This window comes from Hemiscyllium ocellatum, chromosome 28 (assembly GCF_020745735.1).
Source record: "Hemiscyllium ocellatum isolate sHemOce1 chromosome 28, sHemOce1.pat.X.cur, whole genome shotgun sequence".
Classification (NCBI taxonomy): domain Eukaryota; kingdom Metazoa; phylum Chordata; class Chondrichthyes; order Orectolobiformes; family Hemiscylliidae; genus Hemiscyllium; species Hemiscyllium ocellatum.
The window spans coordinates 5,405,391-5,683,125 of record NC_083428.1 but is presented as its reverse complement, the minus strand read 5'-3'; the positions used below and the strand labels follow the sequence as shown (position 1 = coordinate 5,683,125).

Genomic DNA, 277,735 nt, shown 5'->3' with positions numbered 1-277,735 from the left:
TGTGAGTCCTGTTGGTGACCACTGGTCAGCAACCTGGCAAATAGTGAACTGGGACTGACTCCCACTCCTCCAGACCTTACCACTCCATGATCTAACAGGCTGCTGAGCCTCACAGTCTAGGCTCAGACAGGACAAATGACCAGTCGTCTGAGGTATCAGAGTAGTTGATGTGTTTTTTTTAATAAAAGAACTTGCATTAATATTGTGCCTTCTACACCTTTTGGACATGGCAAGGTGCTGAACACCTGATGACTGAACGATAGCCACCCTGTACTGGAAACATGGCACAGCAAAATGCCAACGAACAGTTCACTCAGTTTCAATAGTGGCAAAAATGAAGGTTGTATACTGTCCAGGAATACTCTGTTCTTCAAAAGTCATACCACAGGTTCTGTTCCCTCTGGTCACGTGGAGACAGAGCATTGGTTTAATGTCCCTGACAAAAGGTGACACCTGTGATAATGCAGCAGTCCCTCAATACTGCACCGGCCAGTGTCATCTTGCATTGTGTTGAAGACCCTGGAATGGGGATTGAACCCCTGGTCTGACAAAGGAGGGAGCTGTCCACTTGACAAAGACCTGCGGTTCTATAATGATCTCAGGACATCCCAAGATGCTTCACAGCCAGTTAGTTACTTTTTGAAGTGTAATCACTGTTATAATGTAGGAAATGCAGCAGACAGTGTGTGTTCAGCAGGATGCCACAAACAGCAATGGTATAATGACCAGGTGATCAATTGTTTACGGGGGTGGGTGGAGTTAAATATTGACAGAGGACAATGTGGCGAACTCCCCTACTTGACTTGAAAATGGTACAGTCTAATCTTTGTCATCCACCTGAGAAGGTTACGACCCAGTGTCTCGTCTGAAAGAGAGCCAAGGTGACATCTCAAGCTGTGTGCAGAAGTGTGTTTGGAAGATGTTGTTTCACAACGTACCTGCCAGATATACGATAACACCCAGACAGAATGCACTGAGGGCCACTTGGCGGGAAGGACGGCTATTCAAGAGAATCCAATCAGGTCTGGAACAGGAGAAACAGAACCACAGTGAGAATCCTCACGGACAGCAATTATATATAATTTTACAAAAGTAATACCTGCACTTATGCCAGTGTGTCAGATACAAGGTTCCTGATCTGTTTCTTTTTATATTCCTCTTTGACCCTGCCCCTCTCAGACTTTATAGTCTCCCTAAATCCGTCAGCGCTCTGAAATATCCTAACCCCTCCAAATTCTTACTGCTCATGTTTCCCCAATTTTAATCATTTAATTACAGGTGACTGTGCCTTCAACTGCCAAGATCCTGAGCTACGGCATCTCCTCCTTAACCTATCTTCACTTACTCCTCATATCACAGCCTAATTCTACATTTTACTCAATGGATCGATATCAAATGTTACTAGTTAACATTCCTGTGGAGTGCCTTGGGGTGATGTACTAATTTGAAGGTGCTACAAAAATGGAATTTGATTCAAAGGAAACTGCTGTTCACAGCCTCCCATACAGGAGCTGATGGTTTGATTTCCATTCATTCCACATTCCACCACCTGGACCTGTCTGTTCTCATCACACAGACACTGGCACCTGAGAGGTGAAAAAAAATCACAAAATTCAGAGGGTCTGAAAGCACTTTACAGTCAACAAGTCACTTAGAAGGGGAGTCACATTTAATTTTTTTTTCACAAAGTGCACGAATCTTTATTCAATTTCCACCACCAGGAAGATAGGAAAACACCTGGGTGGCCTGTGACAAGCAGTGCCCTTCACATCAAAGGGCAATGCTGTGTGATCAAAACAGTGAAGGGGAGGGCAAGGACTAAATCAAAATAGAGTTGGAGGGGGAAATGATGCACTCCACTCCCTGCGACGCCCACCTCTCCCTGAATAACTTCAGGGTGTTGGTGGACACCGCGTGCTCCTTCTCCAAGGACACCTGGGCCCTAACATAACCGCGGAAGAGGGGCAGGCAGTCGGCCCTAACGACCCCCTCCATGGCCCGCTGCCTGGACCTGTTTATGGCCAGTTTGGCCAGGCCCAGGAGCAGACCCACGAGGAGGTCTTCAGACCTGCCCTCCCTCCTCCGTACCGCGTGCCCAAAGATCAGGAGCGTGGGACTGAAGTGCAACCAAAAGCAGAGGAGAAGGTTTTTGAGAAAATCAAAGAGGAAGGGCAAACACCTACACCCAATATACACATGGTCCACGGACTCCACAGCACCACAGAACAAGCAGTTGGGCTGGGAGTCCGTGAACCACCGCAATCTGCGGTTGCAGGGGACTGCTGCATGCAGCACCCTCCACCCCAGATCCCCGAGAGAAGGAAGTCACATTTAATGTTGTCACAACCAATTTGCACACAGCAAGCTCCCATCAATGACAATGTGATAATATCCAGACAACTGTTTTAGTGATGACGGAGGACAAGTATTGGCAGGGGTTTACAATCTGTGCTCAATTGATTACTGTGTACATAATATTTATCAAAAACAAACTTGTTGGAAGGAAAAGCTCAGCAGGTCTGGCAACATCTGTGGAGAGAAATCAAGAGTTAATGTTTCAGGTCCAGTGACCTTTCCTCAGAATTGATGGTGACTAAGAGAAATTTGTTTTTTTATGCAGAAGATAAGGTGAAGGGAGGGGAGAAGGAGTAAATGACAGGTGGAGATAGAGCCCAAAGAGAGACAAGATCAGTTGGACAGACAAAGGTGTTGGTAATGATCAGTGTGGGAGAATCAATAGCTACTAACTGGGATAATTAGTGCTAAAAATCGGGGTGTGTATAATAGCAGACCATGCGTTAACAAGACCTGGTGCGTGAGGGTTGGGGTAAGGACATTGGTGAAGGTGGCTCAAAACTTAAAATTGTTGAACTCAATATTGAGTCTGTAGAGTTTCCAAGCGGAAAATGAGGTGCTGTTCTTCCAGCTTGTGCTGAGCTTCCCTGGAGCACTGCAGCAAGCCTGAGACAGAGATGTGGGCCAGGGAACACAGTGATGTGTTGAAGCAAAGAAACCTATAGCAGCCGTTCAACATGGAGATGGATCTCCTGAATGCCTTGTACAAGATTAATGGTACAAGTGTCACAAGATTGGGTTTTCATTTCTGGATTCTGAAGTCCATTTAAATTTCAAGGTTGAGCTCAATGGACTCTTGACGGGAAGATTGTCCAGAGACATGGAAGAAAAGGATGGTGAGTGGAATCGAAGTCAAGATCAGCCATGATTTGACTGAGTACTGGGCTCAAAGGGCTGAACAGCCTTGTCTTGTTTCTACATGTGACTTTTCTTGAAACTTTGGAGTCAATATTTTGTGAATGTCTTCAGGTACATCATTATTATTTAATTTGGAGAAGTGAATACAAAACCACTGTAGTAGTGGATTGTCGTGTCCTGAAACCTTAGTGAATTGGAGAGGAATTGCTTCAAGGTTCTATTTCTTAAATTTGAGTAGTTATCTATATCCACTCTCTTGTGGAAACCTGTTTCGGTCTGGAGTCAGCTGTGGATAGCACACACCTTTGCATGTCTCATGGTTCTCGGTTCAGGGATTGAGCTCAAAAAGGTCAAGGCTGAAACTCCAGAGCAGTACTGGGGAAGTGCTGCACTGTCAGAGGTGCTAACCTTCAGGTGCAATGTTAAACTGAAGTCTCTCTCTGCCTGCATAGCTAAATGCAAAGGATTCCACAGCACTGTTTTGAAGAGCATCATTCCTGAAAGCCTGGCAAATATTTACCCTACAGTCAACATCACAAAAACAGATTACCAATAATTATTATGGTGCTGTTTTTGGGAGCTTGCTATCCATAAACTGGATCTTGTGTTTCCTACGTTGGAACGCTGACTAAACTTCAAAAGTATTTCACTGGCTGACAAGCACTTTGAGAGACCAGTGGATGTGAAAGGTGTCATATAAAGACAAATCATTCTTTGCTTTTAGTGGCTCGGTGTGAATCTGAAAATGCTCCTGTGCAGCTTCTCAGACACTTCATGATGTTGAAGCTGCTTTATAAGTGTAGCTTTGTTCCAGGAATGCTGAGGAGGAGTATTCTCACATTGTGACCTGACGAGCTCTTTCACCCAACACGTTTTCAGTTCCTTCTCCTTCCTCTGCATCTTCCAATCTGAAGCCAAAACTGTTCCCAGCCGAACTGTGATTTTGATCAAATTCCTTTTAAACAAAGTCCATGGCAGATTCGCAACACGTGATTGGTTGAAACAAATTCACATGCACTGATGTTGCATTTCAAATCAGTTATTGCAAACAGGGAATGGCCACGGAGCGGACTGGTTTAAGGTGGCACGTTCACTCTGATCAGGGCCAACCCGGCTCCCTATGAGAGAGGCCAGTCCTGGGGGGTCTTCCTATTGAAGAAAGGCTCTCACAAAGACTGTGGCTCATTATACTCCCTGCTCACGCAGCTGAGCGCCTTCCCCAATGTTGTGACTGATTACAGAGTTGGGTCTCTAAGCAATAGCAATAAAACAGCCTGTTCTTTAGACAACCTCACTCCTTTTTGTCCTGGCTCAGTTCACACATACCCTGTCTGTTGTGATGTAGAGAGAGACAGACACAGACAAGCAGATAACAGAGGCACCATACTCCAGGGGAGGCAGAGATGCCATCTTTTAGACAAGATAATAACATAGACTCTGTCTGCTCACCCGAATGGACATAAAGTTCCTGTGGTCGCTATTTCCATAAAGAGCAGGATACAGCTCCATGATAACGTGGCCAATGTTTGTCCTTGAACCAACATCACTAAAAAAAAATTACCTGGAATAACTTTGTGCAAAAATGAGAGGTTGTGTTTCCTACCTTATTCCTTAATCTTCTAGAAATACAGGATTGACTTTACGACTATGACTCTAAGACTGAGGATAAAATTGGTGAACATGAATATTGGGCAGTTACTGTAATGACCAGACAATACATTACCAGCTTTACACTTGGCAAAGATTTGAACATCCAGTCGTTTCCTTGCTATGATTTGCAGTATTCATCCTACAGCCAGAAACAAAAAATTGTTGTTCCCCAGTGAACACAACCCAACCCAACCTGGACTGGGACTCTCCCTGGCTTGGGACTCTCCCCAGCCACGGGCTGATTCCATATTGCATGGCCCACACTGGAGTTGTACCACATACAGACCAAACCAAGATCATGTTGGGCTTCTAAAGGTGACTAGACAGATCTGCTATGGACTGAACAGAACTTATATTCCAGAGGTAAAAAACAAAATTATTGGAGAAACTTAGCAGGTCTGACAGCATGTGTGGCCAGAGAAGCAGCGTTAACATTTCAAGTGTAACATGAGATTCATATCAGACCCCAAAGTATTAACTCCGACTGTTGCTCCACAGATGCATGCAAGACCTGCTGAGTTTTTCCTGTTTTTCTTTCAGATCGCCCAGCATCTTGTTTTCATTTTATTGTACTTTAGTGACCTTGATTTATCTTTTATCTAGACAGGATAGTGGATTGGTTAAGCCGGTAAAGAGGGAAAGGCAGTGGAATAGATGGAGCTGCCCTTGCAGTGAGGTTGGCATGGACAGAGTAGACTGAATGGCCTTCTGTGCTGTAACAATTCAGTGGTTCTAGTTGGTGTCAGTCTCAGTCATCCCAATGGAAGGAGGGCTCACTGAATCTGTCTCCCACCGACATAACTGACAATCTGTGTCCTGTTTCCTGTAGGGAAGACAGGCTCCTAAATTTATCACAGGCAACGAATGGAACATTCCTGGGGTTAATAAATCTGGGGGACTTGTTTCATTATTGCCATGATCTCTGTGCCCTGGGAGGTTGCACCAATGTTGTAGTGGGCGGGCCAGACTTTAGCCAACCACCCACGTCGAGTCAAGCAAGTTGGTGTGGGACTGGAGTCACGTGGGCCATTCTGGGCAAGGAAAACAAACAGAAAGCAGTTGAGGCCAAAATATGGTGAATGAGCTGCCAGAGGAATTGGTGGAGGCTGGTACAATTACAAATTTTAAAATGCTTCTGGATGGGTTTAAGAATAGGCAGGGTTCAGACGGATATGGGCCAAATGCTGTCAAATGGGAATAGGTCAGATTGGGATGTCTGGTCAGTGCAGAGGAGTTGGACTGAAGGGTATGTTCCGTGCTGTATGACTTTTAGACAGACTTGGAGCTAAAGGGGTCAAAGGGTCGGGGTGAGAAAGTGGGAACAGGGACTGAGTTGGGCTATCAGCCATGATCATATTGAATGGTGAATCGGCTCAAAGGGCTGAATGGCCTACTCCTGCTGGTTTGTTTTTCTGTTCTTTTTTTTTTGAAAGTCATGAACAAACCTGTTTTATGATCCAGTTTTTCATCTTTAGACGGTCTTCAAGTCTTATATTGACATTAAATTTACATGCCCTGGATTTTCAGTCTGCGTTTCTGGATTATTGCTACAGCAATCCTGTACCATAAAAACAGGGGCAGGTTTATTGTTACCTTGCCTGAACCAGGGCTGAGCTTTGAGCCATTGCTAAGACTACCTTTTCCTGGTTCTACTACCTTCCCTACTCTGCCCTCATCTCAGTTTCTCAAATACTGAAACCTTCATCTCTATTTATGTTACTTTGGGATTCAACTATTCCAACCCTCTCCTGATCGCCTCCCACAGCCTAACCCCCTTCCCCCATAAACAGAGGCAATCCAAAACTCTGACATTGGGCCCCTGAGCTCACCGACTTACACTGGGTCTCCAGTCAAATAATGCCTCAATTTTAAAACTTTAAATCCTTGTTTACAAATCCCCTTCACGGCTGGTCTCTCCTTAACTCTGTAATCTCCAGCCCACCAATCTCCCGGTTCTCATCCATCTCCCAAAACGTGGTCTCTAGGCAACCCTGGTTTTAATTGCTGCACCGCTGGAATCAAGGAGAGTTCCAAAACTTTGGAATTCCTCTCTAAAATCCTCTCTCCCTCTCTGCTCCTTAAAACCTTCTTCTTAGATCAAGCTTTTGTGTATGGAATGAGCTGCCAGAGGATGTGGTGGAGGCTGGTACAATTGCAACATTTATGCGGCATTTGGATGGGTCTATGAATAGGAAGGGTTTGGAGGGATGTGGGCCGGGTGCTGGCAGGTGGGACTAGATTGGGTTGGGATATCTCATCGGCGTGGTTGGACTGAAGGGTCTATTTCCATGTTGTACATCTCTATGACTCTATCTGAATGGGTATATGAATGGGAAGGGTTGTGAGGTATATGGGCCAAATGCTGACAAATGGGACTAGATTAGTATCGGATATCTGATCGACATGGACAAGTTGGACCGAAGGGTCTATTGCCATGCTGTACATCTCTATAACTTGTTCAGTTATGTGGTTTGACGACAGATTTTGTTTAATAAAGTCATGGCAAAACTCCTTAAGGTGTTTTACTACATTTTGCTGACAATATATAAATACAGATTTCCAGTCAGTTCAAGTCCCACCTTCTCCAGAGGTGTTATTCCTGAACGCATTGATTAAAAAAAGACCTTTAAGTGATTGATCAATGTACACTAATTGATGGGCTTTTTAAAGTGCTGGCACAGTGAGAATGGGACGAATGGCCGCCTCTTGGGTTGACAGATTCTAGGATTCGACACATAACAGTGTGAAAACTGTCTGAACTTGTTCTGTACCTTGTCAAAAGCCAGAATCAACGCACCAGATGTTGTCACCGCTTATCCACCTTGCCAACTCCAGCTCAGCAAGTTCTGACTTTGGGGGGGGTCTCTTTTTTAAATTCTCCCCCCCTCCCCTTTACCTGTCTGGTTGTCCCCCGGGGAGATCGGCGGCCAGGTAGCCTTGCATCAGAGCCAGGAGCAGGCAGCAGAGGTGCAGGGAGACCGAGAGAGACGCCAGTCCCTGTGACAGCGAGCGGAGCAGCCGCCGAGGTAGCCCCCCAGGAACGGGCGACAGGGGCTCGCCCTGGGAATGGCACCGCAACTGCAGCAGGAGCAGGGCGGAGAGCAGGGCCATGAGACCGGCCAGGGTCGCCAGCAAGTGCACGGCAGCCAGGCAGCGATCCGGGAACAGGTCCCCGGAGCCTGGAGGCGAAGCGTCCACCACCCTCCTGTCTGCTGGCTGCATCACTGCATCCGCGTCAAACTTTGCACAAACTTTCTCTCTTAACTTCTGAAGCCCCTTCACTTTCAAGCTGTCATTTCCGGTCATTTATTGCAATTTTCAACTGCACAGTTTGAAGTTGAAAACGGAGAATTTGACTCAAAATAATAAAATGAACTCGGACAGTGGAGGAGAAGCATGTTTCATTTATTTAGCGCCTTTCACAATTTCATGCCAAAACATGTTAACGAGGCAGAACAGTTACTAAATAAAAAACCCAAAAGAATTGCGGATTCTCCAAGTTTGAAACAAACAACAAAAGTTGCTGGAAAAGCTCAGCAGGTCTGGCAGTATCTATAGAATCCACACAGTGTGAACGCAGGCCACTTTGACCCAGCGAGTCCACACCAACCCTCCAAAGACCATCCCAACCACTCACCCTATCCCTATAAGCCTGCATCTCCCATGGCTGGAGGTCGAATAGGCTGCGGCTGTTTTCCCCAGAGTGTCGGAGGCTGAGGGGTGACCCTATAGAGGCTTATAAAATCATGAGAAGCATGGATAGGGTAAATAGACAAGGTCTTTTCCCTGGGGTGGGGGAGTCCAGAACTAAAGGGCGTAGGTTTAGGGTGAGAGGAGAGAACTAAGGGGCAACTTTTTCATGCAGAAGGTGGTACGTGTGTGGAACAAGTTACCAGAGGAAGTGGTGGAGGCTGGTACAATTGCAACATTTAAGAGGCATTTGGATGGGTATAGGAATAGGAAGGGTTTGGAGGGATGTGGATCAGTGGTGCTGGAGCACAGCAGTTCAGGCAGCATCCAACGAGCAGCGAAATCGACATTTCGGGCAAAAGCCCTTCATCAGGAATGATGAAGGGCTTTTGCCCGAAACGTCGATTTCGCTGCTCGTTGGATGCTGCCTGAACTGCTGTGCTCTTCCAGCACCACTGATCTAGAATCTGGTTTCCAGCATCTGCAGTCATTGTTTTTACTTTGGAGAGATGTGGGCAGGTGGGACGAGATTGGTTTGGGATGTCTGGTCAGCATGGACGAGTTGGACAGAAGGGTCTATTTCTGTGCTGTACATCTCTATGACTCCTGCACATCCCTGAATGCTATGGCCAATTTAGCACAGCCAATACTGAGGAAGTGTCACCAGACCCGAAACGTTAACTCTGATTTCTCTCCACAGATGCTGCCAGACTTGCTGAGCTTTTCCAACAACTTCTGTTTTTCAGAACAGCTACTGCTGTCGTGTAAGAAACGGCAAACATTCACATCCTTGTTTTCACAGAACTTTCTTCATTATTGGCAAAGCCAGTATTTAATGTCCTTTTCTGATGGTGGGCTAGATTAATGCTTCCCAGATGTTTCACAGAATTGCAACAGTGTGGAAGGAGACTATTCAGCCCATCATGCCTGCACTGGTTCATTACTGAGCATTTTGACTTGTTGCCAACTCCCGCCTTTTCCCTTAGCCGAACACATTGTTTCTTTTTAAGCCGACTTGAACCAGCTTTCATTCCACTTTTAAGGAGCTCATTCCATTCTCTAACTGGGTGAAGCAGCTATAGTCCCAGAGGACTGCTCCCTCATTCGAGAGGGGCTGCTGGCGGTGAGTTTAATCTGAGGGTGACCCTGTCTTGGGGGAGGGATGAGGTTAGACCATAATACATAGGAGCAGAAATTAGGCCATTCAGCCCATTGAGTCCACTCTGCCATTCAATCATAGCTGTAAAGTTTCTCACTTTCTCCTTGTAACCCTTGATCCCTTGATACTCAAGAAACTTATCTATTTTAATCTTAAATATATTCAATGACCCGGCCTCTACAGTTTTCTGTTCCATAGATTCCCCACTCTCTGGCTGAAGAAGTTTCTCCTTATCTCCATTCCAAAAGGTCTTCCCTTTACTCTAAGGCTGTGTCATTGGGTCCTCGTCTATCCTACCAATGGGAATATCTTCCCAACATCCACTCTGTCCAGGCCTCTCAGTGTTCTGTAAGTTTCAATTAGAGCCTCCCTCATCCTTCTAAACTGCATCGAGTATAGACCCAGAGTCCTCAAACCTTCCTCATATATTAAGCTTTTCATTCCTGGGACCATTCTTCCGAACCTCCTCTGAACATGCTGCGGGGCCAGCACATCCTTCCTGAGATATGGGGCCCAAAACTGTGCACAAAACTCCCAAACATGGTCTGACCAGAGCCTTATAGAGCATCAGAAGTACATCCCTGTTTTTATATTGGAGTCCTCTCAAAATAAATGCCATCATTGGATTTGGTGGGAACCTCAGCCCTCCCGCTTCCTACAGACCAAAGGGGTAGCCATGGGCACCTGTATGGGCCCCAGCTATGCCTGTCTCTTTGTTGGCTATGTAGAACAGTTGATCTTCCGTAATTACACCGGCACCACTCCCCACCTCTTCCTCCGCTACATTGATAGCTGCATTGACGCCACCTCGTGCTCCCGCAAGGAGGTTGAGCAATTCTTCAACTTCACTAATACATTCCACCCTGACCTTAAATATACCTGGACCATCTCTGACACCTCCCTCCCCTTTCTGGACCTCTCCATCTCCATTAATGACGACCAACTTGACACCGATAATTTTTTACAAACCTACCGACTCCCACAGCGACCTGGATTACACCTCTTCCCACCCTACCTTTTGCAAAAATGCCATCCCATATTCCCAATTCCTCCACCTCCACCGTATCTGCTCCCAGGAGGACCAGTTCCACCACAGAACACACCAGATGGCCCCCTTCTTTAGAGACTGCAATTTCGCTTCCCACGTGATTAAAGATGCCCTCCAATGCATCTCGTCCACATCCTGCACCTCCGCTCTCAGACCCCACTCCTCCAACCCTAACAACGACAGAACACCCCTGGTGCTCACCTTCCATCCTACCAACCTTCGCATAAACCAAATCATCCACCAACATTTCTGCCACCTCCAAACAGACCCCACCACCAGGGATATATTTCCTTTCCCACCCCTTTCCTCCTTCCGCAAAGACCGTTCCCTCTGTGACTCCCTGGTCAGGTTCACGCCCCCTCCCCTCCAACCCACCCTCCCATCCTGGCACCTTCCCCTGCCATCGCAGGAATTGCAAAACCTGTGCCCACACCTCCTCCTTCACCCCCATCCAAGGCCCTAAAGGAGCCTTCCACATCCATGAAAGTTTTACCTGCACATCCACTAATATCATTTATTGTATCCGTTGCTCCCGATGCGGTCTCCTCTACATTGGGGAGACTGGGTGTCTCCTAGCAGAGCACTTTAGGGAACATCTCTGGGACACCTGCACCAATCAACCACACCGCCCTGTGGTCCAACATTTCAACTCCCCCTGCCACTCTGCCGAGGACATGGACGTCTGGGCCTCCTTTACCGCTGCTACCTCACCACCAGACGCCTGGAGAAAGAACGCCTCATCTTCCGCCCCGGAACACTTCAACCCCAGGGCATCAATGTGGACTTCATCAGTTTCCTCATTTCCCCTTCCCCCACCTCACCCCAGTTCCAAACTTCCGGCTCAGCACTGTCCCCGTGACTTGTCCTACCTGCCAATCTTCTTTTCCACCTATCCACTCTCCTCCCTGACCTTTCACCTTCATCCCCTCCCCCACTCACCTATTCTACTCTATGCTACTTTCTCCCACCCCCACCCTCCTCTCACTTATCTCTCCACCCTTCAGGCTCTCTGCTTTATTCCTGGTGAAGAGCTTTTGCCCGAAACTCGATTTTCCTGCTCCTCGGATGTTGCCTGAACTGCTGTGCTTTTCCAGCACCACTCTAATCCAGAATCGGGTTTCCAGCATCTGCAGTCATTGTTTTTACCTGGTACAGGGACTGAATCTGCAGTGTCAGCATCACTTTGCGCACAAGACAGCTGTCCAGCCAACTGAGCTAACTGACCCCCTCTTCACATTCAGCTACCTGCTGTGCAAGAAAAAAGTATTTTTTCTCACCTTGCATGTAGTTCTCACATTCTCACAAATGTGTGCCTTCTGCATCTTGATCCTTTCAGAATTGGGATCAGTTTTTCCCTATTCACTCTGTCCTGGCCCTTTATAATTTTGAAAACATCAATCAAATCTCCTCTTACCCTCCTTTCCAAGGATCTGATTGAAACTTACATAATACTCAGAGGCCTGGGTAGGGTGGATGTGGAGAAGATGCTTCCACCAGTAGGACAGACTAGGACCCCGTGGTTCCAGCCTCAGGTGAAGGGACGATCCTTTAGAAGCCTTGAGATGAGGAGGAATTTCTTCAGCCAGTGAGTGGTGAGTCTGTGGAACTCATTGCCTCAGAGGGCTGTAGAGATTAGGCCTTTGAATGTATTTAAGACAGAGATAGATAGCTTCCTGAATAGTAAGGAGATCAAGAGGTATGGGGAGAAGGCAGGAGAGCGGGGTTGAGAAGCAGATCAACCATGGTCGAATGGCAGAGCAGACCCGATGGGCAGAATGACCTCATTTTGCTCCCATTTGTTGTGGTTTATTGATGTTTTGCTTGGAAGAATTGTCCTGCACTTCCTCAAAACAGTGGGTGGAACCTCTTGCTCCCGGAGGTGGGGGGTAGGAAAGGCATTGAATTAGCCAAGGTGGTGGTGTACCAGAGTCCTGCTGCCTTCTCGCCCCCACCAGAATTAACGCCTGGGGCTGGAGGCCCATAGTTGACCATCTCATTCTGCCACCAATTGTGGATCTTTGGTGGCCAATTACCAACCACGTGGTGTCCTCCCACTGCCTCTGGCATGGACCCTGTTGCAGGCAGGTCTGTCACCGTGCAGCTTGCCTGACAGCTGCTACTCCAGGGGAAACCTTGTCAACTTGGGCTGGGGATAGACAGTCCCTCAATTAAAGACTTGGAGACAATAAGAACTCAACAAATGTGATGCTGGAAAAGCGCAACCAGTCAAGCAGCATCCGAGGAGCAGGAGGGTCGACATTTCAAGCATAAGCCCTTCATTTGGAATATCCTGAACAATCTTGATGAAGAGTTCTTGTTCAAAACGTCAACTCCTGCTCCTCGGATGCTGTCTGACCTGCTGTGCAGCACCACACATTTTGATTCTGATCTCCAGCATCTGCAGTCCTCACTTTCTCCGAGACAGTAAGGATTGCAGATGCTGGAAACCAGAGTCAACAGATGTGAAGCTGAAAAAAGTACAGCAGGTCAGACAGCATCCGAGGAGCAGGAGAGTCAACATTTCAGGCATAGGTCCCTCATCAGGACTGATGAAGGGTTTCAGACCGAAACATTGGCTTTCCTGTTCCTCAGATGCTGTCTGACCTTCAATTAAATAATCTGATCAAGGGACTGGACATCAGGAAGTGGAGAGAATGCGGGCAGTGCTACTGGGAGCCAAACGCCCCACCCCAACCCTGGCTTCTGATCTCCCTGCCTCCTGCTCTTTCTCTATTCCCACCCAATCTGATAAATCTTACCCCCACTGGAATCTCTTTGTTCCTACTTTTCTGTCATCCTGGGACTCAGAGGGTGCTGTTCTGCCAGCAACCACTGCGTTCTCTGTGGCGTTGTTAGGCCAGCAGTCTCTAATTGGCCAGCAGTTCTCACGGGGTGGGACTTAGTCATGTTTGTGTCAGAATTTATCACCCATTCATAATTGCCCTACAGGAGGCAGTGGTGAGTCACTGTCTTCATCACTACAGTCCATGCAATGGGAGGCTCAGTAGTTAGCGCTGCTGCTTCACAGCACTTGGGATCCAGGTTTGATGACCTGGGTCTGTGTGGAGTTTGCACATTCTCCTGTTGTCTGCATGGGTTTCCTCCGGGTGCTCTAGTTTCCTCCCACAGTCCAAAGATATGCAAGTTAGGTGGATTGACCATGGGAAATTGCCTATAGTGTCCAGGGATGTGCAGGCTAGGTAGGTTAACTGTGGGAAATGCAGGGTTACAGGGATAGGATGGGGCAGTGGGAATGGATGGGCTGCTCTTCAGAAGGTTGGCACATGTCCCGAAGGGCTGAATGGCCTGATTCTACTATTTTATGTGCTGTACATAGGTCCGGAATCCTGTTAGGGAGGGAGTTCCAAGATTTTGGGCCCAGCAACACTGAAGGAACAGCAATATATTTTCACATCAGGATGATGAGTGGCTTGGAGGGGAACTTGCAAGTGATGGTTGGAATAATTCCACAGAGGCTGGTATCCTGTCTCCCAGTCACCCTTTATTTAACACATGAACAGTGCTTGACGACAGTACTGCCTCATACAGAGTCAGACACCGCAGTGCCAGTATCCCTGACACTCAACCATTTTATTTATTTTTTTAATCTACCCCCGCACTCCCGCCTAACAGTATTAAATTTTTTTTTTCCCCAGCACCCATGTTGTGTGTGTTCAAGTGTGAGACACAGTGAAAAACAACGAGTGCATAAATCTTTATTTATTTACCACCACTGGGAAGAAAGGAAGCAGTCGTATTGCCAGTGACAAGCAGTGCCCTTCACATCAGAGGGCAATGCTGTGTGATCAAACAGTGAGGAGAGGGCAGGGACTAAATCAAAATAGAGTCTAAGGAGGAAATAGAACACTTCACACCCTGCGGCGCCCATCTCTCCCTGAAAACCTCAGGGGTGTTGGTAGACACCACATGCTCTTCCTCCAAGGACACCTGGGCACAGACGTAACACTCACACATTTTTTTTAATTTTTAATTGTTTTCTAGGCACATAGCTAAACAATATCGTATCCTTGTTTGACATCCATGTCCACACATGTCCAGTTAGGAATCAATGAGCAACCACCCAGACTGAAGTATTTCCATTTAAGATTGAGGACAATAAAACAAACATAACTCCATGCACTACTGTCTGAAATAACTCCACCGAGGTCGGTATCCTGTCACCAAGTTACCCTTTATTTACACGTGGAGAATCCTTGACACTGATCCAGCCCCCTCAGAGCCAGCTCTCAGAGTGAACAGGTTGTCTGACACTCTTGTTTCTTTTTGTGTGTGCAGGTGTGAGACACAGCGAGAGACACAAGGTGCACAAATCTTTATTCAGATTTCCACCACCAGGAAGGTAGGAAAACATTCGAGTGACCAGTGACAAGTAGTGCCCTTCACATTAAAGGGCAATGCTGTGTGATCAAACAGTGAAGGGGAGGGCAGGGATTAAACCAAAATGGAGTAGGAGGGGGAAATAATGTACTCCTCTCCCTGTGGCGCCCACCTCTCCCTGAACAACTCCAGGGTGTTGGTGGACAACACATGCTCCCTCTCCAGAGACACCCAGGCTCTAACCCGAACCCAAAAAATGCCGTTCATTGGTCAACTGGCACCCGGACCCCCCCGCTGCCCCCACCCCCCCCCCCCCGGCCTGCCAGAGGTCATCCTGACACCGAGTCACTCAGCCTTTTCATTTTAAAAAATTTTTTTTCTTTTTTTCCTTTTTCTAACCCCCACACTCCTGCCTAACTGCGGTAGTGCTTATTTTTTCCCCAGCACCCATGGTGTGTGTGTGCAGGTGTGAGACACAGTGAGAGACACAAGGTGTACGAATCTTTATTCAATTTCCACCACCAGGAAGAAAGGAAACACCCGAGTGGCCAGTGACAAGCAGTGCCCTTCACACCAAAGGGCAATGCTGTGTGATCAATCAGTGAAGGGGAGGGCAGGGACTAAATCAAAATAGAGTTGGAGGGGGAAATGATACACTCCAGGGTGTTGGTGGACATCGCGTGCTCCCTCTCCAGAGACACCCGGGCTCTAACCCGAACCCACAAGCACCCGGACCCCCCCCCACTGACCCCCCGCCTGGCCTGCCAGAGGTCATCCTGACACCGAGTCACTCAGCCTTTTTAATCTGTGAGAGCGAGATGCACATCCCCAATCGCGGAACCCATATTCTATGAATTCCAGTTGGCTAACCTCATTACAATCACTACATTGGTGTTCCCACGTTCCTTGTACTTCTTGATGGGAGTGATTGAGTATTTGGTTGTGCTGCCTAAGAAGCCTTGGTGAATTTGTGCAGTAGTTTTGCAGACAGTACACTTGCTCCTACAGAGCATTGATGTTGGAGGGGAGTGGGTGTTTAAAGTGATGGAGGGAATGGATGTTGAAGGTGGTGGATGAGGCACCAATCAAGGAGATTGTCTTGTCTCAGATGGTGTTGATCTTCTTGAATGTTGTTGGAGATGCACATATCCAGCCAGGTGGGGAGTATTCCATCACACTCCTCACTTGTACCTTGTAGATGGTGAACAGGCTTTGAGAGGTTACTGTAGGATTCCTAGTCTCTGATATTCTCTTATAACCATTGTATTTATACGGCTAGTTCCACTTTGGTATCTGGATAAAGGTGAACCCCCAGGACTTGTAAGGTGCTATGATGAGCTGCTCCTAAAGCAACAACTTACATTTATATAGCCACTTCACAAGAGCATCATTAAACAATATTTGAGTGGCATCAGGAGAAATTAGGGCAGGTGACCAAAGGCTTGACGGAAGACATTTTATGGAATGCTTTGAAGGAGGAGATGCACATGAAAAGACAAAAGAGGTTTTGGTGTGGAACTCCAGAGCTGAGTACCCAAGTTGTCAATGATAGAGAAAAATGGAGCAGTATGCAAGAGGCCAGAAGTGGTGGGGTCTAATAATCTAAGAGGGTCATAAGTTCATAAAATATAGGAGCAAAATTAGGCCATTTGGCCCATTGAGTCTGCTCCACCATTCGATCACGGCTGATATGTTCCTCGCTCCCATTTTCCTGCCTTCTCTCCAAATCCCTTCAATCCATTACCAATTAAACATCTGTCTAACTCCTCCTTAACTTTACTCACTGTCTCAACATCCACCACACTTTGAGGTAGCAAATTCCACAGATTCACAGCCTCAATTCTGTTTTAAACTTGCTCCCCCTTATCCTATGACTCTGACTTCTCGTCCCAGAATGCCCCACAAGAGGAAGCCCCTCCATGTCTACACCTTTTATCATCCTGAACGTCTCAGTTTGATCTCCCCTCATTCTTCATGGGGCTGTAGGAGTTACAGAGACAGGGAGGGGTTAGGCCCTCAAAGAAGGTTAGTAAAAGGATTTAATGTACCTGTTCAAAGTTGTGAAGTAAGAGGAGTGTTTCCAGGAGCAGGACCCTCAGTCACTACAGGACGATAGACTGATTGATGATAATTGAGAAAAACAATTTGGTGATGGAACATTTTTTACGCACTGAGTTGAGATGTGGAGCACAGTGCTTAAAAAGGCAATGAACAGAGATTCAACAGGAATTTTCAAAAAGGAACTGGATATATTTGGAAAGGAAATCTTTACAGGGTTACGTGCAGAGGGAAATGAGTGGGATGGATTGGGTAGCACTTTCATAGAACAGGCCAAATGGCCTCCTGAGCAATAAGACCCTGTGACAATTCTATCATCTTCTTCAGCCAAATTGGTAATATTCTCATCTTGAAGTCAGAACATTATGGGTTCTCATTCAAATCCAGGCATTTGAGCAGAAAAATCCAAGCGGACACTCCCGATGTAGTTTTATATGAATGCTCTGCTGCTGCAGAGTCTTCAACTGATGTTAAACTGAGGCCCTGTTCACCCCCTCAAGTGGATGTAAAGGATGCCACTGCATCTATCTGGAAGAAGAACAAGGATGGTTTCCCCTGATGTCCTGATAAAAATGCATTCATCAGCAAACATCACAAAAAACAGATTATTTGATCAGTATCTCATTGCTGGTAGTGAAGCTTGATGTGCCTCAATCAGCTGCTGTGTTTACCAGCTTACAGGACATTAGTTAGGCCACTTTTGCAATATTGCGTGCAATTCTGGTCTCCTTCCTATCAGAAAGATGTTGTGAAACTTGAAAGGGTTCAGGAAAGATTTACAAGGATGTTGCCAGGGCTGGAGGGTTTGAGCTATAGGGAGAGGCTGAACAGGCTGGAGCTGTTTTCCCTGGAGCATCGGAGGCTGAGGGGTGACCTTATAGAGGTTTGTAAAATTATGAGGGGCATGGATAGGGTAAATAGACAAAGTCTTTTCCCTGGGGTCGGGGAGTCCAGAACTAGAGGGCATAAGTTTAGGGTGAGAGGGGAAAGATATAAAAGAGACCTACAGGGCAACGTTTTCACGCAGAGGGTGGTACGTGTATGGAATGAGGAAGTGGTAGAGGCTGGTACAATTGCAACATTTAAAAGGCATCTCGATGGGTATATGAATAGGAAGGGTTTGGAGGGATATGGGCTGGGTGCTGGCAGGTGGGACTAGATTGGGTTGGGATATCTGGTCGGCATGGACGAGTTAGACCGAAGGGTCTGTTTCCATGTTGTACTCTATGTTACAACAGTGACAGTGCTTCTCAAATAGTTCATTGGCTGTAAACTGCTCCAGGATGTCATTAGGTCATTAATGACACCGTTGAAATTCTTGATTTTCTCAATTCAAATCCATATGCTTCAAGTTCTGACAAAGAAAAGTGTTTGAGTATTAGGAGTGAAATTTATAATCAAAAATCTCCCTGGAATAACTTGGAGAACTGAAACTATAAATGAAAGACTCAATACAAAAGAAAGTGAATTTGTCAGTTTTGTAACAAAAATTGCGTTTGCAACCTCGCTTCAGATATTTCTGTTCAAATAAAAAAAAAGCTAATTTGCAGTAGATTCAATATTTGATATATTACTGTTTAATTCCTTTTCTCTTTGCACTCTCTATTCTCCTTTTCTCTATTCCCCCCTTCCCTCTCTCTTCTCTCTCTTTCCCCATTCCCCCTTTTCTCATTTTGTGGTAATGCTAAGAATTGCAGTTGCTGATGTGCAGCCACTGACCCAGATGCAGTTTCTCTTCTTGTTTCATTTGCATTGTCTAAGTTTCCCAGAGTTTCCATAGCAACAGAGATTAGTACGCAGCTCCAAACTGTGGGAACCTGATCTGAGAAGCAGAAAGAATTTTCATTAACTGTTTAAGGGACCTAGTGGAATTTATACAGCACTATTTTAATTAATATTAAAACCATTGCTTCTCAAAGTAGATTGGACCCAACACCTAAATTCTCTCTGTCCAGAAAATTATGGCTCATAGCTGTGTGGAGTTTGCACGTTCTCCCTGTGTTTGTGTGGGTTTCTATGGGTGCTCCACTTTCCTCCCACAATCCAAAAATGTTTAAGTGAGGGTGGATTGGCCATGCTAAATCGCCCACAGTGCCCATCGGTGAGTTAGTGATGGGAAATGCAGAGTTACTGGGATGGGGTGAGTCTGCGTGGGATACTCCTTGGAGGGTCGGTGTGGGCTCAATGGGCTGAAGGGCCTGCTTCCACACTGGAGGGATTCTATGATCCTGGCCAATCTTCACCTGAGCACAGAGACATGATGAAGCAGGCATCACCACAGGTAAACCTGATCTTTGTGAACAGACAGCATGGTACTGAGTCCTTAAGCAAAGTGAAGGTAACAACAGGTATTATCGTGTATTATAGTGGTCATGTTGCAGATCAGTCAAACCCCAGCTTGTGAGTTTAAATCCCTTCATGTTCATTTGTAAAGTTTTGAAAAATTAGTGCCTTCTTTAGGGAAGGGGAACTGCTTTCCTGTTCATGGTCTGTTCTCTGTCGGGACCTTGTGAACCAGTTCCCTGCACAAGGAGACTGTCTGGGATTAATATATAAGGGAGAAGGAAATGGGCGATAAATGCAGACTTGCCACACCCCAATTAAAAAAATAACAAATGTTATTCATGCTGGATTCTGAAAGGACCGTGGCATTTTCACTGAGTGAGCGATGAAACTATCTGGATAACACTTTCAGACCTAGCACTGATTTGATGGGCTGAATGGTCTATGATAGTGCAGGAGCTGTTACTGCCCTGGGACTGGGGAAGGCAGACCATGGCTGATATTTTCTCAAAACATGTGAAGTACTGCACTTTAGAAAGGCCAATCAGAGCAGGATTTATACACTTACTGGGAAGGTCTTGGGGAATGTTACCAAACAAAGAGACATTGGAGTGCAGGTTCATAGTTCCTTGAAAGTGGAATCCCAGGTAGACAGGTTAGTGAAGAAGGCATTTGGTTTGTTTGCCTTTATTGGTCAGTGCATTGAGTACAGGAGTTGGAAGGTCATGTTGCAGCTGTACAAGACATTAATTAGGCCACTTTTGAAATATTGCATTCGGTTCTGGTCTCCCAGCTATGGGAAAGATGTTGTGAAACTTGAGAGGGTGCAGAAAAGATCTATAGGGTTGTTGCCAGGGTTGGAGGGTTAGAACTACAGGGTGAGGCTGAATAGGCTGGGACTTTTTTTCCCTGGAACGTCAAAGGATGAAGGGTAACCTTATAGAGGTTTATAGAATCATGAGGGACATGGACAAGGTTTTTTCCCTGGGGTGGGTGAGTCCAGAACTACAGGCATGGGTTTAAGGTGAGAAGTGAGAGTTTTAAAAGGGACCTAATGGGCAATTTTTTCACACAGGGTGTGGCGCGTGTATGGAATGAGCTGCCAGACAATGTGGTGGAGGCTGGCACAATTACAACATTTAAAAGGCTTCTGGATGGGTATATGAATAGGAAGGGTTTGGAGGGATATGGGCCGGGTGCTGACAGGTGGGACTAGATTGGGTTGGGATATCTGGTTGGCATGGACGGGTTGGATCAAAGGGTCTGTTTCCATGTTGTACGTCTCTATGACTCTCCTTTCAGAGGCACAGAAAGGAGATTCTGTGGTCGTGAGTGTCTCGGATGCTATGTTGCTTTCCTGGTGCCTCAAAATATTAAAAGCATATTTTAAAATGGTGAGTGGGAAGCCAAAAGTTGTTGTACACATTGGTAGGAACAATATTGTTAGGGAACAGGTGAAGGCATTGCGGAGTGAATATAGGAGATTGGTTTATGTTTAAAAAACAAAACATTGAAACTAATCTCTGCTTTACTCCCAGTGCAAAGTTCTAATGTGGGAAGGAATAACAGATAGGACAGATAAATCAATGGCTGAAGTGATGGTGTGATGTCCAGAGATTCAGATTCTTGGCTCAGTGGTAAGCAGTGCTGCCTCACAGCGCCAGGGACCTGGGTTCGATTCCTGCCTCGGGCGACTATCTGTGTGGAGTTTGCACAATCTCCCTGTATCTGTGTGGGTTTCCTCCGGGTGCTCCGGTTTCCTCCCACAATCCAAAGATGTACAGGTCTGGAAAATTGGCCGTCCTAAATTGTCCATAGTGCTAGGTGCATTAATCAGGGGTAAATAAGGGGTAGGGGAACAGTTCTGGATGGTTTATGCCAGAGGGTTGGTGTGGACTTGTTGGGCTGAAGGGCCTGTTTCCACACTGTAGGGAATCATCTCATCATTGCAATCTGTTCTGGGGTAGAAAGACCTGTTCAAAAATGATGGGTACCTCCTGAACTGGAAAGTGACCAAATTCCAGGCAGAGAGATTAGCTAGTTCTAGTTCAGGAACTCATAAACTATTAGAAGGGTTGGGTGGGAGGGTTCTTAAATAGCAGTGAAAATAGAAAGACAGATGAAGATGGTTCTGTATCAGAAAAGAACAAGTCAATTCGATAAGACAGACAACAGCCAGTCAGACAACGAGATAATTTTGAAGAATTAATCTGCATTTATTTCAATGCAAGGGGCCTTACAGGTAAGGCTGATGAACTCAGGGCATGGATGGGAACATAGAACTAGGACATCAGAGCTCTAACAGAAACTTGGCTGAGGGGAGGACAAGACTGGCAGCTCAATGTTACAGGTTTTAGATGCTATAGAAAGGATAGAAAGGGAGGCCAGAGAGGAGGGAGAAAGGTACTTTTGATTAAGGAAAGCATTATTACTGTAATTAAAGAGGATATTTCTGAAGGACCATCCAGTGAAAATATATGGGTTGAAATTAGAAATAAGAAAGGGATGATCGTCTAGATGGGATTGTACTACAGACCCCGAATAGTCAGAGGGAAATTGAGGAGCAAATATGCAGAGAGCTGTCAGATATATGTAATGATAACAGGGTTGTAGTAGAAGAGGATTTTAACCTTCCATACATGGACTGGGATTGCCATAATGTTAAAGGTTTGGATGGTGAGGAATGTTTCAAATACCTTCAAGAACATTTTCTTTATCAATATGTAAATGTTGCGACTAGAGAAGGAGCAAAACCTGACTTTGTCTTGAGAAATAAGGCAGGGCAAGTGACTGAAATGTTAATAGGGGAACACTTTGGGTCTAGTCATCATAATTCTATTAGTTTTTAAATAGTTATGGAAAAGAATAAGCCTTCTATAAAAGTTAAAATTCTTAATTGGAGTAAGGCAAATTATAATGGTATGAGATAAGAACTTTCAAAAGTTGATTGGAGTAGACTGTTTGCAGATAAAGGAATGACTGACAAGTGGAAGGCTTTCAACAGTGTGTTAACATAGTTCAGAGGCATTATGTTCCTGTTAGAGTGAAAGGTAAGATTGGTAAGATGAGGGAAAAATGTATGAACAAAGACATTAAGGTTCTAGTCAAGGATTAAAAAGAAGCATATATTAGATACGGACCATTGTCCTCAAATGAATCTTGTGAAGAGTAGAAAGAGTTCTAAAGAGGGAAATCAGGAAGGCAAAAGAGGGGTATGAGGTAGCCTTGGTAGATAAGGTTAAGGATAATCCAAAGAGATTCTTCAAATACCTTAAGACAAGAAGAGCAACTACAAAGTGAGATATACAAAGATGTTGCCGGGAATGGAGAGGCTGGATAGGACTTTTTTCACTGGAGCGAAGGAGGTTGAGGGGTGACCTTATAGAGGTTTATACAATCATGAAAGGTATGGATAAGGTGAATAGTGAAGGTCTTTTCTCTAAGGTGGGGGAATTTAAAACTACACAGCAGTGAACCTGCACAGTTACTGCCTTTGCTGTTCGAATTCATGTATCACTGGATATCAAAGTGCATCTTGGAAAGTTAACAAAAAGTGAAATTCACAATTGATCTTGGAGGAACCTGTTTGGGAGAGATCACAGCACAGAAACAGATAAGTACATAGTTTTAAGTGTGGCCTTGCTGGAAGTCTGCAGTAGTGAGTAGAGTGGGTTCTTTCTTGGTTGTATGTTTTATTGTGATATTTCTCTTGACTAAACTTAAAAATGTAAGTCACAAGTATTATTGGTCAGAGTATTGACTACAGGAGTTGAGAGTTCATATTGCGGCTGAATAGGACATTGGTTAGGCCACTTTTGGAATATTGTGTGCAATTCTGGTCCCTTCCTATTGGAAGGATGTTGTAAAACTTGAAAGGGTTCAGAAAAAGTTTACTAGGATGTTGCCAGGGTTGGTGGATTTGAGCTGTAGGGAGAGGTTGAACATGCTAGGGTTGTTTTCCTTGGAGCATCGGAGGCTGAGGGGTGACCTTACAGAGGTTTATAAAATTATGAGGGGCGTGAATAGGATAAATAGACAAGGTCTTTTCTCTGGGTGGGGGAGTCCAGAACTGGAGGACATAGGTTTAGTGTGAGAGGGGAAAGATATAAAAGTGACCTAAGCAGCAACTTCTTCACGCAGAGGGTGGTACGTGTATGGAACGATCTACCAGAAGAAGTGGTGGAGTCTGGTACAATTGCAACATTTAAAAGGCATCTGGATGGGTATATGATTAGGAAGGGTTTAGAGGGATATGGGCCGGGTGCTGGCAGGTGGGACTAGACGGGATTGGGATATCTGGTTGACATGGATGGGTTGGACCGAAGGGTCTGTTTCTGTGCTGTACATCTTTATGACTCTATAACTCTTTTGAAGGTGAGAGGAGAAAGATTTAAAAAGGACATAAGGGGCAACTTTTTTAGAGGGTGGTTCATGTGTGGAATGAACAGTCAGAGGAAGTGGTGGAAACAGGTACAGTTACAACATGGATAATTACATGAATAGGAAAAGTTTGGAGGGAAATAGATGGTGACACCTTGCAAAATGTCCACATTACAGAGGAGGAAATGCTGGATGTCTTGAAACGCATAAAAGTGGATAAATCCTCAGGACCTGATCAGGTGTACTCTAGACCTCTGTGGGAAGCTAGAGAAGTGATTGCTGGGCCCCTTGCTGAGATATTTGTATCGTCGATAGTCACAGGTGAGGTGCTGGAAGACTGGAGGTTGGCAAACGTGGTGCCACTGTTTAAGAAGGGTGGTAAGGACAGGCCAGGGAACTATAGACAGGTGAGCCTGACCTCAGTGGTGGGCAAGTTGTTAGAGGGAATCCTGAGGGACAGGATGTACATGTATTTGGAAAGGCAAGGACTGATTAGGGATAGTCAACATGGCTTTGTGCGTGGGAAATCATGTTTCACAAACTTGATTGAGTTTTTTGAAGAAGTAACAAAGAGGATTGATGAGGGCAGAGCGGAAGATGTGATCTATATGGACTTCAGTAAGGCATTCGACAAGGTTCTCCATGGGAGACTGATTAGCAAGGTTAGATCCCACAGAATACAGGGAGAACTAACCATTTGGATACAGAACTGGCTCAAAGGTAGAAGACAGAGGGTGGTGGTGGAGAGTTGTTTTTCAGACTGGAGGCCTGTGACCAGTGGAGTGCCACAAGGATTGGTACTGGGTGCTCTACTTTTTGTCATTTACATAAATGATATGGATGCGAGCATAAGAGGTACAGTTAATAAGTTTGCAGATGACACCAAAGTTGAAGGTGTAGCGGACAGTGAAGAGGGTTACCTCAGATGACAACAGGATCTTGACCAGATGGGCCAATGGAGTTTACTTCGGATAAATGCGAGGTGCTGCATTTTGAGAAAGCAAATCTTAGCAGGACTTATACACATAATGGTAAGGTCTTAGGGAGTGTTGCTGAACAAACAGACCTTGGAGTGCAGGTTCATAGCTCCTTGAAAGTGGAGTCACAGGTCGATAGATTAGATTATTTACAGTGTGGAAACAGGCCCTTCAGCCCAACAAGTCCACTCCAACCTGCCAAAGCACAATCCACCCAGACCCATTCACCTACATTTACCGCTTTACCCAACACTACGGGCAATTTAGCACGGCCAATTCACCTAACCTGCACATTTTTGGACTATGGGAGGAAACCAGAGCACCTGGAGGAAACCCACACAGACACAGGGAGAATGTGCAAACTCCACACATTCAGTCACCTTAGGCAGGAATTGAACCCAGGTCTCTGGCGCTGTGAAGCAGCAGTGCTAATCACTGAGCCAATGTGCCGTTCACTGAGCCACCGTAAAGAAGGCATTTGGTATGCTTTCCTTTATTGGTCAGAGTATTGACTACAGGAGTTGGGAGGTCATGTTGTGGCTGTACAGGACATTGGTAAGGCCACTGTTGGAATATTGCGTGCAATTCTGGCCTCCTTCCTGTCGGAAAGATGTTGTGAAACTTGAAAGGGTTCAGAAAAGATTTACAAGGATGGCCAGGTTTGGAGGGTTTGAGCTATAGGGAGAGGCTGAACAGGCTGGGGCTGTTTTCCCTGGAGCATTGGAAGCTGAGGGGTGACCTTATAGAGGTTTACAAAATTATGAGGGGTTTGGATAGGGTAAAGAGACAAAGTCTTTTCCCCGGGGGTCAGGGAGTCCAGAACTACAGGGCGTAGGTTTAGGGTGAGAGGGGAAAGATATAAAAGAGACCTAAGGGGCAACTTTTCACGCAGAGGATGGTACGTGTAAGGAATGAGCTGCCAGAGGAAGTGGTGGAGGCTAGTACAATTGCAACATTTAAGAGGCATTTGGATGGGTATATGAATAGGAAGGGTTTGGAGGGATATGGGTCGGGTGCTCGCAGGTGGGACTAGACAGGGTAGGGATATCTGGTCGGCATGGACGGGTTGGACTGAAGGGTGTTTCCATGCTGTACATCTCTATATGTGGCCCGACTATATGCTGTAACTATATGTGGCCTGAACAGAGGCAGGTGAGAGTTTAGTTTGAGAATATGTTTGGCAAGGTTGGACCGGAGGGTCTGTTTGCATTCTGTATGACTCAATAACTCCAAAGCATTGCAGATGCTGGCGATCTGAAACAAAAACAGAAATTGTCGGAGAAACTCAGCAGGTCTGGCAGTATCTGTGGAGAGAAGAACAGAGTAAATATTTTGAGTCTGGTTAACATTCTTCGTGAAATAACTCACAGAGGCCAGTATCCATCACTGAGTGACCCTGTATTTAAATGTGAATAGTACTGTACAATGGTCTGGCTTCCTCAGAGCCAGCTATGAGCAAACAGAACTTTTGATCGTCCTGTTTATATCTGTCAGCCAGGGTTCCCTGGCTGACCTTGTTCTGACTACACTTCAGGACTGCTATTTTCTGATATTTTCTCCCTCTCTAACGCGATGCCAACTACCTTCCACCCCCACCCAAAATGTAAGGGAAAGAGGGGAGTTAGAACAGAGGAAACATTATCTTAGAGATTAAAAGTGGGAACTCATTCATTCTGTAGTCACCTCGATGGCTCCCTCCCATGGCCTTTGTTAATATTGCAGTGTCCTGCTGATGGTGGAACTGCACAATTTGCTGAACAAAAGGTAAATTTGAAACAGTGGTCAATCACCTGCTTGTTATGCAAAACCTCTGATTTAATCCTCCAGTGAAGCCTCAGACAGCCATTAGAATGTACACCATGAGGTTTTTAAAAACATATTTCTATTCAAAAAATTCTTTTTTATAAAATGACAAAATTGTAACAACAATAAACCAACTAGCACACTATATAAAAACTGAACGATAACACAAACAGGACTCATATACAAGATAAACAAATCAGTCAAAGCAATAAATAAATAAGTAAGTAACATCACTCAGTGCCACAAAACAATAGCTTCCAACCTTCCAGAGTGTTAAATATTACACCCACATTTATTGGAAAATCTTCCTCTCGGGACACCAAGTTTGCTAAACCAAACCCGTGGTGGGCGGCACGGTGGCACAGTGGTTAGCACTGCTGCCTCACAGCGCCTGAGACCCGGGTTCAATTCCCGACTCAGGCGACTGACTGTGTGGAGTTTGCACGTTCTCCCCGTGTCTGCGTGGGTTTCCTCCGGGTGCTCCGGTTTCCTCCCACAGTCCAAAGATGTGCGGGTCAGGTGAATTGGCCATGCTAAATTGCCCGTAGTGTTAGGTAAGGGGTAAATGTAGGGGTATGGGTGGGTTGCGCTTCGGCGGGTCGGTGTGGACTTGTTGGGCCGAAGGGCTGTTTCCACACTGTAAGTCTAATCTAATCAAACCATCATGGCTATACAAAGGCTCTCATTAAAATGGCAGACAACTCTGTTTCTAGGTAACACAAAAAGGGCTGCTATGTCTTATGTTGAGAGTATAGCGCTGGAAAAGCACAGCTGTCAGGAGAGTCGACGTTTCAGGCATAAGCCCTTGTCTTATAAAGATTTTAAGTTTTTTGGAGCACCGTATTTGTGAGGAAGTCCAGGGGAATATACTCCATGATTAGTTTGCGCCAACCCGACAGACCCAGGGCGTTTTCAGACACCCAGCACCTCAAAATGTTTCTCCTTGCATTAAAAGTAAGAATATTAAGAGGTTTTCTTCCATGTGTATCGAAAAAAGATAAATTGGGTAGACCCAGAAGAAGAGATACTGGGTCCATCTTAACTTTGGTCCCCAAGCCCCTCCCTATTACTCCTGACACAGCACTCCACTACGTACAAAACCTGTAGCAGGACCACGGACAGTGAGTGAAAGCGCCAGTACTTATTTTACATGTGGGACGCATTGAAGATACTTCTACTGTAAACTTCAAGAGACAATCTGGGGCCAGATGGACCCTATGAGAAATCTTCACTTGCATGGCATGGGTCCTATTACAAATCAAAATCTTTTCCACATTCTCACAAATATCCTCGCATGCCTCAGAAAAAATCTCAACTCCTAAATCTCTCACCCAACCCTCACATAGTCGCTCAATATCATCCGAGGGACCACCCCTCCAAGGGATGATAAAAAGTACTTCCTAAGAGAGTGCTTTTGTCATGAAGTTCCCTCTTCTCTACCTCAGGTCTGTAGAAGTCAAGTCAAAAGTGTAATTTTTTTTCTTGGATAATATCTCTAATCTGGAAGAAACGAGAAAGGTCTCCGCTAGATAGTCCATACTTATGGATTATTTGGTCAAAGGACATCATTATTTCCCCCTCATATAAGTCATCCAAACAGGAAACTTCCCTCGCTGCCCAGAGGATCAACCCAAGGTCCATTTACCCAGCATACCAACTATAGGGGTAAGAAAAGATCTTTTAGATATATTACCCTCACTCCTCACTCTGCTGCATTGCCCGCCATGCTTTGACAGCATTAATAATTATTGGATTACGGCAATATTCCACAACTGTCCTCATTTTGGCAAGATATAACAAGCTAATAAAAAGACACTTTGCCTGGGAGGCCTCAATATCAAACCATATTGACGCTGGGTCCTCACAAGCCCAGTCACTAACAAAAGATAAAAGGGAGCTTAATTGATATTTTTTAATGTCCAGGAGATCCACTCCCCCCCAAATCCTTGGGGCAATTGCCACTTGGTGAGCTTAATGAGGGGTTGCTTCAGGTGCCAGGTGAGAGAACTAAACCAACCATCAAGTCTGCCTAAGAAACACTTGCCTTGGAAAAATCAAAGGGAACATCCGCACAGGGTATAGCAAATAAGGAAGGACATTCATTTCAATAAGATATCGGATGGGCCTCCCATCTTTGAAGGTCTTGTTTAATCTTGTCAAACAAGGGGACAAAATTAGCCTTAAATAGCTGATCGAAGAAGGGAGTAACAAAAAGACCTTGTCAGAGAACACCAAGAGTTTTTAAGTACTCATTTCCTCACAGGTATCCTATTAAGCATTGCACCTTTATTACAAGATGATTTAGGTTAGAATCCCTATAGTGTGGAAAGAGGCCATTCAGCCAATCCAAAGGGAATCCCATTCTAAAACCTTATTTACAATGGCTAACCCACCTAGCCTGCACATCTTTGGACTGTGGGAGGAAACTGGAGTACCTGAAGAAAATCTCCACAGACACAGGGAGAATATGCAAACTTCATGCAGACAGCCACCTGAGGCTGGAATTGAACTCAGGTCCTTGGCGTCGTGAGGCTACAGCACTAATTATTCAGCCACTGTCCCACTATATGGGTTCACAGGTAGGGATATCTTACACAGGGCCTTCGTGAGGGCAGACATAGAGTATCCTTGTAGTCCGGAAACTCTGCACCGCCTGGTTCTACCTCCTTCCCAAGATCCACAAGCCTGATCACACTGGCCGCCCCATTGTCTCAGCCTGCTCCTGCCCCACCGAAACCATCTCCACCTACCTTGATACTGTCCTATCCCCTCTACTCCAGGAGCTCCTCACATACGTTTGAGACACCACCCACGCCCTCCACCTCCTCCAAGACTTCCATTTCCCCGGCCCCGAACGCCTCATCTTCACCATGGATATCCAATCCCTCTACACCTCCATCTGCCATGTCCAGGGCCTCCAAGCCCTCTGTTTCTTCCTCTCCTGATGTCCCCACCAGTACCCTTCCACTGACACTCTCATTCGTTTGGCTGAACTGGTCCTCACCTTGAACAATTTCTCCTTCGAATCCTCCCACATCCTCCTGACCAAAGGGGTAGCCATGGGCACCCATATGGGCCCCAGCTATGCCTGTCTCTTTGTCGGCTACATAGAACAGTTGATGTTCAGTAGTTACACCAGCACCACTCCCCACCTTGTCGTCCACTACATTGATGACTGCATCGGCGTCACCTCGTGTTCCCACGAGGATGTTGAGCAGTTCATCAACTTCACCAACACATTCCACCCCAATCTCAAATTCACCTGGACCATCTCCGACACCTCCAGCCCCTTCCTGGACCTCTCCATCTCCAGCAATGATGACCGACTTGACACTGACATTTTTTACAAACCCACCGACTCTCACAGCTACCTGGATTACACCTCTTCCCACCCTACCTCCTGCAGAAATGGTATCCCATATTCCCAACTCCTCCGCCTCCGCCGTATCTGCTCCCAGGAGGACCAGTTCCATCACAGAACACACCAGATGGCCTCCTTCTTTAGAGACCGGAATTTCCCTTCCCACGTGGTTGAAGATGCCCTCCAACGCATCTCGTCCACATCCCGCACCTCCACCCTCAGACCCCATCCCTCCAACCGTAACAAGGACAAAACGCCCCTGGTGCTCACTTTCCACCCTACCAACCTTCGCATTAACCATATTCTCCGCCAACATTTCCTCCATCTCAAACAGACCCCACCACCAGGGATATATTTCCCTCCCCACCCATTTCTGCTTTCCATAAAGACCGTTCCCTCCGTGACTACCTGGTCAGGTCCACAACCCCCAACAACCCACCCTCCCATCCTGGCACTTTCCCCTGCCACTGCAGGAACTGTAAAACCTGTGCCCACACCTCCTCCCTCACCTCTATCCAAGGCCCTAAAGGAGCCTTCCACGTTCATCAAAGTTTTACCTGCACATCCATTAATATCATTTATTGTATCCGTTGCTCCCGATGCGGTCTCCTCTACATTGGGGAGACTGGACGTTTCCTAGCAAAGCACTTTAGGGAACATCTCTGGGACACCCGCACCAATCAACCACACAGCTCCGTGGTCCAACATTTCAACTCCCCCTCCCACTCTGCCGAGGACATGGAGGTCCTGGGCCTCCTCCACCGCTGGTCCCCCACCACCTGATGCCTGGAGGAAGAACGCCTCATCTTCCGCCTCGGAACACTTCAACCCCAGGGCAGCAATGTGCACTTCACCAGTTTCCTCATTTCCCCTCCCCCCACCTTACCCCAGTTCTAACCTTCCAGCTCAGCACTGTCTCCATGACCTGACCTACCTATCTTTTCCACCTATCCACTCTTTTCCACCTATTCACTCCACCCTCCCCTCTGACCTATCACCTTCATCCCCACCCCCATCCACCTATTGTACTCTTTGCTACCTTCTCCCCAGCCCCCCCCCCCCCCCCCCTCCCTATTTATCTCTCCAATCTGGAGGCTCCCTGCCTTCATTCCTGATGAAGGGCTTTTGTCCGAAACGCAATTTTTCTGCTCCTCGGATGCTGCCTGACCTGCTGTGCTTTTCCAGCACCACTCTAATCTAGACTCTGATTTCCAGCGTCTGCTGTCCTCACTTTTGCCTTGGACTATTTTGTGTGCATTTTTTGTCTTCCCCACCGAAGAAACAATATCCTTGCCATAGAGGGAGTGCAGTGAGCTCACTATGTGGATACGGGAGGTGGCAGGACTGTCCCATAAGGAGAGATTGGTTCAATGGGGCTCATATTCACTGGATGAATAAGATGGAATCTGACTGAAAAGTATAAAAATTTTAACAGGGCTGGGCAGACTAGACTTCTATGTAAGTTCTCTACTAGATGCAGGGGAGGCTGACTGGGGTGGAAGTGTGGAGCCGGGGGACACAGTTCCAGAATACAGATCCTTCAGGACCGAGATGAGGAAACATTTCTTCAGTCTGAGAGTGGTCAACCTGTGGAATTCCTTACCACACGAGGCTGTGGAGGCCAGGTCACTGAGTATGTTCAAGAAGGAGATTGAGATGCTTTCGAATTTAAAGGTCCAAAGGGCGATGTAGAGAAAGGAGGAATATGATTTCAAGACTAGCGGCACATTTTTAAGGTGAGAGGAGAGATACTTTTAAAAAAGATCTAAGAGGTAAATGTTTTACACGGAGGATGGTTCGTGTGTGGAATGAACCTCCTGAGGAAGTGGTGAATGTGAGTACAATTATGACATTTAAAAGACGTTTAGATGGACACACGAATAGGAAAGGTTTGGAGGGGTACAGCCAGGAGCAGGCAGGTGGGACTAGTTTAGTTTGGGATTACGTTCAGCACGGACTGGTCGGACTGTGCTATATGACTCTGTGACCTCTATGATGTTGAGGGAGAGGATTCACCGTGATCCTTTTGAATGGTGGAGGAGGCTCGAAGGGCTGAATGGCCTACTCCTGCTCCACGCTGTTACGTCCAAAACCTTCCTACTACGTATCAGAAGTTACATCAATTTCCACTCACCATCTCTCCCCTGGTGCTTGCTGATCTGCATTGGCTCCTGGTCCATCAGTGCCTCACATTCATCCATGGTTTTGCACATCCCTATCTCTGGAACCTCCTGCTCAACAATTCACACACATCCCCAGTTTTAATTGATCTGGCATTGCTGGCCGTATCTTCAGCAGCCTGGCTCCTAAATTCTGGAATTCTATTCTGAAATCTTTCTAATACCTGGCCCTCCTCAAAGCCTTTCCTTAAAATCTGAACTCTTTGATGGAGCCTTTCACCACCCCTCCTTCTGTCTCTCAGTTTCCATTTTAGCCTGTGGCTGCACCAAAAATCTGGGAGTGTGTATCCAAGGCAACGGCTTTGTGTAAATTGTGATCTTAATGGAGTTACATCTCATGGTAGTTTGTCTTAGACTTAGAGTTGGCCTGTTGCTGGGTCAAGAGAGAAATCAACTTGGTGGGTACCTTGCTCGTATTTTGAGTCTGTACATTGTAGATTCAAGTCCCATGCCAGGATCTGAGCATAAGCCAGACTGTCACCCAACGGGCAGTATCGAGAGAGTGCTGCAGTCTCAGAGGTGCCAACTTTGGGAATGGGTTTTTAAACCTAGCCCCTTTCTGATGGAATATAGATCCCAGGATGCGACTTTGAGAAAAAGCAGTGAATTAGTCCTGGGTGTCCAGACTAAAATCAATTAATCGATAAACTTCACAGAAGAAATTATCAGGTCGTTTATTGTATCACTGTCTTGTGGGAGATTGCTGTAGTTTTTCCTGTGTTATAACTGTGACTAAAGTCCACAGCCATTGGCTGTCAAATGTTTTGGGATGTGCCAAGGTCATGACAGGTGCTATATAAACGCAAGTCTTCCTTTTTCTTTCAATCACAGCCTGCTGGAAATGCACAGTGACCCTTGAGAACAGGGCATGACTCAGAGGTGATGCCCATTCCAGTTGAACAGCCCAGCAAGACTCAGGTTGTGTCCTACATTCTTTGTCAATGACCTTCCCTCCATTATAAAGTCAGATTAGATTAGATTAGACTTACAGTGTGGAAACAGGCCATTCGGCCCAACAAGTCCACACCGACCCGCCGAAGCGAAACCCACCCATACCCCTACATTACCCCTTACCTAACACTACGGGCAATTTAGCATGGCCAATTCACCTGACCCGCACATCTTTGGACTGTGGGAGGAAACCGGAGCACCCGGAGGAAACCCACGCAGACACGGGGAGAACGTGCAAACTCCACACAGTCAGTCGCCTGAGTCGGGAATTGAACCCGGGTCTCAGGCGCTGTGAGGCAGCAGTGCTAACCACTGTGCCACCGTGCCGCCCACAAGATGTGGGCATGTTCAATTGCACAATATCCCAAGTTATTCGCAGTTCCTCAGATACTGAAGCAGTCTGTGTTCATATGCAGCCAGATCCAGTCAACACCCTGGCTTGGGTTGGTAAGTGCCAAGTAACATTTACAAATGCCAGGCAATCACTGTCTCTGAAAGGAGAGACTATAACTATCGCTCCATGATGTTCAGTGGCATAGATATTGTTAAATCCCCCACTGTCAACATCCTGGGAATTACCATTGACCAGAAACTGAACTAGACCAACCATATAAATACTGTGGATGCAAGGGCAGATCAGAAGCTGGGAATTCTGCATCAGGTAACTCATCTCCTGTATTCCCAATGTCTATCCATCATTTACAAGGCACAAGTCAGGAGTGTAACAGAATATTCTTCACTTCCCTGAATAACACTGAAGAAGTTTGACACCTTTTAAGAAAAAGCAGCTGCTGGATTGACACCACATCCACCTCTTTCCATGTTCACTTCTTCATCACTGTCGGATCGATGTTTACAATTTACAAGATGCATTGCAGCAACTCACCAAAACATTTTCAACAACACCTTCCAACCCCGCAACCTCTCCCACCCAGAAGAATAAGGGCAGCAATTTCATGGGAACACTACTCCCTGCAAGTTTCCCTCCAAGCTGCACACCATCCTGATTTAGAAATATCATTGATTCTTCATGGCTGCTGGGTCAAAATCCTCCCCTCCAGCACAGCATGTGTGTCTGCATCAGATTCTCTACATTGATTCAAGAAATTAGTTCACCATCACCATCTTAAGGGATATATTATAGACACAAATGGATATATTATAGAGACAAAGGGATATATTATAGACATGTGATAATCGCTGGCTTAGCCATTGTTGCTCATGTTCCTTTAAAAAAATCTTTGAAATCTGAATTGGAGAAAGGCTGATTTTGACGGTATTAGGCAAGACGTTTCGAAAGCTGATTGGAGGCAGATGTTCGCAGGTCAAAGGACGTCTGGAAAATGGGAAGCCTTCAGCAATGAGATAATGAGAATCCAGAGAAAGTATATTCCTGTCAGGGTGAAAGGGAAGGCTGGTAGGTATAGGGAATGGTGGATGACTAAAGAAATTGAGGGTAGAAAGTGAGGTCTGCAGATGCTGGAGATCAGAGCTGAAAATGTGTTGCTGGTTAAAGCACAGCAGGTCAGGCAGCATCGAAGGAACAGGAAATTCAACGTTTCGGGCCAGAGGTGAGTTCCTGATTAAGGGCTCTGGCCCGAAACGTCGAATTTCCTGTTCCTTGGATGCTGCCTGACCTGCTGTGCTTTAACCAGCAACACATTTTCAGCTAAAGAAATTGAGGGTTTGGTTAAGAAAAAGAAGGAAGCATATGTCAGGTATAGACAGGATAGATCGAGGGAATCCTTAGAAGAGTATAAAGGAAGTAGGAGTATACTTAAGAGGGAAATCAGGAGGGCAAATAGGAGACATGAGATAGCGTTGGCAAATAGAATTAAGGAGAATCCAAAGGGTTTTTATAAATACATTAAGGACAAAAGGGTAACTAGGGAGAGAATAGGGCCCCTCAAACATCTGCAAGGCGGCCTTTGTGTGGAGCCACAGAAAATCTCTATGACTCTATGACTATGGAGGCAAGAAGATGTCATGTGAGATTGGATAACTAAAAGGATTTGCATTTATCTGCATAAAATGTTGGTTAGGTCACAGTTAGATTATTGTGTGCAGTTCTGGAAACCATTTTATAGGAGGTTAAAAATCACACAGCACCAGGTTACAGTCCAACAGGTTTATTTGGAAGCACTAGCTTTCAGAGAGCTATATATATACTCCAGAGTATACACCACACCCACCTGATAAAGGGGCTGTGCTCCGAAAGCTAGTGCTTCCAAATAAACCTGTTCCACTATAACCTGGTGTTGCGTGATTTTAACTTTGTACACCCCAGTCCAACACTTGCACCTTCACATCATGACTTTATAGGAGGGATGTGATAGCACTGGAGAGGCTGCAGAGGAGATTTACCAGAATGTTGTCTGGACTGGAGAGTTTTGGTTATGAAGACAGATTGGGACATGTTCGCGATGTATAAAATTACAGGGGGGATCTGATCTATAATGGGCAGGATAGATTTAAGGTAAGGGGAAGAAGGTTTAGAGGGGGATATGAGGAAAGAATTGTCACCCAGAGGGTGTTAGGAATCTGGAACTCACTGCCTGTAGGGGTGGTAACTAAGAAGTATTTAGATGTGCACCAGTGATACCAAGGATATGGGCTCAGTGTTAGAAAACGGGATAAGAAAAGTAAGGTGGTTGTTTTTGAGCAGTGCAGATGTGCTGTAGAGCTCAATGGCTCTCTAGTACCTTCACAATCTCAGGACATTTCAACCCTTTAAGGGCAATTACTAACTCTTTTGAAAAGTAGTGTCTGTTGTAAGGTGAGAGATACAACACACAACTTTTATGCAGCAATTTCTGACAAAAGTCAGTGTGATAATTCCAGAATAATGTATTTTTGAGTGTGCTTGGTTGACGGATAGATATTAACCCTGGCACACTGGGGTAAGTATCCTGTCTATCTTTGTGATAGTGCCATAACATACATATTCTATAAATGTCTACGCTGCCTTAGTCAGAGACATGGATGAATTGACAGTGAAATGCCAGCAGGCAGCAACAGGGGGAGCTAGTCACCAACAAATGTGGAGGAGGAGCTCCAAGGAGCTATCATTGAGGTGGGGACTGAGGGGGAAACACTCTTAAAGTGACACTCACCAGAAACTCACAGGATCTGATCATCAGCCACAGGTGATGACAGCCATCTTCTCATCAGCTTCTCTTAAGATACATACATCTCTGCTCTTTGTATGTTTAAATAACAACTTATTTTAATAAGTTTTGAATCTCTGATTTTAATCATTTCATCATTGGTGACTGTGCCTTTGGTTGCCTGGCCCCCACGTTCTGGAATTTTCTACCAAGCTTTTGCCATCCCCTCCTCCTTTAAGCACCTCCTTAAACCCTACCTCTGTGACCAAACTCTTGTCCAATTGTCTTACCAGGTCCCAGTGTTACATTTTGTTTGCTTTGTTACGTTTTGATGGGCTGAATGATCGCCTTCTACACTAACAATTCTGTGATTCGGTTACATGATAACACTCCTATGAAGTGCCTATGTTCTAATTAATAAAAGCTGATATGTAAATACACTTAGTTGTTGCTGAATGGGACCTGTAGATTTGATCTTTAATAATATATAGTCAATGCGTGCCCTTTCCCCTCCCCGTCTGCTCCTGACCAGTAAGATTCCAGTATCTGCTGAATTCGTTAATTGTCCCATCCTGGGGTTCGAACATGCCTCCCGCAAGTAGCAACAGACTCGGCTACAATGCCTCAGAAAGGCAGTCGACGTCATCAAAGAATGCTCTGGTCCCCTTATATTCTCTTCCAACCTCTCCCATCAAGCAGAAGATACACAAGCCTAAACACATGTACCAACAGATTCGTGAAGAACCTCCTCCCCGCTGTTATTATCAACCTCTCAAATTTCAAATCTAATGTTAATCTTGTTTTTTGTGAACCTTCTTTGTTGCTGTAACTTTGTATTCCTCTCTCTGTTCTATCACCCCATGAACTTGGTATGTTATGATCTGCCAGTGCTGCACGGGAAACAAAACCTTTTCACTGTACTGAGGTACATGTGACAATAATAAATCAAATCAAATCAAATCAAATTGTAGAGTCAAATAGATCAATGCTTAGACTTGCATACCATAGAACAGCATAGAACAGTACAGCATAGTCCAGGCCCTTCAACCCTCAATGTTGGGACAACCTTTTATCCTACTCTAAGGTCAAACTAACCCAAATACCCTACAACTTACTGTCATCCATGTGCCTATCCAATAGTCATTGAAGTGTCCCTAATGTATCTGACTCTGCTAACATTGCTGATAGTGCATTCCACACACCCACCACTCTCTGTGTAAAGAACCAATCTCTGACATCTCCTCGAAATCCTTCTCCAATCACCTTAAAATTATGCCCCCTCGGAATAGCCATTTCCACCCTGGGAAAAAGTCTCTGGCTATCCATTGTATCTATGTCTCTCATCATCTTGTGCACCTCTACCAAGCCGCCTCTGACCCTTCTTCACTCTAATGAGAGAAGCCCTCGCTCCCTCAACCTTTCTTCATAAGACATGCCCTCCAGTCCAGGCAGTGTCTTGGCAAATCTTCTCTGCACCTTGTCGAAAGCTTTCACATCCTTCCTAGGATGAACTGATCAGAACTGAACGCAATATTCCAAGTGTGCTGGATGTTAACAAAGCCATGGCATTACTTTGAAGAGCAACAGGAGAGCTTTCATCAGTGTTTTGGATCAGTATTTATCTTACTAAGCTATCTGTTCCTTATCAGCTCATTGTTTGTGGGATCTTACTGTGTGCAGATGTAGAATCCCGACACTGGGGAAGCAGCCTATTCAGCCTGTCCAGGCCACACTAACCCTCTGAAGAGCATCCCACCTCGAACCACCCTATCCCTGTAACCCTGCACTTCTCATGGTCAACACCCCTAACCTGCATATCCCTGAACACTGTGGGCAATTTAGCATGGCCAATTCACCTGACTTGCACATACAGTCATAGAGTCATAGAGATGTACAGCATGGAAACAGACCCTTTAGTCCAACCTGTCCATGCCGACCAGATATCCCAACCCAATTGAGTCCCATCTGCCAGCGTCCGAACCATATCCCTCCAAACCCTTCCTATTCATATACCCATCCAAATGCCTCTTAAATGTTGCAATTGTACCAGCCTCAACCACTTCCTCTGGCAGCTCATTCTGTACCACCCTCTGCGTGAAAAATTTGCCCCGTAGGTCTCTTTTATATCTTTCCCCTCTCACCCTAAACCTATGCCCTCTAGTTCTGGACTCACCCCCCCCCCCAGGAAAAGACTTTGCCTATTTATCCTATCCATGCCACTCATAATTTTGTAACCTCTATAAGGTCACCCCTCAGCCTCCAACGCTCCAGGGAAAGCAGCCCCAGCCTGTTCAGCCTCTCCCTGTAGCTCAAATCCTCCAACCCTGGCAATGTCCTTGTAAATCTTTTCTGAACCCTTTCAAGTTACACAACATCTTTCCAATAGGAAGGAGATCAGAATTGCACACAATATTCCAACAGTGGCCTAACCAATGTCCTGTACAGCCACAACATGACCTCCCAACTCCTGTACTCAATACTCTGACCAATAAAGGAAAGCATACCAAACGCCTTCTTCACTATCCTATCTACCTGCGACTCCACTTTCAAGGAGCTATGAACCAGCACACCAGGATCTCTTTGTTCAGCAACGCTCCCCAGGACCTTACCACTAAGTGTACTCCGCATTTATCTAAATTAAACTCCATCTGACACCTCTCAGTCCATTGAGTAAAAAGTGAGGTCTGCAGATGCTGGAGATCAGAGCTGAAAATGTGTTGCTGGTTAAAGCACAGCAGGTCAGGCAGCATCCAAGGAACAGGAAATTCGACGTTTCGGGCCGGATTCCTGATGAAGGGCTCTGGCCTGAAACGTCGAATTTCCTGTTCCTTGGATGCTGCCTGACCTGCTGTGCTTTAACCAGCAACACATTTTCAGCTCTCAGTCCATTGGCCCATTTGGTCCAGATCCTGTTGTAATCTGAGGTAATCTTCTTCGCTGTCCACTACACCTCCAATTTTGGTGTCACCTGCAAACTTACTAACCTTACCTCTTATGCTCGCATTCAAATCATTTATGTAAATGGAAAAAAGTAGAGGATCTATTGGACTGTGGGAGGAAACCAGGGCATCCAGAGAAAACCCATACAGACACAGGTAGAATGTGCAAACTCCACACAGACAGTCATCCAAGGGTGGAATCAAACCCACATCCCTGGTGTTGTGAGGCAGCAGTGCTGACCACTGATCCATCCCTATTTTGTTGCCATATTCCTGACACTACAACAGTGATTGCAATTAAAAGAAATGGCTCTTAATTGGCTGTAAACTGCATCGTGCTATCCTTCTTGCCTTTTGAATGGGGAGACGAAAGAAAGATTTGCATTGGTATATCACCTTTTATGATCACTAGATGTCTCAAAGAATGTCACAGCCAATGAAGTACATTTATAATGTTGTGACTGATGTAATGTGGGAAGTACAATATCCAATTTGCACACAGCAAAACCCACAAACACCAATGTGATGATAGTCAGATAATCTGATTTATGATCTTGATGAAGAGGTTAAGATTGAGGACACCAGGAATAACTCTCCTGCTTGTCTGCTGCCAAAGGATCTTTTACTACCAATGTCTGATCTGAAAGGCAGCAGTGCAGCAGTCCCTCAGGGTGCCACGGTGGCTCAGTGGTTAGCACTGCTGCCTCACAGCACTGGGACCTAAGTTCGATTCCAGCCTTGGGCGACTGTCCATGTGGAGTTTGTACGTTCTCCCCGCGGATCTCCTCTGGTTTCCTCCCACGATCCAAAGATATGCAGGTTAAGTGAATTGGTCGTGCTAAAACTGTCCATAACGTTCAGGATGTGTAGCTTAGGTGCATTAGTCAGAGGTAAGTCTAATAGAGTGGGGAATGGGTTTGGGTGGGTTGGTGTGAACTTGTAGGGCTGAATGGCCCATTCCCGCACTGTAAGGGTTCAGCCTTAAATGTATTCAAGTCTGGAGCAATTTGAACCATGTGTTTCGGGGACAGGAGTCTCGATAAAAATCGCAGTTGCAAATCAAGGAGTGATTGTTGAATACTGTCTGCTTGACTTATGACGTTTGTCCTTAAATGACTTCCCATCCTCACTGGGCAGGGAAAACCAACTCAAGTCAGCCCGGTCAATGTTTCTTGCTGTGGCACCTGACTCCACACACAGTAGATGCTGCAATGTTCAGAATGCTCTACTCTGTTCTGCTCACCAGCAGCTGTGATAAGGTCAGAGTCTGAGGGTTTCCTGTTGAGGTCTCTGTGCACACTGAGACAGAACTTGACAGATACGCAAGCTGAGTGCCTGTGGTTAGAGAGAGAGAGAAAAAGAGAGACCGCCCAGAAAGAATAAAGAAATACGAAAGACAGAATGACAGAGAGAAAAGAGAGAAACAAAGAACAGAAAAGAATATAAAAGCAGAGAAGGAGAGAGAAGTGAGGCACAGAAAGAAACAGAGTATAAAGGCAGGAAGAGTGAGAAAGAGAGAGGGAAAAATGGACATAGCAGAGACTATAGCAGCAGAAGAATGTTATTAACTCCCTAAAACTGTTCCGTCAGATCACAGCTAGTCTGCAACTTATCATTTACCCACCTTTTCTTTGATGTTTTTATCTCCCAGAAGTTTATTTGTCTGTACCTTGAAAGGCCCAGTTGACCTCAGCATCTGTAGCTCCTGAATGTTTTACATTTCTGCAACATATTGACTGCGATTCTCAGCTTCCTCCTGAGCAGCTCCTCATGGGTTTCTCCCGGCAGAAGACACTTTCTCTCTGTGTCCACATGGATTGAATCCTTGTAGCATTTTAAACAGTGACAGATGGATTTAATTTAGATAAATGTAAGGTGTTGCATTTTGGTATGGCAAATCAGGACAGAACTTATACACTTAATGTTCGGGCCAGTGGCAGGGTTAATGTTGCTGAACAAAGAGACCTTGGAGTGCAGTTGCTTAGTCCCATGAAAGTGGACTCATGGGTAGACAGGATAGCGAAGGTGGTATTGGGTAAAGTTGCCTTCGTTGTTCAGTGCATTGAGTTTCGGATTTGGGAGGTCATGTTACAGCTATACAGGACATTGGTTAGGCCACTTTTAGAATATTGAATTCAATTCTGATCTCCCTTACTATGTTGTTAAAATATGTTATTAAACTTGAAAGAGTTCAGAAAAGATTTACTAGGATTTTGCTGGGATTGGAAAATTTGAGCTATAGGGAGAGGCTGAATGGGCTGGGGTTATTTTCCCTGGAGCATGGGAGGCTGAGGAGTGATCTTATAGAGGTTTATAAAATCATGAGGGGCACAGATAGGGTGAATAGTCAAGGTCTTTTTTCTAGCATTTGGGAGTCCAAGATTAGAGGGCATAAGTTTAAGGTGAGAGGGGAAGGATATAAAAGGGACCTAAGGGACAATATTTTCACACAGAGGGTCGTGCGTGTATGGAATGAGCTGCCAGAGGAGGTGTGGAGGCTGGTACAATTACAACATTTAAAAGGCATCTGGATGGGTATATGAATAGGAAGGGTTTGGAGGGATATGGGCTAAATGCTGGCAAATGGTGCTAGATCAGTTTCAGATATCTGATTGGCATGGATGAGTTGGACTGAAGTGGCTGTTTCTGTACCGTATAGCTCAATGGGCATCCAGGGAAGTTATTTGGGTGGAACTGAGAAATACGAAAGGGATGATCACCTTATTGGGATTGTATTACAGACCCTTGAATAGTCAGAGGGAAATTGAGAAACAAATTTGTAAGGAGATCCCAGTTATCTGTAAGAATAATAAGCTGGTTATGGTAGGGGATTTTAACTTTCCAAACATAGACTTGGACTGCCATAGTGTTAAGAGGTTAGGTGGAGGGGAATTTATTAAGCATGTTCAAGAAAATTTTCTGATTCAGTATGTGGATGTACCTACTAGAGAACGTGCAAAACTTGACCTACTCTTTGGAAATAAGGCAGGGCAGGTGACTGAGGTATCAGTTGGGGAGCACTTTGGGGCCAGTAACCATAATTCTATTAGTTTTAAAATAGTGATGGAAAAGGATAGATCAGATCTAAAAGGTTGAAGTTCTAATTTTGAGGAAGGCCAATTTTGATAGTATTAGGCAAGAACTTTCGAAAGCTGACTGGGGGCAGATGTTCGCAGGTAATGGGATGGCTGGAAAATGGGAAGCCTTCAGAAATGAGATAATGAGAGTCCAGAGAAAGTATATTCCTGTCAGGGTGAAAGGGAAAGCTGGTAGGTATAGGGAATGCCGAATGACTAAAGGAATTGAGGGTTCGGTTAAGAAAAAGAAGGAAGCATGTGTCAGGTATAGACAGGATAGATCAAATGAATCCTTAGGGGAGTATAAAGGCAGTAGGAATATACTCAAGAGAGAAATCAGGAGGGCATAAAGGGGACATGAGATAGCTTTGGCAAATAGAATTAAGGAGAATCCAAAGGGCTTTTACAAATACATTAAGGACAAAAGGGTAACTAGGGAGAGAATAGGGCCCCTCAAAGATCAGAAAGGGGGCCTTTGTATGCAGCCACAGAAGATGGAGGAGATACTAAATGAGTAGCTTGCATCATGTTTGCTGTGGGGAAAGACATGGAAGATATAGAATGTAGAGAAATAGATGGTGACATCTTGAAAAATGTCCATATTCTAGAGGAGGAAACGCATAAAAGTGGATAAATCTCCAGGACCTGATCAGGTGTACCATAGAACTCTGTGGGAAGCTAGAAAAGTGATTGCTGGGCCTCTTACTGAGATATTTGTATCATCAATAGTGTCAGGTGAGGTGTTGGATGACTGGAGGTTGGCTAACATGGTTACCACTGTTTAAGAAAGGTGGTAAGGACAAGCCAGGGAACTATAGACCGGTGAGCCTGACCTCTGTGGTGGGCAAGTTGTTTGGAAGGAATCCTGAAGGACAGTATTTAGAAAGGCAAGGACTGATTAGGGATTGTCAACATGGCGTTGTGCATGGGAAATCATGTCTCACAAACTCAATTGAGTTTTTTGAAGAAGTAACAAAGACTGTTGATGAGGGCAGAGCAGTAGACGTGATCTATATGACAAGGTTCCCCATGGGAGACTGATTAGCAAGGTTAGATCTCATGGAATACAAGGAGAACTCGCCATTTGGATACAGAACTGGCTCGAAGGTAGAATACAGAGGGTGGTAGTGGAAGGTTGTTTTTCAGACTGGAGGCCTGTGACCAGTGGAGTGCCACAAGGATCGGTGCTGGGTCCTCTACTTTTCATCATTATATAAATGATTTGGATGTGAGCATAAGAGGTACAGTTAGTAAGTTTGCAGATGACACCGAAATTGGAGGTGTAGTGGACAGGGAAGAAGGTTACCTCAGATTACAACAGGATCTTGATCAGATGGGCCAATGGGCTGAGAAGTGGTAGATGGAATTTAATTCAGATAAATGCGAGGTGTTGCATTTTGGGAAAGCAAATCTTAGCAGGACTTATACAATTAATGGTAAGGTCTTAGGGTGTGTTGCTGAACAAAGAGACCTTGGAGTGCAGGTTCATAGCTCCTTGAAAGTAGAGTTGCAGCATAGATAGGATAGTGAAGAAGGCGTTTAGTATGCTTTCCTTTATTGGTCAGAGTATTGAGTACAGGAATTGGGAGGTCATGTTGCGGACATTGGTTAGGCCATTGTTCGAATATTGCATGCAATTCTGGTCTCCTTCCTATCGGAAAGATGTTGTGAAACTTGAAAGGGTTCAGAAAAGATTTATAAGGATGTTGCCAGGGTTAAAAGATTTGAGCTATAGGGAGAGGCTGAACAGGCTGGGGCTGTTTTCCCTGGAGTGTCGGAAGCTGAGGGGTAATCTTATAGAGGTTTACAAAATTATGAGGGGCATGGATAGGATAAATAGACAAAGTCTTTTCCTGGTTAGGGAGTTCAGAACTAGAGGGCGTAGATTTAGGGTGAGAGGGGAAAGATATAAAAGAGACCTACGGGGCAACTTTTTCATGCAGAGAGTGGTACATGTATGGATTGAGCTGTCAGAGGAGATGATGGAGGCTGGTACAATTGCAACATTTAAGAGGCATTTAGATGGGTATATGAATAGGAAGGGTTTGGAGGGATATCGGCCAGGTGCTGGCAGGTGGGACTAGATTGGGTTGGGATATCTGGTCGGTGTGGACAGGTTGGACCGAAGGGTCTGTTTCCATGCTGTACATCTCTATGACTCTTTGACTCTAAAACCTGCCCTACTCTTTTTAACATCACTGCACTGTCTCCATGTGGCATGTAGCAGAGGTGATGGCCTTATGGCATTATTGCTGGATTATTAATTCTGAGACCCAGGCTGTGCTCTGTGGACTAGAGTTCAAATCCTGCCATGACAGATGGTGGAATTAGAATTTAATAAAAATCTGGAGTTTAGACTCCAATGATTAAACAGGACTTTTGTTTTCAGAAAAGCCCATCTAATTCACTAATGCCCTTTAGGGAAGGAAATTTCAGTGCTTACCTGGTCTAGTTTACACCCACAGCAATGTGGATGTGTTTTAACAATCCTTGGGCAATTAGGGATGTGCAATAAATGTTGGCCCAGCCAGTGACACACAAATCTGTGAACTAATATTTAAAAAAACACTCTTGGGCAGGATCAGCATGGGTTCAGTACAGAGTAAAGCTCTCTCTACACTGTCTCCATTAAGCACTCCCAGGGCTGGGACAGCATGGGGTTCGATACAGCATAAAGCTTCCTCTACACCATCCCCAGGGCTGGGACAGATGGGGCTTGATACGGAGCAAAGCTGCCTCTACACTGTCCCATCAAATATTCCCAGGACAGGGACAGCACAGAGTTAGCTATAGAGTAAAGCTTCCTCCACACTGTCCTCGTCAAATACTCCCAAGACAGGGATAGCATGGGGTTAGCTACAGAGTAAAGTTTCCTCTATACTGTCCCTATCAAACACTCCCAGCACATGGGCAGCATGGCATTAGGTATAGAGTAAAGCTCCCTCTACACTGTCCCTATCAAGCACTCCCAGGACCGGGACAGGGCGAGGTTAGATACAGGTAATGATTGAACGGAACAATACTCCAGGCTTGAGGACATGAATGTCTGAATTGTGTTCTTGTTTTCTTTGTTACTTGGGTTCAGAGTAAAGCTTTGATTCTTTCCGTGTATCGATCTGATTGATTCTTTGATTATTGTAAATGCTGACCACCTTCAATCTAATTCATGGACCTGAACCTGACCTATCTGTGTATGATTCTCCCTTAGGGTTAATTAGTGCAGCATCACGTTAGTAGGAGGCTAATTGCCGAGGGAGCATTCATTAAACTGTAACAATTGCTGTTTGATCCTTCGGGCCTTGCTCTAGGTGCTGTTGGCAGAGGAGTGCAGGCTGTAGTGGATGGAGAAAAGGAAAACTGTGCAGGGGGTGTTCTTTCAATTTTCACCTTAAAATCCTTTGATGAGCTTTGAGTTGTGTTGTCTGTGAAAATATCAGCTCCATATCACTCTGCCAGCTTGTTATGATTAAACATTGAAACATTGATCAAAGTACTATGCAGTGAGCCAGCATTGAATGGATGGGCTGAGTTGCCTCTCCACTGTAATAATTCCATGACTGGGGTTGAATGGACTTAAAATCAGCTTTGGGGTCTGCTGAATCTTCCCGAAACTGGTTCCATTAGTCACCATTTTATTTGATGGTTCTAGGTCTAGTGGAGACAAAGTTTAGGTAACGTATGAGCATATGAACAAGGGTACGCCATTCTGCCCTTCGAGCCTGCTGCACATTTAAAGATCTGATTTTAACTCTACGCTATTGCATATCTCCAATTATCTTTCCTACCCTTGGTATCACAAACCTGTTATAAATGGCAAAAGAACCAAGTGTGGAGATAGGAAGAAATCTAGCTTTTGCAAAGCAACCCATCTGTGGAAGGCACTGTCTGAAAGGGGTCTGGAAGAAGATTTGATCAAAATAAAATTGGATAAATATCTTTTAGGGAGACCATTTGCAAGGCTACGGATGTGAGTTTGATCAGACAGCTCTGTCTGATGTGAAACGGAATATGAAGGGAGCATTTTCAGATAGAATACAGTCTGTTCCAAAGCTGGCTGGGCTGGATACTCGGGGAGAGCAATCTTAGAGGAGGTTTGTAGTTACATTGTGGATCAGGTTGTAAGTTTTCTCACTGAGCTGGTAAATTTGTTCTCAGACATTTTGTCACCATGCCAGGATGGATATACTGTCCTGGTTGAACTGGTGTCCCTCTTCGTCTGTGTGTATAGATACTAGAGATAGTCATGTCTTTTGGTGGCAGGTTGGCACTCACGTGGCTAGTTACCTGCACATCTGTCCTGGGACAGGCTAAATAAAGACATGCACTGGAATTCCTAGAGACCTGGCATTCAAACCAGAACTCTTTCAACAAACACATCAATTTGGACCCCATTTACCAACCTCTCAGAAAAAGAACTGGAAATACTATCACCCACAACAGGCCAAGACACACAAATAGCAAATGGTGCAGAACACCAGTGCTTCACTGGAGGCTCACTGATGATGTTACCCAGCGTAGTGACGAAACGTGTGAGAACAAACCTACCAGCTCAGCGAGCAAGCTTACAACGTGACTCCAAAGTATTGTGGATTTTGGACCTCGCACTGCCCTAATACAGGAATATAATTCCAATCCTTTAGGATTGGTTAGCAATTCTCTGCACATATGACTCTAAGGGAGCAGAACCCTTGTATGCCAAGGGAGAAATGACATGGCCCATAGCCTTTAGTATGACACCCTTTCAGCATAGACCTGCTTTTGGAAGGACTGTGGGGAGACACCATGAACATGCACGGGAGGCGGTGATGTGTTGACAATGTCACTGGACTTGTAATCCCAAAAGTCAGGTTCAAATCCTGAGATGGCAGTTAGTGGAATTTAATATAATCAGTGAAGATCTTGGTAATGGAAATCATGACAACTATCATCAGATTTAAGACAATCGCCGGGGTTACACGGTCACCATTACACTAGCTTTTAATTCCAGAGTTCTAAGGTCACCATGTGCCATGATAGGATTCCATCCCATGTCCCGACAGAATTATCCTGGGTGGATCAGGATTACTGGCCTAGTGACATTGCCGCTATGCCCCCGTCTCCCCAGTTCCCTTGGGAAGGTGGTGGTGAGCTGCCTTCTTGAATCAGTGCAGTGCCAGAAGTGTAGGTATATTCATATTGCTGTGAGGGAGGGTGCTACAGCATCTTAACCCAGCGACACAAAGAAATGGCGATATATTTCCAAGCCAAGTGAGTGATCGGAAGGGAACTTGCAGGGACTGATGGGTCTACTGTCCTTGTTCTTTGAGATGGAAGTAGTCATGGGATTGGAAGGAGCTATCTAAGGAGCCTTGGTGAGATACTGCAGTGCAGGCTGGTGAACCTTACATCAGTGATAGGAAAATGATTGGAGAAGATTCTTAGGGATAGGATTTACTCACATTTGGAAAATTATGGACTTACAAGTGATAGACAGCATGGCTTTGTGTGGGGAAGGTCATATCTCACAAACTTGAATGAGTTTGAGCAAGTGACAAAGATGATTAATGAAGGCAGGTTGTGTATATGGACTTTAGCAAGAGCTTTGACAAGGTTTCTACTGGCAGGCTGATACAACAAGTGAAGTTACAGGGGTCCCACATTGAGCTGGTAAGGTGGATACAGAACTGGCTTAGTCAGAGAAGACAGAGAGTAATGGTATTTTTTCCAGCTGGAGTTCTGTGACCAGTGGTGTTCCGCAGGGATCAGTGTTGGAACCCTTGTTGTTTGTGATGTATATAAATGATTTGGAGGAGAACCTGATGAGAACCTGATTTGGCCTGATGAGTGCCCTGACAGATAACAGAAAGATTTGGGGAGCTGGGGGTAGTGAGGAGGATTGCCAGAGGATATAGCAGGATATAGATAGGCCAGAGACTTGGACAGAGAAATGGCAATGCCATTTAATCCAAACAAATGCAAAATGGTGTATTTTGGAAGATCCAATGTAGCAAGACAGTATGCAGTAAACAGCAGAACCCTTAGCAGCATCAACATACAGAGGGATCCAGTATACAGGTCTACAGTTCCCTGAAAGTGGCAACACTAGTTGATAAGATGGTCAAGAAGGTGTTTAGTACATTTGCCTTCATTGGTCGAGGCATAGAGTATAAAAATTGGCAAGTCATGTCGCAGCTGTAATTTGGCCACATTTGGAATATTGTGTACAATTCTCATCGCCCCCTCTATCAGAAGGATGGAAAGGATTTGGAGAAGGCACAGGAGTGGTTTACCGGGATGTTGCCTGGTTTGAAGGGAGAGATTGGACAAACCTCATTTGTTTTCACTTGAATGTCAAAGGATGAGGTGTTACCTGATAGAAGTTTACAAATATCATGAGAGACAAGGATAGAAGGATAGTCGGAGTCTTTTTCCCAGGGTAGAAATATCAGTTACTTGTGAAGTCTAAAGTAAAAGTGGATAAGTTTACAAGAGATGTGAGAGGCAAGTTTTTTATACAGAGGGTTGTAAGTGCCTGGAATGTGCTGTCAGAGGAAGTGGGGGAGGCAGATACAATAGCAACATTTAAGAGACATTTTGACAGGTATGTAAATAGGCAGAGATATGGACAGCTTTTGGGCAAAAGGTTTTTGATTTAGAAGGGTATTGTGTGTTAGCGCATTGGTTGTGTTTCGAGAGGTCCATTCCTTCAATCATTTGTCCTATGTTCTTGAAGATGGTACACACTGCTGCTACTGGGTGTGGTGGTGGAGGGAGAGAATGTTGAACATGCTGATTGGATGATCAAGTGGAATGCTTTACTCTGGATGGATTAAAGGAATTGATTGGAGGCGGTGGTGTCTGAAAGAACCCAGAAGAGAAGTGGTGAAAGAAGGGGAGGGGGAGAAACAACCTTAAAGCTAGTGACTGACCTTTCAGGCTGATGTTAGGGAGCACTTCTCCACTTCAAGAGGAATCCAAAACCCCTTCCTCGATAACTGCAGTAGCTAGGACTCAATTCTAAATATCAAAAATAGTAATTGTAGATTTTTGTTTAGTACAATTATTGAGGAATGTGACTAATGGATTAAGATGCAAATTAGCTGAAGTGAATGGTGAGCAGAAACTCTTCCCTCTTTTCCCACATTCCGAGCCGGTCTTTGATGATGAGAAACATGAATGATAAGTGATAACTGGGGGAGTTGGGGATTTGGAGAGGTAAACGTATTTCCTATCCTTGACAATTGTTATGTTTGACTCAGATCAGAAACAACAGGGTTTATTTTTGACTGCCCAGGTTTGAGGGGTGTGTGTGCATATGTGTGTGTGCGTGTGTGTGTGTGAGAGTATGTGTGCGTGTGAGAATGGGGGTGTGGGGTTGTGTGCGCATGCACACGTGTGTATGTACAAGTATGTGTGTATGTGTCTGTGTGAGTGTGTGTGTGTGTTTGTGTGTGTGTTTGTGTGTGTGTGTGTTTGTGTGTGTGTTTGTGTGTGTGTTTGTGTGTGTCTGTTTGTCATGTGTGTATATTTGTATGTGTCTACCTCTTGTCAGAAAGGTGAAGAACAAATAAAAAACAGAGGTCAGTGAGAACTGCACCGCAATTTAAAACGGCGTTGCACAGAGTGTCTAAACATCTGAGCTCACATAGAAACATAAAGAATAGGAGCAGGTATAGGCCATTCAGCCCCTCAAGCCTGCTCTACCATTCAATATGACCATGGCAGATCATCCAACTCAGTTCTCTATTCTCACTTACTTCTCTTTTCAGTTGATCACTTTGGCCATAAGAACTATATCTAACTCCATCCTGAAAACATTCAATGTTTTGCCCTCAACCATTTTCTGTGGCAGAGATTTCCACAGGCTCCCCACTCTCTGGGTAAAGACATTTCTCCTCATCTCTCTGTTAAGTAACCTACTCTGTAACTTTAGCCTGTGAGCCCTGGTACTGGATGATCTCCCTTTCAATAAAATTGTGGCTGTTTCTCTATCTCAACTCTACCTTCCTACTGCCACTCTATGCTCTATGTTTTGAGGACCTAGAAATCTATCCACTGCTTTCTTAAGTCTACTCAGTGACTTGGCCTCCACTGTTTCATGTGATTACCATCCTCTAAGTGAAGATATTTCTCTTCATTTCTGTCCTAAACAGATTACCCTTATCCTGAGACTATGACCATTAGTTCTAAAATCCCCCAGTCAGGAGAAACATTATCCCTGCATCTGCTGAATCGAGCCCTGTCAGTGTTTTATATGTTTCGGTGAGACACTCTCTTATTCTTCTATATTCCAGTCTAGTCGATAGGTCCAATCGACCTAATGCAACAAACCCTCCATCCTAGAAATCAGTCAGTGAACCTTTGTTGCACTCCCTCTGTGGTTAGTAAAGGTTTCTTTGATAAGGAGACGCAAACAGCACATACTACTCGAGGCTTGGTCTCACTAAGGCCTTGAAGAGAAAGTGAGGCCTGCAGATGCTGGAGATCAGAGCTGAAAATGTGTTGCTGGAAAAGCACAGCAGGTCAGGCAGCATCCGAGAAGCAGGAGAATCGACGTTTCGGGCATGAGCCTGAAGAAGGGCTTATGCCTGAAACGTCGATTCTCCTGCTCTTTGGATGCTACCTGACCTGTTGCTTTTCCAGCAACACATTTTCAGCTCACTAAGGCCTTGGACAGCTCTTTGCTGCTGTACTCAAATCCTCTTGCCATCCTGACTGCTTGTTTTCAGTGTACAAGGACATCTCAGTCCCTTTGTAAGTTGACATTCCCTGATCTGCCACCATTTAATTAATGCTCTGCTACTTTGCTTTTGCTCACCAAGTGGGTAACCTCACAGATATCCACATTAAACTGTGTTTCCATGTATTTGTCCAGTCACTCAATTTGTCTAAATCATTCACTTTGCAGCCTCTTTACATCTTCTTAACCACTCATAATCGCGCTTAGTTTTTTGTTGTCTTGCAAAAGCAAGCGTGGAAATATTACATTCAATATCTTCATTCAAATCATTGATATATCTTGTGAATAGGTAGGATCCAAGCATTAATCTCTGTGGTACCCTACTAGTCACACTTTCCACTCTTAAAAAAACCCATTATTTTTCCTCGACATAAAAGAACCATGGATGCTGGAAATTTGAAACAAGAACAGAAATTCTTGGGAAATCTCAGCAGGTCTGGCAACATCTGTAGAAAAAAAGCAGATTTGAATGTTTCGGGTCCAGTGACTTTTCTTTAGAATTGGAAAACTTCAGAATGTTAACTCTGAGTTCTCTCCATCAATGTTGCTGGACATGCTGAGATTTTCCAGCAATTTATGCTTTTGTTACATTATTTTTCCTGTTCACTGATTTCCATCTGCTAATCAATTCTCAGTCCATGCCAATATATTATCAGCAATCCCAGTTTTGCAAAATAATCTCTCGTCCGGAGCAATATCAAAAGCTTTCTGAAACCCAAATGTACAACATCCACTGATTCTTCCTTATTGATTCTGCTGGTCACATTCTCAAAAGAAACTCTAGTGGGTTTGTCAAACTTGACTTTCCTTCCATGTTGCGTGGTTGAATCAAGTTGATAGTCTCCAACTGTCCATAAAGATTGACTCGAGCATTTTCTCTGCTACTGAATTTAGATTAGATTACTTACAGTGTGGAAACAGGCCCTTCGGCCCAACAAGTCCACACCGACCCGCTGAAGCACAACCCACCCATACCCTTACATTTACCCCTTACCTAACACTACGGGCAATTTAGCATGGCCAATTCACCTGACCCACACATCTTTGGACTGTGGGAGGAAACCGGAGCACCCGGAGGAAACCCACGCAGACACGGGGAGAACGTGCAAACTCCACACAGTCAGTCGCCTGAGTCGGGAATTGAACCCGGGTCTCAGGCGCTGTGAGGCAGCAGTGCTAACCACTGTCCCAGGCTAGGCTGTCTGTAATTCCCAGGTTTCTCTCTCCCTCATCTTTCTCAAATTGTGGGATTGTATTTGCCATGCTCCAACCTATCAGCACTGAATCAGCATCTCGAGAATTAGGGTTATGGGGATAAGGCAGGAACAGGATACTATTGTGGATGATCATGATGAATGGCCTACTCCTGCACCTATTGTCTATTGTCTATTGAGCCCCTCAAACCTGCTCCACCATTCACTGAACTCAGGCTGGTCTGATTGAAGGGGAAAGTGAGGACTGCAGGTGCTGAAGATCACAGTCAAGAGTGTGTTGCTGGAGAGGCACAGCAGAGCAGGCAGCATCTGGGAAGCAGGAGAATCGACGTTTTGGGCATAAGCCCTTCATCATTGATTCTCCTGCACCTCAGATGCTGCTTGACCTGCTGTGCTATTCCAGCGCTGCACTCTTGCCTTTGGTCTAATTCTGGCCTCAGCTCCTTCCTGCGTGTCCTCCTCAAAGTTTGACTCCCATCTTGATCAAAAATTCAAGTCACCTCTTGGCAGTTCCACTTGCAGTGAGTATGCATTGGTCCCAACTCACTGGGTAACAGCCTTGCCTCTTAGTCTGAGGATTGTGTGTTCCAGATCTGAGCCAAGGATGCAAGTACAGAAGACCAGAATGTCACAACTACTAGTCTCAACAGAAGGGGTTGAAGGAGTGATGCACTGTCTTCCAGCTAACACATTAATTGCCTACTTTTGTTGTGATGCAGATTTAAGTGGCACTATTTTGAAGAAGACCTACGGAATTCTCCCTTGTATCCTGACAACATTCACCCTTATTGATAAAAACAGATTCTGTACACATTCCTGGTGCCATTGGGAGATTCCTGTGTGTAAATAGGTTTTAAAAATATATTCATGCTGTGTGGGTGTTGCTGGCAAATGCTGCATTTATTGCAAACATGTCTAAATTCCTCACATTACAACAGTGACTGCATTTCAAAGGTACTTTATTGTCTACAAAACACTTTATAGCATTCTGGGATTGTAAAGGATGCTATATAAATAGAGGCTTTTATTTTTTCTTTGTATTTTTTCTTGGTTGTCTTGTAGCTGCAGGAACGTCTGGACTGTTAATCTCCCTCTCCAGGTGTTCTGTCTGTGGTGAGAATCATCCTCACTGTGTTCCTCATGTGGCCAGTGGATTAATCCCACTTCTCCATTCTTTCAACCACGTACAATCCGGAATGATCTGATCGACCAAGATCTCATTTCATGGGGCAACAGGCTGAAGGGGCTGAGTGATCCAGTCCTCCTCCTAATACATACTTTCATATTCCATTGGCATGAAAACTATTTCAACGTCGATAAATATGACATTGGAGAAAGGCGTTGAGAAGATCTTTCCAATCATTTCCACGTCCTCCTGCACTGCCACCATAGTTCCTTGTCGATTGTACACATTCATCTTGCTTTGGAGAGTGGCTAACAAATCTGCTTCTCTAGAGATTGGAACAATGTCAGCCAGCTGGACCTCATACAAACTGAATTTCCTGACTGGGGCTGTTAATTTGCTCCAATCGGGGAGCCCTGGCTGACAGATATAAACAGGAGTGTCAGGGGTTCTGTTCCCTCTGAGAGCCGCCTCTGAGGGAGCTGGATCAGTGTCAAGGACTCTCCACCTGTAAATAAAGGGTGACTTGGTGATGTGATATTGGCCTCTCAGGAGTTGTTTCAGCCTCCATTGCCCTTTCAGACAGTCCATTCCAGATCACAACAGCTCACTACCTCAGAAATATATCTGTGTTTCTTTCCCTAAGGTGGAAACTTTCCTTTTCCTATTTACCCTGTATCTATTGAATCAAGCCCTGTCAGTGTTTTATATGTTTCAGCAAGACACCCTCTTATTCTTCTATACTCCTGTCTAGTCGACAGGTCTAATTGACCTAATCACTCGTCATGCAACAAACCCACCATCCCAGAAATCAGTCAGTGAACTTTTGTTGCACTCCCTCTGTGGTTAGTAAAGGTTTTCTTTGATAAGGAGACACAAACAGCACACATTACTCCAGGCGTGGTCTCACTAAGACCTTGGACAGCTCTTTGCTGCTGTACTCAAATCCTCTTGCCTTCCTAACCGGTGAGACCCATCAATCCCTCCTGGTTATGGCAGCCATGCAGTGGTTACAGAGTTTGGTTTTAAGCAGTAGAAGTGTGTTGAGTATGGTGTTGAGTTTTGGCACTCGTAGCGTGGTGGCTCTGGTGTTGGGAACATGATGGGTCTGGTGTTGGTTTTCGGCAGTTGCAATGCAATGGGTCTGATGTTGATTTTAACAGCAAGAGTGCAGTGGGTCCAGTGCTGGTTTTTGGCAGTGAGAGTGTGGTGGGTCTGGTGTTGGTTTCAGGCAGTGAGAGCGCACTGAGTCCAATGTTGGGTTTTGATAGTGTGGTCCGCTGTTGGTTTTCGGCTGTGGGAACGTGGTGGATCTGGTGTTGGTTTTAGGCTGTCAGAGCACGGTGGGTATGGGATAGTTTTAGGCGAAGTGGATACGGTGAGTCCGGTGTTGGTTTTAGGTTGTGGGAATGCGGTGGGTTCAGTGTTGGTTTTAGATGCATGGGAGCACGGTGGGTCTGGAGTTGGTTTTGGCATTGGGAGCACGGTGGGTCTGGAGTTGGTCTTCGGGAGTGAGTATACGGTGGATCAGGTGTTGGTTTTTGGTAGTGTGGTCTGGTCCGGTGTTGCTTTTACGCAGAGGAAATGAGGTGGCTCGGGTGTTGGTTTTAGGTGGTGGGAGTGCAGTGAGCCTGGTGTTGATTTTGGATGATGAGAACGTGGTAGGTCTGGTGTTGGTTTCTGGCAGTGCAGTCCAGTGTTGGTTTTAGGCAGAGGAAATGAGAAGGGTCGGGTGTTGGTTTTAGGTGGTGGGAACACGGTGGGTATGGTGCTGATTTTCAACGGCGGGAGCAAGTCGGGTCTCTTGTTGGTTTTAGGCAGTGGGGATGCGGTGGGTCTGCTGTTGGTTTTCGATTCTGGAAGCGTGGTTGGTTTGGTGATGGTTTTCGGCGATGGGAGTACAGTGGATCTGGTGTTAGTTTCTGTCAGAGCGGTCTGCTATTGGTTTTAGGCAGAGGAAGTGAGGTGGGTCAGATATTGGTTTTAGATGGTGGGAACGTGGTGTACCTAGTGTTGGTTTTAGGCAGTGGGCATGCGGTGGGTCTGGTGTTGGTTTGAAGTGATGAGAGCACAGTGTTTTCGGTGTTGGTTTTAGGCGGTGGGGTTGCGGTGGGTCAGGTATTGGTTTTCAGCAGTGCGAGCGCAGTGTGTCTGGTTTGATTTTCGGTAGTGGGAATGCGATGGGTCTGGTGTTGGTTTTCAGCGTTGGGGACATGGTATATCTGGTGTTAGGTTCAGGCGGTGGGAACGCAGCCGGTCTGGTGTTGGTTTTAGGCAGTGGGAGCATGGTAGGTCTAATATTGGTGTCAGACAGTGAGAGTGCAGTGGGTGTGGTGTTGGTTTTCAGTGGTGAGTGTACAGTGGGTCTGGTGTTAGTTTAAGCAGAGGGGGCCAATGGGTCTGGTGTTTGTTTTCGGTTGTGGGTGCACAGTGGGCCTGGCATTGGTTTTAGGTGGTGGGAGTGCGTTGCGTCTGGTATAAGTTTTCGACAGTGTGAGCCTGGTGAGTCCAGTGCTAGTTTTCGGTGGTAAGGACATGATGGGTTTGGTGTTGTTTTTAGGCAGTGGAAGCACAGTGGGTCTGGAGCTGCCTTTAGGTAGTGGGGGCGCTGTGGGTCTGTTGTTGGTTTTAGGCGGTGGGATCGTGATGGGTCTGGGTATTGGTATTAGGTGGTGTGAGCGCTGTGGGTCTGGGTATTGGTATTAGGCGGTGTGAGCGCTGTGGGTCTGGTGTTGGTTTTAGGTGGTGTGAGCGCTGTGGATCTGGTGTTGGTTTTAGGCGGTGTGAGCGCTGTGGGTCTGGTGTTGGTTTTAGGCAGTGGGTGCACGATGGGTCTGGTGTTGGTTCTAGGTGGTGGGGGAGTTGTAGATCTGGTGTAGGGTTTTGTTGGTGGGGTGTGGGTCTGGATGTTGGTTTTAGGTGGTGGGAACACAGTGGGTTTGGTGTTGGGTTTTGGTGGTTGGGGGCGTGGTGGGTCTGGTATGGAAATCCTTGCTTTGACAGCATCTGGGGATGGCCTCTGCAATGGGGCCCGTAGCCATCCAGAAATCCAGGAGCCGTGGTGGAAACAAAAGATTAATTTTTGTTCTACCTTTGTCTCAATTATTTCTCTTTATAATTTCTCTAAGTAAAATGGCGCCAAATTGTGGCAACTTATGCATATAGAGTCATAGGGTCATACAGCACAGAAACAGACCCTTCGGTCCAACCAGTCCATGCTGAACATAATCCCAAACAAAAGTAGTCCCACAGCCTGCTCACCTCATTGTATTTTCCTAAATATAAGTGACAATAAATTGCTATTCTAATACCTATTTAGGAAGAAAACATACCAACCTTACCTGATCTGGTCTGCATGTGACTTCATACGCAAAGCAATGTGGTTGACTCTTAGCAATTAGAGATGGGTAACAAATACTCATGGCAATAGACAATAGACAATAAACAATAGGTACAGGAGTAGGCCATTCAGCCCTTCGAGCCTGCACCGCCATTCAATATGATCATGGCTGATCATTCCTAATTAGTATCCTCTTCCTGCCTTATCTCCATAACCCTTGATTCCACTATCTTTGAGAGCTCTATCCAACTCTTTCTTAAATGAATTCAGAGACTGGGCCTCCACTGTCCTCTGGGGCAGAGCATTCCACACAGCCACCACTCTCTGAAGAAGTTTCTCCTCATCTCTGTCCTAAATGGTCTACCCCGTATTTTTAAGCTGTGTCCTCTGGTTTGGCACTCACCCATCAGCGGAAACATGTTTCCTGCTGCCAGAGTGCCCAATCCTTTCAAAATCTTATATGTCTCAATCAGATCCCCTCTCAGTCTTCTAAACTCAAGGGTATACAAGCCCAGTTGCTTCAGTCTTTCAGTGTAAGGTAATCCCTCCATTCCAGGAATTGACCTCGTGAACCTACTCTGCACTCCCTCAATAGCCAGAATGTCTTTCCTCAAATTTGGAGACCAGAACTGCACACAGTACTCCAGGTGTGGTCTCACCAGGGCCCTGTACAGCTGCAGAAGCACCTCCTTGCTTCTATATTCAATTCCTCTTGTTATGAAGGCCAGCATGCTATTAGCCTTCTTCACTACCTGCTGTACCTGCATGCTTGCCTTCATTGACTGGTGTACAAGAACACCCTCTGTACTACCCCTTTACCTAAATTGATTCCATTGAGGTAGTAATCTGCCTTCCTGTTCTTGCCACCAAAGTGGATAACCATACAGTTATCCACATTAAACTGCATCTGCCATACATCTGCCCACTCACCTAACTTGTCCAGGTCACCCTGTAATCTCCTAACATCCTCATCACATTTCACCCTGCCACCCAGCTTTGTATCATCAGCAAATTTGCTAATATTATTGCGATACCATCTTCTATATCATTAATATATATTGTAAAAAGCTGCGGTCCCAGCACGGATCCCTGCGGTACCCCACTGGTCACTGCCTGCCATTCTGAAATGGAGGCGTTTATCACTACCCTTTGTTTCCTATCAGCCAACCAATTTTCAATCCAATCTAGTACTTTGCCCCCAATACAATGCGCCCTAATTTTACTCACTAACCTCCTGTGTGGGACTTTATCAAAAGCTTTCTGAAAGTCCAGGTACACCAAATTCTGAAAGTCCATCTACTGGATCTCCCTTGTCTATCTTCAGAGTTACATCCTCAAAAAATTCAAGAAGATTAGTCAAGCATGATTTCCCCTTCATAAATCCATGCTGACTCTGTCCTATCCTGTTACTACTATCCAGATGTGCCGTAATTTCATTCTTTATAATAGACTCCAGCATTTTTCCCATAACTGAGGTCAGACTAACTGGTCTATAATTTCCTGCTTTCTCTCTCCCACCTTTCTTAAAAAGTGGTATAACATTAGCCACCCTCCAATCCTCAGGAACCGACTCCAAATCTATTGAACTCTGGAAAATAATCACCAACGCATCCATGATTTCCTGAGCCACCTCCTTCAGTACCCTGGGATATAGACCATCAGGCCCTGGGGACTTATCAACCTTCAGACCTAACAGTCTCTCCAACACCAATTCCTGGCAAATATAGATTCCCTTAAGTTCAGGTCCTTCAGCCACTGTTACCTCAGGGAGATTGCTTGTGTCTTCCCCAGTGAACACAAATCTGAAGTACCCATTTAATTCTTCTGCCATTTCTTTGTTCCCCGTAATATATTCCTCTGTTTCTGTCTTCAAGGGCCCAATTTTAGTCCTAACCATTTTTTTGCCTTGCACATACTTAAAAAAGCTGAAAATGTGTTGCTGGTTAAAGCACAGCAGGTCAGGCAGCATCCAAGGAACAGGAAATTCGACGTTTCGGGCCAGAGCCCATACTTAAAAATGCTTTTACTATCCTCCTTTATATATCCCAAAAATGAATAAGAAACATCCCCAATGTTCCTCAATTAAAAACAGCTGATTTGTCAAAATCTCTCGTATTTACAAGAAGCGTTCTGCTCTGGCCCAACCTCAGGTTTGAACTCAGTCTCAAGTTAGAGGTTCTTAAGACACGCTTTACAGAATTCCCAGATGAATTAACCTTTAGATTTTTGTTCTTCATTCTCAGGAATTAGCTGGTGCAGGCACCAAATGTATATTTAGGGTGGTCCTCAGAAGGTGTTGGTGAACACCTTGTTCAACCACCATAGCCGTTCCAAGGGCAACTAGGAGTCAACCAGGCTGCTTTGTAGGTCAGAGGTCACATGTAGGCCAGACCAGGAAAAATTGGCAAATTTCCTTCTCCCACGTATTTTGGTGAACCAGTTTGCTTTAACTATTATTTAATTGTTTCATGGTCATTAACGTATAATCTGATACAACATTCCCACTGCAGCCATGCAGTAATTGCATCCTCCCCTGATTATTGGTGTAGACTATATTACCGTAAAGTAGCTACTACACCAGTGCACTGTTAGTGTCCATTGTGGGTCAGTTTGCTCTTATATTTGAGTCCAACAGTTGTGGGTTCAGTCAAAATCCAGAGAACTGAATCAGCTGACGAAGCTTCCAAAGGGCTGCTGTGTTGGTGGAGATGCAATTACTTTGATAAGACATCACACTGATGCCAATCTGTCCTTTCAGCTAGATGACAAGGATCCCATCTCATATTTTGAAGAAGAGCTGAGGAGTACTTCCTGGTGCCTTGGGCCTGTACTTAACATCATTAAAACAGATTATCATGCCATCCATGGCAAGTGATTGGGGAAGTGAATGGAATGTTAGCCCTTGTACTCCATTTTGGGAAAGCAAATCTTAGCAGGACTTATACAGTTAATGGTAAGGTCTAGGGAGTGTTGCTGAACAAAGAGACCTTAGTGTGCAGGTTCATAGCTCCTTGAAAGTGGAGTCGAGGTAGATAGGATAGTGAATGAGGCGTTTGGTATGCTTTCCTTTATTGGTCAGAGCATTGAGCATTGAGTATATGAGTTGGGAGGTCAGGTTGTAGCTGTCCAGGACATTAGTTAGGCCACTGTTGGAATATTTCATGCAATTTTGGTCTCCTTCCTATCGGAAAGACGTTGTGAAACTTGAAACGGTTCAGAAAAGATTTACAAAGATGTTGGAGGATTTGAGCTATAGGGAGAGGCTGATTAGGCTAGGACTGTTTTCCCTGGAGCATCGGAGGCTGAGGGGTGACCTTATAGAGGCTTATAAAATCATGAGGGGTATGGATAGGATAAATAAACAAAGTCTTTTCCTTGGGGTGGGGGAGTCCAGAACTAGAGGGCATAGGTTTAGGGTGAGAGGGGAAAGATATAAAAGAGACCTAAGGGGCAACTTTTCCACGCAGAGGGTGGTGCATGCATGGAATGAGCTGCCAGAGGAGATGGTGGAGGCTGGTACAATTGCACCATTTAAAAGGCATCTGGTTGGATATATCAATAGGAAGGGTTTGGAGGGATATGGGCTGGGTGCTGGCAGGTGGGACTAGACTGGATTGGGATATCTGGTTGGCATGCACGAATTGGACCGAGGGGTCTGTTTCCGTGCTGTACATCTCTATGACTCTATGACTCTATTGAAAGGAAATGGAGTGTAACAGTTGGGAAGTCTTGCACACAACTACACACAGCATTAGTGAGACCACACCAGAGAACTGTATGTGGTGAATTAAGGATGTGTGAGTGGGAGAATAGTGCAGTTGAAGGCCAAGATCAGCTGTGGTCACATTGAATAGGCGCGAGAGTCCATACAGTCTGTTCCTGCGCAGTTTTGTTCACCTTACATGAGGAGGCACATACTTGCATTGGTGGCAGTTCAAAGAAAATTCACTCGGCTGCTTCCTGAGATAAAAGGGTTGTCTTATGAGAAAAAGATTGAGTAGGTTGGGCCTAAACTCATTGAGGTGTTACATTACTGTTAATGGGATCTTCCTGTGTGAAAATTGGCCATCATGCTTCATATGTGACAACAGTGACAACACTGCAAAAGTACTTTGCTGGCTGCAAAGAGCTTTGGAATGTGCTTTAAAAAAGCAAGGCTCTGATTTCTTTGCTCCTATTTCTCAGGTATAAACAATCAGCAAATACTGAGAGCATCCTGCTCACGATCTGTCTCTGAAACTCCAATCTGTCTCGAGACACATTGGCATTTGGTCTCACTTCCTCACACAGATGTTTTCTGAAAGCAGTTAACACCAGTACATTTCAAATTTAAATTTTTTTGTTTGCACATTCAAATCTCAGCTGCAACGTCTAAACTAATTCTGTTTTCTCAGAGAGGAGTTCTAGCAAAAAGGAATGAGACTTGAGAGTATTAACAGTGTCAAAATGTTTCAAGATCCTCTTTGTTTGGGAAGACCAAGCGTAGGGTTGAGATTCGCTGTGCGGGATCCCACTCTGAGAGAATTAATGAGAAGACGTGTTATATAAGGAAACAACCATTGACATACAGCTGATTGTAACACATAGAGGCCATTTTACCCATCATACATGTGTTGCTGTTTGAAAGCAGTTGGTCTCAAATAATTTCTTCTTTTCCCCCTCCCTGTAAGTTCCTGCTGCTCAAAGAATTGTCTAATTCACTTTTAAAAAAATGCTTACTCAACCAGCTTCCTGGGTGATTAGTTTCCTGCCAGTATGGAAACAGGCCCTTCAGCCCAACCAGACCCATTTCCCTCTGACTGATGCACCTAACACTAAGGGTAATTTAGCATGCCCAATTCACCTAGCCTGCACATCTTTGGATTGTGGGAGGATACTAGAGCATCCAGATGAAGCCCGTGCAGACATGGGGAGAATGTGCAAACTCCACACCGACAGTCACCTGAGGCTGGAATCGAACCCAGGTCTCTGGCACTGTGAGGTAGCTGTGGTAAACACTGTGCCACCCACAAGTGTTACAATTCCAGCAGCTCTCTAAATGAAAGAAAAGTTTCCTTCATTCCTCCTCTAGATCATTTGCCATTATTTTTAAATCTCTAGTTAGGATTGGGTTGGGGTTAGGGTTAAGATTAGGGTTCGGGTTAGGAACAGGTTATTAGAAGTGAAGATGAGTGAGAGAGCAGATTTGTGAAAGGTGGGGTGTTGATACTTGTAGGGAAACAGAAAAGGCAAATTTAGAGATGTCAACATCAAAATTGTGTTGATGAAACCTCCACACAGACATGAATGGAATAGTTTGGTCATTATTTTTAACAGTTGAGTTGATCATAGCATGTGAACTCAAACTGCATAAGAGTCTGGGAAATTTGATTTTAAAATTTGGAAGTTAAAGGTGTTCTTTGTAAAATGCTGAAAATCGACACCAGATTATAGTCCAACAGGTTTAATTGGAAGCACTTGCTTTCGGAGCGCCGCTCCTTCGTCAGGTGGTTTGTAAAATGCCATCTTGTAAACTCATCGTTACTTCTTTGAAAGCATACCTGTTATCAGGAAGGGAACTCAATGACCTAAATGTGACCCCACACCCAAACCAACAAGGTTGACTCTTAATCGCTCTCTGACAAGCTTTGGAAGGACACCCAGCTATATTAAGGCAAGGATGGATGGGAGAATAACACTTTGCTGAGGCACCTCGATGTGGAGAATGCAGTGTGGAGACAATTGGAATGTTTGTGGATGATATGAAACCAGGAAGCACTGTAACATGAGGAGGACAGTGTGGAACCACAACAGAACGTAGGCCAGTTGACAAAATGGATGGATAGGTGGCAGATTGTGATCAATGTAGAGAAGCATCAGCTGTGCATTTTGGCTAGAAGGACATGGACAGACAATATAACAAAAGGGATACAATTCTATGGGAGGCAGGAACAGAGACACCTAGGTGTATATGTACAGAGATCATTGAAGTGGGTGGGACAGGTGGAGAGATCAGTTAATAAAGCATATGGTATCCAAGGATTTATTTATAAAGATGTAGAGTACAAGAACAAGAAAATGTTATAGAACTTGTATAAAATACTTGACAGACTTCAGCTAGACCATTCTATACAACTCTGGGTGCCACATTATAGGGAGGATATGAAGAGAATAGTTCCAGGAATGAGAACCTTTGGTTACGAGGACTGATTGGAACTGTTTTCCTTCGAGAGAAGAAGGCTAAGAGGAGATCTGATAGATTTTTCAAAATCACAAGGGGGGCTAGATAGAAGAGGTGTGGACAAGCTGTTCCTGATTTAAAAAGATAAAGAAAGAGAGAGCATAAGGTGGATGTTCAAAAAAAAGCAAATGTAAAATGAGAAAACTATTTTTCACACAATTTCTTTGGGTCTGGAATCTCCTGCCTGGAAATGTTTTAGAGGCAGGTACAACTGAAGCATTCACTAGGGTATTGGGTTATTAATTAACTAGAAACAGCATGCAAGTTTACAGCAAAAAGTCATGAGAAAGGCACTAAGTCATTATGCTCATTTGAAGAGCTAGTAAATACATAACAGACTAAATGGCCTCTTTCTGCACCGTAACAATTCTGTGAATTTGAATTCTATTGCACCTGCTGTAAGTTTTAATTATCAGAATGTAATTTGACAGATTTTATGAATAATGTATATTTTTGAAGCAGAATTGGACATATGGCCTACACATGCTGGGCATTGCTTACCATATTCTGTGAGAGAATTTGCAGAAGTGTATGTACATGACAGAGGTGAGAGGAGGACTACATAACAAGCTTGATCTTATCTAAAGGAGTTTCAAAGAGCTTTCTCTGTTTTGAGTCTTGAATGAGTGTTGGCTATTGCCAAGTTCAAGTGTTGAGGAGAAAAGAAGAGTTGAGAATGGAAATTGATCTTCTGTGAACCTGTGTGCACATGTGTGTAAGTGGAAGGAGTTCAGTTAGTAATAAATGTGTTTGCATGAGTTTTCTAAAATTAGGAGATTACTGCAAGGGCTCAAGATAGATTAGCTGGCCATGTAAGCATGAGTTAATGCTTTGCTTGGGGTCCATCGTGGGTCGGTCTCTCGCTTACATTCTGCAGAAATGTCCGAGTCAGGGTTTGCATGGGTGGAACCACCTGCCTCGGGCGATAAGCCTTTTCCTCAAAAGAGATGGACTAGGGTTCACCACATTGAGACAGGAATACTATTTCTGTTAGTTATCACTGCACCGCAATGGCTGCAAAAGCAGTATTGAAAGGAGAAGTTAAAAACAAGAGCTGGGGGTTGGATAGTTCTAACTACCAGAACTTGGGTCTTGCAGGTTAACTCTGTCAGAGCTGACTACTGTTGCACAGTCAATCCACAACTGCACAGAATGTCAAAGCAAGTTGTGCAAAAAATACATTTTTAACCAATTGCATTGGTATAGCGCCTTCTATGCCAGTCCCATCATCCCAAGACAAGTGCTTACTGTTATAATGTAGGAAATGTCGCAGTCAATTTACACTCAACAAAGTCCTGTGTAAGGCGAGGTGGTAGTCAGTAATCCTGGGCGTGGCTCATTTGCTGAGGTTCAAATCCCGCTGTGGTAGCTCATGGAATTTAAGCTCAATTATTAATGTGTCGGGAGTTAGTCTCAGTGAATGGTGATCCTGAAGCCATCTTTGATTGTTGTTAAAGACGTAATTGGTTTGTTTATGCTCTGTAGCGAAGGAGGTCTGCTGTCCTTAACTGGTCTGGCCTACATTGGACTCTGTGCTCATAGCAATATGGTTAAGTGTCCTCTGAAATGGCCCAGAGAGCCAATCAGTTCAAAGGCAATTAGGGATTGAAAGCATGTGACTTGCTAGTGACTTCCATGTTCAATAAAATCATTTTTTTTACAAAAAATTGTAATGAGTTCATGACCATACAAACTGTTTCCTGTGCTGTTGGTTGTAAGTGAGTGGTGCACAGGATGCTGGAAGGGCACATTGACTCTTCTTTGAAATGGTACCTCAGTATCTTTTATACTCACCTGAAAGGACACAAGGGGTTTAACTGCTCCTTCAATAGATCACATCCCTGTTAGTGGAACCTCCTCTCTGGACTGTGCTGGGGAATGTTAGTCTGGATGGTGGAAGATGCTGTCTAAAGAGCCTTGTTGAATTTCTCCAGTGCATCTTGTAGATGGCACACACTGCTACTACTGAGCATTGGTGTTGGGGGGAAGATGTTTGTGGATGTGGTGTCAATGAGGCCAGCCTTGATACAAACTTGGCTTGAGGTTGATGGAGGGTTGCTTTTCAGAATGAAGACTTGTGACCAGTGATGTGCTGCAAAGATCGGTGTTTGGTCCACTGATTCTTGTCATTTATATGAATGACTTGGCTGTGAATATAGGCGATATGATTAGTAACTTTGCAGATGATAGCAAAATTGATGGTGTAATGGACAATGAAGAAGGTTACTTCAGAGTACAACAGGATCATGATCAGATGGGCAGATAGGCTGAGGAGTGGCAGAGGGAGTTTAATTAAAGTAAATGCAAGGTGCTGCATTTTGGGAAGACAAATCAGGGCAGGACCTATACACTTAATGGTAAGGTCCTGGGGAGTGTTGGCAAACAAAGAGAGCTAGACTTGCAAATTCATAGTTCCATGAAAGTGGAATCGCAGGTAGACAGGGTGGTGAAGAAGGCATTTGGTATGCTTGCCTTTATTGGTCAGTGCATTGAATATAGGAACAGGGATGCCATGTTGCGGCTGTACAGGACATTGGTTAGGCCATTTTTGGAATCTGCATGCAATTCTGGTTTCACTGCTGTAAGAAAGACATTGTGAAACTTGAAAGGGTTCAGAAAAAAATGACAAGGATATTGCCAGGGTTTGAGCTATGGAGACAAGCTGAATTAGACTGAGGCATTTCTCCTTGGAGAGCTGGAAGCTGAGGGACGACCTTATAGACGTTTATAAAATCACGAGGAGCATGGATAGGGTAAATAGTCAAGGCCTTTTCTTCCGAATAGAGGGGTCCAAAACTAGAGGGCGTAAGTTTAAGGTGAGGGCAGAAAGATTTAAAAGGGACCCAAAGGACAACATTTTCAGAGAGTGGTGCGTGTATGGAATGAGCTGCCAGAGGAAGTGGTGCAGGCTGGTACAATTACAGCCTTTAAAAAGCATCTGAATGGGTACGTGAATAGGAAAGGTTTAGAAGGAAACGGGCCAAATGCTGGCAAGTGGTAGTGGGTTAGATTAAGATATCTGGTCGGCATGGACATGTTGGCCCAAAGGTCTGTTTCAATGCTGTACATCTCTATGACTCTGTGACCTTAAGTGGGCTGCTTTGTCCTGCATGGTGTCAAGTTTCTTGAATGTTGTTAGTTAATCCCTCAACATCACAAAAACAGAATATCAGGTCATTATCACGTTGCTGTTTGCTGCACAGTTTGGTTGCCACATTCCCTACATGATACTGGTGACGACATTGCAAAGGGTTGAAAAGCCTTTGGGAACATGCTAGGTTTTGAAAGTTTATAACAATATAAATCTCTCTTTATAGACTGGCTGACCTGAGAGAACATGTTACTGGTTGTAACTGTGTGAATTATGAATGCTTTTTCCAAATCCTTGTATTGACTTAAATTTAAGAACCTTCAGAAGACACAGATGCCATCTATCTCAAGCCATGCTCCAATCAGATCATGTTTGACTTCACCCTGACTCAATGTTCCTAGCTTTTCTCTGTATCCCTTGATACATGTACTCAACAGAAATATGGTTAAAAATCACACAACACCAGGTTATAGTCTGGCAGGTTTATTTGGAAACACTAGCTAGTGCTTCCAAATAAACCTGTTGGACTATAACCTGGTGTTGTGTGATTTTTAACTTTGCACACCCCAGTCCAACACCGGCTCCTCCACATCAACAGAAATCTAGCAAACCAAAAACAGAAAGTGCAGGAGAAACTCAGCAAGTCTGGCAGCAGCTGTGGAGATTCAAACAGAGTTAGTGTTTCGAATCCAGTGACCTTTCTTCAGAACTCAAGAAATCTAGGGATCCCAGTCCTCATTGTACCACTTGTCTCCTCCAGCATCAATGATCTTTTGGGGCAGAGAGTTTCAGATTCCTACCAGCCTTATATGAGAGACATAGCAATATGAAGAATGGTCAACAGTGTCATATGTGGAAATGGCTGGGTCAATCTGCAAAGGGAAACCTTAGATTCTAAGTGGAAAAGTCTCCTTTATGAAGCAGAAATCCGACCACAGAAATTGTAAAATGCTTTGACATGATATCTGTTAGAATTTTGGTTTCTCAAACTAGTTTCAATTGAAACCCCCACTCAGGTATAATTTGCATTTCTAATTTAAGTATTGACACATGTTGAATGCTAAGAGGCTGAAAGCTTACAGCAGACGTTTTTTCTCATTATTCATTCACAGAATGAGGGCATCACTGACCAGGCAGCATTTCTTGCCCATCCCTAATTGCCCAGAGGGCAGTTAAGAGTCAAACACATTGGCTGTGGGTCTGGAGTCACTTGTAGGCCAAACCAGGTAAGGATGGCAGTTTCCTTCCCTAACGGAAGGATTAGTGAAGAATTAGTGAACCAATGCTAAAAAGAGACAATTCAGGAATGATAGATTTATGAAAGATTTACAATGCAAGCAGAGGCTATTCAGCCCATTGAGTTCATGCTAGCTCTTTGCAGGAGCAACTCAACTAGTCCCACTCCCCTGTTTATTTCTGCAAACGTGCAACTTATCAGAGAATTATTCAGTTCCCTTTTGAAAGCCACAATTGAATCGGCCTCCACCACACTCTCAGGCAAGTTACTAACCACTCACTGCATTTAGAAATAGGTTTTCCACGGATCACTGCTAGTTCTTTGGATCCCAGTGTTTTGCTGATATTAAACTGGGGCTTTGCTTGTTAGTTACAGGAGAAATGGAGAAAATGTGAAAGATGTAGGGGGGTGGTGTAACAGCCTTAGAATCACACAAGCTAGGTGACACTAAAGGATAGAGTTGGAAAGTGTAGCACTGGAAAAGCATAGCAGGCACCACACTTTCTGATTCTGATCTCCAGCATCTGCAGTCCTCACTTTCTCCTGACACTAAAGGATAGAATATTGAATTTTCATCTGAACCACAATGTGAATCCGTGAAAGGAAGAAGATGACACAGGAAAACAGAACAGCTATTTAGAGAACCAATGTTTAAGGAAGGAATGATCATAGAAATGCTAATCCTGTGAACATATGCAAGGGAATTTGTGACAGAGAAGTTGAAGGGAATTCTTAATTATCAGGAGCCTAGCTTGTTTTCCACCCCACTTAAGGACATAGGTTTAAGGTGAGCGGGGAGATATACAAAAAGGTCCAGAGGGGCAATTTGTTCACACCTACCAAGGGTGGTGAGTGTCTGTAACGGGCTGCCAGAGATAATAGTGGAAGCGAGTACAGTTTTGTGATTTAAGAAACATTTATAGAAGTACATGGATGGGATAGGTACAGAGGGATGTGGACCAAATGCAGGGAAATGGGACTGGTTTAATTGTGAAAACTGGACAGCATGGCTAAATTGGGCCGAAGGGCCTGTTTTCATACTGTGGACCTCTATGACTCTATGATTCCCATCCAGGAATTTGAGAAAACTATCCTCAAATACAGGTTTAGTATTCAAGATGGCCTAGACTGAAGCTTTGTAAAGACTTGATGCAGAGACATGAAAGGAGAGGCAGCATTTCTAATGAAGAAAAGGTGGCCTTTGGTAGCAGATATCAGCAAGGTCCTAGCTGTGCCTCAGTAAGTCATGCTGTTCCCTTTAAATATGAAGGTTATGAGTTTAAACCCCCTCAAGTGCATTGAGCAGTCTCTAGTTACAGTATTGTAGTGAGTACTGTGTGTCCAGATTAGAGTGGTGCTGGAAAAGCACAGCAGGTCGGGCAGCATCCGAGGAGCAGGAAAATCGACATTTCGGGCTAAAGCCTTCATTACCTAGTGAGTACTGTGTGGTCAACCTGACTGCCAAAGAAAAGGGGGCCACTGGATCTGAAATGTTAACTCTGCTTTCTCTCCACTGACCTGTTGTGTATTTCCAGAAATTTCTGTTTTTGTGACAATTGGATACAATGCTCAATGAAGACCCCTCATTTCTTTGAAGAGTAGCCACCGAGTGCTCCCGGGTGACTTGGCCAATACTCAGCATCGTGACAAGTGCAATTGCAATAAAGGAGGCTATTCAAATATTTATACTTTATACTTTCAAAATTCAACCAATCAGACTGTCCTTTATCTCACAGCTGCTCGCAGGAGCTAATTGTGCACGAGCCGACCGCCATATTGCAGCAGTACTGGATTGAGTGTAAAGTATTAAAGTGCTGAGGATGTGAGCAATTGTTTATACATGCAAGGATTAGATTAGATTAGACTTACAGTGTGGAAACAGGCCCTTCGGCCCAACAAGTCCACACCGACCCGCCGAAGCGCAACCCACCTATACCCCTACATTTACCCCTTACCTAACACTACGGGCAATTTAGCATGGCCAATTCACCTGACCCGCACATCTTTGGACTGTGGGAGGAAACCGGAGCACCCGGAGGAAACCCACGCAGACACGGGGAGAACATGCAAACTCCACACAGTCAGTCGCCTGAGGCGGGAATTGAACCCAGGTCTCTGGCGCTGTGAGGCAGCAGTGCTAACCACTGTGCCACCGTGCCGCCCAAAGACTTTCTCTCTCCATTGTTTAGGGGCCCAAGAAAGCACTAATCATCAGCATCTCCAGATGCAGACAAAGTATAAAGCCTCTCATCATGTAAATCAATATTCTTTTTCAGTAAAACAAAATCCTTTGTTGTGCCATATCGACTTTATAAAATTGAGAATCTTTAGGGAGCTGCTAACGAAGCTAATTAATACAATGGTAATTGGCCTGCCAGGACGAACCCGTCAATTGAAACTTGCAAACAGTTGCTTAAATAGTACTGTAATTGTATTTACTGGGGTACTTTGATTTGATCTTCCCTGCTGCCATGCAGTGTTTTTTTGCCCTCTGCTTCTCAACTTGCTGACTCAGAATGGAGCCTGTTACAGGCCAGATTCTGGTACCTCCTGTTGACACTTCTTCACAGCTGCTTGTTGATGATGTGCCTCAGTGAGCTGTCAATAGTAGCTTAAAAGGGAAGGATGAGGGTCGGTAGTGTCCTTACCTCTGTAAGTGCCTAATTGAGCTATCGGGAGTAGCTTAAAAGCGAAGGATGAGAATCTTGTGCAGCATTGGCTGTGTCCCTACCGCTGGGTTCAAATGCCACCTACCCTGGATGTGTGTCATCACATATCTGAACTGGTTGACTTTAAACTAACCGAGAGTGATCCCCCGCTCATCCCCACAGGCCCGCACTGTCCCAAAATAAAGAATTCAAACTGGAGCCCAGGACAATATTTCCTCTCCCTGGCTCAGGTTGTAATCTCGGAACCCTCTTTGGTTATTCACTGACAGTATACACTTGTACCATTCCAAATTTAGGGCCAGAAAAACTAGGGATGTTTTCAGTTGTAAAAGGTCTGGAGCAGTTTGGGTGGGTGGCAGATTGATTAGCGGGGGAGGGCGAAGGGAAGAGATAAAGGAAGGAAGCAGCTGAGAGAGCTGCAGGGAGATAATTTTTTTAGTATGCGCTGGGCTGTTCTGATGTGGAATGCACTGCCTAAAAGTGGAAGTAAGGTCAGTAATGACTTTCAAAAGGGGGCTAGATAAACATTTGAAAAGGAAAACCTAATACAGCGTTATGGAGAGAATGAGAGGAGGAGTCGGAATCATTGCATTTTTCTTTCAAAGAGCTAGTATTGGCAGGATGGACAAAATGGTATTCATCTGTGCTGTACACACACACACACACACACACACACACACACACACACACACACACACACACACACACACACACACACACACACACACACACACACACACACACACCTTAATTGGACAGCTGTTTCGTGCCAAACCCCTCTGATCATTAGAGTGGCCTTATTTGATATATTCTGTAGGCAAAAGTGAGGACTGCAGATGCTGGAAACCAGAGTTTAGATCAGAGTGGTGCTGGAAAAGGACAGCAGGTCAAGCAGCATCCGAGGAGCAGGAAAATCGACGTTTCGAGCAAAAGCCCTTGTTGATATATTCTGTGACGTTTTTAGGACAAGGATTATAGGTTTCTTGAGAGAATCAACCACCTTTATTCTGTGACTTGAATTCAGCCTCAGAATACACATATCAACAGTACCATGGAGACAGCTCTGAAGGAGTGTTCTGATTTAGACGAAGGTGTTAGTTGTGGTTCAGTGGGCTGCCTCAGAAGATTTAAGTTACACTCCGAATACAACAGTAGCGTTGTAAGTCATTGTCCGTGGCTGAGATTTCCATTGTCACCACTGATGGAGTGCTGCACTGTTGGACAAGGTGCTACAGTAAGGCTCCTTCTGCTGCTTTGGGGGTCATCAACGATTCAGTCTCCCAACGAAGGACAGTGAGCTGTGGCAATACATATCCCTCAGTCACTAACACGAAAAGACGATCATCCTGACATAGCTGTTTGTGGGATCTTGCTGTGCACAACCTGGATGTTAGTGTTTCCTTCATTACAAGCAAATGTATTTCAAAAAGTACTCACTTGGCTGTGATATGCTTTGGGACATCCTAAGGTTAAGAAAGGTGTTATCTAAATGCAAGTGAATTATTTCTTAACAGTAAGTTAATGTACTCTAATAATGTAAGGAGGCCCTGAAGTGTCATCTGGCAGTGAGATAGCTGATTGGCCACCTGCAGGCTTTCTGACAAAAATAAGACGTGGGACAACATCACCATCCCCCACTATCCTCCCTCCCCAAAACAACCCCACCACTTCCCCTGCCCAGTCCCACCCCTGACTCTACCAGTGAAGGAATATCACCAGAAAAGGCAGATGTTGTTTGGAGGGGATTGTGGTGGGGACGTTTGGGGTGATGGGGAGGGAGGTACAAGGGGCCTCTGTAGTGATGTAACAAGAACAGCCAGGTGGACTCAGAGAATATGAGTTCCCTGGGGCTGTTAATCTTTAAACTTAAGAAGGCGTTTAGCATGCTTGCCTTCATTTCTCAGAGCTTTGAGTAGAGGAGCTTGGACGTCATGTTGAGATTGACCAGGATGTTGGTTTTCTAAAGGGGCATGGATAAAATGAATGGCAGGTGACTTTTCCCGAGGGTGGGGGATTTCAAGACAAGGGGGCATATTTTAAAGTGAGAGGAGAAATATTTTAAAAAGACATGGGGCAATTTTTTTTTTACACATGGTTAATACCTGGAATGAACTTCCAGGAGAAGATTGCAGAGCCTTTGGCTTCGGACGTTATGTTGTCATTGTCAACAGGAGTAGTGCCAGAAGACTGGAGGATAGCAAATGTTGTTCACTGTTTAAGAAGGGGATTCGGAGCAACCGTGTAAAATTATGGGCTAGTGAACCTTACTTTGGTTGTGGGCAAGATGTTGAAAAAGGTTATAAGAGATAGGATTTATAATCATCTGGAAAGGAATAGTTTGATTAGGGATAGGCAACACGGTTTTCTGAAGGGTAGGTTGTACCTCACTAATCTTATTGAGTTCTTCGAGAAGGTGACAAAACAGGTGGATGAAGGTAAGGTGGTTGATGTGGTGCATATGGAAGAGAAAGTGAGGACTGCAGATGCTGGAGATCAGAGCTGAAAATGTGTTGCTGGAAAAGCACAGCAGGTCAGGCAGCATCCAAAGAGCAGGAGAATCGACGTTTCAGGCATGAGCCCTTCTTCAGGAAGAAGGGCTCATGCCCGAAACATTGATTCTCCTGCTCTTTGGATGCTGCCTGACCTGCTGCGCTTTTCCAGCAACACATTTTCAGTGGTGTATATGGACTTCAGTAAGGCGTTTGATAAGGTTCCACACGGTAGGCTATTGCACAAAATATGGAGTTTTGGGATTGAAAGTGATTTAGTGGTTTGGATCAGAAATTGGCTAGCTGAAAGAAAACAGCGGGCGGTGGTTGATGGGAAATGTTCATCCTGGAGCTCAGTTACCAGTGGTGTGCTGCAAGGATCTGTTTTGGGGCCATTGCTGATTGTCATTTTTATAAATGATTTGGAGGTGGGCATAGAAGGATGGGTTAGTAAATTTGCAGATGACACTAAGGTAGGCAGAGTTGTGGATAGTGCCGAAGGATGCTGTTGGTTACAGAGGGACACAGAGAAGATGCAGAGCTGGGCTGAGCAATGGCAAATGGAGTTTAATGTGGAAAAGTGTGAGGTAGTTCACTTTGGAAGAAGTAACAGGAAAGCAGAGTACTGGACTAATGGTAAAATTCTTGGCAGTGCAGATGAACAGAGAGATCTCGGTGTCCAGGTGCTTAAATCCCTGAAAGTTGCCACTCAGATTGATAGGGTTGTTAAAGCATTAGGTGTGTTGACGTTTGTTGGTAGAGGAATTGAGTTTTGGAGCCATGAGGTCATACTTCAGCTGTACAAGACACTGGTAAGGCCACACTTGAAGTATTGCGTACAGTTCTGGTCACCGCATTTTAGGAAGGATGTGGAAGCTTTGGGAAAGGGTTCAGAGGAGATTTACTAGGATGTTGCCTGGTATGAAAGGAAGGCTTTACAAGGAAAGGCTGAGGGAACTGAGGCTGTTTTTGTTGGAGAGAAGAAAGTTGAGACATGACTTGAGATGTATAAGATAATCAGGGATTAGATAGGGTGGACAGTGAGAGCCTTTCTCCTCGGATGGTGAAGGCTAATATGAGTGGACATAGTTTTAAATTGAGGGATGATAGATTTAGGATGGATACAAGGGACAGTTTCTTTACTCAGAGAGTAGAAGGGGCGTGGAATGGCTGTCTGCAACAGTATAGACACGTGGATGTTAAGGGCATTAAAATGGGCATTGGATATACATATGGATAATAATAGAATGGTGAAGGTTAGATGCTCATCAGACTAATTTCACACGTCAGCGCAATTTCGAGGGCCGAAGGGCCTGTACTGCGCTGTAACATTCTATGTTCTATGTTCTAAGTGGTGGATGCAGTGCAGTTACAATGTTCAAAAGATATTTGGATAAATTAATGAATAGGAATGTTTGGAGGGATGTAGGCCAAGCACAGGCAGTTGGGATTATTGTTATGAAGTAACTGCACAAAGGCTGGTATCCCATCACCTTTATTTATATCTGTACAGACTACACTGACTGGCCAGCCAGCTCAGAGTCAGTCCCTGTAGTGAGGAGATTCTGAAGCCCCTGTTTATATCTGTCAGCCAGGGATCCCTGAGAACAACCCCAATCAAGGATCTCAGAGTCAATAAGATACACTTCGTTCCAATCACTACAAGTCAGCATGGACTGGTTTGACTTAAGTTGTCTGTGTCCATGCTATATGACTCTGTAATTCTATAAACGGTTAAGAAGCCCCGGCTGACAGATATAAACAGGAGTGTCAGGGGTTCTATTCACTCTGAGAGCTGGCTCTGAGGGAGTTGGATCAGTGTCAAGGACTCTCCACATGTAAATAAAGGGTGCCTTGGTGACAAGATATCAGCCTCTGTGGAGTTATTTCAGTCTCCCTAGCTCTGGTCCCTGGGTCTTGTACAACTTAGTGCAGATCATGGCCACAACACCCACACCCCTTCCCCTGCCCAACCGCTGTCACCCCACGTGCAGTGGTTATCCAGTCTCTGTCTCACTTCAGCTGGAGCTGGGGTAATTCCAGCACAGGCAGCACGGGCATGTTACATGGTCCCTCAAAGACCTCTTTAGGCCTTCAGTTGTTAGTGGGACTGGAATGTAGTGTTTGGGCCTTCCCAGCCAGAATCTATTTCCTGTTGTGGCTTACGTTTCTCTCTGATGCTGATCATCTTCCCATTTCCCAGTTTCCCCTACCGCCCGGTGTTGTGAGACAGTGAATGAATGGCCTAGAGGTATTGTCACTGGATAAGTGACCCAGGTAATGCTCTAGGGACTGGGCTGAAATCCTGCCATGCGCAGGTGGAGGAATTAAGAGTCCAATGATGACCATGAAACCAATTGTTAGTTGTTGGAGTCCATCTGGTTCACAACTGTACAGGCCATCCTCACCTGGTCCACATGACACTCCAAACCCACAGCAATTGGTTGACACTTAACTGTACTCCGAGCAATAAATGCTGGCCCAGCCAGTTATGTCTGGTGGATTATTGTTTTTCAAAACAGATCTGCTTAGTGGCTGGAATGACCTAGAACTAGGGTCTTGATTTCGATATTGAAAGGATGAAGAAAGGAATTTGAAAGTGAGAACAAACCTAGAAAATAGAAATAGGCCACTCAGCCCTTTGAGTCTGCTCTGCCATTCATGGCTGATCATGCAACACAGCAACCTGTTCCCATTTCTCCCTGTAACCTGCGGCTCTAAGAACTGTGTCTAACTCCTTCTTGAAAATGTTCAATATATTACCCTCAACTCACCACTCTCTTGATGAGGAAATTTCTCCTCATCTCAGTTCAAAATGGCTGACTCTGTATCCCTTCCACTGTGACCATTGGTTCTATATTCCTCAATCATCCTTCCTGTGTTTAGTTCTGTTAGAGTGGCATAGGTTTCTATATGAGATATCCCCTCATTCTTCTAAACAAGGGATGAATGCTGAAAATCTGACTGTTTGGTTTGTGTTGTTGCAGTGGGTAACACCCTACAGTGAGAATGGACCCTGCTACTTTCTCTGCATATGAATCTCATAAGAACTGTTATTCATTTCCAAGAACCAATACCATTGCCCATAAATAGACTCACAGAGGTCGCTTCTTATCAGATAATCAGTAAAGCAGAACCTATAAAGGAGAACTTTGATGTCCCAGGGGGCTGGTGGTGTGTGATATGGTGATTCATAAACATGTGAAACAATTTAAAAAAAAATGTTTTTAGCATGTGATGTTCTGAGCCTAACGGTTATTTCTCAGGCACGAGCAACAGAGGTGGATTAACAAAAAAGATTAATCAAACATCTCTCTGCTGATATGACAACTCCTCTTCAGGAATGTTAGAAGCCCTAGGTGAAGGACAAAGGATGGAGAGAGTAGGGAGTGAGGATTATTGGTGAACTAAGAAGTGATAGTTGTGCCGTCTTCCAGTTGAGATGTTAAACCAAGGCCCCTTCTTCCCTCGCAGGTGAGGTAGGTACAAAGGATCCCATGGTTCCTTTCCAAAGAAGAATGTGGGTGGTTGGTTCCAGTGTTCCTCCCTCAATCAACACGTGAAAGCAGATTATTTGGGCATTTTCACAACTCTTGAGGGATCTGACAATGCAAAGGACAACATCTTCAGGTTTACAAACAAAACAAGAATCCAAAGGAGATCTGGAAAATCTTGGTTTCGAGCTGTGAGGCAGAGTGGGTCTGACTCAGGGACGGTTTTATTCATGGCCAATGGTACCAGCCATGAGTCTCGATTTCAACAGTGAGGAACGAAGGAAATGAAGATTGTGTGGGATGGAGAACTTGAGCTCAAGAGTAAGAAGAGCAGAGGTTCAAAAGAGTACTTGGTGAAACAGAGACCTACAGAGGGTTGAGTTTTATCATAAATTTCAATAACCATCAACTTAACATGGCCAAATGATGCATGGAAATTTTAGAGAAGAAACATTTCTCCCAGATTTCTGCTTCATGATCAGGAAGATGTTCCCACAGTTCTATCTAGTGCTAGTTTCTTTTGGATTGACCTTTGCTTGAAGAATGAACTGTCCCTCAGTGGGTGCACTCTGGCCTCTGACTCAGCAGCTCAGAGATTAAAGTCCCAGATTCTCAAATCCAAAATCCAGGCTAATCCAATCAATGGGAGAAAGTGAGGACTGCAGATGCTGGGGATCAGAGTCAAAGAGTGTGGTGCTGGAAAAGCACAGCCGGTCAGGCAGCATCCAAGGAGCAGGAGAGTCGACCTTTCGGGAATGATGAAGAGCTTAGGCTCAAAACGTGGATTCTCCTGCTCCCCAGATGCTGCCTGACTGGCTGGCCTTTTCCAGCACCACATTCTTTGACTCTGACCCAACCAATGCAGTACTGAGGGTCAATGCAGTATCAGAGATGCCATCTTTCATAAGCTATCAAACTGAGATTCTCTCTGTCCTCTCATGTAGACCTATCCAGCAGTATTACTTTGAAGAAGAGCAAGCAAGTTACCCCTGAAATCCAGGAGAGGTTGAACAGGTTGGGTCTGTTTTCCCTGGAGCATCGGAGGCTGAGGGGTGACCTTATAGAGGTTTATAAAGTTATGAAGGGCATGGATAGAATTAATAAACAAAGTCTTTTACCTGGGATGGGTGAGTCCAGAACTATAGGGCACAGGCTTTGGGTGAGAGGGGAAAAATATAAAAGAGACCTAAGAGGCAACTTTTTCATGCAGAGGGTGGTGTGTGTATGGAATGAGCTGGCAGAGGATGTGGTGGAAGCTGGTACAATTACAACATTGAAAAGGCATCTGGATGGGTATATGAATAGGAGGGGTTTAGAGGAATATGGGCCGGGTGCTGGCAAATGGAATTAAATTCGGTTGAGATATGTGGTCGGCATGGATGAGTAGGACCAATGAGTCTGTTTTCTATCTCTATATCTCTACAAATCTGTGGTAGTTGTCAATAATTGAGCTTAAGTGATTTTTTTTTAAGTGTGTTTAATTGATGTATAAATATTGGCCTGGATTTTAGGAGTAACTTACTGGCTCTTCCATGCCGACCAGATATCCCAACCCCAATCCAGTCCCACTTGCCAGCACCCAGCCCATGACCCTCCAAATGCTTCCTATTCATATACCCATCCAGATGCCTCTTAAATGTTGCAATTGTACCAGCTCCACCACTTCCTCTGGCAGCTCATTCCATAAGCGTACCACCCTCTGTGTGAAAAAGTTGCCCCTTAGGTCTCTTTTATATTTTTCCCCTCTCACCCTCAACCTATACCCTCTAGTTCTGGACTCCTCAACCCCAGGAAAAAGACTTTGTCGATTTATCCTATCCATACCCCTCATGATTTTATAAACCTCTATAAGGTCACCCCTCAAACTCCAATACTCCAGGGAAAACAACCCTAGCCTATTCAACCTCTCCCTATAGCTCAAATCTTCCAACCCTGGCAACATCCTTGTAAATCTTTTCTGAACCCTTTCAAGTTTCACAACATCTTTCCACTAGGAAGGAGACCAGAATCGCGTGCAATAATCCAAAAATGGCCTAACCAATGTCCTGTACAGCCGCAATATGACCTCCCAACACTTATAGTCAGTGTTCTGACCAATAAAGGAAAGCATATCAAATGTCTTCTTCACTATCCTATCTACCTGTGACTCTACTTTCAAGGAGCTATGAACCTGCACTCCAAGGTCTCTGTTCCGCAGCACTCCCTAGCACATTACCATTAAGTGTGTAAGTCCTGCTAAGATTTGCTTTCCCAAAATGCAGCACCTTGCATTTATCTAAATGAAACTCCATCTGCTACTCCTCAGCCCATTGGCTATCCAATCAAGATCCCGTTGGTGACCAGTGGTGGTCCACAGGGGTCAGTATCGGGGCCACTGTTGTTTGTAATATACATAAATGATCTGGAAGAGGGCACTGTTAGTATGATCAGCAAATTTGCAGATGGCACAAAGATTGGTGGAGTAGCAGAAAGTATAAGGGACTGTCAGAGAATACAGGAGGATATAGAAAGACTGGATAGGCAGAAAAGTGACAGATGGCTCTCAATCCAGACAAATGTGAGATGATGCATTCAAGCAAGACTAATTCGAGAGCGAATTATACAATGAACGGAAGAGCTGAAAAATGTGTTGCTAGAAAGGCGCAGCAGGTCAGGCAGCATCCAAAGAGCAGGAGAATCGATGTTTCGGGCATAAGCCCTTCTTCAGGAATGAGGAAGGTGTGCCAAGCAGGCTAAGATAAAAGATAGGGAGGAGGGACTTGGGGGAGGGGCATTGGGAATGCGATAGGTGGAAGGACGTTAAGATGAGGGTGATAGGCCGGAGTGGGGTGGGGGCTGAGAGGTCGGGAAGAAGATTGCAGGTCAAGAAGGCGGTGCTGAGTCCGAGGGTTGGGACTGAGATAAGGTGGGGGGAGGGGAAATGAGAAAGCTGGAGAAATCTGCATTCATCCCTTGTGGTTGGAGGATTTCTAGGCAGAAGATGAGGCGCTCTTCCTCCAGCCGTCGTGTTGCCATGGTCTGGCGATGGAGGAGGTCAAGGACCTGCATGTCCTTGGTGGAGTGGGAGGGCGAGTTAAAGTGTTGAGCCACAGGGGGTGGGGGGGTTGGGTTGGTTGGTCTGGGTGTCCCAGAGGTGTTCTCTGAAATGTTCCACAAGTAGGTGGCCTGTCTCACCAATATAGAGGAGGCCACATCGAGTGCAGTGGATGCAGTAAATGATGTGTGTGGAGGTGCAGGTGAATTTGTGATGGATATGGAAGGATCCCTTGGGGCCTTGGAGGGAGGTGAGGGGGGAAGTGTGGTCGCAGGTTTTGCATTTCTTGAGGTTGCAGGGAAAGGAGCCGGGAGTGGAGGTTGGGTTGGTGGGGCGTGTGGACCTGACGAGGAAGTCGCGGACGGAGTAGTCTTTCTGGAACGCTGAGAGAGGAGGGGAGGGAAATATATCCTTGGGTGGCGGGTCTGTTTGGAGGTGGCGGAAATGACGAAGGATAATCCGATGTATCTGGAGGTTGGTGGGGTGGTAGGTGAGGGCCATTGAGGTTCTGATGGCGATTGGAGGGGTGTGGTTCAAAGGCGGAGGAGCGGGAAGTGGAGGAGATGGAGTGGAGAGCATCGTCACCATGTCTGAGGGGAAATTGCGGTCTTTGAAGAAGGAGGCCATCTGGGTTGTTCGGTATTGGGATTGGTCCTCCCGGGAGCAGATGCGGCGGAGGAAAAGGAATTGGGAATATGGGATGGCGTTTTTACAGGGGGCAGGGTGGGAGGAGGTGTAATCTAGGTAGCCTGTGGGAGTCGGTCGGTTTATAGTAAATGTCCGTGTTGAGTTGGTCGCCCGAGATAGAAATGGAGAGGTCTAGGAAAGGGAGAGAGGAGTCTGAGACAATCCAGGTAAATTTAAGGCCGGGGTGGAAGGTTTTAGTAAAGTGGATGAACTGTTCAACCTCCTCGTGGGAGCATGAGGTAGCGCCGATACAGTCATCGATGTAGTGGAGGAAAAGGTGGGGATGGTGACAGTGTAGCTGCGGAAGATGGACTGTTCCACATATCCTATGAAGAGGCAGGCATAGCTGGGGCCCATGCGGGTGCCCATGGCTACTCCTTTGGTTTGGAGGAAGTGGGAGGATTGGAAAGAGAAGTTGTTTAGAGTGAGGACCAGTTCAGTCAGTCGAAGGAAGGTGTCAGTGGATGGGTACTGGTTAGCTCAGCGGGAAAGGAAGAAGCAGAGGGCTTTGAGGCCTTCATGATGGCGAATGGAGGTGTACAGGGACTGGATGTCCATGGTGAAGATAAGGTGTTGGGGGCCGGGGAAGCGAAAATCATGGAGGAGGTGGAGGGCATGGGTGGTGTCCCGAACGTAGGTGGGGAGTTCTTGGACTAAGGAGGACAGGACCGTGTTGAGGTATGCAGAACTGAGTTCAGTGGGGCAGGAGCAGGCTGAGACAATGGGTCGGCCGGGGCAGTCAGGTTTGTGGACTTTGGGCAGGAGGTAGAAACAGGCGGTGCGGGGTTGTGGGACTATGAGGTTGGAGGCAGTAGATGGGAGATCCCCTGAGGTGATGAGGTTATGGATGGTCTGGGAGGTGATGGTTTGGTGGTGGGAGTTGGGGTCATGGTCAAGGGGGCAGTAGGAGGAGGTGTTCGCGAGCTGGCGTTTAGCCTCAGCAATGTAAAGATCAGTGCGCCAAACTACCACCGCGCCTTCCTTTCTGCCGGTTTGATAGTGAGGACTCAGTGATGAATGCAGATTTCTCCATCTTCCTCATTTCCCCTCCCCCACCTTATCTCAGTCCCAACCCTCGGACTCAGCACCCGTCCACCTGATCCTTTGCCCTCAGAGGGAACCCACAGAAACATGGGATTGCAGAGTGGACTGTTGGGATGACCGCTCTGTAGCTGTGTCTCTGCCTCATTCTTTGAGTGCACCCACTCTGTTCAGCTCATGGAATAACAGAATCAGGAGGGTGTTGTATCAGAGCATGCAATGAAGGAACATTTTTAAAATAAAAGCTTGAGATTTTTTCCATTTCCCGTTCGTGCTTCCCTTTCTTCACTTATCCACCTTTTCCCACTCTCCTGCTTATGATTCATCCTGGGGCTTCCATGTTCACTGCAGGCCCCCCCCCCCCCCACCTCGTGCTGCACTTGGTCATTTTTCATGTGTAAGCCGATACATTAAGGGCAAGTGGGCTATTTGGCATTAGGGGGCAGCATAACCCAACTAGGCTCTGCCCTCACATTACAGGATACATTCATCATTCAGCGAGGATAGGAGGCCAATATATACAGATCAGGAGTGAGAACTCATCCTGCTTTCCCCCTTTCTAACTGTAGAAACTGTTGAGATCAGATGGAACCTGCAGTCCTCCCATCCTATGTTGTTTTCAGTCCCACAGATGACAAATCATTTTAACCACACTATTCTAACATAGGGTTGTCTATTCAGATAAACACATGCCAGACCTTAAGGCATTGACACTATATGCACGAGGGTCTTGCATTAGGGACCTCAGCCCTCTCTATTTCCAACCTTACAGCAGAGTCACTCTCACATGACTGCTGGAGTCATAGTTACATCACAACATACACCAGAGGCTGAACTACACACTCATTAAGCCCTATCTCTATGTAAACAATTTTAAAACATTCCTTTGACAATTGATGTGAAACCCCATCTTCAGTAAGGTTCTTTATCCAAAGTTAGAACAAAGTGAAAACTTGCAACCCATCTTGATGTCTCTTGAGGGTAGTCTGTTATTCTGAAAGGCGACAATATAAGAAGGTAACGTCACTGTTTGTATGAAATATCCCATTCAAAACAGGAAATGGCTGAGTGTATGTCTAATTCGCCAGTCCTGATAAAGGAGGTTCTGTCCTGTGTGCCAGTGATGAGTCACGGTTTAATGCTGAAACGACCTACTGTTCTGATAATGTTGGGTTCTAGGAATTCTGTCAATGCTCAATAACTCTCTGCAGACAAGGAGCCTCTGCAGGGTGAGTGATCCTGTTCACAACAAACCCATCCACCCCAATCTTCTTCTGAGAAAGAACTTCTCTTGCATAAAGCTCACCAATGTCCCAACGTGCACTACAGCCAATGAGGTACTTTGTGAAGTGTTGTCACTTGGTGGAAAGCAAGAAGCACTTTAAACAGCAAGCTCCCACACAGAGCAATGAGATAATGACCAGGCCATCTGAGGTTGGTTGAGGGACAAACTTTGGCTGCAGGATGCTGGCAAGAACAAACTCGCTCGCTCTCCGTCAAATAATGGTCGTGGGATTGGACACAATCCCTTGAGTTTTGTTTAATTGTCACATCCAAAAGGCAGCACCTTTGACACTGCAGCATTCCCTTTTGCATTTTAAGGTCCTGAAGCGGTGATTGAACCCACAACCATCCAACCTTCGAGATAGGAGTACTACTACTGAGTCATGACTGACATCTGAGCTGGTCAGCTTTGCTCAAATTAATTATTTTCTTCCCTTCTGACTGAAAGAGTGACATTGCTGATATTTCCCTCTACCTACATTTTCCTCCATTTGTTCCCTGAAGCAGATATCCCATGTTGTGGGACATTCTCATTGCAATACATGAGCACTGGCCTGCTATTTTACTGTAGGAGGCGTTCCCATGAGTATAATTTTATCCTGACTGGATTTGAGGAAAGATGGGTGCCTTGTCTAATGTGATTCACTGAAGAACAAATTCCATTCAGAAACCAGGACTTGTCCTTGATCTAATGGACTGGCCCAAGACAGTTTTGGGTTGACACTGTCAATACTGATCATTTGAGATGAAAAAGAGCAAATAAAAAAATGAACTAGGCAATTTTTTCTCTGCAGATTTCAGTGCGTGGGCTGTGTATCTAGCCACTGAACCATTGGAACTTGGAGCTGAGTGTTAATGAAAACAGCATGTGTAGCTATTAAAAGATACAAGCTCAGGGGTTCAGTACATGTGACAAAAAGAAATTAGCATTCATATAGCCCCATTTCATGCCTTCAGGGTGTTCCAAACAGCTTTACAGTCAAGGAAATGTTATCATCAAATCCCTACAATGGGGAAGCAGGCCATTCACCCCATTGGGCCCATACCAACCCAGACCCACCCAATTCCTATTACCCTCCATTTCCCATGGCTAACTCACCTAGTCTGCACATCTTTGGACTGTGGGAGGTAACCAAAGCACCTGATGGAAACCCACATAGTCATAGGGAGAGTGTGCAAACTCTACATTGGCAGTCACCTGAGATTGGAATTGAACCTGGTTCCTTGGTACTGTGAGGCAGCAGTGCTAACCACAGAGCCACCATGCCACCCAAACCAAAGCCAATCTCATATGGGAATCAATTTACTCACAGCCAGATCCCACAAATACCCAGAAGGCTCAGTTCAAGTCCCATCTTTTCCAGAGATGTGTAATGACATCTCTGGTCAGGTTGATTGGAAAGTATCCAACAGCTCAATTTGGGCTCATGTCTGGTGCAGTGGCAGTGTCTGTACCTCTAGGCCAGGAGGACCCAGGTTGAAGTCCCACCTGCTCCAGAAGTGTGCATAATGGGCTGATTAAAAACATCTAGCCAGAACAGCAGAGAGAGCTCTCTAAATCCACTTTGGAAATAATGCTGTGGAATATTTCATGTTCACTTGAGAGGGCAGGCAAGGGCTTTAATTCAGCATTTCATCCTTTGATAGTGTAAAACACTCTCAGTGCTGCATTGGATGCTGGTACAAGACTAGCGTCTGTGTGAACAATTGTAAGGTGCAATAACTCAGGGGAGTCAATGAATGTGAGAGTTAAAGGACATCGGGTGTAACTTTGAATTAAAATTTCAGCGGGGAAATTGACAAGGTGGGTTGGACCGGGCATTTTACATCCTGCTTGCTTTAACTCACTGTTGCAAGTTTAAGTGCAATTGGCCTCGTGGTGATTTTACAAGGGCTAAGCGGCAGACTAGGTGCCTGCTGTACGGGTTGATGTCAAGTGTGAGATGACCAGAGTGAGAAAGAAAATTGAAGAAAAGGCAACAACTGGAAAGGAACCTGGGTCAGACACCCGGTGCACACAGCACAAACACTTTTTACATTTTCAAAACAAAGCAAAAATACAATGAGGAAGGTCAGAGGTTCCTAAGCTCATGGGGTACCAGTAAAAGATCTAAAAACAGCTCAACACTTCCGTCGTTGTGCAGAATATTGCAGTGTGTCACCATGTCGGGGGAGGGGACGGTGGGGGTGTGGCGGGAGATGAGTTGACACTTCCTTCTCTCTGGAAATGAATGAAGGATTTTTGAGAGAGATTGCAACATTTCAAATCTCCCTGCCTCTCCCTTTCTTAATTCAAACTGGGTACAGCATCTTTTCCTTGCCTTGCTTTTTTTTTGCACTTTGCCTACTTCAACCAAAGCTTAAAGATGCACAATATTCCTGTTTTGCCTCCTGTTTTAGCACAGACATAAAGTCAGGCAGCTTTGCCCTGGTTGTCAGTGGGCACTAATCAAGGGGGCTAACATGTTGCTGGATGGCACTGTGCCATGCCAATCTCACACCAGAACCATGTACCAAAGCCTTCACAGCTAACGCACTGCCCATGTCTCAGAGTCGAAGGACAGTAGTCCTCAGCCAACTCCAGGGAGTCAGCTTTGACAAAAAGGGTCAGTTAGACTCGAAACGTCAGCTCTTTTCTCTCCTTACAGATGCTGCCAGACCTGCTGAGATTTTCCAGCATTTTCTCTTTTGGTTCCAGGGAGTCAGCATTCATTCAGGACATCCTGACACAGTCAGTTAAATGTAGAGTCCAGGAGCTTCGAAAGGGTCAGTCAGCAGCTTGGGTGTCCAGGGGTCAGGGGTTCAGGGGAAATAGGTTACAGTCAGCCTACCCACCTCCAGTGCGACTAGTCTGGCAAGTCACGGTTACTCACCTGGAGAGCTCCACAGGGATCTGTCAGAAACATGTTCAGTCATCAGGTGGGCTGCCCAAGTCAATCAAGGGGTTATGGGTCAGCTCAATGAAAGTCAATGGGGAGGGGAGGTTATCAGAACCACTGTTGTGGTAGGGAACTTGGGAGGCCAGTCCTGAGAAAAGAGGCAACATGCTGACGGGAGAAATAGTCATTTAAGGAGGTGGTAACATACTGGTATTTTCACTGTACTAGGAGTATAGACACCCAGTAATGTTCTGGGGACCAGAGTTTGAATCCCATCATGGCAGATGGTGGAATTTGCATATAAGAATAAGCTAGAATCGAAAGTCTATGGTGATCATGATACCACTGTCAACTGTTGTAAAAACCCATTTAGTTCAACAATACCTTTCAGGGAAGGAAGCTGCCATCCTTCCCTGGTCTGGCCTCCACGTGACTCCAGACCCACAGCAATGTGGTTGACTCTCAAATGGGCCAACAAGCTACTCAGTGACATCTGCTAAAAATTCTCAGAAAGGAATGAAACCAGACAGACCTACTGGCATCCATGAAGGCATCGGAAATTACCATGGCAAACTCAGCCTGGTCTATCCAGCAAAGTCCTCCTTCCCATCAGCTGGGGCTTGGTATCAAACTTTGGAGAGCTGCCTCATGGACTAGTCAAGCAACAGTCTGACATCATTATACTGACAGAATCATACCGTACAATGTCCCAGATGTCACCGTCACCATCCCTGGATATGTCCTGTCCGAGCAGAGGCAGCGATACAGCGATGTACAGTCAGAAAGGAGTTGCCTTGGGAGTCCTCAACTTTGGCTCTGGACCCCATGAAGTCTCATGGCTTCGGGTTAAACATGGGCAAGGGAACCTCCGCTGATTACTATGTACTGTCCTCCCTCAACTGATAAATCAGTACTCCTCCATGTTGATCAACATTTGGAGGAAGCACTGAGGATGGCAAGGGCACAAAATGTACTCTGGGTGGGGAATTGCAATGTTCGCCACCAAGAGTTGCTCGACAGCAGCATTAATGATTAAGCTGGTCAGGTCCTAAAGGACTGGGTTTGTGGTAGGTGGTAAAGGAACTAACAAGAGGAAAAACATAATTGATCTCATCCCCAACAATTTTCCTGTCACAGATGCTCTTGATAATGACTATATTAGTAAGAGTGATTACCACACAGTCCTTGTGGAGAGAAAACTCCCACCTTCACATTGAGGATACCCTGCATCATGCTGTGTGGCACTATCACTGTGCTAAATGGGACAGATTTCGAACAGATCTAGCAACTTGCTACTGGGCATCCATGATATGTTGTGGGCCAGCAGCAGCAGCAGAATTATACTCCAGCACAATCTGTAACCTCACAACCATTGCCATCAAGCCAAGGAATCAACCTTAGTTCAATGGAGAGTGCAGGAGGGCATGCCAGGAGCAGCACTGAACATATTTAAAAATGAGGCGTCAACCTGGTGAAGCTACCAAACAGGACTACTTGTGTGGCAAGCAGCATAAGCAGCAAGTGATAGACAGAACTAATAGAACCCAGCGGACCAGATCTAAGCTCTACAGTTCTACCATGTCCAGTTGTGAATGGTGGTGAACAATTAAACAACTCACTGGAGCAGGAGACTGCACGAGTACTCACATCCTCCATGATGGAAGAGCCCAGCACATTGATGCAAAATACAAGGCTGAAGCATTTCAAACAATCTTCAGCCAGAAGTGCTATGTGGAAAATCTATCTCAATCCCCTTCACAAGTCCCCAACATTACAGATGCCAGTATTCAGCAAATTTAATTCACTCCTCATGATATCAAGAAATGGTCGGAGGCTCTGGATACAGCAAAGTCTATGGGTCCCGCCAACGTTCTGGAAATAATAGTGAAGATGTGTGCCTTAAAACTTGCTGCCCTGCCAACTGAGCTGTTCCACTACAGTTACAACACGGGCATCTACCAGAAAATTGCCCTGATACAGTCCTGTACGGAACAGCAGGACAAATCCAAACCAGCCAATTACCGCCCATCAGTCCACACTTGATCATCAGTAAAATGATGGAAGATGTCATTAGTAGTGCTGTCAAGCAGCACCTGTGCTCTGATCTGTTTCTGCACCTTTCCTGACTCAGCATCAATGGGCTATTTGACTGCATCATGCTATCATTTGGTCTTCACATACTGGCACTCTATGGAAAGAGTTTGTAACTGGGATTGGGAACCCTTTCTGCATTTTTTTTTGAAATCCCATAATTCCCAGACATCAAGTAGAGTTGATAAGTTGAAAGACGTAATTCTACTCTGAGATGTTATGATCAGAATTGAACTAGAAAATACTAGCTGCTAAAGATTGGAGAAAATAATATGTAATGTCTTGAGTAGGGATCTTTCATTTCTACGGCAAGTCCTTTCAGAGCTGCTTCCCTCACTCTTCCGCTAGTGTTCAAACTCTTCTTTGCTAACTTCACTCTTCATTCATCTAGCTCTGGTGACTGTCCCTCACCTACAGCTCTCTCCGTCCCATTACCATCTGTTAACCCTTCATCCAACTCCACCATTGCCACCAACAACAGATTTCCTGATGTTATAGTTACAATGGCCACAATTCCTCTTCACTCTCTCTACCATACTCACCTACCATCAAGAGACAACACAGAACCTGACCCTTTGACCTTTCATTTGACCACACCATTTCACACTCATTGTCCATCCAACAATCATCTCCCACCTTTTCCAAAAGGTCTTTCCCTGAAATCCTGTTCACCAACAATTGACCATTTCTTTCCTATCTGTCACTTCCCCTCAACTCTTCTAAATAGCAATGGTTATTTTTCTTCTTGGGATGTATTGTGATATGTTACAATCGGTTCGGGGAATGTAAACTAGTGTCAAAACCGAAAATTGGTTCGAGAATCTCTTCCTCAATTTCTTTCAGTTGCTCAAAGAAGTTTCATGCAATTTTGTGACTTCCCTGACTCTGCTAGCTCTAGTCTTTAGTCCTAATCTAAATCCAGAGCAAGACTAAGACAAGCTAATGTAACACAGAGCAAACAATAAACCTGTTCTCCAGTGACTCAGTTCCAATACAAATTGTGTCATGTCTTACTGAGATAGTGCACTAGAAACCAATTCCTAGAGTCTCCACGAAAAGATGTTGTGAAACTTGAAAGGGTTCAGGAAAGATTTACAAGGATGTTGCCAGGGTTGGAGGGTTTGAGCTACAGGGAGAGGGTGAACAGGCTGGGGCTGTTTTCTCTGGAGCGTTGGAGGCTGACCTTATAAAGATTTATAAAATCATGAAGGGGCATGGATAGGATAAAGAGACAAAGTCTCTTCCCTGGGGTTGGGAAGTCCAGAACTAGAGGGCATAGGTTGAGGGTGAGAGGGGAAAGATATAAAAGAGAATTAAGGGGCAACCTTTTCACTCAGAGGGTGGTGCATGTGTGGAACAAGCTGCCAGAGGAAGTGGTGGAGGCTAGTACAACTGCAACATTTAAAAGGCATCTGGATGGATATATGAATAGGAAGCGTTTGGAGGGATATGAGCCAGGTGATGGCAAGTGGGACCAGATTGGGTTGGGATATCCGGTCGGCATTGAGGAGTTGGACTGAAGGGTCTGTTTCCACACTGTACACCTCCAAGACTCTATGACTCTGTGACTGATCAAGAATCTATCTACCCTCAGCTTTAAATATACACAAGAACTCTGTCTGCATTGCTCCCTGCAGCAAGGCATTTCAAAGACTGACAGCACTCAGAGGGCAGTCTCATCTCAGCCTTAAATTGGTGCCCCCTTATTCTGAAGCTATCCTAGACATTTCCACATGGGAAAATATCTACATCGATTTTTCCCATATTTCCATTATGCATGTCTTATGGAATATTTTATCATCACTTAAATCCTGAATTCATTAATTTACAATCTGGACACGACATTTGAAATCATATTATCTTTGTTAGCAACGTGAACCATCTTTACATTGAATGATTCAACCAATAGACTTCAATTAAACAATCCTGCCTTTTGAGGTTTAAGCTTTTCACTGAAGACAAAAGGGAGCATGATCAATATAGACTGATGTTTCATTGTAAGCCTGACAGACACTAACTTCAAAGCATTCAAGAACCAACAGTAATCCCAAAGTTCCCTTTTCTACAATCAGTATTGGTTTAGTTTCTTGGAAATAGACCCCAATGGCTTTTATGCTCCTGATTCATCATCCTGCAATAAGACTCTACCTACCTCCATGTCACTGGAGTTAATTGTCATTTTAAAAGGTTTGGCAAAGTCAAGTACAGCCAACACTGATTCATTTAATAAGATTACCTTTAGCTTATCAATGGCTTCCACGCATTCTGCTGAGTATACCAATTTTGTCTATTTCCATTACAAATTTATTAAATGTACTGCTATTGTGCTAAAGTTAAGCACAAATTTCATATAAAACCTATATATTCCTAAAAAAAACTTTACAATTTCATATTTAGTTTTAGGAATGGTAATTCCATCATTGTTGTTTTTGACAATAATCGCTCTTGTCCTGTGATATGTCTGAGATAAGTTACTCTTGCTTTCAAGAATTCACTTTTGGCCAGATTTATCACTAAGCTGGCTAACTGTAATTGCTTAGCTTCTGTCATTGCTTCACTTAGTTTTCCCATGTGTTACCTCATGTTACAACACTTTAAATAAAATACACAGTTAGGTTCTTCAGCTATGATTTGATTCATAACTCTTTGGATTCTAACTGGGGCATTTCTAAATCCAAATTGCATGAGCCCAACATTAACATCACCCATCTGATGCAACAAAGGTGGATATCTACTTAGTCCTCTATATTAACATCATTTACCAGTAATCCTCTAATAGGTGCATTTTAGAAAATAGTGATCCTGCCAATCCTATTAATATTATCTCCTGACTGAGAAATTACATGGAGGAATATGTTTTTGTAACAGCATTTATTTTCCTGTAGTCAGTGCAAAATCTCATTGATCCATCTGGCTTAGGAACCAACACCACCAGTGAACTCCAGCTGTTTTGGCTAGGCTTAACCAAGTGATTGTCTGACATGATTGAACCTATATTTCCACTGGGGTTTATTTCTCTGGGCTCAACTGATAAGGTTGTTGCTATATCAATACTTATCACGTCATGTCTAGCTAACATGGTACATCTTTAAAGAATTCCCTATACTTCCTAAATAACGTTATTAGATCTCCCTATTGTCATTCCTCTACATTTCTGCCTTAGTTAGTTGTTTTAAAGTTAGTTTGCTTTGTGTACTGTACTCCTCTCCTTCTACATCATCCTTAATGTCTATGTCATCTTCCACCACTCTCACCACTTCCTCTTTATCCTCTTCCCTCCAATGGTATCACTTCAATGTAACAACTCTGATTCAATATCCTGTGATCAGGAGTATCTATCAGCTTATCCTCCTAACCACCTTCTCTAGACCACTGAATTTCACTTTCAGAAGTTCAACCTGCAAAGGCAATGTTACCTATACTGTAGTTAGGGTATGAAATGTTGTAGTTGTGATATGTCTTTTCTGCCTATTTTTTAATTTTACATTTGAAGTTTTTAAATGTTCTTGTACTACTTGACATGTTTCCTGTATGTCTCTTGAGAAACATCAACACATAATCCAACACTGAGGATTCATCTTTCTGCTTTAAGAACATTTCTTTAATCAATTTTAATGGACATCTTATCTCTTGGCCATAAATTAATTCAAATGGCTAAACTCTGTAGATTAATTTGGAGAATCTCTGGTAGCACAAGCCCCAATCCTTGATCTTATTCCAATCTCTATTTTGTACCAACAAGCTTTAAGAGACAAAGCAATCAGTGTTTGCAAATGAAATGCAGTTGAGATCAACTGTTTGAACAGAAACCTCTGAAAAATTATAGATATAAAGTTAGGACCTTGATCAGATTGTATTTCAACTGGTAGTACATAGCGAGTAAAAACTTAATTTTTCTTGTATTGCCTAAGCTGTAATTTTCCCTTAAGGAATATACTTTAAAATCAGGTTAATTAGGCATGTCCATAACTGTAAAGCCAAATAGATATCCTGTTTTCATTTTGGGTAATAGTTCTAGTAATCTACTTACACTCAACTAAATAGTTCATCAAAAGCTGATACAAGTATTCTTATGAAATCTGGGTCAGGTGAAATGACTGTTTATGGATGTCTGAATTTTCCATATTCCAACATGTCTTGCAATAGGAATTCCATGTGCTACTTGCAATATCTCCTTATGATATCTGGATGGTACCACTACATGATGACCAACCATCCATTCTTAGACTAGATTACCTACAGTGTGGAAACAGGCCCGTCAACCCAACCTGTCCACACCGATCATCCGAACAGTAACCCACCCAGACCCATTTCCCTCTGACTAATTGACCTAACACTATGCCAATTCACCTAACCTGCACATCTTTGGACTGTGGGAGGAAACTGGAGCACCCGGAGGAAACCCACGCAGACACAGGGAGAATGTGCAAACTCCACACAGACAGTCACCCGAGGCTGAAATCTGTGAGGCAACAGTGCTAACCACTTAGCCACTGTGCTGCCCTTTCATCGACAGGTCTCTGAAGGTATGATTATTTCCATATCAAAATTCATTTATCAATGCAATAGCACTCCAGAATTCCTTTAATCTCAGCTTCAGTTTGAGCTGCCTGTGCTAACTTACTTAACTCTGAATCAGCTTTCTGAGCCTCCATGAGTGGAGACATGCCAAATATTCCCATTGAATTGTCCTCAGTATTAAGGAAAGCTTTGGCTATGCTAACATCAGCTTGAAATATGGCTTTGAGCTCTAGTGATGGACCTGTTTTAGTTATTGCTCTGGTCACCAATCATGATGGAAAAATACCTGGAACATATCTTGTAACTTTTCCATGTCTTTAACATCCTTCAGGCTTTCTGTGATTAAGGGCCAAACTATAACCTTCAATCCAGTCAAATCATTACCAAGGAGTAAGTCTACTTCATACATGGGCAATTCCTTAACTACCTGTACCACCACAGGTTCCAATAACAAATTACATTCTAATTGTAACTTGTACAATGGAAATGGAATATATTCTCCGCCTATTCCAGTTACTGACACCTTTGTTTTCATTGAACTCTCTGGTGGGAAAACTATGTTGTTCACCAGCAAAAGAGTTTGAGTAGCTCCTATTTCCCTTAACATAGTCATAGGTTTAGATGCATCTTTGCAGAAAAAAAGGGGTTATCATTTGACAAAACTCTTTCAGTCTCTCATCTACCCTCATCACCACTCCTGTTCTCACAGCAGGTTTTACCCATGCTTTGCTGGTTGAAATTGAAGCTACAATTTAATCCTTGTTCATTTCCTTTTGGGCTCATTCTTATGAATTCCAATATGTCCCATTGAGTTCCATTCAATTTCTGAATGAATGTGTCCCACTTTATTACAATGGAAGCACTCACACTTCTAATTTTCTCCCCAGTGCATTCCTTGCTGATCTGAAGAGGAGACCAAAAGGCATTGTCAGCTATCCACATCTTGGCTGCTTGCCCTCCTTCCACTCTCCCATTTCTCTATCACTGTCAAATTTATGAGCATGACAGGAGAAAGGTTTAATTTTATGGATCAGCTCATAAGTGTCAGCCAATGCAGCTGCAATACTTTGGTCCTCGACATGGATTCTTATTACACAAGGTAGTGAGTTTTTAAATTCTTCCAAGAGAATAATCTCTCTGAGAACTTCATACATGGTTTCAACTCTTAATGCTCATAGCTACTGTCGAAATTACTTTGCTTAACTCTTTCAAATTTAGTGTAGATTTTCCAGGCTTTTCTTTAAATTAGATTAGATTCCCTACAGCATGGAAACAGGCCCTTCGGCCCAACCAGTCCACACTGACCCTCCAAAGGATAACGTACCCAGACCCATTTCCCTCTAATGCACCTAACACTGTGGGAAATTTAGCATGGCCAATTCACCTGACCTGCACATCTTTGGACTGTGGGAGGAAACTGGAAACCCACACAGACACGGGGAGAATGTGCAAACTCCTCACAGACAGTCACCTGAGGCCAGAATTGAACCTGGGAAATTACTGCTGTGAAGCAGCAGTGCTAACCACTGAGCCACCGTGCCACCCCAAATTCTAAGCCTCTTTTCTGTATGCCTCAGGGACTAACTCATATAGTCCCAATATAGATTTTTTTTTAACACGAGAGAAATTCCTTATAAAGTTCCTCTGACAGTGAAGCATACATTTCCTACACTTTGCCTGTCAACTTGCTCAGCATGGACAGTTTTCAGTCTTCCAGTTTCTTGTTTTCCTTTGGCCAATTAATTTGTTTCACTAGTTTCCGAAATGACATGAAGAATGTTTTCCCATTCTTTCCCCAAAATTTAGTAGTGACTGTACAAATGTAAACATTTCCTTACTGGACTTGAGATTATTATTGCAGTTTTCACCATCAGTGCCCACATCAACATCTAGTGGCTCACCTTTTTAAAAACTGTATTACTCTGAGCTTGAATTATTTTGCTTTTTCCCTTTCACTTGCATCTCTAATTCCAGATTACTAATTTTTTTAATATCTTGTGCCTATTTCTTAAAGCCCGATCTTTTCAGTTTCATTCCCATTCTCTGGTTTTTAATATTCCACCATCTCAACTTTTAAGTTTATTTTCCATTTATGCTGCTTTACCTTTAGCTCAATGTTAACTGATTCTAACATCTCATTATTTGGAGTATGTTACCTCTCCTGCATTTCAATTGAAAACAAATGCTGTGCAAGTTAGAGAGGGTTCAGAAAAATTTACCAGGATGGGTATGGAAGATTTGAATAATAAAGCAAGGCTGGATAAGCTGAATCTTTTCAACTGGAGCAAAGGAAGTTGAGACGTGACCTTATAGACGTTTATAAAATCATGAAGAGTATATATACAGACAATGGTAGATGTCTTTTCCCTAGGATGAGGGATTTCAAGACTAGGGAGCACATGCTTAATGTAAGAGGAGAGAGCTTTAAGAAACGATTGGGGGCAAATCTCTTACACAGACGGTAACTTGTGTGTGGAATGAACTCCCTGAGAAAGTGATGGATGCAGGCACAGTTAAATAATTTAAAAAGCACTTAGATAAGTACATGAATATGAAAGTTTGGAAGAATATGGACCAGGAGCAGGCAGGTAGGTCTATTTTAATTTGGAGTTATGTTTGGATGGAAGGGTCTTTGCATGCTGTATGACTGTATACTCTAAGTACTTTAACTAGAACTGTCTTCCTAGCCCTAGCAGGCAATTCCTATTCCACTTTACTTCCCAATCCAATGAACTTGATTTTTGTAGACTAATAGATTTCTTCTACTTGCAGAAATGCATTGGCAGTTTCTAATGCTGTCTTATTTATGGCTAATAGAAGTCTGTTATTTATTTTTATCTTCATCACTTACCAACTCCACATCCAATCATACGTTGTCTTCTTTCCTGAAATCCAGCCACAAGTTCTCAAATTTTGTTACAGCTCTCTAGGAATGTGCACTGGAAATTGAGCCCCTCTATTCCCAGAGTCATCATAAGGATGAAAAGATTTAGTCAAACTATCCAAAGACCTTAACTGGCTTGACTGATAAACTCAGGCCAAAAGAAAACACTCACCAGATTTCTGGAGTTAAAAAGGAAATAATTGCTTGTTTTGAACAAGTTGTCTTTAACTAGTTTCAATTGGGAAATATGAAATACTAATTTACAACTCTGCAACTTTAACTGTGTGGCTTCTTAAATATCCTCCTTGGGAAGTGATCAGACACACAAATACTACCAGTTTTCAGGCAAGGAAAATATTCTCCCAGATTCTACAACGTAAAGCCAATTAAAAATGTAACATGATTCAATGAAATTACCTCAAATTCCTTTAAATCAGAGGGATTTTAGGCCAATCTCACCCTAGAACCAATCCACTGAACCTCCGTTACATTCCCTCTTAGGTAAGTATCTTCTTCCTTAGGGGAGGAAACAAAACTGTATGCAAAGCTGTTATTAATCTCATCCCCAGCTGAACCTTACAGCTTATTCTGAAATTCAATTGTGAACATGGTTACCTACGTACCTTAGATCTGTAAACTTTAATACTGATTTCTTAATAAGGATCTCTTGAACAGTAACAGTCAAAACAGGTTGTGAAACTATGTTACTGCTCTTGAGCATGACATGCTGTTAGCTCAATGAATTTTAATTGAACTGTATTCCTATACATCCAGTCACGGCCAATCTACACTAGTAAATCCTATTGTCTGGTCAGTCAGTATTTCCTATGTCAAATTTCTCCCCATCCTATCCATGTGGCCTCTGGTGCTTCTTCAGGATGGCTTGCATTTTCTTGGCTTTGCTTCAGAGATCATGCTGTTTTGCTTGGTCTCCATGTCATGCATTTTTTTACATGGGATAGTTGTTGCCATATTCTCCTCAACTTCATGTGCTTCCCATCTTCAAATTTAAAATTCATCGGACTGTCACCTACTTTATACTGCCCAGAACTGTGGACATGTTCACTTCCCTCAGACACCCCGTTCTCCTGTAACCCACAACATTGACAAACATTAAATCTGGTGTCACCTAACTGGTACTTTTTCATCTCTTAAACTCTTCTCAACTCTACGCTGTAAACCCAACTTAATATTTATGTACTTCACCTGTCTAGTGCAAGGTGATGGAACTAATAGGATTTTTCTCATGGACTCAATGGGCCAAATGGTCTCCTTCTGTGCCTTAATGGCTCCTGCTGGGTTTAACCTTGTAAATTGAAAGGGATGTATAGGGAAGGTGGTCGTGTGGAGGTAATTCAGAAGCCCAGGCTGATGTTCTGGAGACAGGGTTTTGAATAGCAATATGGCATTTGGTAAAATCTGAATTCAACTTTTAAAAATCTGGAATTTAGACAAAGAACCATACCAATTGATGTAAAAACACACCTGGTTCGCTAATCTCCTTTAGGGAAGGAATTCTGAGTGGGGTCAGGTTAATGAGTGACGATCTGTGCAAATGTTGCTTGCATCTACATGTGACTTCAAACCCACAACAAAGTATTTGTTGACTCTTAACTGTCCTCGGGGCAATTAGGGATGGGCTTATTATTAAAAAAGTGCTTGCATAGCCTGTGGTATTTGCACCTTGTGAACAGATTTTAAATAAAGGTGAATTAGGAATCAAATTAAAGTTTTTGTTTGACTAAACATTTATTGACTTATTTACAATTATCCTCGTAGTCCAGTGTTACTGTCCCACCTTTATGGAGAAAATGCATATGCCCAGACAATTAACCACTTACAATACATCACCTCTTTACCTATGAACCTTAAGTATATGACATTAAGACCATAACCTGTTTATTAAACTCATTGGACATTAACATTGTGAAGTATCCTGAGACACTTCATTATATTAAAGGCACTATGCAAATGCAAATCATCATTCTTCAATCTCTTTATATACATAATTTACATAGTTTTGAAAAAAATTATAGTCTCATAACTGTGGGTGTTGTTAATTATGCATCAATATCACCATGCCAACTGGGAATGTCATTATACCATCTGCTTTTCCCTTCAATATCTGGAACCCTTTGCTCACACACCTCACATTGGTATTGCTGCCCAGTTTCAGTTTTCCCATTTGCTCCTACCTTTTCCGGATAAGCACTTGGCCGTTGAGGGTTCATGAAACTTTACCTTGTACTCCTTGGTTCCATTACCATTAAATTAATGACTGCTCAATATCACGTATCCACTGGTCCCGATGCGGACTCCTCTACATTGCGGAGACTGGACGCCTTCTTGCAGAGCACTTCAGGGAACATCTCTGGGACACCCACACCAATTAACCCCACTGCCCCGTGGCCCAACATTTCAACTCCCCCTCCCACTCTGCTGAGGACATGCAGGTCCTGGGTCTCCTCCACCACTGCTCCCTCACCACCCGACGCCTGGAGGAAGAACACCTCATCTTCCAGAACACTTCAACCCCAGGGCATCAATGTGCACTTCACCAGTTTCCTCATCTCCCCTCCCACCACCTTACCCCAGTTCCAACCTTCCAGCTCAGCACCATCCTTATGACCTGTCCTACCTGCTAATCTCCCTTCCCACCTATCTGCTCCACCCTTCGCTCTGACCTATCACCTCCATTCCCAACCCCATTCACCTATTGTACTCGTGGCTACATTCTCCCCAGCTCCCCCTCGCCCCCATTTATCTCTCCACCCTGGAGGCTTCCTGTCTCTACTCCTGATGAAGGTCTTTTGCCCGAAACGTCGATTGTCCTGCTCCTCGGATGCTGCCTGACCTGCTGTGCTTTCCCAGCACCACTCTGATCAACACTCAATGTCATAGCCTGGCCATTACATCAGCTGGGAGAAAGTGAGGACTGCAGATGCTGGAGATCAGAACCGAAAATGTGTTGCTGGAAAAGCACAGAAGGTCAGGCAGCATCCAAGGAGCAGGAGAATCGACATTTCGGGCATGAGCCCTTCTTCAGGAATGAGGAAAGTGTGCCGAGCAGGCTATGATAAAAGGTAGGGGGAGGGGCGTTGGAAATGCAATAGGTGGAAGGAGGTTAAGGTGAGGGTGATAGGCTGAAGTGGGGGTGGGGGCGGAGAGGTCAGGAAGAAGATTGCAGGTTAGGAAGGTGGTGCTGAGTTCGAGGGAATTGGGAGTATGGGATGGCATTTTTACTGGGGGCAGGGTGGGAGGAGGTGTAGTTTTTACAGGGGGCAGGGTGGGAGGAGGTGGACCATCCATAACCTCATCACCTCAGGGGATCTCCCACCCACTGCCTCCAACCTCATAGTCCCACAACCCCGCACCGCCCGTTTCTACCTCCTGCCCAAAATCCACAAACCTGACTGCCCCGGCCGACCCATTGTCTCAGCCTGCTCCTGCCCCACCGAACTCATCTCTGCATACCTCAACACGGTCCTGTCCCCCCTTAGTCCAAGAACTCCCCACCTACATTTGGGACACCACCCACGCCCTCCACCTCCTCCATGATTTTCGCTTCCCCGGTCCCCAACGCCTTATCTTCACCATGGACATCCAGTCCCTGTACACCTCTATCCCCCATCACAAAGGACTCAAAGCCCTCTGCTTCTTTCTTTCCCGCCGTACCAACCAGTACCCTTCTACTGACACCCTCCATCGACTGACTGAAATGGTCCTCACTCTGAACAACTTCTCTTTCCAATCCTCCCATTTCCTCCAAACCAAAGGAGTAGCCATGGGCACCCACATGGGCCCCAGCTATGCCTGCCTCTTCGTCGGATATGTGGAACAGTCCATCTTCTTCAGCTACACTGGCACCACCTTTTCCTCCACTACATCGATGACTGTATCAGTGCTGCCTCGTGCTCACACAAGGAGGTTGAACAGTTCATCCACTTTACTAACACCTTCCATCCTGACCTCAAATTTACCTGGACTGTCTCAGACTCTTCCCTCCCCTTCCTAGACCTCTCCATTTCTAAATCGGGCGACCGACTCAACACGAACATTTACTATAAACTGACCGACTCCCACAGCTACCTAGACTACACCTCCTCCCACCCTGCCCCAAATAAAAACATCACCCCACATTCCCAATTCCTTCATCTCCGCCGCATCTGCTCCCAGGAGGACCAGTTCCAACACCGATGGCCTCCTTCTTCAAGGACCGCAGATTCCCCCCAGACGTGATCGACGATACTCTCCACTGCATCTCCTCCACTTCCCGCTCCTCCGCCCTTGAGCCCCGCCCCTCCAATCGCCACCAGGACAGAGCCCCACTGGTCCTCACCTACCACCCCACCAACCTCCATATACATCGTATCATCCGTCATCATTTCCACCACTTCCAAACGGATCCCACACCAGGGATATATTTCCCTCCCTTCCCCTATCAGCGTTCCGAAAAGACCACTCCCTCCGTGACTCCCTCGTCAGGTCCACACCCCCCACCAACCCAACCTCCACTCCCGGTCCCTTCCCCTGCAACCGCAAGAAATGCAAAACTTGTGTCCACACCTCCCCTATTACTTCCCTCCAAGGCCCCAAGGGATCCTTCCATATCCACCACAAATTCACCTGCACCTCCACACACATCATTTACTGCATCCGCTGCACCCAATGTGGCTTCCTCTATATTGGGGAGACAGGCCGCCTACTTGCGGAAGGTTTCAGAGAACACCTCTGGGACACCCGGACCAACCAACCCAACCACCCTGTGGCTCAACACTTCAACGCCCCCTCCCACTCCACCAAGGACATGCAGGTCCTTGGACTCCTCCATCGCCAGACCATAGCAACGCGATGGCTGGAGGAAGAGCGCCTCATCTTCCACCTAGGAACCCTCCAACCACAAGGGATGAACTCAGAATTCTCCAATTTCCTCATTTCCCCTCCCCCCACCTTGTCTCAGTCCCAAACCTCGAACTCAGCACCACCTTCCTAACCTGCAATCTTCTTCCTAACCTCTCCGCCCCCACCCCACTCCGGCCTATCACCCTCACCTTAACCTCCTTCCACCTATCGCATTTCCAATGTCCCTCCCCCAAGTCCCTCTTCCTTACCTTTTATCTTAGCCTGCTTGGCACACTTTCCTCATTCCTGAAGAAGGGCTCATGCCCGAAACGTCGATTCTCCTGCTCCTTGGATGCTGCCAGACCTGCTGCGCTTTTCCAGCAACACATTTTCGGCTCATTACATCAGCTGGCCAATGTAACCGGCTTCTGTCCTCAGTTACTGGCATCTCAGTTATGAAAACTAAAACACCCTTCCCCACAACCAACCTCCCCAACACACACACACACACACACACACTTTTCAAAGAACCAGCCACTGTGTCCTCTGTTCTGTCACAAATCCAACCTCCTTTTCTCTCCGACATCCTTGAATGTGCTGGGAGATTCTCTTTGCCCACTCTCCAAACTCCCTGCCCTCACTAAGCCTGTTGCTGACCAATCTACTCCAAGACCAGTGTCTTGGTTAGAGTCAGGCTATTTACAATTTGCCAGTAGGAAGGCGAACAGAATTAGAGATAGGACCCTGCCATGATTGCTGTCCAGTAACTCCCTGTGAAGGGAACATTTGAGGGAGTTAGCGGAGAGCAGAGTGAGCATTTGAAATATGGGTCAGCTCCTCTAGACCTTGTTGCAGTTTTGTTAAGGTGTTCCTCATTCATTAGACTTTGCTGATACTGAAATGATTGCAGCAAGACACAGATACCATGCAAAACACTCCTCAGCTTGAAGGGACTGAGCTTCCTTTGGGGCCTCCCTTGATGACACAATCAGGCGAGGGACATTAACCACTGAACCAGTGTTAATTTTTTTTTTCCATTTTCCATACCAGCTGCTTTTGTGGCCTCTCAGTGAAATTGCTAATTAGTGCTTGTGTTGTCCGAATGATGTTTGCATTCACAGTCCACGATCCCAGAGGTTCACAAACTCACTGCACAAGTGGGGTTGCTGCAAAAAATAATCAATTCCGAGAATATCGAAGACAAAATGAAGATGTTTGTTTCCCCTGTATTTAGTTCATATTCGATTCAGCATACTTTCTTAACTCTTGCTACATTATGATTGTTGATGGTGAGGATGTTCAAGGATGCTTTCTACACCGGGTTGTGTATTCCTGCCATAGCTGTTCATGTGACTGCACAGGCAGACTCTGGATCCAAGGTCTTTGGGTCCAACTTCCCCAACACACACACAGACACACACACACACATGCAGACACACAATCATAATACACACACTCACACACATATCTTTCAAAGAACCAGCCACTGTGTCCTCTATCCTGTCCCAAAGTGGGATTCTCTACAAAGCAATGGGATCTGGACTGAAGGATTTGCTTTGTTGAACCTTGGGGAACTAGCTTGGGTGGCACAGTGGCACAGTGGTTAGCACTGCTGCCTCACAGCGCCTGAGACCCGGGTTCAATTCCCGACTCAGGTGACTGACTGTGTGGAGTTTGCACATTCTCCCCGTGTCTGCGTGGGTTTCCTCCGGGTGCTCCGGTTTCCTCCCACAGTCCAAAGATGTGCGGGTCAGGTGAATTGGCCACGCTAAATTGCCCGTAGTGTTAGGTAGGGGTAAATGTAGGGGTATGGGTGGGTTGCGCTTCGGCGGGTCGGTGTGGATTTGTTGGGCCGAAGGGCCTGTTTCCACACTGTAAGTCTAATCTAATCTAATCTAATCTAGCTCAAATGGGAGAATCCTCCCTTTTCATGTGAGAGACAGTGGGATTGATATCTGTATTCTCCATTATGACAATATTCACACATTTCATTATGCTGAGATGGTTATCTTTGCACTAAAGAAGGTTTTGCAGAGATTTGATACAGGTGTTCATAATCACAAAGGGTTTTGACAGAGTAAACATGGGGAGGCTATTTCAAGTATCAGAGGAGTTGGGAGCAAGAGGATAGGAATCTTGGCAGAAGGAAAGCAGAGGGAGCTTGAGAAAGCATTCCTTTAGTGTCGAGAGTTTGGTACTGGAAAAGCACAGCAGGTCAGGCAACATCCAAGGAGCAGGGAACTTGACGTTTCGTGGCAGAGGCCCTTCATCAGGAATGAGGCTGGGAGCCTCGGGGTGGAAAGATAAATGGGAGGGGGGTGGGGCTGGGAGAAGGTAGCTGAGAGTGCAATAGGTGGATGAAGGTGGGGGTAATGGTGATAGGTGGGAGAGAAGGGTGGAGCAGATAGTTGGGAAGGAAGGTAGACAGGTGGGACAGGTCTTGAGGGCAGTGTCGAGTTGGAAGGTTGGAACTGGGATAAGGTAGGGGGAGGGGAAATGAGGGAACTGGTGAAGTTCAAATTTTTGTCCTGGGGTTGGAGGGTCCTGAGGCTGAAGATGAGGCGCTTTTCCTCCAGGTGTCAGGGGGTGAGGGATTGGTGATAGAGGGAGCCCAGGACCTGCATGTCCTTGGCAGAATGGGAGGGAGAGTTGAAGTGTTCAACCATGGGGCGGTGGGGTTAGTTGGTGTGGGTGTGCCAGAGGCTGTATCATTTACTATATCCGTTGTTCCCAATGCGGTCAACTCTATATTGGGGAAACGGGACGTCTACTCACAGAGCGCTTCAGAGAACATCTGCACGACACCCGCATCCCCCCACCCCCTCCCATTTACCTCTCCACCCCCTCGGCTCACAGCCTCAATCCTGATGAAGGGACTTTGTTCAAAACATTGATTCTCCTGCTTCTCGGATGCTACCTGACCTGTTGTACTTTTCTAGCATTAGACTCTCGACTCTAATCTCCAGCACCTGCAGTCCTCACTTTCGCTAAAGCTTTCTCTTATGCATGAGCAGTTGTGATCTGGACTGTATCACATGAAAGACTGAATTCAGATTCAATCATAACTAAGAAACAAGTGGATAAGTACTTGAAGGGGAACTATTTGCAAGGCTTTAGGGTTACTGCAGGAAGATGGAGAGTAAATGGATCTCTCCTTTGTAGTCTCTGGCACCTCTCAATGCAGTGCCGCTGAAGGGAGATTTTTTTGTTCAGGGCAGGCACCCATCTCATGGGCTGAAGCTCATTACATCTCAGGGATCTTCCCTCGTTTTTCTTGATGCTCACTCATTTATTGCTTACTTAGCTGTTCTTCAAATCACTTCTTCTTTCTTTCCTTCCCACTATGTCATAGTGTGGTTGCAGGATTCCCAGGTGGGGTAAAAGGAATCAGCCCTACAGTGGAGCCCGTTGGTTTCAGAGTGTTGGTTGGGTGACATTGGATCATTCCGAGTGTCTTTTACCTGGAAACAGGTACACTGTCATTGATTTGTCCATCGAAAGGGCAAAGGGTAGCAGGTGGGGTGGGTTTGGAAGACCCAGACACCTCAGAGATGTCCTGACTTGTGGGTAGCCTTGTATGTGGTTCCTCTCTGTCTGAGTGCCTCCTGGCACTGCCTTGTCTCATTGTGAGGATAGGGCACTCAGAGTGAGCTCCAGGTGTTGCTGAGCGCCAATGTACAGAGCAATGGAGTTCATGTCTATGGGCACATCCCGCAACTCTGAGACTGCTGGACCTGGTTCTCCAATGGTAGCTGCCAACCTGTTTGAGGAGGCAGCCAGAGGATCACATGCCTGAAGCAGTTGGTGCCCCATTGCATTGCTGTGTCCTCCGTCTCAGCTTGCCCACAGTCCTCAACAAAACCTGCTGCTCCTGTCCCTGCTAGTACATGGCAATGAAGACTCTGGTTGTCAATCACCACAGGCTCTTCTCATACCTGGTTCTCAGCAGGTGCCCTGTCTCTGGCAGCCCTCCAACTGCCAGCAGACTGGGGTGTTTCTTCCTTAACCAGCTGCAGAGACGTGGCAGTAAAGTGCTCAACAGCGGGTGACTCTCACCCAGCTCCCACTGAGCTCTTAACACCTGGGCTGGTGGGGAGAGCAGCTTAGTGGGTACTGGATGAGAGTTCTCAGCCTCAGGAACTGAGGAATTATTTAAGACAAGCTGATCAGATTTCAGACTATTTAGGGGAATTCAGCACAACAGGGATAGCATAAGAATATTGAGTTGAGTTAGAAGATCAACCAGAAAGATGGAATAGCCTAAAATGGCAGAATGGCAGACACTTGCTCTAATTTCTTATAGAGTCATAGAGATGTACAGCATAGAAACAGACCCTTTGGTCCAACTCATCCATACCGACCAGATATGCCAAACTAATCTAGTTTCACTTGCCAGCACCTCGCCCATATCCCTCCAAACCTCTCCTATTCATATACCCATCCAGGTGCCTTTTATATGTTGTAATTGTACCAGACTCCACCACCTCCTCTGGCAGCTCATTCCACACATGTACCACCCTCTGTGTGAAACGATTGCCCCTTAGGGCTCTTTTATATCTTTCCCCCCTCACCTGAAACTATGCCCTCTAGTTCTGGACTACCCCACCTCAGGGAAGAGACTTTGTCTATTTACCCTATCCATGTCCCTCATAATTTTGTAAACTTCTATAAGGTCACCCCTCAGCGTCCGACACTCCAGGGAAAACAGCCCCAGCCTGTTCAGCCTCTCCCTGTAGCTCAAATTCTCCAACCCTGGCAACATCCTTGTAAATCTTTTCTGAATCCTTTCATGTTTCACAACATCTTTGTGTCGTTCATTGTTTCTTTTAGATGGAGAATTTTTAGGTACAGAACCGTTGGTTAGGATAACACGTTTAAATCATACTAATCTGGAAATGAAGAATTGTAATAGAGACACGAATACAGTGAGCCATTTTATGGGAGACCTTACTATATTTGCATTTAGAAGATGACACAAAGATTATCAGCGATGTTGCTGAATAATGTGAACAAAAGGCTAAGATTCTCAACTATTACCAGTTTTGGAAAGGAGGGGACAGAAAGTGATGTTAGTACAACCAAAAAAAAAAGAATTGCGGATGTTGGAAATCAGCAAAACAGAAATTGCTGGAAAGTCTTGGCAGGTCTGGCTGCCTCTGTGGAGAGAAAGCTGAAAATGTGGTGCTGGAAAAGCGCAGCAGGTCAGGCAGCATCCAAGGAGCAGGAGAATCGACATTTCGGGCATGAGCCCTTCATGCCCGAAACGTCGATTCTCCTGCTCCTTGGATGCTGCCTGACCTGCTGCGCTTTTCCAGCGACACATTTTCAGCTCTGATCTCCAGCATCTGCAGCCCTCACTTCCTCTGTGGAGAGAAAGCAGAGTTAATGTTTCAGGTCCAGTGACACTTCTTCCGATCCGATATTAGGTGATGTTAGTCGTTCTTTTAATTGGGTCAGCTCTGACTTAGTCAGTAGCTCTCTCACCTCTGAGTCAGAATGTTGTGGGTTTAGGTTCCATTTCAGGGACTTGAGAACAAAATTATAGACTGACACACCCATTGTTGGGATGAGGAAGTGCTGCACTGTCATGGGTACCATCTTTTACATGAGATATTAAGCTCTTTAGTCATCGAATAATTTTAAAGGATTGATTCTTGACTTGTTCCTTGTCTTCTTCTTGGACAGTCGCTAGAAATTGTGGATGACTTTCTCCCACTCTGGAGTCGTGGGCCGTGACACTGGACAGTTCGATGTTGTCCCACACTCTCTGCCGTGGGTGGGGTTGGTGGTGAATGGAGATGTGGGTGCATGGGATGCTCAGGTTTTCACACGTTCCCTTTGCTGTTTGTGCTTGGCCTCCACCTGGGCCAGTTGTAATGGGTGGAGTCTCTGCAGTTGCTTCTTGTCCAGTTTGGACAAGAGATTCCCAGGAATAATGGGAATGTTGCATTTTTTCAGGGAGGGTTTGAGGATGTTCCTGAAGCATTTTCTCTGCTCTCCTGGTAACTGCTTGCCATGATGGATTTTGAAGTGGAGAGCTTGTTTTGGAAATCATTGTGTTGGTTGTGTGGACAATGTGGGGCACCCTCTACAGCTGACTCAATGCTGGAGATGTTGGTCTGAGAGAGGACACTAATATTGGAGTGTCTAGCCTGCCATTGGATTTGTAGGATCCTGCAATGACAATGTTAGTGATGCTTCCCCAGGGATTTGAAATGTTTGCTGTACACATGCTTGAACACATACAGAAGAAAAGATAGCACTACTGTTCCAAGGACTCTTGACTAACAAGAGAGTCAAAGGTTATTGAGGGTAGGTGGAATTGAGGCCACAATCAGACCAGCCTTATGGAATGCTGGGCCAGGTAAAAAGGGGCTGATTTCCAGCTCCTAATTCCCGTGACGTATGTCTGCTCCCTTGGGTGGACTTAGAAAATGTCAAAGTTGTTATCCCTGCTGTCCTCCCTATTTTTTATTCAGGACATGGGAATCGCTTACTAATTGATGGTAGATAGGAGTGAACCACATTGCTGTGGGCTTGGAGTCACATGTGGGTCAGACTGGGTAAGGACAGCAGATTTCTTTCCCTAAAGTGCATCAGTAAACCAGATGAGTGTTAAGACAGTCAGCACTGGTTACACAGTCACCAATAGACCAGAGTTTCTTTCACTGAATTCAATTCCCCATGATAGGGTTTGAATCCATGTCCTAAAACATTAGTGTGGGCCAGACCAGTGAAATTACCAGTGCACCATCTCTCCTAATATTTATCCTACAACCAATTTAAAAAGTAAATCATTCATGGGAATGTCCTTGTCACTAGCTAGGCCAGTATTCAATGCCCAGAAGGCAGTTCAGAGTGGACCATGTTCTAGAGTCACATGTCTACCAGACCAGGTAAGAGGCAGCAGATTGCCTTCCCTAAAGGACATTTGTGAACTAGAATCATAGTCATCGAGTCATAGAGATGTACAGCATTGAAACAGACCCTTCGGTCCAACCCGTCCATGCCGACCAAATATCCCAACCTAATCCAGTCCCACCTGCCAGCACCCGAACCATATCCCTCCAAACCCTTCCTATTCATATACCCATCCAAATGCCTCTTAAATGCTGCAATTGTACCAGCCTCCACCACTTCCTCTCGCAGCTCATTCCATTTCCGTACCACCCTCTGTGTGAAAAAGTTGCCCCTTCGATCTTTTTTATATCCTTCCCCTCTCACCCTAAGCCTATACCCTCTAGTTCTGGACTCCCCGACCCCAGGGAAAAGACTTTGTCTCTTTACCCTATCCATGCCCCTCATAATTTTGTAAACCTCTATAAGGTCACCCCTCAGCCTCCAGATGCTCCAGGGAAAACAGCCCCAGCCTGTTCAGCCTCTCCCAACTAGATGGGTGTTATCTTGTCAAATGGCAACAGTTCGTCCTCAGCTGTAGACTGTTAATTCCAGATTCTTATTGAATTCAAATTCCGCAATCTGGGGTGGCAGAATTCAAACGCAGGTTCCCTGAACATTACCCAGGTTTTAAGGATTAATAGTCCAGCTATAGTATACACTAGGCCTTAGTCCTCCCGATTGAAAAGATTGATTTGGTCACTACCACGTGTAGGAGCTTGTTATGGACACATGCACTTCTGTGTTTTCCATGTTACAACAACAGCAGTCTAAGCACACATTTAGTTGACTATAAACTGGATGAGATATTTACGTTGCTGAAAATATGATAGAAGTAAAGCAAAGTTTTCAGTAAATTGTGAAACTGCGTGTTTTGTGTGGTTAAGGCACTGGGAGAAATCTGTGCTCTTTAAATAGTGCCAGAGGATGATCAACACCGACCGGAACTGAGATTCGTATTTCAATTTACTGACAACACAGCCAACAATCTCTCTGTAAGTGCAAGTTTTATATTTTCAAAAAAAAAATCGACTTATTATCTGGAGCGCTACAAGAACGAAATGGAATCGGGCGGCTCTAACGACACAGGGGAGTGTCTCCAAATGAGATCACACAACGGACACCTTTTGGGGGATGATGCTACGGGTCGGAAAATTAAAAGACGTGGGAGGGAAACTGGGCGCGTTGTTCTTGAACCGGCGCCTCCTCGTTTTAAAATAAACAGAACCCCGTGAGAAAGGGAAACGGCCAGTTGCCTTGCTTTCAATATTCCCTATTCTTAACTGCCCTCTGGCATTTAGGGATGGGCAATAAATGCTGGCTTTTGCCCACCTCCCAGGAACGAATAAAAGCTATTTTGGATCAATCCGTTTGGAGACGGTCCCTGAAAGCTGGAATCAGTGACTGTGTTGAGGTGGCCTCTTTTAAAAGAAAATAAAAATGCGCCACAATGCGGTTGGGTGTGGAGAGAAGAGGCTGAGAAAGAGGCATAGGAGGAAAGTAACTGCCTGCAATAATATGCATCGTTTACAAAAAGGCGAAATAAATGTGTGAAGATTTTTTTAAATGCAAAGGCAGAAAGTGCTCCAGTTTTTAATCCCGGCGGATGATTGACAGGTGGGGTTGATTGGCAGACAGATGGACCAATAAGGAGCGAGATCATGAAGATGACCAATGGAAAGGGGAGGGAGAAAAGATACTGGAGGGCAAGCAGCCAATGGGAGTGGTCATATGCTAATAAGGGAACGTTGCAGCACCAATGGGAACGGGGCAGGGGCCGCCCTTGAAACTTTTTTTGTAACAAACACATCAGCTGGAGGCTCACGTGGGCCCGCGGCGTCCATCAGTCCCAGGCAGAGAGACAAGCCCTAGTGATGTCTCTTACTAGAGAAAGATCTCACTCCATTAGACTGCAATAAACTGAAACCACAAATAACAGCCAAAGTGCAGGGCAGGGGGACAGTGTAATGAGGCCGAGCACTTGGTACTGCGGCGATTGACAGGGGCTGTCAAGAGCTCCTGGCATTACCGGTACAGTATTGTATTGAGAGAGGATTCTGTCCTCTTGACATCCTCCTCTTGCTCTCCCTTCCTACCCTTTCTCATATATATTTATACATTTATGTATGTGTGTTACTGACTTAGTCTTTACATTCTGCACCAAGATCCCGTTGCAACCCTTAAAGAGAGAACAAGGCTGTGCAATTGAAAAGCCCAGAGTGTTTTCGCCTCTGATGGTCGTGCCTAGTTTTTAATCATCCCGGACTGGATTTTCCTTTTCGTGTTGAAGTTTTCATCAGAAAACACCGGAGGAGTGGATTTTGGGGAGTTCGATCGCAAAGTGTCAGGTTAGTGGCGTCTCCCTAATCGCAGAAAGCTATCTTTGTTGGATGCCGGTTTAATTTACAATTTGATTCGATTGAATATCCAAATAAGTCATTGATGTCTGTCAGAGGACAAACGTATTCGAACAGCCCGCGGTAAAAGGGAGGAAAGTTTAATGTCAGTATGTCGCAGGGCAGTCGGAGACTGTGGCTTCAGTTCGGGACTGTATCGATTAAGATTGCATTGTTGACGATGTAACTGTTATTCCTGGTGAGATCTGTCAATGTGGAGAGTTCAGGTGGCGATTAAAAATCCCATTGCCCTGTTAGAAGGGTAAGGGGCATCTTTTGACTGCCTGGTCAAGATTCACACGCAGCCAACCCCAATTAAAACAGTAATGTGTCATTACAACATGCCCATTCCCCTGTGATGGATTGGCTGTGCTTTTGAGAGACTTCGCAAGCATGTAATATGTGTAAGCACTTGTACAATAAAATAAACCGGGCTGGGGTGCAAGATCACACAAACCATTTCAAAATACGGAACTGCGCTTTATGCTTAAAAAAAAGGGTTGCAGGTGGCACTTTCAAAGGAAAATCAGTTGAACCGGTCCCATATTGAAAGCGCAAAGTTGCACTGCACGAGTTTGCAGCAGCCAGAGGCCGCTCGGCCCACAGTGCCCTATGCCAGCTGTTTCCTGCCGCAGTTCAGAAGAATCCTGGAATCTTGCTCTCCTCATATCCCTCAGGACAGTGGCAGTGAGGCCGGGGTGGGCTGGACGGGGTGTCAGATATGTGTGTGAGTGTACACTAATGTAGAGAAGCCCTGAGAAATAAGGGGAGTGTTTTTTGCCTTTGATTTACGCTTAGAAAGACTGCTTCATATTTCAAAAGCAACTTGCATTTATATAGCGCCTTTAACGTTTTAAGTTATTTCAAAGCAGGTGTGAAAGAAAAAGCTCAATTTGACAATGAGACTTTTGAACAAATGAGGGTGGGTGGCAGAGAAGTTTAGTGAGGGAATTCCAGGGTTTGGAGCTCGGAGATCTAAAGGAACAGCAGTCAGTGGTGGAGGAATTAAAAGCTAGCGATGAACACAGACCAGCATTCGAAGAGTGTAGAGATCTCAGAGGACTGGAGAAGGTTACAGAGATCAAGAGGGGTATGGTCTTGAAGGAATTTGAACACGAGGATGAGAATTCTCACAATGAGGCATTCCCAAACTCCGAGCCAATGTGGATCAGACAAATTGAGATGAAGGGCAAAGTTTATTCACGAGAAACTAAGTTTTGGGATTGTTTGTCTGTTGATCAATTGAGGTGACGCGGCCTGAAAATGTTGTTCTTCACATGGTTCTACAGCCTGTTTTGTTTTTGAGTTACATAAAGTGAAAACTGTCCTGTGACTCTGGATGATTGAATTCAGCACTGGGATGTTGTGTACACTGATCTTGGGGGAGCTGGGCAGTAGGGTTGTATTTCCTTGAGCTTACGAAGATGGAAGTTTGACAAGGTTCCTCCCTCTGTCCATCGGTGCTAGCGGCTCCTGTTTGAAAGTGAGGATTTACTGTTGCATGCAGCTACACACAGTTGAATAAGTCATCAGCGTTGACTTATGAAAAATGACCATTTGGACTGTGACTGAGATATTTACAGCCAGTGAAACCGTGCCCCTAATAAGAGTGGGTATTTGCTTACAAGAGCAGGAGAAACATTTAAAAAAAATAAATGATCACTGCAAATGTATCCCAGCAATCAGCTGGTGTAACCTTTATCCACCAAACTCCGATCTGCTAATTACCACAACACCAAAGAAACTTCTGGGCGTTCTTGATTAAATATATTAAAGTGATTTATTAATTTCAGGCTGGTATAAAAATAGTTCGCTATGGAGTTATTTTTAGACACTGGATGGTGGAAGTGATTGAAGCATCAATGGAGAATAGAAGTCTTCCCATTCTTTCGTTCCCTTAGATGGCTCTGCCGATGGCCTGTATCAGCCTGGTCATTGGGCTGTGGTTAGAGTGTGGTTGCAGAGATCTGACACCCCTAAATAAATTATTAAACTGAGATTCTGTTTGTCGTCATCCCCCCAACCACCCTGCCCAGTTACAGCCCCTGGAAAAGATGCACTGGCATTATTTTGACGAGCCGGGGTGTTCTATCTGATCTCGTATCTAACACTTGTCCTTCAATGCACGTCACAGTCTGTCTGCTTATTTATCCCACTGCTGCATGTCTGATCTTGCTGTGCACAAATTGGCAGCTGCGGTCCCCTCCGGTGCAAAAGGAATTTGAGGGGCACTCGAGCACTTTGAGATGACCTGAGGTTGTGAAAGGCATTATGTAAACACAAGTCATTTTATTTTTAATAACAATGATGGAGAGTGTTGGGGGGGAGGGGGAAGCTGAGGAAACGGGAAATGCAGCATTCAAAAGGCATAAGAGTGAAATAAAATGAATAATTAGTGGAAATAGGCAGCAGGTCTTCGGCACGTGAAAGAAGTTTGGTAAAAGTTTCTGTTGCATGGTTTTCTGTGCAAGGCTGCATCTGTGAAATAACTAGCTTCTCCTTTATCTGGTGCCACTTATGGCCCTTTCCTGTTTGTATCTGATGTGAGTAGCAGCCCATTAGAATGTTTGAACTTTCCCACCAGGATTTGACTGTACAACCGCAACACTTCCATAAGGAAGATTTCACCTGGAAGTGAGCTGGTGGGTGGAATGGTGGTTGTCATTTCCTGGTGTTTGTTGCTTGCTGTGGTTTGGGGTGGCATGTGTAGGTGGGGAGCACATCTCATGGTGCCTCAGTCCCCTGTGACTGTGGTCATGTGATGGGGAGTGGGTGAGCTGGAAAGCAGAGTCAAGGTCACCCTCCAATCAGTCACAATCTTATTAACTATTGGAACAAACCCGAAGGCCTGAATGGCCTCCCCCTGCTCAGAGTTAATCTTTTCATATCCTGGGCATTTTATGAGTTATGGGAAATAGTGCAAAAGGAAGGAAAGTATGATAAATCTTTATAAATAACAGGTCAAAGCTCAGCTAGTGTATTATGTCCAATTCTGAGTACCATCCTATAGGAAGCATGTGAAGGCCTTGGAGAGGATGCAGAGAAGAGACATTAGATTGACACCAGTGAGGAGGGACTTTAGTTTTATAGAAAGACTCGATAAACTGGGTTTGCTCTCCTTAGGTTAGAGGAGGTTTCATCGACGTTTTCCAAATCATTAAGGATTTTGATAGAATAAATAACCAGAACCGTTTTGGCTGGCAGGAGAGTTGATAACCTAGAGGATACATTGACTATGACTGGTGAATGGAGCTGAAGATGAGATGGTGAGGACTTTTTTTTTCTTTAAGTGATTTATTTTATTGAATGCAGCGTGGAAGTAGCTTTGATAGTAAATTTCAAAAGGCATTTCGGTTTATACGTGAAAAGGAATAATAAAAAATATGGCTATGGGGAAAGAGCATGAGTGGAGAGCTGGAACAGGAGCCGACACAATGGGCTGAATAGCCTCCTCAGTGCTTTTAAGGCTCTGAATCTGAATCATCAATACTTGATGAATATGTTAAACATGGGCCCTTTTGATCAGGCTGGGACAATACAGAAGCAAAAACAGACAGAAACAAAATCCATTCACCTGTGAATTTGTTCACATATATTTCAAAGTGGACCTTATTTTAAAAACAGAAGTGCCTTATTAAGTGGTTCCAAGCAGAAGAAAAAGGCCAATTGAACTCCTTCCAGTCGAAGACATGGTCACAAGATTGCAAATAAGTCGCTTGTAAAACCGTGCAGCCTGCTCCAGAAAATAATCTAGGTCAATACATAAACAGGAATACTCTGATTTCTCCCAACAGATGCTGCCAGACTGGCTGAGCTTTTCCAGTAATTTCTATTTTTTTGTTGCCAAAACAGGAATCTCGGCAGGTCTGGCAGCATCTGTGAGAGAGTAAACCAAAGTTAATGTTTCGGGTCCAGAGTCGACTCTTCAGAACCGATTGTAGCCCGGAAAAGGTTGGTATCTACATTGTAGATGGGGAGGGGGAAACAAATAGGTGGAGCTGGAGCTCAGAGGGAGAGAACAATGGCAGAAAAAAATCTAGGTTCCCATTTCCAGTACAACGCTGTGTCAGTGCTGCAGTCAGAGGTGCCGCCTTTTGGACGACTGTTCAAACCGGTGCTTCATGTGGAGTCACAGGTAGATAGGCTAGTGAAGAAGGCGTTTGGTATGCTTTCCTTTATTGGTCAGAGTATTGCATACAGGAGTTGGGAGGTCATGTTGCGACTGTACAGGACATTAGTTAGGCCACTGTTGGAATATTGCATGCAATTCTGGTCTCCTTCCTATTGGAAAGATGTTGTGAAACTTGAAAGGGTTCAGAAAAGATTTACAAGGATGTTGCCAAGGGTCGGAGGATCTGAGCTACAGGGAGAGGCTGAACAGGCTGGGGCTGTTTTCCCTGGAGCGTCGGAGGCTGAGGGGTGACCTTATACAGGTTTACAAAATTATGAGGGGCATGGATAGGATAAATAGGCAAAGTCTTTTCCCTGGGGTCGGGGAGTCCAGAACTAGAGGGCATAGCTTTAGGGTGAGAGGAGAAAGATATAAAAGAGACCTAAGACGCAACTTTTTCACGCAGAGGGTGGTACGTGTATGGAATGAGCTGCCAGAGGATGTGGTGGAGGCTGGTACAATTGCAACATTTAAGAGGCATTTGGATGGGTATATGAATAGGAAGGATTTGGAGGGATATGGGTCGGGTGCTGGCAGGTGGGACTAGATTGGGTTGGGATATCTGGTTGACATGGATGGGTTGGACCGAAGGGTCTGTTTCCGTGCTGTACATCTCTATGACTCTGAGTGGATGTGAAGAAATCCCAAGGCTAACGTCACTAAAACAGATTATGTGGTAATTTAACAAAAATTGCTGGCAAAATTCAGCAGTTCCTGCAGCATCTGTGGGGTGCAGTTCATAGTATTATTTTCCATGTAGTCATGTCCCCCATTATGCACTGCAAGCACTCACAAAGTGCAAATTGACTGCTGTCTTTCGGACATTACAACAGAGGAGTTCTTGAAATTACTTCATTGGCTGTAAAGGTTTGAAAGTTGTGAAAGGTGCTATATAAATGCAATTTTTAAAAAAAGAAAGTTGTCTGCACACTATATTTTGAGATGTCCTTTAAACATGACAAAGGGTTTCTTTTCATAAAAAGCAACTCTCTTTTGCTTTATAATCTCCCAAAACGACGAGAGACTCGCAATAAACTGACTGACTGATCTGATGGTGCAAGTTCCAAGCTGTTTATGGTGAAATGCCTTTGATCAGGTGCATCCCTGACATCTTTAGATTCAGGTGTTGTCAAGTGTAAGGATCTCAGTCAGTGAAGGAAGCGGAGCACCGTCTATATGCAGAAACTGTGAAAATATTTTCTCAGGAATAGATCAGAAAGTCAATAGTGACCCTTGAGGCGACAGGCGTCTTGTTTCTTACCCAGATGAGGTGTGTTCAGAGTTGATAGAGTGATAAAGGCAGCATCCGTATGGCATTAAAACTTACACACCTTACCTGGCCTGTACTGAGGCACTCGTTCAGTTGTTGAATTGAGAGCCCCATCCCCTCTGTGTGCGTATTATCGTCCCATGGCTCTATTTAGCAACACAGCAACTAGGAATGGAACTAAGCCATTCCCGTCCTCAAGCCTGTTCAGCCATCTAATATGGCTGATCGTCCAAATCAGTCCTCTGTTCTTGCCTTCACCCCTATGCTCTTTAATCCCTTTAGACCTAAGAGCTATATCTAACTCCTTGAAAACATGCAATGTTTTTAACTTGACTGCTTTCTATGGAGAAAATTCCACAGGCTCAACACCGTCTGGGTAAAGAGATTTCTCCTCATGGCCTAAATGGCCAGCCCTGAATGGTCAGACTGTAGCCCCTGGCTCTGGCCTCCCCAGTCATTGGGAACAACCTTCCTGTGTTTATCCCTGATGAGTCCAGTTGGAATTTTATAGGTTGTGATGAAATCCCCTCTCATTCTTCTGAACCCTGTTGACTATTGTCCTAATGTATCCTGTCTCCACGAGGAATGGGGTTGGAGATATCCTGTCCAGTGACCTGTTCAAAAGCTATCACTTACCAAACATACCAGTGTAGAATCATATTTTATCAGTTCATTATAATGCTACTATCTGTGGGATCATACTGTGCACAAATTGGCTGCCTTGTTTTGTGCATTACAACAGTGACGGCACTTTTAGGTGTACTTCCTTAACTGTGAGGTATCACGGGACATCCTGAGCTTGTAAAAGACCGTATAGAACTGCAAGTTCTGTTTTTAATCTTGCTGGTGTGCTCTCGTTATTATTTCTGACGGACGGACTATAGGAGGCCATTTGGTCCCTTGACTCTGATGCATCATTTAATGAGATCATGGCTGGCTGACCTGGGACCCAGCATTGCATTAAATCTCTCACAACATGAACTGAAAGGTTAGGCCTGTTATTGCTAGCTTCCCTGGGAAAGTGTGTTTTGTGTGTGTGTGTGGACAAGGAGCAGTCAACTGGAGGATCCCTTCCCTGAGATTAACCCACGAGCACTCACCATTCAAAATCGTTACTCACCAGGAGACTCTGTTTTGAAAGGGACACTTTGTTTGGGTTTATAGGATGAAGGTGTTCAATGGCACTAAGTGATCAGCTCACACAAACAAAGGATAGGCTTAGAAGAGGGACACTTGGCACCTTGAACTTTTTTTGTAATGCAATAAGAACGTGGCTGATCATTTGGAGACTTGGTGCAAACATGATGGGCTGAATGGCCTCCTCCTGCACTGTAACGCTTCTGTGTGATTCTGTAATGTTACTCCAATGAGTTACGGTCCATTGGTGTCATTTATTGAGAACTGAGGAGGAGGGGAAGGAATTCATAAGAGACTTTCAAGAGCCAGAGAGAGTGTGGGCAGAATTTTTTTTCTTATAAATGCAATGTGTTTTTAAGACCTGGAATTGAATAAGTGATTCAAGGAGAAAACAGCACAGTCTGAATGGACAGAGTAGCCTCTGTCTGGTGTGAGATTTTATGGCTCTCCCTTTTGAAAATAAGTCGGCATGGTAAATTTGAACTTTAAATGGAAAGTGATCTCTTGATCCATTTGCTCATAGAGAGTGAGATGAGAAGGACTGGGCAGAGACTCATGTGAAGTTTCAGTTTGATTCTGTTATAAATTCTAAGTCATTCTACTTTTTCCTTGTATGGTATCCTCTCCAATTGGAGATCCCTGTAGACTAGCAAGACTAAGTTTTACTGAGTGTTTTTTTTCTGTATAGCTGGAAATTCTGCCTCAAGTAAAATTTGAATCTGTAGTTGGTGTGCTAGTTTAATCGAAAGCGAAAGACAAATGGTGGAATCTACACTGGAAAGATCTGGAACTAAGTTACACCAAAATATTGAACCTGTTTGTGTTCTCAAATATTCTCTTGAAAAAATTTTAAAATCTTCCCATTAAAATGCAGCATCAAACCCTGACAGGGCCAGGTATTGCACGGGTTAGAAACAGAGTAAAGCTCTGTCAAACACTGCCAGGGTAGATTTAGGAGAGGGAATGGCTGAGAGGTGTTATCGCTAAATTATTAATCTAGAGATCCAGGTATTGTCTGGGAATCCAATTTTGAATACCGCCACGGCAGATAGTAGAATTTTATTTCAATTAAAATCTGAAATTAAGAATCTAACAATGACCATGAAACGATTGTTGGAAAAACCCTTCTGGTGCATTAATAGCCTTTAGGGAATGAAATCTGCCATCCTTGCCTGCTCTAGCCTACATGTGACTCCAGACCCCAGCAATATGGTTCACTCTTTACTGCACTCTGGGCAATTAGGGGTGGGTAATAAATGTTGGCCTGACCAATGATGCTCACATCCTGTAAATGAATAAGAAAACAAAGGTACAGCATGGGTTTAGATACAGAGTAAACCTCCCTCGACACTGTCGCCATCAAACACGCTCCCCGGACAGGGGCAGTACTGGGTTAGATACAGAACAAATCTCCCTCTAAACTGTCCCCATCGAATGCTCCCAAGTCTAGTTTCGTTCTAGCCTGACATAATCTGTTCCCACACCAGTATTTTGTGGTTTAGGAAAGATTTGTGTAGGTGGGTTGTACTCCGTAGGACCTAGCTTGTGACTTCCTAAAGTCATTTGACACAGTGTGTAGATGTGTTTATGTAGTCAGTCAGACCAGCCAGGATGTAGAGGTGTACGAATTAGCTGACTAACAGCAACGTGCTAGCCGCTCAAGGTGGCACTGCACTAATATTGGGCTGAATGGGGCATCATGACCTTTGAACTTCCCCCTCCATGTTTGGAAGCCTGTCTGGTTCCACTTGACCACTGAAGGGAGACTTTAGCGCCAGTTGGGTTGAGAGTGGAAGTTGGTAACATCTGGAAGCAGCAGGAGCGATCATTTCTTTGTGCTTTGAGAAAAATTTGAATATTGACTCATCTTGGAAGTGCTTTTATTTGTCAGCTGTTGCACCTTTCAAAGATATCTGCTTTTCTCCAAGAATCTGAACTGCCTAATGCACAGGATTAGAAAATATTTCAGTGAATTTCAAAACCGCCTCCAATAGCAGCTGTGAAACAACCAAATATATCAATAGCTCAAATTGGAAAGGGGAGGAGCGAAATTTCCAAGTTTCCTGGGGCTAATAAGAGGTTTCCCCTCACTAAATATAAATCCATGGTTGATCTGTGATCTGCAACTCAGTCATTTTGGACCAGCCTTATTGCACACTGATAGGCTGAACATGGCCAAAGAATCAAAGGGCTAGTAGTCTATGAACAGCTGCAAAACTTGAAAATAGTAAAAGGTTTATGGGATGTAGGAATCACTAGTGAGCTGGCATTTATTGTCCATCCCTAGCTGTCATTTTGACGTCAAGTGACAAGTTCTCAATCAAGTTGAAGTCGGGAATCACACTACACCGTTTATAGTCGAGTAGGTTTGTTTAAAATCTCTTCTGCACAAGCTTGTGATTTCAAATAAACTGTTGGACTAAACCTGGTTTTGTGTGACTTCTGACTTTGTCTTCATTGCATTCTTGCCACGTCACTTCAGAATGCAGTCAAAAATCAATTGTGTTTCGGTTTGGGATTGGAGTTGTGAAAGGGCCCAGACTAACCCGTCAGTGTGTCTCCTCTGTCAAAGTGCACTAGTGAACTTGCTGGGATCTTCACCTGAATTTTAAAACCTTACATTTACTAAAACCAACTTCTGACTTTTATTATATCTTAAAAGTCCAGGTGGAATTTTAATGTATGCTCTCTGGGTCATTGAACCAGCCTCGGATTACTGATCCAGAAACATATTCACTGCCATCCCAACTGAATCCTATTTCAGATCGTTCCTTTTGAAAGGACGCTAGACAGAGGGAAGACATTTCCAAATGTAGCGGAGATTAAAATTAAATCTTTAAGTATGAGATAATCACTAATAGAACTAGTTGGAGAAACTCAGCAGGTCTGGCAGTATCTGTGGAAAGAGAGAGCAGAGTCAATATTTTGAGTCCAGTGATCCTTCAGTCCGTTCAGAGGAATGCTCTTTCACCAGAGCCTGGTGAAAGTGTGAATGTTGTTACAACAGGAAGTGGTTGAGGCGAGTAGTGTTGATACATTTGAGTGGAACCTGGATGAACTACATGAGGAAGATAGACATGGAAGCATCTTCTGGTGGTGTGGGAGGAGGCTTGTGGATACCACACTTGCTGCCATGGATCAATGGACTGAATGGTCTGCTTCTCTGCATACTGTACTTCCACCTCTGATATAACACGGTCCCCTCATTGTACCTTGAGATGGAAGCAGCAGTGTGGGAATGGTATCTTCTAACTCTGCTCAGCTCAAAATGGGCTATGTTGGGGGGGATGGGAAAGCAGAAAGCAACTGCGCTTTCTAAATAAAACTCTGTCTGACTGACACTGGAGGCCGCAAATTATAGGTTGTGCTGGTGCTTTAGTCTGACATCAGAACGTGAAAATTACAAGGTTTGTATTTTTAAATACAATTAAGCGTGCTGTGTGTGTGCGTATAAATATACATGCTACTGTAGCCCACTGCAGAGCTTCTGTAATAGCAGACAGATAGACAGACATGATTAGAGCTCAAATAACTTCTGGCAATTCCAAGAATTGTAATTGCTATTTTTAAAGACAAGGTTTGCAGCTGAGTTTGGGGACGGGGGAGGCACCCCTGTCATGACTCCTGTCGCCCCCTTTAGCTCTTCATCCTGATTCTCCATTCCACCCCTTGCTGATGATACTAACTCTCATTGGAGAAGAATTCGTGCGTTATTTCCTCAAAGTGACCATTCCATATGTGTGCCAAAGAATCTCTCAAATGGAAGATGTTTGGCCGGTCATGGTTTTCCTGACTCTGAAAGAGTCCAGTTAATACCACTGCCTTTTGCTCTTTAATTTACCCTCAGACCCCTGCAATTCTCTTATTCTCCTCAGAGATTGACCCAATTTCCTTTTCAATTGAGTTCCGTCACAACCCCCTTGGGAATTGCATTTCAGCTCAGTACCACTCAATGCTCTTATTCCCAGCTGGTGAACCTTGACGTGTTGTTCGGCCTTGTGACATTGCAACCTGCCCTGATCTTGTCTTTGTCAGACACAAACATAGACACAGATGGTGGTCAGAGACAGCAAGACTAGCATGGTGTTTGTGTCCCCCCCCCCCCCCCGTCTCCCCCAACTCCAATTGTGTTCCTTGGTTCCTTTGGTTCAGTATTATAGCAGCTTCTCAGTCAGCCCAAAACCAGAGTAGTCGTAGGGACTTCTCAGAATAGTCTTACACTGAACCACTCTCTAAACTACTTCAGAACAGCAATTGAGAATCAGAGCTGAAAATGTGTTGCTGGAAAAGCGCAGCAGGTCAGGCAGCATCCAATTCAGGAATTCCTGAAGAAGGGCTTATGCCCAAAACGTCGATTCTCCTGTTCCTTGGCTGCTGCCTGACCTGCTGCGCTTTTCCAGCAACACATTTTCAGCTCTGATCTCCAGCATCTGTAGACCTCACTTTCTCCTTGAAGCAATTGAGAATCCGTCATCTTGTGGGACTGAAATCTCATAGAAAGGATATCAGTTCTATTTTTCTACAGAACATCAGTTGGGTGTTTTTCTGACTGTAACTTTAGCCAAAAGCTTTTTTAAAGGTAAATTTGACAAATAAACTATATTAAAATTGCCCTTGATGGGGATTTGAACTCTCGGGTCTCCTGGGTTAGCACTAAGGGCTGTGAAATCTGAGGCTTATTACATAACCACTGCACTCAATGTCAGCGCTAAGCAACCCTGGGTCAAGTCCAAAGGAGTAGTTGCAAAGCTTTCACTATACTGCCTCTGTATGAGGCTGGGTGCTCCATTTTACCTGACTGGTTCAGTCTCCGCCTGCCCACCACTCCCACCCACCAGCACTGGGCCATTTTTTTCCAGGGGCAGGATTTGGGGTAAGAAGTGGGCGTGGTGAGATGGCTCTAATTATCCCCAAGCAGCTTGTCAGGTTAAGCTAGAGTTGTTGGTTAAGGGGAGCAGATCTGAGGTGGTTTGTAATGTGCAGCAACAAAGGCAGGAGAGGAAACTGTTTTATGCAGCAATCGAATGGCTAAAGACATGGAGTGCTTTGGCTGAGAGTGAGGTGGTGGGGTTTCTGAACGGGAAGAATGTGCACGGTTACACTGAGAAGGCAGGGGGTGGCACTCGGTGCATTGCTCATTGAGAGAGTCAGTGCAGATGTGATGGGTGGAATGGCCTTCTGCATTTGAACAATTCTGTGTTTGGAGGCTGGCTGGAATTACCCGTTTAGCTTATGGAGGTGGGTGGGGGGAATGGGAGGAGACAGATAGGCAAGCAGAGAGGGAGGGAACTTCCAGACTACAGACTCTGATCCTTGTTTGGCTGGCTGTAACGTACTGGAAACCGTGCAGAGAGACTTCGTCCACAATGGCAAGTCAACTGATCAAGGCTGTTTTGTTTCTAAATGAGAGAGGGGTCAGCCTTCAGTGTGACTCTTCCTGCCCCACTGCTTCGTCCAAGTTGCATTTTTCCTTCTTAGTTGCAATCAGTAGATACTTTTGCTTTGCCTCATTCAGTTCCTCAGGAATTTTGACTGACCCTTCCAGAGGTGCCAACTTTTGGATGAGACATTGAATTAGGATTTGGAGACACTGTTTCCAGTGGCCAAATAATTGATTACCAGAGCATATCAATTTAAGGTCATTGCCTACGAACCATAGACCTAGGGGACACAGATGCCAGGCTAATGGATAACCCAGTTAATTCTGTGATGAGAACGAACCACTTCAGTCAGAGGATGATGAGTATCTGAGTTCTCACGGCCTTCTGGAGTAGAGAATTCTAATCACAGAGTGTGTTCAAGACTGAAATCAATAGATTTATTGAGTCTAATGATATCAACGGGTACAGAGGTAGTGGGAGAAAGTGGCATTCAGAGTGATTAGCCATGATATCCTTGAATGACAGAGCTGACCTGATGGGCTGAATGACCTCCTATTCCATTGTGACATAAGGAAATGTTTATATTTACGCAGTCAGCTGATATAAATTTGAATGCATTGCCTGAAAGGATGATGGAAGCATATTCAATTTTAACTTTAAAATTGCATTGAAAGGAACACAAAGGTCACAAGGTCCTGGGAGGAGAGGTGGAGTGGGATTAATTGTGTAACTCTGTCAGTGTCAGAATAGGCATGATGGAGTGACTAGTTTGCTTCTGTACTCAAATCATTTTTTTCTGATAAATAATGTTTATTTAGTCATGGGACATGTGTGTCATTGGCTGGGCCAGCATTTATCATCCATCCTTGGCTGCCCTTGAGAAGGTGGTGGTGAGCTGCCTTCTTGAATCTCCTGAAGTGTTTGAGGTGAGGGTACACTCCTATTGCTGCAAAGGAGGGAGTTCCCGGATTTTGACTCCATGACACTGAGGGAATGACGATAAATTTCCAAGTCAGGACGGTGAGCAGCTTGGAGGGGAACTTGCAGGAGTTGGTGTTCTCATGTATCTGCTGGCCTTCTCCTTCTAGATAGAAGTGCTCATGGATTTGGAAGGTGCTGCCTAAGGAGATAGATATAACCAAAGCCAGGAAAAACAACTCAACTTGTCATTCATTCCTGTTGTTGCTTATGAGGTCCTACAGTGAAGTTTTGACACTTGATTGTCTTTGAGAAGTCTCTGAATGGTTTGAGAAATAAGAATTTGCATAAATGCAAGTTTTTGAACTTTCTCCCTGTTTTAAGGCAATGACAGTGAGTGGTAAACGTTTCCTGGCGTTGTAAACAATGGATATTTTCATCCACCGCATGAACACTGGTATGTGTGACTATACGTTGCTGCAGCCAGACAGCTCTTCCATTTTGACACCTTAGACAGCGTTTTTTAAAAAAGAAATGTTATCTCGGGACTTGTGCATGACTGACATCTGAGTAGCTTTCTAGGCCATTTTAGAGGACAGTTTTGAGGTATCTTGAAGTGACAGTGTAAAACAATGGCATTGAGTTGGACTTTGTTTTGCATCTCTTCAGATTTTTATTTCTGTCAGCCCAGTATTGAGGGTTTCCTGCATTTTGGGAACACTGCAAATGCAGTTGTACATATTGCATAGAAGGCTTGGAGATCCTTGGAGAAGGGAAATTTGGCGTTTTTACTTTATTCACAGGATGAGGTGCTGTTGACTGGACTTTTATTGTCCATCCTTAATTGTTCCTTTCAAAATGCAAGGTTGCCTTGGATAAAGAGAGGGTAGCATAGTGGCTCAATGGTTAGCACTGCTACCTCACAGTGTCAGGGATCTGTGTTTCATTCCACCCTCAACGACTATCTGTGTGGATCTGCACATCCTTCCTGTGTATAGGTGGATTGGCCATGGGAATTATAGCCTTAGGATAGAGAAGGTGGGTCTAGCTGGGATGCTCTTTGGAGAGTCTGTATGGACTCAATAGGCTGAATGGCTTGCTTCCACACCATATTGATTGCAAAGGTGTTGATGGAGATTGAATCCCATGCCAAAACATTTGTGTGCTGTTTTTCTATGGTTTTTGTGAAATGACCTGTTGATCCTTATGTTCCTTTGAGTGGTATTTTATATGTGGCTCAGATGGGGCCAATTTGTCTTGAGTCCAGATGTTGTGACTTGGTGTCCCACTTCAGAGTCTTCAGCCCATGTTCTAGGTAGGCGTTTTGGCACAGTACTGAGGTATCAAGTAGTTTGCCTTCACGTGGTGTAGTGATTGTAACAAAGTCAGCTGCCTTCACCTCACTGAATATGATTGGAGCTGTTAATCTGGTCCAATTAGGGAGCCCTGCCTGTCATACTTAAAGGATGAGTGTCAGGGATACTGTAGCTGACTCCTGTATGAGGCAGTATTAAAGTCAAGGACTGTTCACATGTAAATAAGACCATAAGACATAGGAGTGGTAGTAAGGCCATTCGGCCCATCGAGTCCACTCCGCCATTCAATCATGGCTGATGGGCATTTCAACTCCACTTACCCGCATTCTTCCCATAGCCCTTAATTCCTTGAGACATCAAAAATCTATCAATCTCTGCCTTGAAGACATTTAGCGTTCCAGCCTCCACTGCACTCTGCGGCAATGAATTCCACAGGCCCACCACTCTCTGGCTGAAGGTGACTTGGTGATGGATACCGACCTGTAAGGAGGTATTTCACGGGATGTGGTTCTGAGACTAGTTTCCCCAGTGGTCTGTTCAAACTTTATCTCACAACCAAAGATTTCTGTGGAAGCATGTCATCTGGTTTTTGTCATATTGCGATTTGTGGGATCTTACTGTGTACTGTTGTGTTTCCTACATTGCATCCCCAGTGATGAGATTTTGCTGGTTATACAGCACTTTGGAGTGTCCAAAGGGTGACGGTTGCTGTAGGAATGCAGGTTCTTCTGGTCAAGTGCCGAGTGGTCTCATTCTGTTGATAGCCAAGGAAATGAGGGGTGGGATTCTCCGAGGGAATGGATGGAGTAGTCTCATGCCCCTAACCTGCTATTCAACTGTCTCTGGATGCAGAGCAAAACTCCAGTCTTTTGGGATTTATGTTTATGGAAAATGTAATTGAATTGCACTAATGAGGAAACCCTGATGAGGATTTGAGGGAGGGCTATTGGGGGGAGGGGAGTTGGAGTCAGATGTTCCCCTCTGTGTCACAAACCAGGTGTTAGCTAGGCTTCAATCTCTAACCTCCGGATCAGCTCTTTAACCTTTGACCTTTCAAGACTATTTCTAACTTCCTGTTGGATTACTACAAATAGAACATGGACCTAATCCTGTTTCCTGTTTGTCGCAAATTTTGTTTCCACTCCTGTTAATTGCTACACATTGTCCAGTGATGGCTTTGCTTGGATGGGAGTAGATGGGAGTTGGGAGGGTGGGGGTGATGGTGCTTCTATCCTCAACAAGTCTCTCAGGGCCTCGCTGAGAATCTCTGTAAACATCAAAAAAAAGCACCCTCACCTCAAAAGCACCAAGGTGGTATCCATCCCATAGGTTCAACCGATGCCAATGTCCTCTCTTCCTACCCTCATACTCCCAAAATCTGATCCATCCTTCAGGTTTGCAACTGTCTGAGAATTAATTTGCTTCAGCTTAGGGTTTAAATATCCAAATCCCCCCCCCCTACCAACCCCACTCAAAAGTATCTGACACCCATCCTCCCCTCCAATGCCACTCCAACTCTACCACTCCATGTGTTCATCTCTCTTGGCCCTAAGCTCTGGAATTCTGTCCGTGACCTTTTCCATCTCTCTGTCCCACTTAAAATGTTCCTTTAAGACATTCTGTTTCACAAGTCCAGTTCGTGTGTGTGTGTGTGTGTGTGTGTGTGTGTGTTAGGGCTGTTTGTGTGTCTTTCTGTCACTGTACGCATCTCCCTGTGTCTGTCTGACTTCAGTGTGTGTGTGTGGAACTCCCTGCTGTTAGCTGTGTGCTAACCCAGTCTCTGAGCTCAGCTTGGCTGGAGGAGCAGGTACAGCACATTACGCTAAATTGCAAGAATGCCATTGAAACTATATTTAGAACTGAGCTGTCCAGAACACATTTAGTTCCAAGTTAAATATAGCTCTGAGCCAGAGTGGGTGGTGGGGGCGAGGGGGAGGGTCAGGATTGAAGGCTGTGAGTACCTCGTCTTTAAAGCATGAAATGTGATCTGTTGTATGACGTGGCTCATTCCTTGGATCCTTGCCAGTATGGAAAGGAAAGAGATGCCCATCGCTTAGAGCAGTCAGTCCAAGTGTTGAAAGCTATTAACCCCACTATAAATTGCTCATTTCCTTTTGGCAAGGCTGTCTGATTCGGGGGTTGTGGGTGTGGGGGGCTGTTGAGTCGGTACAGTCAGTGGTAAATTGAGCAGTGGGGAGTGTTTGGTGGAGATGGGCAGGAAGCTGGAATGAATCAAATTCTGTCTTAAAGGATTGTTTTCACTAGGGCAGGTGGAGTGGTTTGGGCCTGTACTCCTTGGAATTTAGAAGAATAAGAAGCAACCTTATTGAAACATACAACGTTCTGAGGGGGCATGTCAGGGTCGATAGGGAGAGGTTGTTTCCCCTTGTAAGAGAGCATCTCAGGAATAGAGAATTCGACGTTTCGAGCATAAGCCCTTCACCATTCCTGATGAAGGGCTTATGCTCGAAACGTCGAATTCTCTATTCCTGAGATGCTGCCTGGCCTGCTGTGCTTTGACCAGCAACACATTTGCAGCTGTGATCTCCAGCATCTGCAGACCTCATTTTTTACTCCCCTTGTAAAAGAGCCTAGGACCGGAGGGTGCAATCTGAATAAGGGTCACACACTTGAGACAGAGATGAAGGGAAATTGCTGATCTCTGAGTAAAGGGACCTTTTCACCAAAGGGGCTATTGTGGCTGGGTCATAAAGTATATTTGAGGCTGAGAGAGACAAATTTCTCATTAGTAAGGGAATAGAGTTTTAGGAAGAGACAGGAAAGTGGTGTTGATGATGATGAGATCAGCCACAATCTCATGCAGCAGACTCGATAAATTGAATTGAATTTATTGTCAAGTGTACCAAGGCACAGTGAAAAGCTTTGTCTTGCGAGCAATACAGGCAGAACACAGAGTTAAGTAGCATAGATAAGTAAATAACAGGTAAACAATGGCGAAAACAAAAACACAGGTACAGGCTAAATCTGCTCCTATGTCTTATGTTTCTGTAGTTGGTGAAAATGTTGTTCTGAGACCCGGAGGTTGCTCTCCACTCCCGAAGCCAACCTAGGCACAAGTGCAGGGCAGACTCCTGCTTATCCAACGGGACAAATGATCCTGAGAAGCGTTTCAAATCCCGCCAGGGCAAGCTTTTAGACTTCGGTTTCTGAAAGGTTTGGAATGGTCGGGAGAAAATAAAAAGGGTGCTTGAAGCTGTCAATAGGTAAAGACAAACAGGCCCATGTGTGTAGGTCAGGAAAAAGAAGCCTTGCACCTTACCTGCTCTGACCAGAAGCGAACATCAAAGTGGCCTCATCCTTACTGTCCATCAATTGGCCGGGCAAACCCCTCAGTAGAGACCAGGGCAAATGGTCAACATGCTGACATCTTGGAGCAATTACACCTCAAATGAATAACTCGAAATAGTTTTAAAAAAGCAAATGACACTTTGTCTTTCTTTTTTTTTCCTTCTAAAATTGAACGACATTTAAGTTTGTAAATTTTCAAACTCCAGGCAGGAAAGCTTGCCCTCTGGAGATTATATTTGAAAGTTGAGTGTGAGCTGCCTCATAATTTATTTTTACTATCCATTCACTGGGTATCAGCTTAACACCAGGCAAGATCGGAATTTTATTAATTGAGGGAAAACCTCCTCAAGCTGGTAAATGAAAGCTATTCGTCTGACACGTCTTGCATACTTCAAAATGTGACTCGAGTGAGCAGTACATTCATTTCTCAGTATTACTGTTTTTTTTCCCAAAATATTTTTCCCCCTTTCCCTGGTGAGCTCACTTGACCTGACGTGGTTTACATTGTGTCAGCAGACCTGCTGTGCTGTTAGCAGGGGACTCGGAGGGTTTTGACCCAGTGACGCTAAAGGAACGGTGAAATATTTCCACGTCCGGTTGGCGAGTGTCTTACAGGGCACCTTGCAGGTACTAGTATTGCCATGTATCTTCCAGATGGAAGTGGCTGCCATTTTGGAAGGTCTTATCTCAAGAGCCTTGGTGAGTTGCAGTTTTGAATTTTGTTAGTGGTACACGCTACTGCCATGGTGCATTGGAGGTGGAGGGACTCAATATTGAAGCTCATCAGCAGGGTATTGAACATGTGGAGCTGCTCTGTCCCTGATGTCTTGGAAATATGGATGAATGTTGTTCTTGAAAAGCACAACAGGTAATCAAAGCATCCATAAAGTGCACCAATCAGGTTAAGTATAACCTAGGTTCACCATTTGTGATTATTGTGAACCTTCTGGCCTAGGTGCTAGGCCTTGGCCTGTGATTCTGCTGTGGGTTTTGAGCAAACTATAGTTCACAGTGGAGCTTTTATGTTCAGAGAATGTGTTTTACTTGGAGGACAGTTTTGTTATCTTGGCCTCCATTTTGAAATGTTCATCGTTCTGTTCGGATACATTCTGGAGTCTATTTTCACGTCCTGCCTTTCAGAAAAAGAAAGAATTACATTTTATACAGCACCTTTAACAGTGTCAGGAGATCCCATGGAATTATTCACAGGACTATTTTCCCTGATGTTCTGCCCAATAGTAATCCCTCAATCAAAATCACTATTCAAATACTGATTATGGAAGTTTGCTGTTTGCAAGTTCGTCACTAGATTAGTGACAACCAATGACGACTCTTCAGAATTACTTTGGCTGTAAATTGCACTGGGACACCTTGAGGCTGAGAAAGGCAGGTTTGCCTTTTATCACATAGGAAGCAAACTAGCTGGTACAGGAGAAGCTGAAGGGGTTAACTCTTATCAAAGTTCCAGAAGTATTGCTTGCACTTTTGTCGACTTCCCATCTCTGAGAAGCCAAGGGTTTGTTGTCTTTTTGTTTATCCGCATTGAAATGGAAACTTGTAGCTGGGCCAGTTATGGATTGTGTCTTTGTTTGAGATATCACAGTGCAGAAAATCACTACAATGCTGCCAGAGCATCTGTGGAATAGAAATTTGATCACGTCCGGGAAGTTTTCTCTGCATCCTCAGGAGGTCTTTAGCGTGTCTGACTCAGAGATTCAGCATTATTACCTAGTTTCCCCCTTTCCTAAAACCCAACAGGAGTCTAAATCTTTAAAATGTGGATGTTGGAGCAAATGGAATAATGTATTGATTTTGAAAACCCTTTGTAAAACCAGGCAGTTTCTCCAGCATTGCTCAAACTCTGCAGGAGTGTGAGGAGTTTGCAATTGGAACAACGTTGGTTGAGTTTATGTTCTGCCAGAAGTGCTATGTCAGTTTTTGAGACACTGTCAATTCAGTGTCTGAGCTGATAAGGTGTTGGCAGGATAAAGGGTGGAGAATGGAGTAAGCAGCTAATGTTGAGTCCAACTTAACCATGAACAGATTTCTAGAACGGTGCAGTACATTGACAACAGGCTAGTTAATAATCTTGTTGTTTTCCATTGAGTTCACATGTAATTCAATCCAAAATTAGGGTTATAAGTCCAAAGGACACTATTGAGGGCTGAGGTGCAAATAGACTCTGGTAGATGGGACCAGAAACATTAAAAGGTAGGCTAGCCTTTTAACAAATTAATACGAGGTTTATAATAATTTTTACATTCCTTTGAGCAGAAACACAGTAGGAAAGACAATCCAACCGTGGTTAACGAGAGGTTGAAGATCATATTAGATAGATTAGATTAGATTACTTACAGTAGTGGAAACAGGCCCTTCGGCCCAACAAGTCCACACCGACCCACCGAAGCGCAACCCACCCATACCCCTATGTTACCCCTTTCCTAACACTACGGGCAATTTAGCATGGCCAATTCACCTAACCCGCACATCTTTGGACTGTGGGAGGAAACCGGAGCACCCGGAGGAAACCCACGCAGACACGGGGAGAACGTGCAAACTCCACACAGTCAGTCGCCCGAGTTGGGAATTGAACCCGGGTCTCAGGCGCTGTGAGGCAGCAGTGCTAACCACTGTGCCACCGTGCCGCCCACGATCAAAGGAAGAGGCTTATAAAGTTGCCAAAACACAGTAAGCCTGTCATTTGAGACATTTTAGAATTCAGCAAACAATTACCGAGAAAAGAAGAAAATCCAGCATGAAGCCATTGAGAACAGACTAGCAGAACTTTTGTTGGTATATAAAAACGAAAAGCTTAACAAAACCCATATGGGTCGACTACAGGCCTAAGCAGAAGGATTTGTGATGTGGAGGTGCCACTGTTGGATTGGGCTGGACAAATTCAGAAGTTGCACCACACCAGGTTAGAATCCAATAGGTTCACTTACAATCATGAGCTTTCGGAGAGTTGCTCCTTCATTGGGAGAATTTGTAACCAGGATTAAGGAAACAGGAAAGAAATTGAACGTGTTCGCATCTGACTTTGTGGAAGACACTTTGCCTGATGGAGGAGCTGCACTCCGAAAGCTTGTGATTTCAAATAAATCTGTTGGGCTATAACCTGATGTTGTGTAACTTCTGATATTGTTCAGAAGAAGATTTAAAAGTACTCCTAAGAATATTAGAAAACAGCGCGACTAGCGAGAACGAGGAGCTAAAATAATATTAATAAAAGTGTTGTACTGGTGAAATTAAATGGGACTGTTCACCTTTTCTGAAATGTAGATCTTTGGGCCCAGATCATTTAAAACTTTTAGTTAATATCTCCAGTTGCTTACTTGTCTAGGCCTGATGATCCATGTTTCAGGGTGCTGAGATGTGACCGTAGAGCTTCTGGATGCTTTGGTGCACATCTTCCAAATTTCTTTAGATTTTGGAATGAGTCTTGCAGATCAGGAGGCTATAAATGTAACCTCACTATTTCAGAAAGGAAGGAGGGGAAGAATTGGGAACTGCAGAACTGATAACTTGACACAGTTTGTAGGGAAATGCTAGAATCTATCCTAAAAGACACTTAGAAAACTGTAGTAGGATTGGACAGAGTCAACACAGATTTATGAAAAGGAAATCATGTTTGACAAACCTGTTAGAGTTTGTTGGCTTGTCACAAGTAGAATTTTATTTCCTTTTGCCCTCGTTCCATGAATAAATACATTGCTGGCTAGGCAGCATTAATTGTCCAGAGGGCAGCTAAGAGCTAACCCCATTGCTCTGGTCTGGAGCCACATGTAGGCCAGATCAGGTAAGGATGGCAGTTTCCTTCTCTAAATGATATTAGTGAGCCAGATGGGTTTTCCCAACAATTGGCAATGGATTCATGATCGTCATCAGACTCTTATCTCCACATATGAGAGAGGCCATTTCAGGTTGAGCTAAAGAGGAATTTTTTCACTTCGAGATGTACACATCTTTGGAATATTTTATTCCAGAGGGCTGTGTTGAGCATATTGAAACCTGGGATCGATAGATTTTTAGATATTGAAGGCCTTGAGGGAAATGAGGATACAAGATGGGAAAATGGAGCAGGCTTGAAGAGCTGAATGGCCTCTCCTTGCTCCTATGAATGTTACTGATGGAATCCTTCAATCCAGTAGAAGAATTCATTGCAACTGCTTCTGACAGAATTACCAGGGATGTAGTTTCAGAACCAATCCAGTAAATATTGTATAAGTTGCCAGGCAGAAGCAAACCTCATGGAGGTATCTCTTTCCTTGCTTGCCTGTCTCTTTTTACCAAAATTATTTCTATCCTGGAATGGGGCTGTGGAATGGGGTCTGTTCTTTGCTTGGGGCAAGACGTATGTGTAGATACCCAGCTAGCTCAGTAATGCTCCCAAGGAAGGAAATCTGCTATCCTTACCCGGTCTGGACAACTAGTGATTCCAGACCCACAGCAATGTGGCCGTCTTTTCACTGGCCTCTGATAGTCCCTACCAAGCCACTTGGATTAAGGGGCAGGTGAGGATGTGTCACGAATGCTGGTGATACCAATATTCTGTGAAAGAATAAATTAACTGCCCAGGGCTGCTTATAGCCAAGCCTGGAGAAAGTGCGGACTGCAGATGCTGGAGTTCAGAGTCAAAACGTGCAGTGCTGAAAAAGCACAGCTCATCAGGCAACATCTGAGGAGCAGGTGAGTTGACTTTCCAAACATAAACTCTTCATGTTCCTGATGGAGAGCTTATGCTCGAAACATAGACTTTCCTGCTCCTCAGATGCTGCCTGATCAGCTGTGCTTTTCCAGCACCACACTTTTTGACTCTTCTAGCCAAGCCAGCCAAGAAACACTGGAGGCAATGGGTTTGAAAAAGGGGGGATTTAAGAGACAGAGAGAGAGAGAAAGAATGAAAAGGAGAAAGGTGGATAGATGGGGCAAGAAAGATAGGTGAGCGAGAAATAGATGGTTGGAAACCAAAAGAGGGTTTTCCTACTGTATCTTTGGAAGAGGTATCAGTTTCTCATTCTGAAACTGAAATCAATGGAACTGACAGCGATCTGCCTGATTGAGGCATGTAGCCCTGAGTTACTCCTGAACTCTGTGGGCTGTTGATATTTTGGGGACCATGGTTTGGGAATCCCCTAATGTTGAGCAAGACAAGAAAGTTGGTTGCTCTTGTCATGAGCTGGTGTAATGCAGTGGGCGAATGCACCATGCTCTGGAGGAGCCAATGACTGTGTGCCTATAGTTCCCAGGATGATGCAGAACTAAATGGGTCCAATCAAAGTGGATACATGGTTGCCTTAGTCCAGAATTTTTGCCATCTGCCACAGTAGGATTTGTACCCATCTCACCAGAGACATGAGCCTGAGGATCTGGGTTTTTTAGAATAGTGATGAAACATCTGCGAATAAACTTACCAGCTCAGTGAGCAAGTCAACAACCTGTGGGTTATTAACGCAGCACCATTACCATCAAGTGAATGCCTCCCCTTTCTGTCATTGCGTAACTATCATTGGAAAGTGTGCATTTTATTGTTCACAAATTCCTTTAAAACCAGTTGACTGTACAACATGGCTGTCACTGAGTGAAGTCTGTCTGTGATTGAATGTGTTTTTGTCCCATGTGCAGGATGAGAATAGAACAGACAGCAGTGAGAGCTGTTCAAGACAGTGCTGCTCAACTGAATAGTGATGAAAATTGAGGTTAGCTAAAGCTTTAAGTTTAAATAAATTTAGCTGGTGATTTTGCTGTCCCACCAAAAGCTGATGCTAAACCTGGGATTTTCTGCCAATGTTGACATAATTCCAGTGATCTTATAAAATATTGACGTGCACCTCGAACCTGGCTGGAAATACTGACACACTCCCTAGGACCCCCTGTAAATATTTGGCAGACTTATTTATACGTTAACAAACAACACTGTCAAAATAGTGTTCAATATGATCCAACTCATTTGGACAATATTCGTTCAGTCTTCCTGCACTGATAGTACGGCACGATGGGCCATCTCTTTGGCAGAGCCATCCAGTTTGCTTCACTTAGCTTTTCCCCTTAGCCCAGCAAATATATCCTTTTTATTTTAAAATACAATTCCCTTTTGAAAGTTAGTTTTGAATCTGCCTCCACTGCCCTTTTAGGCAGTGCATTCCAGATCCCAGCAGCACTGTGTGTAAAAGAATTCCCCACATTGTCTCTATTTGTTTCAAAGATTTTCCGAAATCCATGACATCCGGTTACTGACTCTCCAGTCAGAGAGGAATAGTCTCTCCCAATGTATTTGAATGCTTCATTTAGATTTCTCATTAACCCTTTCTGCTCTCCAGTCCCCGCTTCTCCGGTCTCTCCACATTGCTGAAGTCTCACATCCTGGGCATGCCCCATTCAATCTCCGCTAATTGTAATTGTTGGCTTTAGCCTTTCATTCCCAGGCAACTGTGTTTGGAGAGACCCCACCAGAGAGTTATCTTGAAGGAGGTGCCTGTATAAAGCTCTTTTAATAAGTGCAGAAAGTGCTGGAGAAACTCAGCAGATCTGGTAACCTTTGTGGAGAGGGGAACAGTTAATGTTTCGAGTCCAATATGACTCTTCTTTGGGACTTCAGTATGAGGGACATTACTTGCATCCCAATGAAGGGTCCTTTTTGGATTTGAAATAGTAATTGTAGTCTTTCTCTCCATAGATGCCGCCAGACCTGCTGAGTTTCTCCAGCACTTTGAATGATGGAGATTTGGAATAAAAACACAGTACTTTGCTTTTATTCAGGTTTTGAGTCCTTTTAAAACAAATATCCTACAGAGCGAGATATCTTCCACCGATCAAGGATATGTCGTGTCTAGATTTGCACTTATGAGTTGCAGTTGGAGTTGAATTTGGATAAATGTGAGGCATTGCATTTTGGTAAAGCAAACACGGGCAGGTCTTTACTATTAATGGTAGGGTCTTGGGTTGTGTTGCAGAACAGAGACCTAGGAGTTTAGATACGTAATTCTTTGAAGTTTGCATCATATGTAGACAGGGTGGTTAAGAAGGCATTTTGCACATTTGCCTTCATTATTCAGACCGTTGAGTATTGGAGTTGGTAAGTCGTGTTGAGGTTTTACAAGATGATGTTGAGGTCTCTTCTGTGTCCAGTTCTTGTCACCCTGTTACAGGAAGGATAGTATTAAGCTGGAGAGGGTTCAGAAAAGATTTACCGGGATGTTGCCAGGAATGGACGGTTCAAGTTATAAGGAGAGGCCGGATATGCTGTGACTTTTTTCACCGGAGCATAGGAGGTTAAGGGGTGACCATACAGAGGTTTACACAATCATGAAAGATAAAGTGAATGGCAGGTGTCTTTTCCCTAGAGTAAGGGATTTCAAACTAGGAGACATATACTTTTAAGGCGAGTGGAGAACGATTTTTAATAAGACATGAGGAGCAATTTGTTTAGTGTGGTTCGTGTGAGGGATGAACTTCCAGAGAAAGTGGTGGATGTGGGTACAGGTACAACGTTTAAAAGACATTTGGGTAAGTACATGAATAAAATATTTGGAGGGATATGGGCTAAGTGCAGGTGGGTGGGGCTAGTTTAGTTTGGCATTTTGGACGGCATAGACTGGTTGGACCAAAGGGTCAGTTTCCGTGCTGTGTGATTCTATGGACCACAAGGGAGTCAGCACCTTAAAACTTGGGCACAATGTATAGGAGACTTTGTCAATTAATCAACTCTGAGGGGTGACCTTATAGAGGTTCATAAAATCATGAGGGGCATGGATAGGATAAATAGGCAAAGTCTTTTCCCTGGGGTCAGGGAGGCCAGAACTAGAGGGCATAGGTTTAGGGTAAGAGGGGAAAGATATAAAAGAGACCTAAGGGGCAACTTTTTCATGCAGAGTGTGGTACGTGTGTGGAATGAGCTGCTAGAGGAAGTGGTGGAGGCTGGTACAATTGCAACATTTAAAAGGCATCTGGATGGGTATATGAATAGGAAGGGTTTGGAGGGATGTAGGTTGGGTGCTGGCAGGTGGGACTAGATTGGGTTGGGATATCTGGTCGGCATGGACGAGTTGGACTGAAGGGTCTGTTTCCGTGCTGTACCTCTCTATGACTCTATGACACTCGGTGTGATCTTGGCTAATCTTGGGCTGCACCTTCCTGTGCACTCCCTACATTCCCCAGCAATCTGTCGATCCCAAATATATTCAACAATGGAGCATCCACAACATTCTGGGGTAAAAAAAGCAATGCTTTGGAGAAATGTTTCCTCCTCGGTCTGAAATAATCAATTCCTTATCCCGAAACTATATCCCTGCGTTCTAGATCTCTAGCCAGGGAGAGACAACCTCTCCGGAGTCAGCCCCTTTGTAAATGTCAGGTTCCTTCAGAAACCTGAATGGTTCATTAAGATCACCTTCTGTCTTTCTAAACTCCTTTTGTGTACAGGACCAGGCTCAATAACTTACAAAATTCTTAAAGGGAGTGAATGCAGAAAGGCTGTTTTCTCCTTGGTGGAGTCTCCAGCTGGGAGGGAGGGGAAGGTGGGGACGGAGTCTTAGAATAAAAGGGAAGCTAGTTAGGATGGAGATGAGAAGGAACTTCTTAACTCTCTTCAATTACTCACTAAGGCAGCAGGTGCATGGGAACACTATCCCCGGTAAGCTCCCTTCCAAACCACTCCCTATCCTGGCCTAGAAATATATTGTTGTTCCTTCAGTGTTACTGGGTCAAGATCCTGGAATTCTCTCCCTAACAGCATTATGGGTCAACCCGTAGCACATGGACTGTAATGGTTCAAGAAGGCAGCTCGTCACCACCTTCTCAAAAGGCATCTAGGAATGCGTCATAATTGTTGACCCAGCCACTGACCACCCCATGGCCCATGAGTGAATTTTTTTTTAAAGAAAGGACTTCTCTATGCCAAAAACCTGTAAAGCGCGGGCATTAAGTTTAAGACGAAGATTTGACATATCCAGTTACAAATAACAACATCAAAGGCTGGCGTGGGAATATCGTTTTGAGGAGATGATCTGTGCTGGCAGAGCAGGCCTGAGGTTAGCCTTTTACTCGAAGACTGCGGAGTGACCCACTCCTGCTCCAGCTGAGACCCCACCAGCATCTTCTAGAGTTTAAGTTCCTTTTGAAACCTCATGTGGTGAAAAATAATCCAGGTACCGATGCTCGCTAAGCCCTTGCAGAGTTGTAGGCAACCCATGTGAAACGTGAATGCGTGTCATGTACTTTTAAAATGGGACTTGAACTGAAACGATCAGTATTGAAGGTCTTTACATAGCTACATTTGAGGTGATGTGTGGTTATAAATTTGTTTTTGCAGAGTTCAGAATGCAGACAGCAGCAAAACTATCAGCACGTGATAAAGTTCACAGACTCATGGTGGGTCTGGAAAGGAGGACATTTTTAACAGGGGTCAAACCCATTCCTAACTTTTCCAAATTTTTGTGATTTTTGAGAAGCATTTCCACTTGCAGTTGATTTGGTGTGACTCTGTGTGAAAGCTCTGTGGGAGTTACAATGTTGAGCTCTACAGGATTTGTATAGCACCTTCCATGACTTCTGGGTGTCCCAATGCACTTCACTGATTACGAAGTATTTCTTGGTGTGTGGTTACTATTGTAAAGTAGGAGAACGCAGCAGCCAATGCAAGCACAGCAAGATCCCACAATATAACAAGATGATAGTTAACCAAATTATCAGTTTAGTTTAGTCATGTTGGTTTGACCGATAAAGATGTCCTCGGACATTGGAGAGAAATTCTTTGAAATGGTTTCGGGATCCTTAGGTGTCATCAGGGAGGGGAGACGATTTCTAACTGCTCATCCAGAAATATGTTACTTCTGACAGGTTACTCTTGCAGGTTCCTAGATTTGGATGTTTCAGTAAGAACAGAGAAAATGGTAAGAGAGTGGGTGGTGTGGCATTGTTAGTCAAGGATAGTATTACAGTTGCAGAAGGGATGTCTGAGAACTTGTCTACTGAAGTATAATGGGCTGAGATTAGAAACAGGAAAGGAGAGGTTACCCTGTTGGGAGTTTTCTATAGGCCTCCAATTAATTCCAGAAATGTAGAGGATAGGATAGCAAATATGATCCTCAATAGGAGGGAGAATGATAGGGCAGCTGTTATGGTGGACTTTAACTTTCCAAATATTGACTGGGAATATTATAGTTCAAGAACTTTTAGATGGGTCAGTTTTTGTCCAGTGTGTGCAGGAGGATTTTCTGACACCGTATGTAGACAGGCCACCAAGGGCAAGGCCACATTGGATTTGCTACTGGAGAAAGATCCAGGCCAGGTGTTAGATTTGGAGGTAGGTGAGTACTTTGGTGATAGTGACCACAATTTAGTTATGTTTACTTTAGTGATGGAAAGGGATAGGTACACATCGCAGGGCAAGAGTTATAGCTGGGAGAAAGGCAATTAGGATGTGATTACGCAAGATTTAGGATGCATAGGATGGGGAAGGAAACTGCAGGGGATGGGCACAGTTGAAATGTGGAGCTTATTCAAGGACTGCAACTGTGGGTCCTTGATAAGTATGTACCGGTCAGGCGGGGAGGAAGCTGTTGACCGCGGGAGCCATGGTTTATTAAGGAAGTTGAATCTCTTGTCAAGAGGAAGGAGAAGGCTTATGTTCGGATGAGATGTGATGGCTCAGTTAAGGCACTTGAGAGTTAAAAGTTGCCCAAGTAAGACCTAAAAAGAGAGCTAAGAAGAGTCAGGAGGGTACATGAGAAGACATTGACGGATAGATTCAAAGAAAACCCCCTAAGCTTTCTATAAGTATATCAGGAATAAAAAAATAAGTAAGATTAGGGTCAATCAAACATAGTAGTGGGAAGTTGTGCATGGAGTTAGAGGAGATGGGGAAGTGCTAAAATAATATTTTTCATCAGTATTCACATGAGAAAAAGCCATGTGGTCAAGGAGCAGACTGAGATACAGACTACTGGACTAGATGGGTTGAGGTGCTTCAGGAGGAGATGTTAACAATTCTGGAGAGTGTAAAAATAGATATCCTAGGCTGGCTGGGATTTATCCCAGGATTCTCTGGGAAGCCAGAGAGGAGATTGCCGAGCCTTTGCTTTGATCTTAATGTCATCATTGTCTACAGGAATAATACCAGAAGACTGGAGGATAGTAAATGTTGCTCCCGCGTTCAAGAAGAGGAATAGAGACAACCCCGGAAATTATAAACCTGCGAACCTTACTTCAGTTGTGCGTAACTGTTGGAAAAGGTGATGAGAGATAGGATTTATAATCACCCAGAAAGGAATAACCTGATGAGGGATAGTCAACGTGGTTTTGTGGAGGGTAGGTCGTGCCTCAAACTTATTGAGTTTTTTTTATTAGATTACTTACAGTGTGGAAATAGGCCCTTTGGCCCAACAAGTCCACACCGACCCGCCGAAGCGCAACCCACCCATACCCCTACATTTACCCCTTACCTAACACTACGGGCAATTTAGCATGGCCAATTCACCTGACCCGCACATCTTTTGGATTGTGGGAGGAAACCAGAGCACCCGGAGGAAACCCACGCAGACACAGGGAGAACGTGCAAACTCCACGCAGTCAGTCGCCTGAGTCGGGAATTGACCCCGGGTCTCAGGCGCTGTGAGGCAGCAATGCTAACTGCTGTGCCACCGTGCCGCCCACTTCTTTGAGAAGTTGACAAAACAGGTGGATGAAGGCAAAGCAGTTGATGTGGTGTATATGGATTTCAGTAAGGCGGTTGATAAGGTTTCCCACGATAGGCTATTACACAAAGTACAGAGGCATGGGATTGAGGGTGATTTAATGGTTTGGATCAGAAATTTGCGAGCTGGAAGAAGAATAGGGAGTAATGAGCAATATTCATCCTGGAGTTCAGTTACTAGAGAGGTACTGCAACGATCTGTTTTGGGTCCACTGTTGTTTTGTCAGTTTCATAAATGACCTGGATGAGGGCATAAAAGGATAGGTTAGTAAATTTACAGATGATACTAAAGTTGGTAGAGTTATGGATAGTGATGAAGGATGTTGTAGGTTACAGAGGGACATAGATAAGCTGCAGAGCTGGACTGAGAGGTGGCAAATATGAGTTTAATGCAGAAAAGTGTGAGATGATTCACTTTGAAAGGAGTAAAAGGAATACAGAGTTACTGGGCTCATGGTAAGATTCTTGGTGATGTAGATGAGTAGAGAGATTTGTGTCCAGGTGCATAGATCTCTGAAAGTTACCACTCAGATTGATAAAGTTGTTAAGAAGGCATACGGTGTGTGAGCTTTTATTGGTTTGAGAACCATGAGATCATGCTGCAGCTGTACAAAACTCTGGTACAGCCACATTTGGAGTATTGCGTACAGTTCTGGTCACTGCATTATAGGAGGAATGTGGAAGCTTTCAAAAGGGTTGAGAGGAGATTTACTAGGATGTTGCCTGGTATGGAGGGAAAGTCTTATGAGGAAAGGATGAGGGATTTGAGGCTGTTTTCATTGGAGAGAAGAAGTTTGAGAGGTGACTTTATTGAGATAATCAGAGGGTTAGATAGGATGGACAGTAAGAGCCTTTCTCCTCGAATGGCAGTAGCTAGCACGAGGAGACATAGCTTTAAATTGAGGGGTGATAGATATAGGACAGATGTCAGAGGTAGTTTCTTTACTCAGTAGTAGGGGCGTGGAACGCACTGTTGCAACAGTAGTACACTCGCCAACCCTAAGGGTGTTTAAATGGTCATTGGTTAGGCATATGTATGAAAATGGAATAGTGTAGGTTAGATGGGCTTCAGATTGGTTCCACAGGTCAGCGCAACATCGAGGGCTGAAGGGCCTGTACTGCGCTGTCATGTTCTATGTTCTATGACAGTGCAGCATTCCCTGAAGTTTATAAAATCATGAGAGGCATGGATAGGGTGAAAGGTCAGGCTTTTTTCCCAGGGTAGGGGAGTATGTGCTGTATGACTCTCTAACTGCAATAAATAGTCAGCCTAGAACGTGTGCTCAGATCTCTGGTATGAAATTCTAGGTGAGTTTGGAGGAGGAAGTGAGTTTGAAGGGGAGGAGGGGATCCTGAGGGTGTGGAGTGGACATCCTGATTATGTCCAGGCCAGGGAGGCCAATGGGTATCCTCTTTTCTCATCCTGAAGCTCATGGTATTTAGCCTTCAGTACAGTTTGCCTATGCCTGATAGAAAAGTGCAATGTTCCCCAATGGAGGGGTCCAGCATGGAGATGTGGTATCCTGCGGGAAGTTCTCCCCTGCACCCTTGCTATTAATCCCACCCCATGATCCTATCCCACCCCGTGACCCTTTCCTTTGGATCCATCACTGATCCCTCTGTAGGTCTCAGGGCTTCCAGGAGAGCTATATTTGAGCCAGCAACTTTTGTTGTTTTTGGAGAGGAGTGATCTGTACCCTCCTGGGCCAGAGGAAGGCCCTACACTGTCAAAGAGGAGGCAGACTGCCCATGAAAGGATGGGGTGGGATTCCCACCTGTTCTCCAAACCAAGGGTTGGACCCACATCATCTATCACTTTCTCAGAGTGAGACTCGATCCCACAACCTTCTGACTCTGGGACAAGTTGTGTGAATTTGCTTCTGTGTTGTTTTATCTGATGTCGTTTATGTTATCCCTCGTAATGGTAGAAGTAAGATGGGGACGTTACAGTATTGAAACATTGTTGATTCCAGCTCAGTATGATACACTTCAGGTGCGTGAGTCCGAGTGCTAACATTAAACTTGTAGATTTCAACAGAGGAGTTCGCTTTCATCTAGTCTGCATGTTATCAGCAATTTTGGCATAGCCAATCCACCTAACCTGCACGTCTTTGGACTATGTGAAGGAACCAGAGCATCTGTAGGAAATCCATGCAGACTCTGGGAGAATATGCAAACTCCACACAGACAGTCGCCTGAGGCTGGAATCGAACCTGGGTTCCTGGCTCTGTGAGGCAGCCACTGTGCTGCCCTGAGACCCCTAGGTCTCATGTCATAATAACTTGTTATATCACGACCATGGCTCTTAAAGGTATACTGACTGTGCAAAGTAACACAACAGTAAGAGTGCTGCTTTCCCAGCCAAGAATGGTAAGTGCAAACTAGGCTTCCATACAGGAGTATAGTGTAGCCCACATCCCGTGAATGAATCCTGTTTTAAAAAGTGGTGAACCTACACACTTTGGTTACAGCAGATGTGTATTTTGTTTCTGTACGGGGTTTCTTTTGATTTGGAACTGAAAATTTATCGCTGGGTTCTTCAGTTTTTAAATGTTTCACCAAAGTAATATTTAGACTGTAATTGCCCTCAGACTTGTGCTTACACTCAGCAACAGGGCTCTGTGATGTTTAAAGAATGACTAAGGCGAATTGCATGGATGTGTCTAAGGAGAGTGAACCAGTTAAGAAAAATTATTCTTTCATGGAGTGAGGGTGTCACTGGCAAGACCAGTATCTGTTGCCCATCTCTAATTGATTCCCTGAACTGAGTGGACTTGCTAGAGGGGGGGGTTAAGAGTCAACTACATTGCTGTGTATCTGGAGTCAGTTGTGGGTGAGACTGGGTCAGGACATTAGTGAGCTAGATGAGTCTTTACAGCAATCAATGGTCTCCATTACTGTGACTAGCTTTAGATTATGGGAAAAAAATCCAAAAGAACTGTGAATGCTGCAAATCAGAAATAAAAAAAACACAAATTGCTGGAAAAGCTCAGCAGGTCTGGCAGCATCTGTGCAGAGAAATCAAAGTTAACATTTCGGGTCAAGTGACCAAAGGAACTTTAACTCTGATTTCTTGCTAGGTATGCTGCCAGAACGGCTAAGCTTTTCCAGCAATTTCTGTTTTTGTTTGAATTATGGACGTTCTTTTATTCATTAAATACAAATTCCACCAGTTGCCAGTGTCGGAATTTGAATTCGTGTCCCCAGAGTTTGAACTTGGGGCCTGTGGATTACTAGTCCAGTCACATTACCACCACCTTCCCCATAACCTTGACTGACTAGTGTTTGGGTAGATTTTTACAGGGTAGATTTTGCAAGATGCTGCAAGATTGATTCTGTATTTCCCCCTCCTCCAAGTTCTCTCATCATAAGACTATGGCCAGTGCAGACCCACACCTAGACTGAAAAGTGTGGGAGAGAAATGAGTCTGAATTGACACCAAGCACAGGGATTTTTGCAATCTACTGATTGCGAGGGATAAGGAGATGGATACTGCTCAAGTTTCAAGTAAGAATGGGCTGCAAAAGGTAGTATCTCTTGAGTAAACATGAGATGCAGAAGGAGGGGAGTGTTTGCAGATAATTGTCATCAGGAAGATCAAGATCGCTTTCTCATAGGAAATGTTTAATACAGTCACTGTCTGCATTAAGTAACAGTCAGTGAGGTCTTGCCTTTGGTAGGTAAAAGTTGTTATGTGACAGCAATGGGTTGCAGACTGGACCAAAGATGAGAAGGTGGAGGGGAGTTATGAGTGCCTTACAGTCTGACTGGGATCAAGGTTTCTAACAGATATCAACAATTCAGAAGTTTCAGAAATATATTTTAATCAAATGCAGTCTTTTTTGTGTGTGCTTTTATATTTTGGGGATAGTGTATATTCCCGAAACGTCGATTCTTCTGTTCCTTTGATGCTGCCTCACCTGCTGCACTTTTCCAGCAACACATTTTTCAGATAGTGTATAAATGTAGAGTTGATGCCGAAGATCAGCCTTGGTCTTAATGAACGGTGAGGGAGGGCAAGGGGATGAATGGTCTTTTTTTTTGACATTAACAAATCCTTTCACAGATTCTTTTCTGCACATTGTAGTGAATGGACAAAATAAATATTCCATTGGCAAGGATTTTACTTCAGGTCCTGTTGTCATTATAAGGACTGTTGGCTTTGTAATTGAGAAGGGCCGATTGAGTTTTATGTGAATTAGAAGTAGGCAATAGAACTTTGTAATTGGTGTGTTCTCTGCACCCTATGTTTGGGATATCTTGTATATGTGAATTTTTCTTCTTATAAAACTATTCCCAGTGAGATTGGGAACAACAGAAACCCAGAGCTGAGTAGCTGCTTGCGAGTATTTTGGAAATGGGATTTAGAGACTTGACTTCATTACCTTGTTTAGTTTAATCCATTAGAGACTTTATTATGAGGTGAGGCTTGATGCTGTTTTATTTTCCATGATTTCTTGTGTTTGACATAGCTGCCAAGCACCAAGATTTGTTTCATATTGGGGCACTTTTCTCTGAAACCATGTGGACAAGACTCATCCTGTGAAGTTGAGAGCGTGGTGCTGGAAAAGGACAGCAGGTCAGGCAGCATCAGAGAAGCAGGAGAATCGATGTTTTGGGCCTCAGCCCTTCATCATGACTGAGGCTCATTCCTGATGAAGGGCTAATGCCCGAAACGTCAATTCTTCTCCCCCTCAGTTTCTGTCTGACCTGTTGTCCTTTTCCAGCAACACACTCGAGATTCTGATCTCTAGCATCTGCAGTCTTCACTTTCTCCTCATCCTGTGAAGTTATTGCACAATGCAGAAGATTGCAATAAAGAAGGCAGTCATTGGGGATCAGCTCCGTCACTCAGCCAGGATGCGAGGAGAGTTGGAGCAAGGTTGTATCTTACAAGAGACTTGGAGTGGTGAGGGGGGTACTGAAGAGCAATTGCAACAATATGGTGTTTCTCAGCGATGACTCGACGGTGGCTCACTCACCTAGCAGGCAGAAGGTTGTGGGACAGCTGCAGTGTTGAAGGTGCTGTCTAAAGATGAGACATTAGACCTGCGATGAGATTAGGGTTAGACTGACTTTTTCAGTGCGGATGTAACCAATTCTGTGGCCTTACTTTGAGAGAGGATTGGGTGTTATCTTTTGTGTTCCAGCAAATGTTTATCAATCAACCTACATAACTACAATAAAGCAAACTATAGAGTTAGTCTTCACAGCACAGAAAATGGCCCTTCGCCATTTATCATGATGCTGCTTGTTTGCTGTTTTCCTGTGTTTTTTATGTTACAGCAGTCACTGTTAACTTGGAGCTCTTCATTGGTTTTAAGTCTCATTGGAGTTTCTGGACGTCATGAAAAAATTTGCAGTTTTAAGTCTCTATGGGATCATTAACCGCCTGGTGTGATACTGGATGAAGTGACCATAAAAGTTCCAGATTTGGTCCCTGGTCCATGCCATATTGACTGGCATCATCTGAAATGATTCTAGGGTTGCTTAGCATAACGTTGATATTTCATGGGTTTGAGGGCGAGGGGATGGGCAGTCCTGCTTCTGACCATTAGCCTAGCCCCCTTGGATTGTCATTCGCATACCTTACCACTACACCCCTATCATTGGTCACCTAACATCTTTGTCGTCCTCACATCACTGAAGTCTTACAGCGCAAAAGACCATTTGGCCCATTGTGCCTGCACTGCCTCTTCAAATGAACATCATTATCTAGTGCTGATCACCTGCTTTCTTCCTGTACCCTTGCACCATATTTTTATGAAACGCCTCATTTGAACCAGGCTCTACCACATTTCCAGGTAGTGAGTTCCATACCCTAATTACTAACTGAGTGGCTTTTCTTTTGTCCTGGTAACAACCTTGCTTCATTTGCATATAATTCCAAATCTGTGTCCTTTCATTTGTTCCTTTTACAGATAGGAAAGTTTCTCCCAACTATTCTATCCAGCCCAGTTATGAATTTGCAACGTGAATTTCACAGCACTAGTGCTAAACGTAGCTTCCAATTAATCAACTGAACATAAATTCTATGAGCTGCTGTGGGATTTGCACCCATATCCCCAGAGAATTAGCCTGGCCTCTGGATTATTAGTTCAGTAACATTACCACTGGACCTTCATCTCCCTAAACTCATGGCACCCACCTCCCTACATTGGCAAATCAACAAATCTGTCAGTATCCAGTGGAGATTGATGACTATCAATTTCCCAATCTCTCCCATATTGCTAATAATGTCTGAACACCCTTGTGTATTAGTTTAAAGAACATTTTTCAAAAGATTTCTTCCTAGATCCTTGTATTTTATTTTTGTTCTCCCAGAATTGCATGTGGTCGTGTGCCAGAGATTACTCTTCAATTCCTGAAGGCTCCAGGGTAATCCTGGAGGGTTGGCAATGTGAATGTGTCTTGATGGAAAGAACATGTTTGTGGATAGAGTCTGAGATGACTGTGCTGGTCCTCAGAGAGAGGGCAAGCTACTAAAGGTTAATGTTTGGGGTGAGCTCTCTTCACACCATTAGAATGAGTTTAACTAAATTATCATAACCCTTTGGCTTACGTAGGGGCAACATTTGATAGGCCTCAACATGAGGAAGGATCAGTCAGATAAGCGAAAGAATCTTTGACCACCGGAGCCAAATGCCTCATGGGAAACACTTGTCTCCTGTTGGTGGTGTCCTATAAATCCCATGAGAGCAAACTTTGTTCTGAAACTTGAAAGGGTGCAGAAAAGATTTACAAGGATGTTGCCAGGGTTGGAGGATTTGAGCTACAGGGAGAGGCTGAACAGGCTGGGGCTGTTTTCCCTGCAGCATCAGAGGCTGAGGGTTGACCTTGTAGAGGTTTACAAAATCATGAGGTGCATGGATAGGATAAATAGACAAAGTCTTTTCCCTGGAGTCGGGGAGGCCAGTACTAGAGGGCATAGGTTTAGGGTGAGAGGGGAAAGATATAAAAGAGACCCAAGGGGCAACTTTTTCATGCAGAGGGTGGAATGTGCTGCCAGAGGAAGTGGTGGAGGCTAGTATAATTGCAACATTTAGAAGGCATTTGGATGGATTTATGAATAGGAAGGGTTTGAAGGGATATGGGCCGGGTTCAGGTAGATGGGACTAGATTGGTTTGGGATATCTGGTCAGCATGGACGGTTTGGACCGATGGATCTGTTTCTGTGCTGTACATCTCTATGACATGGATTATATCTGGGGAGTGACAATCCCCTCCCAGAACAGGAGTTTGGGATGTATTAGGGAAAAAATCAGTGGTCAAACACTTTGAAAACTCAAGCAGAGAACGGCATTATTTTCACTGAACTCCCCTTTTAGTCCATAGAAGGCAGAGTTTAGGTTTGCGTTGTGGTTCACTCATCTTCTACAACTTGATAATTGTGAACTATCTCGCTTCTCTCAGCAAACTAATGAACATTGTGTTAAGGTAATGCCCAGGAGGACTGGCATTCTCTTAGATTTAAGGTAATGAGTAAGCTTCTTGTTAGAATCCCTGTCCTTGGGGAATTTGGTAATTGAAGTTCAAGGATCCATCGAGGTTGACATGGTGTGGGGTAGAGGAGGAGTGGGGTGACTCTGTTTGATGGCTTCTCCTCTTTGTTGACTCTCTCCTCAAGCTGGTTCCAACCATCTTGAGTACACGAGGCTTCAACCCCCTCCTGGGAATCACTCAACTCCTTCAATGTCAATGACTAAGACTCTGGAGGGGAAATTAGATTTTTAAAAAAATAGAATCGTCCTCCTAAGGCATCGGAAACAACTGCATGTGTCTGGGACTCCAGCCTTCACTGTGGACAATGTGATCAGATCTGGGCTAGCAGGATTGATATATGAAGGGAAATGGGATCAGTTAGGACTGTACTCCACACATAGTCATACCAAAGCAACCCCTCCCCACCTCCTGCTTGAGGACTGCATTAGATAATTATTTTAAATAGAAACCATATTCAAGGTTATGGGGGGAAAGGCACCACATTTACAACTAGTACAGATGCAATGGGCCAAATGGCCTCCTGCTGCACCGTAACATTTCTGTGACTCCAAAATGCCACTGCATACTAAATGTTCTCATAGAATGAATTCAGAAGGGCAGAGTTGCAAATGAAGCCATGTGGTCTGTGATTCCAAATCAACCGTAGGTAGTGTTATACAAATATGCTCAGTGTTGAACTGTCCCATATCTCGACCTGGTTGCATTCCTCATTTCCAAGGAAGTGGGTGTTGTTGACAAGGTTGCCATTATTGCACATCCCCAGTTGCCCTAACTGAGGCCTCTCTCTAGAGGGCCGTTAAGAGTCGAGTGCACTGCTGGTGTACTGGAGTCATGTAAACTTCGACTGGCTTATGGTAGCAGTCTCTTTCCTAGCAGATCCTAGGACAGAGTGACTTCTGGCGGTTACAAACTCAATAATAGAACAAATTTAAAGGCTTTGTATCTTAATGCATGAAGCATTTAGAATAAAAAGGGAACATTTTCACATAGAGAGTGATTCATGTGTAGAATGAACTTCCAGAGGAAATGATGAATGTAGGCACACTTACAATGTTTAGAAGATATTTAGATAAGTTCATGAATAAAAATGCTTGGAAGGATATGGTCCAAGCGCAGGCAGGTGGGACTAGTTTAATTTGGGATTATGGTTTTCATGTACTGGTTGGTTCAAAGGTTTCCGTGCTATATGACTGAGTTAAATATGCAAATCATGGTTATGTAGACTTTAAACTAGTTAAAAGTGGGAAGAGCTCAGCGGACGTTATTAAAGTTTCCAAAACAAGTCATAAGACAGAGTATGGAAATGGTCAGGAATCTAACTTTAGGTAGAGAAGATAAAGGGACAAATATGACAAGAAGGGTAATCAACACTGGAGTGATGGTGTCGTACTTAAATGCACGCAGTATATGAAACAAAGTGAATGAGCTTGTAGTGCAGATTGAAATTGGTGGGTACTGTATTGCGAATATCAGAAATGTGGCCGCAAGGGAATCAGGGCTGGGAATTAAATATCCTGCTGAAAGGATAGACAGATGGGTAGAGGGGATGGGGTTACCTCCTTAGTAAGGAAAGACACTAAATCAATAGCAAGAAGTGATATGGAGAAGGTGTAGCATTTGTGTGAGGAACTGCAAAGGCGAAAAGACTCTGGAGTTATGCCCGGGCTTCCAAGCAGTAGTTAGGATATGGGAAGAAAATAAACCAGGTGTTAGAAAAGGCTTCTGTGAAAAGTACTATTAAAATAATCATAGGGGACTTCAATGTGCAGTGGACTGGGAAAATCAGGTTGGTAGTAAATCCCATGAAAAAAGATTCATGGAATGTCTACAAGATTTTTTTTTGGAGCAGCTTGTGATAGAGCCCATTGGGAACAGATAATTCCAGATTTGATGTGTAATGAGGTAGACTTGATCAGAGCTTAACGTGAAGGAACATCTAGGCAGCAATGACCAGCAATTGATAATGCAGTTTGGGAATGAAAAGCTGGAATTGGATGTAACGGTATTACAGTTGGGTAAAGGTAACTACAGAGACATGAGGGAGGAGCTGGTCTGTGTTGATTGGAAGGGAAGACAGTAGAGCAGCGATGGCAGAGTTTCTGGCTTCTGCCAGAATTTAGACAGCACAGGGAAAATTCATCCCATGGAAGAAACAACATACTAAGGGGAGGATCATGTAACCATGGCTGGCAAGGGAAATCAAGGACAGCATAGGCAAAACAAAAAGCATATAATGTGGTGAAGATTAGTGGGAACCCAGAGGATTGGGAAGACTTTAAAAACCAGCAGAGGACCACTGAAAAACAATCAGATGATAAAATAAGATTGCAAGAATTTTTTCAGAGATATGAAGGTCAGAGAATGGACGAAGGACAGCTGGAAAATAAGGCTGGAGGAGTGGTAATGGAGAACAAAGAGATAGAGGAATGGATTAGGTGCTTTGCATCAGTCTTCATGGTGGAAGATCCCAGTACCATTCCAGAACTTTGAGAGTCAGGGAGCAGATGTGAGTGAAGTGGCCATTGCGAAGGAGAAGATGCTGGGAAAGTGAGAGGTCTTAAGGTGGATAAATTAGCCAAACCAGATGGACTACACCACAGGTTTCTTTCAGGACTCACTAAAGTGAGGGAGGGTCCGAAAGGACTGGAAAATGTATAAAAAAGGAGGGAAGCAGAGATGGGAAATATAGGCTAATTAGTCTGACCTCTGTCGCAGGTCACATTTCAGAGTCTGTTAGGGATGAAATTGTGGAGTATTTGAAAGTACATGGTAAAAAAGGGCTGAGTCAGCATGGCTTTGTCAAAGTAGGTCATGCCTGACAAATCTATTAGAACTCTTTGAGGACATAGCAAGCAATGGACGTGATCTATTTGGATTTCCAGAAGACCTTTGACAAGGTGCCACAGTGGATGTTAAGAAACAAGGTAAGGGCCCATGGTGTTAGGGACAAGGTCCTGGCATGGATAGAGGATTGGCTGACTGGCAGAAAGCAGAGTTTGGGCATAAATAGGTCATTTTTAGGAAGGCATTCAGTAACTAGTGGCGTTCCCCAGGGTTTAGTGTTGAGACCACAACTATTCTCATTATACATTAATGATCTGGAAGGAGGAACTGAGGGGATTGTTTCCAAGTTTACAGATGACACAAAGATAGTTGGGGGGATAAGTAATGTTCAGGAAGCAGGTGGCTGGAGAAGGACTTGGATAGACTAGGGGAGTGGGAAAGGTGTGGCAGACAGAATACAATGTGGGAAAGTGTGAGATTTTACACTTTAGGTAAGAAGAATTTTCTAAATGGAGAAAAGCTTTGGAAATCTGAAGTACAAAGGGAACTTATTTCCAATTTTTTTTAAGGTTAACATGCAGGTTCAGTTGGCAATTAGGAAGGCAAATGCAATGTTGGCATTCATTTCAAGAGGGCTAGAATACAAGAACAGAGATGTACTGCTGAGGCTGTACAAGACTGGTCAGACTGCATTTGGAATATTGTGAGCAGTTTTGCATCCCTCATCTAAGAAAAGATGCACTGACCTTGGCAACAGTCCAGAGGAAGTTTACAAGACTGATCCTGGGGATGAAGGACTTGTCACATGATTGGTTGAGGGCTCTGGGACTGTACTCAATGCAGTTTAGAAGGATGAGGGGGAAACATACGGAATACTGAGGAGCCTAGATAGAGTGGACATGGAGAAGATGTTTCCACTGGTAGGAGAGACTAGTACCAGCGAGTACAGCCTCAGAGTGAAGGGTTCCTGGTTTTTACTCCTTTTGAATGAAGAAGTCCCTCCTGAGATTGCCTGTAAATCACTTGGCTCAAAGTTTCAGGTTCTGATTCCTTGTTCTGAATTCTTTCTTTATTCCCCACCCTGACAAACAAATGCCAGACGAAATAGGTTTCCCTATGTCTAGCCTGTTTTAATGATCTTAAACTTCTCAAGTAAACCACGCTTCACAGGTCTGTATGTTGATTTTAAACCTGCATTAAACGGGTTTTACTGGATGAACACAATTCACTGACCCTTCTGCACAATGAGCAATCCTATAAATTACTCTCCCTTCCAGCAGCTATCTATTGCTGTCAGTCCCAGAACCACCTGTATATGGTCCCTGAAGGGAGTTTTCCTCACCTTGTGGCTGTCTGTTGTACTCCAGCACCACACTCTCAACTCTGACCTCCAGCATTTGCTATTCTCTCCTTTCTCCTGGCGGTCTGTTGCAGCCTAATTGATGGAGATTAATGGAGCTATTGACTAAACAGAACAATCATTGTTGGGTTATGTGAGTGCTGGGGCTTGGAGAAGATAAATATAGATGGTCCTTACAGATTGTTTGGTGAAAAACTACCGCATTCCACAGCAATGCTCCGTCAAACTAACCATATTTCTATTCTCTGTGTTTCCAACGTTTCAGTTATTTATTTTGCCTCTCAATGATCTGCCAATTGTTAAACTGGCTCATGGTCTCCATGGGAGTCTTGTGGGAAAACTCACTCTGGCTCTTTAGATTACTACACACTGCACAGACGAAGGCTGCTTTATTCTGTATCAAGGGTGAAAATGTGTTGCTGGAAAAGCGCAGCAGGTCAGGCAGCATCCAAAGAGCAGGAGAATCGATGTTTTGGGCATGAGCCCTTCTTCAGGGCTCATGCCCGAAACGTCGATTCTCCTGCTCTTTGGATGCTGCTTGACCTGCTGCGCTTTTCCAGCAACACGTTTTCAGCTCTGATCTCCAGCATCTGCAGTCCTCACTTTCTCCTCCTTATTCTGTATCAAGCCCAATTTGGCTAATTCTACCTCCCAGCTCTTCCACTGCAGTCCTGCAAAACGTTTCCCTTCCTGCGCTTACCGCCCTTTGGAAAGGCCTGATTGAACCTGCCTTCACCACCATTTTGGCAATGCATTCCAAATGTAACCCAACTGTTCTTATTGCTGCCTTAGTTCTTTGGTCCCTCTCTTTACCTTGGTGCCTTTTGACTCTCGAGCCTTTTTTCCATTCTCTCATGGGATGTAGGTGTGATTGGCTGAGCCAGTGCCCATCCCTCATTGCCCTGGAGGAGGTAATGCTGAGCCACTGTAGTGCTGGGGGTCTCCCTCAAATGGAAACAGTTTATCACTGCGTACTGTCGCAGTGCCTTATGACTTTGAGCACCTCTGTCTAGTCTCTGCCTGATTTTCTTTTCTTAAGAAAAACACCAGCTTCCCCAATATATCCATGTAACTGATCTATCCGTAACCCTGGAACCATGCTGTCGATTCTGACTAGTTCCCCTTTGCAAGGCTGAAAACTCTCAAACTTCTGGTCACCTTGTATCTCCAAATGTGACTCTGTACCAGATGACAACTCCTGGAAAGCACCTTGAGACACTTTTTTTCCCAAAGCAGCAAGGTAATGCAAATGATCGCTGTTGTGAAAGCTGTCATGTAGATGATTCATGCAGATACTGGGAGCCTGGAGAAATGCAAAGTGTTCTATACCCAGTATTAATGGCTCTCGCCTCCTGCTGTTTGTGGGGGTGTATTTCTCACTCACCTACCCCCACAGTCTGTTGGTTGTTACTCTTTCTTTGTAAAGACAGCAGAAGCTAGTGGTAAACTTCCAGGAAAGGCAGATCAAACCTTAACCACCCATGAAAGCAGAAGCAGAAAATGATCTTCTAAGAAGTAACTCAAAACCCGAATCTAAGGAAAAACAGAACAAAAGGTTTCCTCAGAATCATTGGCGTGGCATTGTGGTAATAGCACTGGACCAATAATCCCAAACTTCTGGCTTGTGTTCTGGGAGTATGAGTTCAAATCCCACCATAGCAGGTGGTGACCTTTGAATTCAATAAAATCTGAAATTAAAGCTTCGACCAATGGCAACCACATAACCGTTGCTAATTGTCGTAAGAACGCATTTGGTTCCCTGCTGTCCTTTAGGCAAGGAAATCTGCTGATCCATGGAAAGGTACCAGAAGGCAAAATCTCTGAAATAGGGGTCACTTATTTACAGCAACTGAGGAGGGATTTCTTTTGAGGGTGGTGAACCTGTGAAATTCTTTAGAACATAGCACTGCACGGCACCAGAATGGGTCCTTCGACCCATGATGTTGTGCTGAACATGACACCAAATTAAACTAATCCCTTCTGCCTGACCTTAGTCCATATCCCTCCATTCCTTGCATATTCCATTCTGCCTTAATGCAGAGTTTTGTAGAGGCTGGGTCATTCAGTATGTTCAAGGCTGAGATGGCCAGATTTTGAATCAGTCCGGGAATCGAAGTTTATGGGAAAAAGGCAGGGAAGTGGAGTTAAAGATTATTGGATCAGCCATGATCTTATTGAATAGCACCGCAGACTTGATGGGCTGAATGGCCTACTTCTGCTCCTACATCCTTTGGGTTTTGTGGTAGGTTTTAGAATGCAAAAGATTTCTGAAAGGTCTAAACCAACTACTGTATATGTAACATTCTCTTTTTGAAAAAAGAAACATCTTGGGATGCAGGCCATTAGTTCCAGGGGATTGGCTAACTTTGAGTTCCATAAATTTTCACAATATCACCAATAGTTGCAAGTTGCCTTTGAATCTGTTTCCATTTCCCTTGTAAGCAATGTCTTCGAAATTATAACGTCATTGGCTTATAAAAGCCTGTTAGAGGAACAGAAAAAGAGACCTGTGGGAACCAGATTGTTTTTCCTAGTCAGCTGCTGTGATCTGGAATGTGCTGCCTGAAAGGATGGCGATAGTTGATTCCATAGGAAATTTATGCTTTAATTCAAATTCTTAGTTTAAGGTTTTGCAGAAAGATCAAGGGAATAGGATTAATTGAATAGCTGCACCAAATGGGCAACTCCAGCATTGTGGGATTAGTGGCCTCTTTCTGTGCTGTATGGTTCTACAAAATGATTTGCTTATGACCCAAGTTCTTTTCCTCTGTTTCCTTCTCTCGACTATGATATCAACCAGCTATTCGAACTTAAAATGCACCGTGGACAAATCTGATCTTGTCTTCCAGCAGCCTGGATGGTGCCCACTTGTCAATTGTGACTCCAGGACAGCTAAGAGTCGCACTTGTCCCTGGTTAATGTCCTTTTTTCTTTGCACTCCCCTTACCCTCAGCAGGGGTTAATTAGAAGACTTGCTTTCTGCCTTCGTTAGCTGAGATCCGTAAACTTGGCATCGTCAGGAATAGAATCTGTGACCTCTAATGTTGTACGGGTTAATTCTTCTTTTACCCATGGGGACCTGTGAGAATCTCTGTTTTCCATCACCCCTCAACTCCCCCCCACCCTCACCCCACATCCCTGGTGTCTAATCTTGTTGAAGCCGATGCAATGATTTTCCAGGAATGAGAGATGGCTGTGGAGTGGGGGAGCACATAGACCCTCTGCTCCCTTACAAGACTCACCAGCTACACTGTGTGGTAGATGGATCATACCCTTATGAGGAATGGGTCCATTGACATTGGCAGTGGAGGGAATGCCATTGCCATGACTGTAGCTGCCCCAGCGTGACAGACTGGGTGACAGCAGGGTCGTGGGAATGGAATCACTATTTCCGTTCTTCTGCATAGATTGCAGGGACTGGCTAAACATAGTCACTGTCAACCAGGAGCACCGACTTAAACATTCAGTAAAAGTTGTTTGGAGGATAGCATTGAAACATCGTTCTGTAAGTATTGCAAATGAAGGATTGAAAAGCTTAACTGTTCCTGTTTCCATGGCATATTCCATTTCCTTTTTAATTGCAGGTGCTGATTATAGATCAGAGTGATCGCCCGGTTTATACCTAAGGCCTGCAGTGGTGTTTGAACCCATTAACGCCTGGCTCTTGCTATAAAATAATCAACTGTTCACTGTCACATTTTCCTTTTAAATACATTCTATCTTGCTGCTCTGGCCTTCTATCATATTGCCACAACAATCTGGAACTCACTTCCCTCAAATCTCCCACACTCTTCTAATGCACTTTATGTCGACTCTCCTTGTGATCCCTTGAGTTTATTTTTTAAATTCATTCCCAGGATGACAGCATCGCTGGCTAGACCAGCATTATTGCCCATCCCTAATTGCCCAGAGGGCAGTTAGGCATCACTGTGTGTCTGGAGTCACATGAAGGCCAAACCACACCAGGTATGGATGGAACGTTCCTTCCCTAATGGGCATTAATGAACGAGATGGGTTTTGATGACTTTCAGCATGGATTCACGGTCATCCTTAGACTCTTAATTCCAGATTGTTTTTAAAAATTGAATTCAAATTCCACCATCTGCTGTGGCGGAATTTGAATCCAGGTCCCCAGAACGTTGCCTAGATCTCTGGATTATCAGTCTGGCGATTAATACCATTAGGTCATCACCTCCCCTGAAGTCTAAGAACTTCAGTAGTTTACCTGATCAGGATTGTCAGAAAGATTTGTTAGGGTGGATGTCGTGAAACTATTTCCATTGATGGGAGTCGGGAACAAGGGAGAGTGTAACCTTTAAAATTGGAACCTGGTTGTTCAGGAGTGTAGCATCATGACTCAAGATATAGAAATAATGTGGAACTTCATGTAGTTGTGCATGCTGGGGCATTAAACTGGTCAAGACTAAGCTAGACAGATTGTGTGACACCTTCAAGGGGTATGGAGAAAACATCGGGTTCATGGATTTGGGGTCCAGATCAGCCATGGACTAATTGAATGGTAGAACAGAATTGAGGGGCTGAATGGCCTCCTCCCCTTCCTGTGTCCCTTGCATCCCTCCCTGGCTCTTGCTTTTGTCTCCCATTGAAACATGAAACACCTTGGCATGTTTTTGCCTGTGTAGAGGAGTTCTGTAAATCTGAGCTGTCCATTCTGCATTTGAGTGATGTTTTCATTCTAATAATCAAAGCAAAACACTGCGGACACTGAAAATCTGAAACAAACCCCAGAAAATGCTGGAGAAATTCTGCAAGTCTGGCGGCATCTATAGAGAGAGAAATGCATAGTTAATTTTTCAAGTCCAGTGATCCTTCCTCAGAACTGAACTGCTTTGAATACATGCCTGGTGTTCCTTTCTGATTTAGGATGAAGTTCTAAATGTAGTCAAAGGAAAGTTGGCAGTAAAATAGGTTTATTTTAACTTCCTTCTCCACCAAGATGGATTAGGAATTTGTCAGATTTCCATAGCAAATTTCCCGGGCTATTGGACAGGCTACCCAGCTTTATCCCCTGGTCCTCCTAGCTCCATCCAGAAGTGGGGCTACTGCTGCCCAAGAAATATTGAAGCCGCAGGAATTGTCCCCAGCTCTGGGGACAGCTGAATTCCGAGGGATCCAATCCCTGAATGGAATCCCCTGCCTGCCCAGTTTAAAACATGTACTGCCCTTTTCTCTTGTTCTCTCTGTCTGCCAATCTCTCTCTCAAAAACTTCCACAATTTCTCGAGGATGTAACCAGTAGAATAGATAAGGGAACCCAAGTGGATGTGGTGTGTTTAGATTTTTCAGAAGGCTTTTGCTAAGGTCCTTCTACAGGTTTGTGGGCAAAGTTAAAGCACATGGGATAGGGGTAATATATTGGCAGGGATTGGGAATTGGTTACAGACAGGGAACAAAGTGGGAATAATTTTTTTTGTGGCAGAGAGTTAAGAGTGGTGTACTGCAAGGATCAGTGCTTGCACTGTAGCTATTCATGATATATTTAAATGACTGAGATGAGGCATAGTCTGGATTATATGTGACTCCAAACCCACAGAAATATGGTTGACTCTTAACTGCCCTCTGGGCAATGAGGGATGGGTAATAAATTCTGGCCTGTGAATGAATTAAAAAAATAACAAATTTAACACTTCCAAGTTTGATGATACAACACTAGGTGTTGTTGTGAGGCAGATGCAAGAGGCTTCAAGGTAATTTAGATATTGTTATGGTTCTGTTCGCCGAGCTGGGAATTCGTGTTGCAGATGTTTCGTCCCCTGTCTAGGTGACATCCTCAGTGCTTGGGACCCTCCTGTGAAGCGCTTCTGTGATCTTTCCTCCGGCATTTGTAGTGGTTTGAATCTGCCGCTTCCGGTTGTCAGTTCCAGCTGTCCGTTGCAGTGGTCGGTATATTGGGTCGAGGTCGATGTGCTTATTGATTGAATCTGTGGATGAGTGCCATGCCTCTAGGAATTCCCTGGCTGTTCTCTGTTTGGCTTGTCCTATAATAGTAGTGTTGTCCCAGTCGAACTCATGTTGCTAGTCATCTGCGTGTGTGGCTACTAAGGATAGCTACTAAGCAACACACACAGACCAAGTCCTGAACTACAAAAGCAACCACCCCAACACACACAAAAGAAGTTGCATCGAGACACTATTCAAAAGGGCCACAACACACTGCAGTACACCAGAACTGCAAAAAGAGGAAGAAGAACACCTCTACAATGTATTCGCCAAAAACAGACACCCCCGCAATTTCATCAACCGATGCCTAAGGGAAAGACAACGGAAGGAGGACATGCCGCAACCCAAAGGACTAGCCACACTCCCATACATCAGGAGCATTTCCGAACTGACAGCCAGACTACTGCGACCACTAGGACTCATAACAGCACACAAACCAACAGCTACTCTCAGACAACAACTCACCAGAACGAAGGACCCGATACCCAGCATGAGCAAAACCAATGTAGTGTACAAAGTCCGATGCAAGGACTGCACAAAACACTACATAGGACAAACAGGAAGACAACTAACGATCCGCATCCATGAACACCAACTAGCCATGAAACGACATGACCAGCTATCCTTAATAGCCACACACGCAGATGACAAGCAACATGAATTCGACTGGGATAACACTACTATTATGGGACAAGCCAAACAGAGAACAGCCAGGGAATTCCTAGAGGCATGGCACTCATCCATAGATTCAATCAATAAGCACATCGACCTGGACCCAATATACCGACCACTGCAGCGGACAGCTGGAACTGACAACCGGAAGCGGCAGATTCAAACCACTACAAATGCCGGAGGAAAGATCACAGAAGCGCTTCACAGGAGGCTCCCAAGCACTGAGAATGTCACCTAGACAGGGGACGAAACGTCTGCAACACAAATTCCCAGCTCGGCGAACAGAACCACAACAACGAGCACCCGAGCTCCAAATCTTCTCCCAAACTGTGATTTAGGTAGCTTGTGTGAGTGGGCAAATGCATGGCAGATGCAGAAATGTGGTTATATGTTAAGTTATACACTTTGTTGTGAAAAACAGAAATTTGAGTGGTGTTCTGTTGGGAAGTGTGGATGTACAAAGGGATCCAAGTGTCCCTGTTCTCCAGGCAATAAAAGTAGGTGGAGCAAGCAATTGGGAAGGTAAATAGTGTAATGGCTTTCATTTACAAGAAGGTTGGAGTTCAGATGTAAAGGTGCCGTAACTGCAGCTGTACATGGCCTTGGTGCAGCCACATCTGAAATGTGGTATGCAGTACTGAGCTCCCAACTGGAGAGAATTTATTTGGCAGCGAGGGAGCACAGTGGAGGCTCACTCAGCTGCTGCCAGGGAATGGCAGGACTGTCCTGGGGAAGAGATTGGTTTAACTGGACTTTTTTATTCACTAGAGTTTAGAGGAATGCAAGGGGATATGATTGAACTGTATAAAATTCTAACAGGGCTGGACAGACTAGATGCAAGGAGGATATTTTCCCTTAATGAGGAATGTGGAACCAGGGAACACAATCCCATGATACTGGTTTAGGATTGAGTTGAGGAAACATTCACTTAACGTAGTGGAACCTGTGGAATTCTCTGTCACAGGAGACTGTGCAGGCCATCTCATTGCATATATTCAAAAAAGATAGAGAGAGAATTACTTTTAGATATTAAAGTCATTAACGTGCCTGAAGAGAAGGCAGGAATATGACATTGAGATAAAGGATCAGCCGCGATACTACTGAATGGTGGAGCAGGTTCGAAAGGACAAATGGCCTATTTCTGTTCTTAGGTTCTCTCTTGCGCTCTCCCTGTCTTGTCCTCTTGCTTGAGCATATTTGTGAACAGCAAACAAACATGATCATACACACAGACCCTCCTCTTCCTCCTAACTTGCCCGTTTAATTTCTGGTTTTAATTCCTTCAAATTAGTAGAAGGACAGTCCCAGACTTTGAAGTTACAGCATTCTATGGATAATCATCCCTAAAGCAGGGCTATCCAGATGAGAATGATTAAAGAACTGGAAGCACAGATACAGGAAAATATAGCTTGCTGTTTTAATGATAGCTGGCACATTCTTCCTGCGATAACAGAGCAAAGAAATATGTAATCAACAGTATGCAAGATAAATGACTGTCCTTCTTATCAGCATTTGTAAAATTAGGCTTTTTATGAAATTCTTCTGACCTTCCTTTTAATCCAGGTGACAATTTGTAGTAATAACAGCAAGTTCTGGAGAAACTCAGCAAGTCTGGCAGTATCTGAGGATAGTTAATATTTTGAATCTGATATTATTCCTCTTCTGAACTCGTTGGTTGTATTTTGGCCTGGTGAGACCTTAACTACATGAACCCTTGAGTCACTTACTAATTAAGAATAGCCATCACCCTCCTTACAGGTAACATCTGTTATCTGTTTATGTCGTATGTGAGTATGAAAAGGTGGTTTGGTCTACCTATATTCACTCTGTCCACCCGATGATGCACAGCGACAGCAAAGTGTAGCATCTACCAGATTGTTACAGCAAGTCACCAAGGCTGCTTCAACATTATCTTCCAAACTTTTCCATCTAGAAGGACGAGGGCAGCAGATACTTGAGAACAGCACCATTTACAAGTTCCTCTCCAAGTCACTCACCATCCTGGCTTGGAAATATGATTAGATTACCCACTGTATGAAAACAGACCTTTCAGCCCAACAAGTCCACACCGACCCTCCAAAGAGTAACCCACCCAGACCCATTTCCCTCTGACTAATGCACCTCACACTATGGGCAATTTAGCATGGCCAATTCACCTGACCAGCACATCTTTTGGAATGTGGGAGGAAGCCAGAGCACCTGGAGGAAACTCCTGCAGACTCTGGGAGAATGTGTAAACTCCACACAGTCACCCAAGGCAGGAATCAAACCCAGGTCCTTGGCAACGTGAGGCAGCGGTGCTAGCTACTGTGCCAACCCCAACCACTGAGTCACCATGCCAGCCCCAGCTATGTCATCATTCCTTTAGTGTCTCTAGGTGAAAATCCTGAAAATGCCTTCCCGACAGCATTGTGTGTGTCCCGGGATCCTGTAGACTGCAGCGGTTCAAGAATGCAACTCAGCACCATCTCCTCTAAGGAACCAGAGGATGAGGGCAAAATGTTGACTCAGTTCATGACACCTTCATTGCACCAAGGAATGTTTTAAAAGGAAGTCTGAGCTAGCCTCCTCCCATTTTCCATCTTATTTCCAAAAACATTTCCCTTATTCCTTACTTCCTCACATACTTCCTCACATGAGATCTGGAGTCAATTGTAGGCCAGACCACATAAGAATGGCTGATTTTTGTTTCCTAAAAGGCATTAATGATCAAGTGGGATTTGGATTGTTTCCCAATCACCTAGCTCATCTTTAAGTCCAGAATTATTCTTTGAATTGAAATTCCACCAGTGGCATTTGAACCCAGGAGCCCAGAGCAATAGCCTCGCACCTGTGGGTTACTGAAGCAATGACATTACCGTTTCTTTGACTGCATAACAGGACTAGGTGCCTTTCCTGTGCACTCTGCAGATTGACACCATTTCAACGAAGGAAAGGTGCTACTTAAATGCAAGTTTCTTGATGGGGTGAGCTGTTGGTTTTGATATTGCTTTCAGACTTTTTGGATTGCATCTACTCAAGTGCCACTGTATGTAGAAACCAGAGTGTGCCTCAGTGCTCCAAGTGTGGCTCAGCCAAGCTTCGACGCAAATATAATGAAACTTCTCTGCTTTTCATTTCTAACTCTGGAAATGAATCTGAAGATGTGTTTCGCTTTTTATTTGCTTATTTAATGAGCAGAGCTGAAAATGTGTTGCTGGTTAAAGCACAGCAGGTCAGGCAGCATCCAAGGAACAGGAAATTCGACGTTTCGGGCCAGAGCACTATATTTAGGCTTGTGTATCTGCCGTCCCAAGATCTGCCCCCTCTATTTAATTGAGACATTAATCTTCCAAAGAGTATGTGGCCACTTTAATCCTCCTGCTAAAATGTATCATCTGAGACTTGCCTATATCTGATTTTCTCCAAAGTGAGTTATAGCCACGTCTAAAGAGGTCCACCTCGCCTTCTGATGGGGAGAGGTCGGTTTGCCATTCTCATCCCATTGTTTAGACATTTTAAGGACAACTGCTGAATAATCAGGAACATATTACAGTCCAGTAGCTGAGGCTGCATGATGTGATGATGTAACACTTTTTGCCAAATTCTAAAGTGCAGGTTGGGAATGCTATTTCTAAACCAGTGACTGCTTTACATGGTTGTTAATATCCCACTAGGTAAGGGAAGGCAGCAGTTTATGGTATTATCACTAGATGATTATTCAGAAACCTCAGTTAATGTTCCAGGGATCTGCCATTGTAGATGGTAGATTTGAACTCAATCTTTTTTAAAAGATCTGGATTTAGGAGTCTAATGATGACCATGAATCCACTGTCAGTTGTTGGAAAAACCCACTGGATTCACTAATGTCCTTCAGAGAAGGTTACTATCATCCGCACCTGGTCTGACCTGCATGTAACTGCAGACATACAGCAACGTGGTTGATTCTCAACTACCCTTGGAAATGGTTTAGCAAGCCATTCAGTTCAAGGGCTGCGTGGAATGGGCAATAAATGTTGGCCAAGTAGTTTAGGCTACCTAAACTACAATCCCGGAAACACTATATGGGTAATTTAGCATGGCAATTTAAAATAAAAATCAGTGGATAGTTGATGATACCAACTCAATCCTCTCTGAGTGGGGTTTGACCTCTTCACCTGCCAACGCAGAAAGAAAGAAGTTGCATTTATATGATGACTCTCATAGCCTCGATGTGCTTTATAGCCAGTGAAGTACTTTAGACGTACAGTGTGAGGGAGGTAGCAGCCAATTTGTCTGCAGCAATGTCCCACAAACAGCAGTACGACAATGACCAGGTACCCTGTATTGACTGACGCTAATTGAGCAATGGGTGTTGGTCAGAATGCCAGGGAGAAGTTGCCTCCTTCATTTGTGCCTCCAAATCCTGTACATTTGTTTCAGTGGGCCAAAGGTGCCTCATCTGAAAGATGGCATCTCCAGCAGTGCAGTGTTCCCTCAGTACTGCTGCGTTACTGAGTCAGCCTCTATTCTTGGTCTCTGAGATAGGATTGAAAGGACTTATCTGGACAGGGGCGATGTGAAGAGAATGTTTCCTCTCTGGGAGAATTTAAAACTAGACTGTGTTCAAAAATCAGGAGTCACCGGTTTAGGATCAGGTTCAGCAAATTCTTTTGTCTGAGGGTCATGAGCGTTTTAATTCTCTTCCTGAGAAGGTTTTGGGAGCAGAGTTCTTGAACATTTCTAAGGCAGAGGTAGATAGATAAGCAAGCAAGTGATCATAGAATCCCTATAGTGTGGAAGCAGGCCATTCAGCCCATCAGGTCCACCTTGACCCTTCAAAGAGCATCCCATCCAGACTCCTGCCCACTCCTCCTACACTAGCCCTGTAACCCTGCAGTTCTTATAGCAGTCCACCTAAACTACACATCCTGGAAGATTATGTGGGTAAGTTAGCATGGCAATCCACTCTAACCTGCATATCTTTGGACTGTGAGGGGAAACCCACACAGACACAGGGAGAACATGCAAACTCCACACACAGTCACCCAAGTCTGGAACTGAACCTGGGTCTGTGGCTGTGAGGCAGCAGTGCTAACCACTGAGCCACTCTGCCACCCATAGGTTGTCAGATGTAGGTGAGGATGTGGGTTTAACTTTACAATCAGATCAGCCATGATCGTATTGAATGGCAGGGCAGGATCAAGGGACTAAATGGCCTCATCCTGCTCCTGCACTAATGCAGAGTAAGATACCGTGCTGTCACATCAATAGCATGTGTGTGCACTCCTTTGCTTTGACCGACTTAGCATCAGTCATTCGAGCTGTTCAAGCTATCCAAGCTGTTTGCATGAAGAGTCGACCTCTCCTCTACAAACCACTGCTCCCCCTTTGGATTATCTGTTCATTTGGAGGGTTTTTTTAAACTACTTATCAACCTTTTTAATGGCAAGCTGCAGCTGAGGTCAATGGATGGCTGAGAAGCCAGAGTTAGCCCCCTGCTCTCTGATATGTTGTTTTATCATGATATTTTTAGTTCTGTTTATGACATATCTAACTTTTATTTATTTATGGTCAGTTATCTATAAAATCTGGCTGTAGTTTGCTTCCGTGAGAATGGATGTCTCCACGCTAGAATTGTCCCGCCTCCTTTAATCCATTCAGGGAAGTGGAGCCAGTGGGAGGACAGAGAGACATCCTGTCCAGATTCAGTCTTGTAATTCCCAAGACTTAGGCTGAACTCTGATCCCTCAGCCCCCACAGTATTTCACGAGCAGGATTGAGTCTGTGGAGTAGTAGCTAATCTAGAGCTAGCTTAGCTTCTTTGGCATCCTAGAGCATGACTGGGTCCCTTAACGTGCACTGTGCAGGTGGACACAGTTTCAGAAAAGAAAAGGCACTATATAAATGCAAGTTTTATGGTTAACTTGCTAAACTGAGCACACAGTAACTTGAACAGTTTAAAAGAAAGGGGTTATCAGCAATGCCAGTTAAGGAGCTGAAGTTACAAACCTGAGGGTACTACAGTGCCCCCACTGGTGGGAGGATGTGATTAATATGTGACCGTTTACATGCACAGATTTCATGATAAATGTGAAATTGGAATTTGTAACAGTGCGACAGCATAAGGAAAGTTTAGCAACAGTGCACAAGTTATAAATTTTCAATGTTGCTTAATTGAATGGCTTTTATGATTTTTGTTGTGTGGTTATCAAAGTGAAGAGAGATGACACTAAGGAATTTATGGGTGGCACGATGACTGAGTAGTTGTACTGTTGCCTCACAGTATCAGGGTCCCAGGTTCAATTCCGGCCTTGGGTGATTGTCTGTGTGGAGTTTGCACGTTCTCCCGGTGTCTGCATGGGTTTCCTCTGGGTGCTCCGGTTTCCTCCCACAGTCCAAAGATGTGCAGGTTAGGTGAATTGGCCATGCTAAATTGCCTATAGTGTTAGGTGAAATGGGTCTGGGTGGTTACTCTTCAGTGTGGACTGGTTGGGCAGATGGGCCTATTTCCACACAGTAGGTAATCTAATCTAAAAGAACACCTTCCATTTTGGGTTCCAAGTGTCAATGTCAAACATTTCCAGAGCAGGGGCAGCACCTTGGATATAGAGTAAAACTCCCTTTACTCTTTTAAACTAAATGTAAATAAAAAATAAAGCTCCCTTGACACTGTCCACATCAAACACTCCTGGGACTCAGACAGCATGGGGTTAGATACAGTGTAAAGTTCCCTCTAAACTGTCCCCATCAAACAGTCCCAAGACAAGGACAGCACCGGGAGAAGTATAGAATAAAATTCCTACTTTTTTAAACTAAATGTAAAGAGAAAGTAAAGTTCCCTTGACACTGTCCACATCAAGCACCCCAGGACAGGGACAAGACAGGGTTACATATAATGTAAAGTGCCCTTCTATTCTTTAAAACTGAAAGTGAATCTCTCCCTACTTTGACTCATTTAACACTCCCCGGACAGGTACGGCACAGAGTTAGATATCGAGCAAAGCTCCTTCAACTCTTTTAAACTAAAAGTAAACAGAAAGTAAAGCTTTCTCTACTCTATCTTCATCAAACACTCCAAAGAACAGGCACAGCATGGGGTTGGTTACACAGTAAAGCTGCCCCCTCTCTCTCTCTCTCACACTCTCTCTCTCTCTCTCTCACTCACACACTCTCTCTCTCTCTCTCTCACTCACACACTCTCTCTCTCTCTCTCTCTCACTCACACACTCTCTCTCTCACACTCTCTCTCTCTCTCACACTCACTCTCTCTCTCTCTCTCTCTCACACTCACTCTCTCTCTCTCACACTCACTCTCTCTCACACTCACTCTCTCTCTCTCTCTCTCTCTCTCTCTCTCACACTCTCTCTCTCTCTCTCACACTCTCTCATATTTTGGAGTGTGCATTCTTCACTATAAAAACCCACTGAACTGCATGAGAGGGAGCGAGAGAGTTCTCAATTTCCTTCCTGTTTCCTACATGGAAACATAATGCATTTCAGTGATTTATGTGCATGTGTCATTAGTTATTTGCATTTAAAATGCCCCTCTGGCTACATTCCCGTATACCAATTTGCATCAGATATCGTGGTTCAATGTCCTGTTTTATCCAGTGGTGACCAGAAGTCTGTGATCAGAGATGTGAGGGCAACAGGATTGAAAACATCTTACCGATCACACAAACAAAAAAAGTCAGAAAGTTGGTGTTTTACTGTCTTTTGAGACCTCCGAGCTGCTCTAAAATATTCCACCTGTAGCCCTGTGCGCCCACCCCCTCCCCATCCTAAATGTGCCGATCTTTGAAGAGTGGCAGTGGGCAGATACTTTAACTACTCCTGCCCCTTGTGAAAAGAAGGGAACAAATTATTCGTTGGATTAATACTAATCCGTATGTAATGCTCCCCACCACACTACGTGTCAGACTCTATGTATAATATTCAACATATAATATCAACTCAGCTAATGCTGAAACAGTCATCCATTCTTCTGTCTCCTCTAGTTTTAACTGTTCTATGCACTCTGGTCTGCTTTCCCATGTTTCGCCTTTTGCAAATTAAGTCTTGTTTCCCTATCACCCCTCTGCTGTGTGGCCCCACAGTCATTAAAATTAAAATTAAAATTCTCAGCCAAATGTTCAGATCCAGCAGCCCTCCCCACCCTCTCCCAATTGGCTTCATTCCTCGGTATCTCCAAGTTCCTCTCTCCATGCTCTCTCCCTCTGGTGTCTTGAACATTCCTCATCTTAATCATTGCACCACTGGTAACCATGCCTTCTGTCTGGGCCCTGAGCTCTGAACTACCCCCCCCCCCCCCCCCTTCAGTTTTCTATCTCTCCATCTCATTTTCCTCACTTCAGGTACTTTTATTTTAGAAACTGACCTTTCTTGACCAGGGATGTGCTCGTCTGACTGTGTATCTCCTTATGCAGCATTTATAATGCTATTGTGAAAAGAATGCATTCTGCATTGGGTTCCAAGCATTGTCATCAAGCACTCTCAGGTCAGGTCTAGCATGAGCTCCAGAGAAAAGGTTCTAATCTTTTACACTGCAATTAAAGCTCTTTCTACACAGTTCCCATCAAACGGTCCTAGGGCACCTGTTGTGTTAAAGGTGCTGTATGAACATTTGTTGTTGTAAATGTGTATAATACTATGTATACAATGTGTGTATGAAGTTCTGTGTATAATAATTCAGTTTTTGTACATTACCCAAGGGCGAGACATTTTATTTTTGAATTATGTGATATGGGTGTTTGCTGGTAAGGCTGTGTTTCTTACCCATTGTGTGACCTGAGGCAATGGTAGTGAACTCCCTTTTAAACAATGGCCATCTTGTTCTGATGGATCTCTGTGAGAGTGTTAAATAGAGGAATCAAACGCTGACCTTATGGCAGCACAGTTGCTCAGTATTTAGCACTGCTGCCTCACAGCATCAGGGACCTGGCTTCGATTCCACGCTCTGGCGACTGTGCAAATTTCACACATTCTCCCTGAGTCTATGTGAGTTCCCTCCAGCTGCTATGGTTTCCTTCTGCAGTCCAGTGATGTGTAGGTTAGATGGATTAGCCATGAGAAATACAGGATTCCAAGGATAGGTGGATCTGGGTGGGATGCTTTCCAGAGCGTTGAGGTGGACTCAATGGGCCGAATTGTCTCCTGTGGGGATTCTGTGTTGGATGCACCCATTCAAACTGATATCTTTCTCATGTGAGGGAGCTTGGTGTTCCTGTGATATTGCTGCCATTGTCCTTTTTACAAATGACATTCTTGCATATCAAGCAACCTAAGGGCATCCAGTCACTGTTGCATTGCAGGAAGCATAGCAGCCAGTTTGCTTTGTGGGAGCTTGCTGCATGCAATGTAACAATGACCAGCTCATTGAGGCTGCTGTGATGTTGTTTGAGGGATAAATATTTGCTGGGTCACAAGGGCTGGGACACCAGGTCTTTGAAATAGCCCTGTGGAATCTTTTAAATCTACCTTTGACCCACAGGGCCTCTGTTTAACATTTCATCTGTTATCTATGACCATGCAGAACTCCCTCAGTACTGCACTGTCAGCTCTGTACTTAGACCAGGCACGTGGGATATGAAGCTAAAACTTTCTGATTCAGCTGGAGTGCTGACCAGTTAAACCATGACTGACAACAGTGGGATGTGCTGAAGGGGATGAGAGTTGGTTTGTAATAAAAGATAGAATACTCTAATGTTGCAGAAACCAACCCCTTCTGCCCATTTTTATTTAATCAGTTTTTGAACAACATTCCACTTAATTGTGCATTTTGCAACTTAAATATTTAATTTCCCCCTCTTTATCTTACACATCCTCCAAACTTCTATGATTAGTGTGGAATGAGATAAGTACTCTAAGGAACATCCCAGAAAAGTCTTCGTTCGTTTAGGTCCTACAAATCTTTGGGCACAATAGGATATTGCACATGAAGAGATCAGCTCCGTCACATCTACCCTGTGGTACACACTCCGCTGCCAATGTTCCATTCACCCATTGCCCTTGGATGCACTGACCTGACTTGGTCCTTGGTCTGACTACGCCTTGATTTTTGGTTTCTTTTTACAATTTTCATCCTTTTATTTTCAAACCCCCTGTGGTTTCAGCTCCTCCCTATCCCTCTATCCTTCTCCTGTCATTCATGTGTTCGAGGTTTTTGTGCTACTCTAATTCAATCCTCTTTCACATCCCAGATCTTTGTCACTCCAAAGCATTTGCTGTCCTGAACTGTGGAATTCCTCATTCAAACTTCTTTCCCTCTTCGTTCCATCAAGGAACCCATTACAACCCATATCTTTGACCAGACATTAGGTCACCCGTCTGAATGTCATCTCCTGTGGCTCAGTGTCGGGTATCTCCTTTATAACCCTCCCGTGGAATGACTGAGGATGCTTTGTTAGGATATAATGAGGTTGTAAAGATACCATGTTGCTACTGTGAACATAGAACAGTACAGGCCCTTTGGCCCTCTGGTGCTGACCTCTTCTCCTACTCGAAGATCAGAATAACTTACATGACCTTCAGTCTTCCATGTGAAAATGTGTTGCTGGTTAAAGCACAGCAGGTTAGGCAGCATCCAAGGAACAGGAAATTCAACGTTTCGGGCATAAGCCCTTCATCAGGAAAGATGAAGGGTTCCTGATGAAGGGCTTATGCCCGAAACGTCGAATTTCCTGTTCCTTGGATGCTGCCTAACCTGCTGTGCTTTAACCAGCAACACATTTTCAGCTGTGATCTCCAGCATCTGCAGACCTCATTTTTTACCCTTCAGTCTTCCATGTGCCTATCCAAGAGTCGCTTAAATATCCCAAATGAGACTTTCCTCCTTCATGTACAGGGAAGTTTTTGGACCACAGTCATTAGCCAAGCAGAACCTTCATTTCCCCCAATCCACCTCAAAGCATCACAAAACATACCATCACTGATAGCATGACCTGTGGATATCCCTGATGAGGCCATCATTCCTTGTCCATCCCTAATTTCCCTTGAATGGAGTGGTTTTCATATCAGAAGGCAGTTCAGAGTTCACACATGTATGTTATCTGGATTAGACCGGGTAAGGATGGTAATAGTAGAGGGGTTGGGATTTATTTTTACAACAATCAATACTGACTAAAAAACTGAGCCTAGTTTACGATTCCAGGTTTATTAATTGAATTGAATTTCCAGCAGTTGCTATGGTGGGGTTTGGACCCATGTCCCTGAAATGATCACTATGCCAGTGTCTCCCTTCGAGTTAATGCTTATTGCTGCAGCTGTTATGAAGGTAATGCTGTTTGGGACTTGGGTTCCTTTCACTCTGCTTGCCCTTAAAAAGGAGGAAAGATGCAGGAGACAGAGAATTACAGAAATGTTACAGTGCAGGAGGTGACCATTCAGCCCATCATGTTTTTGCTGGCTCACTGAGCATTATCACGAAGTGTCAATCACCCTGCATTCCCCCCTATATCCTTTCCCCATTATTTTTATCCAAATAGAGGCGATTGGAAAGTATGGAATGAATTTTAAATTCATTTCAATTCACAATGCAGAAGTAGGCACCTCATCCCATCATATCTGTTATGGGCTCTTTGAGAGAGCTAACCACTTAGTTCGACTTCCTTGCCCATCCCCGTAGTCCAGGCAATATTCCCTTTTTAGGTATTTCTACTCCCACATGGTTGGGTAGGAAGTTAGGAGTTTAAGAGCCAGTGCGATGAACATTGTACCAGGGATCACTTTTGATTTTTCTGTATTCTGCTAAATTGAAGCTCGCAGGCAAGTTATTCTTTTCTTGACAGTAACTGGGACAAATTGCTTTACGTGTCTCAGCTCAGGCCAGCTGTAAGCAACTTACAATAATCCAATTTGTGACCAATAGCCAAGTGATATCAACGGCCTATGGGGACAGTTTCTCTGCATCTGTCTTCTCTCTTTTCCCCTCTCTCCCTTGCTGACGCAACTGAGCCTGGAGAGTTCCTGGAGGGACTGCAGTTCACACATAAATACTTCAGTGTTGGTCAAATAAACAATCTCATGTCCCACAGTTTCCCATGCTGGAGAGAAACAAAAAGAGCAGCAAAACCCTGAGTTTGTATAATGCTGTATGAGCTGGGCTTGCTTTCTGTCACTTGCTCTGTTCAAGGTGGCACAGTAGGTCAGTGGTTAGCACTGCTCCCTCACAGCACCAGGGACCCAGGTTCGATTCCAGCTTCAGGTGACTCTCTATGTAGAGTTTACATGTTCTCCTCGAGTCTGTGTGGGTTTCCTCTGTGTGCTCCGGTTTCCTCCCACAATCCAAAGATGTGCAGGTCAGGTGAATTGGCCATGCTCAGTACCCATATTGTTAGGGGGATTAGTCAGGGGCAAATACAGGGTAGGGGAATGGGTCTGGGAGGGTTACTGTTCGGAGGGTTAGTGTGGACATATTGGGCCAAAGGCCTGTTTCCATACTGTAGGGAATCTAATCTAAACAACAGCAATGGCTTGCATCGAAGTATCACCTTAATAAGATGGAGTGCCCCAAGATGTTTTACAGAAGGAGTTAGCAAATATTTGACATTGAATCACACAGGCGATCCTGACACAGGTGACTGGACAGGTAAGTTGTAAAGAGCGCCATTGGGAAGAAGAGGGCAGGAGTTTCAAGAAGGGAGTTTAAGGTGCAGACATCTGAAGGCAGGGTTGCTAATAATGCAGTGGTGAATGAGTCAAGACAAAATATTCCCAGATAGTAATGCCACTTTTTACTTTGACATTTTAGGGTAAGTTCTTCACCATCTAATTCTGCTCCACTGTCCTGAAGAATCTGACCTTGTTGAGCTATTGTTCTAAAGTTGTACTTTATAAGTACCTCCTAAAGTTCTCCAAAATGGTATGGAGAAAATGTGAAGACTCTGATAATGCATGTCCTTGTATTCTGCAACAATGTGTAAAATCTCCAACATTTCCCTGCCAGACAGTCAATGTTGGCAACCTGTTTGATTACTTGGTTGTCTCTGGATTTATTTAAACACACCTACAGGATGCACATGGGTACGAGCGCAGAGGCATACACATCTACATACACATGCACACATACTTGTACCTACATGTGGGCACACATGAATATACATAATGAACATCAGTTATTTGGAGAGACTGCTGAAGTTGAGTTTATTTTGCTTTAGAGAAAAAAACGCAAGGAGGAGATTTAATAGTGGCATTTGAAATCATGAAAGGTCTGATAAGTAAAAATAGTTTCCAGTAACTGAAGGGGTGGTAATTAGAGAACACCACAGATTTAAGATGACTGGTAAGAGAACCAGGGGTGATATGCAGAATGCATTGAGTGGTTACAGTTTGGGAGGTCTGGCTGATAGAGTTAACAGTGGACCACAAAATCGAATTGGATAAATACTTAAAAGAGAATCTGAGAGGAGTGGGGCAAGCTGGATAGCTCTTCAAAATAACCAACATTGAACCAATGGGCTGAGTGGTTGTCTTCTGTGCTATATTATTCAGTGGTTCCTTGATTTTTCAGTATCTTGCTCAATTTGCCTGGTCTTTGCTTCATGAGATGCCAACAGTTAGGCTGCTTAATTATATTCATAGCATGAGAGCAACCTTTTAATGACACAATTGTCTTGACTGTGTTTGGAGTATAATGAACCACTTCGTAGTTTGCTCCATCTAATACCCCTCTTGTTGTGTTGTGGCTCTTAACCAATAGGCACTCTAACCTTGTTTAAGAAAGATGCTGATGATACCATCACAATCATAACATGTGACCTTATGGTCGAAAGGTTTCAGACTGCATCTTAGCCAGAGACTCTTGAGGCATGGCATGCTGATGGAATCGTACTGCTGTTTGTATTTAGCCCAGGTGCTGAAGTGCCTGTGACTGTTATCTATGTGTATGCCAGGAGCTGCTTAATGGCTGTTGTGGTACAAGTGGTAGTGTCCTACCTCTGAGCTAGGAGGACAGGGTTCAAGCTGCAGCTATCCAGAGATTTGTCTTAACATTTCTAAGCAGGTTGATTTGAAAATATGTACAGCAGGAACTCTGTTGATTATCTATTGAACCCTTCAGTAGTCCAATACCCATCTCTCACTACAGGAGCTAACATAAATGTCACATCAGATACATGTTCTGTACATTTGCGTTCATGAGGATACAAGTTGACAGAGCATCTGTTTCCTTCAGCCTCTTGAATGTACCAAATCACCTTTTAAAGGCTTCACATTGCTGGGGACAGGAAATCAGATGTCCTTCACCCAAACTCTCAACTGCCACGGTCCCTCACTCAAGACTGAACCTCCGGTAAATTCCCCTGGCAAGTGTGGCCAATCAGAACCCGTCCAACCGTCAGTTGGATCGAGGACAGCCAGAGTAGGTGGAAGAGTAAAGGAAGAGGAGCAGCCTGCCAGGGTGAGAAACGATGGGCTTGGATCACAGTGCAAAACCTGTGCAATTGCAGCTGAGATCTCAACTGCTATAAATAATTTTATTTACATGTTTAGAAATGACAAATTGTGCTGCTTTTGAAGAACACTGAAGGTTACTGATGTGAATGTACTATTGAAGCACTGTCATCCATCAAGCGCTCAATCATGCCAGCAAAAAAAAGATTGGCAGCAAATGTAACCAATCAGTGATATTATTGTCAAATTAGAATCCATTCTCCATTCTGTAAGTAGCTTATGATTGTTCTCTCTGGGTTTTATGACGTTTGTGTTAACAAATGTCACAGTAATTTATTCCTATTTCATAGGCACGCATTCCCCGTTTCCATCTGTACAATGTGTTGAATTTTACATTCTCATTTAAATAACGTTTTATAGTAGTTTGGGAGGCAGTGATGTGGGCTCGATCGGCTGGTGTGATTAATTATTCCAAATCAGTGAATTGGGAGGAAGAGTGAAACTTGCAGGAAACAGGATCTTTAACAAAGTGCATGGACTGCATTTCAAGAGCACATCACAACAGTTTATAAAGACTATTTAAAACAAAAATACAGCCTATGAAGAACAGAACTCATGATTGGAATAGGGTGATTTGTTGAGTAAAATGCATTGGATAGAGGATTATAACAATGCAAATTGTGTTTGGAATCAATCCTAGTCATTTAGGAACACTCTGTTTGTGGTCTAAATAAATTTAACTCCTGGAATATTGCTGTCACTGCATGCAACCTAGGATTCCCTACAGAACACAATATAAACCTGATGTGACTGACTCAATGCCACCAGTGACAGGATGGTCAAATTGCTGCATGATATGTTTACATTAAAGTTTCCATTACGAATAGGAATTTTATATTTGGTTTTGACTTAATCTTGTACAGTCATAACATAGTCGATACTATATTACATAGATGTAATTATTCCCTAATGTGTGTAATTTCCCCCATTCTCTAGGTGATGACAAAGAAACCGTTCTGTACTCGGATTTGAAACCTAAGAGACGATATTGTTTGACAAACAGAGTGAGAAATGGGAAGAAAGAAGATACAGATTTCACGGATTGTTGACCAGCGGAATCGACAGGTATGGAATTCCCAGAGATTAGGAGCAGAGAATAATCCAGCCTTGAATGGACATAGTCGATCCCTGTTCACAATTGGTTTGCATGTAGCTCAGCAAGTAAGTGTTGGATGCACTTCCCACTGATGCTAAATAGCTTGGCCGAGTCTGCGTGCTTACATACTCCCAACAGCTGAGCGATTAAGTGGGGGTGCCTGACTGATCCCTAGCCCCCTCCCATTCTAGGCAGCTCAGTGGTTAGCGCGGGGTTGATTCCAGCCTTGAGTGACTGGGTGGAGTTTGCACGTTCTCACTGTGTCTGTGTGGGTTTCCTCTGGGTGCTCTGGTTTCCTCCCACAGTTCTAAAGATGTTCAGGTGTGGTAGATTGCCCATGGGAAATGTGGGGTTACGCGTGGGGGAGGCTGAGTCTGGATGTGATGCTGTTCGGAGGGGTCAGTGTAAGTCAATGGGCCAAATGGTCTTTTTCTGCACTGTAAGGATTCTATGATTCTATCTCAGGTCAAGGTGGCTCCTCTTGTGATACTTGATGTTTCTTCCGGGGCATCAAACCTGAAATGCTTCATATCACATTGGGTATTGAACCTGCCACCTAATGTAACCGACACGTCAATGAAGTTTTGTTTTGTAAACTCACTGCCCACCCTGCCGGATTTTATTTTTTACAAAGCAGCATCCTCTTCCAGTCAGATCCTGGGTTTGAAGCCTGTAAGATGCTGAGGGGTCTTCACAAAGTGGATGGGATTTCTCTTCTTGCGGGAGAATCTAGAACGAGTGGGCCCCGCTTAGAAATAAGGGATCAACCATTGAAACAGATGAGAATTTTGTTTTCCTCATGATGGATTGTGAGTCATTGGAATTCTCTCCCTCAAAGATTGGCGGAAGTCGAGTTTTGTTAAATCCATTCATGGAATGTGAGAATCACTGGCCATGCCAGCATTTATTACCCATCTCTCGATGACTTTGCAATGGCGGTGGTGAGCTGTCTCCCTGAGTCACTGAAGTCTCTTTGGTGTAGGTAAACCCACAATGCTGTTAGAGAGAGAGGGAGGGTTCCAGGATTTTGACCCAGTGACACGGGGCAACAGGGACATATTTCCAAATCTGGATGGTGAGTGGCTTGGAGGGGAACTTGCAGGTGGCAGCAATTCTGTGTTCTAGCTGCCCTTGTCTTTCAAGATGGCAGTGGTCATGAGTTTAGAAGGTCAAGCTTGGAGTGGTACTGGAAAAGCGCAGCATCCGAGGAGCAGGAAAGTCGACGTTTCTGGCTAAAGCTCTTCCAGATGTTGATTTTTCTGCTCCTCCGATGCTGCCTGACCTGCTGTGCTTTTCCAACACCACTCTAATCTTGACTCTAATCTACAGTACCCACTTTCGCCTGTGAGTTTGGAATGTGCTGCATTAGTGTTTGCGAGGTAGGGGTAGATAGATTCGTGATAAGCTCAGGGGTGGAAAGTTGTTGGGGTAGATGAAAATATGGAGTAATTGGGTGAGTAATTGTGATCCTATTGAATGGTGGAATGGGTTCGAGAGACTGAGTAACCTGCTGTGGCTCCTGATGAGTGTGTTTACCATTCTTGGCCCTCTGCCAATATTGTCCTGTCAGTGGCAATTGGAATGCATGTGCAAACAGACTGGGAAAATGTGGGATCTGGTTTTCTTTCAGCTTGATATCCTGACTGAGGACACAAACTTTGACCAACAGCATATCATTTGGGTATCCCTTGTATGCCCATGCTGTACAGTGAAACGAAGGAAGGTCAGGTGGCTTGGAAAAGAGTCTCCGATCAGAAAGAGAGGTAGCAATAGATAAAATCAAATAAACCCCCTTGGACTCTTCACTGCAGAAATTATGGGACGACGCAGAGCTGGGGGCGTTTTCTTGGACTAGTGCCTTGACTCCCCCAGGGAAAATCGACCATCTGTTTGTATAAGGGTTGGAGGCAGAATTCCCAGATTGCCAGCATAAATTTAGAATGAAAACCGGAATCTTCCCTTCAGTTCTGTTGTGTTAGGCAATGCAGGAAAGGAAGTTTTTCTATTTTTGGGAAGAAAGAGGTCATGCCCTGGGTCGGTGTAAAACACGACCTTCACCATATTAGGATGTTTTTGGTCAGGTTAAATCCCAAGAGCCTACTAAAATAGATTCTTCTATGCTCCCAGTTGAAATTCCACCTCTTTTGGTGGTCTGGGTATGTTAAAGTGACAAGAGAAACTCTGAGATTGCACGAATCGTACAGGACAGAACCCATCTATTCACCCCAAATGGTCCATCCCATTATTTTCAGCTCAGTAGAATCCTCCACCTATTCTTTTTCATCTTGCTTTATCTTCCTGCTATTCTGATGTACATGATGCGTTAATGTAGCCTCTCTGTAAACACTATCTCCAGGGATAGCCCAAGTGGTCACTGGACTGTCAGTCCAGGGGCCCAGGGTTGAATTCACCTCCACCCTGGCAGAATGTTTAATTGAATTTAAGTGTCTAATAATGACCAGGAAACCCATTGCAATTATTGGGGAAGAAAATCCCATCTGGTTTACTGATACCCTTTAGGGATGGAAGCTGCCATCCTTACCTGGTCTGGCCTACATGTGACTCCAGACCCACAACAATGTGGTTGACTCTTAACTGCCCTCCTGGCAATTAGGGATGGGCAATAGATGCTGGCCTGGTTATCAACACCCACATGCCATGAATGAATTTTTAAAAAAACACTGGCTGTAGAAGCAAGTTTCAGATAAATTCCTCCTGGAATCATTATCTTTTATTGATGGTTCAGGTTAATGTAGGAGTAAAAAGTTCTTAATTTGCCAAGTTGGTTGCACAGGTGAATGTGAATATTGCAGCACAGCCCAGAATGATGTCGTGCTCAGAACACAGCTGGCGTAACTGCATAACCAAGATCAGACACAGAAAGATGCCGCTGGAGATCCTGTCCCCAATGTCCAACTCACTGTTTCTGCAAGAGAGTGAGGATGTCGTGGTTGAATAGTCTTGGCTAATATCTGCCTGTTTGAGGGAGCTTGATGCATGTAAATTGGCAGTTGCTCTTCTTGCGTTACAGCATTGACTACACTTCAGCAAGTGCATAATTGGCTTTAAAGGGCTTTGAGATGTCCAGAAGGTGCTGTAGAGATGCAAGCTCTGTCTCTGCTTCTCTGTTTCTGCCCTGCTTGTGCTCCCGAGAGGACCACCCACTGTTTTCAAATCCGTTTGTAAAGAAACGGCAAACATATTTGCATCAGATTTGCCTAATCTCTGGTTGTGAGTCAGCAAGTCATAAGACGTACAAGTCAGCGCCCATTCTGTCAATGTTGCAGAGTTTCTCACAGGTGAATTCCCAGGCACGGGCACTCACTCACCACATGCAAAATCTTGCGTTTCTTTTGGCTATCTTTGGCTTGTGGTATTTTCAGTGAAGTATCGGTTTCAGTCCCTGTTAATTTAATATTGAATCAATTTTCTTGTTTATGAATTCACACTGTCACTCACAGTTCACCCTCACTGACTACATACAGCAAATTTATTGACTTTTTAAAAATTGTTCTTGAGCTGTGAGAATCAAAACCAATCTAAGGTTACAGAGTAGGCTATTTAGGACTGCGAGGAGGTGGGATTTTGTCACCCAAAGACTAGGGAGTCTGTGGGATTCTCTGTCACAGAAAATGATTAAATGTTTTCAAGAAGAAGTTCTGATATAGTTCTTGGGGCTAAAGTGATCAAATGATATGGGGGAGAAAGAGGGAACAGTGTTTTGAGTTGGATGATCAGCCATGATTTATACTGAATCACAGAGAAGGTTTGAAGGGCCGAATAACCTACTCCTGCTATCTTCTGTTTCTGATGTTGGCAAAGATTGGCCAGTTGTCCATTCTTGGGCTTCCCTGAGAAGGTGGTGCTGGACCAATCAAATTGGCTTGGGTTTGATGCAACTGAGTGTGAGACCACTTCAAAGGAAGCAGGTCGTCCTAATGATGGTCACCCAGGGGTCAGGTGACCTCCCTCTCCCCTTGAGTCCCAAGATTGAGACTGTAGTTTGGAAGGGCTGGTGCGTTCCTGAGATACAGATGGGACATTGAACCAGGACCCCCCCTGTCCTTTTTAATTGGATATGGAGATGAATGGCACTAATTTGAAGGGTAGGGTAGTTTTCCCATGTGCCTCATCCAATATTTATCCCCTCTTCAACATTGTTGATTAAAAACAGACTATCTGGTCAGTTATCACAACGTAGGATTTGCAGTGCGTCAGATACCTATATTACTGCAGTTATGACACTTTGCAAGCATTTCATTGGCTATAAAGCACCTTGGGACATCCAGTGGTTGTAAAAGGCACTACACAAATGCAAGTCTGGCTTCCTTTTTCATATGGGACTGGAGTCACATATAGGCCTGGATAGGGTAAAGATGTCATTTACCATTCCCTATCAGACCCTGGCAAACCAATTGGGTTATTTGGACCACCTAGTTCGCTTCATGGTCGCTTGTACTAATCCCAGACTTTCTCTTTCAAAACTGAATTCAAACTCTCAACCAGACATGGAATTTGATCCAACATTCCCTGGATATTAATTTAACAGAGTAAGAGGCAACTTGACAGAAGCGTGTAATATCCTGAGTGGTCTTGACAGTCGGGCATGTGGAGAGGATGCTTCCTCTTACACAAGAATCTAGAAATAGCGGTTAATGTTTAAAAAGTAGTCACGTATTGAAGAGACTTTGGAGCACTTTTTTCCTGAAAAGCTGGTAGAAGCAGAGCCCTGAATGTTTTTAAGGCAGAAGTGGGTAGATTTCTGATAAAGAAAGGGGTGAATGGTTATTGGGGGGAAGCAGGAATTTGGAGTTATCAGATCAGCTCTGATTTACTGAATGGTGGAGCAGATTTGAAGGGTCAAATGGCCTACTCCTGATCTTAGGAGAAAGTGAGGACTGCAGACTCTGGAGATCAGAGCTGAAAATGTGTTGCTGGAAAAGCGCAGCAGGTCAGGCAGCATCCAAGGAATAGGAGAGTCGACGTTTCGGGCATGAGCCCTTCTTCAGGAATGAGGAAAGTGTGTCCAGCAGGCTAAGATAAAAGGTAGGGAGGAGGGACATGGGGGAGAGGCGTTGGAAATGCGATAGGTGGAAGGAGGTCAAGGTGAGGGTGATGGGCCGGAGTGGGGTGGGGGCGGAGAGGTCAGGAAGAAGATTGTAGGTTAGGAAGGCGGTGCTGAGTTTGAGGGATTTGACTGAGACAAGGTTGGGGGGAGGGGAAATGAGGAAACTGGAGAAATCTGAGTTCATCCCTTGTGGTTGGAGGGTTCCTAGGCGGAAGATGAGGCACTCTTCCTCCAGCCGTCATGTTGTTATGGTCTGGTGATGGAGGAATCCAAGGACCTGCATGTCCTTGGTGGAGTGGGAGGGGGAGTTGAAGTGTTGAGCCACGGGGTGGTTGGGTTGGTTGGTCCGGGTGTCCCAGAGGTGTTCTCTGAAACGTTTCGCAAGTAAGCGACCTGTCTCCCCAATATAGAGGAGGCCACATCGGGTGCAGCGGATGCAGTAAATGATGTGTGTGGAGGTGCAGATGAATTTGTGGCGGATATGGAAGGATCCCTTGGGGCCTTGGAGGGAAGAGCTGAAAATGTGTTGCTGGTTAAAGCACAGCAGGTTAGGCAGCATCCAAGGAACAGGAAATTCGACGTTTCGGGCCAGAGCCCTTCATCAGGAATGAGGAGAATGTGCCAGGCAGGCTAAGATAAAAGGTAGGGAGGAGGGACTTGGGGGAGGGGCGATGGAGATGTGATAGGTGGAAGGAGGTCAAGGTGAGGGTGATAGGTTGGAGTGGGGTGGGGGCGGAGAGGTCACGAAGAAGATTGCGGGTTAGGAGGGCAGTGCTGAGTTGAGGGAACTGACTGAGACAAGGTTGGGGGAGGGGAAATGAGGAAACTGGAGAAATCTGAGTTCATTCCTTGTGGTTGGAGGGTTCCCAGGCGGAAGATGAGGCGCTCCTCCTCCAGCCGTCGTGTTGTTATGTTCTGCCGATGGAGGAGTCCAAGGACCTGCATGTCCTCGGTGGAGTGGGAGGGAGAGTTAAAGTGTTGAGCCACGGGTGGTTGGGTTGGTTGGTCCGGGCGTCCCAGAGGTGTGGGCGCAAGTTTTGCATTTCTTGCGGTTGCAGGGGAAGGTGCCGGGAGTGGAGGTTAGGTTGGTGGGGGGTGTGGACCTGATGAGGGAGTCACGGAGGGAATGGTCTTTTCGGAACACTGATAGGGGAGGGGAGGGGAATATATCTCTGGTGGTGGGGTCAGTTTGGAGGTGGCGGATCTTAATTCACCTGACCACATAGAATCGCTACAATATGGAAGCAGGCCATTTGCCCATTGGGTACACACTCACCCTCCAAGAACATTCCTCCCAGACCCAGTTCCTATTCTGTAACCTTGCATTTCCCATGGCTAACTCACCTAGCCTACATTTCCCTGGACACAATGGGCAATTTAGCATGGCCAATCCACCCTAACCCGCACATCTTTGGACTGGGGGGGGAAACCGGAGCAGCCAGGGGAAACCCACACAGACACGGGATAACATGTAAACTCCACACAGACACCCAGTTTGCACGATTATAAGTTTGTGCATTTCTACAAAAATTGAAAGCTTTGATTGATCAGAAATGCCAACTCCAGGAGCCATTCCTTTCTTTCTGAACTACCCATCTTGTCAAATAACCTTTCGCTGTCCATCTCACCAACCATTTTACGATCCATAAACATGCTTCAAGAAAATCTTTAAAACTCAGTCTATTTTTAATACCATTGGTTCCCCCATCCTTCTCTGAATTGTCCAGGAAATTCAGTTTTAGTTCTTGGAGACTCTGGAGCATTGGCAATTCTGACAATAACTATTTACATTAAAGGTACCGTATAAATTTAGTGAAACACCCTGATGCACCTCAGCAGGGTAATCCAACAACATTTGACACTGCGCCAAATGACCAGACTTTCAGTTAAAGTATTGAAAGCTTGTTGCAAAGAAGGAATGAGAGGTAAAGAGGCTGAGAGCTTCGGAATGAATTCCGAGGTTTAGGATGTAGGCAGTTGGAGGCAGAGTCATTGATTCAGGAGGCCAGAATTGGTCGACCACACAAGTATCTTAGAAACTTGAAAGACTGCAGCAAATTAGATATGACTTGAGGAGTTAATTTGTTCAGTAGGCATTGAGTTAACTCTGTGGGTTTTTGTTACTCTCTTGTGTCTCCTCTCTCTCAGCCACTGACTCATACTGGGAAATGGTTGCCTGGGTGCTGTATACCAATTGATGCAGATTGCACGGGAGCAGAGTGCACAGTCAGAGCGTGCAGTCTGTGTCGTCAGGGCTCTGGCTGTACGTGCAAAGCCACAGTCTCACTGCAGGGGCCTTATTGTGGTCTGAAGCTGGCTCATTGAGTTAGTGTCTCTTTAGCACCTCACCTTTTAGAGAGCTGATCTCCTGTGTGGCACAGCCTGCTCCTGTTCCTCTCTGACAGTGGCCAGTGATTCCATTATCGAATCTCATTGCCCAAGAGGTGGCCATTCAGCCTAGTATCGCGATTGCTGTTCCATTGAAAGAACTATCTAATTAGTTACACTTCAACCTGCTCCTTTATCTGTAACCTCACAACTTTGTTCCCCTCAAATACTTGGAATTTCTGGAAGTATTGATGTGCCCCCATCCCCACAATGCTGCCCAATAGGAACTGTACAATTGACCATAAGGGCATTTGAAGTTGATGTATTTTTGAGTTTATTCGCTCCCCTCTTGAAGGAGTTGACTCAGTGGGACACAGCTCCAGGAACACAGAAAGCTTTCATTCTCTTGTTCAAGTGACTCTTTATTCAGCAGAATACCATGATTGTCCGAATCAGTCTGCGCTTTGTGTATTACTTTCACTGATGAATATCTTCTGGCTTCAACTGGCAGTACATCTTATCTGTGGCTTAGTGGGTAGCGGTCTGTCTCTGAGTCAGAACATTTAAGTGTCCTCCTGCCGTGTCCTTGTAATCCAGGCTGGCATTACCAGTGCACTACTGAGGGTTTGCTGAGTTGTCAGAGGACCAGTTTTGGCAACAGGTCAAGATTTGCCTGTTCTGATGGCTCATGCAGGTGTATATTGTAAAACACTGGGATCTTTAAAGAACATTAGGGGGGTGGCCTCTACAGTCTCGAGTCCTCAGGAAGCAGGGTGACAGGTCGTTTCTTTCTTGGATATTGTATAAAGCTGTGGAACATGCACATTTTATTGTGTTCTATGGCCAGGTGCGCTCTGCTTTAAGATATTTCTGCAACGTGGTAAAGTGTGACATAAGTTTGAGGTATCGTATTCAAGTGTGGGGACAATGGCCAGTGCATTTCCCATCCTGACACAGCCCATCTTTCCCAGTCCTGCATTGTCCAATACGACCCACTGTATGTTCATACGAAACACCTCGGGTTGTCTTATTAAACTCTCTGACAGCCATCCATCTCGTTAGATATAGGATCATAACAAATGGGCACAGCAGTAGGCCATTCAGCCCATTGAACCTGTCTCACCAATCAATAGGATTGGATTGTGATCTCAACCCAACTATCCCACCTGTCCCCCATGACCCTAAACTCCCTTGTCAGTCACATATTCTGGAATGAGCTCACTTTTAGGGTTCATGTACAAGGGCACCCAGATTCCTTTGTACTTTAACATTCTATTGGCCCTATCCATTTAAATAATATTCTGCTGGATGTCAGTGTGCACGGTCATGTATCTTAGCATATTCTACTCCATCTGCCAGTTTCTTTACCCAGTCACTTAATCCATTGATAATCCTTTGCAGTCTCTTGAGCCTGGATTTTACATGGCATACTAGGCAGGTTTTCAGTCTGGGAATGGTACAAAATAATTTGAGTGCCTAAGGCCACTATCTTCACACACACCCTAGAGCTCACTCCTCTTTAACGTATTGCCAAAATCAGCCCGGCTGCATATTTAAATCGATTAAGTTTGTTAACGAACCTGTTGATCTAGGCAATATAACCATTGTAGCACAGTACAGAGGAGCCTCAGTTATCCAGTATTCGATTATCCAAACAAGATAGCATAGTCCTAATACGTGGCTAAACTGTGTTACCTGGTGTCCGATTATCCGAACATCCGATTTATCCAAACAAAATACTCCCTGTCTGTGTTGTTTGGATAATCAAGATTCCCCTGTATCTGAGCCGGAAGATCTAGGGGATTAAGTCCCATCTGCCTTAGATGTGTCATGATGTCTCTGATTAGGTTGATTTTTAAAATATCCGTGCGGTCCCTGCCAGAATGCCGTTGGTGTGGGCTGTCATACAGAAGCAAACAGCCTCTTTGTACATGTCTTGACATGTGGCAGGGGGAAAGAAGTGGGAGAGTCCTATCATTTGTTTGGAATGGGTGGGTGCATCATTTCTCCTTGCATTGCCCCCTTTGTTTCTGCCTGCTTGCTCTCTAAGACCCACCCTGATATTTTGCTTCCTTGTTAGTGCTGCAGCCAGCAGCGTATGCTAAAATCATAGAATCCCTATAGTAGGAAAGAGGCCAATCAGCCTATTGAGTCCATACCAACCCTCTGAAGAGCATCCACATAGACATACTGTCCCCCCCACCTTATCCCCATAACCTCCCATTTCCCATGGCCAATCCACCTAAACTGCTATGGAAATAGAGAAAGGCACTAACTCTCACCCAGAGTCAAAACACTTGCATCACCCTGTTGGACACAGGGTTGGCCAATTTCCATCCCTTAATCAACATCACGGGAATTAATTATCAGTTGATTGCCATATTGCTGTTTGTGCGATCTTGGAGCTGGAAGTCTGGTGGAGGTGGATTCACCTGAAGTACTCAAGAGGGATTTGGATGATTACTTGGATAGAAGATGATGTGCAAGGTTATGGGGGGAGGTGGGTGGGGGGCAGGGGGGGAGCTGGTGCAGGAGACTGACGCTGGATAATGATGCTTATGTAACAGACTAGTGTAAGTACAATGGGGCAAATGGCTGCCTCCTGTGGCATAATGCTTCAGTTCTTTTGTAGAGTTTACTTTAAGACACCACAAGTTATTTCAACTTTACCTGAGGTTGAGATTGAGCCTTCACCTACATCATGCAGTAGGCTGGGGGAGGCCACAGGAATATGCATTTAATATTTTTTTAAAAAACCATCAAGTAGTTTTGGGTGAATTCCATTCTGAGGCAGAGAAAAATCCTTTGAAGATATCATTGCTACCTTCCGTTCACCTCTCATTTAACTTTTTAAAAAATTATTTCGCTTGTACCACTCCTCTTTCTTGATCCCAACCTAAGAACTTGTACCTTTCCCTAACAAAGCACTCCCATGGGACAGTACACTGTATTCCAGGTATATGGTCCCACGGTATATTGTCCCACGAGGAGAAAGTGAGGTCTGCAGATGCTGGAGATCAGAGCTGAAAATGTGTTGCTGGAAAAGTGCAGCAGGTCAGGCAGCATCCAAGGAACAGGAAATTCGACATTTAGGGCATAAGCCCTTCATCAGGATGAAGGGCTTATGCCCGAAACGTCGAATTTCCTGTTCCTTGGATGCTGCCTGACCTGCTGCACTTTTCCAGCAACAGATTTTCAGCTATATTGTCCCATGGTAGTGTTGCACTGCCGAGGGCGCTGCCTTTCAGATGAAATGTGAAACCAAAGAGCCATAACTACTCAAGTGGATGTGAGAAGTCCGACAATAAAGTAAAGCAGGAGTATGTCCTGGCAGATTTTTGTGCTTCAGTCGACATCATGAGAATTCTTTATCTGGTGGTTGTCCCATTGTTGTTTGTGAAAGCTTGCTGTGCACACGTGGCTGCTGCTTTTCTCATGTTACAACAGTAGCTACGCTTTTGAAGGATACCTCCTTTAGGTGCTTCGGGTTGTCCACTAACTGTGCAAACTGCTGTTAGAGTGCAAGTATTTCTCTTGCGTGCAGGTGACCTTCACCAAGAGGAAGTTTGGCCTGATGAAGAAAGCGTATGAACTGAGTGTGCTGTGTGACTGTGAGATCGCGCTCATTATCTTCAACAGCACCAACCGGCTCTTCCAGTACGCCAGCACAGATATGGACCGAGTGCTACTCAAGTACACGGAGTACAGTGAGCCACACGAAAGTCGCACTAACTCGGACATCCTTGAGGTAAGAAAAGTGTCAGCCATGGTTGGAGGAACAACTTATCGACAACTCCATTCATCCCCAGTGGTCTCCATTGGCATCTTCTTCCAACTAGCCTTCACTGTTGGCCAGTGATTGATGTTGAGGTCTAAGCTGGAAAAGATCAAGAGTCTTTCATTGCTAACTCCCAGGACTAACCTGAGAATTTTCCATCTTTCACCCCAATTAGTCAACCCCTTGTCTCTAATTCAGTATTGACTTTACGCCCAATCTCCCCTCCCCATGTTATTGATCCTGAAGCTTAAAATCTTGGGTGAAACGTATCAGTTTTAAATAGTCAGTACCTAACTGTCATGTGGATTGGTTGAAGTGAATATTTATAGATGCATTGAAGGGAAGCTGAATAAACACGAGAGAGAGTGAGAAATAAAAGGGTATGGGAGTGAGCTGAAGAGAGGTGGCAGCAGGTTCTAGTCCAGCTAGGACCAGATGGGCCAAATAGACTGTTTCTGTGCTGTAAAACTGCATCTATTTATGATTTTTAAACAGGAAGGAATGCAGAAGGAAAAGATTTCTTCTTTAATCTCTGTTTTGGATATGTAGACTTTGCTGAGCAGGCTGGCTGTGGACTATCATGGAGCACTCGTCTGTTACAGTCGAAAGTCCTGCTCAACTCTTTTTTGCTTTGTGCATGATGATGTCTGTGTTGGATGGAGGTGTTATGGGTCTTTGCTGTTGGTTGCCAATATTGGTTTCTTCTGGAATCTTCAGGTTACCACAGTGAGTGAGGAAGATCAGAGCAAGGCTTTTTCTTTGCATTAAAAACATTGGAAATGGGGCAAAAAAATCTCTTTGCTAAATTGGACAGTAGCTGATTCCCAGTAATGATTTAAAAGGCATCTGGATGGGTATATGAATAAGAAGAGTTTAGAGGGATATGGGCCAAGTGCTGACCAATGGGACTAGATTAGGTTAGGATATCTGGTCGGCATGGGTGAGTTGGACCGAAGGGTCTGTTTCTGTGCTGTACATCTCTATGACTGGGAGAGGATCCATTCACTGTGAAGTTTGGTAATTTTGAACTTACCAGAATGGCACACACTGAAATCTCTAGGTATTTGTCCAAACCATCAAAGTATGGGCAAGTAGTGAGTTTAAGAGTCTGTTAGTTGTCAACATCAGAAGCATCCTTGAGTGAGTGATCAACACAAGGTTTGTATACAATGGCTGAAGGCTTTCAGACCAGTTTCCAATTACCAAGATTAATCCACCCAGCCTGCACATCTTTGGACTGTGGAAAAACTGGGGCATCCAGAGGAAACCCACGTAAACACTGGGAGAATATGCAAACTCCACACAGGCAGTCACTCATGGCTGGAATCGAACTTGGGTCTCTGCCACTGTGATGCTAACCACTGAGCCACCGTGCCACCCCCTGATCCAAAACTCAGGATTACACACCCAAGACTCCATAAAGTTCATTCAAATTTCATCTGGTTACTGCTAACATTTTCACTGGCTCTGGTGTGTTTGATGCAAATACAATGGCAACATTTTGATGTCACAGTGGACAATTGGTAAAGATTTATTTTTCAGAGGATATGGGCATCACAGACCAGGCCTGCATTTATTGCCCATCTGTAACCACCTTGGCCATTTCAGAGAGCCAAGAGTCAACTACATTTGCTGTGGGTCTGGTGCTATATTTAGGCAGATTTCCTTCCCTAAAGGGCATGAGTGAACCAGATGGGCTCTTCAATGATAATAGGAGAAGGGCTGAGGACTGCAGATGCTGGAGATCAGAGTCAAAAATTGTGGTGTTGGAAAAGCACAGCCGGTGAGGTAGCATCTGAGGAGCAGGAGAATCGATGTTTCAAGCATAAGCCTTCATCAGGAATCGGCTCTTCATCCAGACAAAGAGATTATACTCAATGTGGACTCTCCTGCTCCTCGGATGCTGCCTGACTGGCTGTGCTTTTCCTGCACCACATTTTTTGACTGACCCTACTATGGTTACTGTTACTAAATTTAGCTCTTAAATCGAGATGCTTTGACCATTTAATTTTAATTCCATCATGTTGGTATTTGAACCCAGTCTGCCAAAATATTACCTTGGTCTCTGGATTAATAGTCGAGCCATAACACCATCAGGCCACAATCTCCCCAAATGATGAAGGCAGATAATTTTATACAGCAAGTTCTAATCTCTGTGCGTTTCTTATTTGTCATTTGTACAAGCAATGGCAAAATAATTACCTGCTCTGTTACATGCTACAGGTGTCACCTTTTGATAAGGATCAGCCAGGAATATTAACAGGAAGCTCTCTCCAAGCCTCACTGCTGCTCAGAAACACAAATCATTGTTTGGGGCTTGGGGGCGGAGGGAGTGTGTGTCCTCAACATGTAAATGTGAATTTTAAGAAAGCATGTTCTGACTTGTAGATGATGAATTTTCTAAAGAACAAGTAGCCATGCTTTGGATATAGGCCCACGTTTCCATGCCAACTGAACACTCTGTATAGAAACTGCTGGCCACATATCTCTAATCTGGCCTTTATATCGCGTACAAATTCATTTTGTTTGAGTGTCTCACAAGATAGAAAGGCAAAAACTTGCAACACACAGGAGGACCATTTGGCTTGTGACAATCCTTTGATCAAAGAGCTGTGTTTTAGTATCTTGGCTGTGCATTTTGACGTTGCCCTATACATTCCCTCATAAAAATACAAAGTGCTAGAGAAACACGAATGTATATGGTAAGGGTTCTGAAAGGGTTAATGTTGGAGGCTGTATGATGTCACACCCATCTGATGGGTGGGAATAAGGCAGCATAATATTTCAAGACCTCTTAGAATGAAGAACCTACATCCACAGGCCATCTCCCAATCTTAGTAATAACATCTAGTTTACAAATAGAGACTATAGGAGCTCCGAGCGATGTAGGTTGTGATGAGATTTGAGGCAGAATCCAATTTGAAAAAATCCAGCAAGGCTCTGTGTTGGGGGCAACTTGCTACATCTTGTCTGCGTTTACCAACTGGTGAGACAGATATTTCTATCAGCAGTGACTTACCAAGTATGGGGGATTGAATCGGAGAGATTGTTACTAATGGCACAACTACACTCATTACTATCCAGCTTCCTACCTTGCCCAATCCTCTGAGCAAGCTGGACAATGTCAGTCCTCAACATGGAAGAGAGTGGGCACCCGATGTCTTCAGCTGACCGCTGCCTGTGACCAGCTCCCGTGTTACTCTGCATCAAACAGCATCCCGGGAAGGATAGTGAAATATTAGCCCTTATTTCAAAGGGTCTGAAGTATGAGGGGTGGAATCTTACTGCAGCTGTACAAGGTGCAGTGAGACCACACCTGGAGAACTGAGCAGTTCAGGCCACTTATTTAAGCAGAGGTATCATTTCATTGCAGGCAGCTCAGAGAAGGTTCACTCAGGATTGTGGAGGGATTGTCCTATGAGCAAAGGTTAAATAGGTTGAGATTCTATTCACTGGAGTTCAACAGAATGGGGGGATATCCCATTGAAACAAATGGGATTCTTCAGGGGATTGACCGGGTAAATGCTGAGAGGATATTTCTGAGAGGGTGTCTAGGAGCAGAGAGCATTGTCTCAGAATAAATTTAAGGATTTAAGGCTGAGATGAAGAGGACTTTTTTCTGAGGTTTGTGAGTCTTTGGAACTTTGCCACAGATGGCAGAGTACTTGTGTATATTTAAGGCTGAGATAGATTCTTTAGGGATCGTTAGGGAATTCAAAGGGAAGAGGATGTGAGCAATGTTGGATTAGCCAGGATCCTGTTGAATGGTGAAGCATGCTCAGGGGGCTGAATGGCCTCCTGAGCCTATCCCTTATGACGGCATGGTCTAAAGGCATGGTCCATGAGTACAAACTGCATACGCCCCTGATCCACAGACGTTGGCATCAGACATCTGACAGTTCCTCATAACATCATGACACCTCTCCAATCCACTTGCAGGCTGTCTAGGAAGCCGGTATATTTGGCAGGGCAAGCTGGCAATGATATTGAAAGGCTGCTGTGAGGACACTGAGCACAGGGACAGGTTCACAGATTGGACCAGGTTGTATCTCAGGGCTCCTCTTTCTTGTAGCCATGTACCACCTACCTGCATGCTTACGGCATGCCATGCCTTATCCTGCCATGCCACATCAATACCAGTTGGCATGTTGGTACTTGGACCAGAGCCAAAGGCTATCACTCCTGCCTTATTGACCCGCTGTTCTGTATAGAGACACATGGTACTTGACAGCACAGATCTGTCCAGGGCAAGAGGGTGTTTTGCAGTATGGAACACCGAGACGTCATCTAACACCTTCAGCATGGAACAGCTGTCTGTCAGTTAATGCTCTGCTCACCTATTCAAATAATCATGTCGGAAACTGGGTGGAGGCTAGTCCTCAGTCCACAGTCCAGTTCAAAGTGGAGGATACAGTGTGTCGGGGGAGGTTGGGTTTCAGACCCGTCAGATCCCAACACAGTTCACTTACAGTCCAACTGTTTGGCAGCGCTTATTTACCCAGTTGGGGTGATGATGGTCACGGTCATGGGATGTGCCCGAGTTGGGTCCACCCAGTGGGCAGTGGTCAATCCTGTAGGGCCAGTACCCTTGGTCTGGGCAGTTGGGTGGCATCAGTCCAAGAGAGAGAGATATCTGGTCAGTCATGCCCAGGGGCTGCTTGTCAAAACTGAACAGAGGTCTGGGTGAGTCCAGTCCTGTAAGTGCATTGATCACTAAGGCAGCCGTAAAATGTGGACAATACCCAGTGTGAGTGGAGTCGGTGTCACTTAAATAGGTGAAAGCAAGGGATACTATCTGTGCTTGCTGGGACATCAGGGCAAAAAATGATGCATCCGTTTGCAAACTACAGCTATGTATACTTGCTATTCATTCAGAGGATGATTTTTTCAATGGCTATTGCCCATCCCTAATTGCCCAGAGGGCAGTTAAAGGTCAACCACATTACTGTGGGTTCGGAGTTGCACAATGGCCAAAGGACATTACTGAATCAGATGGGTTTTTCCCGGACTCTTGATCAGTTTCATGATCATTATTAGATGATTCTTAATTCAAGATTTTTAAAAATTGAATTGAAATTCCACTTTTTGTTGTGGCAAGATTCAAATTCTGGTTCCCAGATCCTTCCCAGATCCAGGGCCTCTGGATTAATAGTCTAGCAATAATACCACTAGGCAGTCACCTCTGCACTCCTCTTTGCATTTGGAATTATTTCTTCATCCATTTAGTGTGTGCAGTGGAAACATGCTTAGGTGCCAAATGTTGGTCAAAAGCCAAATGCACCATGCCATTGGTACTTGAAAATATAACATTGGAATCTCCGTGTTGCAGAGGTTAGGACTTTAAAATGCAAATGTTGCAAAAGGAAAACACCCCATCACTTGCAGAACTTCCCAAAGTGCTGTGGGAAGTGCAGCCAACACTCTCCGCTTGATGGAACACTCAGCCAGCACCTCACCTTTATTGAAGTTAGTGTACACACAGGTTGGAGCTGTGTTGGGCTAGACAATGGGGCTGCTGAAGATAGAGTTCCAGTGTGTGACCTGGACCTGGTGGAAGTGGTAGTGGGGGAGCCCTCCAGTATAGTCAGGACGGAGTGTGCTGCATCATCCTAGCATGCTGTGCTATGCATAATTGGAACAGGAAACGAGACTATGTGATAGATGCTGAGGAACTGGGGAAATGGGACCAGTCTTCTGTGGAAGATGATGAAGACAATGAGCTGGAGGAAGTTGTCCTAGTCCCTGACACAGCTGAGCTGCATTGGATGCTACGAGGCAGACAGGACCTGATTGACCCTCCAGTTCCACTCGATGAGAACAGGGTGCAGCAAACCATCATGGGATGTTTAAAAGACATTGGTCATGGTGTCCAAAGAGGTGCAGGTCAGGTAGATTGGCTGTGCTACATTACGCAATGTGTCCAGGGATGTGCAGGTGGGTTAGCTATGGGAACTGCAGGGTTATGGGGATAGGGTAAAGGGGTGAGTCTGGGTGGGATGCTCTTTGGAGGATCAGTGTGAACTCGATGGGCCCAATGGCTTGTTTCCACACTGTAGGGATTCTATGATTCTGTGATTTTGTTTGCGTTGGGGGTAAACTACAGCTCTGTTCATTTTGTTGGTATTCCATTATGGTGGCTGAATGCTTTTCTTAACTCCAGTGCTTAGACCATGATGCTAATAAACAAAGTTGTGGGTTCAATTCCTGTAGTGAGCAACATTGCTAGCATCCATGCCACACTTTATTTCCAAATGCTAACAGGCTGGGACCCTACTCACTAGTGTTTAGATTGAGAGATGACTCCTTGGAAATATATGGGATTCTTAAGGGGCCTGACAGGATAAATGCTGAGAGGATGCTTCCCTCATGGGAGTGTAGGACCAGAAGATATTGTCTCAGAATAAAGGGATGCCTTTATTGGAGAAGGAATTCTTCCTTGTGGGTTGTGGGTGTTTGCATTTCCTTGCCACAGAGAGCTGTAGGTGAAGGAGGACAGAGTCCTTGTGTATATTTAAGACCCAAGACAGATTCTTGATCAGTCGTGGAATCGAGAGTTATGGGAAAGGGCAGGAAAGTGGACATGAGGAATGTCAGATCAGCCTTAATCCTGTGGATTGGCATAGGGTGCTTAAGGGACCAAATGGCCTCCTCCAGTTGTTATTTCTTAGGGTGTTATAATGGACATATGAAACAGGAGTAGGCCATTCAGCCCCTCTAGCCTTGATTTTGGAACTGGTCTGCCTGCTATAGGAAAGATGTTGCAAAACATGAAAGTGTGTAGAAAAGATTTACAAGGATGTTGCCACAGTTGGAGGGTTTGAGCTATAGGGCGAGGGTGAATAGGCTGGGACTATTTTCCCTAAGTGTTGGAGGCTGAAGTTTATAAAATCATGAGCGGCATGGATAGGGTGAATAGCCAAGGTCTTTTCCCCAGAGTCGGGGATTCCAAAATTAAAGGCTATAGGTTTAAGGTGAAAGGGGAAAGATTTAAGAGACCTAAACAGCAACTTCTTCACACAGAGGGTGGTGAGTGTATAGAGTGAGACATCAGAGGAAGTGGTGGAGGCATGTACAATTACAACATTTAAAATGCCTCTGGACTGGTATATGAATAGGAAAGGTTTAGAGGGGCATGGGCCAAATGCTGGTAAATGGGACCAGATATCTGGTCGGCATGGACAAGTTGGATTGAAGGGTATGTTTCCGTGCTGTTCACCTCTAAGGCTCTGACTGATCAAGAATCATTGAGCAGACTGGTCCACAGGAATAGTGGGGGCAGAGTAGTGGTTAGTTAGGCAGAGATGTAGCTATGAGCAGGTAAACAGTGTGACCTGGTGGTTAAACAGCAACAAAGGTGAGAGATTGGGGTTGTGTGTGTGAAGAAGTATCAGTCGTGATGACCTGGGTGCTATAAACAGCGTGGTTTTGTGGCCAAGTTGGGTACACTGTAGATTGGGAGCGGAAAGTTAGAACATTTGTGAAATTATAAAATGGGGAAGGCATTGCATGGTCCCTTTTAAAGATGATGTTTTTCTGTACTTGAGTTTCCAATATTCAGAGTCCAAACTGGAATATTTGTATCAAAAGGCCATACAGTTAGCAGGCCAAGCAGCAGTTTTTACCAAAGTTTTTGAATTTAGCCCATTAATTTGAACCAGGTGCTTAGATACTGAAAACCTATTAAATTTAAATCTGATGGTTTTGACAACATAGGTCCTATTGTTAGCAATATTGCCATGTCATCAAGGGTTTAAAAAGAAGGGACAGTTGGACAAAGACCCCAGAGCTAACTGCCATCCACCAGAGCTAATGGCCCTCAGCTCTCAAGAGAGAATCGTTATCTTTCTCAGTCATCTATGTCTTAGAGAAAGCACCATCTAAATAATGGTATTGATGATGGAGAAGACATTCCTGATAGAAGGAACTACAGAGAAGCGCAGAATATTCTGGAAGACACATAACCTGGTTGTAATTTTGAGAGAATAAATTTTATTTTTTGTATATGAGTAGGACTTGTCTTTATTGGAGCAGCATACCATCAGAATATTGTTTCATTCAGGCATAGTTAGTAGTTAGAAGGGATTTATTCAGATTGCTAAGAAGTTAATTTTTTCTCTGTTGGAGTTAGATAAATAAATTGTTAATATAGATCAGTACAGTACAGGCCCTTCAGCCTCAATGTTGTGCAGGTCTTTTATCCTACTCTAAGATCAGACTAACCTACATACCCTTCATCGTACTACCATCCATGTGCCTATCCAAGTGTCACTTAAATGTCCCTAATGAATCTGACTTCCCTGCTGGCAGTGTATTCCATGCACCCACCACTCTCTGTGTAAAGAACCTACCACTGACTCTCCCCAAAACCTTCCACCAATTACCTTAAAATTATGTCCCCTCATGATACCCATTTCTGTCCTGAGATAAAGTCTCTGGCTATCCACTCTATCTATGCCTCTTAACATCTTGTACACCTCTATCAAGCCACCTCTCATGTTTCTTTGTTCCAATGAGAAAAGCCCTACTATGCTCAACCTTTCTTCATGAGACATGACCTCCAGTTCAGGCAGCATCCTGGTAAATCTCCTCTGCACCCTCTCGAAAGCTTCCACATCTTTCCTAAGATGAGGCAACCAGAACTGAACACAATATTCCAAGTGTGGACCAACCAGGGCTCCATAAAGCTGCAGCATAACCTCGCAGCTCTTCAAGTCAATCCCTCTGCTAATGAAAGCCAACACACCATATGCCGTCTTAACAACCCTGTCAGCGTGGATGGCAACATTGAGGAATCTGTGGACGTGGACCCAAGATCTCTCTGTTCCTCCAGACTGCCAAGAATCCTGCCTTTAACCGTGTATTCTGCATTCAAATTCAACCTTCCAAAGTGAATCACTTCACACTTTTCCAGGTTGAACTCCATCTGCCAGTTATCAACCCATTTCCTGTCAATGTCCCATTAAAACCTACGACAGCACTCCGCACTATCCACCACCCCTCCAACCTTCATGTCATTGGCAAACCTTTTGATCAGATATTTATTTTGTTTAACCACTAGAAGTTGCTGTAAGGCAGGTCACTCTCTTTTCACTGATTTTAGGGCGATGTGCTCCTCTTTGAGTTTTGGTTCTCAGGGAGAGGTGGGAGGGTGGGGTCAACCTCTACTTTATAGCACCCATGTGCCGTGACATTTGTTGCCAACGGGTTGGATTGCCAACACCTTGTCCAGGAGCACAGTGACCTTTTTAAAGATGATACGGGCACTATGTATCAGTAGAAATCCAGTGAGTTGCAAGTTGATCTGGGAAGGGCATGTGGTAAGACTGGGATAGAATCGGGCAACATAGAGGCAGGGACGGAAGTTAACGAGGTGGAAAGAAAAACAGAAAATGCTGCAGCATTTCCACAGGTCTGGCTGGTTTTCTCTGGGCGATGAGGAGTCACACTGGACTGGAAAAGTTAACTGTTTCTCTCTCCACAAAAGCTGTGAGACCTGCTGAGTTTCTCCAGCACTTCCTTAAAAAAAATTCAGCACCAGTGGCATTTTGATCTTGGTTAACGAGGCAAGTTCTCTCAGGTCTAGTTGGAAAACACCGATGGCCTTCCCTCCCAGAACTGGACCCAATTCTGACAACCAAAACAATGTAAGATTCCCCTGCCCAAAGCTTGTTAAGATAAGTTGGTTTCGACTCACTAGTGGTTGATTTTTTTTTTTATTCATTCATGTGTTGAGGTCCGTGCTGGCTGGGCCAGCATTTATTTCCCATCCCTACTTGCCCAGAGGACAGTTAAGATTCAACCACATTGCTGTGGGTCTGGAGTCACACATAGGCCAGACCAGGTAAGGATGGCAGTTTCCTTCCTGAAAGGACATTAGGAACCAGATAGGTTTTTCCAACAATCGACAATGGATTCACGCTCATCATTACATCCTTAATTCCAGATTTTACTGAGTTCAAATTACACCATTTGCCATGGTGGCATTTGAGCCTGGGTCCCCAGAATATTACTTGGGTAATTTTCTGGGATCCTCTGTAGCAGTAAAATAATTCTTTGACCCAGAGAAGGAATACGTAGCAGTGGACAGCATCCTTTTACCCACAACACCACAGTCAGCAGGTTGGCACATCTGAGATAGAGAGAGAGAGAGAAACAGAGTTCATGTTTAAAGTTCAATATAACTTGTCCTGAAAAGTTCATTGGAGGACTGGAATGCGAATCAAAAAATTTTGTTTTTTGTTCTCCACAGATGCCAGCAGGCTTGCTGAGTTCCTCCAGCATTCTCTGTTCATGTTCCAGATCTCCAGCATCAGCTGTCATCTTAAGCCCCCTTTTCAGCCAGCACACTATTTAAAAACATATTTGGAATCAGTTTGCAGCACCTTGTTTGGGCAGGGTAATTGTCTGACAATGGAGTAAAAAAGGTTTTCCCTCACCTCCCTTGTGTGACTCTTCACCAATGTTGTTGAATCCATTTCAGGACGTCTCTCTCTCTCTCTGTCTCTCTCTCTGTCTCTCTCTCTGTCTCTCTCTCTGTCTCTCGCTCTCTGTCCATTGCACGCTCTGCCCCTCCTGCTCTCTCTTGCAGCCCCCTGTCTCTTGCCTTCTCATACTGTCCTCCATCAAGACTTCTTACCTTGAAAACCATCCCAACTTTCCCACCTCCTCTTCATATGTTAAGTGCCTCCACTTTGTAATACCTTGAAAGCCTCTACAGCAGTTTCATTTCTATTTAACCTTCTGTAGCTTTCCTGAGTTGTCCACAATATTCCAGCTGAGAATGGAGCAGTGATTGATGAAGTTCTTGGCTTCACTTTTGTATTGTATGGTCTATTTATAGACACAAATAATCCAGATACTATTGTTTAAAACACTCTTTTATCAATTGTTTCTGCCAATTTTAAGGATTTGTTTACACGGGCCATAAGTCCATCTCTTTGCTCATTTGCACTTTTTGAAAAGTCAAGGTTGACCAGCTGTTGCCCTGAATCTCATGCTGAATGTTCCTTCAAACTGTGATTTCTGCCTAGACGCTGAGAAAAAAGGGTTTAAATGGATGTGAGAGTCCAGACCTGGAGATTGATGATTCCGTTGAACCAGGCCTGGAGGTAACAGACAAATACCGAAAATATGAAGCGGGGAATCACCTGAACAACAGACCAAGGGTTTGTGTAAGTTGTTTGGAATGGTTTATCATGTTTTTCATCAAATTGCCTTTTTGTCCCTCTTGAAATCTCTCCACATCATAGTCTACTTTAAACAGGCCTCTCTGGACTTTGGGGGTGCTGTTGAGTTTCTCCCTGCCACTGTGGTAAAAAGGCTGGCGCTCATTTATCTTCATCCCCAAGGGGGTAAACTGCTTGAACTAAAAGCTACAAATCCTAATGGGGTAACTGTATTCTCTCTTGCCTTCTTCAGCTCCTTTTATTGTGTAAGCAAATGTCCTAAATATTTGACACCAGCGATTTTCTGTTGGTGGTATCTTCCAAGCATTGATACATTCCTGGGGTCCTGTGTCCTAACCTCAGTGGTAGTATACGTAACCAGAAGATATTGTAATTGCACTTTAACAAATACCTTCTGCAACAACAATTTGCATTATATAATGCCTTTAGCATTGTGAAACTTTCTAAAGGGCTTAGCAAGTGCTTTACGCAGAAAAACATCAACACCGAGCCACTGAGATTAGAATAAATGAAAGCTTGGTCAAAGAAGTAGGCTCAAAGGAGAATCTTAAAGTTTGTTTTTGTTCCTTTTATTAATTCATAGGATGGGGATGTTTCCAGCCATGCAACACTTAGTGCCCATCCCTAATTACCCAGACAGCAGTTAAGAATCAACCACATTACTGAGAGTCTAGAGTCACACATAGGCCAGACCAGGTAAGGATGTCTCTACAGGACATTAGTGAAGCAGATGGGCTTTTCCTGACTTATGGTCAATATTAGACTCTGAATTCCAGATATTTATGGAGTTCACATTCCACCCTCTGGGATTTGAACCCTGGTCCCCAGAATATTAACTATGTTAACATATCAGCAACAATACCACTAGGATATTGACTTCCCCTCATCAGTAAGCCATAAAGAAGACATAAGGATGCTACAGAAAGATACAGATAGGTTAAGTGAGTGGACAAAGATCTGTTATAAGGGAAAACATGAAATTGTTGATTTTGGTGGAAAGATTAAAAAAGAAGCATGTTTTCTCAATGGTGAGAAATTGCAGAGCTCTGAGATGCAGAGGGATCTGGGTGTCCTATTACGTGAATTGCAAAACGTTAGTCTACAGGTTCGGCAAGTAATTGGGAAATCTAATAAAGTGTTATCACGTACCGAGAAGGGCAAGTGGGGATGTTATGGTTCTGTTGTACAGGTTAGCTACATTGCTGGTAGTTTTGTTTTTCTTTTGTGTGGATCTCCAGGATTGTGCGCAGCAGCAAATTCCTAAACTGGAAGTCCCTGCTGGGATTGGTGTGTCTGGACCAATGCAGTTTGAAGGAATGCTGCTGGTGAGATTGCACCTGGAGTAAGACATACACTATCTGCCACCTTACTTAAGGATGTCGGGAAATACATTGGAAGCAGTTCAGGAAAAGTTTTCCTAGGATAAGCAGGTTGTCCTATGAGGAAAGGTTAGATAAACTAGATTTGTATCCATTGTAGCTTAGAGTTTGAGACCATTAGATTGAAACTTGTAAGATCCTGAAGGGCCTTGACAGGGTAGATGTGAAAAAGACACCCTGTTGTGGGAGAATTTAGAACTAGGCTTCACTGATTTGAAAATGAGGTGCCAAGAGATGAGGATAAAACAAAAATTCTCTGAGAGCTGTGAAATTTAGGAACTCTCTTCCTGAAAAGGTGGTGGAAACAATGTCCTCAAATATTTTATAAGGCAGAGGTGGATAGATACTTGGTGAGTGAGCGGGTGCAAGATTATCGGCGAAGGGAGTAGTTGGGAATGTGGATTTATGGTCAACCTTAATCTTATTCAATGGTAGAGCAGGTTCAAAGGGCTGAGTAGTTTTTTTTATTCTTAAAGAAGGAGTGGGATTGAGGCAGGGAGGGAACTCTAGATTTTAACTTCTAGGTAAAGGACTGATGAAAACTGTGGATACGTGAGAACCCAGAATTGGAGGGCAGTACAGGTCTCTGAAGGTTGTAAGGCAATGAACATGTACGAGCATCTCATTATTTAACTCAGTTAGCTGGACAGCTGGTTTGAGATGCAGAGAGACACCAAAAGCATGAGTTCAATTCCTGCAACAGCTGAGGTTTCCATGAAGGACTCTCCTTCTCAACTTTGTCTGAATGTGGTCACCGTCTAGTTAAACCACCACCAGTTGTGTGTGTCTCTCTCCTTCTCTACCAGCCCTGGAGTGTGGTAGGACAGTGGCCCAACACAGGTGAATGGGATGAATTTAGTTTGGCAAACTTTGTTAGCATGGGCACGCTGGAGTGAAAGGTCTGTTTCTGTGCTGTAAGACTCCATACAGAGTATAGAACCTTTTGGATACTGTTAGAGACAGATATCCAATCAGGCCTGCCCCCTCCCCTTGATTGTGTTATAAGTGAGCTGCTGGAGGAGATGGGAAAGCTCCAGGCCTGAATTTACTGGACAGACTGCAATCGAGTCTGTTTCTCACTAGCAGCATCAGGTGGCAGAACGTGGGAACTGCACCTAGAAATGTAACCCTGGCAAAAGAAAATCACAAACCTGTCCATTAGGGAAAGGAATGTTAAAAGTATCTCCTGCAACATTGCAGAAAAATGACTATGTACCATTTGCTCTCACCTTAGAGTCAGAGTTTGTTGGTTAAAACTCCCATTCTAGAGGCTGTAGATGCTGCCAAGTCACTGTTGCAGTGTCAGAATGCTGTCTTTCCAATGGGGCATTAAATCTAGCCTCTTGCTTCAGTGGAAGCAATCCTGTAGTACTATTTTGAAGATGAACTTGGGGGAGGGAGAGTTGTCCTTGTAACCTAGTTAATATTTGTACCTTAGCCATTAACACTGAGGGATATTATCTGGAAGTTTTTTCAGTGCTGTTCGTGGGCCCTGATCTGTGCAAATTGGCTACCCCACATTTAGAATATTACAACTGTTACTCCAATTCAAGAAAGTACATAATTAAATGCAAAGTTCTATGGAATGTCGAGGTTGTGAACAGTGCTATATAAATGTACATTTGTTTTTTAAAAGATTTTAGAGCTGTTTTGCTAGTCCTTAGTTGTCCTTGAGAAAGTGGTGGTGAGTTGCCTTCTTAAACCACTGCATTCGGTGTACTGTAATTAGAGCCACATCTACAACTAACCCTGTAACCAGTAACAATGAGGAATGGAAATTATATTTCCATGTTAGGATGGTGTGTGGCTTGGAGGGGAACTTGCAGGTGGCAGAGTGCCCATGTCCTTGTCCTTGATGGTAGTGACCATGGGTTTAGAAGTTGCTGTCTAAGGAATATAAGTGCCTGAGTGCTGATGAGCCTTCTCTTTCTAGAGATTTCTGATTGGAATTTCGGTATATGCCAATTTAACTCCACTATTTTAAACAGTCTTCAACTGGAATTGAAGAGAGAGAAACCAGATCAGTCAGGGTTCCTGAAACTGGTCTTTATGCACCAAACCACGTCAGTAAAACTTGTGTTAGCTGAGAACGGACTGCACTATGATATATTGCAGCCTGGAAACATCTTGTCTTTGGATAAGATATGGGAGAACAGTCAACACTCTATTACTCTTCACTGCCGTCAAAGCATACTCTTACAGGGGTACAAAAGAAAGATCCCATGTGGGTGATGAAAGATTACATATTACAAGTTGCCCCCTGCTTTACTCTAGATACTGCAGTCCCTGATACCTCGATCTAGTCAAATCACTAAATTCTTTGGCAGGCTGCAAGTATAGTTTTCAGTCTAGAGCGATGCAGAAATTCAGGCTATATATGGGCACAATAACACTCGCTCACAGCCCAGGCTTGTAACCCTGAAAATATTCCTTCATTATTCCAGCCAAATTCTTGTGTTTCCTTCTTGTCAAATGGACTGTCTGCTTATGATGTATTAAATCTTGAATTATCTGTCAACCTTGGTGCTTTTCACTGGAATGGCACATTTTAAAATATGAGGAGTGAGGAAGGAGGGGATACCGTGGAGCAAACTAAACGAGAGGGTTCGGAATTCAAGATGCTGTGCAGGTTTGTGGCATTTGCTACCTTTTTGTCCTGCAAGACTTCCGTAGGAAAAACAATGCTCCTTTCTTCCCCGTACTCTACAAATGTGGCAGCAATTGTAGGAATGCTGGGACACTCGACAGACTTTGGAGTGGGGTGGGGGAACACCAGGAGCTTTAGAAAATATGCCGCACTCAACGGAACCCGTCATATTGTGCCTTCATGTCACAGAGAATTGTGATCATACCAGTTATTCCTGGCACTTTATTTGCTTGCTTTTGCTGGACAGTGAGATCATGCAAGTGATCGCAATGGAGAGAGGAAGTTCCCAGCATTCCCAGCAATAGTGAAAGCCTCCTATTCAAACTGCAGGCCCCAAGGTGAGCAAGCTATCACACGTCAGGTCGATTTTGTTTTCGACTCAGAAAATAACATCAAAAATAAACACACAGGATGGAAGAACGTAATAAAGTCATTTTGCCATCCTTGAGTCCCAAATAATGAATGTGGCTTAATATTTAGAGAAATACAATGCTGTAGCACAAAAGAAAGCCGTTTGTTCCATTGAAACAACCAGAACAGACTCAAAGAGCTATCATATTGGTTCCACTCCATTTGGTCTTTCTCAAAGCCCTGCACATTTTTCACTTTTCAACTATTTGTTGTATTTCCTTCTGAAAATTACAGTTGAATATGTTTCCACCACCCTTTCATATGGATCTTTGTGACTTGGTGCATTAAAACATTTCTCTGCATCTCACCTGTAACTAACTTCAATTTGCCTCCTTCTCGTTAACTGACTTTCTGCCTCTGGAAACATTTTTCTTCTGTCAAAAACCATGGTGCGGAGTGACATTTTGGGCAAATAAATTCCTGCTGAAACCCCTCCCTTCACAAGAACCAAAGGATAGGCTTGCTTTTTTAGAAGAAGTTTAGAGTATGATTTGCTGGATTGATTCCGAGATGAAGGGGGTTGTATGAGGATAAGAAAAGATTGAGCAGATTGTGTCTGTACTCATTGTAAGTTTGAAAGAATGAGCGGTGATTTAAGGGGGAATCTAGATATGGGGGGCACAGTTTTAGAATAAGAGACTCTCCCTATTTTAGACAAAAATGTGGAGGAATTTCTTCTGCTGGGATCTTTAATCTTTGGAATTCTCTACTCCAGGAAGCAGTGAAAGTTGGGTTATTGATATTCTGAAGGCTGAGATAGATTCATGGAGTAACAGAAAGGTTGAAAGGTAATGGGCAACAGGCTGGAGAGTGGGCTTAAGGCAAGCCATGATCTTCCAGAGTGATCTAGAAGGCTCAAAGGGGCTTTATGTTCTTCTACTCCTCTTCCGTTTGTGACAGTCAAGCTTTGGTCAACATTGCCTGACATTGGCCCCCACCCCCAACTTCAGCCCACCACCCCCATCCCTCCAAAGGGCCTAGCTTCTGCCAGTTGCCTTCTGCAGTGGCATTGGTTGAGATCCAAAGTTCAATGAGCCAAGGATTCTGGAAATGGGGCCAACCTGCTATTGCTGCCCAAATTGGAAGGAGTTTTGTTTATTGACTGGCCTGCCTCCCACCCACACCACTCCATCAATCTGAGCTCACCCCAAATGACACTGCCAACATCCTAAATTGCACTAAGTCCTATGCTGTAATATACGCAGTGCTTTCTGATCAATGTTGATTTCTCATCAGGCATTCTCTTGATTTGTAAAATTCTCATCCTTGTTTTTGAATCCCTCGATGGCCTCAAACCCCTTCCCATGTCTGTAACCTCCTGAAACCTCAAAACATTTTAGGATCTTTGTGTTTCTCTCATCCTGGCCTCCTACACTGCCCCAATTCTGTGGCTATACCACTGAGAGTGGTACCTTCAAGTGTCTAAGTGCTAAACTCTGCAATTTTCTCTGGAAACCTATCTCTCTTGAAGCAAGATGCTCCTTAAAACCTACCTCTGACTAATCTGTCAGATGGCCTCCTAACAGCTGCTCTATAAGGTTACACTCCTGTGAGGCTATCTTTTAAAGGCGCAATACAAATTTGAGGTTGTTGTTGTTTGTTGTTTGTTGTTGTTGTTATTTAGATCATGGAGTTCTATAATGAAGCATTGACATTTTGATTAATTGCCTTTGTTTCGCCACCTCTTCCCTTCGTCCTCCTCTCCCCTTTTTTCTCCCCCTCATGCTCAACCCTCCTCTTCTCTTCCCTTCACTTTTTTTCTTGTCTTCCCTACCTTGCCTCTTCTCTTCCCCCATTTCCCCACCTCTCTTTCCACCCACCCCCGCCACTCCCTCTTCTCTTCCCTCCGCACCCTCCTGCCTTCCCCCTTTCTCCCCTTCTCAGGCAGGTACTCTGTCTAACCATGAAGTGTCCATTGTGGCTGCCACACAGAGTGCTGCCAATTTGGCCTATAGCAACCCCACTGGCTCCATCCTAAATCGAGGACCATTGCCACAACCAGTTGTATCTCGGAGTGCTCCTTCATCAGGGTTGACATCGCAGGTGTCTACAATTTCTCATTCAGGTGAGTGGCTGGAATCTGGTACAGGTCCAGTTTGAATGTTTGCTGATGTTCCCTTGCTTCAGTTTATATCGATGCCTCATACATTCTCACTGGATCACAGAATCTTAAGAGTGTGGAAGGAGGCCATTTGACCCATCATGCTCGATCTCAGAAAATGGTGAGACCAAAACATTGTTTTCAAGGCGGAGCATGATAAATGGGACAAATGGGATCAGAGGTTATGGAGTGAAAGCAGGAATAGGGAGGTGGGTTGGAGAAAAAGCCATGATCATATTGAAAGGCAGAGCAGGCTCAAAGGATGCACTGGCCTACCCTGATCCTGTTTTCTATGCCTTGTGCTGGAAGAACAACCCAATTAGTTCCTACAGCACACTCTCTTCATGGGCGGCACTGTGGCACAGTGGTTAGCACTGCTGCCTCACAGCGCCTGAGACCCGGGTTCAATTCCCGACTCAGGCAACTGACTGTGTGGAGTTTGCACGTTCTCCCTGTGTCTGAATGGGTTTCCTCCGGGTGCTCCGGTTTCCTCCCACAGTCCAAAGATGTGCAGGTCAGGTGAATTGGCCATGCTAAATTGCCCGTAGTGTTAGGTAAGGGGTAAATGTAGGGGTATGGTGGGTTGCGCTTCGGCGGGTTGATGTGGACTTGTTGGGCTGAAGGGCCTGTTTCCACACTCTAAGTAATCTAATCTAAGTAATCTAATCTCTCTTTTTATTCAAGTAACTCTGCAAATCTTTTGAAGTTTGTTTAATTTTTATTTGTACATTCCTGTACAAATCAGCTCCTGCCTCTGTTTCCAAGTGATCCACTTTGGAACAAATTCCTCTCTACTTGCCTTTACTTCTTTGACTAAGAATCATAGAATCCCCACTGTGTGGAAACAGGCCCTTCGGCCCAACAAGTCCACACCGACCCTCCAAAGTGTAACCAATTCAGACCTATTCCCTTACCCTTTTTATCCTATATTTACCCCTGACTAATGCATCTAACTTAGACATCCCTGAACACTACGGGCAATTTAGCACGGCCAATCCACCTAACCTGCACATCTTTGGAGTGTGGGAGGAAACCCACACAGACCAAGGGAAAATGTGCAAACTCCACCCAGTCACCCGAGGCTGGAATCGAGCCTGGGTCCCTGGCGCTCTGAGGAAGCAGTGCTAACCACTAAGTTATTTGTGCTGCCCAAGTATCTACAATTGCTGACTAATTATCCTGAGACTGGAAGGATGGTCCCTAGAGAAATGGTGCAGACCTAGAGGTTCTGCCCAGCAGTGACACAGCTACCTTCCAGCCGGAAGGAGAATCTGTTCAGCTAGTCCCTGGATGCCCAGAGAAGTGGAAGTTGCTGACCGCCACGTGGTGGTAGGTTGAGGGCGAGTCTATCCTCAATGCTTCATGCTACCCACCCAATTCGACATTCAGCTGACAGCCAATATCTCTCACCCCCCCATGAGGACTTACCCTGCTGAACACAGCACAACTTGGCTGTGTACAAATTAGCATTACAGCAGTAGCCACAATTCAAGTACTTCATTGGCTGTAGAGCACTTTGATTGCCCAAGATGCTATGTAAATGTGCATCTTTGTTCAAAACTGCCATTTTGGGGATAGTAGGATTATTTCCTCAAGTGTGCTTCTGGTGTTAGCTAATGGAGTTAGCTGCAATCATTGACATCCTAGAAGGACAAGGGCAGCAGATACATGGCAACATTGCCTCCTGCAAGTTCCCCTCCGAGCCACTCCCCATCCTGACTTGGAAATATATCGCCGTTCCTCCACTGTCGCTGGGTCCAAATCCTGGAATTCGCTCCCTAACGCCATTGCAGGTTTGCCTACAGCACATGGACTGCAGTTGTTCAAATAGATAGCCCACCACCTCAACACCTCAAGGGCTACTAACAATGGGTAATAAATGCTGGGCCAGCCAGTGATGCTCACTGAGTAAATAAAACAAAGACTTTCCACAAGGGGAAACTACCTTTCTGCATCTAACTAGTCAAGACCCCTAAGAATCATGGTTTCTAAAGGTTGCCTCTAATTCTTCCATATTCTGATGAGTATAAGCTCAATCTAGAGTCAAGAGTGTGGTGCTGGAAAAGCACAGCAGGTCAGGCAGCAGCCGAGGAGCAGGAAAATCGGCGTTTTGGGCAAAAGCCATTCCTGATGAAAGGCTTTTTGCCCAAAATGTCAATTTTCCTCTTCTTTGGATGCTGCCTGAACAACTGCGCTTTTCCAGCACCACACTCTCAACTCTAATCTCTAGCATCTGCAGTACTCACTTTCACCTATAAACTCAATCTACCCAATCTCTCCTCGTCAGTCAGTCTCTCCATGGCTGGGAATGGCCTAATGAACTTTCTTTGGACTGTCTCTATTGTCAGTAGACCTTGCCTTAAGACTGCTCTCCGTATTCCAGCCGTGATTTATTGTTACTCTCCTCCAAAGGGAAATAGTGGCCTGGCTTTTGAGGGGGTTTCTGGAATCTCTAATTCATGACCATCGCATTGATTCTCACAACTGTGCAAGGTTTGGGGCTAAGGTAATATCCCAATGGGAAGAGAGTGTCTACTGAAGGTCATTCCAGTGTAAAATCTCCTCATCTGAATTTCTCAATAGTTTTGCATTGCAATCCCGAAAAGGAGAAGCAGAAACCTTGCATTTCTTTAGCACTCCTTTCTGAATTGGAAAGTCTGACAGCACGCTACAGTCTATGACATGCTTTCTTGATGTGTAGTTGCTGTTGTAGGAAGCACAGCAGGCTTATGACAACAATGGAATAATCTGTTTTATAGTGATGCTGATTGAGGTGAAAAATATTGTCCGAAGATACTAGAGAACTGTTTCCCCCATTCATTATTGAAATAATGTAACAGAATATTTTACATTCACCTGAGAGAGTCAATAAACATCTCGTCCAAAAGACACCAGCTCTGACAGTTCAGCATCCCTTCAGTACTGCATCACTGTGTCTGGTTAGGTTTGTGAGCCTGGAGCCCAGGGCTGTCAGATTCTGAGAGTGCTGCTCATTAAACCACAGATGCTACATGATGGTGGGTTTCTCTACACATCTAAAGAGAAATTATTTTCTTTAAAAGTCTGAGGGAAACAATAAGTCCAACTTGTTTGTTGAGAAATCATTAGTGTTTAATTACCAGTAAAACCCAGAGCACCATGCACTTGGTAATGTTCCCGGCATCAGAGATTCTTGTTTCTGTTCCTGAATCTTGTTGTTATTTTTGTTTTCTCTGAACCCTAGCTACAGCGCTGTATTGCAGGCATCTTCCTTCAACTCACATCTGCTTGGGTCTCTTTGAATGAAATTTACATGTAACCCACGCAATTTGGAGAACTTGGTTTGGTCTATTGAATATCAAAACATACATTCGCTTTTCAAAATGTCCCTGGATTTTCCTATATCTGGGTCCTGTCCATCATCACACTGCCCTTCTAGTTGGGATGAATCTGCTTTTTATTCTGGACTGTACACCACTAGAATGTCACTTACGTGGGGAAGGAAGAGTGCAGACACATGCACACACCACCCTACTCACACTCACCTCTCTCTCTCTCGCTCTCTCACTCTCTCTCACTCTCTCTCACTCTCTCTCACTCTCTCTCACTCTCTCTCACTCTCTCTCTCTCTCTCTCACACACTCTCTCTCTCTCTCTCACACTCTCTCTCACACACACTCTCTCTCTCTCTCACACACACTCTCTCTCTCTCTCACACACATTCTCTCTCTCTCTCTCTCTCTCCCTCCTCGCCCTGATCCCTTTACTGGACAATGGTTACGTGAACTGAGGTTGAATGTGTTATTTATCTTGTGCCCCATCTGAGTTCAACCTGTGAAACCCTGGAGCTGGAAACCTGTCTGTTGTCTGTAGCCCAAGCTCAGTCACAAACTGAGGCTGTATTGAGATTTTTGGACGATACAATCCATCCTCCTAATTCTATTCATCCTTCCACTGGAAGAAGTAAATCAAGTATTTATGGGAACTATGTAAATTTGAAAACTGATACGTGTATGATTACAGGATTGCATGTTTAGGGGCTGAATTGTGCATTAGGGATTTGTTTCGAAAAAGAAGTTTTAATACCAAGAAAATTGGCTGTATCATTGCTGCCAATAATCAATATTCTGAGCAATGGTGCTGGACTACAATCAGGATTAGTCAACAGCTATGAGCCACTGATTAAGATACTGATCAAATTCATACTAACACTTCAACAATTGGTACAGACAGCTATCTAACAGGATCTGCTCAATACGGAGACTGACCTGTGGGCCGGTAATGTTAAGCAACAAGCGAGATTTTGGCTGTTCGCCTGAGCTGGGGCAAGGCCAATCACTTGTACAACACAGGAAAGGGTAGACAGTCAGATTAACGTAAGGTCTGTCATCCTTTGTTGAGGAAAGGTGTCCACAAGTGCTGCCTGATCTGTGGAGTGTTTCTGGTACTTGTTATTTTTATTGCACACTGCAGCTCCTGCAGTACTTAGATATTTTTTAAAGCAGTCCATTGACTTGCCTCCAGCCCAGTTCTATGAACTCTGAAATGGCTGGTGAAGTCAGGTCTGGCAGCATCTGTGGAGGGACAAACAGAGTTAATGTTTTATGGACAATGATTTTTGCAGTCACCTTAGACTAGATATTAACTCTCTTTCTGTCTGCACAGTTGCTGCCAGACCTGCTGAGTTTTTGCAGCATTCTCTGTGTTAGTATCAGATTTCCAACATCTGCAGTATTTTGCTTTAAATTAGCTGATTTAGTCCATGATCAATCTGCAGTCTCTGTCCTCCAAATCTGATTTCAACTCTTCCTGCTCTCAAAGAAGTCACTCCATTTGTCCAGTGCCTTCCTGGATGAAGTTTCTCTGTTTTAGTTGATCTGAAGCCAGGATCCCCCTCCAATGTGAGTGAGGGACATAAGGAGACAATGGCTGTTCCAACTAGCTGTCGCACTCTCACAACCTGAGGATATCCCAAACTGTTACATAGTTCATAGAATACTTCTTAACTATAGTCACTGTTGCACTGTAGGAACTGCAGTTCTATTTGAATAGGAGTAGGCCATTCGGCCCCTCAAGCCTGCTGCACTATTTAATTGTTTCTTTACCTCAACTTCATTCACTGACTCTTGTTCTAATCCTTAAATTTTTACTAAGCAAGGATATCAGTTAGTCCACACCTTGTTTGTGTTAATTGATCCCCAGTGTCCAAGATTTCTTTGCGGGGGTGATGGGTTGTGAATGAGTTCCTGATTTCCACAACACTTTGCATGGTAAGGGGTATTTCCTGAAGTCACTCCAGATCGTTGGCTCCTATTTTCGGGTGAAGTCCCCTGAATTCGGTCCATAACAGGGATTAATTTCTCTGTACCTCACAAGCTGGACTGTGGTAATGACCACATAGACAGCCTTAGTGATGTTGATTGAGGGATAAATATTGGGCAGAGCACCAAGGAAACATTTAATCCTCAAAACGGTAGCCATGGAATCTCCTTTAGCCCTCAGAGAGGGCAGATTGGCCTTGTTTTAACGTCTCATCTGTGAGAGTGTACTTCCAACAGTGTGGCATTCCTTCTGTAGTGCATTGCATGTAAGACTTCAATCTTCTGCTGTTAGGCACAAAGGCTATTAACGAAGCCATGGCTGACCTATTTCAGACCTGTGGAACAGAAATGTGGGCTTCGTTTGTTGATAGCAGAAGTATGGGGTTGGAAACCCTATCCACTAAAGGAAGGGAGGGAAGACAGAGTGTGAATGGGTTAAAATCTGCTCGCTGACTCATCCAACCACACTGTACAGTACTTTGTACCATTTCCTGTCTTGGTTGCTTCAGGAACAAATGAGTTCATTAACTCCATGAGTGCCACACAGTTTCCACACTATGGGTTTTGTACAAGAATGTTTTAATCCCCCAAACCCCACCCCCACCTTTTGATTCAGACATGATTGAGGGGGCTGGAGGAACTGTGGAAGTTGAGAATGACTGGTTTCCTTCACAGTGGTGACAGTATCGATGTGGCACGACACAGCAAAAGGGGGCTTGCAATTGTGTGTGTGAGCTCCAGTGTTGTGTGCTGCTCCGCGTGGGCCAGGCTCCTGCCCAGCAGCCAGAGTGGGTTGCTTGCAGATGGCTCTTGTACATTTCCTGTGGGCTAGTTGCAGAAAAGCATCAGCACAGAATGACTCATCCTCCAGCCTGAGAACGAGCAGCACAGTGAGAGAGTTGGAAGAGTGACTGTGTATTGAATTTAGTCCTCAGCGAGTGTGAGCTCCTGGCCTAAGCTCCATTTATCTTGAGTTCTGTTGGAACATGAGTAGGCCATTCAGCCCCTCAAGCCTGCTGCACTATTTGTTTCTTTACCTCCACTTTATTCACTGACCTTTGCTCTAATCCATACATTTTCACTAAGTAAGGATTTCAGCTACCCCACACTGTATTTGTGTTCATTGATCCTCAGCGTCCAAGATGTCTTTGGGGGGATGATCAGTTGCAGATGAGATTCTGATTTCCACAACACTTTTTGTATGAAAAAGTATTTCCTGAAATCATTCCAGATCATTGGCTGCTATTTTCAGGTGATGTCCCCTGAATTCAGCCCACAACAGAAAATTGTTTCTCTCTACCTCACTTTCTGAAATTCCTTTATCATTTTTATCACCTAATTCAGATCATCATCTCCTCTCAAGGAAATAAGTATTGCATTCTCTCAACTTTGAAGCATCTCGTGCTCATTTACATAATAAATCACTTCTAAAGGGGAGTGCCCTTTTATTTATACGTTATGGATCAAGGTCCTGCTGCCAAGCCTAGTTTTTCTTGACCATTCTCACTGTCTTTCAGAGGACAGCTAAAGGTTAATCTAACCAAATGAAATTTAAGTTTCTGAGAGGTCACTCCAGACAAGGGCAGGAAGTTTTCTTGCATAAGCAGTCATGCTGTTAGAAGGAGGCATTTTAGCATATTTTGTCTCTGCTACGTGAAAATGAACGGGCAAGCCGAAACCAATATTGTCACCATTCGGTTCGGAGTGGTTGACCCTGTGTGCTGTCACCAGTCCTTCGTTCTTCTATTTTAATGTGAACAATTAACATAATAAATGAAAATTGAAGTTGACCAGCCGCAAAGGGTCAATGTGACAGTAGTCAAAATCATGAATCAAATTTAACAACATTTTAAAATTAAAATGTCACTTTGGAAAATGACGCACCAAACCCATGTGGTGCCCACCAGTCACAGAAGAATCCTCCCTCCTCGGCTAATTGTCAGTGGTACAGAATAAACCACAGGACCTGAATAGACAGATGCATTTGCCTTCCATTAAAACAGGACGTTTTAAAACACAGCTGTGATAACAATTGGTACAAGTTATATTAGCTCTTTTGTCAGATGTGACATAATCCTGATGGACAATGTTCCTCAGATGTTCACGCAGAAGACTAAAGAATTAGTGGTAAAGCTGCTACTGACCCCATCACGATCTCATGCAAGATCGTCCGATTCTCCACCTGAACGTGTGGATTAATGTGCACTCTTTCTGAACCAATTGCACATAGATTTGGCTTGTAGCCGAGGCACCTAGTGCATATTTTAGTCTTCTTTTGTAGTGATGAGGACTTTTGGGAATTGAGTTCCTGACTCCCACTAACTCTATAAAACATTCCCTCAACTTCCCTCTAATCCTCTGCTAATGAACCTCCAATTACTGACCTCACTTTGAGTGGAATTCCCCGTAAATCCTTCTGATTTATTCTATCTAGGACCATCCTAACTTCATTCCCAAAAGACATAAATAAATTAATCTTTCTGTTGTTTCAACAATCCATCAGCTTCCCAGACACTTTTAACGATACCAGATTTCATTCTCAGATTTTTATTTGAGAAGTAAAAATTCCTGTTTACTCGTCTGAAAGTGGCTCAGTAGTTTGCACTGCACAGCGCCAGGGATCTGGGTTTGATTCCAGCCTCAGGTGACCATCTGTGTGGAGTTTGCACATTCTCCCTGTGTCTGCATGGGTTTCTTCCAGCTGCACCGGTTTCCTCCCACAGTCCAAAGATGTGCAGGTTAGGTGGATTAGCCATGTTACATTGCCCACAGTGTTCAGGGTGAGTAGGCTAGGTGGATTAGCCATGGGGAAGACAGGATTGCAGGCATAGGGTGCTCTTCAGAGCATTGGTGTGAACTTGATGGGTGAATGGCCTGCTTCCACCCTGTAGGGATTCTATTTTTTAAAAATCCTAAACAATCTGGAACTAAAAGTTAGATCAACGGAGCCCTCGTAATCAATTTTCACAAATACCCAATGAGTTTACTAATGTCCTTTAGGGAAGGGAATCTGCCATCTTTACCTGGTCTGGCCGACCTATAACCTGGTTAAAGCTTAACTGCCCTTTGAAATGGCTCTAGCAAGCCCCTTGGTTCAAGGGCAACTGGGGATGGGCAATAAATGCTAGTCCAGCCTGTGATGCTCACGTCTCATGATCAGCATTCCCATTTTCCTTCTGCATGGATCTCCGAAGTCTATGTGTGGCAGTGACTTGCTGCCTCTGATCACCATGAATGGAGCCTTGGAAGAGCTGAGCATCATCCGTGAAAGAATTAAAGACAGGGGAGGAGGATGTGTGATGGATACCCTGCTACTTTCCTACTTCCACTGAATTAAATACAAGATGGGATGGCCTGTGGATAACTGTCTTGTGTGGACAGTAAATGACATGGTCAGAGAGTGCCCTATTGAGGGTCTTAGCCTGCCTTTGCTGGCATTAGCCAGTAGAGGTTAGGGAGCTCACACCATGGAAACCCAAAACAAAACCACTGTTGGGTTTGCTTGACAACGTCTCTGTAACCCCATCAAGGAGGTTATAGGTTTTCAGTTCCATTGACTCTGGCTGACAAACCAGGATATCCCATCTCTCTCATACAAGGTAATACATGTCCCTGTTAGAGAGAGAGCAATGTCTCACTCAGCTGCTTGGCATGGACTACACCAGCTGGCAATATGTGCCTCAATCCGCACTCTCTTGGGAAAACGATCACTCAACATGCCATACTCTGAGAAACTTTGTGGGGATAGTAAGCTAGAGTGATCTCCAGAGACTATGGACACAGGCAGTTGAAGACTTTTCCTTCAACGGTTGGCAGGAAAGACATGGAGAGCAGAGGAGACAGGAATGGGGTTCAACCTACATTATATGTTCAAATCCTGGACTGGTCCTGAGCCCAGTATTTGCTTGTCTTGAGGAAAAAGAGCTAATGAATAAGCAAGGCTTTCATCCAGCCAGTTTTAATCAAGTGGACAGGATTGGACAAAGGACACACATTGATCCGTTGGGCTGAATGGCCGATTTCTGTGTGGTATTGTCCATCCTATACCTTTTCTGTTTTTTTTTGTCTTCTCAGAGGTGAACACATTACTGGTGTCCACTGTGTACTCTGCGCAGTTGGTGAGGGAATTCTAAAGTTATTGTCGATTGTTCGAAGTCAGACAACACCAGGTTACATTCCAGCAGTTTACAGTATTTAAATCACAAGCTTTCAGAGAAAGCTGCTCCTTCGCCTGATGAAACCTGTTGGACAATAACCTGGTGTTGTGTGACTTCTGACTTTGTCCAGCAGCAGCACCTCCACCTCTTGCCCATTGTTAGTTGACCAGTACTGTAGCAGGATAAAGCTGTTTACAGCAAGTTAACGTGGAGAAAGTGAGGACTACAGATGCTAGAGATCAGAGTCAAAGAGTGCGGTGCTGGAAAAGCACAGCAGGTCAGGCAGCATCAGAGGAGCAGGGGAGTTGATGTTTCAGGCATAAGCCCTGACGAAGCAGGATAGGGTTGACGCTGCCTGACCGGCTGTGCTTTTCCAGCACCACACTCTTCGAGCAAGTTAACATGCCCTTGTCCTCCGGAGCAACTGGCTGAACATGGCACATTTTTGTTTGGAACGAGACTGATAACAGATTGAGAACAAGAAGGTACTGTTACAGACAAGGCCAGCATGTACAGAATTAGACTGCAGCTTTTGGATATAATTATAGACCAATTGTTAGTGTGTTTGTAGAGCCCTCTGTGTCCAAAAACCTTTTCTGACTGCTGAATATCAGGGTCCAATCAACTTGCAGTTAGTGTACTCCAATTTTATCGTGACTGTTGCAATCACTGAGGTGTCTGAAGATGATTAAAGTGGATCGAATCGTTTATTTTACATAAAAATGGGCAAGTATTTAGAAGGGGAAGCCTTCAGTGGCCACTGAGATCTGGCAGGGAAGTGGAATGAATGGATAGTTTTTTTTAACCGAAAGGTTGAAGGGCCACCTTCAGTGCAGTAGAGCTTTATGATGCTTGCTTCTTTGTCACATGGAGTCTGTACAAAAATAGATTGTCACTAGCAGCAGTTAGCTTAGAGCTGCTGGGTGGAAGGAGCTTGGTGGATGCATTGAAGTTCATAGATGAAAAGGTGCATGGAAAAGTGGACATTTACAGCAGACAGATGATCAGTTTCATGGTCAAAGGGCTGGAAGCAGAAACTTGTTAGCTGCCAGGAGGAGTCCTTGAGATCACCTGGATGTGTAGCAGCTTGATATAAACATGTCCATATTTATATGGAGGTTTAGTGATGAGTCCTTGACCATTTTAGACAATCCAATGGTCTGATTTATGTTCTGGTAAAGGAAAACAACTGCACTTCAGCAACATTTTGGTTCTGGGTTCTGAGATAGTCAGGCGCATGGGATAAGATGTTGCAATCCTTCTGGTGTGAAGTAGATTTTGGATAGCGGTCTCACTTAAGGCCAAGGGTGCTAACTGTCCTGGGAGACAGCTCGATCACTGGCTGCTGGCCCATTAGTGAAACCTTAGACGAGGATGGAAGAGCACTGGAAATGTGGCTGGAGTAAGAAGAAACAATCAGACAATTCACTTGCAGCCAATGATCCTTCTGAATGACTCTGGTGGAGTTAAGCGCACTGTATCATCAACACTCAGTGAGGGAGCATAGAGGACCTGGTGTCAAGTTAGTTTTTACGCATTGCTAGACCTCCTGATCTGCATGCATGGAATCTGTGTTCATGGTGTGGGCTCACCCCTCTCTCTGGGAGAGGCAGTGGCGTCATGGTAATCTCACTGGGGGCTAGTGATTCAGAACTCCAGGCTAATGTTCTGCAGGCATGGGTGTGCACCCTCACCCATGGAAGATAGTAAAATTTGATCAAGGGGATGTTGTCCGTCCTTAATAAAAATCGAAAGAACTGGAATGCTGTAAATCAGAAACAAAAATAGAGATTGCTGGAAAAGCTTAGCAGATCTGGCAGTATCTGTGGAGAAAAATCAGAGTTAATGTTTCAGGTCCGGTGACCAACACTATTTCCATCACGTCGCACTTTCTGTCCTGTTGTTAAAGGGTTGTGTCTCCCTGAGTTGTGGTAGCTGTCTGGTGCCATTTGAATAGGACCTGCATGCCTGGTTATTCAACTGTGGAAGACATCACAGCAGAGCTAAAGCCAGGGTTCAGAGTAGAGTGATCAAGAAGGATAATTTAAAATCAACTGGGTTAAATTCTCCCATGCAAATTTTGGCTAAATAGTCATTTTGTTTCATTACAGTCGCTTTCTTTTAAAAAATACACGTTTATTGAGAGACCTCAGTGAAAGGCCCCATTGCAGGGTGAAACAATGAGCTTGATCACACAGCGGTTGTGTGACGCCAAACCTGGGTTTTGAAAGTTTGTGGGTGGAGGGGAAGACTGAAGGTTTTTTCCTAAACAAAACACAGCATTATTAGTCTTGTGCCCATCTGTGCTGAGTTCACCTGAGGACTGAGAGGTTGCGTTATACATATGTCATGTTCCATGTTCACAGAGAGACACAGGAAGAACAGGTGGGAGTTGGCATCTCCTGCTTTTACAGAGCTTAAATCAGCTGCTTTTAATATTAACAGCAGAATTGCACATTCGCATGTTCACCAAAACTATCTATTCCTGGAACATTGTCATGTTTCGCAATACATCACTGGTTACAGTCTTGTTTAAGAAAGGGGAGGTAACTTAGTGGAAACCATTTTTACCTCTCAGTTAGAAGATACTAAATTCGAACTTCACTCCGAGCAACTGAAGCTGCCATTCAGAATGTTGGCGCTACATCCAGTGAAATGGTGGGTGGTGTATCTAGTGGGTAGTCCTACTTCAAACCTGTTCTGGTGTTCAATATGATCATGGCTGGTCATCTAATTCATTACTCTGTTCCTAGTATCTCCCCCTTTAGACCTAAGGACTATATCTAACACCTCCTTGAAAACATTAAATGTTTTGGTCTCCACAGCTTTCTGAGGATTCCACGGGCTCCCCACTCTCTGGGTGAAGACATTTCTCCTCATCTCAGAACGAAATGGCCTACCTCATTTCCTCAGATGGTGCATCCTGGTTCTAAACTCCTCAGTCATCAGGAACGTCCTTCCTGCATTTACCCTGTCCAATCCTGTCATCGTTTTCTAGGTTTCTATGAAATCCCACCTCTTTCTGCTGAACTCCGGTGAAAATTGGCCTAAATGATCCCTCTTCATACATCTGTCCTGCCAGCTCAGGAATCAGTCTGGTGGGTGGAGGGTGGGATGGTGGCAGCCCATCCCTTCCCCTCAAGTCCCACCCGCAGTATTGGCTGTTTAAGTTGACTGACGGTTGTGTGACCCTTGCTGGGCACACTGTGTGGATTACCTGACCGCTTTCTGTCTGCTAAGCCCATGGTGCAGCTCAGGAGCCACGCTCTGGCCTGGAAGCCACTGCCACTTATGTTGCAGAGGAAAACAGTGAGGTTGAGGAGGTGTCCCACTGGATGCCATCCGGGCCCTCTTCTCTGCAGACAGCCCTCCCTGACGTCAGCCTCCAGAAGTCACAGCCTCATGTCCATGGGGGGAGGTGACAACCCAGTGGTATTATCACTGGATTGTTAATACAGAGACCCCTAATGTTCTGGGAACCCAGGTTCAAATCCCTCTACAGCACATGGTGGAACTTGAATCCAATAAAATTCTGGAATTAAGAGTCTAATGATGACCTCAATCCATCACCCTTTAGGGAAGGAAATCTGCTGACCTTATCTGGTCTGGCCTACATATGAGCACACAGCAATGTGGTTGACTCTTAACTGCCCTCAGAACAATTAAGGGATGGACAATAAATGCTAGCCTAGCTAGCAAAACCTTCATCCTGTGAAGTTTAGATTACTTAGTGTGGAAACAGGCCCTTCGGCCCAACAAGTCCACACCGACCCACCGAAGCGCAACCCACCCATACCCCTACATTTACCCCTTACCTAACACTACGGGCAATTTAGCATGGCCAATTCACCTGATCTGCACATCTTTGGACTGTGGGAGGAAACCGGAGCACCCGGAGGAAACCCACGCAGACACTGGGAGAACGTGCAAACTCCACACAGTCAGTCGCTGAATTTTTTTTAAAAAGTAGTGGACATACAAATGGTCTGAAGGTGGTGATGCAGTAACTCATTCACTATGCAGAGGGTCTTTGGACAAATGACCATCTAATTCCCCCTCTGAGTGTGAGGTATGGGATCATTAACATGGAGATTGACTGGGGCTTTCATATCAACTCGGAGAGGATCAGGCGGGTTTGGAGATGTATTTGAAGAGAGAAAAGTTCAAAGGGGCCAGCAGGTCAGGGGAGATGTGGGTGACAGGTTTGCAGAGGAAGGAACAGCTGTCTAATGTTAGAACAGACACAGGAAATGAAGTGGACAGTGAACCCAGCCAGCAGAGGAAACCGGGAGGGGACAGGAAGGTACTTGTTTGACAAACTTTCCTAATCACAGACTGTCCGAGGTGATGAGACAGAGAATGTAGCAGTATCCAACCCTCAGTACTCAGCAGATGGATTTGTCTTTCTGACACTGGCTGACATCTTGCCAGCAATTTTTCCACAGTTCCATTTAACAACAATCTGCATTTATGTAGCACCTTTTAATGTAGTAAAACACACAAGGTGTTTCATAGGAATTTAATAGATAGAATTTGGCACCGAGTCCCATCAGGATTTATTAGCATGTGGCCAAAGTCTCAGCCGCAGAAGTAGGTTTTAAGAAGGGTATTAAAGGAGGAAAAGAGAGAATGAGGTGTGTTGAGAGAATTCCGGAGCATGGGCCCTAGGCAGCTGAAGGCAGATGTTGCCATTATAATTGGAGATGTATAAGAGGCCGGAATTAGAGGAGGACAAATTGTGGTGCTGGGCCAGACTAGATTTAGAGAAGGGTGAAGCTGTGAAGGGTTTGGAAGTGGTGAGCTGTTTATAATAGAGCTGTATTTATAACTGGGAAGTGGTAATCAAGAAAAATAAATAACAAAAGAAGAGGCTGGACAGCCTGGTTCTGGAAGGGTGGGCTGATGGTCTATTTTCAAAATGATAGATTCCATAATCCTAATCGTGAAGGCCTTTTTTTTTAGAATAAAGCTTCACTGTCTCTTTCACTATCCTTGCAAAGTGCTCATGCATCTGACATTGGCTGTAAGGGTTGGCAAAGCAATTTGACCACAGTGACCATCACAGTTGGTCCAGATCACCAGTATTTTGTGCTTACAATCTCAGGATATCACTGTGCTTGGTGAACAGGGAACCCATTCGATTTGCCTCTGTGGTTTAAATTAATTTAAGAATGAACATATTGCTGTGGGCCTGGAGTCACATGTAGGTCAGACGGGGTAAGGATATCTGGTTTCTTTCCCCAGACACTTATTCCAGATCTGTATTATTCCACTATCTGCAGTGGCAGGATTTGAATTCATCCCCATTATACAAAACAACCTCAGATGTCCAAACATCAGTTATCCGAATTTTGGATGATCCGAACAAGATCTCAAAGTGCTGTAAAAAAAAACAAAGTTATCTGTTATCAGAGCAATCAGTTATCCAAACAAAATACTCCCGCCCATCTCATTCAGATAATTGAGGTTGTTCTGTATTATCTGAGTCTTGGATTAGGGATGTAATCAGAGTGTAACCTAATTTAGGGTGGCACAGTGGCTCAGTGGTTAGCACTGCTGCCTCACAGCGCCAGGGACCTGTGTTCAATTCCCGCCTCGGGCAACTGTCTGTGTGGAGTTTGCACATTCTCCCCGTGTCTGCGTGGGTTTCCTCCGGGTGCTCCAGTTTCCTCCCACAGTTCAAGGATGTGCGGTGAACTGGCCATGCTAAATTGCCTGTAGTGTGAAGTGAAGGGGTAAATGTAGGGGAATGGGTCTGGGTGGGTTGCTCTTCGGAGGGTCAGTGTGGACTTTTTGGGCTGTTTCCACACTGTAGGTAATCTAATCTAATATGATTTTCTTGATCATGGGATCAATATTAATGAGGATACTGGGATAATTCCCTGCTCTTTCTTTTTATCAAGCTAACAGAATCTTTATATACACTGATAAATCTTCTCAGTACTGCTTTGAATTTGACTTTCATCTTCGAGACTAGGACTTGAGTCTAAAATCTTGCATCTCAGAGATACGAGTCCCACCATCTGAGCCACACCTGAATAATATCAGCAGCACCTTCAACTCAAAATGAACCTGTAATGAGCAAGGTATTTTGACATTTATTCCCTTTCCCTTACTGAACAGCAAGAAAGTGGGCAGATGTGTCCACTGCCGCACAGCACTCTGAAAACATTCTGTTCGAAGTTTTCAAAGTTTCCAGCTGATAACCTTTCTCAAACTGTCGTTCGCCATCAGGTCAGGATTGTACCTGTCACCTATTTGAGCAGGTTGTGATGCCAGAGAGCTTCCTGGACAGAGTATCATCCTGCTTGACCTTGGTGTGGTCAGGGTATAGCTCCCTGTTGTGTTCTCATACACAACTGCTTCACATCTACAACAACAACAACTGGCTACGCTATAGCATCTTTAAGCAAAGCAATACATGCCAAGGCACCTCCGAGGAAGAGGATTGGGGCATGTTATGACACCTCTAATGCAGGTGTGACTTGATCCTCGATGTTCTAGTCCACGAGAACCTCTAGGAGCAGAATTGAATAGAATTTAGTAGCAAGCAGAAAGGGGCGATATTAGAACTGGGCTTGAACAAAGAGCTAGTTTGAAGAAGCAGCTTTATGGAGAAGAGTGAGAGTAGGAGAGGGTTTACTAGGGAATCCCAAAGTACAGCAGAGTCATCCCTGGTGCCCTGCTCAATATTTATCTGTGAACTGATGTCATGTGAAACAGGCTTTCTGGTCATTGCCACATTGTTTTTTACTGGGATTGTGCTGTGTGCAAATGGGCTGATTTGTCTCCTTGATTAAAATAATGCCTACAATTCAAGCAGTATTTTATTGGCTATAAAGTGCTCTGAGACTGTGAAAGGTGCTGTATAAATGCCTGTCTTTTTATATCATGCACTCAAATACCGTTTGAGTTTACATCCTTCTGCCAGGCTGTGACTCAGTCAGGCTGAGCTAATCTTTAAAGTGATATAACAGGAAGCTTATTGGTGTGTAATAGTATTTATAGGGGATCCCTGTAAATGTTCACAGGAAGTCTGCTAGGATTCCCAGTTATGTAGAGATTTCTCATAAATATCTTAATATTTTAAGAAACTCAGCAGTTTTGTCCACCCTGAAGTGTCAGGATTGGCTGTAATTCAGTCTGAGTCTCAAGGGGGAGGGAACAATGTCATTAACCCATTGCAATACCTAACTGTCTTCCAAAATCTGACTGAAGTTTGCGAGTTGAAAGTGTCACCCAATTTTGTCAGCAGGAGTCAGCACAACTGTTATAAATTTGAAAGAAAAGTACACTGAATGAAAGGAGAGTCACCGTAGAAAAGGTGGGTTCTGACCTGACCTTTTAATCTGAGATGACGTGAATATAACAATGGCTTTATTGGAATCTGTCATCTCTGAGGAGACACTGAGGCATTAATGGGTATCTGACTCAGATGGAGAGTGTAGAGGGTGACAGGCCCATTAGTACAGGATGATTCCCAAATGACCCATGATAATCCGACTGGATAATCCCAGATCTACAGAATTTGACGATTAAACTATAGAACACTGACTAGAAGAGTCCTGTATGAAAAATACAGAGTGGAACCATTAGGTTTTTAAAAAAAATTTCCTTTCAGCTCTTTGGTTCTGCCAGTTATAAAAATGTTAGGTCTGTGTTTTGCAGACCTTTAGAGATAGTGAGATGGATGTGATGTACACAAGCAGGAAGCTGAAACTTGGGAAGGCCTTATGATTTCAATGTTGAGTTTTGGCTATTGGAAGGGTCTTACCCCCCAGTGTGGGAGTCAAGAGTTGATGGAGTAGGCATATTCTCTCTTCAGTGCGGATAAAGTCTGTTAAATTGTCATGATCGGAGAGTTTATTTCAGCCCCACTCATTAAACATGGGGGATAAAAACAGGTTGAGACTTTTTAAATTGCCCCAGATAGAACCTTCTGCTGGACTGCTTTGATTAAAAGGCCATCTGGTGTTGCATCAGAAAATTACTATCTGTATGTGCTTCAGTAAAGGTCTTTTTTGGCAGTTCCCTAAAAGGCTAGTATACGATTACCAATGCTTAGTTGACTCGCAAATGCTAGAATTATCTCAACAGGATTTAGACTTCACAGTTTAATTGACTATGTAAAAAGATATTAAAGGATTAGCTATCTTTGTGGAATCTGAATAGTAGTCTGCTTAATTCTGAGATTAACCTCTTGTGATCTAAAAGATTTGATTTAATTTATTGAATGGAGGGTTTTTCAATATCAGGTGAGAGAACCTGATATTGCACTCTTAAAAGAAAATCATCCTCATTCTCAGTCTTAAATTGGCATCCCTTTATTCGGAGACTATGCTGTCTGATGTGTAGGAGTAAGTGCTGTATTTCATTTTGTATATATTCTTTTTTATTAATCTTCACATGCCTGCTGAGGTCTGTTCATGATGGATACTGAGTGAATGGTTATGGAGACCATTGGGATATGCAGGAGCATGGAGATGATTGAAAAGAGTGAGGTGGCATATGATGTTTGAGGAGCCATGCACCAGCATAGCTGGGTGAAAGGATATGAGAATTAGAGCTACAGGGCCCAACAACGTCTAAAGCAATTGGACCAAAGTCCTAGACAATTGAAGTGTCTGCCTGAAAAGTTGACTTTCCTGCTTGACCTGCTGTGTTATTCTTAGCTCCACAATTTATCAAATCTAACTCTCCAGCATCTGCAGTCCTCACTATCTCCATGATTCTGACCAGCCTGCCTCAGTGCTCCTCTGCCTGTATTGCCATCTAGAGTCTGCTTCTGGGGCTAGTGGGCTTGACTCTACTCTACTTCTCCTTGGGGGGGGGGGGATTTGGGTGGAGGAGGTCACAGAGATATGGAATGTTGGAGGGCATTTGGAAATGAGGATGAAGATTTTAAGTGTCATTGTTATTGATTTCAAAACAGTTCACTCAGAGGCCTCAATTTTGAAAGTCAAACTTTTATGCCAGTTTTCTTCCTTTTTTGCATGCCAAATGATTGCACAGTACAGATCCCTGTCTGCTTCCACATCCATTTGGCTTCTTTAGCCACGCATATCAAAATACGCAACCAACACTTAGACATATCACCAGCGCTTCACTGGAGAGACTCACTGATGATGTTACTTCGTCACAGCGATGAAACGTCTGAAAACAAACTTCCAGCTCAGCGAGCTAACTTACATAGAAACAATCTGGCATCACTATTTGTGGGATCTTGCTTTGTTCAAATTAATTGTTGCCAGTCACTGCATTACAACATTACCTTTTAAGTCAAACACTTAATTGGCTGTAAAGTACTTTGGAGAATCCTAATGTCTTGCTACATAAAAGGAGAGTCCTTCCTTTTAGCTCTAAGAATGAGGAATGTCATTATAGGTCATCCAGATTCCTGAATAGCCACATTTTGGCCCAGTGCTTGTTCATTTCTCTGCGACTGTATTCTGCATTCTGGATCACACAAGGTACATCAGGATAGCAGAACAGTCTACCTGTAGAGCTTGCAAAACACCACTTTTCACTGTATCTGGGTACATTTGACAACAATAAATCAAATCAAATAATTGCCCTTGAACTGAGTGGTTTGCTAGGACTATCTCAGAGGGCAGTTAAGAGTCAACCACATTGCTGTGGGTCTGGAGTCACATGTAAGCCAGACCAGATAAGGATTGCAGATTTCATTCCCAAAAGTGAGCCGCATGAGTTTTTCACATTAATTGTGATCATTTCAGGATCACTGCCACTGAGACTAGCTTTATAATCCAGATTTCATTTAATGGTGTTCTCTCTATGAAATGATATTCCCCGTTGAAAATAAGAGAGGCGTAGATTGGTTCTGTATACTAAGTGATATATTGAAGGTAGGGCTGCCGCCCCAAGGAGGGAGTTTTTAAGAAGTGCAGTTGTATCATCTTGTGGCTTCTATGTTAAAAATGAAACTTGACGTCACTTTCACACTTGTATCTCGGCGAGTAAGCCGGATTTCCTGTTGAGCATTACTCAGGGCTGTGCAGTTCCAAGGTTTCAAATTGAGCCAGTGCCTTAAGAGGCTGGGGTTAGAGGGTGAGCTGACTGCACCATTACCTGAGCTCTTCACCAGTGCAGTGCACAGATTCACACTGAGTCACCATATCATCTGCAGAGTATCGACATTGCCTCCCAACACCACAGACCCTGCATTTCCATTACACATTTGACACTGTAAATGATCCCAATGTGAATTGCCTTCACAGCAGCAATCATCTGGTAAAATTTGACCATGAACTATGTAAGACGATGTTGGGTTGGTGACTTCATCCTAGTTCAAGAATTAGGGTTTATTTTATTCATTCACAGAGTGAGGGCATTGCTGGTTGGATAAAAAATGAGGTCTGCAGATGCTGGAGATCACAGCTGAAAATGTGTTGCTGGTTAAAGCACAGCAGGTCAGGCAGCATCCAAGGAACAGGAAATTCGACGTTTCGGTGATGAAGGGCTTATGCCCGAAACGTCGAATTTCCTATTCCTTGGATGCTGCCTAACCTGCTGTGCTTTAACCAGCAACACATTTTCAGCATTGCTGGTTGGGCCAGCATTTATTGCCCATCTCTAATTACCCAGAGGACTCCAGAACATTACCTTGGTCTCCGGATTAACAGGATTTAAAAGATGTCTTAAAGGAGGAAAAATAGATAGGGAGACCACAAGGTTTGAAAAGGAATTCCAGATCTCCAATCCTAAAAATTCCACGGTATGTTTTTCTTATTCCAAGCTGACTACAGATGAAGTATTTTTGGAATATTGTTCTATCTCTGGTATGCCCACAATCTGTGCATCAATAACTTTATTCCGAGCAATAAACCTACCCTGTTCGATGTAAGGATACTCCCGGGGCAATACTACAGGAGTGCTGCAGTATAAGAGGTCTTTGAAATAAGAGCAAAATTCATAGCCTTTCTATCCTTTGAGATAGATGTAAAAGAACCATTGGTCACTGCTTTAAAGAAGGGCTTGGGAACACTTCCATAAGAAATAGGGTCGGGCGAAGGCTGTTCGGCCCCTCGAGCCTGCTCTACCATTTATGGCTGATCAGAAATTCCTCACATCTATTTCCCTGTAACCCATGAGTACCCTACTGACCAAGAATCTATCTATCTCAGCCTTAAATATACCCAAGGACTCTAACCTAGCTCTCTGCAGTGAGGAATTCCAAAGACACTGAATGCTCTGAGAAATGAAATTCCTCCTCATCTCAGTCTTAAATAGGTGTCCCTTTTTTCTGAGCTTGTGCCCTCTGGTCTTACACACTCCCATGAGGAGAAATGTCCTCTCAGCATTTATCCTATCAAGCCCTTTATGAATCCTGTGTGTTTCAATGAGATCTCCTCTCATTCTTCTAAACTCCAGTGAGTACATCCAAACCAATGTAGTCTGCTCGTAAGACAGTCCCTCCTTACAGGGATTGTCCCAGTGAACCTTCTCTGAACTGGGTCGCACAGTAGCTAGCACTACTGCCTCATAGTGCCAGGGACCCGGGATCGAATTCCGGCTTGGGTGACTGTGTGGAGTTTGCACATACTCCGTGTCTGCGTGGGTTTCCTCCGGGTGCTCCGGTTTCCTCCCACAGTCCAAAGACGTGCAAGTCAAGTGCATTGGGCAGGCTAAATTGCCCATAGTGTTAGGTGCATTAGTCAGGGATAAATATAGGGTGGGGGAATGGGTCTGGGTGGGTTAATCTTTGGAGGGTCGATGTGGACTTGTTGGGCCAAAGGGCCTTTTTCCATACTGTACGAAATTTAATCTAAACTAAACTGGTGTCCCAGCCAATATTTATTTCTTAAATAAAAAGAAAACTTACCTGGTCATTACCGCAGTGCTGCTTTTTGAGATTCTATTACACCCAAATTGAATACTATCTCTTACATGCCACAGGAGAACATTTTCTCTGTCTGTCTATCTGTCTTAAAGGCCATGAACCTGTGCAGTCCCTTTCCTGTGGAGGCTGTGATGGGGTAGATCGATGGGGGTAGATGGATTCTTGACTAACAAGGGTCTTTTGGGTAATAAAATCTGGTGGGAATATAAAGTTAAAACCACATTAAGATTAGCCATGATCCTATAGAGCAGGCTCGATGGGCTAAATGGCCTACTCCTACTCTCAGTTTCAATGTTGGCGTGTTCATGATTTCAATTTAAAGCCGATGTAAGTATTTTTGGAGCGCTTTGGGCCATTCTGAACTAATAAAAGACATTTCCGTAGTTTCTTACTTTAATTAAAAAAGAAATAAATTATATGATCTGCCTTTTACTGATACTCATTCTGTAAATAAAGGCAAGCTGCTTTTAATGTACTGTGGAAATGAGTGCGAGGTTTTGAGTCTGAATCTGTTCTGTCAAATAAATGTAACACTTCCGTCGAAGCATCAACATGCGCTTTTGACTTGAACAACTAAAAGAAAAGAATTAATATGGTAACTATGGAAACAAAAACCTGGACTTAATCCACCGCCCACGAAAATCTGCAACTGATATAAAAATAGAACCTGTGACAATTCTCGCAATATACTTGGGCAGAAAAGTCCTAAACTATTCACAAGGGTTAATTCTGTCTTGCAAATATTTTCCATTCCTAGATGGAAGTACAGAGTAATACTGTGCCTAGTGTAGGCGATGTGTGTAGGCCGAAGCCTGTGATTGTAGCCACAGGAACTGGGTTTCTTCACAGTGTACAAAGGGTTCATATGAACTATGTCTCGCCGTACATTTCCTGATCTTATCCTCAAAGTGAAGCCGAGCCCCAAGTCAATGATCGTCTCTAAAGTTTTGCCACAAGCCACCATCCCACAGCCACTGCGGACTGTTTTCGACAATGTTGTAACCTGCTGGTTTGTGAACTGACCGGACCTGACTCTATGTTAAGAGCTGCTGTTACTTGCTTTACGCCACAGGATCACCTTGTGTGTTAATTCTCCTGTTGACATCTCCTGGAATTCACTGCTAGTCTTGCTGTCATTGTCTTCCAGTTAGAAAGAAACTAGGAGCAGGAGTAAGCCATTTGGTTTTTCAAGCCTATCTGCTGTTCAGTATGATCTCGGCTGACCCTCCATCTCGATGCTGTGTTCCTGTTTTGTCTCCACGCCTCCTGATCCTTTTGATATGTCAAACTGTTTCTTGAATATATTCAGTGACTTGGCCTGCACAGCCTCCGATAGTAGAGGATAACACAGGCATCACTACCGTTTGAGTGAAGAAATGGTTTTCCTCATCTTAGTCCTGAATAATGTATCTGTATCCTGAGAGTCTACCTTTGTTCTTAACTTGCTAATGAGGGGGAGTATCCTCCTGCATCTAGTCTGTCCAGCCCAATTTGAGAGGGGATGGAATTGAAAGCCCCCTGCAGAGCTGTTAAGGCCACCAGTAAAGGGGTATAAGAACAGGGCACATCTCCTCAAAGTGGTGACCAAATGGTATTATCATTAAACTATTAATCCAGACACTCAACTAGTGTTCTGGAGATCCAGATACAAATCCCACCACAGCAGATGATGAAAATTGGATCTGGAATTAAGGGTGTAATGATGACCATGACACCGTTGTTGGAAAAGCCCATCCGGTTATCCCTAATGTTCTTTCGTGAAGGAAACTACCATCTTTACCTGGTCGATGTGGTTGATTCTTAACTACCCTCTTGAGTAATTAGGGATGGATAATAAATGCTTGCCACATCCCGTGAGAAAATTGTTTTAAATAAAGGCTGTCTTTTATAAGCATTTTTAATCAACCTGTTTGGGCATGTTACGTCACACCTCTGGAGAAGGTGTAACTTAAACCTGAGCCTCTTGGTTCATAGGTAGGGACACTACCACTGTACCACCAGCATTCTTGGCAATGCCTGTACGCTGTGAACATGTACTTCTTGTACGAAGCCTGAACTGATGAAGGTTGCTGACCCTGATTATTGTATCTGGAAATTTCAACACATGGCCCTCTATGCCACCCACTTCCCTACCCAAACACATGGGTAGGGCTGTGCCCCCCAGTATGTGAACATATGAACTGTAGGCCATTCTGCCCTTCAAGCATGCTCTGCTGGTCTACTTGTAACCCCAACTTTACAGTCCTGCATATCTCCAACAGTCTTTTATCCTCTTTCTAGTCTAGAATCAATCTAATTCTGCCTTAAAAGTATTTTAAAATTCTTCATCCACTACCTTTTGGGCGAAGGGATTTTCAAAGACACGAAACCCTCTGAGAGAAAACATGTTTTCTCATCTGTCTTAAATGGGTACCAACTTATTTTAAACTATTTTTCAGTTGGTTTAGATTCTCCTGCAAGAGGAAAGATCCTTTCCACATCCACCCAGTTAAGTCCCTTCAAGCTCTTATATGTTTCAAACATTTGACTCTTCTAAACTCCAGAGCATCTAGGCCAAGCCTGCAGAAGGAAATCAACCATTCCAATGGTTTTCTGGACTGCTTCCAATGAAATAACATTCTTCTATAAGTTTGGAGACCAGTAACCAAAGATGCTTAGAACCTCCAGGGCAAACCTCCAGAGTTGACAACTCCATGGGTAAATACAGATGGGTCACCTGTCTAGTGACCAGGGTCAGGTTGTAAGTCTGCCATGAGTGCTTTAGGCCATCTCTTCCTTCCATGGGCAAAGGTACTGGGCCCTTTAGTTAAAATATTCTTTTAAATGTATGAATGACATAGTTTCAAGAATGGATAGAACATTGGCTAATGGGCAAGAAATAGCAAGTGGGGATAAGGGGTTCTTCAAGTTGGTAATCTGTGACCAGTAGAGTTCCACCAGGATCAATGCTGGGACCACAACTGTTTACAATATGTATTAATAACTTAGAGTAAGGAAGTGAATATACTGTAGCCAAGTTTGTAGATGACACGAAAATAGGTGGAAGGCAAGTTGCGAGAGAAATCACTTGACCCGCAACGTTAACTCTGCTTTCTGTCCACATATGCTGCCTAACCTGCTAAGTTTTCCCAGCAATTTCATTTTGCAGAGAGATATTGACAGATTAAGTAAGTGAGCAAAATGTTAGCAAATGGAATATAAGGTGGGGGAAAATGTGAAATTGTTTATTTTGGTAGGGAGAACAAAAGAATAGGGAGCAGTTTTGGTCCCATTATTTTAAGGAAAGATATCATTTTGTTGGAGACAATTCTGAGAAGATTCACTAGGATGATCCTTCATTGGGAGGGACTGTCATATGAGCAAAGGCTAAGCAAGTTGGGACTCAATTCACTAGGGTTTAGAGGAATGAGAGGTGATCTCATTGAGACGTACAGAATTCTTAAGGGGCTTAACAGGGTAAATATCTGAGAGGATGTTTCCCCTCATCAGAAAGTCTAGGATCAGAGGGTGTCGTCTTGGAATAAAGTAATGTAAATTTAAGACTGAGATGAGGAGGAATTTCTTCTCTGAGTTTTGAGAGTCTTTAGAACTCCTTGCCACAGAGATTTATAGATTCTTGATCAGTCAAGGAATCAAGGGTTACAAGGGAAAGGCAGGAAGGTGTACAAGAGGATGTCAGATCAACCATTATCCTATTGAATGATGGAGCAGGCTTAAGGGGCCAAATGGCCTACTCCTGTTCCTTTTTATTATGGTCTTAAGAATGAATACCTGGAAGTGAGTTATAGTCTGGAATCTCATTGAGGGGTACAGAGCATTTATATTTAAAGATGTGTACAAGTGTCTTTGTGTGAGTATTTAAGATACAGGGTTTGTCTGTGTCGAGGTGTGAGCAAACAGTGGTCATTAACTAATAATGACATTAGCAGCGGTGAACACGTCTCAGCTTCGAATTTGCGTCCCAATGCCAAAAATAAATCTCCCCTTAACAATATCATCTAAGCGTATGTACGTTCACAAAGTGAGGGTTCAATTAACAGCTCAAGCCACAGATTCACAGATTGGGGAGTCTTTAAGCCAGCATTGTTACAGAGTCTTAGAGTCATACAGCATGAAAACAGAACCTTCAGTTAACCAGTCTGTGCCGACCATAACCCAAACTAAACTTTTCCCACCTGACCGTGCTTGACCCACATCCCGCTTATTCTAATTCATGAATTTACCTGAATGTCTTTTAAACACTGTAGCTGAACCCGCATCCACCACTTCCTCTGGATGTTCATTCCACGCATGAACCACCCTCTGTGTGTTTAAAAAAAAACCCTCATGTCTTTTTAAAATCTTTCTCTTCTTACCTCAAAAAATAGTCTCAAAATCCCTACCCTAGGGAAAAGACCCCTGTCATTTGCTGCCTATACCCCTCATGATTTTATAAACCTCTATAATGTCACCTCTCCACCTCTGGCACTCCAGTGACAAAATGTCCCAGCCTATCTAACCTCTCCTTCTAACTCAAACCCTCCATTCCTGGCAACATCAATGTAAATCTTTTCTGAACCCTCTTGAGCTTAATGATATCCTTCCTAAAACAGGTGACTCAAACAATTTATTTTTATTGAGGTGGCAGTTTGTTCTAGGAAACGAATTGTAAGGTGATGCAGAAAAATGTGGGGTAGTAGGACTAAATTGATAACGCCTTCAAATAGTTAGTACAAGCACAATGGGATGAATGGCCTTCCTTTATGGTGTTTGATGCCATGACAGCTTTCTTCACCCTTTGCTTCAGTGACGTTTCTGTGATTCACAACTTGACTGTCTTGCCTCCAAATTGGAAGATTGTATGTTCAAGTCCCACTCCACGGGCTTGTGCACCCTAATTCAGGCATATGTGCCCAGTGCCACCGTGGAGGCAGTGCTGCATTGTTGGATGTGCTGTGTATCAGAGGGCAAGTTAAACCAAGACTCCTCCTTCTCAGTTGGATGTAAACAACCTCTTGGCACTATTTTGAAGACAAGCAAGCAAATTATCCATGTCATCCCAGTCAATAATTATCTCACAACCAAAACCTAAAACAGCTTTTCTGGTCATCATCATGGTCGTACAATGAGGATTATTGTTGTTTAGAGGTGCTTGCTCTGCACAAACTAGCTGCAAAACCATTTGAAATGTGTAGAGGATGTGAAAGGTGCTATAGGAATGCAAGGCTTTTGGGGTTTTTTTTGTTCCTGTGTAAGACCAAGGAGTGAGTAAAGTCCCAGTCAAGGATGATCCAACTCATCCCAGATCCTGGAATGAACTTACCTTAGCTGTCTTTACAACGTCGCACGCTTTTATTGTTGTGTGCTCATAGATGTCAGGATGTTAAGTGTTGGACAGTGAAACATGTTCTATTTTGGGTACATTCTGTCAGCATCAAGCCCTTATAGATCAGCTATAATGCTGTACAAGGGTCCTGCAGTACAGCAATTACATTGCTGCAACAGTAGAGACCAAGTCGAGCAATCCAGAGAATGGCTTCAAGGATACCAGTGTATACTGTATGCTCCTTCTCCAAGGATACCTTACAAGGCCGTAGAGGCAAGATCATTGAATATGTTTAATATTAAAGTTGGTAGATTGTTGTTAGACGTGGAATCAAGGGTTATTGGGTGCAGCTGGAAATGTGGGATTCAAAACTCAAACTGATCAACCATGTACTTAATGAATGGCAGAGTAAGCCAGAGGGGCTGAATGGCCTTCTCCTCCTATTTTGTATGTTTTATACGCAAAGAGCTCAGCTGTAAGAGAGGACTTCAAGAAGGAGGGAGAGAAGTTTTTTTAAAAAATGGAGAGGGTTTAGGGGAGGCAGGAGATGGGGAGATCTGTGGAGTTTAGAGCTAACTGTCATGTGGAGGCATTCTGGGATCTCGGGCTGTTCCCACCTGCCACAGGACTCCAATATCTGAGCTTCCTATTGGACCTAGCCCCTACTTCTCAATTCACCTTCTCCCTTCACCTAATATTTTCACCTTTGTTCTTCCTCTCCATTGTGAGCCTTGGCTATTCATCTAGACTTCACAGTGGGTTTTGAAGATAACTCTGCAATGTAAATGTGGTCAGGTCGTGTTTCCTGTTTATTTATCACAATATATGTTCGTTCTTTATTTTGCATGGCAGGTGCTGGTTACTTGAATACCCACATCTCACCAGGGATGCTGGTCTCCCCTGGTAACCTCAACAGATCTATGGCAACAAGGTCCCCAACGCCTGTGAATCTTGGTCCCGACAATCGCAGAAGTGAAATGCACGCAGTCTCAGCTGGCTCCAGGAACATGGTCGCTTCACTGGTGAGACCTTACTTTGGATTAGTTGGCAACTTGCTGCTACATTTCAAGGGTTACAGAAATTATAGACATCCAGCATGGAAAAAAGCCCTTTGGTCCATCACGTGTAGCTGATCAGCTTTCCTAGACTGAACTAATCCATTTGCCTGTATTTAGCCCATATTCCTGCCGACCTCTCCTATCCATGTACCTGTCCAGACATCTTTCACATGTTGTAATTGTACTCACCTCTACCACTAACTCTGGCAGCTCGTTCCACATAATGAGCCATCATTATATGTTACAGCTGTACAAGGTATTGGTAAGACTATATTGGAGTACTGCATACAATTGAAAAAGTTGCCACTCAGATCCTTTTTAAATGTTTGCCTGTTCACCTTAAACCTTTTTAGTTTTGGATTTCTGAGGAAAACCTCAGCTATTCACCTTATCTACATCCCTCATGATTTTATAAATCTTTATAAGGTGAATCAATCGCCTTCTACACTCTAGGGGAAAAAGTTCTGGCCTATCCAGTCTCTCCTTATAACTCAAACCTTTCAGTCTCAGTAACATCCTTGTAAATCTTTTTATTTTTTGCATCCATTCCAATTTAATAACATCCTCCCTATAGCTATACTCCAATATAGCCTTACCAATGCCTTGTACAGCTGTAACATGACATCCCAACTTCCGTACACAGTGATCTGACCGATGAAGACACGTATGCCAAACACTGCCTTCACCACCCTGTCGACCTGTCACGCTACTATCAATGAACTATGTACCCACACCCCTAAGTCCCTCTGTTCAACAACACTCCCCAGGGCCCTACCATTAACTGTGCAGGTCCTGTCCTAGGGAGCGTTGTTGTTGAGGAAGAGAGAGCATTACACTTGATCTACCGATGGACACAGATTAGATTAGGCAGCATCCATGGAGAAAGAAAGAGCCAATATTTCACTGTGATCAGCCTCTCTTGGTAACAATGAGAAATTTACAAGTAAAATGCAGAGTAGGGGAACAGATTGTGATATGGTGGAGGTTAGGAGTTACATCTGACCTGGCAGTTTTTGATTTCCCATTTCACAATACCTCTCTCTCATTTATGTAGTAAGTAAATAGTCTGACTTTTGAAGAACTTGATGGGCTATTTTTAACCATTTATAATTCTGTCACCAGAGAACGAATACATCAGCCCTACAGCCCACCTCACCGATGGTTACCATGGCAACACCCAGTCTATCTGGCCATGGATTAGCGAATTATTCTTCCACGCTGACTGGTAGGTACATTTTGTTGCACTTCTTGTTCATTCGTGGGATGTGGGTGTCGTTGGCTGGGTTGACTGTTTATTGCTCGTCCCTAGTTGCCCCTTGAGTAGGTGGTGCTGAGCTGTTATTGTGAACATCTGCGGTCCTTGTGTGCAACACAACGGTGTTAAGGAGAGAATTCCAGGATATTGGCCCAGCGACACTAAAGAAATGGTAATATATTTCCAATGAATGATGATTAAGTGTGCTTTTAGACTATTCTTAGGATTATTTATTCCCCATATGCAGGGCAGTAAAGATGGTTAATGTATCAACTGTAAACTTTAGAAGGTCAGTGCTTCGTTCTGTAGATATTTTTAATCACGCTGTTCAGGGATGTTATGACACACCTCTGGAGCAGATGGGGCTTGGATCTGGGCCTCCTGACCAGAGGTAGGGACTTTACCACTGTGCCATAACAGACCTACGCTTAGAGAGCACAGACACTCTATTTTGAATGTCGGAGACCTACACTGAGATGACTGATCTCAGGCAGCACCAACAATAACGTGCTAGAACTTCTCAGTAACAAATTTCCAAGTGAAACCGCTGACAACATCCCCTGTGGGATTGTGTATGAGGAAGGTAAGGAAAGCATAGGGGAATGACCCATTGTCAGCTCAGTTCAGTCAGCAGCATGCCGACCTCTGAATCAGAATATTCTGGAAAGCCCACTCCTAGACCTGAGGACGTATTCCAATCCAATGTTCCCACTGGGAGCACCGATGGAGTGCTGCACTATCAGAGGGGCTGGTCTTTCAGGTAAGTCATTAAATCAAGGCCTCACCTAATCCCTGAGGTGGGTGGAAAACAATCTTGTGACATTCTTTTAAACTATAAGTAAACACAAAGTAAAGCTTCTCTAACACCGTCCCGATCAAACACTCCCAGACACATACAGTACAGAGGCACAGAGTAAAACTCCCTCTACTCTTTTGAACAGAGAGTAATGTTCTTCTTATTTTCTTCAACTGAAAGTGAACTCCTTCAATACTGTCCCCATCAAATACACCCAGGACAGGGACATCGCTGGGATCAGATATGGAGTACAGCTCTCTCTACTTTTTTAAACTAAAAGTAAATGGAAATTACGCTTCCCATGGAACACACCCAGAACAGAAATTGCATAAGGTTAGAGATGGAGTAAAGCTTTCTCTGTACTGTACCCATCAAACTCTCCCACGGCAGGAATAGCATGGGGTTAGATACAGAGCAAAACTCCATCTACAATGATTCTGGATCAGTGGTGCTGGAAGAGCACAGCAGTTCAGGCAGCATCCAAAGTGCAGCGAAATCGACGTTTCGGGTAAAAGCCCTTCATCAGGAATAAAGGCAGTGAGCCTGAAGCGTGGAGAGATAAGCTAGAGAAGGGTGGGGTGGGGAGAAAATACCATAGAGTACAATAGGTGAGTGGGGGAGGGGATGAAGGTGATAGGTCAGGGAGGAGAGGGTGGAGTGGATAGGTGGAAAAGGAGATAGGCAGGTAGGACAAGTCCGGACAAGTCATGGGGACAGTGCTGAGCTGGAAGTTTGGAACTAAGGTGAGGTGGGGGAAGGGGAAATGAGGAAACTGCTGAAGTCCACATTGATGCCCTGGGGTTGAAGTGTTCCGAGACGGAAGATGAGGCGTTCTTCCTCCAAGCGTCTGGTGGTGAGGGAGCGGCGGTGAAGGAGGCCCAGGACCTCCATGTCCTCGGCAGAGTGGGAGAGGGAGTTGAAATATTGGACCACGGGGTGGTGTGGTTGATTGGTGCGTGTGTCCCGGAGATGTTCCCTAAAGCGCTCTGCTAGGAGGCGCCCAGTCTCTCCAATGTAGAGGAGCAACGGATACAATAACGGATATTAGTGGATGTGCAGGTAAAACTTTGATGGATGTGGAAGGCTCCTTTAGGACCTTGGATAGAGGTGAGGGAGGAGGTGTGGGCACAGGTTTTACAGTTCCTGCGGTGGCAGGGGAAAGTGCCAGGATGGGAGGGTGGGTTATAGGGGGGCGTGGACCTGACCAGGTAGTCACGGAGGGAACGGTCTTTGCAGAAGGCGGAAAGGGCTGGGGAAGGAACTATATCCCTGGTGGTGGGATCTTTTTGGAGATAGCAGAAATGTTGGCGGATGATTTTGGTTTATGTGAAGGTTTGTAGGGTGGAAGGTGAGCACCAGGGGCGTTCTGTCCTTGTTACGGTTGGAGGGGTGGGGTCTGAGGGCGGAGGTGTGGGATGTGGATGAGATGCGTTGGAGGGCATCTTTAACCACACGGGAAGGGAAATTGCGGTCTCTAAAGAAGGAGACCATCTGGTGTGTTCTGTGGTGGAACTGGTCCTCCAGGGAGCAGATATGGCGGAGGCAGAGGAATTGGGAATACGGGATGGCATTTTTGCAAAAGGTAGGGTGGGAAGAGGTGTAATCCAGGTAGCTGTGGGAGTTGGTGGGTTTGTAAAAAAAAATGTCAGTGTCAAGTCGGTCGTCATTAATGGAGATGGAGAGGTCCAGGAAGGGGAGGGAGGTGTCAGAGATGGTCCAGGTAAATTTAAGGTCGGGGTGGAATGTGTTGGTGAAGTTGATGAATTGCTCAATCTCCTCGTGGGAGCACGAGGTGGCGCCAATGCAGTCATCAATGTAGCGGAGAAAGAGGTGGGGAGTGGTGCCGGTGTCCTTACGGAACATCAACTGTTCTACGTAGCCAACAAAGAGACAGGTGCAGCTGGGGCCCATCCATGTGCCCATGGCTACTCCTTTGGTCCATCTATAATGAGTTCATCCACAACTGAGCTCTAAATTGAGAATTGTTGCCTCCAATGCCAGTCATATGATTGTTCTTTCTTCACCACCATTCATCCTGCCTTACTAAGCAGGAAATATGGTAGCCAAGTTAGGCACAGTAAGATCCCACAAAGTACAATGTGTCACGTGTCCTAATAGTCATCCCAGCTAGAGAGTTGTTTATTGGTGTGAACACTGTATTAGGTCCAAAGGTGAATGCACAAACAGCCAGAGGAGAGCAGAGGCTTTTTCTTGCCATTCTGATCTAAAGTAGAACAATTTAATGTGAATATAATGTAGTTGTGGCTGCTCACAGGCTCGCACCGGTTTATAATTAGCTTCCCAGAGACCAGAGAACGCAGACATATTGTTCCTTTGTGGCTACCTTTATTCTATGATGCTTTGAAACCCAGGTCTAAGAGGTGAGCATAGCACACTCATTGTCTCCAGACTATAATATTAACAATTGTTGGGTTTGTTAAGTGAATGATTGTTCCTTGATTCATCCAGCAGGGCTAGTTGCTTACTACTGCCACCTCATGGCTGAATGAGGTTAAGGCAACTAGATGCCCTTTGAGAAATGGAAAGGGAGTTCACTGAACAATCCGTTAGATTAGATTAGATTACTTACAGTGTGGAAATAGGCCCTTCAGCCCAACAAGTCCACACCGACCCGCCGAAGCGCAACCCACCCATACCCCTACATATACCCCTTACCTAACACTACGGGCAATTTAGCATGGCCAATTCACCTGACCCGCACATCTTTGGACTGTGGGAGGAAACCGGAGCACCCGGAGGAAACCCACGCAGACACGGGGAGAACGTGCAAACTCCACACAGTCTGTCGCCTGAGGTGGGAATTGAACCCAGGTCCCTGGCGCTGTGAGGTAGCAGTGCTAACCACTGTGCCACCGTGCCGCCCAATCCCTTGAACTTCTTAGATTCACAGAGATGTACAGCACGGAAATAGACCCTTTGGTCCAACCCATCCACACCGGCCAGATATCCCAATACAATCTAGTGCCACCTGCCAGCACCCGACCCATATCCCTCCCAACCCTTCCTATTTGTATAACCATCCAGATGCCTTTTAAATGTTGCAATTGTACCAGCCTCCTCCACTTCCTCTGACAGCTCATTCCACACACGTACCACCCTCTGCATGAAAAAGTTGCCCCTTAGGTCTCTTTTATATATTTCCCCTCTCACCCTAAACCTATGCCCTCTAGCTGTAGACTCCCCCACTACAGGGAAAAGACCTTGTCTATTTATCCTATCCATTTCCCTCATGATTTTATAAACCTCTACAAGGTCACCCTTCAGCCTCCGACCCTCCAGGGAAAACAGGCCCAGCCTGTTCAGCCTCTCCCTGTAGCTCAGATCCTCCAACCCTGGCAACATCTTTGTAAATCTTTTCTGAATCCTTTCAAGTCTCACAATATCCTTCTGATAGGAAGGAGACCAGAATTGCACACAATATTCCAACAGTGGCCTAACCAATGTCCTGTACAGCTGTAACATGACCTCCCAACTCCTGTATTCAATACTCTGACCAATAAAGGAAAGCATACCAAACGCCTTCTTCACTATCCTATCTACCTGCGACTCCACTTTCAAGGAGCTATGAACCTTCACTCCAAGGTCTCTTTGTTCAGCAACACTCCCCAGGACCTTACCATTAAGTGTGGAAGTCCTGCTAAGATTTGCTTTCCCAAAATGCAGCACCTCGCATTTATCTGAATTAAACTCCACCTGACACTCCTCAGCCCATTGGCCCATCTGGTCAAGATCCTGTTGTAATCTGAGGTAACCTTCTTCACTGTCCACTACACCTCCAACTTTGGTGTCATCTGCAAACTTACTAACTATACCTCTTATGCTCGCATCCAAATCATTTATATAAATGATGAAAAGTAGCAGGCCCAGCACCGATCCTTGTGGCACTCCACTGGTCACAGGCCTCCAGTCTGAAAAACAACCCTCCACCACCACTCTCTGTCTTCTACCTTTGAGCCAGTTCTGGATCCAAATGGCTAGTTCTCCCTGTATTCCATGCGATCTAACCTTGCTTATCAGTCTCCCATGAGGAAACTCGTCAAAGACTTTACTGAAGTCTGTATAGATCATGTCCACCACTCTTCCCTCATCAATACTCTTTGTTACTTTTTTTTTAAAAAATCAAGTTTGTGAGACATGATTTCCCACGCACAAAGCCATGTTGACTATCCCTAATCAGTCCTTACTTTTCCAAATACATGTACATCCTGTCCCTCAGGATTCCCTCCAACAACTTGCCCACCACCAACGTCAAGCTCACTGGACTATAGTTCCCTGGATTGTCCTTACAACCTTTCTTAAACCGTGGCATCACATTAGCCAACCTCCAGTCTTCTGGCATCTCACCTGTGACTATCAATGATACAGATATCTCAGCAAGGGGTCCAGCAATCACTTCCCTAACTTCCCAAAACTTGGATGAAGATGGGCAGGATTGACAGTTCAGCATTCCTGTTTGTAGGGAGGATGGATGAGATAGAAAAGGGGCTAGAAGAGGAGGGAAACTACAATATTGATCAAGGGGTCAATCATGCAATTGATGCTATCGCGGAAGAATCATCAAATAGAGAAGTGAAAAAACACAAAAGGTGCAAACACTGACCCTGAAATAAAGGACTTGCATTTATATAATACTTTTCACAGCCCTAGGTTTCACAACCAATGAAATATTTTTTCAATGTGGTCACTATTATAATCTGAGGACACGTTATCCAGTTTTTGCAAAGCAAACTTCCACTGTGAAATAGTAACTGGATCATCTGGGTTTTTTTGTGCTTATTGAGCAATAAATATTGACAAGAAGAGGTCCTTGATCTTAGAAACTAGGAGCAAACATTCAGCCCTACGAGCCTGCTCTGCTATTCATTATGATCAGGGCTAGTCCTCTACCTCAGTGCTCAATCTCCTTTCGATCCTAGCCATCGGACCTTTTTACATCCACCTGAAAGGGCAAAAGGTGTCTCTGTTAAACATGTCATGTGAAAGCTGACACCTCAGACAGTGCAGCACTCCCTTGGTACCTGCACTTGGACCGTCAGCATCACTGTCTGTCTGGTGGATCTTGAATCCTTGGTATTCTCACTCAGATCCAGGAAAGGCCCTTACTGAATCCAGACTGACACTGATTCAATTAATAGGATCATATAATCCAGCAGAAGTTGATTAAGCCCTTCATGTCTGTGCTAGCCCTTTGACAGAGGCATCCATTGAGTCCCACCCCTTTTCCCTTTCTCCATTGCTGTACTTGTCTGTCTTTAACAGGAGTTTCCTTTTTAAAGGTTCCTATTTAACCTGCTCTTTCAGGTATGTTCCATTTACTCGCAAGTTCCTCCAATTTTAAGTCCACTCTAGTTTAATTTAACTGTCACACTTTTTCTTGTTCCCTGTTAACCTGCAGGTTACACACTTAACGACAACGCATCTGTCTCTGCGTACAACTCACCAGGTGGTGCCCATCAGGACCAGACTGCTATTTGGCCACTGCGGCAACACCAACACCACCATCCGCACCAGGCTGACCTTCAATCTTCAGCGCACCCCCACCTGGGGTAAGTCTGACATACATCACCCTGACTGACAGTAGGCAGCACTGTGTACATCTATGATCCTGAGGTGGACAGAAGCCTCTCTGAGAATGTACTTCAAAGAGCCTGTTTCTGCAGCAGACAGGAAACTTAACAAAGAATGGGGGATTGTGTTCAACTCTGGACACCTACTTAAGATGTTAAAACCCTGGAAACTGTGCAAAGGATATTTATCAGAATGATATGCAGCGAGTGGTAAGGGCGTGGAATGCCCTACTCGCTAATGTAGTCAACTCAGCCATATTGGGGAGATTTAAACAATCCTCAGATAAGCACATGGATGATATTGGGGTGGTGTAGGAGGACGAGCTGAGAATAGTTCACAGGTCAGCGCAACATCGAGGGCCGAAGGGCCAGTTCTGCGCTGTACTGTTTTATGTTCTATGATACCAGGAATGAGGGATTTTAGATAAAAAGCAAGATTAGAGAAGTTGGGTTTATTCTCCTTGGAGCAGTGAAGATTGAGAGGTGACCATGTTCGGATGTTCAAAATTATAAACTATTTTTGCAGTAAACAAGGATGTTCTGTTTCCACCAGTTGGAATGTCATTAACGAGGGGGTCACAGTTTCAAGATCGTCAGCAATAGAGCTAGGAGTGAGATGAGGAGAAACGTCTTTACTCAGATAGTTGTTAGGATTTGGAATGTGCTGCCTGGGAGAAGGGTGGCTGAGGATTCCATTGGAGGTCTCGAAAGAGAGTTGGATATATATTTGAAAATGATTAAATTAAAGGCGTATAGAGATAGGACTGAAGAATGAGACGAGCTAGGTAGCTGTTTCAGGAGCCAGTACAGACATGATGGGACAAGTGACCGTCTTCTGTACGGTAAAATTCCAAGATTCTAGGTCTATTCATAAGCAACCTCCAGAAGCTGTCACAAATACATGGAATACCAGAGAATCATAGATTCCCTACAGTGTGGAAACAGGCCATCTGGCCCACCAGGTCTATCCCAACCCTCCAAAGTGTATCCCACCCAGACCCACTGTCCTTACCCAATAACCCTACACCACACATGATCAATACACCCAGCTTAAACACAATGGGGCAATTTAGCTAAGCTGCAATCTTTGTACTGTGGGAGGAAACCAGAGCACCCAGAGGAAACCCACACAGACACGGGGAGAATGTGCAAACTCCACCCAGACAGTTGCCTGAGGGTGGAATTGAACCCGGGTCCCTGGTGCTGTGAGGCAGCAGTGCTAACCACTGAGCCACCGTGCTGTACATATCACCATGAAATCTACAGCATCCACTCCCAATAATTTTTTTTCCATTCATTTGCGGGATATGGTCTTCATTATCTGGACCAGCCTGGACCCATTTCTACTTGCCCTGTTCATTTATCTCACATACCAAATTGTTTTTTAAGAGAGTAATTTCTTCAGCAGTTGCGTTGTAGGATAGTTACAGAACACCAATTGTGTCTGTCCTGTGATCTTCAGGTGAGATTGCCTGGAGAATAGTCCTGAGCACTAGCTGAAGCTATAATCGCACACCTTATCGGTTCCAGACCTGCCGAATGCTGCTTTGATTTTTAATGTGAAGCTGTAAGGACTTGAGTGAAAGCATTGTTGCATTTATCTCCTGCCTGTGGCACCACAGTAAGGCTGAACTTGAAGATCGTGCATTGAACGTGCCTGATCCACCAATAATCACACTCCATTCGCTTTCACCACCTACAGTCTGCAGTGTGTCAGTAACATCCACAGAGTCATGGTCCTATAGCCCAGCACCTGCCAACCCATACCTCAATGTGACCCCATTCTCAGGCTTTAAAACCGTCATGACCCGAGTTAAAGCTGAGGGGGTGGGGGGGCTGTTACAGCGGGAGTAACTCAGTCAGACCTCTATGATAGACCTTGCTGCCTCTGATTTAGCCCCCTCTCAGAATTTCACTTATGACCATCCACTTCGGGTACTGATTCCCACTTTAAGTAGCTCTGCTTTAAGGTTGTAACCTAAAGTCAGACAATCTAATAAAAATAATTATGCTTTGCTTTCTGTGAAACTTTGCAAAATCATGTGTGACTAAGCATTAATATCAAGGTGCTTGTCTGGTAGAAAGAAGAGCAGATCATTTTTGATGCACTCATTAATAGTACCAACTCCTCACGTGATGAGTGTTTGCAGAAAGGTGCTTTACAATGGCTTTAAGCTGGAGATGAAGTTGTGGCTGAGGCTTAAATAATGAGGACGGTTACATCGATATCTAGAAAAGGTTCATAGTTTGGCCATTTGAACAGAGCTAAAAGCTACAGAGATCTCTTTTTAAAGTGTAACGTTTGGTGTTAGACGCGGGGGGTCGACCTGGACATAAGGGGAGGCAGTGGTGTGGTGTTCATGTCTCCCAACTAGTAATCCAGGAAACCTGAAACCTGAAACCTGGAGAAACTCAGCAGGTCTGGCAGCATCTGTGTAGAGAGAAGGAGAGTCTTGGGTAACCCTTCTTCAGAATGCTTTTCTCCAGAATTTGTTTTTGTTAGTAATCCAGAATCTGAGCCTCTGAGGGACATGGGTTCAAGTCCCACCATGGTAGAAGGTGATATTTGAATTTGTTAAAGAATTATAGTTATTAATATAAATTTAATATTTCTATATTAAATAGCTGGAATTTAAAAGGTAGCTTAGAACAAAGAACAATGAAAATTCACAGCCCAGGTACAGGCCCTTCGGCCCTCCAAGCCTGAGTCGATCCAAACGTACTATCTAAACCTGTCAGTCAATTCCTACGCATCTGTATCCCTCTGCTCCCCACCTACTCATGCATCTGTCCAGACTCAGCTTAAAAGAATCTACCGTGCCTGCCTCTACCACCTCAGTTACAACTGCTGTTGCTTGCTGTGAAAACCCATCTGGGTCACTAATGTCCTTCAGGGAAGGAAATCTGCCATCCTTACCTGACCTGGCCAAAAGTGACTCCAGACTCTGAACCATGCAATTGATGCTTAACTGTGTCCTGAACTGGCTCAGTTAGGTATTTGATGCAGAGGCAATTGGAGATGGGCTATAAATGCTGCGGTGTCCCTATTTCCTGCCTTGAACAGAGGAACAACATTATTGGTGATGAGAGCCAAATCCACGCAGAACAGACCCACACCTGTGGTCTGGAAATTTGAAACCCTCTACCCCAAAGGTGACCAGGGCTCAACAGGAAATATCAAAACTTCTGTGATTAATCTCCTCCCCTGATAAAACAGTATTAATGATTATGGAAGCAAAGTGATTGTGTGAAGTTAACATATACATAACCGACTTAATCTTTCTTTCATGTTGTTTCTCTCTCTCTCTCTCTCTGTCTCTTGACCCTACTAGGGTTATTGGCAACTCCCACCTGAACCAGAGCTCCAACCTGGCCTTGCCCACCTTTCAAGCAGTCAGCATCAAATCGGAACGTGCCTCCCCCCACAGCGATGGTGGAGGGGGCGGGGGTGGTACCAGTGGTATGTTCCAGCACCACGAGGGACGGTTGGGGCTCAGTGGGCTGGACAGCCCCTGTGAAGAGCCCAAGGATTACGCCAAGAGCTACCAGTGCCCCATTGTGCTGACCAGGCCTCCGGCCAGAGACGAGGACAACCTCGGGGCCAAGCGAATGCGCCTTGTGGACGGCTGGCAGAGATGACTCCCCATGGTTGCGCCGCTTTAATGAAAAACTGATGGAGGCAGCTCCTGGATCTTGTTTTTGTATTTTTTTCTTTTGCAGTTATTCCTGTGTTCTTAATCACAGGGGCCAGGAATTAATTCACGTCGAATCTGTTAACCCTTTGAGAACCACTTATCACCTTGTGTGGGGAGGGGGGTGTGCTGGAGGAGCAGGAAAAGGGCCTTGTTCCTCCCCTACTTCTCTCTCCCCAGAGTCCAGGCTGGTTTGAAGCCTTCACTCAGGTTTCTGTAATTCTGTTCCTGTCCACAGGTGGATTTTCTTTTTAACTCCTTCTCCCGCCCTTCCTCTTTAGGTTCTGCAGGAGGTCGGGGTAAATCTGTGCCCTGCACCTTCCTCCCAGTTGTTTCCATTTGATCCATGAAAAGTTCTGAGCTCAGTCCCTGGCTGAAGGAGGGAGGGAGACCCAGACTGGACAGGATAGGCTAAGCACTGAGTGTGTGTGGTTAGCCTGGATGCTGGGCATCTTGCTTTGCACAGCCAAAGTGGTCACCCTTCACATGTATAATGGCAGGCTGTTTGACCTCCCAATCCTCTTTTTCCTTCTTTCATGGGATGTGGGTGTCGCTGACTGGGCCAGCATTTATTGCCCATCCGTAATTGCCCCTTGAGAAGGTGGGGGTGAGCTGCCTTCTTGAACCGCTGCAGTCCACGTGCTGTAGGTTGACCCACAATGCCATAGGGGGGGAGTTCCAGGATTTTGACTCAGGGAGACTGAAGGAATGTTGAATCATTTCCAAGTCAGGATGGTGAGTGGTTCAGATATAGCGTTATATCTGGTGCCCTTATCCTGTTGGATGGTAAAAGTTTGTGGGATTTGTAAGGTGTTGTTGCAGGAACATTGGTGAATGAGTTGTTCCAGCCTTCTCACTTCTCACCTGATCTCCATCCACACACACATACAATGGATAGTGGATAACAATCTGAAGCAAAAACCCAGACTGAAAGCTTCCCTTCTTTGCCCTGTACGTCTATGAGGGAAAATGTAGTGACCCAGCTACAAGTATGTGGATTATTGCATTCAGAAATCATGGGCTGGAAGGGATGCATTTTTTTCACTAAAGAATGGATTGTGGTATAAGCCACCCACATTCCTGATGAAGGGCTTATGCCCAAAATGTCGATTTTTCTGCTCCTCGGATGCTGCCTGACATGCTGTGCTTTTCCAGCACCACTCTGATCTTGACTCTAATCTCCAGCATCTGCTGTACCCACCTCGGCCTAAGTCACCCATAGCCCAGCAACGATCAGGAAATTATTTTTGCCTGCCTTACATTGACTCATTTTGTACTAAAGGAAAGCATTAACCTGGGCGAGACTAACGGTGCTACAGAATCCGATTGTTTCGGGAGGAGTTGAGGGGAGACGAGGAAATGCAATTGAAGATCGAGGCCATTGAACAGATCCCCACAAATCAATGTCAGTCGTTCACCTGCCAGACATGTCCCATATCGACAAGGGAAGGTGGGGATCATTTGAACCAAGGGTGGGGATCCTCATGGTTTGGGGGCTTTGTACCTGTTTTGATATTGTTCCTCACTGACTTCAACCAAGAGTCAAATTGTGTAGGGTGTGAAAAACAGCTGATCTTGTCAGGCCATCTGGCTTGGATTAAAATGGCCTTTTGTTAGATATAAATATAGCATACTCTGCCATTTCTTACATATTAAGGTTAGCTCAGTTGGCTGGACAGCTGGTTTGCAGTGCAGGGTGATGCCAACAGCATGGGTTCAATTCCTGCACCAGCTGAGATTACCATAAAGGACACTCCTCATCCTTTCCCCTCACCTGAGGCAGGTGACCCTCAGGTTAAACCACCACCCATCATCTCTCTAATGAGAGAGCAATCTTATGGTTTGGTAGGGCTACAGCGACTTTATTAATCACAGATTGGAAACGGATTAATTATTGGAAATGGACTTCTGTAAACTATGGGTATCCTAATTTTAAAAAAGAACATAATGACCCAACTCAAAGTTTCCCAGATTTTCCTGCATTGCAGTGGGAATGTATCACAAGTTCTCAATGCTCCTGAATATTTGGGTCTTGAAGGGTTAAAATGCCCCTGGTTTCAAATGGGAGACCGTTCCTTTGTTAAATATTGTTCTGTTTTATATTTTAAAAGTGAAGGTTTTTCGCAGTGCGAATAGATTTGTGTCAGTTTTCTCTCTGTTGTGTGAGACCTGTTTAAAGGTGGGTGGGGTGGGCTGAAAGGGAAAGTACATAGCAAACTGTGCACTCTGTGCATTCGGAGAGAACGTGCCTGTATTACTATTTTGTCACCAGAATGTATTTGTATGAGTGACGCAATGCCTTTTTTTTTACATGTTTTTTGTGTTCTGGGTGTAAACGCAAGGCAGCTTATCAGACACATTTAAGAACGATTCCCTTCACCTTCCCTTTACTTTCACGTCTCATGTCCCCCTATACTCCCTTCTTTTCAACACTCTCCCTTTGCCCCTCACCTCCCCTTTTCCTTTCTCTCTCTCTCTCTCTCTCACTCTGTCTCTCTCCCTCTGTCTCCTATCCCTACCTTTCCCCTCTCTTCCCTTTCCCTCCCCTCTGCTCCCCAGTAATTAAGAAACAGTTCCTCATCAAGAGCCAGTGTTAGTGGTAGAGGTGAGAGAGTAATGATTCAGTAAAGCTTACCCTCAGAAATTCTCATTGGCTAAAATAAACATCAAACATGTATTTATTAGAGAGAAAATCTGTTTGTTACCAATGCTATGAGGGTTTCAATTAATTTTTGCAGAATGTAAGAAAGCTTTAGTAATCAGACCTCGATTTGCATCCCATGATCCCCCACACCAAACCCATCTGAAAGCTATCTTCAGCTCCACCAAACAGTGTTAAACATAGATGAAAATCTTTTGACCTCAGAAAAGTAGGATGTTAGTAACTTCACTGAATTGTCCAGCTCTGAATCGGAGATGATGTTGCTCAAGGAAAACCGGATATTGCAATAAACTGAACCAGAAGTTAACCATTAATGTTGAAAGCTGCAGGGCTCTTGGCGATTTCAGGACTTTGGCATTTTATTTATAATGGGAGTTATTTGAGATGTGCTGCAAACTCTCAGCACTGTGTGTCAATTTTTAATATTTGAAGCCAGTCCAAAAGAGTGCACTTACTTATCTGCAATGTCCTTTAATCTACATTTGATGTCATCTCAGTCCTTTGAGGTTGTCTGTACTCTCATTCCCTGATAAAATTGATCCATTGACAGAGTCTATCTGTTGGAAAGCTCTTCTAGAACCTTCTCCCATCTTTGGAAAATGTGCATGAACAAGTTTATTGCCCTAGCCAATCTCCCTCAGTTTGAAATCCAAATTCTTCCTCCCTACATTGTTGCTTTTCCAATCAGTGATCCCTAAGCCTTCCTTTCATTTTCCTCCTAAGCTCCAAATCTCCCAATCTTTCCTTCCCCTGCATCTTCACTGATGAGACGAAAATTCATCATAAAGTCACTGAATCAAACTCCTTCTTCGAAACAGTGATGCCTTTCACATCTCCCAGTCTGTCTCAACTGTCTATAGACTCTCAAATCCTGAGCTTGTTCTCATCAGGCTACAGTCCTTAGTTTGCTTTGTCTTGATCTGCATGCGATTCATTAATAAACTGAACAAGGAATTCGTGAGAATCTTCTTTACCCAGAGACTGGTGAGAATGTGGAGCTTGCTCTCACAAGTAAAGGCTGAGGTGAATAGCATTTCAATGAAAGTTTGATGAAACATGAGTGATGAAGGAATAGAATGTGGGAAGGATTACACAAAGAGATGTTCATATAGATCATAAACACCAGAACAGACTGGTGGGTCCGAATGGCCAGTTTCTGTACCGTAAATGCTTCTCAATCTTGTTGGTGCCCTACCATGGAGAATCTTCACTAGGATTCCCAATTTTGAAAATTAAACAAAGTGAAAGCCATAAGTCAATGTAATGAAGGAAATTTGCCTCAGATTTGTGTCCTGTAATTGAGGGTTGAAGGTAGCAACTATATATTTTTGTTCCTGATAATCAGACTGCAGGGGAAGAGTGCATAGGCTGCAACACAGCATTGGGTACAATCAGTCCTTTAATACGACAGAGATCGATTGTAATAAAGTATTGATTGCAATACGCAGTGAAGCAGTTGGTGCAGCAAGGCATGGATTGATTGTGATGGAACATGGGCCTAATGTCATTCAATGGCTCTGATTGTGAAGGAGTTTGGGTATAGAAGGAAGGATTATGCCCAACAGAAGTTTTTACAGGTGGTTTCCCAGTCAGTGCGAAGGAGTAACGAGCATTTTCCCCACACGTGTTACCTGTGTCACTGATTGGAAGAGAGTGTTAGATTATGAGATGTCAAAGGAACCAGGAGCAGTCCAGAGGTCTGGTGCAGTTTAAGTGTTACCAACTCTGGTCAGACATATTCCCGGAGGTTTAATCATATGGGCTTTCAGTACCAAACATCCCACCCGTTAAATAGCCTTTGTTTTTCAATTCCAATTTTCATTACTAATAAATAGAATTTTTAAAGTTTATTTTAGTTGCTACTGTAATTAAGCTTCCAGGTTTTGCTTGCAGCAGTGTCCAGGAGATTGTCCACTTATTCCTGGTGACTCCAGAGCAATCCTGAAGAGTTGGCATCAGCTCATATACTGTATTATGACACATACCATCCCTGTAATAGTTGGTGATCATTAGCCCGTACCTGCCTGTAATGAGTTGAAGGAGCAGGATATATGCCAGCACCATATGGTGCCATCCTAGGGAGTATTTCATTCCTTTGGTTGAGTGTGAGACATGTGCCAATCCTCACAGCCGTGAGTTTTCTTTATTTTCTGGAGTAAATGCCCAATTTTGTTTTAATTCATTCACAGGATGAGGAAGTCAGTGGCTAGTCCAGCATTTATTGCCCATCCCCAATTGCCCAGAGGGCAGTTAACAGTCAGCAGAGTGGCACAATGCTTCAGTGGGAAGCATTGCTGCCTCACAGCGCCAGTGACCCAGGTTTGATTCCAGCCTTGGGCGACTGTCTGTGTGGGTTTTGCACATTCTCCCCGTGTCTGTGTGGGTTTTGCACATTCTCCCCGTGTCTACGTGGATTTCCTCTGGGTGCTCCTGTTTTTTTTCCCCACAATCCAAAGGTGCGCAGGGCAAGTGAATTGACACGCTAAATTGCCCATGGTGTTAGGTGCATTAGTCAGGGGTAAGTGTAGGGTAGGGTAGGGGAATGGGTCTAGGTGGATTGTTCTTCACTGGACTTGTTGGGCCAAATGGCCTGTTTCCATACTGTAAGGAATCTAATCTAGTCTACCCACATTGCTGTGGGTCTGGAGTCACATGTAGGCCAGACCAGGTAAGAATGGCAGTTTCCTTCCCTTAAGGACATGAGTGAACCAATTAGTCAACAATTTAGGTCTTGTTTTTAAATCGATGAGTAGCTGTCATTCCTATTGCTCCGCACCTCCCACCATCTGGGGCAAAGTGGGTCATCATTGTGTGACATCATTAACAAGATCATTTCAGATGTCACTAACATTGGTTCACTTTATTACAGACATCCACTTCACTGTCTCTCTCTTCCGCCTCCCTCGCTGTTTCTCTCTCTCTCTCTATCTCTCTGTTTGTTTTACAGTGCCCAACTCTTCAGATAAGCCCAGTGACTTGGTTTAGCCAACACCATCTGCTGACTCCTGAGCTGCAGGCTTGGTAGGGGTAGGGGGATTGGGTGGGTGGTGGGCAGGAGGAAAGCAGTGCTAGCATTTGGTGGGGAGTGTGTCAGGCACAACGAGAGATTGTGTGACAATCCTAGGGGACTGTGTGATGGACTATAGGGAGAGATTGTTGAGTATATGGAGATGGGCTGTGGGAGAACAGCAAAGGTGTTGCATTAAAAATTGGGGAGCGGGCAGCATTTGAATGTACATGGCATGGAAGAGTGAGGTGTATCTCTGCTGGAAATGAAGGGATCTGAGAATCACAAATGTAATTCCAAGGCGATGTCCAGTGCCCAGAGAGGGTTAATGGATCTGGTGTCCTTTTGTTCAGTTTACTAACAGCTATTAGTTTAAAAAAATTAATTGATTCAGAGGATCTGACAGGGGTCTGTATTGCTCACCCTTCACTCCACTTGGCCATTAATTTGAGTGAGCTTAAAAATGTGATGCTGGAAAAGCGCAGTAGGTCAGGAAGCATCAAAGGAACAGGAGAATCGATGTTTTGGGCATAAGCCCTTCTTCAAGAATGCCCGAAACGTCGATTCTCCTGTTCCTTTGATGCTGCCTGACCTGCTGCACTTTTCCAGCAACACATTTTTAAGCTCTGATCTCCAGCATCTGCAGACCTCACTTTCTCCCCATTAATTTGAGGGAAGCAACAATCTCTCTGGGCATTCGCTCCACACTCAGTGGAGCTCGTTATTCTGCCTGTCCAAAGCTGCGTTCTTTGCTGATGTGCCATTTCAGAATGTTCCGGGCCTTTCCAAAAGTCTCTGCATAATTGGTTTTAGAGATTCTGTTTGAATATTGCAGTCTTGTCTTTCCTTTCCACCCCTCGACCCGCACAACGGGCTTGTACATAAAGATGGAGGTGAAAGTACTTCTCCAGGGAAAAGTGCTTTTGTGTTTTATTAAGTTAACTTAAAAACAAATAAAAGTTCTTATCATTCTTTACTGTGTCCCATTGTCATCCTTGAAACAAAACTGAGCGAGATGGGAAAACCTGTGACAGAAACTCAAAGCTGCAACTAAAGCATAAAACAGCTGGTAAAGTTTAAGCAACTGAATTCCACTTGGTGAGTGAATCATCAAATCCCCACAGTAGAGATAGATGCCATTCGGCCCATCAAGTCTGCACCAACCCTCAAAGAGCATCCCACCTGATCCCTGTGGGAGTCCTTTTTAACCCTCCGCTTCCTGATGGGAAAGAGACAGGTTTGACTTGGTTACCAATGCCATCTCCTTCAGCTTGAGAACAACAACTGGCATTTATATAGCATACTTAACATAGGCAAACACACCAAGTCCATTCTACATCATTTGATAAATGTTTGATGTAGTGCAACATGGTGAGTTACTGAGAGGTTTATTTTATTATTTCTTGGGATGTGAGCATTACTGGCAAGGTCAGTATTTGCCTATCCCTAATTGACGCTTGAAACAAATTACTTGCTAGGCCACTTCAAGGGCATCTCAGAGTCAACCGCACGGCTACAGATCTGGAGTCACTGTAGGCCACACTCTGCAGGTACAGCAGATTTCCTTCCCTTAAAGGGCCTGAGTGGGCCAGTTAGGTTTGTTCACAACAATCTAAGGCAGGTTAATGCTCCATTAATCAGGGTAGCTTTATAATCTAAGTGTAGTAATTGATAGTTTTTGAAGTTCCACTAGCTGCCGTGATGGGAATTGCATCATCCCCTTTTTTGTGATCAAAACATTAAGCTCTGGAGACTGAAAGGAGGAGAAATCTGGTGAGATGGGAAGGAATGCCACAGCTTAAGTCCTCGGTCACCCAAGGCACACTTGCCAATGGTGGCACAACTAAAACCAGGAATGTGTAAGATGAGTTTTCCCAAAATACAGACCCCAAGTGGGATTGAGCGCTGGAAATTTGGAGTCACATGCCATGGAGCTCCAACTGAGTTAAACAACTGTTCTCCCTCTTTAAAGGACCCTCAGTCCCACCATAGCCCCCCACCCCACCCCTGTCAGTTGTTACTGAGCGATCATGATGTTGAAATGAGGTCACAGTGGGCTAAATGGAAAGCCACTGGAGAGATGTTAATGACACCAGAACAGGGCCATTGCTAGATGCTGTTTTGTGAATGAGAGGCTCCAAGGTGATTGCCACTCGAATGTAAATGAGAGAAAGAGCAGATAGTTTTTCATCTCTGTAGACTATTGATGATTCATTTTGGTTTCAATGGGTGATGCAATCTCACAAATCAGATTTATTACTTTCAACTTCACAGATCTGAGATGTGAATGCCACAAAGTCATTATTAAAGAAACCATAGCCCACGTCCCTGACTCATCAGAAAGCTAGCCAGCATGACTGGTGAGTGTGAGGCTGATACATTGACACCAAACAGAGAGGCAGCTTTCACTGACACTCTTGCCTGTGAGTCAGAAAGCTGTACCTGAGATTCCACTCCAAAGGCCTGGCACAAACTGCAGACTGTCACTTTGGTTGCAATGCTAAGGGAGTTCTGTGTGGAAAGTGCCGTCTTTCAGCTGAAGAGTTCTATCAAGGGTCTGTCTGATCTCTCAGGGGACACAAGTGATCCTAGAAATGAAGGAGAGTAAGGGAGGATTTTCGCCTGTGCTGGAATACATGTGATCATCAAGCAAGATCATCACCCAATAAAACAGATTATCCAATCACTGTCATATTGCTGTTTACTGTGGACAACTTGGTTCTCATATCTGCTACATTGAAATGGTGCCTACACATCTAACTAGACTTTGTCACCCATAAGATGCTTTGGGACAAACTGTAACAGTAAAAAATGTTGTAGGAATGTAAGTCTATTTTACATGTAATTTTTTAAAAATGTTCATTTAGTAACTGTAAGACATATAAGAACATGGGTAGGCCATTCCCCTCGAGCCTGTTCCACCATTCAATGATATCATGGCTGATCTGTGGCCCAGCTCCATATACTTGCCTTTGGCCCATTATCCTTAATACCTTTCATAACCAAAATTGATGTCTCTCAGATTTAAAATTACAACTGTTCTGCATTTGTGGAAGAGAGCTCCAAACATATACAACCCTTTGCGTGTAGAATTGCTTCCTAACATCTCTCCTGAACAGTCTGGCCTTAGTTCTCAACATATGCCCAATAATCCCCAATCAGTGGAAACAGTTTATCTTTATTTGTCCTGTTGTTTCCTGTAATCATCTTGAAGATTTCAACCAGGTTATCCCTTAACCTTCTGGAGAAACAAGCCTAATTTATGTAACTGCTCCTCATTACTTAACCTCTGAAGTTTAGGTATCATTCTTGTAAATCTATGTTCTATCCCCTCCAAAGCCAGAACAGGGGGGCCTCAATTTCCAAAATCTAACTTGCAATTACTCATACTTATGAATGCAAATATATGGAGAGGTGTATTTTTTAACAATGTGACATACAGACATTTCATCATAGAATCCCTACAGTGTGGAGACAGACCTTTCAGCCCAACAAGTCCACACCATACCTCCAAAGAGTAACCCACCTACACCTGTTCCCCGACATTTATCCCTGACTAATGCACCTCACCTACACATCCCTGAACACTATGGGCAATTTAGCTTGGCCAATTCACCTAACCTGTACATCTTTGGACTACGGGAGGAAACCTACACAGGCAGAGGGAGAATGTGCAAACTCCACACAGACAGTTGCCTGACGCTGGAATCAAACCCAGGTCCCTGGTGCAGTGAGGCAGCAGTGTGAACCACTCAGCCACTGTGCCACCCCTATACTTCTATACTGCTATATATATGTAAAATATATATATTCTATACTCATGAGCTATTCTTGCATTGTGTTCTGACTTGTGTTCAAATTGACTTGCAAACAGACTCAGGAACAGAACTTATTTGCACCCTGGGGACTGTCTGTATAACCTTCCTGAGGTGAGGTGCCCAAGATCTGTTCACAGTACTCAAAGTGAGGTCTAACCTTTCCTTGAACAGAAATTCCCAATAATAATAAAAGGTTCTAATGAAAGGCCACTGCCTTGAAATGTTAATTCTGTTCACCCTTCCACAGAAGCTGCCATAACCTAGTTCATATTATCCGTTCTTATTTAATTGCAGATTTCTGGCATCTGCAGGTTTGTCCCAGTAATGGGGAATGATTGCAGTGAGTTTTTGAGGCCACAAGATGTCCTTACACACCATCATTCATTCACTTTGGTACTGCTTTTCAATACATTGAATTCTTTTATTCGCAAAGAAATCAACACCTTCTAATATCAAAATGTGCTGAAATTAACATTTCCTGAAATGAACACGACTAAATTTAGTGCTTCCTCTTCACTTTGATCAGTTTGCAGAGTCTTGATCCCTCAAAAACAATTCTTTTGTCTTTGTTCTTGAAACATTGTCTTTTTCGTTGACCTGGGGACTTTGAGACGAGGTGGTGGTGAATGGTACCACTGGGGTGACTGGTAATCCATGAGCTCAGGGTACATGGGTTCAAATCCCTCTGTGGGAGATGGGGAAATCTGAATTCAATAAAAAGCTGCCCTAATACTGATACTATAACCACTGTCAGTTGTTGTAAACAGCCAATTTGTTCATTAATGTCCAATATTTTTCACAAGATGATGGCATTGTTAGCTAGGCCAGTATTTGATGCTCATCCCTAATTGCCCCAGAGGGCACTTAAGAGTCAGCCATGTTGCTGTGTGTCTGTAGGCTAGACCAGATAAGGATGGCAGTTTCCTTCCTTAAAGGGCACTAGTGAACAAGAGGTGAATGTTTGGGAATTCCAGAGCTGAGGATTCGGATTGCTAAGAGCACAGATAATGCTGCAGTGATTGAAATCGGGGAACACACAAGAGAGTAATCTTTGGGGAGTGGAAAAGAACATAAAGTTAGGAAGGTCTGAGGCCAAGGAGCAATTTTAACGTGTCCTGAGAATTTTAAATAGAGGTGTTACTGGACCAGAAGCCCATGTAAATCAGCAGGGCAGCGGTTCATTCAGGTTATGAGCAGCAGAGTTTTGAATTATTTTACATTTATGGAGGTTTATCTCACAAGGACAATGGGTTCAAGAAGACTGAATCAGACAGGAGATGGCAGAGTCAGATTTTGGTTTTCCCTGAGTTAACCATTCTCAGTAGAAGTCACAACAAAAATAGCAACAATTTGGGAAGGGAAGGTGCCAAGCAGCAAGGGTGTCTTCTTCTTTTTCCTTATTCCTTTATTGCGAAAGCATATGAAGATTGGTCTTTAAATAAAATCTCAGCAATGTCTTGGCAGATAAAGAATAAAGAAAATCTTTCTGCACTTACCGTTCAAAGGTTTAGATATGGCAGAATTGGTCATAGAGTCATAGAGATGGACAGCATGGAAACAGACTTTCGGTCCAACTTATCCATGCCAACCAGATATCCCAACCCAATCTAATCCCACCTGCCAGCACTGGCCCATATCCCTCTAAACCATTCCTATTCATATACCCATGCAGATGCCTTTTAAATGTTGTAATTGTACCAGCCTCCACCACTTTCACTGGCAGCTCATTTCATACACATACCACCTTCTGCGTGAAAATACTTACCCTTGGGTCTCTCCTTTTTTTTGTACAATATGGTCTTACTTCTGATTTATAGAACTCAAGTTGACTGATTACTCCATTTTCATCTCTAAGCAGTGGCATGGTGGCTCAGTGGTTAGAGCTGCTGCCTCATAGGGCCAGGGATTCCATTCAGGCAGCTGTCTGTGTGGAGTTTCCACATTCTCTCCATGTCTGTGGGGGTTTCTTCTGGGTGCTCCGGTGCACAGGTTAGGTGTTGGCCATGCTAAATTACCCCAGGTTGTGCAGGCCGGGTGGATTAACCATGAGAAATGCAGCACTACAGGGACAGGGTAGGGGGTTGGGTCCGTGTAGGATGCTCTCTGGAGGGGTGGATTAGATAGATTGAATGGCCTGCCTCTACCCTGTAGGGATTCTATGAAGTTCTTGCTGTCCTGTGTTATTTGGATTTGCTTAATTTTAATTACTGGAAAATTGAATTTGTTTCAGTGCAAGGAACAATATATAATGAGGTGGAGACTGGACCTGTTTAACTCTGTCTACCTTGTTTCTCTTTTTCTCATTCTCTCTCTCTTCATTCTTCTTTGCATTGTATCTATTATTCTGTATCCACTGCTCTTATACTCTCACATTTTAAATGATTTTCTCGCATCTCTGTTCCACTTTCTCTTATTCTCTTTCTCTTCTGCATCTTGCCCTCCCACTGTGTCCTGTCCCATCACTGTCTCTTCCTTTCCTATCAGTATTTCTTTCTTTCAGTTTTACATCGTAAAGCTACATTTGCGCTTGTAAATAGCTGGGCACCTTACCAGTTATTTCCCCTTTATGGACAAGCTCACAACCTATGAATTTCTTAAAAAGCTGAAAGCTCTCTTCAGACAGGTGGGAATGGCCACTGACTGATAAGAGGAAGCCTGTTATAAATCAGGTAGCGTACTGTATATAAAATCTGCGGCTGACCAGCCTGTCAGTAATGAATGAAACAAAATGTTAGTCACCCCATATCTTGGTCTGTCCAAATCATCTAAGCAATCGCCTAGCCACTCTGACAATGCAGGGGGTTGGAAACTTGCATTATTCAAAGAACATTAGATAATTAAGAGACTGAGTGAAAGAGATAACTCAATTTCCTAACTGGGAACACACAAGCCATTAAAAACTATCTCCTTATCCATGAGCACTGAAAAATTGATAATGATGTATTATTTATACATAAATTGTCTAGACCTCTTGTGATTCCTAATTAATATATAGCTCTGATCTCAAAGCAGTACCCACACACCTGCTCTCTTCTGGTATATTCAAGATGGGACGGTCCTTTACCCCTCAGGTTGTGTTGTGTCTTTGAGGCTGTTTTGTGCTGAATTTGTGCATAATTATACTGACACTGATTTTCTGCTATATTGACTGACCGAGTCCCATTCTGTTTTGCTCAATGTGATTGCTTTTATCTATCAATTCTTTCCCTTCTGCTTGCAGGGAAATAATTTTTTAAAAGTGTTTTTGATTATAGCATGCAATTAGCATGGTTTGATGGATCACACACATGCTGCTGAGTCAGCAGCTTGTAGGTTCAAGTCCCATTCCAGAGACTCAAGGCAAAGTCTCAAGTGCTGGACTAAGGGAGCGCTGCACATTCTGAGCTGTTAACCCAAGGTTGTGTTTGCACACTTAGTTGACTGCATAGGAAACAGAAGATGGCGAGCCACACCTTGAACTTAATAAGGTCATTGCTTTTTGGTCTCAACTCACTCTCTTCTCATTGGAAAATATTTCCAAACGTCTCAGCCTGTAAGTCCAAAATACATTCAACAATGAAGCATCCACAGTTGTCTGGAGGTAAATAATTCCAAAGGGTTTCAAACCTCTAAGATGTATCTCCCCCCTCTCAATCCCAAATAACTGACCTCTTATCCCGTGACTCTCCGGATTGGGGTGGAACAACAGGCAGAATTTTTCAATCAGAAACTGCAGCCTGACATTGGTGCATGCAGGTAACAGAGAAAGCAGGAGCAAGAGTAGGCCATTCAGCCCTTTGAGCCTGCTCCACCATGCAACTAATTGGCAGCTTTCAAGTTTGCAGCCCTGTGCATGCTGAATCAGACAGGTCTGTATTCCAGCTAGGTGGATGCAGGTAGGAGGTGGCTGTCATTGGTCAGTGGGAGGGGTGGAGCAAATAGGTGGTAAGGAAGATGGACAGATTAGGGTCAGGTCGAGCAGGCAGGGTGGAGAGAAAGAACTGGGTCTGGGATGAGGTGGGGGCATGGGGAGATTTAGAAGCTGGTGAACTCTATGTTAAAGCCGCATGGTTGTAAGCTCCCTAGCTTCCAATCTCCCCATTCCCCACCGCCACCTCATCACAGGCCCAGCCCACCCTCTTCATCCTGCCCCTTGACCTGACCCTAACCTGTCCATCTTCCTTCCCACTGACCAATGACAGCGACCTCCTACCTGCATCAACCCATCACTATCACAGCCACCTTTTCCTCAGCCCCACCCCCTCCCTCTCCTTATTTCTCAGCCCTACTCCCCTCGCCAGTTCTCAGCATGGAAATATCCTTGCTGCCCCGGATGTGACATGCAGAAAAATACAGGATATGGACAAGCAGGTGAGTCATTATGGAGAGGAAATGCCTAACTGGATGTTAATCGACTCAACTGATTGAGGAGGGAAAAAGTGAGGACTGCAGATGCTGGAGATCAGAGTCAAGCATTTAATTCTGGCTCTTTTCCTCAAACTTTAACTTAGGCATCAATTATTTTGCTTTTAAAGAAAAGCAAAGATCCCTTACTATGTGATTCATATCGTCCTATAATTCTGCTAAATGTTGACCTGAAATTATTGTCAAAGCTATTGGCCTGACGTTTGGAAGTCATCCTTCCATCTATCATATCCTTGGATCAAGCTGGATTTATTCACAACAGGCACTGTTTTTTAATCTTAGACGGGTATTTAACGTTGTTTACAAATCTTCCCCATCCACTCTCCCGGTGGCTTTGATATCTTTAGATGCTGAAAAAGCCTTTGAAAGAGTAGAATGGAATTATCTTTTTTTTTACTTTGGAGAAATTCGGCTTTGGGGAAATATTAATTTCCTGGATCAAACTACTCCATGCATCACCATAGGCCTCTGTTAGGACCAATAACATGAATTCTGATTATTTCTACCTTTATCGTTCCACTAGGCAAGGCTGTCCTTTGAGTCCACTGTGGTTAGCCATTGTAACTGAACCTCTGTCTATTGTTCTACAGACTCATCTGATTTCTCTGGCATTATTATAAATGGTGTGGAGTTGAAGGTTTCCCTCTTTGCAGATGATATTTTACAATTTGTCTTGAACTTGTCTCTCTCCATTCCCACTGCACTTATAATTTTAGAATCTTTCAGTAAGATTTCTGCATATAAATTGAACCTTAGCAAAAGTGAGATATTTGCTGGATATAGGTTTGCTCGCTGAGCTGGAAGATTTGTTTTCAGATGTTTTGTCACCATACTAGGTAACATCTTCAGCAAACCTCCGAATGAAGCACTGGTGGTGTAGCCCACTTTCTATTTATATGTTTGAGGTTCCTTGGGTTGGTGATATCATTTCCTCTGATGACATCATTTCCTATGGTGATGTCATTTCCTGTTCTTTTTCTAATGATTCTGATTTTGGCATGTTTCTAGAACCGCTTTCTTCAGTAAAGGGGGCTATTTCAGCTATATATTCAAACATCCATAAAATATACGGAGATTTTTTTGATTCAGTTAAAGCTATCTGAGGGGCAGATCTGGAAGAGGTCATTCCGGGTGATGTGTGAGATGAGATTTCACAAAAGGTGTGCAGACCTTCTATCTGTGCAAAATATTGTTTTATTCAATGCAAGATTCTACACAGCACACACTACACCAAACCTCGACTTGCAAAAATATCTGAGGCACTGATTCTGTGATCAGTGTCAACAAACCCCAGTATGCACATGTGCTGGCTTTGCCCTTCTTTAAGTAGATATTGGACTGATACCTTTGACATATTATCTAAGGTATATGGCAAAAACCTTACTCCAAATGCTGTTACTGCTTTGTTTGGGGTGTCACCCTCTTTCTCTAAGCCTTCTTCCTCTAAAAAAGATATGGTAGCATTCACTACCCTATTTGTCAGAAGATTGGCAATGTTAAAATGGAAATCCCTAATTCCGACTACTCATACACACTGGGTTAGAGATGTGTTATACTTTCTTAACTTAGAAAAGATTACATCATCCTTCTCTGGCTCCTCTAATGAATTTACAAAAATTTGAAACCCTTTCCTTTCATGTGTTGTCTTTTTAACTGTTCTAGACTGAGATTGTGGTGCGTTTTTGGGGTTTTTAAATTTTTTTTCCATTTTCTTTTGTTAATGCAGTTATCTTACTGCTGGTTTAATTTATTATGTTGTAGCTTTGAATTTGTTTATATTTATTATGGTTGCTTGTCATTTTTTTCTTTATATTTTTAGGGGAGATATGTGCCGTGGGGAGGGTGGTCGGGGTTTTGTTTGTGGTTGTTTATTGCTTGTGATTGCATCTTGTTTTGCTGTTATTTTTTGGAGAAAATTCAATTTAGAAAAAGGAAAAGCACAGCTGGTCAGGCAGCATCCAAGGAGCATAAAACTCAATGTTTCAAGCGTAATTCCTGATAAAGAGCTTATGCTCGAAACATCGATTCTCCTGCTCTTCGGATGCTGCCTGACCAGCTGTGCTTTTCCAGTGCCAAACATTCTTTGACTCGACTGCATTGAGGGAGACACTAGCACAGTGGTTATGTCACTAACAGAACTCCCTATTCATTAAGAATCTCACCAAGGCAGCAGGTAAAGTTTAATTAATAAAGTTAAAGTCTGGCTTCAGTAATGGTGACCATGAAAATGTTATTAATTGTTGTAAAAACCCATCTGGTTTACTAATGCCCTTATTTGATCTGGCCTACATATGACTCCAGACCCAAAATAATGTGGTTGACTCTGAAATAGCCTAGCATGATAGTCACTTCAAGGGCAGTTAGAGATCAACAGCTAATGCTGGCCTTGCCCAGTAATGCCACATAACTTGAAGCATTAAAAAATATTGGTCCTACCAGTAGCATAAGCCCTCCAGCTCCAATAGCCTCCTGACCCTAGTACAAAGAAGCACTGCTATTGAGCAGAAGCCAGGGGACCACTCTACTACCAGCAACGTAGCAGAAAGCCTAGGAGGTGATAGTCTAGTGGTTTTATTGCTGGAATATTGATGGTATTGAAATGTAAATGGTAATAAAACCTGCAATTGTAAGTGTAGTGAGGCACCTTAGTAAACAGCATGTTGTGTTTGAAATAATTGGATTCAATGTCATGTCAAATTTGAACTAGTTTGCAAAGTGCTTTCACAAATTTTATCAATAAAGTAATTTTTGTAGGAGATAAGGTGAGAAAAGGTGCATTTTGTAAATCTATCACATAAATGAGCAATGTGGCATATGAATTTTAGTGCCAGCGTGATGTTGATTATTATAGCTCAAACATCCCAAAGGCTGGCAGATCGTATCAATCAGCTTTGACTGTCCACAACAGTGTAGGTACCGACCAGACCCAACAAACCTATGCTTGCAAAATTCAAGGCAGAGAGCCCAATGTGAGGTATGAGTCCACTATTGGACAACATTAGCTAAATAATACTGAGTGTGTTAAGAATTATGCTGGTAACTGATTTAAGATTGTCAGTTGTGCTCACAGTGTTGAAAATAAGGATCTAAAATTTGAATTTAGGCAATAAGTTCATGTAGATTTTTATTGGCCACAAAATGGTTTCTCGATTTAAAAAGAATACTATAAAATGGCCTGTGAATGTGTACTGCTGATTTGCAAAATTAAGCTGAAATTCAAAGATAAGAGGACAGTAGAGTTTTCATAAAATGAATTCTGATACATTAATTGACCATTTGAACTAACCCTGAACTGATATGTGGCTTGGAAAGGGTGGATGCTAGGAAATTGTTTCCGTTAGGTGAGGAGACTAGGACCCGTGGACACAGCCTTAGAATTATGGGGGTCAATTCAGAACAGAAATGCAGAGACATTTCTTCAGCCGGAGAGTGGTGGGTCTGTGGAATTCATTGCTGCAGAGTGCAGTGGAGGCCGGGACGCTAAATGTCTTCAAGGCAGAGATTGATAAATTCTTGATGTCACAAGGAATTAAGGGCTACGGGGAGAATGTGGGTAAGTGGAATTGAAATGCCCATCAGCCATGATTGAATGGCGGAGTGGACTCGATGGGCTGAATGGCCTTACTTCCACTCCTATGTCTTATGGTCTTATGGTGGCATGATAATTTACATAAATAAGATATCTTTTCTGAAGAATACGATTGGATTAGCCTGTCTTCAATCACATCACCGTATTACAGTTGATTGGACTTTTCTTGTAATTAAGAATCCTTTTCCAGGAAATATCATTGGATTAACTTGCTGTAAATCATGTCACCTTATTACATGTGATTGGTCTTTCTTGTAATTAAGGCTGTACTATTTATTAAAAAAAAAATAATGTGTAATTTTCAAATGTAATTGCGCAACCTCACCACAGAACACAGAAGCTTCAATCTCTGTGTTGGTGGATAGAATTGCATCAAGGTGCCTTAATTCAATAAACTAATGACCCTTGCTTTTTGAACAGACCATGTTTATTGATTCTTTTGACCAATCTCGAACTAAGAGGCCCCTCTTGAGGGGTCATAAATCTTCAAAGGCACTGGAAGCATATATACTTAACAAAATAGGTAACAACCATTACCTGGTTCATTCCTCATTTGACCAAACAGAATCAACCTGGTTTCAAAATTAAACAGAGTTTGGCAGTTACTGTCAGTCATTATCTAACCAGAGCATTCTCCATGGCAATGTGTCCAAAATTAGAATCCTTTTGCTAACCAATCAGTACTTTCTCCTCGCACAGTATTACACTTTTTCCCCTTTGCATTGGTATTTCTTGCAAATGTACCAACCAGGGCAAAATGGTGTAGGTGCTACTCCAGTAAAACATTGAGGGAGTCCAGCAATATGGAAAGTGCTGTCCTTTAGATATGTTGTCAAACCAAGACTCTACCTACCCTCTCAGATGGATATGTATAACTTGACATCACAAAGGGAAGTTGTCCCTGAATTTTGTCTCGCATTCCTTCCATGACCAGGTGCACCAATAACAGGTCAACAAGTCCTTTATCTATATGCGGTGTGTGTAAACTTGCTGTGAACTAATTTGTTTCTGCATTTACTCACCTAACATCTCTGGGGTGGTTTGAAAATCTGACATAGCTCTTTGCAAATGGTAAGTTCTGCTTTCTTTATTTTCTTGATATTCCATGAGTCTCACCTGTATTTCGGAATTGTGCTTCTTAATTCCAGCCATCATCTCATGGAACATCTGACCAATGATTTTGTCCCTTTCCTTTGAACTAGAGATAATACAGCAAAGGTTCAACTTAGTTGGTCCTTGAAATGAGGGTCATCCTGTTAAGACAGGCTGAGTAAATTGGGTTAATGCTGTTTGAAATTTGGAAAATTGAGAAATGACCTAATCGAAACATACAAAATTCTGAAGGGGGGCTTGATAGGGCAGAGGCTGAAAGGGCGTTTCCTTCTGGCTGGGAAATTGAGAACAAGGAGCAACAGCCTCAAGGAAATGGCTAATATGGGGACCAGTTTCCTCACTGAAAGTTTTGTGAATCTTTGGAATTCTTTCCCCAGACAGTCTAGAATTTAAGCCCATGATCAGTCATGAGCATATGACATAGTGGAGCAGGCTAGCTTGGCCAATAGATTTCCTTTTGCCCCTCTAGTGTTCAAGAAGATAAAACCAGTTTACTGCACACTTATGGGACTACTGACTGGCTTTCTGTTAAAATCCAGCAGCATATGAATTACAAATACCAGTTTTCAGGATCTCTCATTTGATAGTGCAGTTATCAGTTACTGAAGCAAAATCTAGCCTTACAATAATTAACATTAAAAATATTTTATATTCAATTTTCTTGTTACTCATTTCTTAAAAAGACAATCAGTTACATATTGAGAATGTTCAGTATTGATAGCATTGGACACAAAGCTTTATTAATAAATTGAGACAAAAATTGATAACTTTAAAAGTTTAGAGACGATGGATTTAAACACTATGGTGCCAAACAATTAGTATATTGGAAAAGTGAGATATATTTTGATGTTCCACATAAAACTTTGCTTCAATATCAAGTGTTTATTTCAGTTCCTGAAGTGTTATCGTGATGCTTTTCTTACTAGGGACTACATGAACGACATCAGTTAAATTTGTATATCGCCTTTAATTAGTGAAGTGTCTCAAGGCACTTCACAGGAACAATACCAAACAAAATTTAACAGTGAGTCATTATAAAGGAATTTTGGCCAAAGAGGCAGAGATTAAAAGGGAAGAGAAAGGGATGAGATGATTAAGAGAACGAGATCCACAATTGAGTGTTACCAGCTGAAGGCAGAGACATCAAAGTGAAATGAAATGGAAAATGTTTAAGAGGCTAGGATTGCAGGGAGAGCTGGAGAGTGGGTTACTTTCTCTTTCTTCCCAAAATGCTCATTTTGTTGAATTTAAGATTCATGGCACTATCTCCAACTCAATCGCAACCATTCCCTCAGACTTCAAAACCGGGTATTTTCTCCACTTTAATCAGTCTTTACTACTTTTTAAAATCTTAAGGCTGACATCGCATGGTTGATAATTCCTGAAAATCTCATTTTGCACACATTGATCCACATTGATTCCCAGGCTGACAAAGCCTTGATTTTAAAATTCTTATCTTTGTTTTCAAATCCATGTTTTTCCTCACCCTCCATATGTCTGCAATCCCCTCCAATTATACAACTTTCTAAATCTCTGTGCCCTTGAAATTCTGACCTCTTGCATCAATAATTTTAATCATTTCACTGTGCTTTCAGCCATTAATGTCATAGAGTCATAGAGATGTACAGCATGGAAACAGACCCTTCAGTCCAACCCATCCATGCCGACCAGATATCCCAACCAATCTTGTCCCACCTGCCAACACCCGGCCCATATCCCTCCAAACCCTTCCTATTCATGTACCCATCCAAATGCCTCTTAAATGTTGCAATTGTACCAGCCTCCACCACTTCCTCTGGGAGCTCATTTCATACACGTACCACCCTCTTAGGTCCCTTTTATATCTTTCCCCTCTCATCCTAAACCTCTGCCCTCTAGTTCTAGACTCCCCGACCCCAGGGAAAAGACTTTGTCTATTTACCCTATCCATGCCCCTCATAATTTTGTAAATCTCTGTAAGGTCACCCCTCAGCCTCCGATGCTCCAGGGAAAACCGCCCCAGCCTGTTCAGCCACTCTCTATAGCTCAAATCCTCCAAACCTGGCAACATACTTGTAAATCTTTTCTGAACCCTTTCAAGTTTCACAACATCTTTCTGATAGGAAGGAGACCAGAATTGCATGCAATATTCCAACAGTAGCCTAACCAATGTCCTGTACAGCCACAACATGACCTCCCAACTCCTGTACTCAATACTCTGACCAATAAAGGATTGCATACCAAATGCCTTCTTCACTATCCTACCTACCTGCGACTCCACTTTCAAGGAGCGATGAACCTTCACTCCAAGGTCTCTTTGTTCAGCAACACTCCCTAGGACCTTACCATTAAGTGTATAAGTCCTGCTAAGATTTGCTTTCCCAAAATGCAGCACCTCCCATTTATCAGAATTAAACTCCAAGTGCCACTTCTCAGCCCATTGGCCCATCTGGTCAAGATCCTGTTGTAATCTGAGGTAACCCTCTTCGCTGTCCACTACACCTCCAATTTTGGTGTCATCTGCAAACTTACTAACTGTACCTCTTATGCTCACATCCAAATCATTTATGTAAATGACAAAAAGTAGAGGACCCAGCACCAATCCTTGTGGCACTCCACTGGTCACAGGCCACCAGTCTGAAAAACAACCCTCCACCACCACCCTCTGTCTTCCACCTTTGAGCCAGATTTGTGTCCAAATGGCTAGTTCTCCCTGTATTCCATGAGATCTAACCGTGCTAATCAGTCTCCCATGGGGAACCTTGTCGAACGCCTTACTGAAGTCCATATAGATCACATATACTGCTCTACTCTCATCAATCGTCTTTGTTACTTCCTCAAAAAACTCAATCAAGTTTGTAAGACATGATTTCCCACGCACAAAGCCATGTTGACTGTCCCTAACCAGTCCTTGCCTTTCCAAATACATGTACATTCTGTCCCTCAGGATTTCCTCCAACAACTTGCCCACCACTGACGTCAGGCTCACTGGTTTATTGTTCCCTGGCTTGTCCTTACCACCCTTCTTAAAAGTGGCACTACATTAGCCAACCTCCAGTCTTCCAGCACCTCACCTGTGACTATCAATGATACAAATATCTCAGCAAGAGGCCCAGCAATCATTTCTCTAGCTTCCCACAGAGTTCTCAGGTACAACTGATCAGGTCTTGGGGATTTATACACCTTTAACTGTTTCAAGACATCCAGCACTTCCTCCTCTGTAATGTGGACATTTTACAAGGTGTTACCATCTATTTCCATACAGTCTATATCTTCCATATCGTTTTCCACAGTAAATACTGATGTAAAATACTCATTTAGTATCTCCCTCATTTTCTGCGGCTCCACACAAAGGCCACTCTGCTGATCTTTGAGGAGCTGAAAAATGTGTTGCTGGAAAAGCGCAGCAGGTCAGGCAGCATCCAAGGAGCAGGAGAATCGACATTTCGGGCATAAGCCCTTCTTCCTTGCCTGACCTGCTGCGCTTTTCCAGCAACACATTTTTCAGCTCTGATCTCCAGCATCTGTAGTCCTGAGTTTCTCCTAGTTGCTCTTTGAGGAGCCCTATTTTCTCCCTAGCTACCCTTTTTTCCTTAATATATTTGTCAAACCCTTTGTATTCTCCTTAACTCTATTTGCCAAAGCTATCTCATATCTCTTTTTTGCACTCCTGATTTCCCTTTTAAGTATACTCCTACTGCCTTTGTACTCCTCTAAGGATTCACTCGATCTATCATGTCTATACCTTACATATGTTTCCTTCTTTTTGTTAACCAAACCCTCAATTTCTTTAGTCATCCAGCATTCCCTACACCTACCAGCCTTTCTTTTCACACTGACAAGAATATACTTTCTCTGGATTCTCGTTCTCTCATTTCTGAAGGCTTCCCATTTTCCAGCCATCCCTTTACCTGCGAATATCTGCCTCCAATCAGCTTTTGAAAGTTCTTGCCTAATACTGTCAAAATTGGCCTTTCCCCAATTTAGAACTTCAACTTTTAGATCTGGTCTATCCTTTTCCATCACTATTTTAACTCGAATAGAATTATGGTCTCTGGCCCCAAAGTGCTCCCCCACTGACACCTCAGTCACCTGCCCTGCCTTATTTCCCAAGATTAAGTTCTTTAACCTCAGCTTTAAGCCACATCACCTCTCTATCTTTCTTTTCTCCTTTAAGATTCTCTATAATGCGCTTCTTTTATCAAGTTTTTGGTCACCTATCTTCATGTTTTTTTCATTTGAATCTTGTCAAAAGTTTAATAATCATTCCTGCGATGTGCTTTGGAACATTTTACTAAGTTAAAAGTGCTATTTAAATACAGTTGTTGCTATTGAGCTGAATTTTCAATAGTACATTGGTATATGAGTATCTCTGGCAGGGTAGGTATTTATTTTCTCATCTGAGACCTTGGGAAGATGATGGAGCCTTCTATTCCTGAGATTATTTTTGTAGAGAAGAGTGGAAGTGTCGGAGGCTGAGGGGTGACCTTAAAGAGGTTTATAAAATCATAAGGGGCATGGATAGCATAAATAGACAAGGTCTTTTCCCTACGGTGGGGGAGTCCAAAACTAAAGGGCATAGGTGAGAGGGGAAAGATTTGAAAGGGAGCTAAGGAGCAACGTTTTCATGCAGAAGATGGTGTGTGTATGGAATGAGCTGCCAGAGGAAGTGGTGGAGGCTGGTACAATTGCAACATTTAAAAAGCATTTGGATGGGTATATGAATAGGAAGGGTTTGGAGAGATAAAGGCTGGGTGCTGGCAGGTGCGACTAAATTGGATTGGGATATCTGGTCGGGATGGACAGTTTGGACCAAAGGGTCTGTTTCCATGCTGTACATCTCTATGACCTTAATGACTCTATGACCTTAATGGCTGAAAGCGCAGTGAAATGATTAAAATGATCAAAGCAAGAGGTCAAAATTTCAAGGGCAAAAAGATCTAGAAGGTTGTATAATTGGAGGAGTTTGCAGACGTATGGAGGGTATATGAATAGGAAGGGTTTAGATTATATGGGCCAAGTGCTGGCAAATGAGACTAGATTAATTTAGGATATCTGGTCAGCATGGGTGGGTTGGATCGAAGGGTCTGTTTCTGTGATGTAGATCTCTATGATTCTAAGCTATTATTTCTATGCCTGAAGGACTTGCACACCCACTTCTGAAAGCAATTAAGAGTCAATAACATTTTAATGGAATCATATATTGACTTCCTAAAGAACATGAGTGAACCACTTAGAGCCTTATGACAATCTGACATCTTCATATTCTCTTTGACAAAGATAAAGTCGTTATTCCTAGATGTTTTCAAAGTTTGAGTTAGTCCTTTAAACTGTGATTGTTAGTTTTAAGTTCTGGGTAATTTGCTCATATCTATGGATTCTACAGTTATAGTGTCTTTATAGCACAAAGGGAGGCCATTCAGCCCATAGAGACTACGTCAGCTCCAATAAAGCAATTTCTTCTACTCTATTCCCTAACCTTGCAATGCTTTTTAATTTAAGAAGGGTCACTCAACCAAAAACGTTAACTCTGATTTCTCTCCACAGATGCTTCCAGACCTGCTGAGCTTTTCTAACAATTTATATTTTTGTCTCTGATTTACAGCATCCACATTTCTTTTGATTTTTATTTGATTCAAGTGTCCACCCAGTTTCTTTTTAAATTCATTCATTGTCTCCAATTCCACCTCTCTCATCAATTCCACCCTTCCCCACATTGTCTCTCCCCAGCATCTCTTGACCAAAAATTTAAATCTCTGTACCCTGACCCTAACATCAGATAGTGGAAGCATGTTTTCTCCATATACTTTATCTAAAGCTTTCATAACCTTTACCAGCTAATAAGAGAACCCCTAATCTTCTATACATCATCAAAGACCCCTCCCACCCTGGTAATAATTTCTTCCAACAGCCTATGTCGGGCAGAAGCTTAAACACACATATCAACTGGTTCAAGAACAGCTCCTTCCCTGCTGTTATTAGATTTCTGAATGGACCTCACAAATTTCAAATTTAATGTTGATCTTGCTTTTTGTACAATTTATTTGCAGCTGAAACTTTGTATACCTTGCTCTGTTCTATCACCCTGTGATCTTTGTGTCTTTGTATATTATGATTTTCTATACTGCTTGCAGAACAAAACTTTTCACTGTGCTTCAGTACATGTGCCAATAATAAATCAAATCAAAACTAAATTAAATACCAGCTCAAGGAGAAGTAATATTACAGATATATTTCTAAGGATTAAATATGACCCCAGACTAAATGGATTTAAATTAATTTTACATGAATTTGGAAAGTTGAAAATGCACCTTTGTTGTCTTCTTATCCTCTATAATCCTCTCCTGCCCCTCTATCCCGCCCAGGTGCACAATGTTCTACTTTATCCAGTCTGATTCAGACTGCTCTGGGTTAAATTCTTCCCCCTCATGTGATTTGATGGCTAACACTGATGCAGGAACCATTCCCACTTCCTTCACAGCTACATAACTCACAAGGTGTTGATTATTTGACACTCTGAGGTGTAAAGAAGTATTTAAAAATTCAAATTGTAATCTTTGTCACGTTTTTATGTTCCTGTGTATTTTTCACATCACCTGAAAAGCTGTCAGTGGTAGATTTCTCCCTGGGATCCAATTTGTCCTTGTTACAGTGGATCTTCATCCCCGGTATACTAAGTCACATACTCAGCACCTCCTACACTACTTTAAATAACTTTCTATTAATTTTAGACAAGACCTAAATGTATGTAATGAAAATCTTTCATTGCAAATATGCTACTTTTTATTAAAAATCTTCAGAATTTTGGATTAATGATTAGCTTTTGGGCTCTGCTCATGGCTTTGCTGAAAAGTTAATAGAAATTCAATTCTAACCTGTTGAGTAAAAATATAGAATGAAAGATGTTACATTTATGCAATGCCACTTCCTTCTTTAGTCTGTTCTAAAGTTCAGTACAACCAATGAAGTGTGGTCACTGTTGCAATGTACGAAATGTGGCAGCAAATTTGTGCACAACCAGCTCCCATGTACAGCAATGTGTTGTTAATTAGATAAGCTGCTGTTAAGTGTTGATTGAGCAATAACTAATGGCAAGAACAGATGGTAGAGTTCCTCTTTTCTTTCAAAATATTAACATGACATAATTTATACCTGAAAGGTTACATGGTTCTTTGGTTTAGCATTTCATCTAAGCGTGGCAGTTCTGCATTTCCTTTATACTGAACTTTATAAATTGGTGCTATTTCGTTATTGATCCTTTTATTACTTACTTCTATCTGAATTTAACAGAGGGCCTGTCTGCTCTCTCAGGTAAACTTATAAGGTCCCATGGTGCAACTTTGAAGCAGAGCAAAGGAATGCTTTCCAGAGGCCTGGCCAATATTTATTACCCAACTGATATTGCAAAAACAGATTTCTTGGTCATTAAGACATTGTTATTGATGGCAGCTTGTTGTGTGTAAATTGGCTGCTGTGTACTCTACATTGGCTACACTTCAAAAAGTACTTCATTGGCTCTGAAGCACATTGAGACATTAACTGGTTGTAAAGAAACACTATATAAATGCAAGCCTTTATTTTTTAAAATCTTCATTATGCTAAACACCTCTATCAAATCTCCCTAAGGTCTCCTTGGCTGTAATGAAAACAATCTAAGCTTCCCCAATTTGTCTGTGCACTGGCATTTTTCATTCCAATTGCATTGTCTCACAATTATTTAAATCGAACTCCATTTGCCATTTTCTTTCTGCCCAACTGACTAGTCTATTGATACTTTTAAGCAGTCTACAGCTTTCTTCCTTATTATCAACTACATGGTCAAGTTTTACATCATCTTAGTCAAACTTTATCATCAAGTTTCTTAATCATACATCCTACATTCAGGTCCAACCCATGGATATTAATCACAAAAAGCAAGGAGCTGGTACGATGCGCTGAGGAACCTCACTGGAAACAGCCTTCAAGGCACAAAACACCCATTAACAATGTTAAGGTTTCGGGTCCAGTGAGGATCATTGAGTCTGAAACATTAACTGATTTCTCTCCACAGATGCTGCCAAACCTGCTGAGCTTTTCCAGCAATTTCTGATTTTGTTTCTGATTTACAGCATTCACAGTACTTTTGGTTTTAACCCATTAACAATCTTCCTTGCTTACTTCTGAATGAGTTTTAAGTCCAATTTGCCACTTCATTTTGGATCCATGATCAATCTGGCATTTTGGATCTTTGCAAAACAATAAAGATTCAGAATGGACAATGACGATACTTTTACACTCTGTATTGAACGAAAAGGCTATTTAAATCTCTTCCAGAGTCTAGGGTTCAGGCTTTGTGAACTAATATCAACACTCAGATTTGGCATGGAAGGATGGATATATGGAAAGATATTTAAACAGATATTTCTGTGAGGCAAGGCAATTAAAAGTTGCAAAATTAAGGCAAACATGATGCAGATCTGTCACAATAAGATTAAATGGTTGGACAGTTTCAAGGGGCTGAATGGCTTCCTCTTCCTTTATAATTGGTACTGATTGAATAAATGCAGCTAGTACTATTTGCTTATGTGGATGGTAAATTCTAACACATGCTAACTGAGCTGAATGATTAGGCTCTAATGAAATTACAGACTTTTTTTTAAAAAAGCAGTAATTTAAATACTTGGTTAATCCAAAAGGTGTACTAAAAATAACATTTGTGCAATTTCATTAAAGCTTAATGGCTTTTTCAGAAATATCAACAGATTTTAATATCGGAAACGAAAATGTAAGCTGTGTTTTTCAGTTTGAGAAAAGGGAACAAACTGGCTTGCCCTGGACAGGGTTTCACAGATCAGTAATTGAAAAAAGATAAAAGGATTTGTTCATCAAAATAGGGAGAAATTATTTCCTTTGGTGGGAGAATCCAGAATAAGGGAGAATAATCTTAAAATTTGAGCTAGCCTGTTTAAGGGTGAGGTTAGGAAACACTTCTTCATTCAAGGTTAGTCAGAATGTGAAACTGTTTCCTACAAAGGCTACAGTTACATTATCAAGATTGAGGTTAATAATTGTTTATTGAGTAAGGTGATATACATAAGGCAGGTAAATGAACTGAGGTTGAATTGAAAAGTGGAACAGATTCAAGGTATTGAATGGATTATCCGTGCTTCTATGTTTCCATGATCAGACCTCTCCTTTGAACTATGGACTTAATCTCATACAATGTTCAACACTATTTAACTTCCAATCTCTTGATCTCTTGATCACAAGACTGCCCACTTCCAGCTCTCCAACTTGTTCTGCCTATCTATTGCAGAAACCCTTATTTAAGTTTTTTTATTATCTTCTGGCTTGACTATTCCAATATAGCACTAAGAACTGTAGATGCTGGAAATCTGAAACAAAACAGAAATTGCTGGAGAAACTCAACAGCATCTGTGGGACAGAAAACAGAGTTAATATTTTGATTCCAGTATAATTTCTTTAGACCAAACCAATGTTGTCCATCACCCTCCACCTTTTATAAACTGTGTTATTTTTAAACTCTAGTCAGATGAAACCAGTTCTGTCCATATTGACTTAAATTAGCTATGGATCCAACAACATCTCAATATTAAAATTTTAATTCTGGTTGGGATCACTACATGGTGTCACCGTGTTCTATCTTGGCAACCATGCCCAGCCTGCAACCTTCCTAGATCTCAGTGGTCCTCCAGCTGCGGCCTGTTTTACACCTGAAATGACAGCCATGCCCTAAGGTTTGGAATTTATTTCTCAAGATTCCCCCTCCCTTTTCCTCTGTGCTCTGTTCATATATTCAAGCCCTTAAGGCTTTGATCATGCTTTTTGGTGCTCCAATTAGTACTCGTTTTTTAGCTTTGTGTCCATGTTTTGCCTATTGTTTCCTTTATGGGCTGTGGGCGTAGCTGACTAGACCAATATTCATCGCCCACTCCTGATTGACCCTCCTCTACCTTGGGAGTATTCGAATGATCAAAGCGCTATGCAAATACAAATTGTCGTTGTTAAACTAAGGGCAAGAGCACATTTCAAGTCTAACCTTGATTCCTCTGGGCTGACTTCATGAATAACCATATTCCCGATACAAAACCTTGGAAAACATCCAAACCTAATGGAAAACCTCGACAAACGATTGGCCAGCTGAGATTGGGCTGTAACCGACAGGTGTCGCTGCTCTTCAACCTCCCTGACCCTCCGCCCCCCATTATCAAGCGACTAACACATTGAATATAAAAATGTACAGTAAGAACATTCCTAACTGGAATTAAGCATTTGCTGTTTCGTTTTAGATTTGTTCTTGTTCAAATTTTAGAAATTGAAGTGTAATCATGTTCCCTTTTCTGCATTCAACTCAAATCCCAAATTCCAAGGGGATTCTCAACTTCTAATCTGATCCTTTTTGAAAATAGTGATCATTTTAACTTCTCATTTTTGGAACAGGGTGATAATGGAGACAGGAAAAAATATTCCTTTGTTTAATTGTTTGCTTTTTTTCTTGTTATTTTGCGAAATTTATCCATTTAAAAGAAAACAGCAGCGCACAAAATGCACCGATTTAGAAACTGAAGCTATTTCTGAAGCATTTCTCGAAATGGACGTTACTTGTGTTTGTTATTAAAAACAAATTGTGATATCAATTTCATTTATTAGGAGCCCATTGATTTTGTTTAGACGGTGCGGCTGAAGCGCACCCATATCGTCTATATTTTGGATTTTATTTTAGGGCAAATTTTCTAGCATGTTTCTTAAATATTTCTAGGGATTTGAGGGATTTGCATTCCCATTACTGAGAAACCGAATACAACTCCAAAAAGAAAAACAAAATCATTACTCATATTTTATCCCTCCCCCCACCCTTCTTCGATTCAGAACTCTAGTTTTGCTTTCCCCGAGTCGTTTCCAATTCCCTTGTCTATAACTGTAAATTCCAACAGCAGTTTTGTCTTAATCGCTGCCTTTAAACAAAAAGTACTTATTTTCAATGTTCCTCTTTTCATTCGAAAGTCTTTTCCATACTTTTCTTTCCAACAAATGAAACGTAATTTTAAAATTAATTTCGAAAATAATAAAATTTAAGAATATCAGATAATTAAAATATAAAAGTTACATTAACTCAAACAAATAAATTATTAAACTCAAAGTATACAAGTTTTCTTAAAGCCTCGAATCACCTCTATTAGAATTTTCGTTACCACACCATACTCTCATTTTGTTAAAAACAGTCCAAAGACCTTAATCTGCTCAATGAATTCCAGGACAGGAATACGCTTGCCACTGGGCGAGAGAGGCAAAATCCTTATTTGGTTTTGGCCATTATCCTCCCTAAAACATGCACACTTTTTTAAAAAACGTGTTCGAAAATGTTCCAGAAAGGTATCTTGTTATGATGCTATTAGGAGTGCGGGATCAAAGAGCACTGTAAACTGCCAGTAAAGTTAGGACCCAGAACCCTGCATTCCCCTGTGCAGTACTTTCAATTCCAACAATATACATCTGTATCAGGGACAATGGAATCTATTGAAGTAACTCTTAATAAAGGGCCGATAGTATCCAGTAATGAGAACTGGTCGATTTGTAAATCAGGTATGCCATCGATTCGGTTTGTAATAGGGCATCACTTCGATTTTAGGACTCGTCATAGTGGACATGAATAAGTTGCTGCGCTTTCTGTTTTTGTCCTGTACGTGTGTGCATTTTAATCGATGGTTGTAATTCGATTAAATAGTTATTTCAAACACGAATCTTTCCTAAGGGTTTTCTGTTGTGACAGTGCAGCGTTAATGTCAATATTTAAACACTAAAAGCTTTCTTATTTAACCAGTGGAAACAGAAACTGAATTCAGAATGACACGTTTATAATCTGCCTTGTTAGAATTGATAATGGGTGTTGCACTGAGATACAGCAACGAGATTGGGAAGAAGGACAGCGAATATTAAAATATATTTATCATGGGCTATTTTTCAGTAGAGAACTACGATACATCTCTGTCCAAAAAAAAAGTTGCAAACTCGTTATTAAGAGCCATTCTTAAATATTCCGATTTCAACTTTAAAAAGAACGAATTTAGCTGAACTTTAAATCAGCGCATTACCTTCACAGGTTTCTACTTGAGAAACATGTTAAATTAAGTACTCGGTTTTAAAGCTAGGAAAGTGGTTGGATTTTATTCGATATTTAGAAATAAAACTAAACTCTAAAAGTAACTGAAAAGATTCATTAATTTAATGCACCGGCGGTGGATTTTTACAGAATTTATGTTTCTGTCACCTGTCCAATTTAACTTAATTTTTCTGCTAGTTTTGCAACTGTTTGTGTCTAAATACAGAACCATGTTGGGTGGAGTTTTTTTTTCTTGAAGTCAACAATCTGGATTCAACTACCCCGGTTTATTTTGAGTGGGTCGGGGGTGGGGGGGCGGGGGGGGGGGGGGGGGGGGAGAGTAGTAAACACCCTGTTGAGACAGTGAGAGAGCGAGACCCACAGAGAGACCCTCACCTCAACTCAGGGCAACACATAGTTCACACAGTCCACTTGCAGAATACGTTCCTCAGGAATGGATCAGTAAAGCGCTATTCCAATTGACTTCAGTTTACTCTGAAACTCGGAGTTTCAGAGAGAAGTCCATCCGATAGGACTGATAGAGGGAAGCGGCACAGACAGTGCGGAGAGCTGGTCTCGACATGTCCCCTGCAATAGCATTTTCCAAGTCTATTCGCCGGCAGCTTGTTCTGAATACAACGGAATACTTGAAGCTGTTTTGTAGGAAAATGATATCAAATGTATATATCAATTGTAATTTTTAAAATACAGTACATTGCCTCCATCTTACACAGGGATAGTGTGGAACACCTTACCAGTACTGTATAGTCTATACAATACCTCGCATATATAATGTATAAAAGATATCTGAACTTTAGGTTAAGGCCTGAGTTTTAACATGAACTATGTGAAGGCACTGTATAAATAGAAAGTGCTTCTGTAAGTGGGTGAACAGGGGATGAGCTTTTACCATTTGCTTGGTTAGGGAATAGTTACACTATCCAAAAGCTAAGCGGTGCCTCGTGACAAGAAGCTCCAGCCTGCAACCGCCCCACCCCCAAGAGACTGACCAAGAACTTGTACATTGCAGGCGGCTATCCACCCAGAGCACCACAGCCCCTCACCCCCCAGGCTCGGGGGCCTCTCGGACCAATTGATTTGACCTCCTCTTTTTACAACCATTTAACACCGGGACATTAAACAAGAGACAAGCCAAGTGAGCAAGTAGGGATGAGAAGGGGGGTCAACGGACCGCGCTGTAGTCACCGAATGTCAATGGCTGTTCCAGCACACGGAAGCTCAAAGCAGCCACACTGAACACGTTGACCGCAGCACCCCATAGATACTTCGGTTCAACTTGTTTAAAGCAAAATAAAAACATAAAACTAAGGCACACCTTTAAAATACTGATTTAAGCTCGACCCTTGACGTACAGACGATGAGTATCTGAACAGCAGAACCTACTGATTAAATGGTGTTCCATGATGGACACAGTTTAGGAATCTCTGTTCTCATTTTTAAATAAGACGGTTTACGAAACAAAATAAACTGCCCACCCAAAAACATCAACTTTGTATTTTTAAATCAGCTGATATTTGGAAGTATACAACAGTGGCTGTTTTCCTCTGACATAAATACAAGATTAAGACAGGGGAACATACTAACCGGATCCAACTCAACACATGCTGCAGGATAGCATTGCATTTCACTGTTAAGGAAGACACCCATGAAGCAAGAAAGTTTTAGACAAACTTAGATCATCGAGTTTATTTTTGTTAATAAAAAGCCTGCATGTCTGTTTCTGATTGTTGCATCCTGCAAGACAGGCGCTCCATAAGTAAATCACAAGCAAAGATTTGGCTGCATAAAGATACATTTAATGTTTAAGGAATTCGTCTGTGCTCCGGCCTGCGTGAGTTTGGGAGGAGGGACAGCCGGCACCAGGAGCTATCCATAACTACACTCTGGAAATAAACTCTCTATATTCCAGAGTAGATTAACATTGGCCATGGCGATATGTATGAACTACACGTGTCCAGTTAATGTTACTACGTTGAGCAGTGGCTTTAACTAAACCCCTCAATGTAACTGCATTCTTCAAGCAGAATGTTAGAACCGAGAAGGTTTTTTTTAAAAGCGAACGAAAGAGAAATGTTTTACATTAAAATCACCTAATTCTGATTATTACCCCCACCCAGCCACCTCGTCTGTCACCCGCTCCCTTCTTGCTTAGAAAATTGCAACCTCAAAAGTGCTCTTTTGTGTTGTCTGCATTATGCATATGTAAAAGGTCTGTTCTGAAATATATTGCACATATAAAATTCGCCGATATTTTTCCTGCTTGTCTCAGGGTGAGGGAGAGGAACGTTCTGAAATTTGGGAACGGGAAAATATGGAACCTTCCGAGCAACAATTTTACATTTTCAATATATTTGTGCTTTTTTCGGCGCTGGCGATATTTGCAAAATAAAGTGTAAAATGTCAGCTACTGCGTTCTTTATTGTCGTGGGAAATTTTAATCGCGGATAAGTTGTGTCTTAGTGTGGAGATCTTATAGAAATATGCAGATATTTCAGGTAGTTTAAAACCTCTAAATATGTGCATTGTTGTGCATTAACCACACGTGCCGAAAACTGTTTTAAATACAGGTCATAAATACCCGTCCAAAAAAAAAGTGCTTAATGTCTCAGTTATTTCACAGAAATTTTATTTATTAAATAACATGGTTTGTTGTTAAGGTGTGGTTTTGATTAAAGATTGCAGTCTGAAACGTGATCCAGGGAATTATGTCAGGTGATGTGATCTTATTTTAGAATTGTCTTTCACGGGATAAGACGTCCGCACTCCTACCTCACTAAACAGCTAGCATTTCAAGGTCACTGTACTTTTTCGCTATTTGAGCGCTTTGCTGCAGATCGGTGTGAAGATCATTCTAGATTGTTTAAAAATAGCTAGCCCAGGAACTGTAGCAGAAAGACAGAAAAATAAAAGCATTACATGCACAAATATGTACAGTTATAGCGCAAATCCATTCCTGATTCGACAAAATTCAGCTCCCGTGAAAGTATCAGGACATAAGGAAGTAATTTCAACATAAAAATCCTGTTTAGAAATCCCTGCAATGGTGGAGTGGGGGGAATTGTCTGCATTACTCTGTCCACTGATTATGCCTCATTTACATTTTAATTAACGCCCTGTTTAATTTATACCACTACCTGTCTATCCCCTTTCTCTAATTTTACACAGCTGCTACACGGGTTAAACAAGTGCTTGCTTTACATCAAGGTAGCTATAGCATTAACAGTGTTTGAAATACTTTGCTGTGTTTTGAGTTTTTTTATTCCTACTCACACCAACATCGCATGCACAATTATGTTTTTATTTTCCGAAAAGAAGCATTTCCCGAGCAGATTTACGGCACTAGAATTCATCCAACGAGGACAAAGGAGAAAGGCAATTCGCCGAAAAATGAAAGAGGTGACATTTTCATAACAAGTAAATTCCACTGATAAACTATGACTGATATTTTAATTTAGCGACTGGGTGCGTTGGCACCGGGTCCTGAGAATTTAAGACTCTCCTCTTCACATCTCTCCAGAAGCACTGTCGTGGAGTCTCTGTGTAGTTCTGAATTAAACATTAATGCAGAATATGCAAAAAAATTAATGAGGACCGGATAATATATTGTGAATCCGTTTAGTCCACGACGCTGACTGACGCAAACGCGTAGTCATAAAGGTGGCGAATGTTTTTTTTTGGAAAGACTCCCTCCCATTCCTGCAATGGGCTAGATCATAATTTTATCAGAACGCATTGAAAATCTGAAAAGGGAAAGGCGGCAACTGCATTCCACTCACAAAGCGGCACAATACCCGTGAAAATGCAGTTTTTCTTTAAAAAAAATGGGAATAGGATGGAAGTCAAGTCTAGGCTGCATAGAAAATACGGGAGACGTATCTATTTAACCTCACGTTGAGCAACGTGACCCAGAACTGGGCTCCCATCTCCATCGTGTTAGGAGCAAGAACATGCCAGGCTTATCCCAGCGGCATCCTAGCGCCCAGTTTTATAGAGATTGCATGTTCTGAAAGCAGATGCCATCAGGACTGGTTCTCTTTAGAACAGGAGAGAGAGAGAGACAGAGGGAGGGAAAGAGAAAGGCGCGATTCAGTGTATGTCGGTTGAAAAATACAAACGGCTGAGTCGTTTTGGTGGTGAGAGGGAGTTAGACCAGCTGTGACCTGGAGCGATTATTCCTGCTCAAGAGTGTGGCGTGTGCGCGATTTTTATTTTGAAAAAACAAATATCAACCTGCCACCACCGTGTTTGCCAGCTCGTGGAGGGGAGGTGTCAGGTGATTCGAGAATAAGGAAAGGTGTACTGAACGGTGGCCGAGAGAGAGAGAGAGAGAATGTAATAGGGACAGAGAGAGAGAGATGAGGTGTCTTCAAACCATCTAGTCATTGCTTCATTAATTAACTGCCAAAAAAAGTTGAGGTTAGCGTAGAAAAGCAAATCTTTTCAGAAAAGGCTGAGGGGACAACGGGAACACTCATTCTCAAGTGTTGGAGAGAGAATGTTTAACGCGCCGTGTCTTTGATTTCAGAGCTGGTCCCTCTCTGCTTTGGGAAGACATGTTAGCCCATCTATATTTTTCTCTCTCTTTCTGCTGAAATGAGACAGGGTGTGTGTGGGAGTGGAGGTGGGGGGGGGGGGGGGGGGGTTGGTGGTAGTGTAGCGCGAGACGTGAAGGGTTTGCGGGGCTGGGGGTGGGGGGAGAGAGAATGGGGGTGGTTGGGGAAGGAGAGGGAGGGGGGTAAAAGAGCAGATCACACAGAGATTGAACAATGGGCATCAATTCAGCTGGACAATGAGTTGTGAGGCTGGGCTGTTTGAGTTTCTGAACACGTCCTCATATGGTTGTGGACAGTTTGAATTCCAGCGCGGACTCCCAGACACCCGGCACAAGTTATGTGAGAAAATTAGTACAGAATCAGAAGGGGTGGGGGGGGGGGGGAGGTAGGGGGAAGTCGTTGGAAAGAACTGCAGCCGTCGTCTATTTAATTTTATTTCGGTCCCTTGCAATTCCACTGTCGTTTGAGCAAAACCTGTGTTAGGAATCGAGAAGAACTAAAAACTATAAGATCACCACCAGAAAGCAGTGAAGGATTTCCAATTTTTAAAAAAGAAATTCTTAAATGCAAAATTCACGCAATGCCTGACTGCGTAATGGACGAAGGACTAATGGAGAGAATTTCATTGGTCACGAACATGTAAGTAACATAAGTGTTTTCTTTTAAAAGTCTTATTTAATTTTAAAATGAGAGATTAGGAAAGAGAGAGAGTGGGGGAATGCAACTTACTTTGCAGCTGTTACCAGTCACGTTATGAATGTTCATTTCAAAAGCTTTATAACCGAATGCTAACTGATGGGGAAAAAAAACGTTTGGATATTTTAAATATATTTTGAAAGCTGTTAGAAAATTGGCCTGCCTTTGAACCTGACATTTTTTTTGCAGACTGTATCCTAGAAAGACATTTTAAAAACATAGACGTGTATATTTCAGCCTAGAATTCCTACCCAGGCCCTACAGCAACTTGCACTGGCCCGAATGCTTCTGTCGCTGACAAACCCAGTTGTCTTAATAATTTACCGGTTCATGGGAAAATTTCACTGAGGACCTTGCTCTGGGCTAGCGTGACACCAGAACCCGTTGTCTGGTCAGATTCTATTCTGAAAGACGCATTATTATGATAATACCTTTCTCTCTGCTGTTGAACTTGATTTTGACTTCTTTTATTGCCTTCCATTTTTTGCGGTCACTTGCTTGTTAAGAAGAGAGAGGGGGTAAGAAAGACAAAAAAAAATTCCCCTCACTCTCCTGGGAGTAGCGTGTGAAATTAAAATATTCTGAATTAGCTCGGTCCTTTTTTTTAATATAATCAAGGCCTGTGTGGAGGGAGGGTGGAGTGGGGGGCTGGCGATGAGTGGGGGAGTTAGGGGTTGGATGAGATTTGAAAAGGCATATCAAGATTGGCAGGGTTGTTTTATAGATGTACATTCAGATAATCGGGGAAGGAGAACGTCACATTTTCCAACTGTCAATGAAATGAGTCTGTTATCCAGGGAAATTTGAAGAGAATATGTGTGTGAGAGAGAGAGAGATAGAGAGAGAGGAACTCTGTGTTAGGTCCTGTTAAAGTTACACTGCGGTTGGCCGGTGCCTCATTAAACTGAACTCCATCATTGCCGTCACGTTCCGTCTTCCAAGATTTCGCTCCCAACCAAAAGAGATTATTCTACACAAGCTTGTTGCTACAATGGGTTCCTTCACCACTCTGTATACCAGAAGGTAAGAGATTGCAATGACTTGGATGAAGCCTCGATCCATAAGTGTGAAATAGTGAACCAAATAAGAGGATATAGAAACTGCTGCATTTTAACCGTTGCGCCGCAGTATTGGAAAGATTAAGCTCTGTCAGTCTTCGGACAGTAGTGCACCCTTAATACTTATTTTTTCAAAATTGGGCTTCTTATTAGCTCCTCACCTCGCTCATTAAGACTGCTCACAGCGGTTAAACGTCATGGTGTCGAACATGTAGTTTTTAAAAGAGATATATTACATTTTTGCACAGACGTGTGTTGTGGTGACTTGTATAATGCTCGGTGACAATACTGCAGAACAGGAAACTCGGGAATCCCGGTTGCAGTGTTCACTGTTCGGAGAAAGCTAGTCTTAGACGATGGGCCTAACGTCACAAGGGAGTTTGCTGGGGTGTGTGTGAGGGGGTGGGGGGGAGGGGTGACGGGTGAAGGGATATTCTATAAATTCTCAAACGGTGCAAAATTTAGCTTTGCTGCTAAAGGTAAACTGATCGATTTCACCCGCGATGTCCTCAATATTATTGTTGTGAATTATTATATTCTTTGTCGGGTCTATCCCGTGTTCATTCTTTCTCACATTGCAACTGGACGCATCAAAATCTATCTGAGTAAGATAACTTACAACTCGTTTCTTATGGTAAATAATGACTCGAAATAGTTCCCGATTTCAGTGCTAATTTTAAGTAGCGTTAAGGGGCAAAGTTTAGCTTGGCATGTGCAAGCGATTATCCGTTTAAAAGCGCATACAATATTCGATATCTTATTATACAGTGTGGCAGAGACCCGTCACTGTAAAGCAAATAAAACACACGTAATTTGTTTTGCCTTTGTGTGTGAACTTCAATACTGCAGAGCTGTCTATTGCCACAGTTAGATTGCTACCGTCAGACTGACAATCAATCGTTCTTTGTATATTATGTATTTACTGTAACGCTTTATAAAACAGAACATACGAGGCATATGCAACATATATGCGTTTAATCCAATTTGGATGTCAGTAAATTATCTTGAACTCTTAAGCTGTTCGTATGACCATGAATTCCTCCAGTTGCTTCTACTGCACTGACATTTAAACAATTCCTCTTTTCTACCTGGCCTGCACTATGTGCACCCGCCAGGTGTCCAAGTGAAATTCAAAGCGGTGCCCAAAATAGGAAAAATGCCAAGGTTGGTGCTAGTCAGGTAAAGGTATAATCAGTGCCTGGCCTTGCTTGGTCGCAATATCACCCCTTAGTTCATATCATACTCCTAACGGATCCAAAACCCGAATCAAACTGGCACTGGTGATTCAAACCCCGAGCTCGGTAATGTACAAAACTCCGTGCTCAGAAAGAGGGAAGGTTTCGAATTAAATCAAACAGAGTGGACACTTGTCAGAGGCATCTGTCACCTTTAAAAGGCCAGCAAAGGCCCAGGACGTGATAAACAAGAATTACCTGCAGATACTGAATAGCAATGGGAATGCCAGGTTCGGTTGGTTTGTGT

At 43.9% G+C, this 277,735-nt stretch overlaps 1 protein-coding gene across 2 annotated transcripts; it reads left to right on the top strand.

The window, feature by feature from the left end:
• Positions 1–107,831: 107,831 nt before the first annotated feature.
• On the top strand, positions 107,832–245,425 carry mef2b (myocyte enhancer factor 2b). Of its 2 annotated transcripts, XM_060846345.1 has the most exons (11): positions 107,832–108,001; positions 108,136–108,318; positions 112,219–112,317; positions 171,185–171,313; positions 182,285–182,488; positions 193,549–193,689; positions 200,026–200,206; positions 227,717–227,886; positions 229,045–229,147; positions 235,390–235,540; positions 238,894–245,425. In XM_060846345.1, exons 4-11 carry the CDS (start codon positions 171,260–171,262, stop codon positions 239,198–239,200), a joined length of 1,311 nt encoding a protein of 436 aa, XP_060702328.1. In that variant the 5' UTR covers positions 107,832–108,001; positions 108,136–108,318; positions 112,219–112,317; positions 171,185–171,259; the 3' UTR covers positions 239,201–245,425. The 2 variants fall into 2 exon arrangements, with proteins under 2 accessions (XP_060702328.1, XP_060702327.1); XM_060846344.1 differs by lacking the exon at positions 112,219–112,317.
• The last annotated feature ends 32,310 nt before the right edge of the window (positions 245,426–277,735 follow it).

What these genes read in the sequence shown, in the direction of transcription:
- mef2b (XM_060846344.1), top strand. Translation starts at nt 171,260, where the DNA reads ATGGGAAGAAAGAAGATACAGATTTCACGGATTGTTGACCAGCGGAAT. An exon ending in CTAACTCGGACATCCTTGAG is followed by an intron (nt 182,489 to 193,548) that starts GTAAGAAAAGTG and finishes ATTTCTGCCTAG; the next exon opens with ACGCTGAGAAAAAAGGGTTT. An exon ending in TCAGCGCACCCCCACCTGGG is followed by an intron (nt 235,541 to 238,893) that starts GTAAGTCTGACA and finishes TGACCCTACTAG; the next exon opens with GGTTATTGGCAACTCCCACC.